This window comes from Mirounga angustirostris, unplaced genomic scaffold (assembly GCF_029215605.1).
Source record: "Mirounga angustirostris isolate CCGP_5_RB_7025 unplaced genomic scaffold, mMirAng1.0.hap1 SCAF_4, whole genome shotgun sequence".
NCBI classification, from domain to species: domain Eukaryota; kingdom Metazoa; phylum Chordata; class Mammalia; order Carnivora; family Phocidae; genus Mirounga; species Mirounga angustirostris.
Window position 1 is genome coordinate 52,722,565 of NW_026991712.1, and position 288,358 is coordinate 53,010,922.

Consider the following 288,358-nt stretch of genomic DNA (forward strand, 5'->3'; position numbering starts at 1 on the left):
CACCCAGCAGAAGGAATAATCTGCTGCGGGGTAGCGCTTGCCCCAGCGTCTGGGCCAAAGGCTGAGAAGCACCAGATTTGCGGAGGCTGAGGGTAGGGGAAATAAATCCAGTCCGGGTTTTGTCTGAACGGGGGGACCGGAGAGCTGTGAGGAATGGCTCGCGAAGAGGGGGGCGGTGGTGGAAAACACACAACACAAACAGCTCGCGCCGAGGGACGGCAGCTGTAGGCCAGCACCGCGCGGGCGCAGCGGGCCGGGAGAGGCGCGCGCGGGCCCGGCCGCCGGCCGCATGGAGCGCAGCGCGGCCCGCGGCTCCGAGGCGGCAGCGGCGGCGGCGGCGGCGGCGGCGGCGGCGGAGGCGGCAGCGCGCCGCTCGCTCACACCCACCCCCGCCCGCGGCCGCCGCGCCGCCCCGCCGTAGCCGCCGGCCGCCGGCGTCCCCGCGGGCCGGTCCAGCGAAGGCGGCGCCCGCGCCTCTGCAGCCAGTGGCAGCTGCAAGCCCGGGGAGGCGGCTCCCGCAGCCCCCCGCAGGCCCGCGCCCGGGGCGCCTGCGACCACTGCGGCCGCCCGGGGGAGGAAGAGGAGGAGGAGGTGACAAACTCTCCGGCTCCGCGCCGCGGCTGGCAGCCCGCGGTCAGGCATGCAGGCGCGGCGTCTAGCCAAGCGCTCCAGCCTGGGCAGCCGCCGGGGGGGCGCCGCGTTGCAGGCGCCCGGAGCCGCGCCTGCCAGGGAAGGCACCTTGCCCGGCCTCCCACCCCTCGGCCCGGGCCCGGCCCCGGCCCCGGCCCCGGAGAGCTGGAGGCCGCCGCTGCCGCCGCCGCCGCGCAGCGCCGGGACCGGCCCCCCTCGGGCCGCCGGGGCCGCCGGGGCCGCCGCCGCCTCGTCGCCCGTGCTGCTGCTTCTGGGGGAGGAAGACGAGGACGAGGAAGGCGGGAGCAGGCGGCGGAGGGGGCTCGGGCGGGTGGAGGAGAAGCCCCGAGGGGGCGCGGAGGAGGAGGATGACGACGAGGAGGACGAGGACGAGGAGGTGGTCGTCGAGGTGGTGGACGGCGACGACGACGAGGAGGACAGCGAGGAGCGCTTCATGCCCCTCGGCCCCGGCCGTGCGGTCCCCAAGGGCCCGGCCCGGGGCGCGTTGAAGGTGCGTGCTGGGCACGGCGGCGCGCGCGGGACCCGCCAGCCCGGGGAGAGAGACGGGCCCGGGCCCCCGGGCGAGGCGCGCGGGCTGAGGCCGGGGACTGGCGACCGGTGGAGGCCGGGCCGGGAGGGGTGTGTCAGGCGGCGCCGGCGGCAGAGCGAGGGAACTGATGAGCTCACACCTCGGGCCCCCGGCACCTTTCCGAGGCGGTCGCTCCCCAGTTCCTCAAAGGCCGGGTCGCGTTGCAAAGGTCTGGTGTGGGTGCAGGGAAAGGACACTTCTCCCTGGCGAGGCAGGGAACTTGGAGATGGGACGAGGTAGGCGCGGGTTTGCGCCCGGTGGGGACGCGCGAGGTAGGAGGGGGTGAGATTTTATTCTTCGCGGAGGAAGCAGGAGTGTCCTCCTTATTTTGAGGGCTAGTCAAGCTTATTGAAACTAGCAAGCAGCTTCTCTTGTCAATCTTTCAATCCCTTCTTCGTCCAGGAACAATTGTTGATGAGTTTCCATCACAGATGTTTGTAAAGGAACCGGTAAGCCCAAAGCGAAAACCAAGCCCTTGGCTTCTAAATGCATTTTGCCGGCAGCTTTTGGCACTGCCCGCCCCCCACTCCCCTTTAAACTCGACATTGTTTAGCATTTTGGGTTTTTTCCCCTCCTCAGAATTGCAGATGCGGAGGGGAGAGGAAATCGGGGAAAAGTGGGGGTAATTTGGCATTTAAAATGGATGTGAGTTTCTGCTGAGATTTCTAGTGAAGTCTCCTGTGCACTGAAGCACTGAGATCTTTCCGTTTGTGTATCTTCAGGAGATAAGGGGTTTATTATTACACAACTGACTGGCTGGGCTTTCAGGCATGCGATTGGACAAAGCAAACCACGTTGAGGTTCATGCACAGTGTATGTTGCTAAGAAGTTTTAAGGGCAGCAAGTGGTAGGCGATGAAGTTAGTGCTTTTTCTCCAGAGTGGTTCTTAAAATCAACTGAGTAACTATTTACTGGAGTTTTCAGAGGATAGTGGTGTATCAGGAAGAAAAAAAAAACACATAAACAAGTGAGCTTAATAGAGACTATTTATCTTCTGGGGCTTGGGGGAAAAAAAAAAGCATTCCTCAAAGCATGAAATTGCAATTCCAAAGAAATGCTACACATCAGCATTTAGAATATCCCCAGAATAGACATAGGCACAAATTTCTTTCCTAGACCACCCTGGAAGTACCAGCTCTAGGAGTGAGAAATTTTTAGCAAGTAGTCATTGGGGATGATAGTTTTTGACAGTTGCTTGTTGGAATCCAGACCGTGAGCACACTCATTTACCATGGTCTGCTAAAAAGCCTGCAAGTCACACGGCGCCAGTGACATTGAGTAACGAGAGTAGTGATTCCTTAGTGTTTAACGACTGAGCCACCCAGGTGCCCCTTGGTGGGCTTTTTAAAGTAGAGTATGAAGTCTTTGGAAAGTCTTAGGCAGTAAAGGCACATAAGGTAGTTTGTGTTTTTTAAAAAAATTCCTGTTGTATGGATTGTAGAGGACAGTAGGGAAAAGCAGGGAGACCAGTTAGGTGGCAGTTGCTGCAGTCCAGGTGGGAGGTGAGGGCAGTTTGTACTGGGTTGACAGGAGTGGAATTAGAGAGTAGACAAATTCAGCATCTATTGTGAAGATTGACCTGCAAGGACTTGCTGATGGATTAGGGGGGAGGGTGAAGGAGTGAGAAGCCCCAATGTAAAGGTTTATTAAATGTGCCATTTGCTGAGATTGGGAAAACTGGGGACACAACAGATTTTTGTGAAAGAAAAATCAAGTGTTCTTTTTGGACATGTTAAATCCGAGATGACAATTAGACATGGAAATGGGAATGTAATTGGGCAGCTGGCTGTAGGTTGTGGAGCTGAGGGGAGAGGTCAGGGCTAGAGAGAAAAACTGGGGAGTCGGCAGCATGTTGATATCATTTAAAGCTGGGGACTACAAAGGGAGTGCAGTAGGTCAAGAGAGGACAGCCTTGGGCCAGACTTGGGCACAGCACTGTTCAAGTTTGGGTGTAGGAGGAGAAGCCAGCAAAGATGGACGAGAAGCTGTAGCCAGACAAGTCGAAGGAAACTAGAGAATGTAAAGTCCTGTAAGCCAAGGGAGGAAATCATTCTAAAAGTGGAGAGTGGTGAACTGTGTTGAATACTACTGGGATATTGAGTAAGATAAGCATAGGGACATATCCATTTAGATGAAATAATGTGGAACTTATTGGTATTCTTGACAAAAGAATGTAAGGGCAATGATGTGAATGCAGTGGGCAGAGCAGTGAATGGGAGGTGAGGACATAGTGAGACATATGAAAAACTATTTTAACAAGTTTTGTTGGAAAAGAGAGCAGAGAGAAGGGGGAATACCTAGAGGGCATATAGTCTAGATTTTTTTTTTTTAAAGATAGGATACAGTAGACTCTAGAATAGGTACTACAGCATTATGGGAATTTTTTGCTGTGTTTTGGTGGGGGGATGCCTTCATTTTCTATTGCTGTATAACAAATTACCACAAACCTTTTGGCTTACAACAATTCTCACAGTATCTATGGGTTAGGAGTCGAGGTTCCACTTAATTGGACTGCTGCTGAGTCTCACATGGCTGCAATCAAGGTATTAAGTGGGCTGTATTTTCATCAGAAGGCCTAACTGGGTAAGAATGCACTTACAAGTCTATTGAGGCTGTGAGCAGAATTCTTTCCCTTGCATCTAGGTCTGAGGGTCCCAGCTTCTTGCTGGCTTTTGCCTGGAGGCTGCCCTCAGCTCCTAGATACACTTTCCCCCACCTCTACTTCCCACAGTGCTCTGTTACTTGAGCTTCCTCAACATGGCCTCTTACTTCATTAAGCCAGCAAGGGGAATCTTAGCGCCTGTCTTAGCGAGGTAAAGTCTCATATAATTCCCTGTAATGATAAGAACAATACTTCATCATTTTTGCCATATTCTATTGGTTAGGAGTGGGTCATGAGTTCCACTTAATGGAAGGAGATATACAGGGTATATATATATGCCTTGGAGGAGGGTGAGGAACATTCTTGGGAAAGTCACAGTAGAGGAGACCTGTAACCCAGGTACAGGGGTTGGCCTTTGACAGAAGCAATGAAATTTCTTCCATTGAATTAAAGAGAAGGTGGAGAAAATGGGTCCAGATGTGGGTAGTTGTATATTGGTTGATGGTCAGATGAAGTAGTATTTGTCTTATGGCTTCTATTTTCCCCATGCAGCAGGAGGGGAGGTCATCAGCTGAGAGTGGAGGAGAGTTAAAGTAAGAGTTGAAGGTATGGCACAGTGCTGTGGGAGAGTAGGAGAACAAACATACTGAGAAAGCAAATAGAGTTTCTAGATAGTATCAAGGGCCCATCTGATGTCTATGGTTTTCCATTTATGGTGCAAGCAGCCTGTCTAGGTATGTGATTTTTTCCAAATTCATTCCACTGACTCATGTGTGGAGCAATAATAACAAATAATGTTTATTGAGTGCATACTATGGTCAGTACAAGTCTAAGTGTATAGTGTCATTTCAACTTCATTACATATCCAGGAGTCAGGCATTATTATTATCATCCTCATTTTACAGAAGTGATAAGCAACTTAAAGATACACAGGTATTAGGTGGCAGAGCAGGTGTTTGAGCCCTGGGAATTTGAACTCCAGAACTATCCCCTGATGCCTTACACTTTACTGTCTCTTTGTAGACAAAGCAGAGAGCAGGATTCAGCAGGGATAGGGTTATGCCAGGTGGTTGAGCAAAGGAAAGAAAGAGAAGAACATATTGTTGAGGAAGGTGGCACAGCTGTGACTATAATGATGGGCTATGGGATTTAAGAAAAGTAAGGAAAGGAAAGGGGTGAGGGATGGTGAAAAGGCCATAGGTCAGTGGCTTGGAGAAAACAAAGAGTTAACCAATAAAATCAACAAAAGAATGGGAATAAAATGCAGAGCAGTTTGGATTCCAAAATATCATTAATATGAATACATATTTGCCAAATATTTATGAGCCAAGAACTATACTAAATGCTTTATATAAAGGAGGGTCTCATTAGAAATGATGATTTTGGAATAAGTATGGCCCCATTCTCCACAATCGAGGACACTGACTCAGAAATGAAATACTACACCGGACGTAGTGTAGCCACAAGTGAGAGCGTGGTTCACATCCATGGCCTGTGCTTTTAGTCACCAGACTGGAATCTCCCATAATTTATTTGCCCATTTATTTCCAGGAGGACTTGGGATGGCTAAGGAGGTTGAGGACAAGATGCTATGAAGTATCTGAGATATATTGCTCGATTATTATAATGGCACTAATTTAGGCTTTAAATGAGATAACAAGAAAAACTTTGTATTACAGTTTTCGGTTTCTGATCAAAGGAAACTTACGTATTTATCTGCAGTGGCAAGATTCCACCTTCTACTCCCCCAAAAAAGTGAAACTCCTGGGCTCCTATGTAAGAAATACTAAGTAGCACAGTAAACAATATCTTTATCCAGGGTTTAATTTAAAAAATACAAGAACACTGTCAAATGGAGGAAGGATTCCCTAGTAAGTTGTTACACAATGAAGCAAAACAGTAGGGGCAGAGATGATAAGGCCCAGGGTTGTGCTCTGTGATGCTGTGTTAGTGTAAGGATAGGAAGCATCTGAAGGGATCGATAATTTATTGGCATAATAAACTTAAGAAAACATTGGACAGGAAAGACTGCTAGTGCTTCTATCAGGGTTACATCTATTGAAAAACTGTGAAGAAAGGCTTTTAAATGAGATAATATATGTCAACGTCCCCACTTTTGGTGCTCAATAAATATTAATTGAATGGAATCTGCTTTCCGTGAGCCAGCTCTTCAGGGATGGTTAACACATCTTTAGACTCTATCTTGAATATCAGATGACTTTAAGAATCCTTTGGCAGGTTCTGTGCAGCAAACACTGAATTCCAATTTGCTAACAAGCATGTGTCTTGCAAATGGTCTGTGTTGGCTCGAGTGAAAGGCATGTGCTTAAGATACCAGACAAAGTTGTCATTCACTGAATCGTAGACTGCTGGAGTTGGAAGGGAAACAGAGATTATCTAGTAATCCGATACCCTCATTTGACCACTGAGGACACGGAGACCATGAAAGGTGGAATGCCTTGTCCAGAGAGGGCTGCTTAGCAAGTTCGGTGGGCCAGTATTAGCACCCTGATCTGCCAACCCCAAGTTGTGGCCCTCCTTTCTGGGTTGGTTTCTTGTGCCTGGGAATGTTCTGCAGTTCACTCCCTCAGAATTGTGGCTAGAGAAATCACAACTTCCTGAAGTGATCTGTCACTGCTTATCAACTTCTGTTTTTAGAATGTTCTTCCTAGAGAAAGTGCCTCAGGTAGAGGTGGCCTCGCTGTGGCTGTGGTAGCTTGTGATAAGTTGGGCAGGACCCGCTGGGAATCCTGCCTGGGCCAGTCCTCCATCCCTGTGTAGTTTCCAGCGGACATGTGTACTCAGCCCTCAACTAGCACCTCTCCTCCTCCACCAAAATTTTACTACTAGTTGACTGTGGAAGCATTAGAAAAAAGAGGAGGAAAATCGAGAAGTCACGCCTTACCCCAAATCTTCTTACCGTTGCCCCTTTGCGGGGAGTCAGAGAGAGCTACTGTGCTTGACTTCCTAAAACACAGAGACCCTATTCATTTGTAAACCTGTCCTGGTCAGATACTGGGTCTTCCACCTCACGAAGGGCTCGGAGAGGAGAAGCATGGGAGCATTTTCCTCCCCAACTTCCGACCTACACGGAACAACTGGTCTTGTCACAGTGACTTGATATCAAGTGTGCTAAAGTAGAAGAAATTTGACCTTTTAGCTGCCCTGTGCAACCTCATCATAAGGTAAATGCATAGTTTCCATTAGGCTTTCTGAAATATTTGAGAATATTCTGAGGCTATCATAACCAGCCTTCTGGCCCAGCCAAATCTGTATCATTGAAATAAGGATGACTTTCTTTGGTTTGCTTGTTCATGTTCCTGTCCATCCCCTCAGTAGGCATTTATTGTGGGCTATTGTTTATCATGTTCCTAATCCACATGTGGAAAATAACAGTGAATAAGACCTACCTTCAGGGAGCCCACAGTCTAACAAATTCCTGCCAAATTGTCCATAAAGAAATTCTAAGCCCTTTTCCCTCCTTATCCCTAAGACGAAGATTAGATCTACTGAGAGACCTTATTTGGCTCCCACAATTTGGGATGCAATTTTGATATCTACCCTAAAGCAATGGTAGCCAAACAATCTATATGAAAAAGATGTTATGGTTTGGCCAGGAGGTGATTTCTGAGAAGCTAGTCTATGCATGAGTTTAAATCACTGAATTTGGCAAATAACCTTGATTGTTCTCACTTACTGGATGAAGTGGAACAGAATATAACTCTGAGATATGTGTAGTAGAATTAGAGTGATTAAATTTTTACACTTCATTGAAGATACTGTTTTGGAAAATCCAGTGTTACGGTTTATATGTAGGGGTAATAGGCTCAACTCTAGAGTTTTGAAGGCAGGTCTGTAATTTCAGGGTAAAAAGTTTGCAGTAACATCCAAGAGGGGTATGTTCATCCTGGGGAACACCATGGGCCTTGAGGTACTAAGAAAATAAAAGGATACTACCTGTATGTTGCTCCATGAGGACCGACTTAGAGTGTGTTGTCTTGACGCTTCCCTACAGTTACCAGTGACACACTTGCTTTCCTTATGTTCTTGTCATGATGGAAGGTTAAGTGAAAGTAAAATCTCCCTGATTCAGACTGATTGGGGATGGCTCATCAAAATAAGTGAATGTCAAAAGTGCTCCAACATTTTAAATTAAATCCAATTTTTAAAGAGCCTGTGTGCTTGAAATATATAAAACCTGCAGACAGAATAATTTTAGTCCATTAGTGTGACCTTCATTGTGGGCTCATTAGTGAGATGGGAGAGAACAGGCTTGAGTCAAAGCAGGTGATCCTGCTGGCTACCCCTCATTCCACTGTTACCTCTCTGTAGATGAGGAAGGGATATAACAGGCTCTGGGTTCAAATTCTGCCATCTTCCCTTACTAGTTGCGTGGCTTTATCAGGTTGTTTAATGTCTCTATGCTTCAGTGTTAGCATCTATAAAATTGGGATAATATTGTCTTGTCATTGCCTATTATTATTGAATGTGACCCAGAGACCTCCTGAAATTTGTTTTGGATGGCAGTTTATTTCGTTTATGCTTTCAGAAAGGAATCTTTTGTAATATTTTGCTTGAGAATCCCAAATCTCACAGTTATTTTGACTATTACAACCTTCTCCTTATTCCATGCTATGGAGATATTTAAGAAAGCTACTTCCTGAAGTGACTTCGTTCATCTGAACTCTGGTGTTTCATCGTATATGTGGTGAGCTTGAATCTTCCTTTTCATCTCAGGAAGCTGTGAGTCATTTATCAACTTGTGCAAAGAGGACAGAGGTGTTCTATCTCTTAGGTTCATCAGTCTGTTCGGATCTATGGCTCTTACATTGAAGTAAATCTGGCTACTATCCAAAGGGGCGAGAAGAGCCTTACCATATACATTCAATAGGTGTTGTTAAAAGCTATGGTAGAAATACAGAGATGTCACCTTCCACCACCACTTCTAACTTGCATATGGCTAAGAATCTCTGAGGTGTGGGTTTGCCCTTCCCATCCTCCTCTGCATTTGTGTCTGGGACCTGTTGTACTTTTGTTTGGTGAAGAAGTCATTCTTTGTTTTTTTCAGTAGATGGGGATGTGTAGCCTAAAGTGTACCTTTAAACTCTTATACCTACTTGCTTCTATTATTGGGGAGATATCCAGAAGGAGGAGAAAAGGACACTGTGGTTAAACAACTTGGGAGAAATTATGGTTAAAAACAGACACAGATTTTTTTTTTTTAAGTTACAAAATATTTTAAACATAGAGGAAATTGGGAGAGTAATACAACACTCATATACCTATAAAGAAGTTATTGATCATAGATACCAAGAGCCATTTTGAGTTTCTAAGAAGGTGAATATAGGTTGTGGCATTTATATATTTATTAGATTACAGAGCCTTTTTTTTCTGGAGCATCTTTTCCTTGGCGTACATTTTAGGAAATACTGGTTTATAATTATTTTTATAAATGAGAAATCCATGGATAAGGGTCTTATACTTGGGATAAATGACTAAAACTGCATTATTAAAGAAATAAATTGTCACCTGTGCAGATAAAGATTAAAATGTTGTTTGGGGTGGGGGGTGCACCTGGGTGGCTCAGTCAGTTAAGTGTCCAACTCTTGATTTCAGCTCAGGTTATGATCTCAGGGTTGTGAGATTGAGCCCGGCATCAGGCTCCGTGCTGAGCTTGGAGCCTGCTTAAGATTCTTTCTCTCCCTCTGCCCCTCCCCCCCATTCACACACACTCTCTCTCTCTCAAAATAAATAAATAAATAAATTTTTTAAAAAGTCGTTTGTGGGTCATACAATCTTCAAGATATTTCCTCTCATAAAGCTGATAATTTTTTCAGTATCAAATTTATAAAAAAAAGAGAGAGTAATTCATGTGGTAAATTTTCATTTGTATATCTGTGAATACCGTTTTTGTGTGTGAAATTTAAAAGCTGGTAGAGAACACTACCTTTCTTGGTAAATCAGGCTCCACTATTGATCTAATGGAAGAGATGGGAGGTGTGAGGGGTGCTATCATAACAGAATTAAAAAGTGCCGAGGGAACAGAAAATCACAAGGTGTTTACACCCAGGAAAATGTATTCAATGATATGTTTTCCACATTCTAAAGGAAAAATGATTTAAAATATCGGAATAGTCTAAATGAAAAGGACATATAAAATCACTAGGACATTATGATTGACACATTTTCTGTCAACAACAGTATGACTGTTGCAGAAAGGGGGTTAAGTATTTGTGAACACTAAATACTTTGTATAAAGACTCTTTATTGGATACTGTTCAATATTTATATCAGTATTACACAACATTTAATGCATTATAATTTATAGAGAGCCCTAATAGTTAACTTCATTTGACCCTCTTTGTAATCTGGAAGGTGGATATTATTATCCCCATTTATAGATATGGAAAATAAGCCTCAGAGAAGATGGGGCAATTTCTTTCTATCTATCTATCTATCTATCTATCATCTATCTACCTAATCTATCATAATTTTGTATCAAATGACATAGATATTTGTCAAACACTGCAGAAAACAGTGGGGATCAACAGACTTTAAAAATAATTGGAATTGGTACTTAAGCAACAGTGGTAATTTAAAGAGAGAAGACTTTATTTTGGAGTAAATTCTAAAAACAATATGAAATGCAATTTTCATAAACACTTTCATATAGCTTGTGTATACTTCAGAAGTCAACTACAAGTGCTTAGTAAAGACCAAACCTCACTAATTTCTATTAATTTGGACTAGGACTCAAAGTTTATTTAAATAACAATTTTTTTAAAAAAGTAAGCTGTTGAAGCATTAAGAGAAAAACAACCTGTTCCATACAAGGGAACCCCCATAAGACTATCAGATTTCTCAGCAAAAACATTATAGGCCAGATGGGAGTAGCATGATATATTCAAAATGCTGAAAGGGAAAAAATTCCAACCAAGAATATTCTACCAAGAAAGGTTGTCATTCAGAACTGAAGAAGAGATAAAGAGCTGTCTAGACAAACAAAAGCCAAAGGAATCCGTCACCACTAAACCAGCCTTACAAGAAATGTTAAAAGGGCTTCTTTAAGCTGAAAAGAAAGGGTACTAATTAGTAACAATAAAATATGTGAAAGTAAAACTCTCACCAGTAAAGGTAAATATAGTGAATTAATCACTTATAAAGCTAATGTGAAAGTTAAAAGACAAAAGTAATAAAAATAACTATACCTATAATAATTAAGGGATACACAAAATAAAAAGATGTAAAATGTGACATCAAAAACATAAAACTTGAGGAAGAGGAGTAAAATGGTAGAGTTTTAGAATGTGTCCAAACGTAACTTGCTCTTATCTTGTTATAAAGTAGACTGTTATATGTGAGTCTCATGGTATAACCACAAAGCAGAAACCTATAGTAGATACACAGAAAGTAAAATGAGAAAGGAACCTAAGCATAACACTACAGAAAATCATTAAACCACAAGGTAAGAAAGCAAGAGAACAATGGAACAGAGAGAAACAGCTAGAAAACAATTAATAAAATGTCAATAATTACATACCTATCAATAATTACTTTAAATGTAAATGGACAAAATTCTCCAATCAGAAGACACAGAGGAGCTAACTGGATTAAAAAACAAGACCCATCTCTATTCTGCCTACAAGAGACTCACTTCAGATGCAAAGACACACACATACTGAAAATGAAGGAATGGAAAAAGATGTTTCATGCAAATGGAAATCAAAAGAAATCTGGGGTCGCTATACTTATATCAGACAAAAAAGACTTTAAAACAAAAATTGTAATAAAAGACAAAGATGGGCATTACATAATGATAAAAGGGTCATTCCAGCAAGAAGATACAGCATTTGTAAATCTTTGTGCACCCATTAGGAGCACCTAATATATAACCTAAATATATAAAACAAATATTAACAGATTTAAAGGTGTCCATCAACAGATGAATGGATAAAGAAGATGTGGTATAGGTGGCTGGGTGGCTCAGTCATTAAGCGTCTGCCTTCAGCTCAGTTTGTGATCCCACAGGGTCCTAGGATCGAGCCCCGCATCGGGCTCCCTGCTCAGCGGGAAGCCTGCTTCTCCCTCTCCCACTCCCCCTGCTTGTGTTCCCTCTCTCGCTGTGTCTCTCTCTGTCAAATAAATAAATAAAATCTTTAAAAAAAGATGTATGTATAAACACACACACACACACACACACAATGGAATATTATGCAGCCATCAAAAAATGAAATCTTGCCATTTGCAACAAAATGGATGGAACTAGAGGGTATTATGTTAAGCGAAATAAGTCAATCAGAGAAAGACAATTATCATATGATCCCACTGATATGAGGAATTTGAGAAACAAGACAGAGGATCATAGGGGAAGGGAGGGAAAAATGAAACAAGACAAAACCAGAGAAGGAGACAAACCATAAGAGACTTAATCTCAGGAAACAAACTGAGGGTTGCTGGAGTGGAGGCAGGTGGGAGGGATGGGGTGGCTGGGTGATGAACATTAAAATTCAAAGGTATCTTTCATGGAAATAGAACAAACTTCCTAAAATTTGTATGGAACCACAATAGATCCCAAATAGCCAAAGGAATCTTGGGAAAGAACAAGCAGGAGGCATCACACTTTTTGATTTCAAGTTATATTACAAAACTGTAGTAATCAAAACAGTGTGGTATTACCATTAAAACAGACACACAGATCAATGGAACAGAATAGAGAGCCCAGAAATAAACCCATGCTTATATCATCAATTAATTTATGACAAAGGAGGCAATAATATACAATGAGGAAAGGGAAGCCTCTTCCATAAATGGTGTTAGGAAAACTGGACAGCTACATGTAAAAGAATGAAACTGGACCACTATCTTACACCATACACAAGAATTAATTCAAAATCAATTAAATACTTGCATGTAAGACCTGAAACCATAAAACTCCTGAAGAAAACATAAGAGGTCAGCTCCTTGACATTGGTCTTGGTGATGTTTTTTTGGATCTATCCCCAAAGCAAGAACAGCAAAAGCAAAAATAAACAAATGGGACTACATCAAATTAAAAAGCTTCTCCACAGTGAAGGAAACCATTAATAAAATGAAAAGGCAGTGTACGGGGGCGCCTGGGTGGCTCAGTCGGTTAAGCGACTGCCTTCGGCTCAGGTCATGATCCTGGAGTCTCCGGATCGAGTCCCGCATCGGGCTCCCTGCTCGGTGGGGAGTCTGCCTCTCCCTCTGACCCTCCCCCTCCATGCTCTCTCTCTCTCATTGTCTCTCTCAAATAAATAAATAAAAAACTTAAAAAAAATGAAAAGGCAGTGTACTGAATGGGAGAAGATATTGCAAATCATATATCTAATAAGGGATTAATATCTAAAATATGTAAAGAACTCCTACAACTCAACAACAACAACAACAACAACAACAATCCAATTAAAAAATGGGCAGAGGATCTGAATAGATATTTTTCCAAAGGAAATGTTAGCCAACAGGCACAAGAAAAGATGCCCAACATCACTCATCATCAGGGAAATGCAAATCAAAACCATAATGAAATATCACCTCACACCTGTCAGAATGGCTATTATCAAAAAGAGAAGAAATAACAAGTATTGGGAAGAATGTGGAGAAAAGTGAACCTTTGTGTGCTAGTGGGGGGAATGTAAATTGGTACAGGCAGTATGGTAAACAGTATGGAAGTCCCTCAAAAAATTAAAAATAGAACTACCATATGATCCAACAATTGCACTTCTGGATATTTATCCAAAGAAAGTGAAACACTAATTCGATAAGATATATACATCCCCATGTTTATTGCAGAATTATTTACAATAGCCAATATATGGAAACAACCTAAGTGTCCATCGATGGATGAATAGATAAAGATGTGATACATATACACACACATCTATACACAATGGAGTACTACTCAGCCATATGAAATCTTGCCATTTGTGACGTGGATGAACCTATTATGCTAAGTGAAATAAGTTAGACAGAGAAAGACAAAAACCATATGATTTCACTTACATGTGGAATCTAAAAAGCAAAACAAAACTCATGGATACAGAGAACAGATTGGCGGTTGCCCAAGGAGACAGGTTTGCAAGGTAAGTGAAATGGGTGAAGGGGATGAAGCAATACAGACTTCCAGTTATAAAATAAATAAGTCATGGGGATGTAATGTACAATGTGCGCACTGTAGTCAATACTATTGTAGTTCAAATGTGAAAGTTACTAAGAAAGCAAATCTTAAAAGTTCTCATCACAAGAAAAAAAAAGAAATTTTATAGTTTTGTATGGTGACAGATGGAAAGTAGACTTATTGTGGTGATCATTTATCAATGTATACAAATGTCAAATCATTGTGGTACACCTGAAACTAATATAATGTTGTATGTCAATTATACTTCAGTGAAAAAAAGTAAAATTTGGAAAATGTCTTCAATTAGCAGGTTCACATACTTACAACTCAAAACCAGTTTAACAAAATATTAGAGAAATAGTGTAAATATTAGAATAATGATCTTAGAACTTACAAAACTGAGTATGTGAAGAGCATCTGAAAGAAAAATAATCTTGTTTCGTCAAGTATTAGTTGCAGTATCTCAGAAAGGGAGAAAAATGGGCACCCGACTCCATGTAAGCACTGACCTAGTGGCATCTTAAAGTAGGAAAGTGGTGGTTGGCAGTGAGAGAGGAGCCACTTGAAGGTTTGAAATGACCCAAGGTGGGGTTTACAGAAAGAGAACAGGGACTGCTATTTGCATATCTGCTTGTTACATGAGTGCTTAGTGGGTGGTTAAGAGGTTCTGAAAATGTGCTTTTAGCCATCTGTTGGGTGACAGCAATTTTTTATTTTTTAGCTCTTTATTCTTATTCTAAAAGAGATTTCTGTTCAAATAGGTTATTCTCTCAACTATATTGATTTTGTCACTTGAGTTTTTCTTGCAATCTAACATAGAGGTTATTAAGGAAAACTCTTTTTACTTTAAAACTTTTAATAGATATAGTATAGTTTTCATTGTTTGTAAACTATGCCTGTGTTTTTATGTTAAAATTGAGATACCTTAAAGATCTGGTTTAAATTCAGTAATAAGTTGATGGTTTTATTGTTAAAAAAAATTTGTTTTTGCTATTTCATTCAATCTCATGGTTATTTCACTCAACAAATATTCACTCAGCTCCTACTCTTTGCCAGCTTTAAGGGCACAGGCAAGAACAAGACTGGGAAAGAGTTCCTGTTCACACTGTGCTTGAGGAGACAGTAAACTTTGTGTATAGTGGTTTGTTACTGAGATATGAATGTATGGAGGAAGAAACATGTATGTTATATATATTATATAATTGATAAATCCCTAGCTATGTTTTAAAAAGAGAGGGAGAACACAGATTACAAATATCAAGAATGGAAGAGAGGATGTCACTACTGATCCTACAGACTTTAAAAGGATATTTAGGACATATTACTTTATGTTAGTAGGGGTTGTTTATGCCAGTGCCTTTGATGGCTTGGATGAAATGGGAAAATTTCTTGAAAAACATAAATTAACAAAACTGACCACAAGAAGTAACAGGATATTTCAATAACCCACCATCTGTTAAATAAATGGAATTTATAATTAAGGATCTTTGCACATGGAAAACTCTAGGCCTGCATGGCTTCACCAGTAAAATCTATCAAATACTTAAGGAAGAAATAATACCAATCTCACAAGAACTTTTACTAAAAAAGAAGATGGAATCTTCCAAATACATTTTATGAGGCCAACATAACCCTGATACTAAAAATATACAATGACATTACAAATAAAGAACATTATAGACTTTTATGTACATAGACACAAAAATATGAAACAAAATATTAGCAAATCAAATCTAGCCCTATAAAAGTGGATAATATATTATGATCAAAGCTTTCCCTCCCCAAGAATGTACTTTTGGTGAAATACTTGATAATCAATTTGTATAATTAACTATATTAGTAGACCGAAAGGGAAAAGCCACATGATCATCTAAATAGATGCAGAGAAAACAAAGTTCAACACCCATTTGTGATTTAAAAAAATTCTCAACAAATTAGAAATAGGAGGGAAATTCCTCAAACTGATAAAAGACCACATATAAGAAACCTATAACTAATACCACACTTAATACCAAAATCAGTCCACCAATATCAGGAACAAGGTAAGGATGTGTGCTCTAACCTCTTTAGTCAACATTGTGTTGAGGTTTAGCCAGTGTGATAAGGCAAGAAGATATAAAGAAAGATATAAATGAAAGATACAAAAGTAGGGGCTCCTGGGTGGCTTAGTTAAGCGACTGCCTTCCGCTCAGGTCATGATCCCAGGGTCCTGGCATGGAGCCCCACATTGGACTCCCTGCTCAGCAGGGAAGTCTGCTTCTCCCTCTTCCCCTGCTCATGCTCTGTCGCTCACTCTCCCTCTTTCAAATAAATAAATACAATCTTTAAAAAAAAGAAAAAGAAAAAGAAGTAAAACTGTCTTTCTTTGCAGATGATGTGATCATATACAGAGAAAATCCTAAGGGATTGACAAAACTAGAACTAATCAGTGAACTTAGCAAAGTAACAGTATACAAGGCCATTTTATAAAAATCAATTGCCTGGGGGCACCTGTGTGGTACAGGAGGTTGAGCATCCAACTCTTGGTTTTGGCTCAGGTCATAATCTCAAGGTTGTGAGATCGCACCCCACATAGGGCTCCGTAATCAATGCCAAGTCTGCTTGGGACTCTCTCTCTCTCTCGCCCTCTACCCCTCCCCACCACACATTTTCTCTCTCTCTGTGTCTCAAAAAAAAAAAAAAAAATCAATTGCATGAACTGTATTTAGAAAATAAAATTTAAAAAATTACAGGACATCAAAGACTAAACATTTGGGGATAAAATTAAATAAAAATGTAAAAAAAGATGTGTGAGATCTATAAAATATTGATGAGAGTAATTTAAAAAGACCTAAATAAATGAATCAATATACATGTTCAATGAGAAGACTTAATATGGTTAAGATGTCAGTTCTCCACAAATTGATTTATAGATTCAACATAGTCCCAAACAACATCTCAGCAGGAATTTTTGCAGAAATTGACAAGCTAATATAAAATGTGTGGAAATGCAAAATAGCTGTAATTGCAAAACAATTTTGAAAAATAAGAACGAAATTGGAGGACTTACTGTACTTGAATTTGGGACTTGCTCTAAAGTGAAAGTAATCTGAACACTGTGCTCCTAGTACTACAGGATAGACAGACAGGTTTATGCAACAGAAAAAGAGCCTCCAAATTGACCCACACAAAAATGGGTCAACTAAGGCACCAAAGAAATTCAGTGAAGTCTTTTCAACTAATTATCCTAGAAAGACTACCCAAATGGAAAGAACAAAAAGAACCCCTGTACCCTTACCTTGTACAACACACAAAAATTAATTCAAAGTGAATTAGATACAAATGTAATAGCTAAAACTTATAAAGCTTCTTGAAGAAAACAGAAGAGGGTATCTTTGTTACCTTAGGGTAGGCAAAGATTTTTCAGATAAGAACCAGAAAGCACGGATATAAAAGAAAAACAAATTGATAAATTAGACTTAATCAAAATTGAAGACATTTGCTCATCAAAGTATACAAGAAAATAGAGCAATAATTAAGTAAATTCCTCTTCTGTCACCTTTCATCTTGGGATATCCAGACATTAGATTCATTCAGTGCCTACTTCATACCAGCCACTTGACTGGATGCAGAGAATACACTACTGAACAAGAAGGACATGGTCCTCACGGAATATTCAATTTGGTGGAAGAATAGTTAAACTAATAAATAATACGAAATGACAACTGCAAGGATAGTGAAAGCATAGGACTCATGTTACAGTTTTCATTTTACAAATGTAGAAACCTGGCAGTGGTTAATGATTTGCTAAGTTGCAAAGCCAGTCTAAGCTCATATTTGCCGATCCCTATTCTCCAGTCTCCCCCCCCTTTTTTTCCCTGTTGTTTTAAGCATAAAAGAGTGGAATTTAAAACTTAAGTTTAGTGACTAGGATCAAGTAGTAAATGGTATTCATGTTTTTAGTTTACTACAAAGAGAAATAGAATTGTAGCTATTTAAAGAAATTCCATTTTAATGTTGCTGTCTTAACAGCCTTGTTTTAAAATTAGTTTTTCAGACTCTGATACCAACCCCAAAGTTAGGCAAGTTTCTCTAATTATATTCTCTTGTAATGTAATGCCCAGTGAGTTGGAAAGGAGAGCTCTCTGCTCAGGCAGCCCCTCTAATCTTTGCTAAGTATTTTTGGTGTATCCTTTTTAAAAAGTTGGCCAAGTTGACAGGAAGGCGCTGGGGAGTAGAAATAGAGAAAAAATAGGACTTGGAGCTTATCACTTGAGAAAGAAGTCTTTACTTTTTAAATATGTAATGGGAAATGAATGTTTTTGTCCTTCTTCCCACCCTTTGATTTGTGATACAAAACATTGATTGTCTTATGTTCTTAGAGTGCTTTACACTCTTTAAAGTTGTTTCATATATAATACCTCTTGTAATATCCTTGACAGTCATTATTATTTCAGTTTAATCCTGAGGCAACCATGGTAAAAGGTTAAATGGTTCTTTCCAGATGATGTAATAAATGATTTTGAATCCTTTCTTTCTGATCTTCCTCCCTGCTTTTGTCTCGTCTGCCTTGTGTTTGTAGATTTTCATGTTGGTGTCTTCCATTCAGACTCGTTCTTGCGTTAGTCTCCTGTTTACTCCTGTCAAACTAGTGATACTCATCTTGTTTCTCAGTGACTTCCAGGCCATCATCATTGCCTCCCCTGCCCCCAAAAGTGCCTATTGATTCCCATTTTCTCCATTCTTAGTAGTACCAGTACCCAATAAAAATATTTGCATAGGAATAGATGCTTCATAAACACCCAGATCAATAGAAAATGAAAGAACAAGCAAGTCATTGTACAAATACTCTCAAATGATTTTCCTTTATCACCTTTCATTCTGTATCTCATCTATTACCATGTCCTATTTGTTTTTTTCACCATGTTATTTTCTTCCCCAGTAATTATTCTCTTCATTCCTGTGGTTATCTTCACCGCTTACTTTTTGTTTGCATTTCCTCCTCATTTAAGTCCATTTTTTCACAGAATTGGAATATGGTATTTGGAAATTAGAAATTGGAAAATTGGTATTTCCATCTAAAATAATCCTAAATGTGACATGACATTTTTACATTATAGAAGTAATACTTGTAGAATATTTTTAAGTGCTGATAAGAAAGAAGGAACTGGGGCGCTTGGGTGGCTCAGTCAGTTAAGTATCTGCCTTTGGCTCATATCATGATCTCAGGGTCCTGGGCATTGGGCTCCCTGCTTAGCAGGGAGTCTGCTTCTCCCTCTGCCCCTCCCCCCACTTGTATGCTAAAGTGCTCGCTCTCTCTCTCTCTCAAATAAATAAAATCTTAAAAAAAAAAGAAGAAGAAAGAAGGAACTAATAATCATCTAAAATTATTACCTTTCACAGGTAACCACCATTCATTCACCTTGCTGTGTATAGCCTTCCACACCATAAGAGTGATCTATATCACTCTTAACAGGGAGATCACTTATCTGGCAAACTATTCTTGGTGACCTATCTTAAAACAAAAAAAAAGTAAGCTAACAATGCTTGAGTAGCTGGAATAGACATAAAAATATAGCTCATACTGCTTAAGTCAAATCAGAAAACATTTACTTAGTGCTGTGGTATGCAAAACACCATGCTAGGCACTTCAGGGGCTCAAAAAGAGCAATAGTGATTTTTTACTTTCTACGAGTTTTCAGTCCAGTGAGAAACACACCCCCATTTCCTTATTCACTCTTACTTAATATAGTACCACAAATGCGTGTGGTTTCTTGGACTGCAGCAAATTAAAAGTTGGGAATTAGCAGGGAGAAAGTTCATCTCCCTACTAAAAGTCAATGTCCAAAGAGCAGCAAGCATGAACTGATGTTGATGGAAAATACAGAATCTATATTTAAAATACTGTGCAAGTGAGCATATGAAATAAGGCATTTAACACCCTGGATCCATTTAATGTGGTGGCAAGGAGCTCCTGAGGCCATATCACTCTGTATTACTCTTTAATATTTCCATGAACTTAGACCATCAAGAAAAGTTTGTTTTGCTCAATAGAGAGACAAGAAGGCAACTAATACATTTTAGAGAAATTTGCAACAAAAATTACTAAAGTTTATCAGTCAAAGGAGTAGAAACTTGTTTTATTAAAAACTGATTTATGTGGCGTAGGTCCACTAACATTGATGGGATTATTATCTTTACCATGAATACAACAGTATGGAAGTACATTCCCAAATGATTTCATTCATTCCCCGCAGTTGTCTAAGGGTTCTTGCCGCAAAGCTACATATTGCTTTCCTGCCTTTCCTTTCCAGGTGCAGATCTTTTTTTTTTTTTTTTAAAGATTTTATTTATTTATTTGAGAGAGAGAGTGAGAGAAAGAGCACAAGAGGGGGGAGCGGGAGGGGGAGAAGCAGACTCCCTGCTGAGCAGGTAGCCCCATGCGGGACTCGATCCCGGGACTCCAGGATCATGACCTGAGCCAAAGGCAGTCGCTTAACCAACTGAGCCACCCAGGCGTCCCCAGGTGCAGATCTTAACGGTCTAAGAGATGATATTCTAACCTCAGTGTCCAAAATATGTTGGACATATAACATATAGTGTGTTTTTCAAGGGGTCCCTACTGACTGAGGGCACTAGATTCCTTTCTTAGCTATTGCTCTCGAAGTCAGATTGCCCTATAGAAAAGTAAGTCCCACCCCTCATGTGCCTTCTAACAAAAAGGATCCTGAACAAGGATGTTTTCTCTCTCAGCCTTTGCTCTCTAAATGGGGATCCTGAGAGATCCCTGCCAAAGTCAGCTGGAAAAAATAATTATGTCCCTGCCTTGCATTGGCTCATGCATTTTCCTTAGATCATGAGAATAAACTTGCTGCTGTTTCCAAAAACAAAACAATAGCCCAACCTAGCAGGCTGATGGCTGGGGACGATCAGGAAGCAAGCCTGCTTTACTTGTCACCTGCTTTAGGTCAGGCACTTTCCCATAGTCCCCACCTGAGGTGTTCCTGTCAAATAGAGGAAACAAACAGATTTGCAGATATTTATAGTACAGCCTTCTGAGTTCTGTAGTAATGGGCTCAAAAGTGTTCTGGGAATACGGAAAAGGGAAAGTTAACTACTTACAGGAGCCCATGAAGGCTTTGGAGTAAATGATATTAGAACTAATTCTAAAAGCTGAAAAGGAGATTGTAAAGTAGAGGATGAGGTGAATGGTTCTCTAGGCAGAAAACAAAGCAAACAACAATGGATAGCACATAGTGAGTGAGGAGACTGGGGGACAGGAAGGGGCCTGGTGAAGGGAAGGGAGATGAGGGGGTAGAAGCAGGTATTAGTGCTAGGATAATATCAGCTTTGCTGACTTTGCTGGGGACACACCGTGCCAGTGTCATGCCATCATATAAGAAGCATTTCAATTTTGGGATGCCTGGGTGGCTCAGTCGGTTAAGCATCTGCCTTTGGCTCAGGTCATGATCCCAGTGCCCTGGGATCGAGTCCCGCAACAGGCTCCTTGCTCAGCAGGGAGCCTCCTTCTCCCTCTCCCTCTGCTGCTCCCCCTGCTTGTACTCTTGCTCACGCTCTCTCACCCATGCTCTCTCTCTCTAACAAAATAAATAAATAAAATCTTAAAAAAAAAAAAACATTTCAATTTCATAGGGAGGGGTTTTTGAGGGGAGGGAGGCGATTAAGTACTTTTTATCCCATGCATGTATTATGCCTGATTTTTAAGTTGTGTTCTTATAAATACAGAAATAACAAGCTGTGGAAAGATCGTGATAGCCAACCCGTTCTGAAAAATGTGCAAACAGCTAAGTTTCTATGTTAAAGAATACTAACAGCAAACAAAAAAGACAAGTTGCTGGTGAATTTAATCTCATACCATCATGTGATAGAAAGCAAACTATGGGGCTGTAATTAAAAAGCAAGCCACAATATTAACCACAATAAGGAATGCAGTTCCATCTAATACATGATTAAAAAGCAAATATGAATAAAGGAATAAAATCAGCAAAATCACAGTAAATTTGAGTAAAATCCCAGAAAGTTACCATTGCCTATTAATGCAACATTGTATTTCAAGAAAAACTGATGCAAAACATAACAAACTTAACTGAATCCCAGTGTTATGCTGATAATGTAAAAAAAAAAGCAAATATTTTATTGGGAGCAAGAAAAATTGAATTCGAGAAAGAAACATATTTTGGGGCACCTGGGTGGCTCATTTGGTTGAGACTTTGGCTTAGGTCATTCTTCCAGGGTCCTGGGATCGAGCCCCGTGTCAGGCTCCCTGTTCAGTGGGGAGTCTGCTTCTCCCTTTCCCTCTGCCCCTCCCTGTGCCCAGCTCGTTGCTCTCTCTTTCTCTCAAATAAAATCCTAAAAAAATAAAATAAATAAAAAGAAACATATTTCAGTGAACATTAAAGCTATATAACAAGCCCCCCAGATGTGCAAAACTATCATAAAAGTTTTAATATTCACCCTCAGACCTTAAAAATCCATCATCTTCAGGGCCAGGTAAACAGAACCTGAAAGTCCATCATCATTACCAGAATCCTGATGATACTCTTCATTACTGGAACTCAATGCAGTGCAGACTGAGTTGGCCCTGTGCGGAACACTACTTTCCAGCCCTCTTGCAGTGTTCTGTCACAAAGTTGATAACTATTACTATGGAACTGAGTATTAAGTAATACTTTTGTCCCTTTTGACCCACAGATTACAATCATAATAAATTTAAAACTAGACTCTGAGGTAAATAACAAGTTCCACTTCAGATAGGCTAGATTTATTTGTTGTGTGTGCATGGCTTACTTCTGTGAAGAAGAGGACCTGTGTCCTTTCCTAGGATGTTTTGTGTCACTGGGCTTGCCACTGAGGAGGGTGGAGGCAAGGGAGCAGACACCAGTCTGGTAACCATTAGCTGCACATCTCCTGTGGTGGTCCGCCTTCCGCCCAGAATATGTTATCCTAAGCATAAAATATATTTAAGGCTAAGTCTGTGCATCTGGATAAGAAGTCCTTTTCTTACGGGTTTTTTCTGTATAAATGAAGTTGTTTGCTTTAGCTTTGTTCAGATTTGTAGAGGAATTGTATGACAAACGTGTTTGTGCCTTTTTTCCGAGTTCTTATATATTTAACTTAGAACTATGTAATACTTAAATTTAGTTCCCGCTTATTCCCTTAACATTATTCCGTGTATCCTTAACTAGATTTTTAGCTGCTTGATGTTATCTTTATTATTTTTTCTCTTTTTTAAAAAATTGGGTTATTTTTCTATTTGTTGAATATCTTTTTTTTTTTTTAAGTAAGCTCTACACCCAATGTGGGGCTTGAACTCATGACCATGAAATCACAAGTAGCATGCTGTACTGACTGAGCCAGCCAGGTGCCCCTGTCTTTATTATTTTAATCCCCCAGACGGGATGGAACAGTAATGATTGCTTATTTTATTATTTGTGTTAAGGATTATGGCACAGTGGAAGATTCAGAGACCTGAGTCTTATTTTTTGTCTTAGCTCTTAACTAACAGTGCAATCTTGAGTAAATTCCTTTAGTGCTTGTTTCTTTATTCATCTGTAAAATAGGGGTAGACTATGTATCTTATCTTTTTTTTTAGTTTAAAAAAAAACTTCAAAAAATAATTATAAATTCACCCACAGTTGTAAGACACAACCCCGAGAGATCCTGTATAACCCTCATCCAGTTTTGTCCAAGGGTAACATTTTGCTTAACTACAAGACAATATCACACCCAGGAAACTGATATTGATACAATCCACCGACCTTATTCAGATTTCATCAGTTTTAATGCACCTGTGTGTGTGCATGCAATGTTATCACATGTGTGATAGATTTATGTGACCAAAACCACAGTGAAGATAGGAAACAGTCCCATCACAAGGATCCCTCCTGTTACCCTTTTATAGCCATAGCTACCTCTTTCCCACCTCTACGTCTCTAACCCCTAGCAACCACCAATCTGTTTTCCATGTCTATAATTTTGTCCCTCAGGAATGTTATATAAATGGAGGGGCACCTGGGTGGCTCAGTTGGTTAAGTGACTGCCTTCGGCTCAGGTCATGATCCTGGAGTCCCGGGATCGAGTCCCACATCGGGCTCCCTGCTCGGCAGGGAGTCTGCTTCTCCCTCTGACCCTCCCCCCTCTCATGTTCTCTGTCTCTCATTCTCTCTCTCGCAAATAAATAAAATCTTAAAAAAAAAAAAAAGAATGTTATATAAATGGAATCATGCAGTGCGTAACCTTTTGAGATCAGATCTTTTCACTACAACATAGTTCCCTTGAGTTCCATCCAAGTGTTGGAGAAGGTAATTGGGAGGACATGACTGCCAGCTGACTTGAGAACAGGACCCAGGCAATCAGAGGCTCCTCACCCTACCTTGTTCTTGCAATGTAAATGTATATTGTGCTCTCCATTCCCACACTGGGAGCTGTTTTAAGGATGTAGGCTTGAGAAAAGAAGGTGTTATTGGGACCATCTGAATGGTGTATGTGACTGAGCCCAGTTAAGCCCGCTATATAAACTTTTAAGATTCTGGTGGGCAGGTATGGAGGTCTACTTATCTTGTGCCTGCTCAAGACAAGCCTGGAATGTAAGTTCCCTTGCTTATTAGGCCTTCCCCCTTCCTGTCTGGAACTGTCTGCCCCTTTCTTCAGTCTTTCTTTGCCCTCGTATATCAGGGCCAGTTTCAAATTTCACCTGGGAGGCTCCTGAGGTTTTGAACCAACACCAAGCTGTTTCATGTATCAATAGTTTATTCCTTTTTATTACTGAGCAGTATTCCATGGTACGGATGTAAGTGAAGGACATTTGGGTTGTTTCTGGTTTGGGCTATTTTGAAAAAAATTGTAGACGTTCATGTAAGTTTTTATTTCTCTTGGATAAATGCCCTTGAGTACAATTGCTGGATCAATTATGGTTAAGTGCATGTTTAGTTTTATAAGAAATTGCCAGAGTTTTTCATAGTGACTATGTCAGTTTACATTCACACCAGCAATGTATTTTGAGTTACTTTTTATAGAACATATGAGGTGTGGACTGAGGTTCATGTGTTTGCCTACGGATGACCAATGCTTCAGCACCATTCGTTTAAAAAAATGATCTTTCCTGCATTGCATTGCTTTTCCACCTTTGACAGAAATCGGTTGGACATATTTATGAGGGTCCACATTAGGGCTCTCTGCTCTGCTCCATTGGCCTATGTGTCTCTCCCTCTGCCAATATCACACTGTCTTGAGTACGGTAGCTATATAACAAGTCTTTTTATATAGGGTAGAGTGACTCCTCTCACTTTATTCTTTTTTTATCTTAAATGTTTTGGGGCAGCTGGGTGGCCCAGTCAGTTGAGCACCCGACTCTTGATTTCAGCTCAGGTCATGATCTCAGGGTCATGGGATCAAGCCCCGTGATAGCTCCAAGCTTAGCGGGGAGTCTGCTGGAGATTCCCTCTACCTCTGCCCTTCCCCCCACTCATGCACTCTCTCTCTCTCTCAAATAACTAAACCTTCTTAAAAAAAAGTTGGATTTGCTTCAGGTGTCCTGTGCTTTTCCATACACATTTTAGAATGAGCATGTCTCTGTGTATAAGAGCCTTGCTAGGATTGATAAACCTGTAGATGAATTTGAGGTGAATTGACACTTTGACTATATTGAGTCTTCTGACCCATTGCCATGATATGTCTCTCCATTTAGTTAGGTCTTCCTTCATTTCTTCAGCAGCGCTTTCATATTTTCAGGAAACAAATCCCGTACATGTTTCTACTAGACTTATACCTAAGTATTTTATTTTATTTGGCGTGATTGTAATTGTGGTGTTTTTTTTTTGTAATTGTTTTTTAAATTTCAGTGTCCATGTGTTTGTTATAAGTATACAGAAGTGCATTTGTTTTTTGTCTTATTCATCTCATATCCTGTGATCTTACAGAGCTAGGTATCTTTAGAAGTCCTTTTAGCTCTGAAATTCTAAAAGAATATTGCCCAATTATTCTTCATCTCCAGTGAAGATTGACTGAATGGAAGCCAGGTTAAGTTTTTCAGGAGTGGAAACCAGGTTAAGTCCAACCAAAAGAACTTATTATCCAAAAACATGACTACATCAATAGACTACCTAGAAAATACCTCCTTCTTTGAGAGCTTTGACAATGATATAATTAGCTTTTTGGGGAAGACATACTCCTTGACTTTAGATAATCTATTTAGTCCCCCAGTAAACCCCAAAGATCTCTTGATTCATTTAAAAATGTACCAGTAACAGTATTCTCAAAGTAGAGGATTTAAGATGTGTGTGTGTATTAAGTCTCTGTATTTTAAAAGCTGAGTTACTCGATAAATTGGAATGCCTTTATCCTCCAAGATAAAATATCAATTCATTTTAAAGTGTCTGCTTAGGAAATGAATAGTTGCTGCTAGGAACTACGTGTGAGTTTCACTCAAGAGCAACTGCTAAAAAACACCAGTGAAGAGCATGCAAGTCATTACTTAATGAGTTGAACAGATCAGTGATATCAGTATGGCCCTGGATTACCTAGGGAGGGATGCAAATCTCTGCGAAACCAAAAGGCTGATTTAGTCATGCATGATTCATGAGCAGCATTTCCTGATAAGACTAAGAGAATAAGGTAACTTCATGGTCCATCCTTCAAAATCTTGAAAATACAACATAACACCCAGCAGTATAGAAAGCAAAAAGACATGCTTTATTTTATTTATTTAGTATTGCTAGACATGGAATAGTGCCACATAGTTTTTAGTACAGCAGAGGTTAGGAGCTTAACCATTTTTCTTTAGCAATTTTTATTAAAATCATCTAAAATTAAAGCACACACTTCCCTCCCCCAGTCAAGGATGAACATGGTAATTTAGGAGCATCAAATACTGGAGTTTTAATAGGGAGACTCTTACATCATTTAGGGCATTAAACAGTTGAGGTAAAATGGCCCCAGGTTGCTATAATTTTTCAGATTTTTTGTGGTTTTCCTCTGTTTTGGGATATTCAGGTGTGCCTCTTCTGCTTCGAAATCTTACTCTATAAGCAAGTCTGAATTCATGGTTCTGAGGATATTTCCTTACCATTTTACTAATAATAAATCCCAAGTCCTTAAGACAGTTCCTTCATCAGTGCTGAAAGACCATCTAAATTCTCAGCAATGTTTGCAGAAGTTTAGATATGTGGAGCATCCCATCCCTAAAAGAGGAATGCAGAGTATTGGAGCATACTAGCTCTTTTTTGTTCTGACATGAACCAGGCGATTAGTGTGAGAAAGGTAAGTAGCACAAGTCACACAGGACCAGTTTTAATCAAATGCTTGAACTTCCTAAATGTAGCCAAGACTCTTCTTATCAGCAGGGTCAGCGTCCGGTGTGAGGAAATTAAAGTGCAAGTGCAGGAAACGTTCTGCATTAGATTTGGCATTGAACAGGGCCCTACTGATGCCTGTGTTTGCATGGAGCTCTGTGGGATCAGAATCACTGTGAAAGTGAGGAAGGGTGTGGCATTGGTGCTTTAGGGCTATGTATTACTAAAAACTATAACATTCTGTGTATATTAGCTTTTGGTGGTCTTGAGAGGCTAAATCTTTATGGAGGGGAGCTTAAATATATAATAAGAAGACTGAATAGAATAGGTACTCTGTAACCTCCATTCATATATCTTCAAGGTTAAATACCCCAAGGGATCCAGGTTTTTTTGAAATCAAAGTCAAGAAATAGTCCACATTCAGAAACTTTTTTTTAAACTAAAGAGTTTTGATCGTCTCCACATAAAATTGTAATAGCATATTTAGTTTGGAGGTAGATTTTTAAAATTTAAAGCTCCGAGATAAAGTAAAATGAGAAAAACAGCTTTTGTTTTCCTGTCTTCAGATCTTTAAATGGCTCTTCAGATCCCTGCCTCTCAGAGTGGGATGGTACATTTACTGCTTTACCAGTACCTAGTTGTTACTGTGGTAGGGCAGTGAAGAACACAGAAATCTCATTGGCTCCCTCTCCTTCACCTTCCTTCCAGATCAAATGCAGCATCTATTCCTATTGATTTTACTTGCTAAGTATTTCTCAAGTAAGTATCCTCACCATTGCAGCCACCACTATGAGAGCATCTCTCCCCTAGATGAATACTTACCGCCTCGTAGTTGATCTTCCCATATATTGGGTTCCTGTTGCCACTGTAGCAAATCACCACAAATTTAGTGGCTTAAAATTACACCAATGTATTCTCTTACTGCTTTGGAGACCAGAGGTCCAAATGGTTCTCACTGGGCTCAAGTCAAGGTGTGTTGGTTCCTTTCCCAGGAGGCTCTTCGTGTCCATCCATTCTTCCACCTTTTCCAGCTTCCAGTGGCCGCCTAAATTCTTTGTTTTGTAGGCCTTTCCTCCATCTTCAAAGCACATTGCTCTACTCTCTGCCTCCATCATTACATGCCCTTCTCCTCCACTGTGAAATCTCCCTTGTGATTTTATTTAGAGCCCACCTGGATAATTCAGGATAATCTCCCCATTGCAAGATCTTTATCACATCCTCAGAGTTACTTTTGTCATATAAGGTAAGATTCACAGGTGCCCCGGATTAGGATGTGGATGTCTTTGGGAGCCATTATTCAGCTTATCACACCCTGCCACACTCAGTTTCTCAGCAGTTCACCTTGACACTGCAGACAGAGTAAATGGCATATCTGATCTATAATCCTTCTACCCCCAGTTTAAACCCCATCTGTGGATTCCGTAGTCTTAGGATCAAGACCACATTTTTTACTGTCCCCTGTATGGCCTTAGTAGCATGCTAAGGCTGTCATGACAAAATAACATAGACTCTGCTGCTTAAGCAACAAAAATTTATATTCTCTCAGTTCTGGAGGCTCAAAGTCCACAAACCTTGGTTCCTTCTGAGGGCTCTCTCCTTGGCTTGCAGATGGCCACCTTCTTGCTGTGTCTGCACATGGTCATCCCTTGATCTGTGTGTTATCTATATCCTAATCTCTTTATGAGGATGCCAGTCATATTGGATTAGGGCTTACCCATATGACCTTATTGTTTCTTAAGTACCTCTTTAAAGACCCTATGTTCAAATATAGTCATAATCTGAGGTATTGGAGGTTAGGATCTCAACATGTGAACTTTGGGAGGACACAATTCATTTCATAATACGTGGTCTGGACTGCTCTATCTCCTTGGCTTCATCTCATGCCCTGTATCATCCCTTATTCTGGTCTCCAGCTTTGGTGATTTTTTTTTTTTCCAAGTTCTTAAACCTGCCATGCCTTCCTGTCACAACTGCCTTCATTTAAATAGCTCCACCTCTCGTCAGACCTCAATCCAGCCATCACTTCCTGGTATGGACTGATGATATTTGGAGATGGGACCTTTGGGAGGTAATTAGATTAAGGTAAGGTCATGGAAGTGGATACCCATGATGGAATTGATGTCCTTATAAAGAGATGAAGAGTCCGAGAGCTCTCACTCTCTCACTCTCTTGCCTTGTAAACCAGACACCCCACCAGACACCAAATCTGCCATGCCTTAATCTTGGACTTCTTGGCCTCCAAAATTATGAGGAGCAAATATTTGTTGTTTAAGCCACCTAGTCTATGTATTTTTGTTATAGCAGCCCAAACCAACAAAGACCCTTTCTCAGTCGCCTTCCTGGACTCTACTATTTCCCCTCCCATGTATTCATAGCTTTTCCACATACCTCCCTATCAGAGCATTTGCTATAATTGTAATATTGTTTCTGTTTGTGCAATTCATTTATTTATGCCCCTCACGCCCACTAATCTGCAAGCTCCACAAGTGTAGGCACCTTTATACATTTTTAGTACACACACACACACACACACATACACATACACGCACACATACATCATTATTATCCCCTTTGCCTACATACAATACCTAGTAAAAATATTTATTGAATGAATGACTACTTTTCAAGCAAGCACTCTTTTCAAAGTTCTACTAAAATATCTTTATTTCTTGTTATCACTGGGGAAAAGGAGACTGGTATATGTGTGGGTTGGAATAAATACTCAAGCTTTAGAATTTTTATCTTCTTTAAAGCTTTTATACAACCTCTTTTATAAAGGATTCCATGAGAATGATCTTTAAATAAGAAAACTAAGAGGTATTTTAGTTGGGAATTAATGTATTAACATATACTTTAAAACTGTGTGTTATACAGAGATACAGAAGGTGTTTATATAGTGTCTATCACTTGTCTGCTGTTTTCCTGGAAGAATGTACATGTTTTTGGCTGTAAACAACTTACTTGCCTTTCAAAGCTAGAGAATAAATTGTGGCTTGTTCATATTTTACCTTCTTTTTTATAGAATGTCCTTCAAACAGCTAGCACATGAGCAAAAAGTTTCAACTTCTAAAAAAACCAGAATATGTGACCTTTGATATTCATGAACACAAGTCTTTGTGCTGTGTAAGGTCCTGTGAGGAGCACTGCTTGGCTACCAGCCAACTTTCATTTCTTCTACCAGGGGTGTCGGGGCCACATCGTGTGTTGGGAAGAAGAATGTTAGTATACGGAGCCTGTAAACTACTGACAAAAATCCCTTCTCCTACAAAGTCCGCCTTTAAAAGTACTACATTAAATAGCACTGTTCTAGAATATGCAAATGAATACAAAGTTCCTACTTTACTAAATTAGTAAAATTTATACTAATATAAGGTTCCTGTTTTTGTTTAAAAAAAAACTAAAAAAAAAAAAAAACCCTATAAATTGAGTTAGTTCATAGGCCAAATATATGAGATATATTGGTGGAAAGCAGTTTCTTCTACATGATTTGCAGTGATAAATAACCACGGGGTACATTTTAGCAAGAGCCAACATAGGGTCGTCTTTTGGCTCATTTCCTGGGTTGAAGATGAAATCACCCATCAGCAGGTGAGAAAGTAAACCTCCTTTGGCCTTGCCTAGCTTGCAGGCCTGCCCTCCGTCTGTGTTAAGGAGACTCAAGTAGGATTGCATTGATTTGGGGAAGATTGCTGCTGTTGTGAAACAAGCTCTGGGACAAAAAGTAAAGCAAGGAATGACGTGCCATTGCTGAGCACCTACTCTACCTGCTCATCTTCACTGTGGTTCCTATTTCCTAGGCTTTTCTGGGGCAGGTTAGAGCTCAGCATGTGGGGTGATGTGGACAGTGGTCAGAGACACTGACGCCACCCCACTGGGCTCACTCCAGGCACCAGCTCTGAAGTGAGTGAGATGGATTTTGTGATTTCTTCCCGGTTTTATTGCTGTCTCTATTTGTCTTATGACCCATTTCCCACTCTAGGCTCCCAACAGCCTTCCCTACCTCTGGCTGCCCCAAGTGGCCCATCCTGTTTTCTCTGAGCAGAGCCCCATTGTCCTCCACTGGGGCCTCCTTTTCTGTGGGTTTGTAGTCCCTTTTACACACTAAGCCTGTATAGGATTGCTACAACCCTTTGTCTTTCATTAACCATCACAATGGATATTAATCACTCTCACAAACTAATTCTCAATAAGATACTGACAGAGAGAAAGGGCTAGAGTTCATTGCCTATTTACCATGGATCAGTCACTTCATTAGATATTTTCATTGAATCCTTTCTACCCACCTGTGATTCCTCTTTAAAGAAGAAGAGCAGACCTTAAAATGCAGAAAGAGCTAGGATTTGATCCCAGTTTTATATAATTTCACAAAAAATATAGACTCCTTTTCCCGGGATATATATGGTTTAGCCAGAGGTGCTGGATTCATGATATAAGTACGACTTAACCCTATTGTTAGAATTTCTGGCATTATTCTTAGCCATCAGGATACAGATATAGACTGGGGATCTTTCTAGCACCTTCAAGTTGTGACACATATGTAGCTTCCTACTTAAATGGTGTTTTAAAAAGTTTAAAAGTTACAACTAAGAACAATAGTTTATTAGCAATCATTTTTATAGGTTATGTTACAGATATAAAATCTTCTTTCTTATTTGATTCTCTCAACAATGTGTGGATTCTTGGGGATTAAGAGTGGAAGTGGGTAATTTAGACTGGAAGGAATTGTAGTAGTCCACGTGAAAAATGATGTTAGCCATGGAAGAAGAGAGAAGTGCATAGACTAAAAATATGTGTTGGAGGTCACAGACAGAAGACGCTGCAAAGACCAAAAGTGTGGAAATCTAGAAATGTATGGTGGTGTGACAGATACGGCAGATTGGTTCATTCAACACCTCTGCCATCCCCTCCTGTGTTATTTTCCCATGCTACTGTGGCCAGAATTTCCCAGAATGAATACCTTGCAGCTAGAACTGTGTGTGACTTCAATTCTGCCAATACATGAGGCATGTGACAAGAGGCTGAGGAAGACAGTGAGGGGTGGCCACGTGCTGAAGTCATCTTCCGACAGACGTAGTGCCGAAGTTTCCTGGTGCTACTGGGACATCTGTCATGGAAGTTCTAGTTTTCAGTACCTGTTGTCATGGGATTTGAGTGGTGGGAGGCAGTGCTGTGGTACTTTTTCTAGTTCAGACTTGTGATGGGGTTGGACTTTTCTCCTGGCTCTGTGCTTCCTGCTCATCTTTCAGCATGGTTTCTTTCTTCTGTCCTTGTCCTTTTGAACATCCCCATCTGACTCGCCAGGCTTCTTGGAGATTTCTGAACTACCAATAACCCTCTTTCTGTTTAAGCTAACTAGAGGATTCTGTTGTTTTCTTCTGCAAATACGAATTGGGACTCATCCTGCTATCATAAAGCCAAGAAAAGATGATGCTTTAGGAGTCTAATTGTGTTTAGTACTGTCGAGAATAGAAATTGGAACATGTGCATTTATAAATGTGGTGATATGTAGTTCACTGTGACTCTAGCAAAAGCATCTTTTCTTTTGGTGGAAGTAGAAATCGATTACAGTAAGTCAAAGAGGTAGGGAATAGGAGGTAGGGGAGTGAAGACAGCTCATGTGGACATGATATTGGTAACTTAACTGTGACAGAGAATACAGCAGAGGTGCAGTCGTTGAGCAGGATCAGAGGTCAAGAGAAGAGATATTGGAGCATATCTGATTACTGATGGGAAGTAACCTGTAGAGAGGTAGGTACAGGAGAGAGCAGGTGAGGGGAAAGATCTGTGAGACCTTGAGTCAGTTATGTGATTTCTGGGTGCCTTCGTTTCTTTACCTGTAAAGTTTGGCCAACAGGATCGTTCTCTTAGGATTTTGGGGGGGCGGGATTGGAGTGAAATAACGTGTATGAAGAAATTTTAATACAATGTCTTGTATTTAGTAAGGGTTTCATAAATGTAGTCATCATTATTATTACTACTACTAACTGCTGTTATTGTATTCTGTATACTTTAGAATATTGTGAATATGGAATAGTAATCACTCTGTCCCTTGATTTTACAGATCTTCCTTTCAGCTCTTGCAGACTGGCCCCATTGCCATATTATCATCACTTACTTACATTAACTAAGTAAACATTTATCAAGCACCCAGTGTGTGCCAAGAATGCATATAACAGGTGTCAAATAAATCTGAAGAATATATATCACATACAAAGCCAAGCAAAACTTGTTCTCTGCCTCCAAGTAGTTTCTGGACTATTGGAGGAGAGAGATGGGTAAAACATAAATACTTTAGGGCGCCTAGGTGGCTCAGTTGGTTAAGCGACTGCCTTCAGCTCAGGTCATGATCCCAGGGTCCTGGGATCGAGTCCCACATCGGGCTCCCTGCTCTGCGGGAAGCCTGCTTCTCCCTCTCCCACTCCCCCTGCTTGTGTTCCCTCTCTCACTGTGTCTCTCTCTGTCAAATAAATAAATAAATAAAATCTTTAAAAAAAAAAACAAACAAAAAAACCCCCCAAAAATAAATACTTTATACCATGTTTTAAATTGTATCAGTCTGGTTCTAGCAGGAGCAAAACTGCTAAGACATATGTATGTATGTGTTGTATTTATTTATTCTTTTATACATACATGCACACTTTCTCTCACACACACATATATTTGCACATTTATTATAGCTGGCTAAGCAAACATGAAGTCCATAAGCATCCCGGCAGGAAGAAAGGATCATGAACAGGCTGAAATGCCGTAAGCTCACCTTCTTATCTTAAGGTCTGCCTGCAATCATTTATCATGGGTTAACCCAGTTCTTCTGTTGACCCATCTGCCTTCTTATGAAAGACTGTGCTGAAGTGGGAGAGATTTCTCCCTCTTATTCTTATCTACTCCCTTATATGCCAGTTGGACCTTTATTTTAAAGAATTAAATTTATGATCAGCAGATACACAAATTTATTCTAATATGCATTGCTTAATTTTTTGAATACACTCTAGCTGCATTTATTAACAGATTTTATTTAGTCACCTGTGCAGCTAGTTAAAGTGATTGGCTGGCTGTGAATTAAGAGCACAACCCAAGCTAAAGGGTGAATTCGTTCGTTTTCAACTTTAGTTTTTAATTTCACCTGCTGTTTACTGCTCCAAGGAATCGTAAATTATATTGAAGTGAAATGTATATTTAAGGAAGAAACTTTAGCAACCAATATTCTTTTTTTTTTTCTGAAAATATGCCTCTTAATCTCTCTGAAAATTAAACAAGCTGTGTCAGACTGTGGCAACCACTGTTGAGTTTAAGAGGCCATCTTTATAGTTCTAGTGCCAAAGGAATTCAAGGTATTGGGTTAGATAGTCTAACGCTTTTGCTTTTTGTTGCAAGAAGTTGAAACCAGCGCAGGTTTTACAGAAGGGAAAAGTGGGGTGAGGTGGGTGGGTGGGGATTATGTTTGTGAGGGGAAGATCGAGGCCTGTAATAGGAGACAGCCTGCGGCGGGCCCTCAGGTGTGGACGGGTAAAGGACTGGAGTGTGGGGGGAGGAGGTAGCCCTCAGATCCCGTCTGTCTGAGGACCCTTTTGCCCTCTGTCCCTGTTTCTCTCCAGAGTCTGCTCATCCTTCCTCTTGACTCTTCCCTGGTTTCCTCTAGTTTCTCATGTGCGCATGGGCTGGCCTCGTCACCTGAACTGTCATTTCCAGCCACCGCCACTAATCGACATCAGTTTCTAGCTCTCTCCTATCAGATTCTCTTGGCCCTGTTTATGCCCAAAGAAAATGTGCAATACTCTCTTCAAAAACTGATTTGCTTTTTTTTTTTTTGATACATGTCAGAAGTACATTCAACAACTTTCCATAAAGTTCTATTCCAACCACTTTTGGGAAATGTGTGGTTTGGTCAGAGGAACCATGTTTTAAAGTCTGATTTGATTCCCAGGTCAGAAGCAAATACTATTTAACCCATTAAAAAAAATGAGCTTTAACATGCTGCTTGAGTTCCCAGGAATCTCCTTTTTCTTGCTGTGGGTTTGTGCCTAGGATTCAGGCCAGGTGGGGACAAGGGAGCTCAGAGATGCTCAGCAGGGGGGCAGAGGGGCCATCAGGGAGATGGGGGATGGGCTCCAGTAGGGGTGTGGGAAAGGCCCTGTAAAGTCTGCTGTCTCTAGGGTAGCCCTTCTATTCAGTGTGGTGGGGCAGGGCAAGGTGCCAGTGAAAGTGGTCCCTTGGGAAGAGCCTCCAAGGAAGAAAGGTCAGAGACAACGAAGGTCTGTTCTGTGCCCAGGGGCCCCAGCTCCTCCTGGCAGTGGCAGTGGCCATCAGTTGAGGCCCTGTGTGACAGTCATAACAATTAGTATGGGCAGTCTTCTATAGGTCAACTGTCTCTCAGTAAAACAGCTGCCTCTACTCCTTCAGAAAGAAGCTTCTAAGAAGGTCAGGTGGGACTCAAATAGTCACTGTAAACCAAATGTGGAAGACATTGAAGACAGCACTGATTATCAGTGTTATTCTTGACTATGAATGTTAGGATTCCCTGGGAGTGCAAGTGGGCTAGATCTGCTGGGAACCACAGGCAGGTGTGAGGAAGTGTCCCCAGGCATCCCTGGGGACCAGGCTGCTTGATGACCTGCCTCTAACACTTTACTCTCCAGGAATCTTCACTCCCCAGGAGTTTTGAAAATCATACAACTTTAACTGTGACTTGCTTCTGAAATTATGCCTTATTTTCTCTCTATACGTTTGTCCTGGATTAACCTGGTGATATTTGTAGAAGGAAGGTCCAGAGTCCCTTAATTTAAAAAGTAAAATAAATCCTATTTTCTCTATAGATTTTATTATAAAATAAGGGTTGCATTCCTAGAGATAAAGTCCTCCATGAAATAAAGTTGAATACTTTGATAAGGAAAGGATTAAGATGGTGACCATTCTGTGTTTCACTTATTTCTTCCCCAAATACAGCGCAATTCACTATTTCCTTCTGGTAACTTGGGAAATTTCTTTTAGATTGAAGAACCCCACACTTTGCAGCCTCAGGAACTTGATATCTGTCCTCCTTAGACTTTATTAGTAGGTGCTACCATACAGCATATATAATCACCTGAAAATTCATTCATTTATTTATTCCCCAAATACTTATTGAGGGTTCACTGTGTTTCAGACACTCTTCTAGGTGCTGGGAAACATCAGTACATAAAACAAAAAATGTCTATTTTCATAGAGCTAACACTCTGGTGGAGCGGCCCAGACCATAAACATAATAAATAGTAAATTATACGGTTCATTGTGAAATGGTAAGTGCTAAAGAACAATATAAAATAGAATATGGCAGATGTGGAGTGGGAGAAAAGCGCTGCAACTTTAGAGAGGGTGGAGACATATGCAAAAAGAATGAAAGGGTGAGGAAGCAAGCAGTGTGGGTATATGAAGGAAGAACATTCCTGGACGATGGGGTGGCCAGTGGAAAGGCCCCAAGGCAGGGGTGTGTGTGGCACGTTCAAGGCCAGCACAGGTGGGGGGAGGAAGCAGGAGAGGGAGAAGGAAGGATAGAGGGGAGCCAGCTCGGATGAGGCCCTGGAGGCTTTTATTGTGTGCAAAATGGGGAGCCATTGGAGAGTTCTGAGATGGGGAAAGGCATGATCTGACTCTTGTTTTTAAGAGATAAGACAGGCTACTGTTACTGAGAAGGAACTGGGGCATGTGGGAGGCAGGGCAAGGATGCCAACAGGGATCCAGGGAGGAAACTATTGTACAAATCCTGGTAAGAGGTGATGGTGGCTTGCTGTGGAAGGTGGTGGGAAGTGATTGGATTCTGGATATATTCGGCCACAGCATTTTCCCATGGATTGGATGTGATTGGTTGAGTTAAACTTTGATTTATATAAAACAAATGGAGTACCTAATTGATGTGATAAGTTAAAAATTCTGTATACTGAAGTTAAATCCAATAAGGTTGAGCCATATTGATGTTGATTTCCCCTCTCTCCTTATATTTGGTTGGAAAGGATATGCAGGTAACTTGAACAGAGCCTGAGTCTATATTGTACTTTATAGAAATAGTATTTCCACTCAGGGCTTTTCAGAAAGGATTTAAAAATATATATATTTAAAAGTTGTGTGTTCTCACTTGCATAATTTTAATAGAAGGCTTGAAACTTCAGCCAAGAAGTCTTCCACCAAACATTTTTGCAATAACTTTGTTAAATGTGCAGCTGACTAATCTGCCATTAGGCAAGCCAAGTCATGCTTTGTTGACTATTAAGTTGTGAGGATATTAAAGTTAAAACTTGCTGTGGTAAATCCAGCATTAACAACCCTGATTGCTGAGATAGTGTACTTGTATGGTTAGAATGTATGATGCCAGAACCTAACACAGGGTTTCAACTCTGTTGTGATGAGTTTTACTTCTTGCCCCATCTTCACACCACCCAACCAGTCTGACTTTCATCTGCCATTTACTGTCTTGGTACAGAGAAATAATATACTTGAGGATAAAGCAGTCAAACACTTCATTGGTTTCAGAGGGCTAAGGGAATAATATAATCAAGGGCCTAGCAATTGGAAGCAATTGTTTTTAAAGTGTTTCTATTACACCTATTCATTAAGACTGGATAGATTTGCCATGCGACTTATTTTTCTGTGTACCTAGCATGAAATTTGAAGAATTTAATCTAAAGTGATGAGGAGAGTTCTGTTGACTGTTTTTGGACATACTTGTTAACAATTGATTCAAGAGCCCGATCTTTCTTTGAGCATGACCCTTAGTGGTAATATGTTAAATTAGTTCACAATCAGTTGTTCCTATTATTAATGTAACCTTTGCTTTCTTTGTGACATGTGAGACATGTTTGAAAATCTTTGGGTCTGACTACATATTCCATACTGTGGTTGATATGCCATTGTCCTCAGTCACTAAATATGTAATGTGTATCTATGTGTTTTGAAAACAAGTTTAAAAAATAGATCTTAATGTGGGGAAACACAATCTGAAATAGGAAAAATTCTCTTACAAAGTTTTTCAGGTCTGTGTGGTTTCCTGGTGAATGGAAGAGTCTTAAAGAGTTGCTTGGCCAAGTAGACCATTCACTTGCTTCCTAAGGCTTGCTCTCCCAGAGTGGTTTTGCTGTGGCATGAATTTCATTCTCTTTTCCAGAATTTCGATTTTACTTTCTTACTATGCAGAAAGCCCCAAAAGGCAAAAGGGTTGGCTTTCTGCAGATTATTCCTGGAAATCCAGTTAATCTCCAGAGCCAACTCCTCAAATTTTATTGGGTTGAGATGAGTAAGCAAGGACAGTTTCCAAGAGGGAGTGTTGACACATGCTTTTTAGCATCTCACTACTGCAAATCCATAGGGAGATTGTTAGGATTAAGGTGGCCTGGAATGCACTTGAGTGTAGACAGAAGAAAGGATTGATCAAGTAAGTGGGCTGATGTTAGAAGCCATCCTCTTTTCTAATGAGCTGTTGGAATCCTCCTATGAAAACCAGATGTTTTTGTATTGAGAAAAGCTGATGAGCTTCAGTCCCTGTCTTAGAAAGTGGCATCCAATTTACAAAGGACATCATTTAGAGATATTCAAGATTTAAATAGATACTGTTAACTTCTTGTTTAAAATATTGCAATTTCCCCTAGTATATCATATTTATAGTTATGTTGTTTATCTTCTTTTAGGAAAACAAAAGCTGTTCATTGGAATAAAAATTTCAAGTTTTATTTGTTCGTTAACTCAGTAATTGGTAGTATTCTTATATAATTGAACACTGAAGCTTTGTTCCCATGCAAGAAATTACACTGGATAATGCATGTATCTGTGATGTGCTGCATGAAGGGCTTCTGCGTTGGGTAGAAAGAAGGAATTCAGTGGTAGTTATTGTAGTACAATATGATTGAGAGGTGCTGATAATCAATGAAAGTAATAGTGCAAGTGAATGTATTATTTTAAGTAATTCATTTTCCCCTTTAATATATGCATATATACTAATAATTGAAAGCTAGTAGAAAAAAGAGTATTAGCTATATAAATGCCAGATTCTTGAGAAACAATTATATAAAAATGACATGTATTTTTTCATCATAGAATAACTTCATAGGTTTTAAAATACCAAATTATATGCAAACAAAATAGAAAGGAAAATTGGCCTATAAATCTGCTCCCAAGGAAAACCATTCCTAACATTTTGGAATGTCCTTTTAGAATTTTCTCTCTCTTAAAAAAAAAAAAAAAAAAAAAAAGAATTTTCTCTCTCTTTATATGGACACATCCCTCTTTCCTGAGATCATATTACATATATTCATTTGGATTTCCTTTGTTTTCAGTTAATACATTAGATGTCTTTCCATTTTAATAAATATAGAGATATGTCTCAGTTTTTAACCATACATTTTGCTTATGTATACTTAACCCCAAATTTATTGATGGGTGTTTAGGGAATTTGCATTTGTTTAATGTTATAAATAGTTCTGAAAAAAAAAAAGTTCTGGGATAAATATCTTTGTGTGCTTTTCTCTTTTTTTTTCCTTAGATGTAGAATTGCTAAAACAAAGGGATACACAATTAAATTTGCTACCTTTCACCAGGTGGGCCTCCTACAACATGTATGCTCCCTCCAACAGTAGTTGAGAGTCCCAGTTTCCTTATATGTCATTAGCACAGAGCATTATTCCTCATAATTTTTGTGAATCTTATTTTTTAAATTCTTTATTTTAATTTTTTTAATTTGAAAACCTTAAATACATAAGTCTTCCATAATCTCACTACCTAAAAATTGTGTGCGTGTGTATGTGTGTGTGTGTGTGTGTGTGTCCATCCATAAGCATTTCTAATTATATAAGAAAAGAAGTCAGAGTGCCCTCTTGGCCCATTCAGTCTTCTGTTCCTTAAGGTGTATAGCTCCTTAGCAAACTACTCTGTTTTTTAAATACAGTGCAATCATGCCTAACATATTAGTCTACAACTTGACTGTTTCTCTTAATAGATCATGGACAAATGTTTTCCTCTTAATAGATCATGGATATATTTTGATGACCTTCTTTTGGTGACTTCATGGTATGTCCATCATGTGGGTGTTCCAGACTTTGTTCCCCTATGAAGAACATTTTGGTTGTTGGATTCAGAAATTCCAACCTCCAGGAATTTTTCCTGCAGAAAAATGCTTGCAAAATGCATAAAGCTAAATGCATACATATACAAGGATGTTCACTGTAGAATTATTCTTAATAATGAAAAATTGAAAAGAACCTCAGTGTCTTTCAAGAAGAGATCAGTTAGGGGCGCCTGGGGGGCTCAGTTGTTAAGCATCTACCTTTGGCTCAGGTCATGATCCCAGGGTCCTGAGATCAAGGCCCGCATCAGGCTCCTTGCTCAGCGAGGAGCCTGCTTCTCCCTCTCCCACTACCCCCTGCTTGTGTTCCCTCTCTCACTTTGTCTCTCTCTGTCAGATAAAGAAAATTTTTAAAAATCTTAAAAAAAAGTCTCATAAAAAAAAGATCAATTAAAAAATCTGATCTCATGAACTGTTATAGTTTTCAGTGTTTTAAAAAATTAGTAGATCTACTACTAATATGAAAAGTTGCCCCTGATTTATTGTGAAGTAAGAAAATAAGTTGCAGAATAATACATGTAGTATAATCACATTCATGTTTAGATGCTCCAAATAGTATATATGCATTGATAGGTATTTAATGCATTTTAAGTAATTTGACATGTTGCAGTAAATCGTTAAAAGCTGTTCTCTCTAAGGGTTGGACTTGACTGGGCAGGCGGGGAAAAGAATGGGGAGGAATAGAAAGCTTTCCCCATTTTATTTTATACGTATTTTTATTGAAAATTTAATAACTAGCATATATTTTGTAACACGTTTAAAAATGAAAAGTACATTTAAACTCTACAGAAACAGTGAAAAACAAAATGTTTAGGTGAGATGAAGTAGCTTCTGAGAATCTACCTACTTAACAGTTTATGTCTCCATGAAAACACAGGTAAGTAGAAAGTGGTATTTCTTATAGATACACAATATTTCATTTACAATGTGGTAAAAGAGTAAGAAGAAGAAAAGAGGAAGAGCGAGTAAACCCTAAGGTCAGATGGGAGTTAGTTGGAAGCAGAAGTGATTGCCATTGATCCTGTTTCTAGAGGAACACAGGAGAACTCAAATTCCTCTTCTTTAGGAGAGCTCTCCATTCATCTAAGAGCAGCTGTGTGGGGCATAACTCTTCTGTTTTCTAGACAAAATACTCCCCGTTCCTCCCAATAAGATCCTTTGCCATACTGATCATTCTGTTGTCTTTATTCCAATTTGTCCGTGCCCATCTTGAAATGTGCAACCAAAATGAAATACTGCTACCTTCTAACGTCTAGTCTTATCAGTGTGGGATAGTCAGATGAATCCTTTCCTGGGCAGGAGACACTTTATTTTTTCTTAATCTAGACTAACATTATTCCTAAACCTTAGCCTTGTATTTCCTCCTAGAAATTACTAGTCAACAGTCTTGCTGTTTTTCTTCATTATTTGTCACTCGGGGCTTCTAGATTGTGTTTGTTTTCTGGCTGTCTTCCGTGTTGAAGCCTTTGCCTCCTTTTGAGCTGTAGCATAGAGTGCTTCTTCTGATACCCTCAACATTTCTATTATCAAAGCTATCCAGCTCATAGGAGTCACATAATTCATTGATATCTGCTTCCAGGAAGGAAGCTAACTTGGCCCAGGCCATGTAGATCATCAGAAGACTTTTCCTTTTGTCACCAGGGCATTGTGCAAACTGGGGAAAAAATAAGTAAGAGTGTCCTCTTTGGACAGATGAAGTACAAAAATTCCTCTCCAGGTAGAAGAATGAGAAACGTGTCTCTCTTCCATGGGTGACAAAGCCAGGGGACGTGGCTTGAGTGGGGAATGGATTGAGCCCCATCTTACCAGTATGCAGGATATAAGAATGCAATTGCTTGTGATAGCCTGGCTTGCCACACATCACCCGTGTTTCAAAAAAAAAAAAAAAGATTCATAGACTTTATGGAAGTTGCTTTACAAGCACCAGAAATTTCCCAGTTTCTGATCTCAGGGTTCTTGTGAATATACTTTCCACACCAGTTACTCCTGGCTTAGTTCTTTTTTATTTTATTTTTTTTAATTAACAGTACTATTGAAGTATAATCTACATACCATAATATACATCTCATAAAAATCAGTTCAATGATTTTTAATAAATTTATAGCATCATACAGATATCATTACAGTGTAGTTCTAGAACATTTCCCCCACCATAGAAAGTTCTCTGGCGGGCACTTGCTATCAGTTCTTGCTCCCACCCCCAGCCCCAGGCAATCACTGGTCTGTTTTCTGTCTTTATAGATTTGCCTTTTCTGGAAATCTCATATAAATGGAACCATATCTTCCTTTAGCTGCTTTGTTCCACTAATCTAATAGGGGTGCAAATTTAATCAGGGTTCATAGATTCCTTTTGCTGTGTTCTTCTGCTAATCTGCTAATGGTGCAACACCTGGATATCAGCCCTATCCCCTTCTACTGCTACTACTAACCTTACTCATCCCTTTCTTTCCATTCTGACTCAGCATTCAAACATGCTCTATTACCTTTCATCTTAGAACATTTTCCCTTGTCCAGCATCTCTCCAGCCACCATCCTATCTCTCTGGGCCATTTTAGGCCCAGTTTCTCAAGATTTGACTTCATGTACTCTCCCCACTCTCTACTTTCCTGTGAACTCTTCTTTTAAAAAATCTTTTAAATGTTACTATCTGATACGGATAAAAGAATGTTAAAAAGAACATGTAATCTCTATATGTAAACTCTAAAGCTTAGTAATGTAATGAAGGTCACCTGTCACCCACTCCTTCCACCAAACTACTTACTCATCACTATATTTTTTTGTCCTCTTTGGTCCATTTCTAATTCCTTTTAATTCCACTTTTAATATAAGGAGTTTGGGCTAAATAGTCTTTGAAATCCATTACATTGTTAGAATTCCCTCATTACTGTGGAGAGATTAATTTTTTGTTTAAGAGGTATTATGGAAGATTTATAGCTTACACTGTTGAATATTACTATATTTTTTTATGAAGTCTTGGCTAAGAGCATGACATATAATTATACCACAATTTCTATAGGAAATTTGTTCTACTTTGTATTAATTTGCTTTAGAATGCTGGATTTTTTTCCCCTAAAATTCTGAAACTAAAAGCTGAGCTTCCTGTAATGTTCTCCACTACTCCTGTCTTGGGATTGAATTCATTTAACCAGTACAGTTGGCCCCAAGGGAGGAATAGATGTCAATTATTGCTACAACTTAATACTAATGACTACTTAAGTATTTAATTAATGCAATTCTTGACACTTAGGGGGAAACTATTTATGATTGTCAAAACCAGGCCTTTGTTTTCATCTTCTATGCCTGGTGTTTAGCGTATCCCTGTTGTAACATGGGTTTGGAATGAGGTGCTATGGAAGTGAAAAATCACCTCCCTCTCCTACCTCCAGGCAGAAAAGGTTACATAGAAAGTGACTCCTGATGGATGTTTGAAATATTAGTAATTACATTTGTAGATTTTCCAAGCTACATTTTTTTTATTGAACATTCATTACATTTTTTGAAGTATGAAATATTTTTTTATATTTTTCTATTGTGTATTGATGTCATTAAAACAGCTCTTAAAAGCACTCATTTTAAGAAATATGGTAAGTTTAGGGCGCCTGGGTGGCTCAGTTGGTTAAGCGACTGCCTTTGGCTCAGGTCATGATCCTGGAGTCCCGGGATCGAGTCCCGCATCGGGCTCCCTGCTCAGCAGGGGGTCTGCTTCTCCCTCTGACCCTCTTCCCTCTCATGCTCTCTGTCTCTCATTCTCTCTCTCTCAAATAAATAAATAAAATCTTAAAAAAAAAAAAAGAAATATGGTAACTTTTTAATGAGTTGCAAGAAGACCAAAAGTGGCTGATCATTTTCCTGGGGCTAGGTCTGACAGGAACCCCATGGGAAGAAGATCATTTTGTCCTCACAAGTACAGGCCAAGGAGAGAAGAGAGCTCAGTTTAGAGCTCAATGTTCATTTGAAAGAGACATTCCAGCCAAGTGGACTCCAAGGCACACGTTCATCACTGGGTTCTGGGAATTCTCATATGTGAGCGGGTCCTGTGACTCTAACATGCATGCCTCAGAGTTTCCGTTTAGTCTGAAAATTTCTGGTCTTTAGTATCATATGTTGCCAGTATGCTATTATTGAACACACATATTCTCATTTTATTCTGAAAATGCCTTATGTTTGTGGCTTTAGCATCTGTAATTCTAAATCTATTTGATCAATTTTTTTGTGCTTTTCCTCCTACCTAAAATTAAAAAGAAGGAAACAAGCATATCCTCTATTTAGTGGGTAAGTGAAGATTTTTGATTTTACAGACTCAGTCCACGAAAGGGATGAACTGTTGAATGGGCCTGGGACATGCCTTATAGGTGTGTGTATTTTGAAACACAATCCACTGAGCAGTGGAGTACTGATCACTTTTCTTTTCTTTTTCACTTTTCTTTTTTTTTGAGATTTTATTTGAGAGAGAGATAGGAGAGAGAGCACGAGCATGGTAGGAGCAGAGGGAGAGGGATAAGCAGACTCCCTGCTGAGCAAGGAGCCCAATGTGGGACTTAATCGCAGGACCCTAGGATCATGACCTGGGCCCAAGGCAGATACTTATCCGACTGAGCCACCCAGGAGCCCCCTCTGGCTCTTCTTTGTACACTCATGACTTTAACAAGTTCATTCCAAACCTCACTTAAAATACCAACCACCTTTACAAAAATCTTTCTTTAACTTCAGTCTTTGTTTTTAGTCATCACAAATTCTGAAACCAGAGTCAAGGCCCTGAGGCTTAATTTTATATTTGCCTTAAACCTTAAGCATTGTTGTATTTAGTCAAAAATGATAAGAAAAATTAATGACTTTTTTATCATCATACTAATAAGGGATTTCATTAAGATCTTAACTTCTGTAGATAAAAGATAAAAAAAAACAGTTCTTCATGAACTGAAGAGTATGGTTAAGATCATTATTCATAGTCAAAGATAAGGCTCATTTTATGTTTATAGTACTCTTCTATTCAACATAATTAGTGTGAAATATTTAAGAATTTATTTACTTAATTGAGTTTCTCAGTTGTAGAAGAGAAATCAGTGATGTATTAAATTTTTAGATTTGTTTTAGAAGCATTATGCTTTCAAGTCTTCAAAGTTTTTGTATGCCTGAAAGGTTCTTCTTATGTTTGTGATGCTGCTTGTTTGCATTATGACAGATGATGCATCAAATGTCTATTACTTTGTAATGTCAGTTATCTTATTTTTATGTTACATTTTTTTTCATTTAAACTATAAAATTTTAACATGAACAAGGAGGTCTCCAATCTGTGTTCTTTTCTAGGGTCATCTGCATATAGTTATGCAAAGCTGATGTTCTGGGCGAATAAGAATTTTTGTGTTTCATTTCACAGGTGGGGAGCATTAAGCGGGAAATGACCTTCACATTTCAACCAGAGGACTTAAAACGTGACTCTAGTAAAAAAATGTCTCATCAACACTTGTTTCCCTTGGCCATGGAGGAAGATGTGAAAACAGCAGACACCAAAAAAGCCAACCGAGCCCTTGACCATGAAAAAGAAAACACTCGCTCCATCTGTCTCCTTGAGCAAAAACGGAAAGTTGTTTCTTCCAATATTGATGTTCCTCCAGCAAGGTAAGGGAACATTAGACTTTCTGTGTGTCTGCCCTAGGAAGTCAGTGGAGAGCATCTACAACCTCCACCACCATATCTCTCTAAAGCATATAGACTTAGGAAGGGTTTTTTGCCAAGAGTATTTCTCTGTTGCTTGTGTGAAATAGAGCAGGTAGGCCTGCTCCTTGGAACTGACTTTGAGGCTGCTCTGGTTGGAAATATTGTAGCTCTAGGAAAGAATGTTTTATTAAATTTTGGAAAATGAATAATAAAGAGCAAAAGAATAAATGTAAAAAAAACCTAGCCACTTAAAGCAGGGATACTCAGATTTGGGGCAGAGGTTGGAGAGCTATGGCAGTAGGCCAGATTCAGGCCCTGGCAAGTTTTTGTATAGCCTGTGAGGTAAGAGTGGTTCTACATTTTTAAAGGGTTAAAAAAAATGAAGAACATGTAACAAAGATCATAGGTGGTCTGCAAAGCCTAAAATATTTATATATGACTCATTACAGGAGAAGTTTGGTGATCCCTGGTTTATATCATGATAATTCTTTTAAGACAGATCTACCTTAGAACCGGGCCAAGAGGGTTTATGGAAATATCAAAAGGCTTTTATCACATTATAATTTTACTTAAACTACATCCAATAGCATTAAATCAGAGGACAATATTATGGCAGAATGACAATAGAATAGAAGTAGAATGAAACATACTAGACCTTTTACTTATTTTCTTGCTTGTCATTTATTTCACCTAGAAAGTAAGTTCCATGTTGGCCAGGATTTTAGTCCATCTTGTTCATGCTGTATCCGTAGCTCTAGAATAATGCTTAACTATGTGCTAGGAGCTCCATAAATATTTGTTGGATGAAGAAAAGAAAGAAAAGGCTATAGCATGAAAGCTTGCTTATTTTTAGTATGTATAATATATTTTGTTACCAAAGCCATTTATAATGAAATTTCATAAACAGTTTTTTGAGATGTACTCTATTCGTTTGAATGGCTTCAGACAGCTAACTAGGAAAATAGTATCCTTGGGAAAGGAATAAATGTTTCTTTTCTACCTACTCACTTTTTATAATTAGAATTTCATTGCTTACTATATTAAATAAAAAATATCTCTTCTAGAAAATTACATATCTTTCTATTCTGCTACCAAATTTGTTATACTTTCTAAAATTATAGGTCTCCTTGTTTTTCTTAACCTTCAGTTGAAAATTTTCATATATTCATTACTTCTGTTTAACTGCTTAGAATTATTTGCTTTTCTAATTTTTTCATATAAAGCACATGTTAAATTCTTTAGGATTAGTTCCTTTAACTGGGGAGTCATCATGAAATGTTTTATCATACCCTAAAACTGGTAGGTACTTCAATTCATATCTGTTATTTGGTTGACTCATAGGAAAAATGACGTTAATTTGAAATGTGAAGAGCTATGGTTTTATTTTCTTCCTAAGGTTGTAGTGCAAAAATTAGACTTCCCGATGTCAGATACTTCAGTAACAACTTGCAGTTCGACAGGATTTACTCTACCTAAAATTTCCACTGGAGCATTTTATATGTTAAAAGACCTGGAATTAATCATTTTAAATTACTGTAGATTGTTTCAGATATATCTTTTGTCTTTAATCTCACCCCACTTGCAATAGGTTCTGGGGGAAAATAATGAAAAGGAAAGGAAGAAAAATGTTTTCTGCTTTTTCTGCCTCTGGTATGTGGAATATTTTTTCCACTTTCTCCAGTTCACTAAGTGTACTTAAAAGTTATGAGTCAGGCCAGTGTTATTGTAGTGTTCTTAAAGAGTATAGGGAAGTTAATTAGATTTTAAATCCATTAATGTACAGCAAAAATTCCTCAATGACGAGGTATAATTTAGACGTATTCATCTATTATGGGAAATACTAGTTAAAGCTTCATTGTTTGAGATTTCCACTGATACACTTGTTTTCATTGCTATAGTAAGAATTTAATCATCACAAATATGCCAACAGTTGGTGAAATAAATTGCTCTTCTTCTTAATGACAATGAAGGAATCAGAAATTGTGGGGTCTAATTATCTAACTCTCAATTCTTTTAGTTCTATTTCCATTTGCTGTCATGGAAATATTTTGTAAATGTCAACTTTCCACTATCATCTACGTGGATCAATATTTTGTTGTAAAGAAACTCCTTTACCTGACATGGTAGGAAGATACAGGACTTTTTGTTCTGGAGAAACATAATTCTGTCTGTCGGCAGTGTATGAATAATGAAGTTTGAATATGTCTACAGTAGGGTGAAGTTTATTGGTAGAAAGAAATCTATATTTTATATAATATACAGTATACATAGCATATATATATATATATATATATAAAAATAAAATCTATGGCTCTAGCCACATGACTGTTGCAACTTACTCTCCTAAATCCAGATGTTATGTATTAGACAGTTCTTAGAAAGGCAAGATAACCATTTTTGACCAAAAGAGTATCACTGTTAGAGTTTCTCAACAGTTTAAAATAAATTCTTTATAATCTTTCTCACTTTATCTTTTTCTTATTCCCACTATAGTTAAGATTTTTGTTGATGTTTGCTTTCTATATTTTGTAAAATGGAACTTGAAGTTTATTTTCTATGGTTTATATAATGAAGATAATAGATATATTTTATGTTTTTTCATATCCATAGAAGGGTCTAGGAACTATCGTCCCCATCTTTATACTTCACTGTGATTGAGCATTTCCTGCTTCCATTCAGTAGATTATTTATTGAGTACTTGCTACGAATCCAGTACTCAGTAAAAAAAATGAATGAAATGGGATGCCAACCCTCTAGGAGCTTATAGTTAAATCATAGAAACAGACACCTAAGTAGCTAATTTCAAGGAACAGTTCCTAATTTGCTCCCTTCTTATTAGAACTGGATGAATTTGTACATAAAGAAGAATCTCTTAATATTAGGAAAGCTATTAATTTGATACAACTATTCAAAAGCCTTATTTTTTTTTGTTAGTCTCCTTTTCAAGGTGGGGGTGAATGGAATGGAGAAGGAGGAACTCTGTATCTGAGATCTACTTTACAAAATCCCTGTTTGTTTACCCATTTTCTGAGGACCCATTTAAAAGTTGCTAGTTTCAGGGAAATATAATATTAAATAAGTTATTAATCCCGATGTGTCAGGCTGGGTCTTCCAAGAAGCAAATGCCAAGGCAGGATTAAATGCAAGCATTTTATTGGGACAAATACCTGTGGAAGAAAAGGGATGGGGCAAGGGGCAGGGAAGGAGGGAGATGCAAGTGAGGCTGTGGTGCAGGTCTGAGCCCAGTGAGGGAGAGAGCCAGGGAAGGTTGGGTGGAAGTGTCCTAGACTGCCTGGCAAAGCCATCAGGAGTCCTGCGTTATATAAATGCAGTAGAGTCCACTTACCTGTGGGATGTTGCTTGATCAGTTTTAGGAAGGAAAAGTCTTTTCTTTTGGAGGGGGTCATAAAGATGGGGGTGAGTGCGTGCATTATAGAGTTGAGGTACTCAGAGTATTCCAAGTTCTTCAATGGAGAAAACTAAGCAGAGAGAGCAAGAGTGTGTGTGTGAGAGAGGGGCGCCTGGGTGGCTCAGTCGCTTAAGTATATGCCTTTGGCTCAGGACATGATCCCAGGGTTCTGGGATCTAGCCCCGCATCAGGCTCCCTACTCATGGGGGAGCCTGCTTCTTCCTCTCCCTCTGCCGCTCCCCCTGCTTGTGCTCTCTCTCTGTGTCTGTCAAATAAATAAATAAAAATCTTTAATTAAAACAAATGTGTGAGAGTGCATGTGAATGAATAGTGTTTCTTTGAACTAAAGATTTATCATTAACAGAAAAAAAATTCTTTGCAACTTGAAGGATTATTGGGGAGCAATAGTTTGGGGTCGGGGGTTACCAGGAGTGTCAGTGCTAACTGGGAACAACAGTCTCTAAAGGAATCATCTCTCTCTGAAGTTTTTATCACTTATTCACTTAGTAATGCCTGGTTATAAAAGACAACAGCCCCCTCCAAAAGAGATTGTGAATGGAGAGAGAGGAGTTACTAATTATAGATATGTCATCTTAAGTATTTTTTGGTATCTAGGGAAAAATACTAGCTGTCTTGATTTCTATGGAAAGTTGAGAAAAATGAACTTTAAGAGCATAAAGAGAAAGGGGTGTGAGCTCTTGAAGAGTCCATCCAGAAAGGAATTCCAATTCTGTAGTTTGGCTCAAGAAATGAATAAGAGGCCAAAGGTCAGTAAGTAAGACAAATGCCAGTCAGAGGTTTTTTGTGGGCAGAGCTCAGTGATTCATTAGCCAAGACAGTGATTTTAGCCTGATTCGACAAAGATGATGAACCTGGGTGCAGATAATAAATGAACCATGCCCAGATTAGTGGTGGAAATCTGGAGAGAAAGAAAGAAAGAGTTGAAATCCAGAATAGGGAACTTACAGATTAGCCAGGGATGTGAGGCATAAAAGTAGTTGGAAGGAATTTTTCCGTTCTTGGAATGTGTGCCAAGCTGTTGGAGTAACATGAGACTTCTGGTGAATTGGCTTGCTTGAATGTAGTTGCTAACACCAAATTCTTTCATAGTGCAAGAAGAGTTTGAGTGTTTGAACTGACCCAGAGGGTAACTAGGCATGGTGGTAAAATCTGTGAGTCTCAGAAAAGAGAACATGAAGGACGTGTTGGAGGAGAAACTTCCACCCATGTTAATTCTGCCTGTTGTGGAGAGTTGCTTGGGGTGCCCCTGGCTGACTCCCTTACACGGTTCATGAGGACCGCTCTCATATTTCTATATATTTTAAAGATTGTATGCAGTATTTCTTGGCATGTATTAATTGAAATCTGCTGCTTTTAAAGTAAACAGTTTTGTAAAAGCTGATTTTATAGTAAACAAGGTAGACATTTACCAAAAGAGAAACAAGGAGAAACAAGTACAGGACACTCATGTCAGAACTAAGAAATTGTAAGAGTTGTAAATTGTGAGAGAGTATAAATGATGGTAATAAAAATAAAGGTTTTTGGTCTGTGTGTGCCAGATATCTGGAGCGGGCATGGATTAAATCGTGTCCCCCAAAAGATATGACAAAATCCTAATCCCCCAGTACCTGTGAATGAGACCTTATTTGGAAATAAGCTCTTTGCAGATATAATCAAATTAAGATGAGGTCGTTAGGGTGGGCTGTAAACTAGTATGACTTGTATCCATAGAAGAAAAAAGGAGAGGAGACAAAAGACACACAGGGAGAATGCCAATGGAGGCAGAAGTTGGATTGATTTGTCTAAAGACCAGGGAACACCAGGGATTTGCAGCAATACCAGAAGCTAAGAAAAAGGCATGGAATAATTCTCCCCCCAGAGAAAGTGCTATGGTCTGAATGTGTCTGAACGTGTCCCCTCCCAGTTTCATTCATTGAAACCTAATGCCCAAAGTGATGGCGTTAGGAGGTAAGGACTTTGCCTGCTGATTAGGTCATGAGGGTGGAGCCATCATGGATGGGATTAGTGCCCTTGTAAAGGAGGCTCAGAGAGCGCCCTTGCCCTTTCTACCAAGTAAGGATACAAGTATGCAGCCCAGAAGACAACTCTCAGCCAATCATGGGGCACCCTGATCTCAGACTCCCGGGCTCCAGAACAGTGAGAAATAAATTTCTGTTGTTTGTAAGCTACCTGGTCTATGGTATTTTGTTATAGCAGCACAAAAGGACTAAGAAAATATGACTCCCTGACATCTTGATTTCATCTTCTAGCCTCCAAAATTGTGAGACAATAAAATTCTGTTGTTCTAAGCCACCCAGTTTTTGGTGATTTGTTACAGCTGCTCTAGGAAAATTAATATAGGTTGCTTGTGCTGATGAATACATCTATGTCTTGCCTCATAAATTTACTTTGAGTAGAATAATCATTCATGTTCATTAATTAAGACTTATACTTAATAACATAATTAGTTATCTATGCCTCTCAGAGAGAGACACTATCATTGCATTTTCTATTATTTCTTATTATAAAGGAAACCCTTACTCAATCTTTTCATAATAGCATTTTCATTAGAACAGTAACTTACAGTAACTTACCTCATCTAATAAACTATTAGGTAGAATTTTGCTTTTCCTATAACTATTCAATTTGTGGATATTTGTTCAGTTTATCTCTAAATCAAGTTTATTGAGGTCTAATTCACATAGGAAAATGCACCCACTTAAATAAACACTTTAATGAGTTGTAACAAATATATGTACCCATATAATTAATGCCATAATCAAGATACAGAAAATGTTCATCCTCCTAAAAAAGTTTCATTGTGCCCCTTCCCAGTCAGCCTGTCCTCTGACCTTCAGCACTAGGCAGCCAATATTCTATGGATTAGTTTTGTCTTCTCTAGAATTCATGTAAATGGAAACATACACGATGTATTTTCAGGAATCTTCATTCACTCAGCATGATTTTTTTTTAAGATTTACTGTATTTTTCTTTTGTATTTGTCAGTAGTGTGTTACTTTCTATTGCCAAAGAGTATTCCATTGTGTGATTATATGATAATCTGATTATCCATTCACCTCTGATGGACATTTGAGTTGTGTCCAGTTTAGGTTTATTAGGAATAAAATTGCTGTGAATATCCGGGTATGCTTTTGAGTGGAATATGTATTCGTTTTTAAATACCTAAGAGTTGAATTAATGGGTCATATGGCCATTGTATATTAACCTTTAAAAAAAACGCCAAACTTTTTCAAAGTAGTTGTACCATTTTACATTCCCACCAGTAATGTATGGGAGCTGCAGTGGCTTTATGTATTCACCAACACGTGGTATTGTCAGTATGCTTAAATTTTTTATGAAAGTAAGAAAGTACTCTTCCTAATTTGCTGAGAGTTTTTCTCTTCAATAGATGTTGAATATAGTAACAAAAATTTTTGCATCAATTTACATGAGCATACTTTTAGAAATTATTATATGTTGAATTATATTGATTGGTCTTTGACATTGAGTGAACTTTACACCACCCCCTTACATACTGAAAGATCCATTTTTGCTAAAATTCAGTTAAGATTCATTTATTTCCATCCATTGACCTGTCACTTTATTTACTTGGATCTCTTTGTCTGATTTTAATGTAAGTTTAATGATAGCCTCATAAAATATCTTAGAATGTGTTCCCTCCTTCTCCCTTTCTTCTAGGTTTGTTGTAGATCTGGTATAATTTTGCCTTAAAAGATAGGTCCACCAGTGAAGCCATCTTGACCTGGGGTTTTCTTTATGGAAGTGTTTTTAATTACAGATTCAATTTTTAAAATTGATATAATGCTATTTAGATTTTATGTTTCTTTTTGAGTCAGTTTTGTAATTGTATCTCTCAATAAATTTACCCATTACACTAATTTAGGTGTCAAATTTATTAGCATATAATTGTTCATAACATTGCCTTATTTTTTCTAATATCTGTAGATTCTATGGTAATCTTCCCTCTCTCATTTCTGATATTGGTCACTGTATTGTCTTCCTTTTTTTAACCAACTAACCAGCAGTTTATCAATTTTGTGGCTCTTCTCAAAGAGCAACCTTTGTATATATTGGTTTTCTCTGTTGTTTGCCCATTTTCTATTTCATTGATTTCTTTCTTCATCCTTGTTATTTTCTTCTTTCTGCTTATTTTGACTTTAAGTTCCCTGTTTTGTTAGCTTCTTAAAGTAGAATTATAATCATTAATTGAAGATCTTTCTTCTTTTCTATCGTTAACATTTAATACTTTTCTATTTTTAGCAATAATAATTCCTTTTTTTTGTTTTAAAGATTTTTTTTTTTTAATTTGTCAGAGAGAATACAAGCAGGGGGAGCGGCAGGCAGAGGGAGAAGCAGGCTCCCTGCTGAGCAAGGAGCCCAATGCAGGACTTGATCCCAGGACCTGCGGGACTCAATCCCAGGATCCTGAGATCATGACCTGAGCCAAAGGCAGATGCTTAACCGCTAAGCCACCCAGGCATCCCAATAATAACTCCTTCTAGGCAATTCTTTATGTGTACCTTCCAAATTTTGTTTGGTTGTTTCTTCTTAAAATTAGATTAATAGAATTAACTTTCATTGTAAAAAGTAAGAAGCATAATACATTTTTCTTCTTATTGTTAATAATTGAGAAAACAATCCAGAAAACAGAAATATATAGCATATTCTTGAAATAAGATACTTAACTCATTGCATTCATTATACTTAAACTGACATGTTTAGAATTTTTTGCCAGCTTAATTTTTCTTTTTTTAAAACATGCTTTACTACTTTTTCTCTTTCATAATGTTATTCAAGAATTCTGCATAGTTACTGATTTTTTTTGTCTACTTGTGACTACTGGTTCTGTATGTTACTGATTTTTTTTTTTTTTTGGTCTACCTCTTTACTGATTTTGTCTACTTCTTTATCTTTTCAGTTTATCAGAATTTGTTTTATGAATTTTAGAATTGGTATGTATTCTTGATGAATTGACCTCTTTATTATTATGAAATGTTTCTTTTTTAACATTTTTTATTTAAATTCAATTAATTAACAAATAATGTATTATTGGTTTCAGAAGTACAGGCCTGTGATTCATTAGTCTTATATAATACTCAGTGCTCATTACATCCATGTGCCCTCCTTAATGTCCATCACCCAGTTACCCTATCCCTCCACCCCCCTCCCCTCCAACAACCCTCAGTTTGTTTCCTATGATTTTTCATTTTTGATGGCTGTGTAATATTCCATTATATATATATACCATTTCTTCTTTATCCATTCATCTGTCGATTGACATCTGGGCTCTTTCCCTGGTTTAGCTATTGCGGACATTGCTGCTATAAACATTGGGGTTCATGTGCCACTTTGGATCACTACATTTGTATCTTTGGGGTAAATACCCAGTAGTGCAATTGCTGGGTCACAGGGTAGCTCTGTTTTCAACTTTTTGAGGAACCTTCATACTGTTTTCCAGAGTGGCTGCACCAGCTTGCATTCCCACCAACAGTGTAGGAGGGTTCCCTTTCTCCGCATCCTCGCCAACATCTGTCATTCCCTGACTTGTTAATTTTAGCCATTCTGACCAGTGTAAGGTAGTATCTCATTGAGGTTTTGATTTGTATTTCCCTGATGCCGAGTGATGTGGAGCACTTTTTCATGTGTCTGTTAGCTATCTGTATGTCTTCTTTGGAGAAATGTCTGTTCATGTCTTCTGCCCATTTCTTGACTGGATTATTTGTTCTTTGGGTGTTGAGGTTTTCTATTTCTTCCTGGTTCAGTTTTGGTAGTTTATACGTCTCTAGGAATGCATCCATTTCTTCCAGTTCTTTGATAAGTTCTTTATAGATTTTGGATACTAGCCCTTTATCTGATATATCATTTGCAAATATCTTCTCCCATTCTGTAAGTTGCCTTTTGGTTTTGTCAACTGTTTCCTTTGCTGTGCAAAAGCTTTTTATCTTGATGAAGTCCCAGTAGTTCCTTTTTGCCCTTGTTTCCCTTGCCTTTGGAGACATGTCTAGCAAGACATTGCTGTGGCCTAGGTCAAAGAGGTTGCTGCCTGTGTTCTCCTGTAGGATTTTGATGGATTCTTGTCTCACATTTAGGTCTTTCATCCATTTTGAGTTCTATTTTTGTGTATGGTGTAAGGGAATGGTCAAATTTCATTCTTCTGCATGTGGGTGTCCAATTTTCCCAATACCATTTGTTGAAGAGACTGTCTTTTTTCCATTGGATATTCTTTCCTGCTTTGTCAAAGATTAGTTGACCATAGAGTGGAGGGTCCATTTCTGGGTTCTCTATTCTGTTCCATTGATGTATGTGTCTGTTTTTGTGCCAGTACCATAGTGTCTTGATGATGACAGCTTTGTAATAGAGCTGGAAGTCCGGAATTGTGATGCCACCAGTTTTGCTTTTCTTTTTCAACATTCCTTTGGCTATTTGGGGTTTTTTCTGGTTCCATACAAATTTTAGGATTATTTGTTCCAGTTCTGTGAAAAAAGTTGATGGCATTTTGATGGAGATTGCACTGAATGTGTAGATTGCTCTAGGTAGCATAGACATTTTAACAATATCTGTTCTTCCAATCCATTAGCATGGAAGGTTTTTCCATTTCTTTGTGTCTTCCTCAATTTGTATCATGAGTCTTCTATCGTTTTCTGAGTACAGATCCATTGCCTTTTTGGTTAGGTTTATTCCTAGGTATCTTATGGTTTTGGGTGCAATTGTAAATGGGATCAACTCCCTAATTTCTCTTTTTTCTGTCTCATTGTTTGTGTATAGGAAAACAACTGATTTCTGTACATTGATTTTATATCCTGCCACTTTGCTAAATTTCTGTATGAGTTCTAGCAATTTTGGGGTGCAGTCTTTTGGGTTTTCCACATAGAGTATCATGTCATCTGCAAAGAGTGAGAGTTTGGCTTTTTTGTTGCCAATTCATATGCCTTTTATTTCCTTTTGTTGTCTGATTACTGAGGTTAGGCCTTCCAGTACTATGTTGAACAACAGTGGCGAGAGTGGACATCCCTGTTGTATTCCCAACCTTAAGGGAAAAGCTCTCAGTTTTTCCCCGTTGAGAATGATATTTGCTGTGGGCTTTTCATACATGGCTTTTATGATATTGAGGCATGTTCCTTTATCCCTACACTGTGAAGAGTTTTAATCAAGAAAGAATGCTGTATTTAGTCAAATGCTTTTTCTGCATCTTTTGAGAGGATCATATGGTTCTCGTCCTTTTGTTTATTTAGGTAGTGTATCCCACTGATTGATTTGCAGATGTTGCACCACTCTTGAAGCCCAGGAATAAATCCCACTTGGTCATGGTGAATAATCCTTTTAATGTACTGTTGGATCCTATTGGCTAGTATTTTGGTGAGAATTTTTGCATCCATGTTCATCAGGGATATTGGTCTGTAATTCTCCTTTTTGGTGGGGTCTTTGTCTGGTTTTGGGATCAAGGTAACACTGGCCTCATAAAAGATTTTGGAAGTTTTCCTTCCATTGCTATTTTTTGAAATAGTTCAGAAGAATAGGTATTAATTCTTCTTTGGTAGAATTCCCCTGGGAAGCCATCTGGCCCTGGGCTCTTGTTTGTTGGGAGATTTTTGATTACTGCTTCAATATCCTTGCTGGTTATGGGTTTGTTCAGGTTTTCTATTTCTTCCTGGTTCAGTTTTGGTAGTTTATATGTCTCTAGGAATGCATCCATTTCTTCCAGATTGCCTAATTTGTTGGTGTATAGTTGCTCATAATATGTTCTTATAATCATTTGTATTTCTTCGGTGTTGGTTGTGATCTCTCCTCTTTCATTAATGATTTTATTTATTTGGATCCTTTCTCTTTTCTTTTTGATAAGTCTGGCCAGGGGTTTATCAATCTTATTAATTCTTCTAAAGAATCAGCTCCAAGTTTCGTTGATCTGTTCTACTGTTCTTTTGGTTTCTATTTCATTGATTTCTGCTCTAATCTTTATTATTTCTCTTCTCCTGCTGGGCGTAGGCTTTATTTGCTGTTCTTTCTCCAGTTCCTTTAGGTGTAAGGTTGGGTTGTGTATTTGAGACCTTTCTTGTTTCTTGAGAAAGGCTTGTATTGCTATATACCTCCCTCTTAGGACTGCCTTTGCTGCATCCCAAAGGTTTTGAATAGTAGTGTTTTCCATTTTCATTTGTTTCCATGAATTTTTAAAATTCTTCTTTAATTTCCTGCTTGATGCTTTTTAGCCTCCGTGTATTGGAGTTCTTTCCAAATTTCCTCTTGTGATTGAGTTCCAGTTTCAAAGCATTGTGGTCCAAAAATATGCAGGGAATGATCCTAATCTTTTGGTACCTGTTGAGACCTGATTTGTGACCCAGGATGTGATCTATTCTGGAGAATGTTCCATGTGAACTTGAGAAGGATGTGTATTCTGTTGCTTTAGGATGGAATGTTCTGAATATATCTATTAAGTCCATCTGGTCTGGTGTGTCATTCAAAGCTCTTATTTCCTTGTTGATCTTCTGCTTAGATGATCTTTCCATTGCAGTGAGGGGCTTGTTAAAGTCCCCTACTATTATTGTATTATTATCAATGTGTTTCTTTAATTTTGTTATTAATTGGCTGCTCCCATGTTAGGAGCAAACTATTTACAATTGTTAGATCTTCTTGTTGGATAGACCCTTTAAGTAGGATATAGTGTCCTTCCTCATCTCTTATTACAGTCTTTGGTTTAAAATCTAATTTTTCTGATATAAGGATTGCCATTCCAGCTTTCTTTTGATGTCCATTAGCATGGTAAATGGTTTTCCACCCCCTCACTTTCAATCTGGAGGTGTCTTTGGGTCTAAAATGAGTCTCCTGTAGACAGCATATCTATGGGTCTTGCTTTTTTATCTAATCTGATGCCCTGTGTCTTTTGATTGGGGTATTTAGCTCATTTACATTCAGAGTAACTATTGAAAGATATAAATTTAGTGCCATTATATTACCTGTAAAGTGACTGTTTCTGTATATTGTCTGTGTTCCTTTCTGATCTATGTTACTTTTGGGCTCTGTCTTTGCTTAGAGGATCCCTTTTAATATTTCTTTTAGGGTGGATGTGGTGATCACAAATTCTTTTAGTTTCTGTTTGTCCTGGAAGTTTTTTTATCACTCCTTCTATTTTAAATGACATCCTAGCTGGATAAAGTATTCTTGGCTGCATATTTTTCTCATTTAGCACCCTGAATATATCATGCCAGTCCTTTCTGGCCTGCCAGGTCTCTGTGGATAGGTCTGCTGCCAATCTACCTTGTAGGTTACAGACCTCTTGTTCCGAGCTGCTTTGAGGATTTTCTCTTTGTCTCTGAGATTTGCAAGTTTCACTATTACCTGTCGGGTTGTTGACTTATTCTTATTGATTTTGAGGGAGGTTCTCTGGGCCTCCTGGATTTTGATGCCTGTTTCCTTCCCCAGATTGGGGAAGTTTTCCACTATAATATGCTCCAACATACCTTCTGCTCCTCTCTCTCTTTCCTCTTCTTCTGGGATCCCAATTATTCTAGTATTGTTTCCCTTTAAGGTATCACTTATCTCTCGAATTCTCCCCTTATGATCCAGTAGTTGTTTATCTCTTTTTCTCAGCTTCTTTATTCCCCATCATTTGGTCTTCTGTATCACTAATTCTCTCTTCTGCCTCATTATCCAAGCAGTAGAGCCTCCATTTTTTTATTGCATTCTATTAATAGTCTTCTTGATTTCAACGTGGTTAGATTTTAATTCTTTTATTTCTCCAGAAAGGGATTCTCTAGTGTCTTCTATGCTTTTTTTGAAGCCCAGCTAGTATCTTTATAATCATTATTCTGAACTCTAGTTCTGACATCATACTTATGTCCATACTGATTAGGTCCCTGGCAGTCAGTACTGCCTCTTGTTCTCTTTTCTGAGGTGAGTTTTTCTGTCCTGTCATTCTGTCCAGAGAAGAGTAGATGAATGAGAGAACAAAATCCTAAAATGGGAACAATGACCCCAGAGTGATATACACTAAACAAATCAGAAAGGACCCAAAACCAAAAATTAAAAAAAGAAAAGAAAAAAAGAAAAAAAAGAATATAATCAGACAGGTGAACAGAATAGAGCAATACACTGGATTCTGTGTGTATGTTGGTCTGTTTTTTATAAAACTAGATCCCAAAGTTGTAAAGAAAGAAAAATTTATATATGTACAAAAATAAAATTAAATACAATGAAAGGATAGAATGTAACTGTAAAAATGAAAATTAAAAGATAAGAAAAAACAAAGGAGAAAACAACAACAACAATAAAAAAGGAAGGGATATAAACAGACAGGTGAACAGAACAGAGGAATACACTTTGTCCTGAGTGTATTTTGCTAAGTTTCTTAGAAGAAACTACATCTCAAAATTGGAAAGAAAGAAAAAACTTATATATCCAAAAATGAAATTAAATACATTGAAAGGATAGAATATAATTGTAAAGATGAAAATTAAAAGAGACTTTAACAAAACAAAAAAACAAAAAACAAAAAAAAAGGAAGGAGAAAAAAACAAAAACAAAAAAGAGAAATATGATCAGGCAGGTGAATAGAACAGAGTCATACACTAGATTTTTGGTGTATTTTGGTCTGTTAGAAGAAACTGCATCCCAAAATTGTAAGGAAAGAAAAACTTATATATATACAAAAATAAAATTAAATACAATGAAGGGATAGAATGTAACTGAAAAAATTAAAATTAAAAAAGATTTTTAAAAAGAGTTGATAAAATAAGAAATTGGTTGAAAAAGGAAAGAAAAAAGTAAAAAAAAAAAATGAAAGTTGAAAGACTAAAGAATCATGTGGAAAAAGCCACAAATTCTATGTGCTATATTCCCCTAGCGCTGGGGTTTTGCTGTTCTCATTGATCGGTAAACTTGGTCTTGGATGGATGTTCTTGCTGATCTTCTGGGGGAGGGGTCTGTTGCTTTGATTCTCAAGTGTCTTGGCCGGAGGTGGAATTGCACCACCCTTGCCAGGGGGCCAGGCTAAGTAATCTGCTCCAGTTTCTTCTATGTGTTTTTGTTCCCTGAAGGCTTTCCATGTACTTTTAGGGGATGAGAATAAAAATGGCAGCCTCCCAATCTCTGGCCCCACAACCAAAAGCTTGGTGCCCCACTCCTCAGTGTGCCCTGAGAAAAGCAGTCAATCACTCCTGTCTCCCTGGTCTCCTTCTGCACTCCATGTTCGCCCGGCCTGTGAACAAGTGTTTCTATCTCAGGCACAAGACCCCGTTTAGCGTCTTCAAACCCTGCAGACTCCTGTGGCACACTCCAAGGGAGGAAGGGAGTTCTCGCTGGTTCTGCTGTTTGTTGGGCCCCTGTCCAGAGAGCAGTCACCCACGGTGCCATAGTTTGCAGTTTATGGCAACCCCGAGCTGAGAGCCCACTCCTGGGCTCATTGATTGCAGCTGGCTTCCCCGCTCTGATGCCTGGGAGCCCTGCTGCACTCAGGCACCCTTGGTCTTCGTGTGACCCCAAGGATCCTGAGACCACACTATCCCACCCAGCACTCCACCCCGTTTCACCACCTGAGCACCTTTCAGGCAGGGTCATCCTTCACCAGAGTAGACTTATAAAAGTTCAGATTTTGCATTTCACTACTATATCACTTTCTGGTACTGGCTTATTGAGGCTTCCTCCCCCGCGGTCTGTCTTCCCATATATCGCCTCTGATTTACTTCTCCACACCTCCTACCTTGCAGGAAGTGGTCGCTTTTCTATTTGTAGAGTTGCAGCTATTCTTTTCTTAGATCTCTGGTTGAGTTCTCAGGTGTTCAGAATGATTTGATAGCTATCTACCTGAATTCCGGGGACTAGACAAAACTAAGGTCTCCTACTCCTCTGCCATCTTGGACTCTGTTCACTTCTTTCTAAAAACTTATTCTTAAGTATTTTATTTTTTTGTTGCTATTGTAAATGAAATCATTTTCTTAATTTTATTTTGAGATTGTTCATCGCTAGTGAATAGAAATAAAACCGATTTTTGCATATTAATCTTGTATCCTGCAACCTCACAGAATTCATTTAATAGTTTGAACAGTTTTTGTGGATTCCTTAGGATTTTATGTATAGAAGATCATGTCATCTGTAAATATAGATAGTTTTACTTCTCCCTCTTCAATCTGGATGCCTTTTATTTCTTTTTCTTGCCTAATTGCCCTCAGTAGAACCTCCAGGACAATGTGGAATATAAGTGGACATCTTATCTTGTTCTTGATCTTAAAGAGAAGCATTTAGTTTTTTGCATTAACAATGATTTTAGCTGTGAATTTTTGGTAGATGCCTTTCATCAGGTTGAGAAATTTCCCTTCCATTCCCAGTTAACATGTTGAGTGTTTTCTAATGAAAGAGTATTGAATTTTGTCAAATGTTTTTTCTATATCTATTGAAATGATCACATAATGTTTGTCCTTTCTTATGTTCTACATTTTAGAGTAATTGATTTTCAGAAATTAAACCAATCTTGAATTCTTAGGATAAGTGTCATAGGGTATAATCCTTCCTGTATATTGCCTGATTTGGTTTGCTAGTATTTTGTGGACGATTTTGCATCTATGTTCATAGGCAATACTGGTCTGTAGTTTTCTTTCTTGTGATGTCTTTATCTGGTTTTATTATCAGAATAATATTGGCCTTGGAGAATGAGGGGTGAAGTGTTCCCTTCTCTTATATTTTTTGAAGAATTTATAAATAATTGGTATTACTTCTTCTTTAAAATTTGGTAGTATAATCAATTATCCTTTAAAAATTTTTAAACAAAAATTATGTTTATCTACATATTGATATCTTTGAGTCTCTTTCTTTGCCTGCCCCCTATTTTCTCTGCATTACCGATGGCTTTCTCTACCTGGTAGAGAAGATGAACAGAAGAAGTACCAGATGTTTATTTGTTTGTTTGTTTCTGCCATCTAACACTTGCCCAGAGGTAAGAGGTTCACAGTGAGCCCAGATGCAAGAGATTATCTTCCCCTTTATGTCCACCAAAAAAAAAAAAATATTTTTTTTAGTAAGGACTCTGATTATCCCAGCTTTTGTCAGTGCCATCCATTCCTGAACCCATCACTATACCCAGGGGGTAGAGTCCGTGACCAACTTGTGTCATGTGCCTATCCTTGGAAAATGGAAAAAAGGAAGGAAATCTTTGGAACAGTCAAAAACAATAGCTGCCACCTCACAACTTTAAAAAGAAATTTTACTGGTTGCTTGTAGGTTTCCAAGGTTATTGGCCCACCATAAGCAATTGTGGATCCATTTAGGATAGGATCAAGAAAAATAAGATGAAAGGTAACCTGTTTTCTTTTCTTCCTTCCTGTTTCTAAGGGTCTCACTGTGAATATTTAGAAAAAGAAGTTTCTTGGGGCGCCTGGGTGGCTCAGTCGGTTAAGTGTCTGCCTTCGGCTCAGGTCATGATCTCAGGGTCCTGGGATCGAGCCCAGCATCGGGCTCTCTGCTCTGCGGAGAGCCTGTTTCTCTCTCCCCCCCTGTTCTTCTCTCTCTCTCTCTGTCAAATAAATAAATAAAATCTTTAGAAAAAAAAAAAGTTTCTTGCTTACCATTGTTAGTACACTCACAGATGCAGCATTTTCGTTATAGACTCACTAAAAGTTTAACCATGTTTTTCTGACTCTAACTCTATTAACTGGCTTATAACCAAAAATAAGCTAGTTGTATACCTTGCTAATAGGTTGTGGATGGCATCTATTAACATGAATGTAAAAGTATATATACACATATATACTTCTGGTGAGAATCAGTAGTGCCATGTTAATTCAGTTCCAGTAAGACCAAGAAGATGATATGAATAACAGTGACCTGGTAAAGTGTCTATTAGTGCTAAGTCACCAGAAGACCATTTCATTCTTTAATTTATTCAACATATTTATTAACTAAGTGGATTTTATGTACCAGATACTGGAATACAGGGTAAAATAAGTTAGACATATTTCCCACTCTCATAGAATTGAGGAAAGATTCTAAACAAGTAATATACAAATAAATACATAATTATAAATTCTAATAATTTTAATAAATGGAATGTACAGGAAATTATGAGGACCATAAACAGAAACACTTATGTAGGCGGAGGCATAAAAAAAGGTCTCTTTAAGGAAAGTACCCTTTAGCTGACACCTGAAGGCTGAGAAAGAACCAGATTGAGTTGGGAGGAAAGTATTCCAGGTAGAGGAGAGCATGCAGGAAAGCCCCACGATGAGAAAGAAGGGCTGGTGTGGCTGGAGCACAGAGCCTGGGGGAACGTGGCAAGAGATGAGGTTGGAGAGGTGGACAGAATCTGAAGAAGCTGAATCATATGGAGCTATATTGGATTGTGTTAAAAATCTTTAAATTATACAGTTAGGTCAGTGAGAAGGAGTGTATGGAGAAGAATGATATGATTCCTTTTGTGTTTAGGAATGATCACTCTACCTGTTACACATAGATCAGGTTAGAAGAGGGCAAGAATGGATACAGGGAAGCAAGTCAAGAAGCTACTGCATTAGTACAGAAAAGATATGGATATTTGGACTAGTGGGGTAACAGTTCAGATGAAGAGAAGTGGACAGATTTGAGATATATTTTTGAAGTAGAAGTGAGGCTTCTTGGTTGTAAGGAACAGAAAATGAATGGCTGATTTAACAAAGGATGGAGTTTTTTTTTTTTTTTTTGAAAGACTGACAGTTCTGGAAAGGCTGGAGAACCACGTTAGAAAGTGGACAGGAGAGTGGACAGCCAGAAACATGGTTATGTTCATTCATTCTACAGAACCAGAGCTTGCAACTGGGCTTTTTGATTTCTAAAATGAGAGCTGTGTGTGCTTGGAAATTCCTCAGACACAGGAAGGCACTGGGCATCCAAAAAATTGGCAGATGTCTGTCATAGTAAGGTATCATAAATCCCATTTTACAAATGTGTAGATAGAAATGTTAAGTGATATACCCAGGAGCACACATTTAACAAATGACAGACCTAAGACTAAGCTTGGTTTCTGACCCCAAGTGAATTTTTTGTTCTTCATTACCACCATTAGTGTTTATCAGCAAACAATCATTTATTATCACTTACAAATGTGATGCCCTAAATACATTGATAATTCTAATCTCACTTGTTATCTAGCCTCTAAAAAAACCTCAACAGTTAGGCAAATGTTATTAGATAACCTAGATCATTAGAGCATGGCATTTGTTATTCTCTTTTTGCCAGACATTGTTTTTTTTTGGAAGTGCTGATGCTTAAATTGGTTGGATTTCACCCAAACAGCAATTACAATTTGATTATGCAAAGTAGTAACTGTCTTCTAATTATAACTCTAAAGCTAAAGAAATCTATTAGCGAACCAGTTGTAACAAAGAAAAAAGAGAAATTTGGCCAAAAATATTCCTAGACCTAACAGCAGTTTATTAGAATACTCCAGATTGTTCATTTGCTGTTGGAAAAAAATGAACCATAACGTACTGTTTGTTTCGTGGGGTTTTTGAAATACAATGATGTCATATTTGTCACATGCTGGAAAAGATAAAATCATCTTCTCCTTGTAAGATGCCATTCTGGGAATTGTCTAGTCTAGAAGGAACTTCAGAAATGCATTAACCTTTGAAAGTTCACAGTTGGGAAATGACCCGAGCTAAAAACAATATCCTACATGTACAATGGGAAATTGTGAGCTAATTTGGCTAGTGTTTTCAGTGGTGTTGTCTATAGTTTCTGCTTTGTGTTATAGAAAAGATTCCTGTGTCAAATTTGGAATTAAGTGAGACATAGACAAGATTGCAGACATTACTTCTGAATCTCTAGAAGCATAGCAGTTCCTGGAGCAAATGTTTAATGAAACACGTTAAAAACTTTTTAGGTCACAAACTCTGTAGCCAATATGAAACTACTGAAAAAAAGAGAAAAGGTTAAAAGTTCATTTAAGCTTATCTTCTTGAACATATATTTTTTAAATATATATTGGTGAGGGGATAGGTTAAATAGGTGATGGGAATTAAGGAGTGCACTTGTGATGAGCACCGGGTGATGTATGGAAGGGTTGAATCAGGTATGAATTGTACACCTGAAACTAATATTACACACTGTACATTAACTAACTGGAATTTAAATAAAAACTTAAAAAATATATTGGCAGGGGACTATAAACATACCTACCTATGATGGAGAAACGCTAATACAGAACTGAAGCAATCTCCATAACTCTAAAGACCATCTTTTCCAGGAAACCTTTATCCATTTCTGTCCCTTCCCATCATTTTAGTAATTCAGGTCAGCAAGTAACTGTTGTTCCAGTTTTCTTGCTACAGTCTCTGTGTCATGCAGCAGCCAAAATGATGTTTCTGAAACTTAAATATAATCATGCAAGGAGAGGGATGGAGACAGGAAAATGCTAGGAACCAATATAATTGATATTATGATTTAGTGAAACACATTATGGCATCAGCAACAATCTTGCCAGGGATTCAGATTCTAAAGTCAACAAATAAGTCAAGATTAAGTCGAGACAAAATTATTCTTTTAGAGTATCTTCAAACACCTGTGAGACCAGAACCCACCATGAAAGACTTGGGATCTAAAACAAATTGAAAAAGAGACCATTCTTCTCACTCTTCTTATTCTGGGACAAAATTTCATTCAATGGAATGAGGAGGAATTTCTGTTGTGGGGTTTTTTTGTTTGTTTGTTTTTGTCTGTTTGTTTGTTTAAGTAGCTCTCTTTTTCTTCCAAGTGCCTAGAGTTTAAGTTGAATTTTTGTAATTTAAATGCACATATGCTGCAACTCTACTCTCCAAATATCCTACTAAAATCTGAAGGAAATTAGTAAGGTAAGACCGTAAACCTTTCTAAACCAGCAGTCCTCTTTCTTATACTAACACTGATAACATTGATTGATGTTATCTTTATATTCGTAGTTATAACTTAGGAAAGCTTGTGTTTTGTGATACACATTTGGCTCAGGTTGTGTGTGTGTGGTGTGTGTGTGTGTATGTGTGTATGCATGTGTGTTTGAAAGAAAACTTTATATACATCTTTGTGTTGACCTTAAATATGACGTTTAAAATTACTCAATTTCCAACAGTTGTGTGCCATATCCCTTTATTATAAGCACACATAGTGCCAAATTAGAATATACCACCTATTTAGAATTGCATTGTGAATTTTGGATTTTGGTCATTACTATGAATTTTTAAAAGAATTAATAATTTGTGTCACTTTGCTATTAATGAAGAATATATCTCTGGATCCATTGGGTAGTTAGGATGTAATATACTAAACGTATGATGTTCAGGCACTGTAGACATCACTTCCAAAGAGTCCTTGGGTAATGAATAAATGTATACCATTTCCGGCAACAAAATGGAGATTTGACATCGGAGACTTCAGGGGACCAGGAGCACCTACTGTGCTGGGTGGGCCACTGGCTTTGTTACACAGACTGGCATATAGGAATGTTCCAGAATGCTTAGGTGTGTCGTTACTCGCTTTCATACTGCCAGTGCCATAAGTTGCCTCTGCACCGTTGGTTTGTGTTTAGATTTCATGGAACATCTTCCCTCCCTACACTGTTCAAAATTTACACATGTAGTAGAAATCATTGGATTCCTACTCCCTCTCACTCTCCACCTCCTTCTGCCAATATAGATTTTGTATTCTACTTTGATCACAGAAAGGCAAACAATAAGGAAATAGGATGTTGGTCATGATTATTTAAAAAGAATCACATTTGAAAATACTAGCAAACCGAATCCAGCAATACATTTTAAAAAGTCATTTACCACGATCAAGTAGGACTTACTCCCTGGAGGCAAGGGTGGTTCGGTACACTTAAATCAATCAACATGATACATCACATCAGTAAGAGAAAGGATAAAAACTGTATGATTACTTCAATAGATGCAGAAAAAAACATTTGACAAAGTACAACATCCATCCATGATAAAAGCCCTCAACAAAGTAGGCTTAGAGGGAACATACTTCAACATAATAAAGGCCATATATGAAAAACCTATAGTAAACATCATACTCCAGGGGGAAACACAGAGCTTTCTCCCTGAGGTCAGGAACAAGATAAGGATGTTCACTCTCACCACTTTTACTCAAAATAGTACTGGAAGTCCTAGCCACAGCAATCAGACAGCAACAAATAAAAGGCATCCAAACAGAAGGAGGAAGTCAAACTTTCACTATTTGCAGATGATATAATACTATATAGAGAAAACCCACAATAAGACCCCACTAAAAAACTACTAAAACTGATAAATGAATTCAGTAAAGTCTCAGGATACAAAATTAGTGTGCAGAAATCTGTTGCATTTCTACACACAAATAATGAAGCAGCAGAAAGAGAAATTAAGACAACAATCCCGTTTACAATTGCACCAAAAATAAGAAGATACCTAGGAATAAACCTAAGAGGTTGAAAGATCTATACTCTGAAAACTATAAAACTTTGATGAAAGAAACTGAAGATGACACAAAGAAATGGAAAGACATTTCATGCTCATGGATTGGAAGAACAAATGTTAAAATGTCTGTGCTACCCAAAGCAATGTACAGATTTAATGTAATCTCTATCCAAATACCAATAGCATTTTTCACAGAACTAGAACAATCCTAAAATTTATATGGAACCACAAAAGACCCCAAACAGCCAAAGCAATCTTGAAAAAGAAAAGCAATGCTGGAGGCATCACAATTCTGGACTTCAAGTTATATTACAAAGCTGTAGTGATCAAAACAGTATGGTATTGTATGATTTCACTCATATGTGGAATCCAAGAAACAAAACAAGCAAAGGGAAAAAAAGAGAGAGGGAGAGAGGCAAATCAAGAAACAGAGTCTTAAATATACAGAACAAACTGATGGTTACCAGAAGAGAGGTGGGTGGAGGGATGGGTTCAATAAGTGATGAGAGATTGAGGAATGCACTTGTGATGAGCATTGGGTGATGTATGGGAGTGTTGAATCACTATATTGTATACCAGAAACTGATATTACACTGTATATTAACTGGAATTTAAATTAAAACTTTTAAAAATATATTTTTAAGAAACAGGATGGTACTGGCACATAGACACAGAGATCAATGGAACAGAATGAAAAACCCAATGAACCCACAATTATTTGGTCAATCAGTCTTTGAAAAGCAGAAAAGACTATCCAACAGGAAAAAGACTGTCTCTTCAGCAAATGGTGTTGGGAAAACTAGACAGCTAAATGCAAAAGAATGAAACTGGACCACTTTTTTTTTTTATACCGTACACAAAAATAAACTCAAAATGGATTAAAGACCTAAATGTGAGATCTGAAACCATACAAATCCTAGAAGAGAGCATAAGCAGAAATGTCTGTGAAATCGGCCATAGCAACATTTTTCTAGATAGGTCTCCTGAGGCAGAGGAAATAAAAGCAAAAATAAACTACTGAGACTACATCAAAATAAAAAGCTTCTGCCCAATGAAGGGAAACAATCAACAAAACTCAAAAGCAACCTACGGAATGGGGGAAGATATTTGCAAATGACTTATCCAATAAAGGGTTGGTATCCAAAATATATAAACACCTGATATAACTCAACCAAAAAACACCCCAAAAACAAATAATGCAACTAAAAATTGGGCAGAAGACATGAAGAGACACTTCTCCAAAGAAGACATACAGATGGCCAACAGGCACATGAAAAGAGTTTCAACATCACTCTTCATTGGGGAAAAACAAGACTACAATGAGATATAACCTCACACCTGTCAGAATGGCTAAAATCAAAAACACAAGAAACAACAAGTGTTGGTAAGAATGGGGAGAAAAAGGAACCTCTCACACTGTTGGTGGGAAAGCAAACTGGTGCAGCCACCCTGGAAAACAGTAGACCTTCCTTAAAAAGCTATAATAGAATCACCCTACGATCCAGTAATTGCACTCCTGGGTATTTACCCAAAAAAATACAAAAGCACTTATCCAAAGGGATACATGCACCCCTATGTTTATTGCAGCATTATTTACAATAGCCAAATTATGGAAATAGCCCAAATGTCCATCAATAGATGAGTGGATAAGAAGATGTGGTATATATAATAACAGAATATTATTTGGCCATAAAAAAGAATGAAATCTTGCCATTTGCAATGACATGGATGGAGCTACAGAGTATTATGCTAAGCGAAATAAGTCAGTCAAAGAAAGACAAATACCATATGATTTCACTCATATGTGGAATTTAAGAAGCAAAATAAAGGATCAAAGGGAAAAAGAGAGAGGGACAAGCCAAGAAACAGACTCTTAACTATAGAGAACAAACTGATGGTTACCAGAGGGGAGGTGGGTCGGAGGATGGGTGAAATAGGTGATGGGGATTAAGGAGCCTGGGGCCAGGGGCATGGCAGGCAAGCACAATCTGTGATGCTGTGGCGAGCATCCCGTGGCTGGGAGTTGAGGTTGTGGCTCAGAAGCCATGCTAGGGTCAGGTTTAGGGCCTACGGGCAACCCGGACCCGATCTGCCTCTGTCTGGCGAGTGTCCCGGGGGTCTGAGTTGAGTGTGTGGTTCATGCTGAGTGTCAGGCTCAGGGTTTGCGGCCAGGAGGCCGCTGAAATTGGCCTTTTGCTGGGATGGAATGTAGAGTTCTCCTGCTCCAAATCCCTTCCGGAGTTCGAAATGGCACGGATTTCTTCTGCGTGGCAGTCTAAGTCCTCTGGTATTGCTCAGGTGTCCACAATCCCTGGGGCTTTGGAGCCAGGCCGCCAGGACAGACCGCTCAGAAACCATGTTAGGGTTAGGGGTAAGGCCTAGCGGCATGGCAGTCCTGATCTCCCGGCCTGTGTCGAGCTTCTGAGGGTTCTGTGTTAAGGGCATGGGTCAGGGTGAGTGCTAGACTCAGGGTTGGAGGCCCGGGGGCTGCTGAATTTAGGGATCTCTTGGTTTGGCATTCAGAATACCCCTGTTTTGAATGCTTCCCTGAGTCCAAATTTCACGGAATGCATCTGGGTGGCAAGTTGAATCCTATGGTATTGCTCAGTAGTCTCCAATCCATGGACTTTGGATCCAAACCTCTGGGGACAGACCCCTCCAAAGCCAACCTAGGGTTCGGGGTAGGGCCCAGGGGTATGTCAGGCCCGATCTGAGGGCACTATGGTGAGATTGCCGGGGTTCTGAGTTGAGGGCGGTGGTAGGGTGAATGTCAGGGTCAGGGTTTGAGGTCAGGGGGCTGCTGAAAAGGGAGTTCGATGGAATGGGTGTCGAGAGTTCTCCTGCTCTGAATCCGTTCCGGAGTCCAATGCCTTTGTTTCCTTCTGGGTGACAGGCTGAGTCCTCTGGTATTGTTCAGGTGTCCCTAGTCCCTGGGGCTTTGCACCCAGGCCTCTGGGGCCAGACCCCTCAGAAGCCATGCTAGGGTCAGGGTTATGGCCTATGGGCATGGCAGGCGAGGCCAAACTGTGATGCTGTGGCGAGCCTCCCAAAACTGGGAGTTGAGGTTGTGCTTCATTATTTCATGTAATCAATATAAAAAGTTATTAGTGAGATATTTTACATTCTTTTCGCATATACTAAGTCTTCCAAGTCCAGTGTGTATTTTACTCTTACAGAACATCTCAATTTGGACTGGGTGCATTTTGAGTGAACGATAGTCTCGTGTGGCTGGTGGCACCTCATCAGACTGTGCAGCCTTAGAATAAAGCATCTCTTAATTAGACATTTCAGCCCAGCTTATCATTTATGCCCGAGACAGTGCTGTCTCTCTTTTTTCCACCCAAATACACATGAAGAGAATTCCTCCCCCACACTGATAAAGGTGGAACGGTGGCTTCCTACACCAATATTTCTTAAGGGTCATGGAGGAGGAAGGAGCATCCCAGGAAGGAGAGGACAATTCAGGATCTGTGGGCCAGGGAACATTTAGCTGTGAAAAATCTGCAGCATGATTCCAGAATGTCTTCTAAAGGGAGAATGACTCCCAGTCGTGAATAACTGATGTTTTTACAAGTAGTATTATGAAGATGTTTGAAATCCATCTAAGTCAAAGAAAGGTTAGACTGGTATCGTCACAGACCCAGGTCTTTAAAAACATAAAGGCTGCTGCATTTCCATAGTTTGCAAGTGCCTCTTCAGTTATTAGCCGATGTACCCTGCCATTCCCTATGGCAGCAACCGTGAGAACAGTACAAACATGCCAAGTCAAGGTACTTGAGGCTCGGCCCTGGGTTACCATCCTCAATGCATTTGCTTATGCTTTTTGATACAGTAACAAAACAGTTAATATCTACTACTTGTAAACTAGGAAATGCAAAAAATATATCAAAACCTTTTCAAGACTCCCAAGTACAAGCGGTTTACTTTATTACTGGCTTAAACTGTTACCAGATTGTCTTTTTAAATATTAACCTTTTTTTTTTTCCCTCCTACAAATTAAGTTCTGGGTGGAGAAGTGTTAAGGGCTAAGGCTTGACAGTTAGGCTTAACCTAAAATACTTTTTGGAATGTGATTTTTATCTGTTAGGTGATGGAGAGCTATTCCAGTGACACTTTAGACTGACATTTCCGAACAGTCATCTGGTATGCTATTGGGGAGGAGGCAAGGAGGAAATACATACATGTTTTGACACTGAGGGCAGAAAGAATAATTAGGAGGCAGGTGTAGAATCTGAGAGAGACCATCATGAAACCTTGAAGCAGGACAGAAGCATTGGGTAAGAAGGCTACTATGTTCAAGAGAGTGTGGGGTGTAGACTACAGAATTTGGGGGGGGGAGTAAAGCAGATGGGGAGCTTCATAAAGATGAAAGGATACTCGGAAATTCTGACTTGGTCATCTTCAGGGAGAAAGTGGTTGGTGATGCTATTCAAAAAAATAATTCAGAAGTCGGGCGCCTGGGTGGCTCAGTTGGTTAAGCGACTGCCTTTGGCTCAGGTCATGATCCCAGGGTCCTGGGATCGAGTCCTGCATCGGGCTCCCTGCTCAGCAGGGAGTCTGCTTCTCCCTCTGACCCTCCCCCCTCTCATGCTCTCTCTCTATCTCATTCTCTCTCAAATAAATAAATAAAATCTTAAAAAAAAAAAAGAAAATTGTTAAAAAATAAATAAATAAAATAAAATAAATAATTCAGAAGTCATGAGAAAGAAACTAGATGTGGGTAGAGGCAAATAGGTGTGTTTTTGCAGACATGGTGACTCTTAATGCAACTGTAACAGAGGCCTACAGACTGTGAACACTTCTAATGCACAATACCTGTATTCATGAAGAATGGTATATAGACCAACTTAAGTAGTCAAATCATAACCATAATGTAAGTAAATGTACTGCAAGTGCTGGCTATTTTAAGATATTTTGTTTCAAAGTAAATACCACTTCTCTACATCTTGATTTTCATTTCACATTGGCTTTTCTTAAGGCAAGCTTTATTTGCACAGCTTAATCCCTAAATGATGAAAAGATTCTGATTGCTCTTCCTCACTCAGGGTTTGTTTTGACTGGATTTGGCAAACATTCGCTTCTTCAATGGACTGCATAAACTCAGCTTTCCTAAATCAACCCCAAAGATAGTATGCAGCCATGTAATAGATTTGCCTAATTTTGCTGCCCCTTTCTAAGAATAACATCTCATAAGGTCACCTGCTATTTTCTACCACCCATTTGCCGCCATGTACTACAAAGTGCACAAAGTGGGGCTTTCATCTACAGAGTGTGAGATTTCATCAAATCGTGGTAGAAACATACATTTTTATCTCTTGGGATTGATTACACCAGGATAGCTGTAATCTTTCATGTCACTTGGATGTGACCAGACTTTATCAAGTTCTTTATAGGCCACTAAATAAAACCCAGCACTGAATGTTAAATACTGGAAGCCGTGAACTGTTTCTGGAAGAACTGTGCTCTCTAACCACAGTTGGCCAATACATTAACCATGTGGTTTTCAAAATATCACCTCAGTTCTTTGCACATGAAATGTAATTTCACAAATACTAAGCAGGTACTGTTAAGGATCATACAGAACTAGCACTGCTGAAAGTGCCAGACAGCTGCACGTTTACAAGGAGGGGTGGACACATGAGGAACCCGGCATTCGGCTTGTGTTGAGCCTCTCAACCTTACCAGGGAGCGTTATCCCCATTGAAAGCTATGTATTTTTTTAAGAATTGGGTTCCCGCACGTGTTTATCTCTCAAGGCTAACAAGTATCCCTTTTGAGCCATTCTTAACACATAAATAGTGCAGTCGTATGTCCCTCATAGCCACAGATAATGATACCACTTGAAAATTAACAGTGGAGTTGCAGGAAAACATGGCTACGCATCTGAAAAGAAATGCATTTTGTGATTCACCACCAGTATGTTAACTCTGCAGCCCATGTTCTCATTTGGTTAACAGCTGACCCTTTCTCTGTAGGCAATTTAAACAAAATAAAGTAAAATTCTCAACTTAAAAAAAAAAAGTATTTTGCTGTCAGTTGCAGATCACTTTGGGAAGAAAGTAAGTTCAAACAATAAGAGTTCTCGAAGAGTGTGTTCCTATATTGGAGATAAAATATCTTAGAAAACAGAACTGGGGGCACCTGAGTGGCTTAGTCATTAAGCATCTGCCTTCGGCTCAGGTCATGATCCTGGGGTCCTGGGATCGAGTCCCGCATCAGGCTCCCTGCTCCTCGGGAAGCCTGCTTCTCCCTCTCCCACTCCCCCTGCTTGTGTTCCCTCTCTTGCTGTGTCTCTCTCTGTCAAATAAATAAATAAAATCTTAAAAAAAAAAAAAGAAAGAAAGAAAAGAAAACAGAACTAGTAATTAGGAGGGAGGAACTTGGGTGTTCTACTGCTCGCTGATCACAGGAGGTCCCTTGATCTTCTCCCCGTGTCCAGGGCCAGGCGTGGCATGTCCTCCTTCCCCATGGGAGCCTGGCTTGCTGGCCATATCCCCTTTCTCTCCACCTAGCTGGGGAGTTTCCCTGCTCGCAACACTGTCCAAAGCCAATGGAGGAACCTGTGCTTCCCTTAGATACAATCAGGCTGGATGGCGAAAACCAAGAAGATTAAGAACTGTATTGCCTTCTTCAAGACTAGGAAGATTCAACAATCTGCTGAGGTTAAAAGGAAGTAAAAGCCCATTTTGTGCTCTTGAAATATTCAACTCATGTTTACACGTTAGTTTGCTTATTATATTACTATATCAAATTCCAGTATTTTTGTAACCACAGTAATGGATGTGAAAACATAGGTCATTCCTCTGATCAGGGAATCGGATGATGGTGTACTATATATTTACATTTACGTTTTCATGTTTTGACTATTTTCTTTTTTTTTTTAAGATTTTATTTATTTATTTATGTATTTGAGAGAGAGAGAGAGAGAGAGTGAGAGAGAGAGCGCAAGAGGGGGTAGGGTTAGAGGGAGAAGCAGGCTCCCAAGGAGCAGGGAGCCCGATGTGGGACTCGATCCCAGGACTCCGGGATCATGACCTGAGCCGAAGGCAGTCGCTTAACCAACTGAGCCACCCAGGCGCCCTGTTTTGACTATTTTCTATGCAAACCAATGAAAAACACATGAAGCAGGGCTGGTATAGTCATAAAGAAGCTAAGCTGGCATATGTATTGCCCACATTTGCTACTCAAAGAATGTTGGTTCATTGTCTGTTGGCTAACCTTTTTTGGGGGGGGAGGGGTCAGTTATTGGATAACCACTAAGAAGTTTATTGGATGTCCACTTAGAAGTAACAGTTGTGGTATGTTATCACAAGGCCTATCCTATATAACATGCAGTAGCTTTCTTTTTCATTATTTAAAAAATACCCTTTTCTTCACCAGATAGGTGTTCTGTAAGAAATGAGTTCTTAGCTATGAGTAGAGATTGTGGGGCCTTCCTGCTTCATTCATCAGATCATGGCCAACTTCACTTAGCAGTGATGGAGAGCAGCAGTCCCTGGACCCACCTGAATGTGGTACCCAGAGACAAGGTTACCACCTCCTCTGGACAAGCAAGTGGCCAGGTCAACACATCTACTAAGGAACAAGTTTTCACAGCTCTTTACTGATATGTGTGATGTTTCTGAGCTCAGAATTTTCTATATTGAGTCACTCCTTCTGTTGCCACCCTCGTAAATACAGGGAGACATTATTATGTTGGAATTATGCTGCTTGCATTTCCTTTGGAATCATGCCCAGCTGAGCTCACCGAGTCTGCTGTTGGCTTCCTTTGATCTCAAAAGTGAAACCACACCAGTTTGCAAGCGTGCTCCAGCATGCATACCAAAGATGCAGAGCTTCTGCTTCAGTCATTCCTCCCATGTGTGATGAAACTATACAAAATGAGAAATGATTTATTTATGTATACATGGTATCAGCCTGAGGACAACATGGCCCTGAGTAGCAGGGGTCACATCTAGAAGTGACCCAGCGGCAAAGATATTTGCTATAAAGGATGCCACTCTGTTTAGTGTCAGTCTTATTCTTTATTAACCCTGGTCAAAATCAGGCAGAAAGTCCCTCCATTTGCAAAGATCAGTTGGTGGCTTGAGAAAGGCTTTAGCTCTTGGTTAGGGTGTCTTGTCTCCATGTTATCAAATCTCCAGATGTCCTATTTGGCTTCAGAAGAACCAGTTTTAATGAGGGGGAAAAAAAGTCTTCCCAGACAAGAAATTTTAAAACACTGAGTTTTTCTGAGCCTGTGACTGAAACTTCAAGTCCGAATATGTTTGTTGCTTCTTTATTTCCCAGACTCTGAGTAATTTAATTATGTTGATTCTAATTATCCACATAAAGGGAAAACACAAGCCTTTTCTTCAGCCTACCTGGACTAGAAGTAAAATAGGCTATTTTGTCTAGATGATACCTGCAAAACATATCGGGTGTCTACACTAGACGTGCTGTGGTCATGCTGAGTGTGATGGTCAATGTGTTGGGCCAAAGCCAGGTTTTATATCTCACAGAGCAGGAGGAATTATGAGCATCTTAAAAATCATCAGGTCCATCCATATCATTTGAAAGTTGGGGAAATCAGCTTTTCTTTAAAGCTGAGAGTTTGAGTCTGAATAATGGACTTAAACACTTTCTAAAAGCTGATTTTTCAGATTTTGCCACATTTTCATTTGTAAGGCAGCACTTAAAATTCATCGAGCCCGACTTTATTTGCTGATGTGCTAATAGTCTTCCTTCTTGTTTGAGAGGAAGAGATGCTACTTTCTGCTCCATCCTATGAAACACACCACCTGCTTCACCAAGCTGGAATGTGGTATTTTTCCACTAAGGAGTGCACTTGTTCTTGCAGTTAGAATGCAGTAATGCTGTTTGAAGACCACACTGATGATGGCAGAAGATCACAGGTGGGAGGTGGTAGCACGTGGCAGCTTAGGGGATGATCAGGGCAACCAGTGTGGTGCATTGCTGTGTGCAGAAGCACAGGAACCCAGTGAGAATCCTAGAGTTAGGGAGAAAAATTAAAAATCAAAATAGGCATAATTTCATGTAGATCTGGCCATTCTAGGTGGGGGAGAGGAGGCCATGGTTACTATAGTCAGAGTTAGGATCAGGGATACTTAATTTGATGGATAGAACAACTCATATTTATTTTATTCCTGTTCCTTTGGACACTAAAAACAAATGAACAAATTTTAAGCAAATTTAGCAACAAGAAAAAAATTAATAATCCTACAATGAGAAAGATGGTATCTAATTTTAATGTTCTTTCCTTGACCCTCAATGGCTTTATTTCTCTTAGTTGACTGAAATTACTCCCAAGCAACTTTCTAAGAGGACATGTTAAATCAAGGCTGGGTCCCCCATGATTCCACTAAAGACTCTGCAGTTGAGTTGGTGTTGGTTCCAGATTGTGGGCTTGGGAATGCAATGCTGTGTCTTAACAGCGAACAGGGAGTTCCTTGCTCCCATTTGCTCCTCACCTCCCCAGAGCTGCAACATCACAAGCCAGAAGTGTAGGGGGGAAGCGTGGATGGCAGCTTTAAAGGCAATGATAATTCTATTAAGTGACAAGGTAGCTCCCCAAGCTTGAAACCTCCACAGCAGGCAACTGGCCTAGTGATCAAGGGTGAGGTTTTATATACCTAGTCTTTGCCTGCTTCAGTGGTAAGATACTTGATTTTTACCGTTTGATCATGTTACTTATAGTTACATCCCAGTAGCATTTTAACAGGAAGAATCATAAGCCTTAGTAGTCACTAGCTGGATGCCTGCAATGGTGATCAGAAATAAGAGGAATTAGTTAAAAACAAAACAAAACAAAAATTACAAAAACACCAAAAAATCAAGTGGTATAGTACAGCGTATATACATTGGTCCATGATGAAGTTTTCGGCCTAATGGACAGCATTTTGTTTTGTGTAGTTCCTACATCTTCGGTGTTAAAATGCCTTTTCTTTTATGGAACCATGGTGATAGATGAAAGGTTGTTCTTAATATTTAAATATGGGCAACTTAAAACATTAGTAACTTCATGTTAGGTCCCAATTTTTTAAATATTTCGAGGTCTTGAAATTCTAAAGTCTGGATACTAGAGGAAAGAACTATCCCCTAACAGTCAGTAGACTTGGATTTTTCTACTCTATTGACTGCATATTCTTGGTGAACAAAAATCTCCATTTTGACATCTGTTTTTATAGATGTTTTAGGCACTTGGACCAATTGAGCTCTTAAACTCTCTTCCAGAATGGATAGTTAGGAAACATTAGGATTCATCATCGAATATTGCCTTGTCTGGAGAATTCAGCATTTACCTTAGAGTCAGGTCTATAATGAAAAGATAAATCCAATCAATCCTACAACAATTTATGACTTAATTTAATGCTCAAGCGTAAGACATTATTATAATTATTTTCTTGCAACTTTTAATATGTGTTATTGGATAATCTCCTACAACTTGGAATGTTAATAATTTCCAGGTTTTGTTTTTTTTAAATAAGAACCAATTTTTCAAAGAAGCAAATGGTTATGCCATTTAAAGAACACAGGTTTTATAGCAGTCAAAATCAGTTTCTTTCAATGGGTGATTAGTATCATTACCAGAACCCAAGCCCCATTCTACCCATAAGAGGCATTTAGAAATGTCTAGGGGACAGTTTTAGTTGTGCAAAATATTTCTGCACAGTGAATAATTCTCCTGCCCCAAATGTCAGTACACCCTCATTGAGAAACATTGGCTGATTTCATATTTATGATAAAATAGTGGAATAATGTTGGACATAATATGATTATTACACTAACCACACAAATACTGTGTATCAATATCATTATACAATACTGAAGATAAAGTATCATTTAACCTCAAATGAGCCTTACTGTGAATCAGAACACTGTTCCGATGCAGTCTTTTGAGGGATTTTATTTCATTTTATAGCTTAACATAATGTGGAAGTGTATTTTCCATGTTCCAGTCAGTCCTGGGTATATTTGGCTGATAGTTTGAAGAAATAAAATCTTCCTGCAGCCTTCAGTTATTAAAATAGAATCAACCACCCACTCATTTTATTACATTCGGTGGAATGTTTTTGAATGACAGTCTAAGTATTTTAATTGGTCTCTAGCTGATTTATAACCCCTTGTTTTATATTTCACATTTTATATCTCAAAATTACAAGTTACAGTCCCATTTTTATACTGTGCCATTTAAACAGAGTGAACAGCATTTTTTCAAAATGGAAAAGGCAAGTTCCATTCAGAAACCCAAGGGTTATTCATTTTCATTGTCTCCACATTTTTAGGCGCTGGTGCTTCCCGTCTCTCCCTGCTGAGTATCTCTCCTGCTATTCATAGAAGTTCTGTGTGTCGGGCTAGGGGATGGGTTGGGAAAGGGGAGAGATTCCCGCATGTCTGGATTCTCTCTGCAACGTGGAAATGAGATATGTCACCTCGCTTCCAGATTTTGAACGCAGATTTGCTCAGTTCTCTATTCACCCTGTGTACTTCCCTCCCCACGCAAGGCTTCATGATCCATCTATGTACTCTGTGGCTCTTCGCTTTTGTTTTCATAAACTTACGTGAAAAAATTCCTTGGAATTCTGCTCATTGGACCATAGAGACCAGACAGGGAAGATAATGCTAAAGTTTTTCCTCCAACCCCAAGCCTCAAGTTACACCTCACTTTCATCATTTTACATATCTACCATCACTGGTTCACTTACTGAGAATGGTAATTACACATCCACTTGTCGGTTTGTACCCAGGCGCAGCTTTGTGTGTGTCCAAACAGAAGCAGAATCTGTAATTAACTGTGCACTTGTTTGTAAAGACCTTGGCAGTTTTACTGTTTGATCGCCTTTATCTAGGCATTTTGGTTTCATGTTATATAGCTTTCTGCCCAGGAGTAGGTGAGACATTGTTAGGAAATTAAAATAACTTTTTTGTTTCTTTCAGTGTGGTATCTTGCTGCCCCAAAGAGTTCTTTTCTTCTGAAGAATATATTTATATTGGGTGGCTGGCTCTTTATGGGCTGTTTCCAAGAAAGATCTTTGAAATGTTGAACTATAAGATGAACAGCAGTTTTCTTGGACAGTCAACTTCATCTGATAGCTTTCTTATTTAATTTAACCATTAGAATCAAACTGTGAGTTATTACTACATGGGTATATTTCTTCATTAGGCTAATGGAATTGAAGAAACTCAAGCTTCTGCCCTAAAATTACTTGTATTTGAAAGAAACAGGTTGTCCAAGCACAAAAGTCCAAACACACCAAAGCAGTATTAAGAATTCTTTAGCAATGGGGCGCCTGGGTGGCTCAGTCAGTTAAGCGTCTGCCTTCGGCTCAGGTCATGATCCCAGGGTCCTGGGATCGAGCCCCGCATCGGGCTCCCTGCTCTGCGGGGAGCCTGCTTCTCCCTCTCCCACTCCCCCTGCTTGTGTTCCCTCTCTCGCTGTGTCTCTCTCTGTCAAATAAATAAATAAAATCTTAAAAAAAAAAAAAAAAGAATTCTTTAGCAATAATACATTTCTCTTCCTCTGTGGTGTGCATACCTCTTGTCTATTTGTATTTGCACTGCCTACATCCCCTCAGTTCTGTAAGTGTTATCACTGTTTTGTCCAAGTAATGTCAATTTTCTTACTCTTGACACCAAGTGTAGATTTCAGATGTTGTCTGTGTAATGATTCCTACCCAATTGCGACACTTAGTGCAAATGTCTTTGCCACATTATTTGAAATTCTTCCCCTTTCTTGCTTATATTGGATATTATCCAGTGCACTTTAGCAAGTAGGAACAAATCACCCTTCTTCCACGGATGAAGAGGTGACACTGCATTGTCTCAGATAACCAGTTGCTTTTTCCCTGCCAAATTAAAACAAGTAACTCTTCTCAGTTTCATCGTGGCACATAGAAAGCAATCAATAAAAAGAATGAATGAGACCTCCTTCATTTATTATGGTGGGCTCTATTGTTGATGATCCCTTTTTGCTTATTATTCTTTTCCTCTTATGCATTTAACTGTGCTTTTTATTATATTGCAATACACAATCATTTTAAACAATTTGTAAGTATAGATAAGCAGAAGAAACAAAACAAAAAGCACCCATAAACCAGTTATTAGGTGATAACTACTATTAACACCTTGATGTGTATTTTTCTGTTCACTCCTTTAGATTTACATATACAAAGCATACTTATTCCAAATAATAGTTTTATGTGATGTGTAATTTTTTGAACTTTTAAAATATATATTATAATTAATACATTGCAGACAAATTTTATGAATATTTATCTCCATTCATCTAGAACATAAATTTAAATTACATCATACGTATATACTATTTTTATTTAACCATTACCCTAGTGGCCATTTTGGTTGTTTCCACGTATTTGTCATCACAAGTAGAATTGTAATTTACCAAACTGGTTATCTATTACAGAATAGCAAGTTGTTCCAAATCCTTACTGACTTAGAACAACACAAATCAGTTTCTGTAGGTCAGGAATCTGGGCATGGCTTGGCTGAGTCCTCTGCTTCAGGATCTCTCACAAATCTACGGTTAAGGTGTTGGCCAGGGATACTTGCACTTCCAAGCTCATGTGATTGTTGCAGAATTCACTTCCTCAAGGGCTGTTGGACTGAGGGCCTCAGCTCCTAGCTGATTATTAGCTGGAAGTGACTCTCAGTTCCTTACCATGTGGGCCTCCCCAGCATGCCAACTTGCTTCAACAAAGCCAGGAAGAGAAATCCTTCTTTACTCCTGATGTGTTAAAAGGATATCATGCATTTACTTTGCCAGGGAGAGAGTCTGCCAGCAAGACAGAAGTCATAACCTTATGTAGCCTAATCAAAAAAGTGATATACCATCACCTTTGCTGCATTCTGTTTCTTAGAAGCAAATCACTAGGCCAGCCCACACTCCAGGGGAGGAGATTATACAAGGGTGTGAATACCAGGAGGTAGGGATGATTGGGAGTAATTTTAGAGTATGCCGCCAATGTTAACTATCTTGTAGCTAAGACTTGTGCACATTCTTATGTATTTCTAACTGATAAACCTGAGAAAAAATATTCCTGATATGAAGGGGGTTTTGATGTCTGTTGCAAAATTGCAGTGCAGAAGTTGTTCAAGCTTGCATTCCCACCAGCAACTGCACTCCAGAAAATCTGAGCAGTTCTGTTTAAAATCTTTATCAATCTAATAGGTGAAAATGGTACCACCTTGAATCTCTTTCCTTTGACTTTCATGATATTGAACTTTCCAGCATTCCTGCCCACTACCTTTTCCTTTCTGTCTCTTTTCGTAGTCTTTTTTCTAACCCCATATAAGATGGTACCCCAGGGCTCTGCTCTTCAGCCCTGTTTTTCTTTTTCCAGTCATTCAGCAAATGTTTGACGGCTGACAATGTCCCGTACCTTCAGTGAGATCACCTACTCCAAGGTCAGGCACTCCCACTGTGAGCTGATTCCCAAGCAAAAGTCCAACCTGGCCCTTCTCCTGGATTTCGTTCCCATAGTTCCAGCCACCTACAGATGTATCTACATGGATGTCCCAGACATACCTCAAACTTCACCTGTCCACCTGACCACAGCCCTTCCTTGGCCCTTTACTCTCCACAACATGTGCTTCCCTTCCTAGCTGTCTCTTGTTTCCTTCCCGGCAGTACAGTTTCAGCCCAGATGAGTGTACACACAAAATTCATCCATAGGAGCCATAGGTGGATTCTCCCAGCACAGAGTAAGGAAGCGTTTTGGAGTAGAGGAGTTCAGTGAGCCATGTTCTCCAATGAATCAGGCTGCTAATAAGACTATGGCTCCCATAACTGAGATTCAGTAGTCATCTCTCTACTAGGAATGAGCCACCAAGGTTCTAGTCATTTCTTGCACCCACAATAGCCTGCCCCTCTGATAATGTATAACTCTGGGCCCCACATTTATCACCTGCTCTGATTGGCGGTGGAAATCTCTTTCCCCTTCTTGGGAAGATTTTGCTGTTTATTTCTGCTTAAGGATCTCCAGGGACAGGGATTGCTCTGGCTACGGATGCACTATCATTCCACTTTACCTCTATACGTACTCCTCTGTCACAAGTGTGCAGTGTGAGCAGAAGGTCCTTCTTCGATATCCTCTTTTACCCAAAAGTGCAAGGAGGTTTGCACATGGAAACTATTCTTTTATATTCCTCACTCTCATTTTAATTCTATTTCACCTGAATACATTGGGCAGAGCAATCCCTTTTTTCCTCTCAATGAGCTGAAAGATCCCATGCATGTCCTAACCCAGCTCCACTTCAACTTGTAATGCTCTGCTGTAGTGCCCACCCCCAACCTCATGCTGCATCCTAAAATACCGCGTGAGTTCTTTTCTTCATTCACTCCCCTCCACCCTGAGACATGGGCCTTGTGATGTACACTTTCTTTTTCTTTCTTCACAAAGGTCTCTCAACCTGGATTTTTGGTTCATTCTTCCTTAGTTGTCTGCAGCAACTTCTGTTTCCTCCTACCTTAGTCCTTGCCCTTTCCCTTTGGTATCCCACAGCATCCTCCAGAAATCTTAGTTCCACGCCCTCAGAGATTGCCCACTGTGTCCATTGTGCTCCCACTCAAGCCTGCACCCCATCCTTTCACCTGGGACTTCAGCACCTGCCTTGAGCTTCTTCCTGCTTCTCTCTCTGTGCTGGCACTCAACCCGTAGGCTCCTGCCATACCGGTCTTCCTGTCATGTCATTGTCACCTGGTCAATTCCTCACCCATAGTTTCCCATTTCCCACCATTGTTTTTTTTTTTTTAAGTCTCTAAATGGACCCCATCTTTATGTATGTAATTTTTATTTCCTGTAACTTTCTGACACACTGTCTTCACTGTTCATCACTGTCTTTTGCCCTTGGTTATTCCTTCCCCTATCCCTTTCATATCTTCCTTCTCCCCACTGATCTCATGTCCCGCCCATCCCCAAGGTCCAGCTCAAGACCCATCTGCTCTCACTCCAGCCCAGGGAACCTCCACCCTAACTGCTCAATAGAGTAACCTGCAGTATTTTTACCCAGGCCTGATCCTGGAACAATTGAAACCTGAACTCTTGCATGAGACTCAGGCAGCTTTCTTTTTTCTGAATTCCCCCCATTTGTTACTACTGCGCACTAACCAGTGAGAACAGCAGCTTCTAGCTGATACAACACATGGGCAACACTGTGGCTCTTAGAACCAGCCCCATGGAGCTCCACCCTGTTTCCCACCTCATTTCCTTTTCTTCTCCAATCAGAGGCTGAGGTGCGTGATCATCAGTGAATATCTGTTGACTGACAAGTCACTTGATTTTAACATACAAATAACACACTCATAAAGATTTATCCTTCGTCTGTTTCCTCTTGAAGGCTTTGTTGAGTCTGATAATCTTTACCCCCATCAGAGACAGAAGCACAACCTTGGGATAATGGCAGAAGCTTTGGGGACACTTACTTTATTATATTCACCCAGTGTTTAATTGTTGAAGCTGAACCACATGGGTTTTTTGGGGGGAGAGGTTATTATTTCTGATCTTTGTAGTGTTTTTGGTGTTTACCATCTTTAACAACCAATTTAATTTAGGGGCACCTGGGTGGCTCAGTTGGTTGTGTCATGCTCAGGTTATGATCTCCAGGTCCTGGGATCGAGCCCCATGCCAGGCTCCTTACTCAGTGGGGAACCTGCTTCTCCCTCTCCCTCTGCCTCTCCCCCTGCTTGTGCTCTCTCTCATGTGAATAAATAAAATCTTTTTTAAAAAAAATTTAATTTAGCCAGTTACAATACTTTGTCTAAATTTACAATATATTCTACCTACCTAAATATGGTAGCTAAAATTAGACATGATAACCAAGAGCTATTCCTCTGTCACCACGGCCTGACACGGTGATACTGAGACCCTCTCAGAAGTACCTGTTGGTGTCCATGCTGTGTAGCTCCTCATATTAGGCCAGTTTTTAATCATCTCTTCACTTTAAAATTATCATCAAATTGCTGTTTTTCTCTTTCACAGAATCATTCTGCTTTTTCCCTAATGAGTGTTTTTGGAGTATGTTTACTCACAGTTTCCCTAGGGTTTAGCATTGTGTCATCATATGGGAATGCTCAATAATGAAGCCAGTGGGACGTAGAATAGTATTTCACTTTACTTTAACACTTTGTAGTGCTTTGATATACATCATCCCCCAAACAAGGACGATTTTCATTTTAAACTATTCTTAATGAAAACTTACTTTCAGAAGCCCATATTTATTCAAACTCAGCCAGCAGTGTTTCAGGGTAGAGGTCCTTAGGAGATCTGCTTTAAGAATAAAAATGGGCAGCAGTGAGTGTATTAGTTGTTTTTAAGTGGGTATTTTTAAATTACTTAAGGGTGCTCAACATTATTTTTATCAGTTAAAATATGCTTAAGCAAATTCATTTTTTCCCCTTTGTGTAACAAGAAGTCTTAAAGAAACCACTTCATAGCTTATAGAGTAACTCAGGATGTCATAATAGGCCCATGCTCCTTGTGACTTCACCCCCCACCTTCCTCCATAGGTGCCTGTCATCCTCCTAGACCTACCATTCTTTCTGTAGTTTCTGACATTGTGCTTGTTTCCAGGCAGAGACTAGAGGAAAGACAGAGCAGAGGGGGAAGAGTTGAGTTTGCTTTTTTAAAGAGCTTTCTTGGAATTTCCCTTCCCTGAAGGCCACCTTGTGCCTTCCCATTACATCTCATTGGACAAAATTGTCACTCAGCCCCCCCTACAGCCTGGGAAGCGTACTTTCTGAGCTGGGAGCATTGCCTCCCAAATATGCCAAACATTCTGATAGTAAGAAAGAAGGGGAAACCGGTTATAGAATTGGCAGCTGGGAGTGTCTGCCATTCTATTTCAATGATTATTTTCATTCTTTTTCATCATTTGTTGTTAAAAGTTATTAATTTAATGGTCTTAAAAGACAAGAAGAGTTACTAACTCAAGACCAGCATTTGTGAGATTTTTATAAATTATAAATGAGTTGGGTTCAACTGAGCAAAGTTTTACTCTATTGGTTTTCCATTTTTTATATTCATAGAAGTATTCAACTATTCTAATTGTTCCAACACTTTTTAAAAACCATGTCACTGCATTTGTACAAAATGCTGATTATTGTCATGCGTAGAATTTTATTAATAAAAATAAAATGTGTCATAAATTCATACTGCCTGGTGTTTTGATTTTGAAATTTGCAAATATACTTGAAATCCTGCTAATATAGGAAAATAGGAACCTGCTGAATCATTATGGTTTCAATATGGCAGAGAAACTGTGCTCTCCCCCCATCAGAGTGGGCATTTTTAGATGAAATTTTATTGTAATTAAGATTTTATATAAGATAATTTTATAAAAGAAATGAATTCCTTTATAAGTTTTTTCCTTCTTTCTTCACAACATACTGGTGGTACTCCTTGGTCATTCTCAGTCACAAGCTCCATTGTGAACCACAGAGCTCAGAAACTAGAGGGAGGGAGAGTGGAACTGAGCTGTGATTGTTGTCACCAGAAAATATACTGGGGAGGAGTGAACACAAGGTGGTAAAAATTTGCCTTGCCGTTGAAAGAAAGAAAGAGAGAAAGAGAGAGGGAGGGAGGGAAGGAGGGAGGGAGGGAGGGAGGGAGGAAGGAAGGAAGGAAGGAAGGAAGGAAGGAAGGAAGGAAGGAAGGGAGGGAGGAAAATTAGATGAATCAGCCGTTCTCATTGAGTTAGTAGAATTCATTTTTATTCATTTAAATTCTGCTGATCTCATTCTGCACAGTTTATAAGAACATAGGTGCATGTGTAAAATGCAGTTACCCTCCACATGATGCCATGGCTGTGTTTATTGAAAGCTTAGCTTAGGAAGCTCTTTCATCTTCTGACGGTTGTGGGGTGTGTGTTATTCTTTCTCTGAGTAGGAACATCTGGGTTGCTGATGACAACTTGGTGTCATGATTAGACCTTTACCAGTTATTTAAGGAGAGTGAAAGTGTGTGAGTGTGCACACGCACGTGTGCAAATGTGGGTGTACACACATGTGCTCTGATATGCATAATTTTTAAGGAAAGGGGGAGGCAAAGAGCAAAAGAATCTGGCAGCATTTCTGAAAAAGGTGTTCAGAATTGCCTGATGTTCTTGGACCCTATCCCAGAAGCTTCTCATCAGGTGAACGAGCATACAGCAAATGTAAAATAGAGCTCAAAATCTTTTCTCTACATGAGGTTATTGCAACAGTTCAAATATTTGCTGTAATCTTCGCAATTAAAGTGTATACTATCCACCTCTACTTCAGTCACATTCATTCAATAAAAACAAGCCTCTTCTGTTCTTTAGTATATTTTACTTCTGTATTTAACAACTAAGGGGAACTCACTAAAAGTGTGTTCTTTTTGTATAATAATAATAATCAGGAGTCTTATTTATTTACTTCTTGATTTAAAAAAATCCTAATCTTTTGGGCTATAAGCACATGGGTTTATATTACAAGACCATTTGTGTGAAAGCAGCTCTTGTTATAGGTTAAGACTTTTTTGCCTTAGGAGGTACCTCTGTGAGTCCAGTCTATGGCCCAGGAGGAGAATCTCTATCATCATATCCAGGACAAGCTTATGGTGACCCAGTCTCTGAGCCCGTCTATTTATACAGAGTTTATGGCTTTTTCAAGACCAGCCCATTCCTTTTTAAAACAGAGTTCTGATTTTTACATACTTTTTATTCATGTTAACTTCAAATTGTCTTCCGTATAACTTACATGGTTGGTTCTGGTTCTGCCCGTTGGAGCAGCCCCAACCCCCCCTCTGCAGCTATTATATCCTTTCTAAGTATTTTCTTCTCCAGACTAAAAGTCCCCATGGGTGTTTGAAGTAGGGAAGAGTCGTGTATGGCAGTGTGGCAGGGCATGGTTCAAGTAAATGCTGGTGGGCCCTGGACAGACACAGAAGTTGTATGTCTTCAGAGGTGACAGGATACGTGAATGCAAATCAGCACCTAGGCAGCTCACATGAGAAGGGGGTTTAAAATGCAATGCCACATTTAGAGATGTGTGTAGAAACAGGGGTTAGTATAATATTTCCTTCCTCTGTCAGCTGAGATGACCTAGCAGCAACAAGGCTCTGGTAGCAACAAGCATGCCTAACACCCAGATGTTGGTTTTTAATACCATTCTCTAGCAAAAGGAACCAGGCATGGAAAAAAATGACTGATTCTAGGACTAAGGAAAGAAATATCCAATATGAGCCTAAAGAATCTTGTCTTGCCAGAAAGTAAAGAATTAAAACACCACATGTTGGTGCATGTCAAAGACCGCAGGATCCAACAGAAGGAATTTCTAATGTGCAAAGCTGAGACAGTTTAAACAACGAAATAAATTAGTATTGGATGACAACCCAAAGTATGGAATAAATATCCATGAGTCCATATAGATAAAAATAAAGAATATGAGAAATAAATTATAGGGGAGAAAATCTCTTGTGCAGAAGAATTCCAAATAATTTATGTAAATATTCCCACTTCAAGGGCAAAGAGCATAATTCTCCACTCCTTCAATGTTGACTGCTCATAGTGACCCCCTTCCGACGAGTACAGTATGAATGAGAAAAAAGTAACTTTACAGTAGAGAAACTTAACAAATACTACTGCAGCCAGGTTATCAAGGTCATCTGCAGTGATAAGTCATATTACTACTATATACCCTTGATATGATGTGATGAAAATGGCATTTTGCTTCTGTGATCTTCTTCCTCCAAACCAATAACCCCAATTCTAATCTCTCAAAAAAATTATACAAATCCCAATTGAAGGACGTTCTATAAAATACTTGACTGTACTCTTCAAAACTTAAAAGTCACCAAAAACAAGGGAAGTCTGAGAAACTATCACAGCCAAGAGGAGCCTAAGGAGACATTACAATTTAGTGTCGGTATCCTGGATAGGATACCAGAACAGAGAAAGGACATTAGAAAAACTAAGGAAATCTGAATAAATTAAGGACTTTAGTAAATAATAATATATCAATACTAGTTTTTTTAATTGTGACAAATGTACCATATTCACATAAGTTGTTAATAACTGGGGAAACTGGATGAGGAGGTTTAGGGGAACTCTGTACTATATTTTCCATTTCTCTGTAAATCCAAACTGTTCTAAAAAATAACATTTATTAAAAAAAATTTTTTTAAAGATGTCTAGGAGAAAACCTGGAAGACCTTGTATATGGTGTTGCCTGTTTAGAAATACAACACCAAAGGCATGATCCATGAAAGAGCCAATTGATAAGCTGAACCTCTTAAAATTAAAAACATCTGCTCTACAAAAGGCAGTGTCAAGAGAATGAGAAGACAAGCCACAGACTAGGAGAAAATATTTGCAAAAGACACATCTGATAGAAGACTTGTATCCAAAACATACAAAGGACTCTTAAAACTCACTAATAAGAAAACAAACAACCCAGTTTAAAAATGGGCAAAAGACCTTAATAGACACCTCACTAAAGAAGATATACAGATGGCAAGTAAGCATGTATAAAGATGTTCAGCATTATATGTCATGAGGGAATTGCAAATTAAAACAGCAGTGGGAAAATGCTACACACCTATTAGAATGGCCAAAATCTGGAACACTAGCAACACCAAATGCTGGATGAAGAGCAGCAGGAACTCTCACTCATTGCTGGTGGGAATGCAAGAGGGCATAGCTATTCTGGAAGACAATTTAGCTGTTTCATACAAAAGTAAACATATTCTTACCATATTATCCAGCAGTCACACTCCGTGGTATTTACCCAAAGGAGGTAAAAACTTACGTTCACACGAAAACCTGCACACAGATGTTTATAGCAGCTCTATTCATCATTGTCAAAACTTGGAAGCAACCAAGATGTGCTTCAGTAGGTGAATGTAAAAGCTGTAGTACAACCAGACAATGGAATGTTATTTCCTAAAATGAAGTGAGCTATCGAGCCATGAAAACTTAAATGCATATTACTAAGTGAAAGAAACCAATCTGAAAAGGCTACAGACTGTATAATTCCAATTATATGACATTCTGGAAAAAGCAGAACTATGGAAACAGTAAAAATATCAGTGGTTGCCAAGGGTTGAAGATAAGGAGAAATGAACAGGCAAAGCACAGAGGATTTTTAGGACAGTAAAACTATCATCTGGGGTGGGGCTCAGGAATCTGGCATTTATCAAAACCCATGGGATGTACAACACCAAAAGTGAGCCCTGATATAATCTCTGGACTTTGGGTGATGATGACGTGTTAATGTAGGTTCATCTGTTGTAACAAATGTACCCCCGTGGTGCAGGATGTCAATGATGGGAAAGGTTGTCCGAAGAAGAGGGGTGCAGGCAGGGTGTATACGCAAACTCTCTGTACTTGCCACTCAATATTGCTGCAAACCTAAAACTATCCTCAACAGTAAGGCTTCTTCATTTCTTAAAATGCCAACAAGACATATATTACATCCTTTCCTAGTAGTCAAGCCAAATTGAAGTCAGATTTCTGAAGTTTAAGCAGGTTGCTAGAATGTGCCGTCAGAACACGGAGAGACTTACATTGACGGCTCCAAACTCTGATAATAGAACGCTCTCATCTTTCTCAGATGGACAAGCCTTCTCTCCCCGTGCAGCGCAGGATGGGCAAGATGAATGTTTGCTTTTGTGACTCTCACTTTGGATCCTGCTTCCCAGTATATAAACACCCCTCTGCTGCAGCACGCATCACATTCTCTCTGCAGAACTTCAGGTCTGCTTTCCGGGAATCCAGATATGTAGGCGTCACACTTCTATGGCTTTGACCTATTTTGCTTTGATTGTGTAGTTTAACTTTCAAAATGTGACCCTGACTTCATCTCCAAATATTTCCAATACTCCCTCAAAAGCACTGCTGACCCTGTCAGCTCCTTCAAGTATTCTCAATAAAATATATTTTCAGCCTGTCTTTTACTCTGGCCCTCCTCTGATTACAGTCCCATTACTGAATACCTTTCCTACTATTTTATTTTAACATTCATTTTAAAACCGAATGCCCAGAACTGCTGAAGGGCTCTACATGTCATCTGATTATTTCAGAGTACAGTGGACTCTTGTATTCATCTGGACACTGTAATTACATTAATGCAACCAAAAATTATATTAAGTACTTTAGCAGCCCCATCTCACTAGCTTTTGTTGAGACTGTAGTTAAAAACATCCCTGAGGCCTTTATCCTGTGAACTGGTGCATCACGCACCTGCTCATAAAGTCTCTCCTCCAACTTGTGCTTTTATAATTGAATCTCTTTATATGTAGATGCAGACAATTACATTTGTCCTAGTTAAATTTCATCTTGTTATTTTGAGCCCAGAGTTCCAGCTTATTGAAATCTTATTGAATCTTGGTTCTGTCATGGATTTCTGCTATGTGTCCTTGTCTGTGGCTAGGACCCAGGTAGAGGAAGCTTGCAGATAAACCTATCCCAGCTGGGCTAACTCAAAGCCAGAGGTATGGAAAGGAGACAGCAGTGATGATTGCCCAGGAATGGAGAAGGCAAACTGCCTTCTCTAACAAAGTAGCAGCTCTCTGATGTTTTTGGTGGCAGGTCACAATCCAACATTGTAAAATATGTTGAAAGTCATTTGTTACTAATTGCATTTAACATACTGAAGTTTATGAAGGACTTATAAATTAGAAGGATCTGAGACTATATTGTTCTTCCTGCTCCTCTACATTCTCTGAGACATTCTCTTTAAAGAGTTCATTTATTTTTATTTATTTGACACAGAGAGAGAGAGAGTGGGCGCAAGCAGGGGGAGGGGGAGAGGGAGAAGCAGGTTCCCCGCTGAGCAGGGAGCCTGATGCGGAACTCGATCCCAGAACCCCGGGATCGTGACCTTAGCCGAAGGCAGATGCTTCACAGGCTGAGCCACCCATGCACCCCCTCTGAGACCTTCTTCAGTGGGAGAAAAGGGGACAGAATTGGACTAGTAAAACCTGGCTTTCTTGTGTAGGCTGCAATCTATACATTGGGTCTGCCCAGCGCTACTCCGCACGGTGGACCTCAGTCTATTTTTAAGTCTACAGTGTGCCTGAAGGATCGTGTTCCCATGAGTGACACCCTTTCGTAAGTGTGGCTGCACATTATGGGCTTCTGCTTTAGCAGAAGCTGCCAGCATGCTGGGGGTTATTCTAGTGCATCAGATGTTCCCCTATTCCTCTCTCCCCTGCTGCTTCGTGGCATGCCACTGGCTTGAAAAATCTCAGCTCTAACATTTAAAGCAGTGATTTGCAAACTGCGGCATGTTAAAGCTGGGGTTGGCAAACTAGGGCCCATGGACCAAATCTGGCTCACCACCTGCTTTTGTACGTGGTTAAATGGATGAGGGGCAAAAAGTTTTCAGGAAAGAGTAATATTTCCTGACACAAGAAAATTATATGAAATTCAATCTCATATAATAAAATGCAATAAAATTGTACTGGAACACAGACGCTCTCATTTATTTATATATTGTCAATGGTTGCGTTTGTGCCACAATGGCAGATTCAGGTCCTTGTGACAGAGACTTCATGGCCACAAAGTTTAAAATATATACCAACTGGCCCTTGACAGAAAAAGTTTGTCAAATTGGTGTTAAAGGATCACTTGCATCAGACTCACCTGGGTTGCTTTTGAAACCAGATTCCTGAGCCCCACCCCAGATGAAAGGCACCAGAATTTGGAGATAGGGCCCAAGAATGTGCATTTTAAGCTAGCTCATGTGGGTCACATCTTGATAAACGCTGACAAAGCTAATGATAATGAGCTGAGTGTATGGGAAAGGAAAAGATTCTACACTGCTTTTTCTTTTTTTTAAAGATTTTATTTATTCATTTGAGACACAAAGATAGAGAGAGAGAGCGCATGAGCAGGGGGAGAGGCAGAGGGAGAGGGAGAAGCAGGCTCCTAGCTGAGCCAGGAGCCCGATGTGAGGCTCGATCCCAGGACCCTGGGATCATGACCTGAGCCAAAGGCAGACACTTAACCATCTGAGCCACCCAGGCTCCCTTCTACCCTGCTTTTTCTGCCCAACCTACTGTCTTTTTATCCCATGTGATTAATTTTTCTACAAACTGTATGCATTCTAATTGGTCAGTTTCTTTTTTTTTTTTTTTAAGATTTTATTTATTTATTTGACAGAGAGAGAGATAGCGAGAGCAGGAACACAAGCAGGGGGAGTGGGAGAGGGAGAAGCAGGCTTCCTGCCGAGTAGGGAGCCCGATGTGGGACTCGATCCCAGGACCCTGGGATCATGACCTGAGCCGAAGGCAGACGCTTAACGACTGAGCCACCCAGGTGCCCTATTTGTCAGTTTCTAAACACTTCCCCCGATCAGCTCTCTTTTCCAAACTTTTCTATTCTGTAGGAAGAATGCTGGGTATTAGTTTTCTAGGGCTGCCATAACAAATTACCACAAGTTGGGTGACTTAACAGAAATTTTGTCTCTCAGAGTTCTGGAGGCCAAAGGGCATTGTTCCCTCTGGGGGGCCCGCGGAAGAGTCCATTCTTTGCCTCTTGTAGTGCCTTGTGGCTGTTAGCATTCCTTGACTTGTGCTCTCATCACTCCAGTCTCTGCCTTCATGGCCACATTGCCTTCTCTTCTTCTCCATGTCTTCTCTTCTGTCTCAAATCTTCCTCTGCCTTTCTCTTATAAGGACACTTGTCATCAGATTCAGGGCCCACACTGATAATCCAAGATGATCACATCTCAAGAGCCTTAACCTAATTGCATCTGCAAAGAACTTTTTTCCAGACAGAGTCACATTTCCTGGTTTCAGGGATTAGGGCATGCACAAGTCAACCCAGTCCAGATGCCATTGTTCTCCTCTTGCTCCACAACCATTCAGTTTCCAGGTCTTGAAGATCCTATCCCTCCCTCTCCAGTCCTACTGGTACCATGTTTATTCTGTTCTGTCCACAGGAATCTCTTATTTAGGAATTTATGATGGTGTCCTACTCTTTGAAAAATTTAGAACACATTTCTGAGCCTGGACATAGGGGCTTTCTAGAATATTGCCAGTGGATTTTCCATTTCCTTCTCCCTCTCCTTTCCTATTTGTCCCTTACCTTCCAGCCACACTGTACTATTTGCTGTTACCGTCCCTGCTCCTATCTTGTTTCTGAACTCACTCACACTGTCCCTTCCTTCTGGAAGACTGCATTTCCCTCCATCCTTTCCACCACTAACCGTGCCCTTGTATCATCTACAACCCGAGCATCTTTCAAAGTTCATTTGAGGTCCTACCTCCATGAGAGCTTCGCTGTTTCTTCCCACTGGATGCGAATCTCTGAGACCATCACACCTGTTACGGCATTTACCTTCTTCTGCCTGGTGTTACGACATCTGTATTGCATTGCCGTGGCTCCACATGTAAACTTCCTTAGCTCAGGGATTGTGAGACAGTGTCCTGAGTGGTGAAGAGCTAGGGCTCTGAATCACACTGCCTGGTACCACTCCAGTCACTTAGCAGCCATGGATCCTTAGGCAGGTTATTTAAAATCTCCTCATTGTAGTTTGCATCGTAAATGGGGAGAATAATAACAACTCCTTTCTGGAGCTGTCGTGAGGATCCCATGAGATGATGCATGTAAAGTACCTAGAACAGAGTAAACATGCAACATTTGGATTTGTCATTATCTGTCTTATCTCTGTCTCCTGGGGGCTAAGACAAGGACTTCTATAAGGAGGTACTAAATAAATACCTATAGTGTTCAAATCATCACATTCAAACCTGAAACCAGAAGCAGATGACCTGAGTTTTTCTGTTCAGACCCCATGTTTATCAACTCGAGGTATGATGTGTCATTAGTATGAACCAACATAAATAAATCAACTTTCTGTCTTTTGCTGGATGTGAGTCTTGTTAGGAACTCTGTCATGGTGTTCTTTTCCATACTGTTTCTTTTCTTTTCTTTTTTTTTTTTTTTAAGATTTTATTTATTTATTTGACAGAGAGAGACACAGCGAGAGAGGGAACACAAGCAGGGGGAGTGGGAGAGGGAGAAGCAGGCTCCCCGCAGAGCAGGGAGCCCAATGCGGGACTCGATCCCAGGACCGTGGGATCATGACCTGAGCTGAAGGCAGTCGCTTAACCAACTGAGCCACCCAGGCGCCCCATACTGTTTCTTTTCATCAAATGGATAGTTGGTGTTTAACTATGGATTTCATTTTTTTAAAACTTTTTAAAAATTTTTTATTGTTATGTTAATCACCACACATTACATCATTGGTTTTTGATGGAGTGTTCCATGATTCATTGTTTGCATATAACACCCAGTGCTCCATGCAGAACGTGCCCTCTTTTTTTTTTTTTAAAGATTTTTTTTATTTATTTGAGACAGAGAGAATGAGAGAGAGAGAGCACATGAGAGGGGGGAGGGTCAGAGGCAGAAGCAGGCTCTCTGCCGAGCAGGGAGCCCGATGCGGGACTCGATCCAGGGACTCCAGGATCATGACCTGAGCCGAAGGCAGTCGCTTAACCAACTGAGCCACCCAGGCGCCCAAGAACGTGCCCTCTTTAATACCCATCACCAGGCTAACCCATCCTCCCATCCCCCCTCCCCTCTAGAACCCTCAGTTTGTTTCTCAGAGTCCATCATCTCTCATGGTTCATCTCCCCCTCCGATTTCCCCCCCTTCATTCTTCCCCTCCCCCTATCTTCTTCTCTTTTTTTTCCCTTAACATATATTGCATTATTTGTTTCAGAGGTACAGATCTGAGAATCAACAGTCTTGCACAATTCACAGCACTTACCAGAGCACATAACCTCCCCAGTGTCTGTCACCCAGCCACCCTATCCCTCCCACCCCCCACCACTCCAGCAACCCTCAGTTTCTTTCCTGAGATTAAGAATTCCTCATATCAGTGAGGTCATATGATACATGTCTTTCTCTGATTGGTTTTCATTTTGTAGTGGTTTCTCTCACACAACCTGGTTTGCAGCCAGACACTAAATAGCCTGAAGTAACCAAGAGTAGAGACTTCCATGGTTATGAAGTCCATTGAAAGGAGCCAGCGCCCGGGGAAAGGAAAGCAGCCATGGGCCTGTGATATCTGTCAGTAACTAGCACAGTGATAGATTTCTTCTCAGACTCTAGTGATGCTCATAAGGAAGAGCACCCTCGTGGCAAATCTCATTAAAAATGGCCCTTGAAAACTGCCTTTGCTTCATGATTCGAGATCTAACACACTCTGCTGTGGGTATGGGGGTTCTAGGCAGAGAACACTCTTGGTGTTCTACCAGACCTTTAGACTGGCTTAGAGGTGGCCAGTCTCAAAGCCTCTTAGTCCAGTGGGTGAACATGGTTCTAAAGAGGATTTAAAATGTGTTTTTCAAAACGTGAGTTCTGGGTATCATGCTAGGAAGTAGTAAAGGAATGTGGGCAGAGCTGTGGCTTAGAACCAGATTTTGAATAAACTTCAGAGGAGTTGCTATAATTATAGAACTTGGCAACACAGTTGGACTGCAATGCCAGATTAATCTTCCCCAATACAGAGCCTGCAGTTTTATAAAGTAGGGGCCTGATTGATCGGATATTGCATTCTGGTGTCGAACTTTCTGGTCTCTCTTACAGAATTTTGCTCTTTGAGACTTCCATGGGATTGTACTGAACGATCCTGTGTGGAGGCAGCTTTTAGATATTGTTAAACTTCTTCCAGATGTACATAAATTCCCCAACAAAAGGATTGCACTTATTTAGGGGTCATATATTCTGGAATTAAATGTATATTTTTCCATAGAAACAAAGTTATTAAGTTTACTTCAAAGGATAAATTTAAAAAGCAAAGCAAATTTAACCCATTATGTAGCCAAAATGTAGTACATTGGCAATAATATATATTCTTAAAAACATACTTTTGCCAGTCTTTGCCCTTTCCCAGCTATCCGTACCTGGAAGGCAGCCTACCCCTCAAAGAACCAGGGAAAAATAGCTGAGTAACGACTTTTTGTCTGTCCCTACAATTCTCTCCTTGTATGGAGGTTTAGAGTCTGTTGGTTGAAAACTGAATCTCTCTAGATTTGAGGGACACTATCAGATGGCAGTTTCCTTTGGTAGAGGCCAAGTTTGTGTCCAGGTTTGGTATGTGGGGTTTTTCATTCAAACCTCTGGTGGGACCTCTGGTGCCTAAAGAATAAAAATTATAATGATTTTATAAGCAATAACTAATGCACACTTACTATATATCAAGCATGACTCCAAATGCTTTACATATGTTAATTCATTTAATCTTTACAAAAACCTGAGATTGGTTATCACCAGTTTCCGTGCAAGGGAAACCAAAACACTAGAGAGGTTAAGGAAGGTGCTAAGATCAAACGGCTAACAAAACAAGATCCAGGATTCCATTCCAGGCAGTCTATCCCCAGTGTCCAAACTCTGGATACTATATGACCACCACTGATTCCTCCCTGTGCAACCGTAGGTGCCTTTTTCTAGCTACTACCGTCATCTGTATATAACATTCTGTTATGACCTCAAGGAAATGAGCCGTTCACACATCACATTCCCAGGGAACACCCCACTGCCCACCACGGCATTATCTAGAACTGCTATTGGCCTTTGTGTGGCCCTGGCCTTGTTTAGATTCAGTTGGTGATTGTTGACCCTTCCTCAGAGCTGCTGCTTTTGCTCTGAGGTTTCCAAAAACCCCAGCTTTTCACACTTGTCCCTCTTCCACCTCCGTTTTCCTTTCCTCCCGGCCTGTACCATCCAGGTGATGGTGTCCCCTAACTTCCCTGATAGCTAAAGCTGAAACCAATTCAGTACCACTCATTAAAGCTACACAAAACAAAAAGCCAACAAGATGAACTTTCTTGTTCTTAATGCTGACAGGAAAAGAAAAACAAGTTTAATCAGAGGAATATGAAGGGTAAGAATATAGATGGAGATTTGTGAGAGTCTACAGGAAACTTAAAAGTTTTTCAGTAACGTTAAAGATTCAAGTAACTGAATCTATGTTAAGTCTCATTTCACTTCGTTTCTTTTTTTTTTTTTTTAAGATTTTTTATTTATTTATTTGACAGAGAGAGACACAGCGAGAGAGGGAACACAGGCAGGGGGAGTGGGAGAGGGAGAAGCAGGCTTCCCCCTGAGCAGGGAGCCCGATACGGCACTCGATCCCAGGACCCTGGGATGGACCTGAACCGAAGGCAGACGCTTAACCGACTGAGCCACCCAGGCGCCCCTCACTTTGTTTCTTATAGTACAGTCGTATCGGCCCCTGTCTTGCTTTTCAGTGTGCAGATGTAGTGAAGTAAGGAAAGATTTTCCTAAGATATCGAAGAAAGAGTGTCAGACTGTGGAAGGAGAGCCCATATGAAGGCACCTGTGCCCTGAGCAACCCATGTGATGACTGATGAGTTGTGACTGGTGAAAAGAGAAAACAGAGCTTGTGCACGTTCTTTGTATGGGAGGAAAGACGCTGATGTAAGGGAGAGCGGTGAGGTGGTCTGCGTGGGATGATGGAACAGCAGTGCTGACCAGAGAAGCAGGAGTGGGGTGGAGCGGGGATGGGGTAGAGAGGGCGGTGTGCAGGGGACCTGCTAGCACACTGTTTTATAAGTGACTCTATCACTTGACTATACTCTGGGCGTTGTCTGTAAGTACACTGATCGCATTTCCTCAACAAGTGCATTGTTTAGAAGTATTGATCACATACCTAGAAAAATTAATAATGAGACATTAATAAAAGTAATTCCAGAATTCAGTAAAGTGACTGCAAATAAGACCAATAAAAAAAGAAAGCAGTTGCCTCTAGCTACAGTGTGATTCCAGTTTATAATCAGTAAGGAAACATAACTTTAAAAAATTCTCAACAGCAAAATAAAGTGTGAATACTCTTAATGAGAAGTGAATGATCTATACAAAGTTGTTTTTTTTTTAATTTTGCTAAATGAAAAAAGATGACTTAAAGAAATATATACTCTTTTCTTTTATATAATAAGAAGATAGGGGCACCTGCGTGGCTGAGTTGGTTAAGCGATGACTCTTGATTTCAGCTCAGGTCTTGGTCTCAGGGTTGTGGGATCCAGCCCCATGTAGGGCTCCATGCTCAGGGAGGAATCTGCTTGAGGATTCTCTCTCTTCCCTCTCCCTCTGCCCCTTCCCACACTTGCATGCACATGCACTCTCTCTCTCTCTCAAAATAAATAAAATCTTAAAAAAAAAAAAGTCCATTCTTCATAAATGGATTTTAAGATTTCCTACAGGTTTTTTTATTGAATATTTCAAAATTTTATTTATATAATTATAGTACTCATCAAAGTTCCAATAGGATTTTGGAGTTAGAACTGCAAGTGAGGGTAGGAAAAGATGAGACTGGGATTTAAAATAAAAGGATTCCAAAATTTGTTAAGAATCATACACAAGTGAGGTCATGGTCAGAGAAATCCAAAGTTTGAAGAATGCTATAGGGGCCCCTAGATGGCTCAGTCAGTAAAGCATCTGACTTTGGCTCAGGTCAAGATCTCAGGGTCCTGAGATGGAGCCCTGAGCAGGGAGTCTTCTTGTTCCTCTGCCCCTTCCCCTCACCCCCCCACTCATGCACTGGTTCTCTTGCTCTCACTCTCTCAAATAAATAAATAATCTTAAAAAAAAATGCATGCTATAAAGCAACTGGCCTGGACTTTAAAAAAAAATGTCATGTCATGAAAGACAAAAAAGAGAGAGAGAGATGGAGAGAGAGAGAGAAAGAAGAAAGAGGAGGATAAAGAGAGAGGGAGGGAGGAAGGGAGGGTGGGAAGGAAGGAAAGGAGGGAGGGAGGGAGAGAGGAAAGAGAGCAAGACAGAGAAAGAGAAGAAAGATGGGTCAAATGACCTATATTAAAAGACATTAAAGAGACAGGACAACAACTAAATGTAATGGGTGATTCTTGATCAGATCTCTCTTATTAAAGGTATAAATTGTGGGAGCACTGAGAAAACTTAAATATTAGGTAATAGTTTGAATGTAATAATGGTATTTTTATAAAGGAGAATGCCATTGTTCTGAAAAGATACATACTGAAATACTTAAGAGGTGAAGTGTCATAATGTCTCTGGGTTACTCTCAAATAGTTCAGCAAAAAACGTGTGGGTGCATGTGTTGTGTGTATACAAATATAGAGTGCGAAAAGTAAAATGTGACAAAATGTTAATAAGTGGTGAGTCAAGGTGAAGGCTCTACAGATGTTCATTGTATCTTTCTTTCAACTTCTCTGAAGATTTGAAATTGTTCCAAATAGAATGTTGGCAGTGGAAGGCGGGGGAGGCAGGGCTGGTATAGCAAACTTAAGAGAGAATATTAAGGAAGATTCTAAAAAATTAGTAATGAGGGCTCCTAGCCCTGCCAGATTCTGTATATTCATTAAACAAGCAGGTTATTAACTGTGTATTATGTTCTGTGTTGCTACATTTATTACAACAGTAATGGTACAAAGCTAATCAGGGATCGGTAGACTGACACAGACAGCCAAGACGGGCATAACTGAGCATCTCTCACATGGTAAATCAATGAGGAAGGGCAAGATCATGCATGAAATCATAATGAGATAAATTCTTAGCAATTTTTAAAAAAATCAACTTTGCCCTTCCTCTCAAAACAGACACTGAACTAAATTATATGTTGGCTAATTGAATTTAAGTAAATAAGTAACATTAAATTTAAAAAATTATATTGGGTAGAAAGTAAAACATATAAATAAATAAATATAAAAATAAATAGAAAGAATGAAGTGAATGACCTTCTAAGCCTAGAGTAAACAGAACAAATCACAAAGAAGAGTCAGGAATCTTAACTCTATAAAAATTAAAACCTTGGCAGACAGTCTCTCCTCAGCTGTCCAGCCCGCCGCTTCCTTGGCATCTCCAATAAACTCCTAGCTCCTTAAAAAAAAAATTAAAGCAGTGTCACATTAAAAGAAATGTTTTAAAACTCATTTGGAAAACAGTACGCAGGTTAATGTTTTTTATTATTATAAAGAATTCATTCAAATTGATTTTTTAGAATCCCCAAATCCAAGAAAATAAATGGCCAAGGGCAGCCACAGACACTTCATAAAAGAAATGAAACTAGTAAACCACAGCTAACTAAATCATTGCAAATTAAACAATATTTCAACTCTAAACCCCCCCCCTTTTTTTTTAAATAACAATGACTTGCAGGAGAAGGTGGAGATAAGCTCCTACTTTCATTCCTTGTTGGTGGCATTATAAAGCCATATAGTTCTGTTGGGAAATAATTTATCAGTTCTTATTATGAGACCTAAAAATCATTATACCATTGATTCAGTGATGCTTTCTCACGGGCTCTAGCTTAAGCAAACTAAAATAGTGGGTATGGTGAAAACTATGTACAAAAACTTGTCACTCATCATTATTTATTAAAATGAAATATTACAAGTGCGTTAAATGTTTAACAATAATGGACTATTTAGTGAATTATGATATAGTGCCCAAAGGAATATTGTGCAACTATTAAAATAGTGATTATGGAGATTGCATGAAAAAATTATTTTGAAATGTGAAGTTTAGAAATGTTGAAAAATTACGTGCATAATACAAATGATATTTTTTTAATACCAACTTAATGAACTACCCTTTATCACTATGATAAATACTTATTCATCTTACCCAAGTATTTATCCTTTATAGTATATCTTCTTTTCCCTATCAAGGAAGAAAAATAATTCAGTAAAGTCTCCCATGCAAGGCAGCACTTACCTGTGTATTAGAGTAAGTTTCCATCAGTTGCCATTTCACTCTAGAATTGTCCAGAAAGATAGGTATTCAAACAACTATATTTTATTGTTGTTCTTGCTGCATAATTTTCCTGTTTTGCCTACCCTATGAGTAAATCAAGAAAGCAGACCGAGGGAAAATATTCTCAGAGAATGATGTATTTGAGATATGGGTATCGCCTGCTTTTTGAAAATACGCCACTTGGCTTTTACAAAAGACCTACATTAGTGCCTGGTTTTGCTAACCAAAAGAAATCCAAAGTGGATTTTTACTTTTACGAGAAAAGGCAAAAAGTGCAGGGCATTCCGTGTTTGTTTTGTAGCGAACTGTTATAGATGCAGTGCAGACTCCAAGCTGCAAGGCGGCCCCCCCCCCCCAAGCCCAGCGCCTTCCCTGCCATAACTTTGAAGTGTGTCTGTGAGCTTCTGTGCTTTATCTCCATTTATATTGTGCATCCTTAGCAAGATGTGTCCTAAGGTATCAGAAGAGCCTAAAAGAGGTTATTTTGGGAGTTTGGGAATGCCCCCAAAATTTCCCATATAAATTAATGGTAATTGTTTCTTCATTTTACACCATTTCAGCTTACAAAAGGTTTAGTAGGAACACTCTGCTTTCTGATAGCAGGGGAAATCTGTATTCAACTAAGTAATGGTTACTATTCTAAAAATATTTACCTGCCATTGATTTTGGCCCCATCTGTGTACAGACTAGACAGGTCTACCCACACAGCTGAGTATAGTCTGTACCAATCTACTCGATAAACACTGAAAAATAACTTGTTGAAAACAACTTTATAATTTGTTTTACCTTTAAGCATTTTGTATGGCTTCTCAGGTGCCGCTGTTATAAATACAGAAAAGGCAGACCGATAGGACAGCCAAATCATTAACATCCATACTTTTATCCAAATGTAAGTGGAAAAGTTGATACTCTAATTTAAAAACTATGCCGTGTCACGTAAATAGAGAATGAAACAAAGATCAAAAATCCATTATCTTCTCTACATACATTATCAGTAAATTCTTTGCAGTTGATCTAAGCACAATTGTGGTTTTATAACAAGATACAGCAAGATAGCAAGATATTTGATGCTCCATAATTATGGCAAGATTATCAACTGATTTGTTGGGATCTAGTGGTGTTTTGTTTTTTGGGGGTTTTTTTATCCCTAAGGTAACAAAGTAGTTAAAAAAAAATAGCTGAGGGGCACCTGGGTGGTTCAGTAGGTTAAGCCTCTGACTTTTTTTTTTTTTAAGATTTTTTTTATTCTTTTGAGAGAGAGAGCGAAAGAGCACAATCGGGGCAGGGGGAGGGACAGAGGGAGAGGGAGAAACAGGCTCCCTGCTGAGCAGGGAACCTGACATGGGGGTGGGGGGACTCCATCCCAGGATCCCGGGATCATGACCTGAGCCAAAGACAGACACTTAACCGACTGAGCCACCCAGGTGCCCCAAGCCTCTGACTCTTGATTTCAGCTCAGGTCATGATCTCAGGGTCGTGGGATCAAGCCTGGTATTGGGCTCTGCGCTCAGCGTAGAGTCTGCTTGTCCCTCCCCGCCCCCCATTCTCTCTCTCTCTCTCATAAATAAAGAAATAAAATCTTAAAAAAAAAAAAATAGCTGAGTGGGAGACTTCAACTTTCCAGAAGATCATGTAAACATACTTTTCCCTATTCTTTCCCGTAAGAACTAAAAACTCTGGACATTTTATATTAAACAAACATAAAGATGAATAGTGGAGAAAAGAAGGCAGATTAGCTAGAGACCTTAGGACCAGGGGAACAACAGGGTAGTGAGTTCCCTGGGTTTTCTTTTTGCTTCATATATCCCAAACTTGCTGAAGAAGCTGGCAAACCAGAAATGCCAACTACACAGACAGAAAAAACTCCAACAACAAAAAAGCCTGTCCTGTCCTAGACAAAAGACAGGAAAGGGGCAGCTTAGCAAGACAGAAAACTTTTAGACAATAACCCCCCTACTTCAGCCAAACACCTCAGAAAAAAATACAGGCCCAACTCCACCACCCATACCAGCAAAGGCCAGACTTCCACCCTGGTCAAGCTATAAGGAGGGCCCCAACACTCCTGCCAGGATGGCTTCAGAGACAGCAAAGTAGGAAGCCTAGACTCTCATCCCCATTGGGCAGGAAAAACCCCCTCAGTGGAGACCATGCGGGGAACTGGAACTCCCACCCCCACTCAACAGGAGTCCCCTTAACCTCAGATGTCAACAGACCCACGTGGGGAAACTGGACTTCTACCCCCACATTGCAGTAACAAGACAGGACCCTTCCCATTTCCCTTGCCAGAAGCACGTCAAAGAAAACCAGTTAAAACAAGTTTAAATGACATCCAGGGTCTCATCACATAAAACACAATGTCTAGGTTTCAGATGGAAATGACTCATAATACAAAAAACTAGGGAGAGCTCAAACTAAATGAAAAAGCAATCATTAGGGGCCAACACCAAGATGACAGAACTGCTAGGATCATCTGGCAATGATTTTAAAGCAGTCATGATAAAAATGCTTCAGTGAAAATTATGAACATGCCTGAAACAAAAGGAAAAATAGAAAATCTCAGCAAAGGAATAGAAGATATGAAAAAAAAAAAAAAAAACAAATGGAAATTTCAGAACTGAAAATAAAATAACCTAAATAAAAAGTTCAGTGTATGGACAAAATTGCAGAAGGGAAGGGGCAGAGGAAAGAAATAGTGAACTGGAAGATAGAACAGTAGAAATTACTGAGTCTGAACAACAGAGAGGAAATAGGCTAAAAAGAACTGAACAGTTCCTTAGGCACCCATGGGACTATAACAAAAGATCTGACATTTATGTCATGAGATCCCTGGAACGAGAGAAGAGAGAGGGGCTAAAAAACTACTGGAAGAAATGATGGCTGAAAATGTCACAAATTTGGCAAGAGGCTTAGACCTATAAATTCAAGAAACTCGTTGAACCTAAACACGATAAATGTAAAGAAATCCATGCCACGTACATTAGTCAGGGTTCTTCAGATGCACACACACATACACACATCTTATCAGTTCTGGCTACCTTGCAGATTTTGGACTTGCCAGCCTCTACAATATTGTAGGCCAACTCTTTAAAATAAATCTCTCTCAGGCACCTGGGTGGCTCAGTTGGTTAAGCGACTGCCTTCAGCTCGGGTCATGATCCCAGAGTCCTGATATCGAGTCCCACATCGGGCTCCTGGCTCAGTGGGGAGCCTGCTTCTCCCTCTGACCCTCTCCCCTCTCATGCTGTTTCTCTCTCTCTCTCAAATAAATAAATAAATAAAATCTTTAAAAAATAAAAAATAAAATAAAATAAATCTGTCTCTCTCTCTCTCTCAGAAAGACAGAACTAATAGGATAAGTGTGTGTGTATATATAAAACATATACATATATACACATATATATCATATATAACATACACATATGTGTGTATTATATATACATACAATGCACACATATAAATGTATATGTGTGTAATATATATGTACATGTGTGTTATATATAACACACATATGCACATTCATATATACATGTTCATATACATGTGTATATAAAATACATACACATGCATATATGTGCACAGAATACATACACACCTGCACACACACACACATCCTATTGGTTCCATCTCTCTGAAAGAGAAAGATTTATCATAAGGAATTAGCTCACATGATTGTAGAGGCTGGCAAGTCCAAAACTGGCAAGGTAGTCCAGTAGGCTGTAGACCCAGGAAAGAGTCATTGTAGTTCAAGTCGGAAGGGAGTCTATTGGCAGAACTTCCTCTTCCTCAGGTGAAGTCAGTCTTTTTTCTCTTAAGGCCTTCAACTGATTGGATAAGACTCATCCACATTATAGAGGCTAATCTACTTTACTCAAAAACTACTGATTTTAATCTAATCCAAATAATATCTTCACAGAAACATCTAGAATCATGTTTAACCAAATATCTGGGTGACGTGCCCTAGCCAAGTTGACAGATACAATTAATCATCATACCAAGAATTGAACTTCTGAAAGTTTTCTTTGTCTGAGACAAAGAAAAATCTTGGAAGCATCCAGAGAAAAATGACACCTTATCTATAGGGGAAAAACAACTTAAGTGACAGCAGATTTCTCAGCAGAAACCATTAAGAGGGAAAAAAGATAATATTTTTCATGTATTAAAAGAACTATCAACTCAGCATCCATACTTGGCAAAAATATCTTTCAGTAATGAATTAGAAAACAAGGCATTCTTAGATGGAGGAAAAACCTTGAAACATCAGGAAAGAAGAATGAACATGGTAAGCAAAAATATGTGTACGTACAATAGGCTTTTCTTCTCCTCTTGAGGTTAATGTTACCCTGATACCAAAACCAAAGACAGTACAAAAAAAGGAAGAAAGAAAGAAAGAAAGAAGAAGGAAAGAAAGAAAGAAACAAAGAAACAAAGAAACAAAGAAACAAAGAAAGAAAATGATAGAGCAATATCTCTCATGAATATAGACTCAAAAATCCTTAATAAAATATTAGCAAATAGAATTGAGCAATATATAAAACAAGTTTTATACTATGGCTAGGTGGGGTTTATTTTAGGGATGTAAGGATGATTAAATATTTGAAAAGCAATCCATGTCATCCATGACATTAACAGCCTAAAGAAAAAAGTCATATGATTCTATCAATGCAGAAAAAGGATTTGACAAAATTAAACATTCATTCATGATAAAACTCCAAGAAAAATAAGAATAGAGGTAAATTCCCAAATCTGATAAAGAGCAACTAATATATTTAATGATGAAAAACTGATTGCTTTCCCTGTTAGATTGGAAATAAGGCAAGGATGTCTGCTCGACATAGTCCCAGAAATTTTAACCAGCGCAATAAGGCAAGAAAATGAACTAAAAGACACATATATTGGAAAGAAGGTAAAAAAATTGTGCCTATTTGCAGTCAATATGATTGCCTATGTAGTACATGCCAAGAAATCTACAAAAACAAAGAGCAAAAAACTCCTAGAACTAACAAGTGAGTTAAACAAAGTCACAGGATACAAGACAAACATACAAAATCAATTCTATTTCTATATACTAGCTATGGACACTGAAATTAAAAATACAATATCATTTACAATTGCTCAAAGGAAAAAAATGCATTTAAGTTAAATCTAACAAAACATGTATAGGACTTATATGCTAAAAACTACAAAACTGATGAAAGAAATCAAAGAAAGTTTAAATAAATGAGACAGATTGTGGATTGAAAGACTTAGAGTATTGATGTCAGTTCTCCCAAATTGATACTGGGAATTAAAATAATTGCTATTAAAATCCCAACAAGACATTTTACAGATATGGACAAGATCATTCTAAAATGTATATTTTGGAAAGGCAAAGGAACTCGAATAGCTAAAACAATTTTGAAAAGGAGAAGAATCAAGTGGAAGAATAAATTTCAGGGTGCCTGGGTGGCTCAGTCGTTAAGCGTCTGCCTTCAGCTCAGGTCATGATCTCAGGGTCCTGGGATCAAGTCCCACATTGGATTCCCTGCTCGGCAGGAAGCCTCCTTCTCCCTCTCTCACTCCCCCTGCTTGTGTTCTCTCTCTCGCTGTGTCTCTCTCTGTCAAATAAATAAAATCTTAAAAAAGAAAAGAATAAATTTCAGATTTATATAGCTACAGTAATCCAGACTGTGTGCTATTTGTGGAGAGATGGACACATAGATCAATGGAATAGAATAGAGAACCCAGAAATAGACAAATACAAAAATGCCTAAGGTGTATAAGCAATTCAGGGCAGGAAATTTAACATTTTCAACAAGCAATGGTGGAGGAATTGGACATCCATTGGCAAAGAAAAAAAAAAAGAAACTTAACCTAAGTCTCATCCCTTATGCAAAAATTAACTCAAAATGAAAAAAATAATAATTAACTCAAAATGTCTCATGAATTTAAATGTAAAAGGTACAACTATAAAATTCTTAGAAAAAATAGAAAATCTTTGGGTTGTAGGACTAGGCACAGAGATCTTAGGATTGGCACCAAAATTACAGTTCATAAAAGAAAAATTGTAAATTGGATTTGATCAAAATTAAAAACTTATATTTTGCAAAAGACCCTGTTAAGAGGATATAAAGGTAAGCAACAGAGTGGGAAAAAATATTTGCAAGCCACATATCCAAGAAAAGACTAGTACCTAGAATATATACAATTTCTCAGAACTCAACAGTAGAAAAAAACCAAATGATCCAAGTAGAACATGGGCAAAGGGCATGAGCAAACATTTCATTGAGGAGGATACAGGTAGCAAATGGGCACATGGAAAGATGTTCAGCATCATTAGCCATCAGGGAAATGCAAATTAAAACTATAATGAGATATTACTACGCATATATCAAAACAGCTAAAATTAAAAAAAAAAATTGTGACAAGACTGAATGCTGGCAAGAATGCAGAGAAACTGGATCACTCATATATTGCCAGGAGAAATGTAAAATGCTGTAGCCACTGTGGAAAATAGTTTCTTGAAAAACCATACATGTAACTACCATATTACCCAGCAAAGTGCACTCCAGGGCATTTATCCCAGAGAAATGAAGACTTATGTTTGCACAAAAACCTGAACATGAATGATTTATAGCAGTTTTATTCATGATAGCCCCAAACTGGAAGCAAGCCAAATGACCTCAGTAAATGAATGATTAAACAAACAGTGGTACATCCATCCATAGCATGGAACACTACTCAGCAGTCAAAAGGAATTGCCAGTAAATTAATGCTGAGTGAAAAAAAAGTCAGTCCTCCAATATCACATACTGTACAATTCCATTTATTTAACATTTCTGAAAGGACAAAGCTACAGAAGTAGTAAACAGATGAGTGGTTATTGGAGTTTAAGGAGAGGGTTAGGGTGAGAGGTGAGTGAGTGTGGCTATAATGGGATAGCATGAGGGATCCTTGAGGTGATGGAAATGTTCTCTATCTTGACTATACTAATGGTAATATCCTGGTTGTGATATTGTGCTATAGTTTTGCACAACACTATGAAGTGGTAAAGGAAAATGGATAAAAGATACACGAGATATCTCTGTATCATTTCTTAACAACTTTATGTGAATCTGCAACTATCTCAAAGGAAAAAGTTTAATTAAGTATAGCTGAGCAAGTGGTCCCGGCAGAATCACCAAATCAAGTATTTCAACAATAAGTCTTTATTCTCTCTCAAGAAAAAAAAAAAAAAAAAGGAGTACAGTTTTCTTAAGATTCCACATCATTGTCTAATAGAATTTTTTAGTATCTCTAAAAATGCTAGCACCATCATGGACCATCTGATTCGGCTGGGAAGGATAATCTTATACTAGGACTTTAACTGGCTCATTCATTTCATTACTCTAAACTCTCAGCTGCTTTATGGCACAGACTATAGGTTGTCTTTGTACCCTCAAATGTTTACAAGGTCTAGCTAGCATACATTAGATTTCAATAAATATTTGTCAGATGGTTGGATGAATGGATGAAACCAGTCTTTGGCTGGTAAATGTTTAACAGCTTGGCAGAAGAAAAAGGAAGCTCTGATTTGTATCATTTGTGGATTTCTCTGGTATAAATACTCTTACTTAGCCTTTTTCAACCTCAGTGACACTCTAAACACTCAGGAAGGGATATTAACAGTCACCCTTCGTGAGCCAGTATGAGCTGATACCAGCACGCCACTGGCTGGAACTGATTTGGGTAGTGTTAGCATGTGATGCGAAGTGCCCTTATTTTTGATGCCAACCTTATGTATTCCAGTGAAAATTAAAAAGGATTGGTTTGAGAGATCCATTGAGAATCAGTGAGTTGTTGTTTCAAAGCAAACTCATCATCTCCCCCTAGAAAAGAAAAACAAAAAAGAACATGGCTTATTGTTAGTGAATACAAACTTTTTCGGATGAATAGGACATTCCTGTAGGACGCTAAGAAAGGTGTGAATTACAGTGATTCAGGGTTCAGCTCATGATGGAAGCCGGCTAATTTTTCCTGATTAGCCTTTTTATTTCTTCTTAGGGGTAATTACTTATAGGAGATGAACTTAAAAGAACATACAATATAAAGCCTTACTTTGTTAAGGGGTCTGAAAGGAGAAATCTCCCCTTGGCTTTGTGAAGTGGGCTTGTTTTTCAGTATTAGAGCCTCATTTCTAACATCTGAGTAATCACACGTCCCCTCTGCTTGTTTTGAGTCTTGTTGAATGTTTCTGAAAACTGTCTCAAAGACAATATTTTCTCCTCACTCTATCCTGCAGCTGCTACATAATCTACACTCAAAGTTTGTGTTGCGACACACATGCCCTTGGGCCATAATCTCTGCTTGCTTTGGCAAGGTTTATTTGTTCCAAAGATATCAGTGTGTTTGGGTTGCTATAGAGATTTCAAGTGAGCTAAACTGTCCGAGAAAATCTCAAGAGAAGCCCGTTTAGTATCTTCTGAAGCTCACGGTAATTAGTAGACCCAGATATTCTTAAAATTTGTGCTGTAAGCAAAGGAACCCCTAGAGAAAGTGGTTTGATGCCCCTGGCTTGAGGGAGTCATTTTGAAAGCAGCGAAAAGGCTGAATAGTGAGAAGCAAGTGGGAGAATTTCTTGGTAAACATGGTTATAAGAGAACACCTAGGGTACTGATTAACATATTAAGGTCTATTTCTTTGGGACATTGGATGTTAGCTGTTCGGTATTAATAAGTTTATACAAACTAGCCTACGAATTACGGGATTCAAGGTCATTGCTTCTACCAATTTCAGACATAAGACATGAGGTTTTCTTTCTGCTTTTCTATATTTCCATGGTTTCTTTAATATGCATTATTTTATGATTAAAAATCATACATTATTAGAAAAATGAAACAGTATTATTGTTAATTTTTAATTTTGTAGTAAATATTACACAGTCTAGAAGTGAAATAGTTAAACTAAGCCAGCGTTAGATTAGTAAACAGAGTTCCTTTTATTAAAATAATTTGAACACTGGTGACCATGTGTTTCTCCATGTGGTTAAAATCAGAAATGAACACTTTTATGGGTGAAATCAAATAAACTGTTTTTAATTTTTGTAAGTTATTTATTAATTCACCAAGTTAATTTTAAGTCTTTGAAGGAGGACAGATTTGTGAGGGATCTTTATATCAAAGGTCAAACTGTTTAAATTAAGCCTCAATAAATTCCTTGGAGTAATGCCAGAGGATGGACAGCACTCGCTGGAATGGATGTAGAAGGTCAAGTTTCAGGAAATTCTGGTATGGACTAACTTTTATATTGGAAAGTAGCTTAACCTCCCTATGGTTTCATAACCTCCCTATGGTTTCCTCATTTATAAATGAGAGTCAGATTGGATAGCTCCTAATGTCTCTCTCTCACGTGGACATTTTATGGTAGAGCAATCAGCTGGGTGTGGTGATTTAGTAATAGAACAATCGTTTAGAAACAAATATGAGGGACCCAAATATTTCAGAACATCAGTAACATAGATCAGGAAAGGGCAATTCAGAGTAATGAAAAATCTTGATCCATGTATTAGCTGTCTCTTTCTTTTCTTTTTTTAAAATTTAAACTCAATTAGCCAACATACAGTACATCATTAGTTTCAGAGGTAGAGTTCAGTGATTCATGAGTTGTGTGTAACACCCAGTGCTCATCACATCACGTGCCCTCCTTAATGCCTTTACCCAGTTACCCCATCCCCCCACCCACCTCCCCTCCAGCAACGTTCAGTTTGTTTCCTAGAGTTAAGAGTCTCATGGTTTGTCTCCCTCTCTGATTTCTTCCCATTCAGTTTTCCTTCCCTTCCTCTATTGTCCTCTGCACCATTTCTTATATTCCTTATATGAGTAAAACCATATGATTATTGTCTTTCTCTGATTAACTTATTTCGCTCAGCATAATACCCTCCAGTTCCATCCACATCGATGTAAATGCTAAGTCTCTTTTGATGGAGATGAGTGAATATCAATTTACATTTGCTGGGATCTCAAAGTGAGTTTCCGGTCAGGGCTCTGTGACCCAAAGAAAGGACAGGGTTATAGTCGGACTTCGGGAACTACAGCAGCAAGGACTGGAAGGAACTGCGCTCTCCCTGTCTGTCTCTGCTTCTTCCTGAGATCCATGCCATTCTCTCCTCCTGCCGAATGTCTTTCTGCATTCAGCAGGGAGCATGGCCATGAAGGGTCCATGCTTGATTCTCACAGATTTACAACTCAGGGACTCTTCACCACATTAAAACGAAATCCTGGAAAAAAGTGCTTGTTGGCCCAGTTTAGATGAGGTGCCTAACCTTGGATCAGCCACTGTGAGCAGGGAAGTAAGTCATATAAGATAAAGACCCACTAGAATAACATGACTGAGGTTCAGAGAAGTAGCATTTTCTAGAATGGAAGGTTACATTTACCAAAAGAAGGGAAGAAGTAGAAACTGGACAATAAAATGGTAAAGTCCACTAACCTTTTTCAAAAATTGTTAAATGAATATTTAATACTTCTTGTATATGCAATAACTGCACTAATGAACTATTGCTTAGTAAATGTGGCCATAATTTCACTAATACTATGCTAGAATTTACCTGGACCCAGTGGGTGCTCAGTAGGTCCCTGTTATTTTTATGATCTAACCAAGAGATTAAAATCACGATTAGAAATTTGGTATCAACTATTTGAGAGTACCATAAAGATCCATGACACAAAGAAACTTACCTTTTAACCAAATATATTAGTTACATATCACTGCATAACAAATTACTACAAATTGGAAGTATAAAACAACACATATTTATTATCTCATAGTTTCTATGGGTCAGCAATCTGGGCACAGCCTAGCTCAGCTGACTGCCCAGGGTCTCTCTCATGAGGCTTCATTTAAGGTGTCAGCCAGGGATGAGGTCTCATCTGGAAGCTTAACTGGGGAGGGATCCTCTCTCCAGCTCACTTTTGAAGTTGTTGGCAGGATTCACTTCCTTTTGGGCTGTTAGACGGAGGGCCTCAGTTCCTAGCTGGCTGTTGGCCAGAAGCAGCCCTCAATTTCTTGCCATGTGGGCCTTCCCACCATGCGACTTGCTTCATCAAAGGCAGTGAGATGGGGAGTCAGCTAGCAAGATGGAAGTCATAATCTTATATAGCCTAATCATGATAATGACATTCCATCAACTTTGACATATTTTATTGGTTAAAGCAAGTCACAGGTGCCACCCACTCATGGGAAGGGCATTATACAAGAGTGTGAATAGTATCTTAGGGTCTATCTGTCACACCAAAATAATTGATTTAAATAGTATTCACCCAGTGTAAGGCTGGTGTGTAGGAGTGAGATATTCAGCTAGTGGAAAAACAGCTTTTAGTGGAAAAAAAAATGGCCCTATAAGGAAAGCCCAGGCTTAGATCTGGTGTTACTCTAGAGTCCAGAAAAAGTGTATAAAGCTAGGAACATTCTAGTTAACTGCTCAGATACCCACAGTCTCTAATTAGTACTATGAAAACTCTTTTACTCATCTTTATACCCCCAGAATTCCTAGCTTGGTGGCTAGCTCATAATAGATGCCATGTGCTGAATGATGAATTTTTTTTTTAAACCTATTGTTTCAATGTGGTAGGAAGCCATATATGGTACCAGTTCAGAGCATGGACTTTGGAGCCAAAAAGCCCCTGGGATCGCATCCTTTCTCTGCTATTTACTTGCCATGTGACCTTGGGCAAGTTACTCAAATTCTCCAAGACTCAGTCTTCTTCATTTGTGAAATGGGGATAATAATGCCCTTGGTTGTATCATGCCAGTGCCTACCTATTTTTATAAAGTTTAAATGAGATAGCATGCATAAAACACTCAACACATAGTACCTTTCAGATAGTAAGTTCTTAGTATTAGCTATTCAATTATCGTTAGCAATTCGGTCATCTTGCAAACCCTAAAACAAATCATTATATTTTGCTTTCTTTTTTAATGCCTGAAATTGGGTTGCAGAGCAGAACTACACCGCCAGTGTTGACTTGTGCACAGAAGGAGTGAGATATTAGCAAAATGACTGTCTCAGACCTGTAGTTCTGTCCAAAAAACTTAGTAAGTGTGACACTTGAAAAAAGCCATCATGGAAAGAGCACTTCCCACGTTTCATCTCTTAAACGAAGGTAGAATAAAGGCCCAAATTATGCTTAGTAATTCAACAGGTCGAAAGCCAGCTCTCCCTGCTTGCCTGTTCCTATGATAGATGATAATTTGGTGACTAGCTGAGCAATTGCTCCATGGTGAACTGAAGGAAGGCCTTTATGCACGAAGCTGACAGTACTTCAAATGACAATGAAGGTCTATTTGAAGCAACGTGATATCAAGACCAGTTGCTCTAAAGGAACAGATAGAAGACAACACCAGAGGACAAAGTCTAGCCAGAGAAGGTATCTGTTAAATTGGCTGCAGGTCTAAGAAGGAAAACCTAATGCATTTCAAGTATATGGAAGAAGAGCTGGCCACTTTTTGTCTCCTTGGACACCTTGAAAGACTTCTTAATACTGGTCCCATCATAACCCTTAGCACACTGCTTTTGCTACTTAATTGCCTGTGTGCCCAGCAGAACTATAAGCTCTGAGGGGGTGGTGAGTGTGTCTGTCTGGCTTCCCATTATATCTGCAGTAACTAGTACTCGGAAGGTTCTAAAATCTTCACTGGATGATTGTGTGGATACTGTGTAACCTTAGGCAGAGAAGTGATTGATGCATAATTATGCCAAACGTTAGTGAAATTTAAATAAAATAAATAATTTCAATTTGAATAGAAATGATTATTCAATATGTATTTGTCAAAATTATGCTTTATGGTCTCCCATTAATAAGGCACATTCTTTAGATTAAACCAAGTGCCCAGGAAATAGGTATTGAGGCAACTAGAAGACCAATCGAGAAGTTGTTATAAACCACCTGTCTCTCAGTTGTACTCCAAATTATAGGGAAGTGTGGGAACCTCTTTACTCTCTTTATTCTTTATTCTTCAGTGAAGTTCAAAGCCATGTGACAGTGGGCAGGTCACTTAAACTTATGTTATAGACTAGGCAATTCAATTGTCAATCCTAGTCTATAACATGGAAAAGATAATAATACCTCCTCATGGGGTTGCCGTGAGGATAAGAGGAAACTGTATCTTTAAAATACCTAATACTATTCTGGTGCATAGTAAGCAGTGAAGGAATGGTAAATAACATATGGTCATCACAGTGGAAACCCTTGTGTTCATATGTCTGGGTGCGAAGAGACTCTGGATGTTCTTAAGGGGTATGAGCTTGTACAGTGCCCCTTGAATATTTCTCTGCTAGTATCCAAAACTTGGGTTTCTGATGCAGCAAAACATGCTCTTTGAGGGATCCCCAATGATACTGCATCTCTTCAGCTACATTTTCTCTGCTAACAGACTCCCTATGTTTATAGTGTTTCTTAGTCCCAGTTAACTTACTGCCCTGAGCCTGAATCCACACTGGCTTCATGTTCAGAGTCCTATAGGACAGCTAACCGACTCCCTGACTATCGGGTTATTGCTTCCAGTTACTCCAGGGATAGAATACTGAAAGTGTAAGATGACCAACAAGTGGAACTGGGAACATGTTCTGCTGGACCAGGGGAACTTTGGCAACCCCAGTTAACTGAGGGCACTCATTTCCTGTAACATGAACATGCTATTTGGGGGTAGTGTTATTTGTGCATTTCTTCTTTCTCCCCGCTGTAATATTTCATGTCCTAGGATTGAGTTTTGGAAAATGGAAGAGCCCAGTAATGTGAAGTCATGGTTCTCAAGTATGGTACACACTAAAATCAAGCGGGGCGGGGGTGGGGGGAGGTGGGACTGGCAAGCAGTTCAGATGCCTGGATCCACCTGGATCCTAAGTAAATCTGAATCTTTGGTGAGGAAGAGAGCACAGAGGACTGGGCACCCGTGTCAGGAAGTTGACACATGTCACTTTCACTCACATTCCACCAACCTTCAAGGGAGCAGGGTTTGCACTTCCACTGTAGGCCTGGAAGAAGGAGGCCTGCAAATGGTCCCAAAGACTCAGACTCTAAGAAGGTTTTTTGTTTGGTAGCAAGTCAGTTTCCTTTGCATTTATCCATTTATGAAATCCCAAACTATTTTATAACTTCCGGAAGTGTTTGTATCTCACGTCTAGTGAAACTACTTCACTGGGGTGCCTGGGTGGCTCAGTCGGTTAAGCGTCTGCCTTCGGCTCGGGTCATGATCCCAGGGTCCTGGGATCGAGCACCACGTTGGGCTCCCTGCTCGGTGGGGAGCCTGCTTCTCCCTCTCCCTCTCCCTCTGCCTGCCGCTCCCCCTGCTTGTGCTTTCTCTCTCTCTCTTTCTCTCTCTCTCTCTCTGTGTCTCTCTCCAGCAAATAAATAAATAAAATCTTTAAAAAAAAAAAAAAAGAAAGAAAGAAAAGAAATTACCTTGCATCCATATCATTTGGAATATTTAAGAAATTTTGTGGAGTTTTGTATTGGTTTTTTTTTTTAAAGATTTTATTTATTTGAGAGAGAGAGAATGAGAGACAGAGAGCGTGAGAGAGAGGAGGGTCAGAGGGAGAAGCAGACTCCTTGCTGAGCAGGAAGCCCGATGTGGGACTCGATCCCGGGACTCCAGGATCATGACCTGAGCCGAAAGCAGTCGCTTAACCAACTGAGCCACCCAGGCGCCCCGTGGAGTTTTTTTTTAATGTGATACTTGTTTTAATTTTTGTTATATTAATGACAGCATGGGACAATAGCTGCTTAGCTGCAGATATTTTTTATTGTTTTGTGTTATGTGTCTGTTATACTAGTTGGTGGTGACTACATGTGCCAAAGTGGAAGAAATCGTCATCCAAACCACTCACTGGCTGTCGGGCTTGGTGGCGCAAGTGCGGGAGGTCCTGGCTGTCCCCTTAGCCGACCGCTACGTCTCTCAGCAGACAGGGCTGGGACAGAATACTGAGCCAAAAGAAATGGGGCAATTAATTCAGAAAACATGATTGCAATAAAGAATGCACTGCAAGGAAAGAGTAGGGCAGGTCTCTTCAGGCTTGGGAGCAGACAGGAGAGACGTCTGTTTTGCTCAGTTCCGATCCGGCGTGACATTCCGTGGTTTGGAACTCGTGTGAGCGAGACTTGCGGCGACTTGCTCTGGGTGTCTGTGTCAAGGTCTCTGCCAGTGCCACTTCTCTTTCTGGTGAACAGCCCTGATACTCCCAAATGCCAGATGTTCCTGTGGCAAAACAGCAAAATGCTAGGAAGCGTTTCTCGTTGGGTCGGAGATGCCTGGCAATTTCACACTGAATGTTCTTTCTGTGTCCACTCCATAGCTGGCTTTGGGCGTCAGCTTTTCTCAGGGCCTCCCACGTGTTGGGGGAGGTCGACAGCCCCAGCATGGATGCTATTACTTTAAAAATTTCAAAACATCCTGTCCTCTTCATAGCAGTTTGCTTCACTGCGTCCTGCTTTACAGAATATCCCCTAAGAGAGGAGGACACATTTTCCTCATTAGAATTAGGAGAAAAAAGCATTCCTCAGAGCCACAGCCAGTGCTTACTGCTTTTGAAGAAGGAGTGAGATTTGACACAGAAATGCATCAATGGGAAAGGCCACATTTAATGTTTGTTGTTTGGGTTCAGCACTGGAACCAAACCAGTTTTTCTTGTCCCTTTTTTCTTTTTTTTTTTTTTTGTCTGAGTGGCAGAAAGCCCAGAAATATAAGTTTGCATGCCAAGAGATGGCTCTAAAAATAGTGCTGGGTGGGCAGGAAGATTGTTTCCTCATGAATGCAACTGGTGTGTGCTGAGTACTTGTCGCCATCCTCCACGGGAAGGGGCGAGTTTGGCTCTGCTAAACCTCAAACCGCAGGCTCTCCTTCTGACGGGAAGCCCTATAGAAACATGAGCCTGGACAGGTTTGCTCGGCACTCACGTCGCCAGCCAAGATATGTAGATCAAACAGTCCTTACCTAGCTGGCTGGTTTCTACTCTGTAGGATTCAGGAGTGCAACTGAACAACAACAATGGCCAGTTTTTAGAGAGTGGGGAGAAGGCATTGTGTATGTCTTGCTTAAAGACAGATTGTTTATAAGAGGTAGAAAAAAAAACATTGCTTTGCCTCTGTTTGCTTGGAAATACAGAAGGATGTTGCTGGCTACTAACAGCCAGCTTTGAAACTTGACTACTTTTTGCTTGTTCACCAGGGTAGCTTTTGGCTCTTTCTTACCTGTTTACTCTTGATGCAATTGAAAGGAAACAGAGCTGGGAGGATTAGTAGACCCGCTTGAAAACACTAACTATAAAGATTGCTTTTTTCAGTTTTTCCCAAACGCAGAGCAGGCCAGCACCCTAAAGAGCTTAGCTCAAAAATGCCTACTATTCTCTTGCCCTCAGCAATTAAATAAAATATACTTGGAAACTGCAGCTCACAAATCAGATCGCTCCAAGGGATTGGAAAGAGCTGGTTTGATAATTATTTGAGTCCAGTTCCTTGATAAAGGTTTACTTTATCCCACTTTGTTTTTTTCTTTTTTTCTTGGCAGTGGACATAAAATGACAACTTTGCAGATTAACATTGATTTGGTTTTTATGGTAAAAGCTTGTTATGCCTAAGGAAATACTGGGAAGTAGCCAGCGCATGTTAGGTAATGAAATCATCTATGTTGAATGTATTAACGTTGAGCAATTAAACCGAGCACTCAGGGGCTCCTGGTTGGCTCAGTCGTTAAGCATCTACCTTCAGGTCGTGATGCCAGGGTCCTGGGATCGAGCCCCGCATCATCGGGCTCCCTGCTCAGCGGGAAGCCTGCTTCTCCCTCTCCCACTCCCCCTGCTTGTGTCCTCTCTCGCTATCTCTCTGAGTCAAATAAATAAATAAAATCTTAAAAAATATTTTTAAAATATAAATAAATAAATAAACTGAGCACTCAGTTGGTTCTCAAGCCCAGTGTTTCTTAACGAGAGACCATTAATTCAGTAACAAAGAAGCAGTAGGAGGATCTCCTCTCAGGAGGATCCTGACTGACAGAGAGCCCTATCCACTCACAAAAGACAGATTCCATTGATTGGGAAAATGCAAGGGAGAGATCGCTACTAGTAATTAAGGTTTTTATATTAATTTGTATTTTATTCGTTATAATATCTTGCATGTATATTTGGAAAATAGTACGAATATATGGTGGACACCTTGAAGCCCCTGAAACAGTGTTTGCCTCATAATTAGTAGGCAGTAAATAGTTTCAGCGGAGAATTAAACATTATTCAGTGGATGGACAGTTGTTCGTGTCCATGCAGACTGATAAAAACTTCAAGGGCCTGCAGTTTGGAAACCAAAATGCAGTCTGTTTCTGTGCCTCTTTATAGGACTCTTGTCTCGCCCCTGTAAACAAAGACCAGGAGCGAAGCAGAGGGCCGACCGAGATGTCATTCTTGGTGAGGGGAGAACGCCCCAGGGGTGAAAAGCATCCTGCTGCCCACTTTCCTTCACAGTGTGATCACTAATGTGCTTGCCGGCTGGAAGTTTAAAGACTTCCTCAGCTTTGCCCCTTCTCAGTGTGTCCAGATAGTAGGATTTCGGTGGCTAAAAAGAAGCAAAACTTTTCTCATTAACATTCTTCTGTTAAAGCTAAGTTAGGCGTCTATGTTGCAAGAATAAACATTTTCCCACACAGAACTGATTAGAGCTATTCGTTCATAAACATTTTTTTTTAATTTTCCTTAATCTTTATGCAAAAAGAGTTGTCTTGGAACAACCACTCCAAGATGCCCTCAGAGATTTCACTAAACTCCTTAGAGCTGGGCTGTCCAGGATAGTCTCCATGAGCCCTCATGGGGCTACTGAGCCTTTGAGATGTGGCTGGTCAGAAGTGAGGTGTATTCGAAGTTTAAAATATACAGTGGGTTTTAAAGATTTTGTATGGGGGAAAAGGACGTAAAATATCTCATTAAGAATTTTTTATATTGATTATATTTTTAAATGATAATATTTTGCATATGTTGTACCAAATAAAATACATTATTAAAATTAATTTCTACCTTTTTTTTTAATGTGGCCACTAGAAAATTCAAATTGACACATGGGGCTTGCATTGTATTTCTATTAAGCAGTGCTTCTCCTTAGACTATGAGGAGATCCCACCCCTCTGAGTCAGTGAGTGAGAAATAATACCGGCCCTGAATTCCACACCAGTTGGCACTCACTGCCCCTTCTAGGAGTAGATTAGATTGATCTGAGTGGCCCTGAGGAATTATTTCCTGTGCCAACCCTGATCGATGTTTCAGCTGCCTGAGGGGTATGTACTGAGAAGGAATAGAGGCCACCATACCTTGGCTGAGTGGGAAGGAGTGCCCAGAACCCCTGGCCTGAACTTGTCTGCCCACCCAGGAGGAACTCTTGATCCATTTAAAGGACAATTGAGCAGAAACTTCAAAGGCAAAGGAGTTTCTGTTAGAACAAACACCTTAAAGGAGTTGACACAGTGCAGGTGAGGGGAAGTTCGCACACCTGGGATCATTCAGGCTGGTTGAATTCAGCTCAAAAAGTCACCTTTGGTAAAGAGGGAAGGAAACATGGAGTGGGCAAGGGAGGGCCCAGCCCTGGACTAGTCACTGACACCACAGGGGTCGGGTCATAGGTGCCCATTTGTTGCTATTCTTCACAGGGACAGCTTTCCCCAGCAGATAGTTACTGAACGCTAACTATAGTTGGCCCTTAAACAGTGGTTTGAACTGCATGGGTCCGCTTATATGCAGATTTTTTTTCAATACAGTGTAGTACTATAAATGTATTTTCATTTCCTCACGAGTTCCTTAATAATATTTTCTTTTCTCTAGCTTGCTTTCTTGTAAATATACAGTATACACAATATATAACCTATAAAATATGTCAGTCGATGGTTTATGCTATCAGTAAGGCTTCCTGTCAATAGTAGGCTATTAGTAGATAAGTTTTGAGGGCGTCAAAGCTAGACACCAGATTTTTGACTGTGGGGGGGGATCAGTGCCCCTAATCTGCACATTGTTCAAGAGTCAACTGTACACATTTATTAAATGCTAACTACAGGCCAGATACTAGGTTTCTTTCTGGGCATTAAATGCTGAAATAAAAAAAAATAAGATACAGTCTTTGACTTCAAAGGGATTATAATCTACTAGGCAGGTAAAGGCCATTTGTCATTTGAAGATTGTAAGGTAGACTCCTTAGAAGTAGCTAGGGACATCCTTTTGTGGGCAAGGGAGCTGAATGCACACCTCACTCACTGGGCAATGGCCCTAGATATCTAGCTGCCTTAGCCCTTCCCACAGAATCTACGTTCCATGAGAGTAAGGGTTTTTGTTTCTGTTTGTTGACTGCTGAATCCCCAGCACCAAAAACAATGATTGGAACTGTGAAGTGCTGAATAAATATTTGTTAAATGAACCAGGGTTTGGATGAAATTCCTACACACTCCATTCCTCTCCAAAAACTAGGCCCAATATGGTTCCTGAAGGCCTAGAAGCTGGGGAAGACATCTTCAAACTAGTCGCCTTCCCTCTTCACTCCCTCTTTTTTTTCTTACTCTTTCCTTCCTTAACTTTCTTCTAAGATTTAGTGTCTTTCCTGATTATAGGCCAACTTGCTCTGGCCCCAGTCAGTCTTTCTCTTTCCAGAATTTTTTCTACCCTTCTCTTCTTCCCACCCAAAAACAAGTTGCTTTTTCTCTTGCTATTTCCCATGGTCATTGCCAAATCTAAGATGTGGATTTTATACTGTGATTTGAGCCCAAAGGCTATGAGAGGATCCTGTGAAATCTTTCCAGGTTAGAGATAGGCCTCTAAGCTCAGAAGTCTGGTTGCCTACAAATACAAGGCATTAATGTCAGGGCTGGGAGGTTGAATGATGACCTCAACCCAGATACCTTAGGCACCGTCTATTGTTGGTAAGCTTATCCTTTCCAAAGACATAAAGACATCTCTCATTCTTATTCCATTATACACACTTTCTCTGTTCACATGGGAGGATTCTTGAATATACCCAAGGTGGGGAGAGGGCTCCATTAGATTTTGCATGGGGCCCCCTTTTGTTAGATATACCAGTGATTTTGTGTCTGGGTAAATGCCTGCCGTTATTTTGGAGGAGACATCTCTATACAACAGCCCGACTTTTCTGACAATCCAGAAAACATCTTTAACATCTAATTGTAATACAGAAGTTTCTGAAGATGGAGTATAACATTCACATACATCCTTGCCAGTAGTAGGAATATTGTTCCATGTAACAGCTATTGCAACCTCCCAGAGGAAAATGAAGTACTTTAAACATTTTTTTTTTCAAAATCTACATAAATAGGCTAAGGGTCATGGGGTTGGAGTGGCTTTCATAATTGCTGATGCAATCATAAAGGCCTTCAGTCAGCCTAAGTTCACACCATGGAATGAGGATGTACTGAGTATAGTCTTCTCTAATAACATTCTTTTTTTTTAAGATTTTATTGAACATTATATAAAAAACCAATGATGTACTATACCTTGGCTAATTGAATTTAAATTTTAAAAATAATTTTTAAAACATTTTATTTATTTATTTGAGAGAGAGAGAGAGCACAAGTCGGGGGGAGGGGCAAAGGGAGAGGGAGAAGCAGACTCCCTACTGAGAAGGGAGCCTGCCATGGAGCTCAATCACAGGACCCTGAGATCATGACCTGAGCCAAAGGCAGATTCTTCACTGACTGAGCCATCCCGGCGCCCCTCTAATGACATTCTTCATCCAAGTTCATTTTGATGCCACCGTATTTGGAAAGAGTAATTGTCTAAACCCTTGTCCCCAGTCCTACTTCCTGCTTCCGTTTTTATTCAGAGGTTTGTGTAGCACATAAAATAAGGCAGCAAGTGAAGATCAAAAGTTTTGCAGCAGAGTTAGTGTTTTCCGTACCACTTTATAGTTCTGCTTATTTATGGTATAAACTGTATTCAAGTCCCATAAATAGAACCTTTCAATTTAATTGAAAAAAATTATTAAGTGCTCAATGGGTTCCAGAAGAGCAAGAATCTTAGTTGCTTGGAAAGCCTATTTCATGCTTAAAGGCCAGTATGGCCTACCACAGAGCCACACCGCAGACTGCAAATTTAGCAAACCCAGAAACTTAACTGGAAGTCAGAATTGGTCCCATATGATTAAAAACAATTTATTCAATTACTAGATTCCTTCAGGCGGAAAGCTAGAAGTGCTGGGATCTAGGAAACAGATGTGGAAAGCCCAGATTAAGCACATGTGTTAGGACAACAACATATTGTCAAAGAGACAATAAACTGGATTCAGAACTACCCAACGATTTTCTATTTTAACACTATTGCCCTTAAAATGGAAATAGTACCACTTTATGTGATAAGAGAGTTTAGAGACTGATAATCGTACCTTCACAACTATATTCTCATTTAGTCTTCCTAATAATATGATGAACTTATGAGTACACTTTACCTGATTTACTCTGCATATTGCATTTAAATGTTCTTCCTCCAGAAAGCTTTCCCTGATTTATTCCTGCAACCAATATCCATACCACCAAGGACTGGGTTCAGTGTCCTCCACAGCACTGGGTCCTTACCCCTCTCAGCACCTCCCACTCTCCACTGAATTTACCTCCACCATCTGCTGCCCCACACTGGACTTGTAAAGTACTGGAAAGCATGGTCCTATCTATGTAGTTCTATCTAGCTGAATCTTGTGCTCTGTAACTTAGTACAACACCCAGCATGTTGAAGGAGCTGATGTGAATTGAATTACAGAGGTGGATACTAAAGCTCAGAGGACTTAAACATCTTGCCCAAGGCACTAGAATGTGAACCTCATAAGAGTAAAGACTTGGACCATCACATTCAGTATGATATCCCTAACTTCTACAAGAGTGCTTGGTAGGCACTCAAAAATGTTAAATGAGTGAAGGTAATAGGTGAATAGTCGAGCAAGGACATAAGCACAGGTCTGCACTACTGAAACCCTGTACCTTCCTAACATGTCCAAAAACATGAAAGGAGATCAAAAATATCGTTTAATAAGCTCCTACCACGTGCACGGCTCTGTGTCAACCACTTTCACATACATGATCTCCTTTAATCTTCACGACAGGCCTGGGGTTATGTTTGTATGAAGTTGCATTTCTCTTGGGCAAATACCCAGAAGAAGAGAGGAGGTCCTTGTTTAACTTTATAAGAAACTGTCAAACAGTTTTCCAAAGTGATCCCATCTTTTTCACCATCTTCACTGCAGTCCTGAGAAAGTGTGCATTAGACTAGGAAATTAAATCGACTCTCCCTTGACAGAAATACATTTAATCAGCTAAGAGTCCTTGAGACAATTTTGATGTTTTCCTTATCTTTCCAAAGGGCTGCTTGTTTCTGTTTTGTACACTCTATCAGTCTTTAGAATCTGCTGGTTCTGAGCTTATGTTCCAGTTCATTTCGAAGTGCACTGTTTTTTTTCAGCTGTAATCTGATATGTGGAATTTGGCCTTGCTTCTGTACATTTACTGGTGTTCTATGATGCGAAAGCACTTCCAAAATTATAGAAAGAAGAATTGCAAAGTAATTCTGTTGTGATATATATGTTTAATGGCAAAGTTGCAAATTTTATATTCTATTTATTATAATTGTAAGGTATCTCCCTTATTTTTAAAACTTTGGTTGAGGTGGGTGGCCAGTCTATTAAGATTACTGGACATTATCAACACACAGTGTTATTATAGCAACATTTCCCTTAGAGCATTTTTCTAGTGCTAGAACTTAGCTGTGTAATTGCCACAGCCCTAACAAACAAAGCTAAGGAATTTCCCTCTGTGCTTGGGGAATTCCTTGAATTGAAATTTCTCCTTTTCTCTTGCCTGTCTTTAAAACTTAACAATAGATAATAATATTGCAGAAGTATGGGCTGCCATAAAAAATATAATACCACCTGCTGCAAAATTCCAAGGGGACTGAAAATGAAGTAAAATTATTTAGTTTCTTAATTATGAGCTTGGGAATTTCAAAATTTTTATATCAAGTATATTGAGACGATGATACCTAAACTTAAACTATATTATAGAAAAATTTAGGAAAAAACAGAAATGGATTGCTACACAATGTTGTAGGAATAGAAGAGATGGCTCTTCTCACTAAAAAAAAAGATATTTTTCAGGGCACCTGGGTGGCTCAGTCAGTTAAGCGGCTGTCTTCGGCTCAGGTCATGATCCTGGGGTCCTGGGATTGAGCCCCACGTCCGGCTCCCTGCTCAGCAGAGAGCCGGCTTCTCCCTCTTCTTCTGCCTGCCACTCTGCCTACTTGTGCTCTCTATCTATCTGTCGAATAAATAAATAAAATCTTTTTTAAAAAAGATATTTTTCATTCTGAACTTGTACATTTAAGAAGTTGATTGTTCCAATTGTAAATATTTTTTCTAAATAACTGACCATAGATTTTTTTAAGTAGAGGCCATGAATACAAGTGTTGTTTCTTTATGTTTGTTTTGTATTGTTTTGATTCTTTTTTATAGCAATTTACTACTACAAAGGAGTAAGTTAAAAGTTTAGGAGCCACTGAGCTTTGAGGAACAATCAAAAATGAAAATGCATCTGTGTATCCTCTAGCTTAAATAAGCCATGTAATTATCTAATTGAATATTTAATATTCCTTAGTTTGTATCTGTCTTTCCATTACCTCTGGCCTCCCCAACAGTAAAAGGGGGCATTCCATTAGTTAAGCACATTATTTTAAACAAAGACCACCTTTCCCTAGCTCTGTGCATAAATAAGTGTATTTGTGCCAGTTGAGTGCATTTGTGGATTGTGATAAAACTGTCATCCACTAAATTGCAGCCAGATTAGATCATGACAAATGTAGTAGGGATGACAAGAAGATTTCTTGAATGGATATTTGAAATTTTCCATGATGTGAAAGTCCCTGAGCTCCTTGCTCTCATAAGTGATTACATTCTGCAACAGGGGAGACAATATTTAATGATGTGATTAGCAGTTGGTGACATATTTGGCTTCATGTTCCCTTGTGATTGAGTTACTTTCAAGCAGTGCCTTGGGGAGATGTATTAACCCTTTCATGGCCCTCGGATGTAATTCAGTGGAGCACTTCTCTCAGTGCTACTTCGGTGTTTTAGAATAGCGTGGTCCGATAAAATAAATTGCAGGACACGTGTAATTTTACGTTTTCTAGTAGCCACATTTTAAAAAGTGAAAAGAAGCAGTTGAAATTAACTTTAATAATGTATTTCATCTCACCCAGCATGTCCAAAATAGCATGTCAACATGTAATCAATATTTTTTTATTAAGGAGATATTTTAGATTCTTTTTTCAAAATAAGTCTTCAAAATCTGGTGTTTATATTACACCTAAAACACAGCTCAATTCAGACTAGCCACATTTCGAGTCAAGAAAGAGCTTCTTATCTTTCAGCCTGGAAGCCACTCACTTGGTTGAGTCATGAAAATTCCGAACATTTTTTTTTCTTCATTTAGAGCCACATTTCACTATCCTTCAGTCTTAAGTTCACTAGAAAAGGAAGTTTTTTATTTTCATTGTCCATAAGCATTTATTGGAACACAGCCACGCTCATTTGTCTACATAATGTCAATAGTTGAGTAGAAAGGGAAATTTTGATAATTACAAAAGCCAGCACTTACTGAACCATCCACGGTGCTAATAAGCCAGTCACACTAATTCCTGTTCTCATTTAATTCTCACACGACCCTAGGCAGTTCCGCATCCATATCTCTGTGTTACACTTGAGGAGAAGAGAGTTGATTCACCTATTTAAGGTCACGTGGGTGGTAAGATGCCAGACTCAAGATTTGGATCCCAGTTCGCGGACCCACCCCCAGCTACTGAGCTGACCACAGTGGGCTGGAGGCTCACTGAGCTGCCAGGAGCCCTCACAGATGAGCCAGAATGGAGATTGTGCAGAATGGCAGCGGACAGCTGAGACAGCTGCTAAGTCAGCTCTCAAACCTACCTGCTTTTCTGAACATCCTCAGGCAGGCGCTTCTCTCTTCTCAGGCCACACTTTAGTTCATATTTATTTAGTGGGACATGTGAGGATATTTACCCACTAACATCATTAGAGACACTTCTTTAAGTGTATTTATAAATTCCGCTGAGTCCTTACACCCCATATTATTTCATGGAGATGAGGCTTTTTCTTTTTCTCCAGAATTTCTATCTGGACCTGGGAGTCTCCTAACTATGAATATAAGTAGGGAAGTGATTTCTCTGCTAATCCAGGAAACAGCGCTTTGAATGGAGGAGAGGGAAAGCAGATGTGGCTCCTGAACATACTTTCTAGCTAGAAGGCTGAAGAGAAGGAAAATGTTTTGCAGTGTAATTGATCTGATGAGCTGTCATCTTCCTGTGGAGGGCTTTGCTAAGTCCTAAAATGTTAGCATGTTGACCATATCCAACGCTGGCCCTTCCCTTTGCATCACATCCATTTGTCCATCAAAACAGCAAATAGGACAAGGTCAGGAAGGATGGGGAGAAAGGACTGAAGGTTTGCTGCCTTTCTCTCCATAGCTTTGCCCTTGTATCTCAGAGGGGACAGAGCATTCCAATTAAACCAACGTGTGGGACACCTACCTGAGCCATCTGGGTATCCACCATAGAAGAAAGGATTGACCGAAACACTGCTTGTTTTCCTGGAATCTAGAGTTCCAAATAAAGATTTGGAGAAAATGGCTTATTAGATATGACCCAGAAATATGATTTTTAATCTTTGATGGGATGAAAACAGCCCATTACTTTAGAAATCCAAAAATTACACTCATTGCCTGAGTGGATTTCTGGGCTGAATATTTGCTAAGTAACCCGAATTGGCATCTGTCTTTAGTCATAATTGCCCATCAAAGTGGAAGCAAGGAAATATTTCCTATTTAACTTACAGTTCTAGCCTGATCCTCAGTTCTATTCAGTCATTCTTTTGCGAGCCCTGTTGTTTCTCAGCTCTTAGCCCTGGGTCTGAGGGTTAAGAGATCAACCACTATAAGTTTTGGCATCCCATGGTAGACATTCAGGACAGTGTGGGAACTTTGAAGAAGAATAGTCATTTTCTCTTCAGCCAGAGGATTTGCTGAATACTAGGTGCTCAGAGGAGACAAAAGTACATAAAACTATGTCACTGCTTTCAAAATCGGATTGGGGAAGTAGGTGTACATCTAGAAAACAATATGCAACAAGATATAATCGAGCAAGCCCTGTATTGCCAATTTTGTAGAATATTAAAAATATATTTGAATGGTACTAAAAACAGGTTTATATTATTGCAAAGGTTAGAGGGCTCAGTGAAAAGAATATAGACTCTGGAACCAAACCAACCTGTGTCAAATGCCAGGCCTTACTAGCTGTGTCACCTATAGGAATAGCAATAGTCCTTATAGGATTGTTGTAAAAACTAAAAGAGAGAATATATGTATATGTGCAGCTTTAAAAGATGTCCAAATAAGTCTTACAAAAGAATCCCAGATAATCTAAGTAGATACTCCTCCAGGGGGTAAAAGTTAACTCCCTCACCTTGAGTATAGTCTAGATTTGTGACTCGCTTCCAAAGAAGAGAGTAGGCAAAGGAAAAAATACTAAATGTACAGAGAAATCTGGTAGATACCCCCTTTAACCAAATGATCAAGGTTAACATTATGAGAGAGAAGTCATGTTGATATGATGTATTCCCTGAAGTGTTCTGATGAGAAGAGCACTTTACCTCTGTGGTAATCTTTCTAAAAACTCTTAACCCCAGTTTAATCATGAGAAAATATGTCAGACAAACCCAAATTGAGGGACATTTTGAAAAATAAGTGACCAGTATTCCTTAAAACTGTCAAGGTCATGAAAAACATGGAAAAATTGAGAAATTGTCACAAACCAGAGTAGACATTGTAACCAAATGCAATATAGTATCCTGGAAGGACCTTGGAAGAGAGAAAAGGACATTAATGAAAGAAAGTGGTGATATCTGAATAAAGTCTGGAATTTCATTAAAAGTAACATACTAATGTTCGTTCCTTGGCTTTGACAAAGGTACCAAAGTAATGTGAAATAATGACATTAGAGGAAAGTGAAACTCATTGTGGGGTATATAGGGAATTTACTGTATTATTTTTATAATTTTTCTATAAATCTATTCAGAAAAATTATTCCAAATGTGAAGTTCATTTTAAAATGCATCAAATTCTGGGCGCCTGGGTGGCTCAGTTGGTTAAGCAACTGCCTTCGGCTCAGGTCATGATCCTGGAGTCCCGGGGTCGAGTCCTGCATCAGGCTCCCTGCTCAGCGGGGAGTGTGCTTCTCCCTCTGGCCTTATCCCCTCTCATGCTCTCTCTCTCATTCTCTCTCTCTCAAATAAATAAATAAAATCTTAAAAAAAAATAAAATGCATCAAATTCTTTGATACTCCTACCTTCAAAAGATGGAGATTGATTGCCCTTCCCTTGAATGGACTGTATTTAGTGATACACTTCTAGTGATAAAATGTGGCATAGATGATGACATGTAATTTCAAGACCAGGTCATAGAAGGCAAGTGACTTCCTTCTTGCTCTCTGTGGGATCATTTGTTCTGGGGAAGCTTGCTGCCATATCATGAAGTTACTCAAGTAGCTAAGAGGAGGCCCACATGGTAAGGAACTGGGGACTTCTACCAACAGCCAGCAAGAAACTAAGTTTTTCTGCCAACAGCCATACCACTGAGCTTACTTATAAAAGGACCATCCAGCCCCAATCAAGCTTTCAGATGACTGCAGCCCTGCCTGATATCTTGCCTACAGCCTCTAGAGGAATCTTGAACCAGAACACTGAAGGAAGAGGCTCCCAAATTCCTGACCACAAAAACTGTGTTATTTGAAGATTTATTTATTTATTTATTTGAGAGAGAGAGAATGAGAGACAGAGAGCATGAGAGGGAGGAGGATCAGAGGGAGAAGCAGACTCCCTGCTGAGCAGGGAGCCCGATGCGGCACTCGATCCCGGGACTCCAGGATCATGACCTGAGCCGAAGGCAGTCGCTTAACCAACTGAGCCACCCAGGCGCCCCAAAACTGTGTTATTTGAAGCCACTAAGCTTTAGGGTAATTTGTTTTGCAGCAATAGATAACTAATACAGTATGAAACATGGTTAGCATATTGGCTGGTATATATAAGTATTCAATAAATTATAATTTCTATTATTATTGTTCAGAAATGATTATTTTTTTTCCTCTATTATCTAGACCTCACATTTCCTCTCCACTTGGAACAGTGATTCTTAACCATGACTACACATTAAAATCAGCTGTTGAGCTTTTAAAAAAAAATTCTAAGGCCCAAGGCCTTAGATCAGATTAATTAAACTAAAAATTTTAGGATGAGCCCCATCAGTATTGTTTTAAAATTCCCTTAGTAATTTTCATACTCAGCCAGAGTAAAGGACCATTGCTATAGAAACAGCAGCATTTAAATAGGGACTACCTAAGGGAAACAAAGGTAAAAATGAACTACTGGGACTTCATCAAGATAAAAAGCTTTTTTGCATAGCAAAACAAACAGTCAACAAAACCAAAAGACAACGGACAGAATGGGAGAAGATATTTGCAAATGATATATCAGATAAAGGGCTAGTATCCAAAATCTATAAAGAACTTATCAAACTCAACACCCAAAGAACAAATAATCCAATCAAGAAATGGGCAGAAGACATGAACAGACATTTCTCCAAAGAAGACATCCAAATGGCCAACAGACACGTGAAAAAATGCTCAACATTACTCAGCATCAGGGAAATACAAATCAAAACCACAATGTGATACCACCTCATACCAGTCAGAATGGCTAAAATTAACAAGTCAGGAAACGACAGATGTTGGCAAGGATGTGAAGAAAGGGGAACCCTCCTACACTGTTGGTAGGAATGCAAGCTGATGTAGCCACTCTGGAAAACAGTATGGAGGTTCCTCAAATGGTTGAAAATAGAGCTACCCTATGACCCAGCAATTGCACTACTGGGTATTTACCCCAAAGATATAAATGTAGTGACCCGAAGGGGCAGCTGCACCTCAATATTTATAGCAGCAATGTCCACAATAGCCAAACTATGGAAAGAGCCCAGTTGTCCATTGACAGATGAATGGATAAAGAAAATGTGTGTGTATACACACACAATGGAATATTACGCAGCCATCAGAAAAATGAAATCTTGCCATTTGCAATGAGTGGTTGGAACTAAGCAAAATAAATCAATCAGAGAAAGACAATTATCATATGATCTCACTGATATGTAGAATTTAAGAAACAAAACAGAGGATCATAGGGGAAGAGAAGAAAAAAATAAACCAAGATGAAACCAGAGAGGAAGACAAACCATAAGAGACTCCTAATCATAGGAAACCAACTGAGGGTTGCTAGAGGGGAGGGTAGGTGGAAGGATGGGGTTACTGGGTGATTGACATTAAGGAGGGCACGTGATGTAATGAGCACTGGGTATTATATAAGACTGATGAATCATAGGTCTGTACCTCCAAAACCAATAATACATTATATGTTAATTAATTGAATTAAATTAAAAATGTTAAATACATACCTACATACATACATACATAGGGGCTACCAAATTTCTAAGACTTCTGAAGTTAGGACCATAAAGTTGTATTTTCTTACTATTCTTACTATTTCATCAAAATAGGCTTTATGCATTGGGGAAATGTGTTGCAAAAAAAAAAAAAAATCAAAAACTATCCACTGAAATAGCCTGTGATTATATAGCCTCCTTTGAAAGAAATGAAACAATCTTTAACTAAAGGAGTTTATCAACTAGACAGAGAAACCACAGGATAATTCTATTGACCTTACAGCAGCAAAACAGATTATTTGTGGACTGTATTCCAAAGGACAGTTAATGTTTTCCTTGGTTAATGTACTGAACTAGAATTCCTTCTTTCCAGTTTATATTTTCTTTCTGTCAAGCATAACTACCAAAGCAACATTTGCTGTTTATAAATCTAAGAGAATTAGCTGCATAAGGCATCTAGGAAAAAATAAATCACCAATTTGTTTAAATACTCTTTATTTGACCCCCCCAAAAAAGTCTTTGTATTTATTTTTTAATTAAGTTTTTCATTTTAATTTCAGTATAGTTAACATACAGTGTTATATTAGTTTCAGGTGTAAAATACAGTAATTCAACAATCCATACACCACTCAGTGCTCATCGTGATAAGTGCACTCTTTAATCCCCACCACCTATTTCACCCACCTCCCCACTCACCCCCTTCTGATAACCATCAGTTTGTTCTCTACAATTAAGACTGTTTCTTGGTTTGTCTTTCTCTTTTATTTTTCTTTTCTCTTTTGTTTCTTAAATCCCACATGTGAGTGAAATTATATGGTATTTGTCTTTCTCTGACTGAAAAGTCTTCATATTTTATACTGAAAGCACGAAGCCATGAAACAGAGAGCATATAATTAATGTAGAAGACTTTATTTCATCTTCTTGTATAACCCAAGGAAGAAAATAATCCACCAGGAATGAGGTCTCTATCAAAATCAGTTTTGACCTTTCTATTTTGTCATCTGGATAGCTCATTGGCAAAGGGATGAAGAAAATGGTAACTTCTGAGATCAGCAGGCCCATTATGGTCCAATGAAGTTTTGTTACTTAGATTTGGATACTAGGTTGAATATATTTTAAAGGCATTTGTTCAGCATAGATTTTGTGAGCAGCAATTTAGAAGATTATGAAGATTCCACCCCTGACTCAGTAGGTTTATAGCACCATTGTTAAAATGAAAGCTAGTATAGAATGTACTCCAAATTTTTGCATTTTAAACCACGAATAAAATACAATTAAAAAAAAAAAGAATGACAAGCATGAATCAGTTTTGACAGAGAAGATACATAGGAAAAGGTAGGATTTGGTCTTATAAATAAGAATCCTAGGTCCTTGTTATTTGAGTATCATTTTGGATAAATAAGGAGAAAGGAAAGCATCTAAGCTGGAAGAGAATCACAAAAGCAAAAATAAGCATCATGTGGGGAATGGTGAAATGATCGACTTATATAAAGTGGAGGTTTATTTGAAAAGTAATGGGAAGTGATTCTGAATAAGTAGACCAAGACCAGAAAATGTTGAAGCCTTGAAGGCCAGACTGAGTACCCAGAAACCACTGAAGGTTCTTGAGCTCACTGAAATTGGGGAGTTATGTACAGAGGAGAGGGTAGAAATAAGCAACTGAGGATGATTTGAAAAGTGTAGAAAATTAGAGGGATAGACAAATCTGAGACATGGTAGAGATGAATTGAAAAACTTGAACTTGATGATTCATTAGATTCATAGTCTCCTTTTAGCAGATATGTCGTGGGCTGAGGACCAGCTTTAGGTGGCAGGTAGCCATCAATAGATAGTGATGGTGGTAGCCATACAATCAACAAATGACCTACTTTGAATCTATAAATCAGGAGTGTGATTCTATAATTCCTGCAAAATTTGGATACATGGTAAAACTTGAAAAGGTATTTTTATAAAATGTTCATCTTTCTATTTTAGGTAAACTCAAAAGGCATTTCTGTAGAAAATAAAATTTTGTCTGCAATATACACTTAACATAGTTCTTTTAAAATGACATTGTTACATCTAGGAATTTGTTTTCTCCATTTCTGATCAGTACCTAACCTTTTAAATTCTAGTTTATCTTGTTCAAGCACATGCTAAATATCTAATTCTTGATACTAACAATCATTGCACTTCAAAAATAAGATATCCTTATGTGTTTGAAACATTTCTTACAGTTTTTGTTTAGTAACTAACTTTTAGATTAACTTTCTGAAATAATGATGGTATCAAACAATCCAGAAAACAGTCGGGATTATTCTCAGTGGCCTGTAGGCCTCTCCACAGTGCTCATTAAGTGTCCTCACAACATGGCTACTAGTTCTCCACAGAACTAGCGCTTGCACCCTTTTCTGAAGGCTAAATGTGAAGAGCAGTGGCCTGCCTGTCTAGTGATATGGCCTTAGGAGAATTTGCTTGACATTCTATCAATAGGGTTTCTTCACATTCTGCTGTGACTAGCTGACTTGTCACAAATGAGTGGATTGTCAGTTGCCCACAACTTAATTTAAAGAATACTGGTTCCTATAGTATGAGAGTAGTTTGAAGAAGTGATGCAATTAGATCCTTAGCCAAATAAAATAAAATAATATATAAATTATATATATTATATAGTTTTTGTTTTTTGAGGTATCTGTAATGTAGATTAGTTAATAAAACCGTACAAGGACTTCCATTTCTGTAAAGGTCAAAATTTAGACCAACTCTCCTACTGAGAATAATAAAATCTGGAAAAAATATACTACAAGGAATCACTTGGAGGCACCAGAGATCTAACAAGGCAAAATTATGGGAAAGATAGGAAAATGAAGAAATTCTAGAGAGGTGAGCCTGCCATGAGGGGCCAGTTTTCCACTCAGATGTCTGTTGGTCCTGGAAGATATAACTGAGAGGCTGAGAAACTGAACAGGGCTTCTGACAGCCCTCTGTAAGAGAAAAATAAAACTTGGAATCTAGAACCCACCAAAGTTGGGAACGAGACTTGTAAATACCCCAGGCTCTTGATTAAAGCACTGAAAGTCTCCCATTAGGAATAAGAATGAACTGTAAGTAGATTGTCCTCTCAAGCCTGAAGCTCAACTTCAAGTCATTTTTAATTCTTGAAATTAAATCAAGATGATCTCAGATTGCTGGTTTCTAAACCTGCCAATTAGAAAGGAAAGCATCTCTCAAGGAAAAGAATGTCATCAATTCTCAAATTATTTCTACAGATTTTCACATGCTGTGTCCACTACTCAACTAATAATAATCAGGCTCATGAGGAGATAAGACAGTATGGATGAAAAAAAAAAAAAAAACAAGAAAAATAACAGGTAATGGACACATGGGATGTACATAATAAATTAGCACACAAAGGGACTTAAATTTTTTTTTAAGTTTTTATTTAAATTCCAGTCAGTTAACATACAGTTTAATGAGTTACAGGTGTATGGTATAGTGATTCACCACTTCCATACAACACCTGGTGCTCATCACAAATGTACTCCTTAATCCCCATCTCCTACATAACACATCCCCCCACACACCTCCCTTTTAGTAACTGTCAGTTTGTTCTCTAGTTTAGAGTCAGATTCTTTGTTTGCCTCTCCCTCTCTCTCTCTCTTTTTCCCTTTGCTCATTTGTTTTGTTTCTTAAATTCCACATGTGAGTGAAATCATATGGTATTTGTCTTTCTCCAACTGACTTATTTCGCTTAGCATAATACTCTCTAGCTTCATCCATGTCCTTGCAAATGGCAAGATTTCATTCTTTTCCATGGCTGAATAATATCCCATTGTATTTTTATACCATATCTTCTTTATCCATTCATCAATCAATGGACACTTGGGCTGTTTCCATAATTTGGCTGTTGTAAATAATGCTGCAATAAACATAGGGGTGCATGTATCCCTTTGAATTAGTATTTTTGTATTCCTTGGGTAAAGTGTGATTGCTGAACCATAGGGGAGTTCTATTTTTAACTTTTTGAAGACCCTTCATATTGTTTTCCACAGTGGCCACACCAGTTTATATTCCCGCCAACAGTGCAGGAGGGTTCCCCTTTCTTCACATCCTCGCTAATACCTGTTGTTTCTTGTATTGTTTATTTTAGCCATTTTGACAGGTGTGAGATGATATGTCACTTGGTTTAGATTTGCATTTCCCTGATGATGAGTGATGTTGAGCATCTTTTCATGTGTCTGTTGGCCATCTGGATGTCTTTATTGAAAAAAAGATCTGTTTATGTCTTCTGCCCATTTTTAATTAGATGATTCATTTTTTGGTTGTTGAGTTGTATCAGTTCTTTATATATTTTGGATACTAACCCTTAATTGGATATGTCATTTGCAAATATCTTCTCCCATTTCATAGGTTGTCTTTTACTTTTGTTGATGATTTCCTTCACTGTGCAAAAGCTTTTTATTTATATGTAATCCCCAACGTGTATTTTTGCTTTTGTTTCCCTTGCTCAGGAGACCTATCTAGAAAAAAACTGCTACAGCCAATGTCAGAGAAATAACTGTCTGTGTTTTCTTCAAGGACTTTTATGGTTTCAGGCCACATTTATATCTTTAATACATTTTGAGTTTATTTTTGTGTGTGGTATAATAAAGTGGTCCAGTTTCATTCTTTTGCATGTAGCTGTCCAGTTTTCCCAACATCATTTGTTGAAGAGACAGTCTTTTTCCCATTGGATATTCTTTCCTGTTTTGTCAAAGATTAATTTACCATATAATTGTGGGTTCATTTGGGTTTTCTATCTGTTCCATTGATTTATGTGTCCGTTTTTGTGCCAATACCATACTGTTTTGATTACTGCAACTTTGTAATATAACTTGAAGTCCAGAACTGTGATGCCTCCAGCATTGCTTTTCTTTTTCAAGATTGCTTTGGCTATTTGGGGTCTTTTGTGGTTCCATACAAATTTTAGGATTGTTTGTTCTACTTCTGTGAAAAATGCTGTTGATATTTTGATAGGGATGCATTAGATGTGTAGATTGCTTTGGGTAGTATAGACATTTTAACAATATTTTTTCTTCCAATCCATGAGCATGAGATGTCTTTTCATTTCTTTGTGTCATCTTCAGTGTCTGTCATCAGTGTTTTATAGTTTTGAGAGTACAGGTCTTTCACCTCTTTGGTTAGGTTTATTCTTAGGTATCTTATTATTTTTGGTGCAATTATAAATGGGATTGATTCCCTGATTTCTCTTTCTGCTGCTTTATTATTGGTGTATATAAATGCAACAGATTTCTGTACATTGATTTTGTATCCTGTGACTTTACTGAATTATTTATCTATTCTAGCAGTTTTTTGGTGGAATCTTTCAGGTTTTATATAAACAGTATTTTTAACATGTTCAATGAAATTTTTTTAAAAGGCTGGAAATTTTAGAAGAGAAGTGGAAACTATAAAAATGAACCAACTGAAAAATCCAAGAACTGAAATTAAAAACTTTACAGATGGGTGAATTAGCTATTTATTGCTATGTAACAAATCATCCTGAAACTTAATGACTTAAAGCAGCAATAATTATTTAATCTTTTTTATAATTCCTAGGAGTCAGGAATATAGGAGTAGCTAATTTGGCTGGTTCTTGCTTGAGGTCTGTCAGGAGTTTGCCATCAGATGCTGGCTGGGGGCAGGCATCTAAAGACATAAGTGGGACTGGTGCCATCTGAATGGGACTTATTCATTTGGATGGGAATTTGATTCCTTTCAATATGGGCTTCTCCAGGGAGCTGTGTGAATGTGCTCATGACATGATGGCTGGTTTTCCTCAGAACTAAAATCCAGGAGAACAAGGCAGAAGCTGCAATGCTTCTGATGACCTAGCCTCAAGAGTCACCACACACCACTACTACCATACTCTATTGATCATATGGATCAGCCCTGATCTAATGTGAGAGTAAACTACCTAAGGATATGAACACTAGGTGGTGAGAATTATTGGTGGGGAAGTGGGGGGAGTACTTGACAGCTGGGTACCATGAGTAGGCACAGCAGAATTAATAAATAAGAAAAGGGAATTGGTAAACAGAATAGAACGCATCGAGACAAAAGGATGGAAAATGCAGAAAAGGGGGTATGGACACAATATGTAATTGAATTTTCAGAGAACAGAAGAGAGAGATTAAGACAGAAGCAGTATTTGAAGGGATAACAACTGTAAGTCTTCCAAAACCAATGAAAGATATAAAGGCACAAATTCAAGAAGCCCTATGAATTCCAAGCAGGATAAAAAGTGCAAAACTGTAGACTCTCACATATAATTGATCTTTACTTAATATTTTTAGCCTGTGTTTGAAGACATTATTGCTGGTTTGAATGGGGCTATTCATTTTTGTAATTTTGGAGAATTCCTGCCTTAATGTGATAGGAGATTTTGCTACTATTTATGTTTCATTCTTAATTGTTCCTAGTCCTTGGTTACTAGCCTTTGGGTCAGCCTGAAACACTATATAAAGAGAAAATGTACATTGTAACAGAAAACACAACTCCCATTAACTTGATATTATCCAGCCATCTAGCATTCCAACTATTCCTAACTTTCATACATACCTCATTCATACTTCCATACATCTAAAAAGCAATGATAGTTAAAATTTATAGAAATGATTTTGAAGTGTTGAAATCCCATCAGAATCTTTCTTTTAATGTTAAGTGTTTACTCTATTTTGGGGTTAAATACATCATTATATAATCCAGTTCTTTAAAACTTGACCATGTGTATATAGCATTGTTAATTGAGTATCTGAATAACCACACATACCACTTCTTGGCCATGCTACATTGGCAGGAGCTAATTTGACATATGTCTGGCTCTTTTGTTTAGAAAAACCACCATTTTTACTTCTACTAGTTGTTTTTAAATGGCAAGCATTTAACAAGAGAAATTTTTATTAATATTAAGGTCCCAAAATGTTGGTATGGATTATGAAACAGTGAATGCTGTCCATCTAGAGATGGAATCTGTTTACAACAGGTGGGGACAGATGGCCATTCCAGCTTCAAATAGAGATTTTTAGCTGCCATAAGGAAACAACTACCTTAAAGCAGATTGGGTTTAACCCACTATCTCTTAGACTGGTTTCTTTCATTAAAAAAAAAAAAAAATACTCAAATGAAGTCATTTTTCTCCAAATGTAAGCATTCAAAATAAGGGTCTTAAGAAGTCAAGTCCAGTTATTAAATTATATGATTCTATTCGTTTCTTCAAAGTTTAACACAAACTTGAGGGGGTCCAAGATGGCAGCATAGGAAGATCCTGAACTTAACTCCTCACATGAACATACCAAACCTACATCTACATGTGGAGCAATTGAAAAAAGACCTGAAAACTAGCTGAGTAGTGCTGTCAGAACAAATGATAGAAGGACCACATGGAGACAGGTAGGAGAGGCAGAGATGTGATCTCACCAAAAACTCGACCTCTGGCACCACAACCCACAATCAGGATGTATCTCATAAATCCAGGGCTTCTCCCTGAGGAGCAAGAGGTTTGTGCCTTAGGTACCCCAACACCTGGAACTTGCATCAGAGAGACAAGACCCCAAAATGTTTGTCTTTGAAAACCAAAGGGCTGTAGGGAACTACGATGCTGTTCTGAAAGGACTCACACACAAACTCACTTGCCCAAGGGCCCAGCACAAAAGCAATGGTGCTAGACTATATGTGAGGGAGATTCAATTGCTAATTTTAAGCATCTGCTAAAGGAGCAGGGGGCCTACTGAGACTCTCTCCAGGGATGGAGGCACTGGCAAGCACCATTTTTGCATTCTCCCTCTACTTGCTGGCCCTGGAGGTCATGCACAGTCCCTGGACTCTCACTGCCCTGCTAAAGCCAGTGAGCATGCCCCAGCTCTGCACTCTCCCAGTGTCTTGCTAAAGCTGTTGGTGCACTCTGGCCTCCACTTGCTTGGCCCTGCTAAAGCCAGCAGGCGTGCAGAGTCCACATAGGGGACACTCCTTTATCACCTGGCTCTGGTGGCCAGGAGCTCTTGCATTCCTGGGTCCCATGTGACTATAACAATTGGAAAGACAGTTCTTGGCAGGCTACCACCCCAGGGCACTGCACAGACAGCGAACTGAAACACACCCCCAGTTTTGCTATAAAAAAAAGTGAATTTACTTTTCCTGGAGCTTCAGCCTAAAGGGCAGTCTTCAAGTTTGTTACACATCTAGAAGCTACAGAGGTGCTGTCAGGGAAAGTAGGCCATGGGATACCATCTTTGTGCTCTTCCTCAGCCTCATGACACTCTGTTGCCTTTTTTTTTTTTAAAGATTTTATTTATTTATTTGACAGAGAGAGACACAGTGAGAGAGGGAACACAAGCAAGGGGAGCAGGAGTGGGAGAGGGAGAAGCAGGCTTCCCACCGAGCAGAGAGCCCTAGGATCATGACCTGAGCCGAAGGCAGACACTTAACGACTGAGCCACCCAGGTGCCCCATCTCTGGTGCCTTTCAAAAAGGAGTTTATCCACTCATCTAGAGCTCCAATTACTGCAACTGTCACCCAAAAGAAACCTCCAGATTGCCTGGTCTGGAGGCCAGCAGGGTTTGTGACAGCATACTTTAAAAGCAGCTGCCTGAGGGTCTGGCTTCCAATCAGCCTGAAACTAGGTGCTGAGATTCTTTCTTTTGGAACATTGAAACTGTCAACAACTGAGACCTATCAAGAATAAATCCGGCTGACAATCACAAAGGTTTGAGAGACAACCAAGAGCTAGAGCAAAGTTGAATGATAAGTTTCATCTCCTACACAAAGCCAACTCCTTCATTACTGGGAGAAGTAACTTTTTCACTTAATACATAGAAACAAACACAAAGAGTCCAGCAAAATGAGGAAACAGAAGAATATATTCCAAGTGAAAGAATGAGATAGATGAACCATGAGAGATGATGGACTCTGAAAAACAAACTGAGGGTTCTAGAGGGGAGAGGGGTGGGGGAATGGGTTAGCCTGGTGATAGGTATTAAAGAGGGCATGTTCTGCATGGAGCACTGGGTGTTATACGCAAATAATGAATCATGGAACCCTACATCAAAAACTAATGATGTAATGTATGGTGATTAACATAACATAATAATAAAAAAAAAAAGAAAAAGGGTTGGGAGAACATCGGAAGGAACTTATTGGTTGTCCATCAGAAAAATGCATACCTCAGCTGGAGAAAGATAAGTTTCTCCTTGGAGATCCTGCTGTTTCCAACATTAACCTCCCCAAAGACCAGAGAGATTTCGTTTCTTGGGAATGTGTGTGGAGACTGAATTTTGGTTATTGATTGGCAAGAATAAAAACACAGCACTTTGCACCCACACAGAAAAAAAAAAGAAAAGAAAGAATGAGATAAAATCTCAGGAAGAAAACCTTAATGAAATGGACGTAAGTAATTTATGTGATAGAATTCAAAACAATGGTCATAAAGATGTCACCGAACTTAAGAGAAGAATGGATGAACATGGTGATAACTTCAACAGAGCAATAGAAAATATATAAGAAAGTATCAAAGAGAAGTCACAGAGCCGAAAAATACAATAACTGAACTGAAAATACACTAGAAACGTTCAACAACAGACTAGATGAAGCAGAAGAAAGGATCAGTGATCTAGAAGACAGGGCAGTCTTCCCAAATAGAACAGCAAAAAGAAAAAAGAATGTTTAACAAGTGAAGATAGTTTAAGGGACCTATGGGACAATATCAAAAGGAATAACATTCACATTATAGGAGTCCCAGAAGTAGAAGAGAGAAAGAAAGGAGCAGAAAACTTATTTGAAGAAATAATGGCTGAAAACTTGCCTACCCTTGGAAATAGACATCCATATCCAGGAACCCATTGAATTCTAAATAAGATGAACCCAAAGATATCCACCCATGACACATTATAATTAAGATGTCAGACATAAAAAATAAGGAGAGAATCTTAAAAGCTTGCAAGAGAAAAAAAAAACTTGTGATGTATAGAGAACCCCCATCAACCTATCAGCCAATTTCTCAGCAGAAATTTTTCAAGTCAGAAGAGAGTGGTATGACATATTCAAAGTTCTGAAGGGAAAAAATTTCTTACCAAGAATACTTACCTGGCAAGGTTACATTCAGAATTGAAAGAGAGATAAGTTTTCCAGACAAGCAAAACCTAAAGGGCTTCATCACCACCAAACCAGCCTTACAAGAAATGTCAAAGGGACTCCTTTAACCTGAAAAGAAAAGGCACTAATTACAAAAACACTTGTGAAAGTATAAATCTCACTGGTATGGGTAATGGATTAGTCACTTATAAAGCTAGTATGAAGGTTAAAAGACAAAAGTAGTAAAAATAACTATTACCACAATAATTAAGGGATACACAAAATAAAAAGATATAAAATGTGATATCAAAAACATAAAATGTGGAGGGGAAGGTAGTAAAAATGTAGAGTTTTAGAATGCATATAAACTTAACTTGCTATCAATATAAAATAGACTATAATACATATAGGTTGATATATGTGAGCCTCATGGTAACCCCAAAGCAAAAACCTAGAGTAGATACACAAAAGATAATGAGAAAGGAATAATACTATAGAAAGTCATCACTTTTATTCAAAATAGTATTGGAAGTCCTAGCCAGAGAAATTAGGCAAGAAAAAGAAAGAAAAGGCATCCAAATTGGAAAGGAAGAAGTCAAACTGTCACCATTTGTAGACAACACAATTTTATATAGAGAAAACCCTAAAGACTCCACCAACAAACTATTAGAACTAATAAGCAAATTCAGTAAAGTTTCAGGATAAAAAATCAATATACAAAAAGCTATTGCATTCTTATACAATAATATGAACTCTCAGCAAAAGAAATTAAGAAAATAATCCCATTCATAATCTTATTAAAAAAGAATAAAATACCTAGGAAGAAATTTCATCAAGGAAGTGAAAGTCCTGTACACTGAAAAATTCTGAGACATTGATGAAAGAAATTGACAGAGACACAAATAAATGGAAAAATATTCCATGCTCATGGATTAGAAGAATTAACACTGTTCAAGTGTCCATACTACCCAAAGCTGTTACAGATTCAATGTAATCTCATCAAAATTCCAGTGGAATTCTTCACAGAAATAGAACAATCCTAAATTTTGTATAGAACCACAAAGGACCCCAAATAGCCAAGCCAATCTTGAGAAAGAAGAACAAACCTGCAGGCACCACACTCCCTGATTTCAAACTATATTAGAAAGCTATAGTAATCAAAACAGTAGGATATTGGCATAAAAACAGATAAATAGGTCAATGGAACAGAATAGAGAGCCCAGAAATAAACCCATACAAGAATACGCAATGAAGAAAGGACTGTCTCTTCAATAAATGGTGTTGGGAAAACTGGACAGTCACATGCAAAAAAAGGAAATTAGACTACTCATGTCCACCATACACAAAAATTAACTCAAAATGGACTAAAGACTTGAATGTAAGACCTAAAACCATAAAACTCCTAGAAGAAAACACAGGCAGTATAAGTTGCTTCACATAGGTCTTGGTAATGATTTCTTGGATCTGTCTCCAAAAGCCAAGGCAGCAAAAGCAAAAAATAAGCAAATGGAGCTGCTTCAAACTGAAAAGCTTCTACACAGAGAAGGGAACCATCAACAAAATGAAAAGGCAACCTTCTGAATGGGAGAAAGTATTTGCAAGCATATGTCCAATAAAGGGTTAATATCTACACTATATAAGGAACTTATACAACTCAAGAGCAAACCAAAACAAATGAAACAACAACAACAAAAAAAACCACCTAATTTGATTTAAAAATTGGCAGAGGATCTGCAAAGACATATTCCCAAAGAAGACACACAGATGGCCAACAGGTACATGAAAAGATGCTCAACATTACCAATCTCAGGGAAATGTAAATCAAAACCACAATGAGATATCACTTCATACCTTTTAGGATGGCTATTTCCAAAAGAGAAGAAATTAGTGCTTGGTGAGGATGTGGAGAAAGGGGAACCCTCATGCACTGTCGGTGGGAATGTAAATTGGTGCAGCCACTGTAGAAAACAGTGTGGAGGTTCCTCAAAAAATTAAAGATAGAACAAACATATGATCCAGCAATACTTCTGGGTATTTATCTGAAGAAAACAAAAGCACTATTCAAAAAGTTATGTGCATCCCCTATGGTTACTGCATTCAACATTATTTATAATAGCCAAGATGTGGAAGCAGTTTAAGTGTATATCACACACACACAAACACACACCAAGGAATATTACTTCACCATAAAAAAAAGAATGAAATCTTGCCATTTTTGACAAGATGGATGGACCTAGAGGGTATCATGCTAAGTGAAGTAAGTCAGAGAAAGGCAAATACATTACGATTTCACTTATATATGGAATCTAAAAAACAAAACAATGAACAAACAAAACAAAACTCAGATACAGAGAACAGAATGGTGGTTGCCGGAGGGGAAGGGGTTGGAGGACTGGCTGGAAAAGGTGAAGATCAAGAGGTACAAACTTCCAGTTATAAAGTAAATAAGTCATGGGGATGTAATGCATAGCATGAATAATACTATAGTGCATAGTTGAAAGTTGATAAGAGAATAAATCTTAAAAGTTCTCATCCCAAGAAAAAAAAGAAAAAGAAAACAATTTTGTAACTTTGTATGGAAATTGATGGTAACTAGACTTACTGTGGTGGTCATTCCCCAATGTATACAAATATCAAATCATTATGGTTTTTTTTTTAAGATTTTATTTATTTATTTATTTATTTGAGAGAGAGAATGAGAGAGAGAGCACATGAGAGGGGGGAGGGTCGGAGGCAGAAGCAGGCTCCCTGCCGAGCAGGGAGCCCGATGCGGGACTCGATCCCGGGACTCCAGGATCATGACCTGAGCCGAAGGCAGCCGCCCAACCAACTGAGCCACCCAGGCACCCCTCAAATCATTATGTTGTACACCTGAAACTAATATAATGTTATATGTCAATTGTACCTCAATTAAAAAAAAACAAAACAAAACTTGGGCCTATGAAGCATTCATATTACACCTTCCATTTACCAATTTGTAATAAATTCAACTTGTATCGTTCAAGTGGCTTTCTATTTCATTACAGAGATTAACTTCCTGGTATAAACCATTGATTTTACTGTGCCAGGGCAAAGTTCAGAGGTAATACTGTTTGCAAACATCCAGTTTGAAAAGGTAGGGAACTAGATGCTCCCACAGAGAAAAAAAAAAAATCTAACCTCTTTCTTAGAAATTAAAAATATTTTTTTCTGTTGGTAATTATTATACTCTATCACCTGGGACCACAATTAGCTAAATCTACAACTGTTGTAAAGGATCGCTGCACTCATACAGCATGATTTCAGACATAGTCATGAAGTGTACAAACAATATTTTCTGGATGCATATGTATTTCTCCTTTGAAATGTAAGAGAAGAAATGCTTTCCTAGGAATTACATATTTTAAGTCTACTTCCTTGCCAAGTTCCTTAGCGTCTCCCCAGGAGTTTCTCTTTCTGGCATCGTATGGCACAGATTTTGGTGCTGGCAATATCAAACTACATAATTTGTTTAACAGGGGTTAGAACTGGGCATGTAATTTTATGGACAGATGTCTTAGACACAGATAAGAAGTCACCATCCAGGTGATTCTCCGCAATAAGACTGATCAGAAATTTGATCCAGGTTGGGGGAGGGTGCTCCAGTAGTAATCAAAATCTATTCTCCATGGATAAGATTTCATTATATCTTATCATCCTAGATTTAATGAAATCTCACACGTAGAGAATAGATTCTCTCTCCAATTGGAATCCCCCAGAGCCATGATTGCATTTCCCATCAACGATCAGTGCTACAGCTGAACTGGAGCGCTCAGTTACCTGCCACCCAGATGGCACTTCCCCAGTCTGCAACCAGTGTTGGAACGAAAATGCTTGAGAGGGGGTGGACTGTGAATGAAAAGGGTTTTGGTAGAAAGTCCTCCCTGCCCCAAATTCACAGAAAAGTGATAGGCTCCTATTTAATCTAGTGAGGGTGACCCAGGAAGACACCAGGTTTCAGGTATTATGGGGGGCGGGGGGGATTCTAGTTTCCTATTCTTAGTCATCATGCCCTACCCTTCATGCATACCAGGCACTGGGTTCAGAACTGTACATTAGCTTATCTGATCCTTACAATGACTCTATGGTAAGTTTATTATCACCTCATTTTATAGATGGGGAAATTGAGACTCAAAGCCTTTGCAGCTATTGTACAAGGCCACCTAACATTTGTAGTAGAGTTTGTACCCAAATTTAAACCCTGAAGACCTAGAGCTCCTTTCCCACAACCACTAAGCTACATTCCTTTCCTTTTAGTAGTTTTCATCCCACCATCTCTTCTCCTCCGTCAGCATTCAAAGCTCCACAGTACTGCACCCCCACACACACACTTCAGATACCAATCATAAGTCTGGGTTGTTGCCTATACTTCTGACCAATCAGCTGTAAATTGGAGGTTCCCACAACCCTCTCCTCAGGTTTGATTAACTTGCTAAAGCAGTTCACAGAACTTGGGATAACAGTTTACTTACTATTTAGCAGGTTATTGTATAAAGATCCCTTAAAGGACACCGATAGAAGAGACAGGTAGCGCAAGGCATGTGGGAAGGGGTGAGGAGATTCCACGATCTTTCAGGAGGCACCATTCTCCCAGCATGGCCATGTGTTCACGAACCTGGAAACTCTCTGAACCTCATACTTCGGGGATTTTTATGGAGGTTTCATCACATAGGAATGATCAATTGTTAACTCCCATTTCCAGCCCCTCACCCCTCTCTGAAGACTGGGGGTGAAGGGGACTAAAAATTCCAAGCTTCTTATCATTGCTTAGTCTTTCTGGTGACCAGCCCCCATCCAGGAGCCCATCGATAGTCACCTCATTAGAACAAAAAACATTCCTATCATCCAGGAAATTCCAAGGGATTTAGGAGCTCTGTGTCACGAACCAGGGTCAAGGACCAGTGAGAACAAAAGATGCTCCTAATGCTCTTAGGACTTAAGAAATTACAGTTTTAGGAGCTCTGTGCTAGGAGCCAGGGGCAGAGAGCAATATGTAATTTTTAGGTTCTTTTTTTTTTTTTTAAAGATTTTATTTATTTATTTGACAGAGACAGAGACAGCGAGAGCAGGAACACAAGCAGGGGGAGTGGGAGAGGGAGAAGCAGGCTTCCTGCTAAGCCAGGAGCCCGATGTGGGACTCGATCCCAGGACCCTGGGATCATGACCTGAGCCGAAGGCAGTTGCTTAACCAACTGAGCCACCCAGGCGCCCCTGTAATTTTTAGGTTCTTAATAAATATTACTCTCCCTGCCTTTTCCCTTTACAAGTTGGGTGTCTAATGGTGTGAGTGTCTCATGTCCACTGAAGTGAAAAATGCCAGGCATGGAAGATATCCCAGCTTTAGTCACCTGTAGTTTCTTGGTAGAAACCATACTTTTTTCTATATTTTACTAAGTTGTTATTAAACATTGCCTTGCATCCAGCAGAGCTGTACTGTGGCCCTGTAGGGAATGTAGCATAGTGATTAGCAGTGCAGGGCTTTGGACCAGAGTCCGGTTGGCTTTGCCAGTCGCTGCTGTCTGACCTTGGCAAATTACCCATCTCTCCATGCCTCTGCTTCCTCCTCTGTAAGTGTGTGTGTGTGTGTGTGTGGTGGGGATGGAGGGTTATGCCTACTCTGTAGGGTGGTAATAGGAATTAAATTAGATAATATATGTAAAACACTTAGCATAGTTCCTAGCGTACAGCAAAAGCTACATAAGCGATAATGATCATTACTATTATTTAATATTATTGCCATAGTTATTTTTTTTATACTCGGGCTAAAAACTTTTTGAAGAAACACAGACACTATCTCTCGCCATTGCAATTGGACCCTGTTTTTGAAGAATGCTGGTTACCTTCAGTAGTCTGATAAGTGCAGTAATTAACGACTTATTTACTGATAAGCTCTGTTTTCCTTTGATGCAGGAGCTGATACTAATGCAGGAGATGTGTTATATTTCCCACGACACCTTTGAATAAAATGCCATTTCCTCAGGAACAGCTAGAAATACCGATGCTAATTTTTCATGTGCTCGGGAAAAGCAAGAGCGCTCCCGCTGCAGTGGGCTGGAAGGAGCTCTCCAGAAACATTATGTCATCCTAATTTGCACTGCCAGGGGATGAGCTCATGGGGCGGGGTCTCTCAGGGCTGCAGCTGCGTCAGTTCCTCACTTGTGGGCTGTGCGTCCTCCCAGCTCGCCTCTCGCTCCCTGCTACCCCCTCAGCCCAGCCCCTGCTGCCTGCGCCGAACAGGAGGCACTGCGTGATGAATGACTGAAAACCGAGGCGAAGTCCTGCAAAATAGAATCAGGCGTCAGAAGGCACAAGAAAGGCAAATTGTGCATTTTAGTTATTTTGCGTTCAAAAAAAAAAAGCAGTTGCAGAACGGCTGTTGTCAATGAGAAGAGACCTCTGTCGGTTCTCTTTGCTTCCCCTCCTTTGTCTGACAGCAGCATCTTTCCCCTTTTCTACTTCAAACAACAGCTTGATCTATGAGCCAACCCATGCAGGAAAGGAGCTGATCACGGCTGGCCCTAAGCCACGTGATTGTAGCAAGGAAGAAACATGTGAGCAATCTCCCACATTCTTTTCGTTATAATATGTATTGTGAGTATGTTTATACTCCTTCTAGTCTAGCTGGTGGTATAGTAATGGTTAAACAGACAGGCTTTAGGGCTGGCAACCTGACTCCAGATCCCATCACAGACACAGGTGAGAATTGTGTCATCTCTTTAAGCCTCAGTTTCTCCATCTGTAAAATGGGGGTAATAATCAAGCCTAGATCAAAAGATTGTTGCAAACGTTAAATGAATATTCCGTGGTAATCACTAAGCACAGTGCCTGGCCCATGGAATGTACTCAATAAATGTGAGTGATCATTAATAAGATACATATGTTCAACTGCTTTATTAACCAGTCACAGCAAGAGAATATATATAATATATAAAAATATATATTTTAAATGTGAATTGGAAGGATATAAATTATCATATGATATACTTTCAAGGAAATTATTTACTCATAAAAAAGATCTGTTTGGGTTTTTACCTTTTATTATGGAAATTTTCAAACATACATTGAAACAGAATCATATACTGAGCACCACCACTCCCCGCCCCTCCCCCCCTGCCGAGACCCATCACCCCACTTTAACAATCATCAAACATTTGGGGAGCTTCGTTTCATCAACTCCCCACTTTTTTTTAAGGTGGAGTATTTTAAGGGCAAATCCCTGACATTGTGTCATTGCACCCATAATACTTGAATATGTGCCTCTAACAGAAAAAAGGATTTTATTTTTAACTTAACCACAGTTATTATATACCCTACAATAATAAAATAATTCCTTATTACCATCTAATAATGTCCAGTCCATATTCAAATTTCCCTAATTGCCCAAAAATGGCTTTTTATGTCTTTTTTTTAAAGAAATCACAGAAAATATTTCTCAATGCTTAGATTTTTTTTAAATGATTTCTAAATATGGCATATGAATTCTTTTTCAGAGCATTGAAAAATGCAAATATTGATATTTATACAGTAGAAAAAACAAATCACTAATCTGTCTTTATCAATTGTTAATCTGAATGATTTGTTTTCAAGTAAGAGGTTCTGTACTGGTAGGGTACCTACTAAATAATAAATATGTGTTAATTTTTTAATCATTAATTTTATGTGATTCAGAGGACCAATATTCTATGTGCTCATTTTCTAAATACATGATTTAAAAATCTTACTTAAACCAACACTTAGTGGATAAACAAGACCGTAACTTATTGATTCTTTCCCTGCTTGTTTCATCCTAATTTAATTTCTATAAATCACTATCTACATTAGAAATTTATTTAGAAAAGCATTTAATGTTCAGTATTGCCAATAGCTGTTCTTGTTTACATGTAAACATTTAACTTCCTGAAAACATATCTCTTTCCATTTAAAAGCAAGCTCTGTATGGTTCCTGATGTATTTAGAATTCATATAATCAGTGTTAACAGTAAGTCCCCAAGGAGGCATGAGTTATGTGCATAAAAATTTATGTGTACACTCTGACTTTCATAAAGGATATAGTCTCTGTTTCATTGCTGAACGTAAGTTCCCAGGATGACATCATATTTTTTTTCTTTGACAAATCAAGGTCATTCTAAAGGCTCTGTGATCTGGCCCAGTTACTTCCCCAGCAGTATCTCTCATAACTTCCTCTATTCTCTGTCCCCCAAACCTATGAGGCTACAACTGTGTTGGACAACTAGCCGTTCTCTCTGTGCTTTCCTGTCCCTGCCCTTCTTGTTCTCAAGCTGCTATTCCATATCCCGGAGGAGGAGTTGCCAAATTTAGTAAATAAAAATACAGGAAGCCCAGTTAAATTTGATTTTTAGATAAACAATGAAGGCATTTTCAGTGGAAGTGTATTCCAAATATCACACAGGGCATACTTAAACAAAGTTCTTGTTCTTGTAACTGAAATTCAAATTTAACTGGCAGCCCCATGTTTTATCTGGCAATGCTAACCTAAGGAAGCCCTTCAAGGGCTGGCTTTTCTTCCAGGAAACCTTCCCAAGTACCCTCCTACCCTGCTACCACAGCATTTTCCTGGAACCTCTCGTTAAATACATAAGTACACCAACATTTTAAAATCAGTCATATTTATATGTGTCTCTTTGCCACTTTGCAACACAAACAGCATGCCTTATTTCTAGAGTTCTGGATGTAACATTTATACCCCACTCCCCTTTCCACCCCAGGGATTAGATAGCACGTTCATCACAACATCTTCCCCAGGGCATTGGGTTTTTTTGTTCTTGTTGTTTTGTTTTCTCATGTAAATCTGGAAGGCCTAGATCCGCCATTATTGGTTGCTAACAGCATGGCAGGTACTGTAGTAAGCAGCGGAGGTAAACAGGTGAATTAGATACGTTTCTGACCATTAGGAACTCACAGCTTGTGGTCTCAGAACAGAAGCATGGAACTGGGCAGGGATTTGGGTAGGTATGATTTATTTGATAAATATTCATTAAAAGCTCACTATATGCCAGGCACAGTTCTAGGCACTAAGCATGCAGCTGTGCCCAAGGAAAGCCCATGCCCTCCTCAAGTTCATTTCCTGAGGCAGGAATATCCAACTGGTAGATGTGAATGAGAGGTCTAGGTAACCTTGCAAGATATCTACTGAATAGGCTGAGTCCTGAAGTAGAGTAGGATTTGCCAGGCAGATGAGGGGTGGGAAATTGGCATCCCAGAAAGAAAACTGGATAGTGCAAAGGAACAGAGTATGAAAAAGTCCAGAATGTAACCTCTGTTAGGGCAGAGACTTGGTCATCTCTTGCTGGAAATCCCATGCATTAACTAGTGCCTGGCCCTGAGGAAGCACTTGATAAACAGTTGAATGGGTGAATGAAAGCAAGTACGGTGTACTCAGAGAAAGGCAAGAGGATCAGACGGCCAGGGTGAAGGGCAGGAGGCATTGCTCTAAAAGTAGACAGAGGGCAGAATCATGAAGGGTTTTAGAAACCACATTTAGAAATGTGAATTTAAATTATAAACAGTGGAGAACCACTGAAAAGTTTTCAGGCCCGGAATGACATGATTGCAATTAACTTCTGAAGACATTGCTTGGATGGCTTTGTGGAGAATGGATTAAATGGAGTGGAGACTAGGGCAGGGAGACCAGTATAAGTGGCTATTGTTTCGGGAGGATGGACCCAGTAGAGAGGAAATAAGGGACTATATTGGGCAGTCGTGGTAAAAAATCAGAATGGGAGAAGGATTTTAGGTTATTTCTGAAGTAAAATCAATACAACTTTGGATCAGTTGGGTAAAAGGGTCAAGAAGAGGAATGAGCCTTGGACAACTCCCAGTTTTTTGGCTTTTACAACCATTTGGACAAAGCTTCCAGTGTGGCCCACAGGACGCCAGTTGTAGAAGTTCTGGACAGAAGAGATATTTGGAGGAAGCATTAGTGAGCATTGAGAGATAGAGCCATGATGATGGATGAAGACAGCCAGGGAGAGTGTATAAAATTAAATTTGAGGGAGGCCTGGGAAATGCCATTTTGCAGATATGTGTTTGTATTTGTCATTTTGCAGATAGTTGTTTGTCATGTCCATATACATAGGTATATGTATTTGCACATGGTTGAATGAAGCCAAACCCAACATCAGCTTGGAAAAGGAATAGTGAGTCATTAATATGGCCTTGCTATTCTACACATAGAATGTTTTTATAAATGAGAAAACTGATTGATTTTATTTGATTTATTATTGACACCATCCTTGACTCCCTAAAGAAATATCAATTGGGGCTCCTGGGTGGCTCAGTCGGTTAAGCAGCCAATTCTTGATTTGGTCTCAGGTCATGATCTCAGCATCATGGGATCGAGCCCCGTGTCAGGCTCCGCGCTCAACAGCGAGTCTGCTTGAGATTCTCTCTCCCTCTGCCTTTGGCCCTCCTCTTGCTCATGTGCTCTCTCTCTCAAATAAATAAATCTTAAAAAAAAAAAAGAAATATCATTTAACCCCTCTCTGACTTCCTCTTACATGTGTCATCAGACTTTTTTTTTCAAAGACCAAATGAATACAGTAGACAAAGTACTTTGACTTGCATGGAAGAGGAAAAATGAAAATTCTTGTGATGAAACATCACACAAGATAATTATTGATGATGATAAAATATTATAAAAAAGTAATCCCTTCTAAGAATCTCCAAAGCAGTCGCATTTGGAGGTACATGCATAAATATAATGTCATTCCACCTAAGGGCTTACAATGGTTTTGAAAGTAGAAAAGCTGATAAGAATCAGTATGTGAGTCACCACCAAATAGCATTCACCTCATTAATAACTAAGTGATGATGATAAAGGTCTTTTGAAACTTTAGAACGATAGAACATCTATTGACTGACTCCTTGGGTTAAATAGTGTTTTCATTCTGATACTTAAAACTCAAAGCTACAGGCTACTCTCTAGGTAAGGGTCTTCAAAACTTCTTATTCGTGAATTCTCTACAAGAATTTTGAAAACTATGCACCCTCTCACACATGTTAAAGTTGGCATCTTCAATTTTACATTATAGGTTTAAATAGTAATATTATATTTAGATAGTAATTTAAATAATAGCATTGATATTTTAATAAAAGCCATTGCATCACTTTTAAATTATCCAGTGGAATCTAAATCCATAGAGATTTGATAGCCACCATCATACATTTTTTTAATACACAAACTTATTTTTTTTAAAGATTTTATTTATTTATTTGAGACAGAGAGAATGAGAGAGAGAGAGCACATGAGAGGGGGGAGGGGCAGAGGGAGAAGCAGACTCCCCGCCGAGCAGGGAGCCCGATGCGGACTCGATCCCGGGACTCCAGGATCATGACCTGAGCCGAAGGCAGTCGCTCAACCAACTGAGCCACCCAGGCGCCCAATACACAAACTTATTTTTAACTGGCAGAAATTTTACTTGTTCCTTTTCTTTTTAACTCAGTTTCTACACCACTTTCTCCACAGAACTTTATCCTAATGTAATATATTTAGGTTTTAAAGGTTTTGTTGATCACCCTACCATATTTCTCTACAATGAAAATACACTAATAAATTTCAATTAAAATATTTTATGTTTCCTCTGACCATATGATTCTGAGTGCTTAGCATGTTTTTTTCTGGCATAAGTTACACGTATAATTATTAGTAGCCCACATTTGACCAATACAACACGTTTCCATTAAAAATTTGATATGCAAGTGAATAGCCTTGCATATTCCTTGGTTTATAGAAATGCAACAGATTTCTGTACGTTGGTTTTGTATCTGGTGACTTTACTGAATTTATGTATCAGTTCTAGCAATTTTTTGGTGGAGTCTTTTGGGTTTTCTACATAGAGTATCACATCATCTGCAAATATGAAACTGTGACTTCTTCCTTGCTGATTTGGATACCTTTTATTTCTTTTTGTTGTCTGATTGCTGAGGCTAGGACTTCCAGTACTATGTTAAGTAACAGTGGTGAGAGTGGACATCCCTGTCTTGTTCCTGACTGTAGAGGAAAAGCTCTCAGTTTTTCCCCATTGAGGATGATATTAGTTGTGGGTCTTTGGTATATGGCCTTTATGATGTTGAGGTATGTTCCCTCTATCCCTACTTTGTTGAGGGTTTTTATCAAGAATGGATGCTGTACTTTGTCAAATGCTTTTTCTGCATCTATTGAGAGGATCATATGGTTCTTATTCTTTCGTTCATTAATACACTCTGTGTAGAAAACCCAAAAGACTCAACCCAAAAATTACTAGAACTGATACATGAACTCAGTGAAGTCGCAGGAGATGAAATCAACATACAGAAATCTGTTGCATTTCTATACACCAGTAATGAAGCAGCGGAAAGAGAAATCAAGGAATTGATCCCATTTACAATTACACTGAAAACCGTAAGATACCTAGAAAAAACTGAACCAAAGAGGTAAAAGATCTGTACTCTGAAAACTATAAGACACTTATGAAGGAAATTAAAGATGACACAAAGAAATAGAAAAACATTCCATGCTCATGGGTTGGAAGAACAAATATTGTTAAAATGTCTATACTACCCAAAGCAATCTACACATTTAATTCAATCCCTGTCAAAATACCACCAGCATTTTTCACAGAGATAGAACAAACAATCCTAAAATTTATGTAACCACAAAAGACCCCAAATAGCCAAAGCAATCTTGGAAAAGAAAAGCAAACCTGGAGGCATCACAATTCTGGACTTCAAGTTATATTACAAAGCTGTACTCATCAAGACAGTATGGTACTGGCACAAAAACAGACACATACATTAATGGAACAGGATAGAGAACCCAGATATGGACCCTCAACTATATGAGCAATTAATCTATGACAAAGGAAGAAAGAATATCCAATGGGAAAAAGACAGTCTCTTCAACAAATGGTGTTGGGAAAACAGCACAGCAACATTCAAAAGAATGAAATTGGACCATGTTCTTATACCATACACAAAAATAAATTTAAAATGGATGAAAGACCTAAATGTGAGACAGGAAACTATCAAAATCCTAGAGAACACAGGTAGCAACCTCTTTGACATCAGCCTTAGCAACTTCTTATTAAACATGTCTCCAAAGATAAGGGAAACAAAAGCAAAAATGAACTATTGGGACTTCATTAAGATAGAAAGTTTCTGCACAGTGAAGGAAACAACCAACAAAACTAAAAGGCAACCTTCAGAATGGGATGAGATATCTGCAAATGACGTATCTGATGAAGGGTTAGTATCCAAAATCTATAAAGAACTTACCAAACTCAACATCCAAAAACCAAATAATCCAGTTAAGAAATGGGCAGAAGACATAAATAGACATTTTTCCAAAGAAGACATACAGAAGGATGACAGACACATGAAAAGATGCTCAACATCACTCACGGAGATACAAATCAAAACTATGAGATAACTACCTGTCAGAATAGCTAAAATTAACAACATAGGAAACAACAGATGTTGGTGAGGATGTGGAGAAAGGGGAACCCTCTTTTGCTGTTTTTGGGAATGCAAACTGGGTACAATCATTCTGAAAAACAGTATGGAGGTTCCTTAAAAAGTTAAAAATAGAACTACCCTACAATCCAGTATTTGCACTACTAAGTATTTATCCAAAGGATACAAAATACTGGTTCAAAGGGGCACATGCACCTCGATGTTTATAGCAACATTATCAACAAGAGTCAAATTATGGAAGGAGCCCAGCGACAGGTGAATGGATAAAGAAGATGTGGTGTGTGTATATATATATATATATATACAATGGAATATTACTCAGCCATCAAAAAGAATGAAATCTTGCCATTTGCAGTGATGTAGACGGAGCTAGGGTATATAATGCTAAGCTAAGTAAGTCAGAGAAAGACAAATACCATATGATTTCATTCATATGTGGAATTTAAGAAACAAAGCAGATGATCATAAGGGAAGGGAAGGAAAAATAAAATAAGATAAAAACAGAGAGAGAGGCAAACCATAAGAGACTCTTAACTATAGAGAACAAACTGAGGGTTGCTGGAGGGGAGGGGGCTGGGGATGGATTAAACAGGTGATGGGCATTAAGGAGGGCAATTGCTCTGATGAGCACTAGGTGTTGTATATAAATGATGAATCACTAAATTCTACTCCTGAAACTAATATTATACTGTCTGTTAAATATTAGAATTTAAATTAAAACTTGAAACATTGGGATTCCTGGGTGGCTCAGATGGTTAAGTGTCTGTCTGCCTTCAGCTCAGGTCATGATCCCAGGGTCCTGGGATAGAGCCCTGCATCCGGCTCCCTGCTCAGTGGGGAGCCTGCTTCTCCCTCTCCCTCTGCCTCTCCCCCTACTCATGCTCTCTCTCTCTCTCTCTGTATCTTTGTGTCTCAAATGAATAAATAAAATCTTTAAAAAAAAAACTTGAAACATTAAAAATAAAATAAATTATAAAAACATCTCTTAATGGGATGGAAGGCTTTTTTAAAAATGTATTTATCTGTGGATGAAGATACATATTTCGAGAATAAGACACTATTCAATATTAATGTTACTCCTATTTTTCATTTTTAATGTTAGCACTGAAAAAAACTTGTACATATGGACAGGTAAATGGAGATGGGAAAGGCTCTATAATATCGTGTCACTCAATTATTTGAACTGTTTTCAAGAGTGAGAAATGCCAAATATCACATAGTGCCATATCCATCAAAAACTATTTTTAATGATCTAATTTGACTAGATTTTCCTTCAGTTTTCTTAAAACTAGAGAATTCGAAACCACTTGAATTTCAGAAGAATTTTTTTAATCCAATACTCAGAGTCATTCACTTTTTTTGTTTGTTTTTAAGTGACACCAACACTAATTTTTCTAATTGACTCCTCAGTTACCATCCTGGAGCTTTTGCCACACTGGGGCAATTTATAGAAACATGGAGGAAAGCTTGCCCTTTTTCAAAAAGTGGGAGAGGGTAGGGGCGCCTGGGTGGCTCAGATGGTTAAGCGTCTGCCTTCGGCTCAGTCATGATCCCAGGGTTCTGGGATCAAGCCCTGCATGGGGCTTCCTGCTCGGCGGGAAGCCTGCTTCTCCCTCTGCCTTTGCCTCTCTCTCTCTCTGACTCTCATGAATAAATAAATAAAACATTTAAAAAAAAAAAGTGGTAGAGGGTAGTTTGGGGATGTGGACAAAAGGAATCCACTCTTCCCAATAGCAAATATATTCTCAGATTAGCTGTAAGAGAGAGAACACTGTAGAAAGTGTACATACAAATTGAAAAGAGTGTCAAAATGCATTATTTTTATAAAAACTTAATTGCTTTGAAAAAGGCAATTTGCTTTAACAACTGATGACATACTAGGTGCTACAAAACATATAAAAAACTGGAAAAATCTTTAAGTTATGTACTCCTCTTGCTTGGTAAACGTCTTTAAGTTCTTTTAACTAATATTTTATACAGTTCATGGTTTATGTAACAATAACGAACACTTATTAAGAGATCACCCCACGCCAGGACCTGTCCTAATTTGTTTTTACTTTGTTTTCATGTGCTAGCTAACCCTCACAACAGTCCTGAGAGGTACACAACTTTCCATTCCCATTTTACAGATGAGGAAATCGAGACGGAGAGAAAGTAATGTGCTTGAGATCACACAGCTAATAAGTGACACACCAGGCAGTTTGACTTCAGAATCTATGTTCCTAATAAGTAAGCCTTTACTCTAAGCTCTTGATTTTGAATTAAAAATAAAACATATAAAGGGGCGCCTGGGTGGCTCAGTGAGTTAAGCATCCGAGTCTTGATTTCAGCTCAGGTCATGATCTCAGGGTCATGAGATAGAGTCCCGTGTCAGGCTCTGCGCTCAGAGCAGAGTCTGCTTGATATTCTCTCTCCCTCTGCCCCTCCCCCAATCTCCCCTCACACTCTCACGTGCTGTGCTTCCTCTCTCTCTCTCTAAATAAATCTTTAAAAAAAATAAAATAAAAATAAAACATTGTAAGGTCCTTATTTAGCCTTTTTATGATTTTGCTCCTTATTAAACCTTTTTGATTAACTGACCAAGCTAGCATGTTAAGGGGTCTCCCACTGGAGTATAAATGCTAAATAATAATGATAGTTCTAGAAACTATAAATCAGGAACGATGCAGGACATCTTTTAGTGTCCAAAAACTGCTTAGTCAGTTTGGTTACAAAAACATAATAAATCATCATATACATTGTAAAAATGGGCATTAAAAAGTTTCAAGCAATTCTAAACAAGTTCTCCTAATTTTTAACCAAATATCTATTTCTCTCATTTTAGTATGCCTTTGGAGAAAAATTTTCTGAATACCTCTAGGTACATCACGGAATATGGTTAACAATGTAAATATCCGTATATTTTTATTAAGCAGACAATTAAACCCCTGTGCAACTTCTACTACAAAGCATCTGTGAACACTTGTATCCCTCTCTACCCAATCTTCCAGGCCTTCCCCATTCCTTGCTTTCATTTAGCATGCCTAAGATATTCGGACTGTGACATTTGCATTTTCCTTCCTTTTTATACAAAGGAATCTCAAGCTTCTTCCTCTTTCTATTTCCCTAAAGTTAGCACAGCATTCCAAAGTAAAATTAGTTTCCTCAAGATTTAACACTTAATTTGCTAATCTCTGTTTAAGCAGTATTTCAGGCCAGGCTCTTGCGTTAGGTTCTGGCTAGAAAGCAAAGAGTAGAGAAGAAAGCGCTTCCTCCCTCACAGAGCACGTGGTCTGTAAGAGGTGTAAGCAGTTGAGCCACCATCACAGTAACCGTGTACCAAGTGATACAAGAGGGGTGGATGGTGGGCATACTACGGGCATGGTGCCCAGGCAGGGCCTCATAGAGGAGCCCTTGGAAATCAGCCTTGGTGTTGTAAATGCTTGACCTCCACCTGGCCCAGGCCAGGCTGACTGCCTGGTTGGCTGACTGATGACTGACTCCCTTGGTGACTGGCTGCATGACTGAGATTGATGAGACTAACCAAAGGGCAGTTGCTGGTTAACCTTCTCAATGGCTAACAGCAGGGCTTTGGTCCCAGCTTTTCAGTTTTACCTTCTAGATGCGAAAGCGGAGCCCTGGAAACAGTCCTTCCTGCTATTTCTATTTTATCACTGAGGGGAATGAGAGGAGCTTTCTCTCGGTCCCCCCACCTCCCCTTGGCTTTGGCAGCTCTTTCTGCCACTGCTACGATTAAGGGGGAAAGACCATGGGCAGCAGGAGAATGATTCCCTTCCATACCCAGCTACTTAGCGTCCTCCATGCTGAGTTCCCGAAATGGAACATTCTGGACTAGTGCGGGAAGACTTTCACACTGGAAGTTCCTGTGGCCACAACACAGAGATTGCTCCATAAAACAGTCTTGAAAATTCACCTCATACTTTAGCATCTCCTATGTGCAAACATTTATAAAAAGGAACTTTGGAAGTTCTCTTATAACCTGCATGACCTAGGCTGTGAAACTTGGGGAACAGGTAGGAGGAAAAAGGAAGAAAAGCAGAAGTGGTTTGGCAGCCGGGACTTAGAGGCTGGCTTAAAATGGAGGTGGGACACAGAAATATAAATCTGCTTGTACAGGGGGCTGGCCAACCTTAGGCACAACTTGGGATATGGCTGATATTCGAGGCATTGGTGTCCTAGGGAAAGCATGGATTTTAGGTGAATTCAGACCCTGGTTTTGCCATTTAATAGCGGTGTGACCTTGGACAAATCAACATCTTTAAATCTCCTTCCTTTCCCCAGGGTATTAGTGTGAGGATGAACTGAGACAATGCGTATAGACTGATTGACGACCTCCCATCAATGTTAGTGCCTTCCGTGTCAAGTAAGCTAACTGATTTCCTGAAGTCACACGATTGGTTATGTGGAAGCCAGTCTGGGCTGGAAGGCGGACCCACTTCTCAATACGGGGTCTGCTCGTTTCTCGTGGACCTACTTCTGTCAGCTTCAACAGTGACCTGCTTTCTCCCAGCCCTCAACTTCTAACACATCGCCTAAAAACAGAGTGATAAACAAACCTCTTTCAAGTTAAACAGCCACGAACTAGCCAAAATCCTTGGTGAAAAGGAAGAAAATGCCTCCAAAGAAGATCTTTAGAAGCAAGCAACCTTTTGAGTATATGTCAGAGATCCCCAAATCTGTTCTTTATAAGACAAGTAGGAGTTCCTTTGTCCTAACTCCTTTCAGCTTTGTGATAATTGACCTGTGTCACGTTTTGAAAAGAGTAACCCTGCCATTATTGGCCTAGCAACTAAGAGTTATTTGTATACTAATCAGTAGCTATTGTTACTCTGATCTTTCCTGGAAGTATGCCATGGAAGCTTGTCACATTGTTTTGGTACCACCACAGGGAACACATTAGGTAGTCTTTGATGATAATCAAGACATCACTAACTAATGGCTCCCTGTGTTGATTTTAAACCTTAGTAAATTGTTACCCAACTGGAACCAACAAAAATGTATAGAGTGCCCACTCTGCACAAGAAATGGACTAAGTCACTAAAGAATACAAAGATCAAGACGGTATGGCTGCTGGCCACTGGAAGGAATGGACCTGTGTACGTGGAAAACTAAAATACAAAACTGCACAACAACTATTGGGTAACTTGGCACAAGGCTGAGTGGCAAACCATTCCAGGGCCAGTGGCTTAAATAGCAGTTATGTATTCTCACTCATTTTCACTCATAAGCAGGCTGGCTGGGGGACCCACCAATCTAGGCTCGCTTTGACACGGCTGTCCTTCAGACTGCAGGCTGGAGGTCAGGTTTGCTCTGCATGACTCGCATCCTCCTTCCCTTTGTGAAGGGCATGGGTACCCTTGAGCTACAGAGTATGTAGCAAAACAAAATCTATAACCTAGTTGTGTCGGCTGCCGAGTCTCTGTTCCACTTTATCCTCCCGCTAAAGTGTACGTCTCATGAGTTCCACTCTGGTTTCCCATTGTGTCCCCGATGCCTAGCACAGAGCAACACATAGTAGGAACCAATGGATATCTACCCAGGAAATAATTAAATGAATAAGTGGTGCTGTATTCATGAATAGTGTTGTCACAGAGCAATGGAATATTCGAATGTCTTCTCACAGTAGCCCTGAGCAATAGCCCTGCTGTTCATGCAAGATTTATGGAATGATGGGAAGACCATAGTTGGACTTAAGACATTTCACACATATATTTTCTACTCAAACCTGTCTCTGTCAAGAAGGCTCTTACATTAGCTAAAAGTGTTCAGAGAGGCTTTTTAACTACTGGAGTTATTTAAAGAGTATGGAATGCCTTTGCAAATTAAAAATGGAAGTGCGATCAAGTTTAAGCAGTGTTTTAATTGGTCTTTCTTCGTTTTCCCTGAGGCAGATAAACCAAACCAACAGAGGAAGCTGACAGTGAGTAACAGCAAGTAACAAATCTTGCTGATCTGGCACTTAGGTATTGTTCCTGACAGCACATGCCTTCCATGTTGAATCTAATAGAAAGCTCCTCTAGTAGATAAAACTGATGAATATTATAATCCCAGTTTGACTAGACTTTTGAGTTCTTGTTTTCAGATTTTAGGAACAGACATGCAATCTTAAGGATACAGAACAGAGACCAATGCCAAAAATGTAACTATTTTGCTTGAAATAGCTTTATTATGAACAAAAACAATTTAAATGACTCAAAATGAATTAGTGGAAGTTTTCTGGACATGCAATTAGACATCTGTCCAAAAACTCCTTCTGTGAATTAGGTCCTGACATAATAAGTTTCCTGTGAGCAATCAGTATCAGTTACAGTGTTTAAGAATGGTAAATGTCGTCTTGAATACTTTGGCTCCAGATGCTAGAAGACTAAGGGAAGATGTCTTTGGGTGATTCAAGGATAGAGGGTCTTAGATGAACTAAGTCCTTCTGTGAGTTGTTGATTTCTTTTTAAGTGATCTGATTTCCTTTCACACTACAGAGGGAAAGAAATATTTCAGAAACAGGCTGGGCAGAAGGATATGGATCTTTTGGGGCACCTGGGTAGCTCAGTTGGTTAAGCATCTGACTCTTGATTTAGGCCCAGGTCATGATCTCAGGGTCATGAGATCAAGCCCCACGTCGGGCTCTGCACTCAGCGTGGACTCTGCCTCAGATTCTCTCTCCCTCTGCCTCTGATTCTCCCCTGACTTGTTCTCTCTCTCTCTCAAATAAATAAATAAATAAAATCTTCTTTTAAAAAAAAAGGATATAGGGGAGCCTGGGTGGCTCAGTCGTTAAGTGTCCTGGGATGGAGCCCCGCATCAGGCTCCCTGTTCGGCGGGAAGCCTGCTTCTCCCTCTCCCACTCCCCCTGCTTGTGTTCCCTCTCTCGCTGTGTCTCTCTCTACCAAATAAATAAATAAAATCTTAAAAAAAAAAAAGGATATAGATCTTTTAAGTGTTGGAGAGAATCCTAAAGTTACTTGACCTATAAGCACCAAGGCCTTTGAAATTAAACTCCCATAATTCCAACATGTCATGTGACTTGGTTTAATGCCCCTATTCCTAGTGTTTAAAAGAGATAAAAGAAATTATATGATATCAAAAAAGACCCTCTGAAAGGAGTCACTAGAAGTTCCTCATCTGTCAACCTCTGAAATAGAATCAGTAGTTCTTAACTCAGTGGCACCTGGGTGGCTCAGTCGGTTGGGCATCTGCCTTCAGCTCGAGTCATGATCCCAGAGTCCTGGGATCAAGTCCTTCATCGGGCTCCCAGCTCAGCGGGGAGTCTGCTTCTCCCTCTCCCTCTGCCCCTCCACTTCTGCTCGTGCTCTCTGTCTCTGTCAAATAAATAAATAAAATCTTAAAAAAAAAAAAAAAGTTCTTAACCCAGGCCATTCATTAGAGTCTCCTGGGAAGTTTTAGAAATATCAATGCCCAAGGCTCATCCCAGAGATTCTGATTTAATTAGTCTGGAGTGGAGCCGGACATCTATATTATTTTTAAAAATTCTCTAAGGGAGTCCAATGTGCAGGAAGGTTTGAGGAATGCAGGATTAGACCAATCTTACCAAGTCTCCGGAAGGTGGGAGTCAAGGCATGTCTTGCCTCACTCCCTCACTTGTCTCCTGCTCCTCCATAACCCCATATCCCCAAAACAGAAATTGGAAGCCACAGAACAGAGGGTCTAGGAGTCTGCCATTCTAATCCACAGAGCAAAATCACTGCCATAAAGGCGTTGCTTCCAGCGGATGTTGTCCCAAAGTGCTGTGCTCTCTGGAACCTGTTCTGAGGCTTGCAAGGCCCTCCTTTTGGACCTCAGTGCCCCTCTCACAAGAGAAAGAATAAAATGCTCACTTTGGGAACATAAAACATGCATCTCAGATAGTCTTATGGAAAACAAAGGATAAGGGCAATTTAATTCACATCTTGTGCGGGCTTAATAAATTAATAGTGAGCCTAGAAATACATCCTCTCTTTCTGCCCATGAGAACAGGGGAGTAAATTATTCTTTTTGCAATATTATCTCATTCCTTTTCCATCTGATAGACATCAGTACCTGAATGCAGAGTATATGTATTTGGCCTGTATTTTAATGGGTAATTTAATTTGATTAGTCAGAATTTTGGTTTTTGCAGCCAAGAAATATGATCAGCATGCATCCATAATTCTTTTTCATCTTAGAAATCACTATTGTTCCCATGGAATCAGTTGAAATGATGAATATTAAATCTGACTTCTCCTTGTGTGCATGGAAGCAAAATGGCAGACAAGAAAGATGAGTGGCAATAGAGAGATTTTGTGTTGAACAAAATATTTATACTGAAATATCACAGTCCAGCCTTATCAGCTTCCTGCTACCACGCCCTTTATATGATCTATAACAGGACCTGTATGTTACTCACAGTTGCACTGATGAGATGACCTGTCAATCAAATAGAAACCAGTGGTTGGAGCTCTCTTTTCCTGAAGAAAATTGCTGAAGTAAATATGTAAGCCAGAAAGAAAAGAATCAAAGGCATGCAGAGGAGGCTGGTCAGAAGAGATCATTAGTAGTGTCCAGTAATCTTACAGAATGAGATTGTCTAGAGGTACAAAAGCTTCCAGGCAGTCAATAATACCTCCTCAGAGCCTTGGGAGCAGTCAATGGTTCATTGACCAAGACGGAATTAAAAAACAAAACTGAGCAACAGCAACAAAAACCCAGAAAGTTTGATATGCACATGAACATTTTTAAAGTCTCATGGACAAAAAAGAACCTACAGAAGAGGCCAAGGTTTTGAACCATGCAGAATTTTTCCTTGGTTCACTCATTGATTCAACAAATATGTGTAGGATATGTCAGGCACTGTTTTTAGCACTGGGGATAAGGCTGCTTTTCATCAGTATTGATAAAATTTCACCTCAAAGGTGGTAGAGGTTCAGGAAAAGGTTTTCCTGCTGGTACATTTCATTTTCATTAGCTTCAATAGAACTTCCTCCTAACTCAAATATTGTTCTCCTTTGACTCTACAACCTTCTGCAAGATGGTAGTTTTCACAGAGAGAAAGAACATGAATATCATGCTGTGGTTGCTGGTGAAAGATCTGGGGACCAAAACCTCAGACAGCTAATATTTATCTAGAAAAAAGTGACAGCAGTGTTAGTAGACCCTCTCAAGTATAACAAGTTGAAGGAGTCATTTTAGGATTGCAATGTATTCTTCCAGAACCCAAAGCAAGACTGTGTTGGGTGAGTCTTGAGGCCCAGCCATCCCTGTGGCATAACCCTTTGAGTGGTACCAAAGAGGGTGTTCTCCTTGCTGTCGGCATCAGATATAAGGAGGGCACCTCTCAAAGTACAGCACTCACTGAAAAAAAATCTTAAGCAATGACATTGAGACATGAATGGCTTCTAAGATGACAGTGAAGCCATAATTGGAACTAAAAGAAATTACAGATTAAAGGGATTCTCCTACAGAATGGAGGTTCCTCAAAAAGTAGAAAACAGAGCTACCCTACAACACAGCAATTGCAGTACTGGATATCTATCCCAAAGATACAGATGTAATGATCCGAAGGGGCACCTGCACCCCAGTGTTTATAGCAGCAATGTCCACAATAGCCAAACTGGAGAAAGAGCCCAGATGTCCATCGACAGATGAATGGATAAAAAAGATGTGGTCTAGGGCGCCTGGGTGGCTCAGTCGGTTAAGCGGCTGCCTTCGGCTCAGGTCATGATCCCAGGGTCCTGGGATTGAGTCCCGCATCGGGCTCCCTGCTCTGCGGGGAGCCTGCTTCTCCCTCTCCCCCTCCCCCTGTTTGTGTTCCCTCTCTCGCTGTGTCTCTCTCTGTCAAATAAATAAAAAATAAATAAAATCTTTAAAAAAAAAAGATGTGATATATATATATATATATACACACACACACACACACACACAATGGAATACTACTCAGCCATCAAAAAAATGAAATCTTGCCATTTGCAATGACGTGGATGGAACTAGAGGGTATTATGCTAAGCAAAATAAGTCAATCAGAGAAAGATAATTATCACATGATCTCACTCATATGTGGAATTTAAGAAACAAAACAGAGGATCATAGGGGAAGAGAGAAAAAAATAAGACAAGATGAAATCAGAGAGGGAGACAAACCATAAGAGACTCTTAATCTCAGGAAACAAATTGAGGGTTGATGGAGGGGAGCGGGTTGGGGGATGTGGTAACTGAGTGATTGATATTAAGGAGGGCACGTGATGTAATGAGCACTGACCTCTACGTCAGAAACCAATAACACATTATATGTTAATTAAATTTAAATGAAAAAATGAAAAAAAGGTATTCTCCTAAATGACTAATTATTGAAGAACCTCACTATTTGAAATTATCTTATTAGCTTACTTCTGTATTATCTGTCTTCTCTATGCCTTCTCCAAAAAGGCAGGAGCCTTGTCTTATTCACACCTAGACCAGCTGCCTGGTATGAAGTTTATTAAATATTCCATGACCAATCTGAAAAATTGATGATGTAAGTGATACAAACCTGGAAGGGACATCAGACTCTATATCCTAAAACCCTTAGGAATGGCCAACTGAAAAGGTGACATTTAAGAGCAATAAGATAAAGTCTATTATCTGGTTCACAATTACCACCTGCACAGGGGCAGGACTGGGGAGAATTGGCTTAATAGCAACACCTATGAAACACTGAGAGGGTTTAGTTGACCCTAAAATCAGTATGAGTCAACAGTACGAGAAAACAAATGTCCAGTATCGTCACAAGAAGTGAGTCCCCATTATATCAATTGATTTTCAACAAAGGGGGCCAAGATCATTCAAGAACTGTCTTTTCGGTACATGGTGCTTAGACAATTGGATATTCAAATGCACGAAAATGAAGTCAGACCCCTACCTCAATCATAAAAAAATGGACCAAAAGTGGACCAAAGACCTAAATGTAAGAGGTGAAACTATGAAAAAAACTCTTAGAAGGAAACATAAGCGTTCATGATCTTGGATTAGGTAACGATCTCTTAGATGACACCAAAAGCACAAGTGACAAAAGAAAAAACAGATAAATTGGGCTTCATCAAAGTTAAAAATTTTAGTGCTGCAAAGGGCACTATCAAGAAAGTGAAGATGGGGCGCCTGGGTGGCTCCGTCGGTTGGGCGTCTGCCTTCAGCTCGGGTTGTGATCCTGGGGTCCTGCGGTTGAGCTACACGTCGGGCTCCCTGCTTCTCCCTCTCCTCCCCACTCTTGTGCTCTCTCTCGCTAGCTCTGTCTCTCTCTCAAATAAATAAAAATATTTTTTAAAAAAAAAGTGAAGACAGCCCACAGAATGGGAGAAATATTTTTAAATCCTATATCTGATAAGAGTCCAGTATCCAGAATACATAGAAATGCTTACACACAATAATAAAAAAACAATAACTCAATTATTAAAGGACAAAGGACTTGAATAGACATTTTTCCAAAGAAGATATGCAAATGGAACATAAGCACATAAAGATGCTCAACATCAATATAGTCTTTAGGACAACGCAAATAAAAGTGATTTCACACACACTATCATGACTATTATCAAAAAGATGGATGTTATCAAAATAGTGAGTGTTGGAGTGGATGTGGAAGAATTGGAACTTTTATACATAACTGGTAGAATTGTAAAATGGTGCAGGCTTGATGGGAAACAGTTTTCAGTTCCTCAAAAGGTTAAACATGGAGTTTCCATATGACCCAGCAATTCCCCTCCTAAGTATATATTCAAAAGAAATGAAAACACATGACAACACAAAATCTTGTATATGAATATTCATAATAACATTCACAATAGCCAAAAAAAAAGTGGAAACAACCCAAATGTCCATCATCTGATAAACAAAATGTGATGTATCCATATTGTGGGGTAGTATTCATCAATAAAGAGAAATGAAGTTCTGATACATACTACAACATTAATGAACCTTGAAAACATTATGCTGAGTGAAAGAAACCAGTCCCAAAAGGTCACATATTGTGTCAGCCCATTTATATGAAACATCCCGAACAGGCAAATCCATAGAGACAGAAAGCAGATCAGTGGTTGCCAGAGGCTGGGGAGTAAGTAGTGACTGCTAATGGGTACAGAATTTCTTTTGAGAATGATGCAAATGTTCTAGAAGTGGTAATGGTTGTACAACTCTGTAGATATACTAAAAACCACTGAATCATACACTTTAAAAACATACATTTTATGGTATATAAATTATACTTAAATAAAGCTGTTAGAAGAAGAAAAAAAAAAAAAGGAATCCCCCAGAACCAGATCCCCTTTCATAGAGCACTGATCACATCATACCTAAAGTACTAAATTCAGTCCTGGGCAGAGGACAGAAGCAACTAAGAGCTTAGTCGCCAATAGAAAAGCAGCTGGGATAATTAGGTCATTTAGATGGTTCCAGACAAAATATGGAAGACATGTGAAATGTTTAACCCGATTAAAAAAGAAAAAGATTTACAGGGAGTGGTTTAGTCCTTCAAATTTGAGTGACGTTTGTGTGGAAGAGGGGTGAGAATCGCCCTTCTCTGTCTTCCTGGAACACTTGAGGTACCTAAGGAAAAGGCTGGGGGTGCCTCCACACAGAGGACAGCTTTCTAAACATTGAATTGTCTGAAAAAGAAGGAACTCCCTTTAGGGATGATGCGTTCTTCATCATGAAAGCAAAGGCGCAGTGTCCATGTACTAAGGCTGCAATGAAAGGAAGCAGTGGCTTCGGATGACAGGTTGGACTAGCTGACCCTGAGATAGTTTTTCTATTAGTGGAGTATATCATTTAATCCCAGGGAACTCTTCTGGGTTGTAACTGATCACTCAGATCTCATATGCCTGGAAGTTTGTGATAATTTTTTCCCTGGATGTATTTCTTGCCTTGCACTTGCTCACATTAAAATGCACCAATGTTTTTGTCTATTTAATACACTCTTTAAAATATCTTCTGAAATCCATCCTTATCAACTAGAAATCTGGATCATCCACCACCCCAGAGTTTGTTCTAGACCCTTGTCCAGATCATTTATAAACTGGTCCTAAGTGACAGTTTTATGGGAACTCAGTTGTTGACATGTCTCCCTCCAAAGAAGTGCCAGTTCATTTCTACCTTTTGTTTTTCTGTCTCTAAACTGGTTCTTTATTCATGACAAGTCTCCCTCGATTTCAAGATAACTCCATTTTAAACAAATAGTACCTAGGTGGAACCTTATGAAAGGTGTTTTTCAAGATGACAGGGATCGCCTTCCATGTATTTGCTGCCACAATTTGACTTGGTTTGGGAGGTCTGCATGGTCTAACCTGCTAGGTGCTAGAGCTAAACATCAGTAGAGATGGAGGGCAGTGAGCCATTCCATGCACTGCTCCCCCCTCACCCACATGCATATTTATCTCCTCAAAGAATAGCAGAGATGAATCAGGCATAATTTGCTTTTGCAGAAGTCATGTCATGGGCTTAGTGTTCTGTGGCCCACCCTTTTAATTTCACCAGCATAAAAGGTAAAAAAAAAAAATCCTTGCCTCAATAGTTGGTGGTTTCCACGATCCCCTGGGAACCCTCCTTATAAAACAGTTGTACAGGACCATTTAAAGAGAGATTGTATATTTTAAGTGCCACAGGTCCTCCCTTAAGTTTCTTTAATGCAGTGAGTTTGTAACCTACTGGAGGCTATGGATCAATTTCAAGGAACCAACCTGCTGAAAGAATATTCAGGATCTTGTGTGCATATAGATATACATTTATTCTTTCCTGATTTTACACCTGACCTGCCATTCACAATGGGTTTCTCCATTCTTATGGCATGGGGCCGAAGCATCATTAGTCCCAGTGTCCCGGAGACTGTTGCTGTTTGCCTCTATTCACTCCCACTGCCTCTGTGGCAGCTGTCTGAGCTACCACTCTCATCCGGATCACTGTCAGTTCCCGTCTGCCCGGCTGCGCCTTCCTTACAGTCTCTGATGTCTGTCCCTTGCAGGCTAGACCATGCGCAGCTCCCAAAGCAGTTCAGCTTGTGGCCAGAAGCGTGCTAGGAGCCACCATTAGGGGGTATGGGGAAGAGCTGTGTTAGCGGAGACCCGGGGTCCTGGGTGTCTGCGGCCTACCCCAGGCTCACAGGGGGGGCTGGCCTGCTGCCAAGCTGGCCTCCCTTGCACAGTGGCGGCATCACTGGGCTCTAGCCTGTCGCAAACTGCACTCACGTGTCTGGCCCCCTGTGCATTTGCCTCATCTTGCCCACCTCTTTGCCTAGCATTCTGGGCAAAAGCACTGTCTTAGTCAGCTCAGACTGCTTTCACATAATACCATCGACTGAGTGGCTTAAACAACAGACATTGCCTTCTCACAGGTCTGGAGGCTGGGAAATCCAAAACCAAGATACCAGTTGATTCGGTTCTTGGTGAGGGCCCTCTTCCTGGCTTGCAGAGGGCTCCCTTCTTGCTCTTCCTCTTCTTCTTACAAGGCTGTCTCTTCTCTTCTTCTAAGGACACTGATCCCATCATAGGGGCTCCACCCTCATGACCTCATCTCAGCCATTCCTTCCCTAAAGCTGTTCCTCCTAATGCCATCGCATTGGGGTTAGAAATTCAACAAACAAATTTTGGGAGCGCACAAACATTCAGTCCATAACGAACACACACTGTGGTGTTCAACTGCCTGGATGGGAATCCAAGCTCCACCACCTACTTTGCTTTACCTCTCTGTGTCTCAGGTTCCTCACCCCCCAAAACAGTGATAGTAATCGTGTTGGCCTCATAGACTTGTTATGAGGCTTCACTGGGTCCACGAAAGTAAAGGCTAGAACAGTGGCTGGCGTGGGGTAGGTGCTGCATCATTAGCGATGATGATTTATTTAAGGAGATAAATTATACCCTGGGTCTGACCCAGGAGGACCCTAATCCGAAGGAGTTATAACAGAGGCAACTCTGAGGCAAATATCTGGAAAAGCTCTGGTGACAAGAAATCCTCCCAGATGTTTTATTTAACCCGACCGTCCTACTCCTCTGTACCGTGGCAGCAAGCATAACCCATGCCAGGTCAGGAAAAATACGTGGCAGACAGCTGGTCCTTAAGGAATGTATCTCAGAGGAACTGGTGAAGGTGTCCAGTGGGGTGGTGAGGGCGGGGGGTGGTGAGCTTTGAAAGAAACAAGATCCCTGTGTTAAATTGCAAAATCACCATGAAGAAACAGCACTTGTGGGAGGGCATGGAAGTGTACCAATCAGATCTGTCAAGAGAAGCTGCTGCTTTGGGGAGCCTCCTGCTGCCACTCCTTTGGACCCACCATAGCCACCAAGAACATGCTTCCCCTGGGCTGTTCCCTCTCCAAGGCCCTAGCATAGCAGGGCTGCTGGAGCCAGGCCATTCCGTCTGACATGGGACACCTCAAACAGACCACCTTTGCCCAGATACCTCATCAGCTCGAGTTGAGACTTCCGTAGAACGGCTCTGAAGTACTTCCTACCCAATCTTCCTTTCCTGGCTTCTTTGTCAAAGGTGTCAGACCTGCCTAGTGGCCTGCAGACCTTCTTGCGCCCCGCCCACCCTACCCCATCCTAGGCTTCTTCCCCAGTAAGTTGCTCACCGAACTCATCCTGTCTTGGTGACTGCTGCTGAGCAGACTCAAACGGACAGAACTGCTATTATTGCTCCCTCTCCAAACTTCTAGAAGTTTACCTGCCTACAGAATGAAAGCAGATGCTTATTTCTGCCTATGCTGAATGAACTTTTGTAGAAATAACATACCAAGTAAGAGAAGAAATGTTAATGGAGGTAATGCCATGTCGTACTGAAAAGGCTTTTTTCCTCCATATTTTTATGATCATTTTTGATTGGATCATTTTCTCATCAAATTTCATACAAATCCAGATTCTGTAGTCTCTATGCTTATTAACTCCTTATCATAAACTCATGGGTTCAAGAAGGGAGAAGAAAAGAAGACAGATAGGTAACATTGAGCTGTTGACTAATAGAGGCCTATTTGCATGTGAAATCTTTAGAACTTTGTTATAGCACAGAATTGAAGATTTTTTGAATTGGTAACTCCACCGTGGTTTAATCAACATGCTGTTACAGTAAGTGCCCCTATAAACTGCTGCTCCACAAATATGACAGCCGAAATGAGTGAAAAATTACCAGTAGCAGTGGAAATTATTATTTCTACCTGATAGCTATATAGGCATTTTTAGTGGTGCTTTTTACATTAAATATTAACTCCAGCATCCTAAGCTTATAAGCCATTTATATTGTTTTCAGAAGAAATGTGAAATAGTAGCTGCAATGCTTTCCCTAGACTGTGGACCTCACTTGGCTTTAGCCTAAGCCCTGTTTGGCATTACTCACCTGTATTCATCCACCTCTTGTTACAGGAAACTGGATATGCCCTGGCCAGTGGCCAACCAGCCACGTTACTGATCTGCTGTTATGCCCAGCAGTGACCTTTGCATTGTGTTCCTCACTATATCAGTTTCTCCCGGTTATTCCTTTGGGGAAGTCATGTTCCTTGTGCACAGAGTATACATAGCTGAATGTGCAATTGTTCGGCCTTTGGGTGTTCAACAAACAGGTTTGATTTCATAGTGCTTGGGTCGTACTGTCATGAACAAATTTAAGAGTGATAGAATTACCATTTTCTAAGGACAAGACAATCTGAATTGATCTGTCATCCAGTAATAGTTGTATGGATCGACTGAAACATATATTGGTAACACGGTTAAAAAATAAATGAAAAAACACAGGAAACAGAGCCAGTAATGCTATGCGTGTAGGAGAATCCTCCAGAGGGCGACATAGATGCTTTCATTTGTTTCCCAGAATCTGGACATTCCAAGTGCCTTATGTAGAACATTGACAAGTATGGGGCAAGGGAGTCTGCCCAAAGCAATACTCTGCACACAGTAGATATGATCGAATTGAAGCTTGCTTGAACTCTACTAATAGATTATCTTCAATAAAAGTCAGCTCTAGAACTATTGTCTGGCTCATTGATCGGAAACAATCAATTTAAAATGAGGATAAATTGGCTCGCTTCTAGCCTGTGAAATGAAAGATAGATGTTTAAATAAGGGCAAATATCAGATTGAAACTGCCACTTTTGTGAATAAAAAATAGTGCATATCAGCAATTTCATATGGTTCCACCTAACAGTATGAAATAGGTGTTGGTGGAGGGGTCAGGATTTGCGTAGGTTAGTTGAATTGAAATTTAATCATTCAGAACATTTTAAGCATATTATAAGAACCCCATTAAAGAAATCCATAGGGAATCCTTTCGAAAGCAAAATACTCTTGTTTAATATGAATAATAAATCCATAATTTAATCTACTTTTTTGTCGACTTAATCTTTTATATGCTATGCTCTCGTTAATTTGGAATCACTCGCATATATAAAAGAGATCTTTTTTATTATAAGATAATTTTATTTATTTTTTAAAGATTTCTTTACCTGCGGGGGGAGTGCATGCGCGAGGGGAGGGGCAGAGGGAGAATCTCAAGTAGACTCCCTGCTGAGTGCGGAGCCCGTGGTCAGGTTCAATCTCAGGACCCTGAGATCATGACCTGAGCTGAAATCAAGGGTCAGCCATTTAACCTACTGAGTCACCCAGGCGCCCCAGATAACTTTAAATGTAATACAGAAAAAAATTGCATAATCTAAAATGAATTGCATTTAGTTTACAAATATGTTTCAGTTATAGAAGATGACATGTACGCCTCAAATTTAAAACGAGATTATGGAGATGATCGTGAAAACAGCATTACTGTGTGGCACGAAGACCCCATTGGGCCGCTTGAATAAGGCAGGCCTGGCTGACTGGCCGAGTGCCCTTAGGAAGACACCAGTCTCTGTATTTGTAAAATGGGGAAATAATATCAATCCATGGTGGCAATCTAAAATAGTGTACATAAAATGTCTGGCATTGGGAATGCTCAATAAATATTTGCTATTATTAGAAAGAAGATGCAATTTTTGGAAAAAAAAAAAGATTACAATTTTTTTTCCCTTTTTTAAGCCAAATCTGGAACTTAAGTAGCTCACAAGGGGTTAATTCCCCCTACATCACTTACCAGTTTGTTCCCCTCCTCATAGCCTAAGACAGTGGAGGCATCAGCCCTGCCATGGTGTAGCCAAAGGAGGCCAAAATTGGTAAGCAGGTCCCAGACAGGTTAAGCATGAAATAAACCAAAATTTAAAAATATAATGAAAAGTCCAAATTCACCCTCAACCTAGAGCCTGAGAGCAAATGAGCCCACTTTACCATGTCTGACAGTTCTCTGCCCAGCTTGACTGGCTGCTCCTGGTGGCTGGGGGTGGGAGGAGTGGCATTTCCCTCAGAGCTCGTACCCCAGTGCCTTTGCAACATGTGGGCAGTGATGACTCCGAAACTGCTTTATCAGAGGGAGAGCTTTCCTGGGGTGGCTCAGTCGGTTAAGCATCTGCCTTCAGCTCAGGTCATGATCCCAGGGTCCTGGGATCGAGCCCCTCATCAGGCTCCCTGCTCAGCAGGAAGCCTGCTTCTCCCTCTGCCCCTACCCCCTGCTCGTTTTCTCTCTCTCTCTCCCAAAAATAAATAAAATCTTTAAAAAAAAAAAAAAAAGAAGAAGAAGAAGAGCTTTCCCTGTCACTCCCAGGGAGTCTGTTGGGAACAATACGAGTCCTCTCTCTTTGAAAAAAGCAATAAGGTAAAATGGTTACAACCATCACTTCTAGCCCACATTTAGATCTGTTGCCAACATAATAATGTTACTATTTCAGGTAAGAGAAGCAGCAGAATTAAGAAATACAGTATTTTTTAATCTTACTGTTTTTTTAATCTAGAAAAAAATGATCTTATTTTTCTTTACTTGGCAAACCAGAAAACCCTGATTTATTTTCTCCCAACTGCCCTCATGAAATAATTATGATCACCATAAAGTGTAGCTGGGAGTTCTTTACATTACTGAGACCTAAAAAGGATTTAAGGCCTCCAAGCAATAATGTAATTAACCCTACCGATAAATCTGGAATGGCCCAACTTAGACACAAATGTAAGAGTGAGAAATGCAATTTTGTTTTTTTTATTTAAATTCAATTAGCCAACTTATAATACATCATTAGTTTCAGATGTAGTGTTCAATGAATTATCAGTTGTGTATAACACCCAGTGCTCATCACATCGTGTGCCCTCCTTAATGCCCATCACCCAGCTACCCCATCCCCCTACCCACCTCTCCTCCACAACCTTCAGTTTGTTTCCTATAGTTAAGAATCTCTCATGGTTTGTCTCCCTCTCTGATGACTTCGCATTCAGTTTTCCCTCCCTTCCCCTGTGGTCCTCTGTGCTGTTTCTTATATTCCACATATGAGTGAAACCATATGATAATTGTCTTTCTCTGCTTGACGTATTTCACTCAGCACAATCCCCTCCAGTTCCATCCATGTCGATTCAAATGGTGGATATTCATCCTTTCTGATGGCTGAGTAATATTCCATTGTATATATGGACCACATCTTCTTTATCCATTCATCTGTTGAAGGGCATCTCGGCTCCTTCCACAGTTTGGCTAGTGTGGACTTTGCTGCTATGAACATTGGGTGCATGTCCCCCTTCTCTTCACTACATTTGTATCTTTGGGGTAAATACCTAGTAGTGCGATTGCTGGGCCATAAGGTAGCTCTACTTTTAACTTCTCGAGGAGCCTCCATGCCCGTTTCCAGAGTGGCTGTACCAGCTTGCATTCCCACCAACAGTGTAAGAGGGTTCCCCTTTCTCTGGAGAGATGCAATTTTGATTACAGTTTTCTTCTTGAGGACAACTGTGACATTTATCAGGTGGACTGCTAACCTGCAGACTGCCTGAATGACCCAGTGCACTTTCACCCCATTAGCCTGGGCCCCACCACCCCTGTGCACGTGGAGGCCCTGCTCACATGGAGGCCCTGCTCATGTGGAGGCCCTGCAACATGGAGGCCCTGCTCACATGGAGGCTCTGCTCACATGGAGGCTCTGCAACATGGAGGCCCTGCTCATGTGGAGGCCCTGCCCACGTGGCCCTGCAACATGAAGGCCCTGCTCATACAGAGGCCCTGCAACATGGAGGTCCTGCTCATGTGGAGGCCCTGCCCACGTGGAGGCCTGCAACATGGAGGCCCTGCTCACATGGAGGCCCTGCAACATGGAGGCAGTGCTCACATGGAGGCCCTGCCCACCTAGAGGCCCTGCAACATGGAGGCCCTGCTCACACAGAGGCCCTGCTGACATGGAGACCCTGCACATGTGGAGGCCCTGCTCATGTGGAGGCCCTGTTCACATGGAGGCCCTGCCCACGTGGAGGCCCTGTTTACGTGGAGGCCCTGCCCACGTGGAAGCCCTGTTTACATGGAGGCCCTGCCCACGTGGAGGCCCTGTTCACATGGAGGCCCTGCACACATGGAGGCCCTGCACACATGGAGGCCCTGTTCACGTGGAGACCCTGCCCACATGGAGGCCCTGCACACGTGGAGGCCCTGCCCACGTGGAGGCCCTGCCCACGTGGAGGACCTGCTCACATGGAGGCCCTTCATGATGAGGTGCTCCCCAGGACTCCAGACTGACTGGACGGCAACCAAATGCTTCCTGAAACAGCCACACGCTCTTTCCAGAGTCTGACAACTTTGCTTTGGCCATTGTCAAGTAGCAGCAGATGTTTAGTGCAGCAGAAAGAAGTCAGCAAGGATTTTGCCATCGCAAAGGGCTGGGAAGAAAGAGACCGGCCACCCAGGAGTGGGGTACGGGGCCTGAGGGCATGGCCACATCCACCTCCTATCATCTCCACCACACGCAAAGCACACCTCTGCACAGAGCACAGGGTCCAACGCGGAGACGCTCACACACAGCCCTAGACACGCAGAGAAGCACACAGAGATACACATGGGACACAGACACACTCAGGCACATAGATGCACACAGAGACATTCACACACACAAACACACGGACACATAACCTCACAGAGCCATGCACACTGATACAGACACACCGAGAGACACTCACAACATCCGGGACATCAACCCACAGAGAGACATGGAGACACACACACACACTATCAGGAAGGGAACCTGATGTGTTCCTTCTGGTCTCCTATCACCCAGTGCTTACATGGCAGGCCCAGAAGGGCACCCCAAATGCACAGAGGGCTTTGTGTTCAGAGAGAACACGAGGATGTAAGACTGGCCCGGGGACTCCCGAGAAAACGTGTCAGCTGCAATCAAAAGCGCCAAGCCTACAAAGCACAAAGGCCACCTAGGGATGTTCGCGATGCTTCCCTGGATTACACTTTGCAGCCTGCTCACATCAAGAAGTCCAGCTAATCACACAGAATTGTTTTCAGGGGATTTGGAACTTATTATTTAATAATGTTATTGCTGCCATTCTAGAGTTCACTGATAGGTCTGTGAGCCTGTGTGAATATAGAAGAATTATCGCAGACACTGGAACAAAATCAATTTTGCAGAGACAGGCCAACATCTTTTAGGCCCAGTAAAAAATTTTATATAAATGATGTATTTAATAGCTGCATTTTTGAGGAATCGTTTTCCACCAGAGGAACTGAATAAATTACCAGATCTAATAAGATGAGAGAGAGAGAGAGAGGACGAATCGAGAACAACTACAGAAGTTTCTATGCTCCTCCCTGCCATCCCTCAGCAACTGTGAACCACCATTACTTAGTGCCAATTTGTCAAAAAAAACCTACCTTGCCTAAGGTTTCATATTAGATGTTAGAAATAGTTGCCAGACTTCGTCCTGATCTGCAAGGTGGGAGGAGGTGAGGGCACCAGCAGCCCAGGTGATACAACGCAGGGGCCGAGGCACCTGGCACCGCCTGGCAGGTGCAAGCAGGCTTCCCAGGAATGGGACTGAGCAGATGACGGAAGGGTGAGTGGAATAGGCCAGGTGGAGAGGGGAGGAAGCTTGTTCCCAGCAGAGGGCGTCGCTTGTGCAAAGGTAGGGAGAGGAGAATGATGGAGAATTGCCACGAGTGTGGAGCTGCCCTGCAGAGCACCTGTGATGAGGTGGGGGGAGAGGTGGAGAGACCCAGCTAGAGAGAACCAGGTGCTTCCTGCACCAGCATTGAATCTCCTCCTGAAGGCCGTGGGGAACCTCCCAAGAATGTATTTCTCCATGGCCCCATGACTGTCAACAAGCCATTGCCCCTCCACTCCTGTGTAAACCTCCTGCTGCTTTGAGGCACCTTCCACCTCCATCCCTGCTAGACTCTCCTGCCATCTTGGCCATTCACTGTTTACTGAAGGCTCGAGCTACCTGGTCATGGCTTTCCTCTCCTCCTCAGTCCTGCTGTCATCCTTTGACATTGGCACCCATCTCACCATTCGTGATCCAGTGACCTTTCCCTCTACTCCCCCTCCACCCCTACTCCTACAGCCACACCCTGGGCCCTGCCATCTCCCAGAATTCCTCTCTGTAGGACCCTCCATCTCCAGCACCCCTCTCCTACTCATCACCTCCTGTTCTTCCAACTCTTTCTCTCTTTTGCTTCCACTACACCTCTTTTTTTAGCTCAGTAGGATCTCTGGTTTCTCTCCATTTACTCCGCTATATTTCAGTCCCCTCCAGCCTCCACTCACTTCTTCATCTAGCCACGATCCCAGGCTATCTCCTCAAACACAGTTTTATCACAGCCTTCCACTTTCCTGTGCTCTTGTTCATTGAAACACCCGCCTCCCCGAAAAACCCAGCGAGGTATCCGTCCAGCAGCCTGCCCTCACACTCCTGTTCCAGGCTCAGGGCACAGCCATTAGAACCCCGTCGGGTCACCATGACAGAACCAAAGTCTCCAACCTCAGCAGAGGGGCTTTACTGCCTGACAGACTTCCTGTGTGCCAGGAACATGCTGGAGCCTCCTCTCCCACTCCTCAAAGGGAAACGTGTTTGCTTCTGAGGAAGGAATTAGAGCAGAGACCTCCAAAAAGAAACATCATCAACTTCCCGAGCCCCACACCTACCAGTGTGCCTGCACCCACGCCATGTTTGTTCTCCGCACTCCAGTTCTAAAGGACAGTGGCTCCTCCTTTTATCTAAAGCTACTTCCACCCGAGCCCAGGACCCCACTCTATGGCAGCCTTGTCCATTCATAATCCCTTCTCTCCTGTATCTACAACTTTCCAATGCTACTGGCTCTTTCCTGTCAGCACGGAGATGTGCTAGAGCTCCATTCTTCTGAAGCAGAAACAGACAAACCCGAACTCTCTTAACTCCCTCAAAGAACCACACTCTCTTCCCTTCATGGTCAAGCTTCTTTAAAGAGTCCCTTACAGTCACACTTTCTCCCCTCCTGGTACCCATTCACTCCTTAAGCCAGAGCCATCCTGCTCAAGTTTCTGCCTACTTCTGGGCTGCCAGTTCCGGGGGACCCTAAGGGTCCTGGTCTGGGTTGGTCCGTCTCCCACCTCTGATGCTGTTAACCTGTCCCTCCTTGAGGTTCTCTCCTCTTTAATGTCCTCTAACCATGCTACCACTCTGTGCATCCCTGCTCCTGTCCCTGCGTGCAGGTGGGGAAACACCTGGGCATATAAGTAGACCCAGAAAAAAGCCAGGGCAAACAAGAGGGAGGAGAAGTTCTCGAAGGCAGGTGCAGAAAACACAGGTGGAGGCGTAGCTTCAAACAGGACAAGCAACACTTCCATCTACCTGTGATACTGAAGAGAGGAGGTAAAAAGGTCATGCCCAGTGGCCTGAATGTTCTCTACAATGTAGGAGACTACGAGTATCAGCTGTTTGGGTGTGTAGGAGTTGAAGCTTGGAGAGAGAGAGGTGAAGACACAGAATAACGGCAAGTGTGAATGGGAGTATGTGCTGACTAAAGACAGGAGAAGGATCTGATGGAGGGGAGCACGGGGAGAGTCTGGGCAGAGGACGGCTCCATTCAGCAGAGTCTGGTGTTCTCCATCCACACTTGGCTGCCCCAGGGCAGAAGAGGAAAGAACAGCCAGGGAGAATTCAGCCAGGGTTTGGTGGTTCTGGGCCAGTGGAGCAAAAGGCTGGAAAAGCCAGGGATTCAAGGTTGCTGGGGAGAGATGTGGCCAGGTGGTCAACCGGGGAACCCATACTGTAGGGAAGAAGGAGGCAGCGGTGAGCTGGGGACCTGGGAGGAAATGGAGGAAGCCAAAGACTGGCTGTTCCTGGGGGAATGGAAGGCAGACGTGTGAGGCGGTGTGAGCTAGAAGGAAAGGAGGAGCGTGAGGTTGGGGTAGAGCAGTAACAGGTTAGGGCCAAAATCAGATTTGTGTTTTTGTTTTTATTTGGATTATGGAAGTTTCAAATAAGCACAGAAGTATGAGAATTGTCTAATGAAGCCCTCAGGGCCCATCCCCTTGCTTCTACAGTTGTCAGCATTTTACCCATTTGATTTCATCTGCTCATCCTCCAACTCACATTTTTGGGAGAGGGGCAGTGGGAGGCTATAGGATATTAAAGCAAATCCACGTTTTCATGTTATTTCACCTATAAATACTTCAGTAGATCAGATTTGGGGTTTTTTTTTAAGATGTTATTTATTTATTTGACACAGAGAGAGCAAAGGAGAGTGAGCACAAGCAGGGGGAGAAGCAGGCAGAGGCAGAGGGAGAAGCAGGCTTCCTGCTAAGCAGTGAGCCCGATACGGGGCTCAATCCCAGGACCCTGTGACTATGACCTGAGCCGAAGGCAGATGCTTCACCGACTGAGCTGCCCAGGCACCCTCAAATTTGGGTTTTTAATTGGAGAACAGTTCACTGAAATGAGAGTTTGGGTAAGGGATAATGAAAACAATTACTATTGAGTGTTCAGCCTATGCCAGATATTTTACATATACTATTTAATTCTTCCAAAACCCAGTGAGGTTGGTGTTATTATCATTCCCGTTTTATAAACGAAGACTAGAAAGCTATACAAAGCTACGTGATGTGCCTAAAATCACTCCTCTGGTCAATGTAATTGCTGGGTTTAAACCCCAGTCCATCTGACTGTGGCATCCTTCCCATCAAGGTCAGGACTCTGCTGAATGTTGTTGGGACAAAGGGAATAGAAACTACAAAGTTAGGATATGAGATGCTTTCACTACAACCCCTAGGCCCATAATTCCAGGTGAGATAAACATAATGGCTATCAATTTTTTTTTCTGTTAAGTAGGCTCCACACCCAGCATGGAGCTCAACTTGGGGCTTGAACTTACGACCCTGAGATCAAGACCTGAGCTGAGATCAAGAGTCAGATGCTTAACCAACTGCGCCCCAATAACGGCTATAGTTTCTGTGCCAAAATATTTGGTGACTTTTAGGGGAGAGAGGTGCTGATAGAAGGTCTGGTTGATACTCAAACAGGAAGAGGGAGAGAGCAGCTGAGTCACCAGGGACCCAGGTTTCTGCATGCAAGTGGAGGAATGGTTTGGGAGGCAGGTCAAAGGCCAACAGTGGGCGTGACAGGGTGAGTAACTCCAATGGAAAGGAAGAGTGACGCTAATGGAGCCCAGGTACAGTAACAGGGGAGAGGGTATGTGAGTGGCTATTCATAATAGAATATGGAGTCCAGTGGGCAGAGTGACAAGGGCCAGGAGCAAAGTCACGGTGGGAGGATCCAAGGAGAGGGAGCGGCAGGTGGGAGAAAGAGAGAAACAGGACTGAATATCATCTTTTCGGGAAAAATGAATTGGACATCAAAGGAACTGCCTGGTTCCATGCTCCTCAACATGGGCCAGTGACAGTCTGCAAACTCTGTGACCAGTCCACCATGAGCTAGGTGCAGAAATGGAGGAGAAGCAATAGTTTACAGGTTTGTACAGCGGTATGACAGAGCCCCAATCGCCATGGGCCAGGTTGCCTTGTATTTTACAGAAGACGGATTAGAGATTTCTTTCAAATGATCCTTCAGCACAGGCAGCTTCAGAAGTACTGGTCTATATGGCCTATGTATTAGGATGGGTTTGCTCTAATTTTCCCTTCTTGTTGATCAAGGCCACCAGACACTTCATTGCAACAGGCAGCTTCCTCAACCTTCCCTATAGTCTTAAAAGAAACAACAGCTAAGATAAAATTGGACTTCACATTGACCACTTTTGCTCCAGGATACCTTTAGAGAGGAAACAAAGCTTCATGTGTAATCACATTTAAAAGTTGCCTGAATCTTGGGGTGCCTGGGTGGCTCAGTTGTTAAGCATCTGCCTTCGGCTCAGGTCATGATCCCAGGGTCCTGGGATCGAGCCCCGCATCGGGCTCCCTGCTCTGTGGGAGGCCTGCTTCTCCCTCTCCCACTCCCGCTGCTTGTGTTCCCCCTCTCGCTATCTCTCTCTGTGTCAAATAAATAAATAAAATCTTTAAAAAAAAATTTAAAAAGTTGCCTGAATCCAATTTTCCAAACTTTCAGTAAAAGCTTTCCGAGAATTCCAAGATTGAGGATGGTTACTGTGCCCTTCCCGTAGAAGAGATTTTGTTTTCAGCCTTTATTCCTCGTGTTAGGATTACCACAAGTTTTAGAAGTAATTGAACGTGGTCTAGACAGCAGATTTCGGTAGTTGCTAAGGAACTAGATTAGTGCTAATCTAAAAAATGTATTATTCATTTTTATTTCCGTTTGTTACTACAGTACTTTAATTGCAGATAAATGTCTTTTATGGCTCTCCAGGGTGTAAAACATTTCTCTGTTAGCTGGTGGGTTAGCCAGGGGAGATTGGGTTTGCATGCACCCCCCAAACAGATGGCGTTCAGGCATGCAGTAGCTCAAAAGAAGAAAAAAGGCTTCTTGCGACATAAACAGTAGCTGGCCTTGTAAGCAGGGCCACAGCCGAGTGCCCAGGGCCAGACCAGCGTAAGACCCACGGCCGGGGGCTGGGGCCGCCGATGCCTCACACAGTCCTGATTGCCCCCTCATGTCGCAGATGACGTCATTCGGCAACCTGCTGCCACAGTCACCAGGCAATCAGCTCCTCGGATAAAAGATTGGTTGTCAAACTAAGAAACTCATTTTCCACACGGCAGCCAGAGTGAGCATTTGGGAAAACAAATCTGATAGCATCACCCCAAGCTCCATGACCTCTCCCACCGCACTCTGCCGGAAACACTCCAGTGATTCCCGGGGCCTTTAGGTAAGGATTAAAACCCGTACAGGACTTCGAAGACCCTCCCCGGGCTGTCCCCTCTCCAGGTGCACGACACGCTGTGCTCAGCTTCTCCATCCCTTGGGAAGCAGCCCTGCCCATGCTGTACACTGCGCAGCCCAAGGCTCACTTAGCAGAGCTCGCTGCCAGTGCCCCATGGCCAGAAGGAAGGCCTCCCCTGAGCCGGCAGGGCTTCGGTAGGTCCTCATCAATCCACACTGCTCTTCCTGGCATTTGTCACGTCTGTTGGTTCCTGTTTATTTGTTGTCTGTTTGATTAAGAACTGGCTTTTAATGGACTAGCGCTCAGGAAGGCCAAGGCTCTGCCTGATTCTCCTTCAGACTGTATTCCCAGTTTCTAGAAGAGCCCCTAGTGCATAGCTAGCACTCCCAGAGTGAGCAAGGAAAGCAGAAACTCTTAAACTCCAAACCGCCTTCCAGGCTTTAGCTACTTGTGAACCGGCCTCGAGGGCCATGACGTCCCGAGCTGTAGTGTTGCCAAGGCATCAACGTGAAGCTCTCACGAGGGACCCTCAAACAGTTTTGTTCTGTATGAAAAATAACACCACCACCACCACCCCCAGAAAGCAACAACTGCTAGTGCTGGTGCCTATTAAGAAGAGAAGTGAGGCAATCTAAGGCTGTCCTCTTTCACGGGGTATATATGCTAGGGGCGTATTCGTGAATGTCAAGGTTAATAATAGCTAACAGCTGTGGAACTCTGACAATGGGTGAGGCTGTATGCTGGTGCGCGCCGGTAGGTTTGCTCACGTAATCTTCCCAACAGATCTATTTTCTTCCTCCTTTGACAGATAAAGAAATGGAGAATCAGAGATGTCAAGTGATTCACCCAAGGTGAAGCTAGTACTGGCAGAGAGTAGACATGAAGCCACATGATCTGATTCCAGAGCCTGCACTCTTACCCATTACCTTTATCACCTCTCCCAGGGAGGTCCAGGACACATCCTTAGCGCAGATATCAAGGGGGTTCTGTCCTCACTGACTAAAGATTCTTTTCATAGAGGAAGTTGTTGCTTCGTCTGATACTTTGGGTTTGAGTTAAGACCGAACTAAAAAATAGCTAAATAGCCTACCTTCACTTTGTTCCCCTTCCATACATTTTCAATTTTGATCCATTTCTAAAATAGAGATAGATTGATTATCTATTCCTCTCCCAGGTTCATGAATGTTCAATGGCTTCTCTCTGCTTAGAAGTCTACGACAAACCACTTAGCCTGGCACATGAGGCCACAGGAACTGGCCCAAGCTCTGTCCTCTCTCATCACCCACTACATCCTTCAAATAGGACACCCAAGCATATTGCAAAACAAAGACTTGCTGCTTTCTTGCCTGAAATGTGAATCTCTCATCTTGAAATCCTATTCATCCATCCAAGCCAGGGACAAATCATGTATAGAATGGCAACAAATAGTACTATTATTTTAAAATAGTTCTAAATATTATTAAGTTCCATAATACTCAACTAAGTCTGGGAGGAAAGATTAATTGAAAAAAAGAAAAAAAAGATTGAGAAAGGTCTCGGCCTTTTCCAAACATGTGATTGATAGGGTATTCAACAGTAGATTCAAATTCAATTTCAAATTAGGGAAGAATATTTAACATCACCTCTAGAGGGTTTTTTTTTCCCCTCAGCAACTCTAAATCTACCAGAAGGCCTTTGCAGCAGTTTTCTCAAAGTGTAACAAATTCTACTTTGTGAATCATCTCTTCATGTTTAATTATAAGGATTTGAATTTGCAGCACCAATTAATCAGTAATTAGATAGTACTGTACCAAAAGAAATTAAACAAAGATAAAAACAAAAACACAACTCCGCACAAGACCATATCATCTAGTAACATTTCATGTAGCAAGATAAAAATACTCCTGGAGAGATACAGGTTAATTGAATTAGGAACAATGTATTCTTTTGATTTTTGGTTACTATTGTTGTCAGTGATCTCCAAAACCAGTGGGAAAATCAAAAGTAATCCAAATACAAAAACGCTCTGATTATACTAATGTTTATTCCTCTTTTCATTCTTCATCAGAAATCCAGTTTATGACACTCAATAATTGTTCTGAAATGTAGTGGTAAACTTTGGCAATGCAAAAAAAATGTTTATTTTTTTTTAATTTAAATTCAATTAGCCAACATATAGTATATCATTAGTTTCAGATGTAGAGTTCAGTAATTCATCAGTTGCATATAACACCCAGTGCTCATCACATCACGTGCCCTCCTTAACGCCTGTCACCGCCCCAATCCCCACTCCAGCAACCCTCAGCTTGTTTCCTATAGTTAAGAGTCTTGGTTATTTTTTAATGATACATTCTCTGTTGATCTTCATGTTTAAAAAACACAAAAATCAGCTTTTGAGTTAATTATCATTTAGACCTCTAAAACAAAATGTTCACCTTCGATGTGAAAAAAAAATCCAAAAAGATACAAAGCAGATTGAGGAAGGAAAAGTAAAGGTTCCTGAAACCAAGATGTAAGAGAGGAAAAAGGCGTGTCTGTGCAGCAAATCCCTTTAGAATCAGGGCAGAGGACAAGGGGACCTTCTCCCTACAGTCAGGCCATTTCCCTGTGCCAAGCTTATGGTGACTTCTCCTGGTTCTCAAGCCTTTTGTTAATAAGAGAAAGAGAAGAGTGAAAGTTAGAAAGAGAAAGCAGCCTCTCCCATAATTCAGTCTTTTTTTTTTAATTTAACTTAATTTTATGTTAGTCACCATACAATATATCATTAGTTTTTGATGTAGTGTTCCATGATTCATTGTTTGCGTATAACACCCAGTGCTCCATGCAGAACGTGCCCTCTTTAATACCCATCACCAGGCTAACCAATCCCCCCACCCCCCTCCCCTCTAGAACCCTGTTTGTTTCTCAGAGTCCATAGTCTCTCACAGTTCATCTCTCCCTCCGATTCCACCCCCCTTCATTTTTCCCTTTCTTCTCCTAATGTCCTCCATGCTATTCCTTATGTTCCACAAATAAGTGAAACCATATGATAATTGACTTTCTCTGCTTGACTTATTTCACTTAGCATAATCTCCTCTAGTCCCATCCATGTTGATGTAAAAGTTGGGTATTCATCCTTTCTGATGGCCGAGTAATCTTCCATTGTATATATGGACCACATCTTCTTTATCCATTCATCTGTTGAAGGACATCTCGGCTCTTTCCACAGTTTGGCTATTGCGGACATTGCTGCTATGAACATTGGGGTGTATATGGCCCTTCTTTTCACTACATCTGTGTCTTTGGGGTAAATACCCAGTAGTGCAATTGCTGGGTCATAGGGTAGCTCTATTTTTAATTCAGTCTTGAAAGAGATGACAAAGCAGCCTGCTCGTGTGGGTCCCCCACTAGCATGGAGTGATCCCGACAGCTGGGCTCTAGGGAGGGCAGCCGGGCAGAGGAGCCCCAGGGTTATAGGTTATAGGCTGGTTAGAGGGCAAACCTTTCTCCTTCAAAGCTTCTGATTACTCCTTCCCCCTGTGACTGTGACTACATAGGGAGATTGAACCAACAAAATACTCAAAATTACCTTAAGGCACTTTAAGTTCTTTCCCTGGTGCTGTTTCAGGAGGCTTTGTGTCGGTAAGAACCTGGCATCACCTTTACTCCCAAGTATGAGGATCATGTAAATTATGGATATTGTGAAATCTTTTCATTGTGTGCCAAATGAATGAGCAGGTTTTTCCCTCAGTGTATGAGATTGTCTTGAAAACTCTTACAAAATGAATTTCACTGTGTACTCTCAAGCTTGCTTTCTAGAAGCATTTAATTGCCATTCTCTGAAAAAAGTAATTTGTCTTTTGATAGAACAATTTGCCAAGAAAGAGGGTAAGGTGCTCTGAGAAGAACTATAGAAGAAAATTTGAAAGATTCTCATCTCTTGGTCGAAATGGCTCCTCAGACTCTCCTCGGTTGTTTCAAAGCTCAAACCACTGATGAAGAGCTTCTGCAGCTTTTCAGGCTCTTTGGGAGACTCTGACTTAGACATGACGGCGGTGGGAGGGGAGACTTTACCGATGAATATTCTCTTGAAAAAAAAAGAAGAAAGAGTAAGCTTTGTTTAGTAATTTAGCGTCGCCGTGGACATTGGAGAGCCAAGTTGTGATAATTTTTACAACTTCATGATGAAATTAATTGAGCAGCACCCCCAAATTTGGGAACAATTAGATTTTTTCTCCAATTTAAGAATCTCTTTTCCCAGTGTATTGGGAAGTGATGCTATAAAGTTTCTATCTCTGAGTTCACTGCTTTAAAAATTTTAAAACACACCCTGAATGAAAGCCACATTTGTCAACGTGACATTCATTTGTCAATATGGTTTATTAATCCTCTGTTGTACTTCTTCAACTGTTCTCTAATTTGAAAATGTTCATCTCTCAGGAGGTGGTACAATTTATCTGATTCCAATGTACCACATAAATTTTTTCCTCTTGATATTAACTTCTTTATTGAAATAAGCTTCCACAAGCTGATTCCAGTTCACAATGATCATTATCTTATGAACCCTCACTCGGGGTTAACTGACCAGAAATTAATGAACCAGAGTAACCTCTTCATCTCAATGAATGATTACCAACGGCTCTTCACTTTAACAACATGGTAACCACTCCTGTCCCAGCTATCCTTCCTGAAGGAGAGTGTAGGAAAGCAGGGCGCTGGAGTTTAAATACCTCTCATCGCATTTCTCCTCCACCGTCTCCCATTTCAGTAAATGGCTCTAGTCAGTGCTTGGGCCAAAATGCCTGACAGCCAGCCTGGATTGCCCCCTTTTGCTCATGTCCCACACTCAAGGCACCAGCCAGTCCTGCCAGAGCAGATGCCATTGGCCGCCAACGAGCTCAAGCCACTATTTTCTCTTGTCTCAACTCCTAGCAGGTATCTCCTAACTGGCCTCCCTGCCTCTAGCCTGCCTTCCCTAAAGCCCGTTCTCCATATACAGCCCAGATCATTATTTTTAATCCTATTATGTCACTAGGCCTGCTTAAAGCTTTCCAGTGAGTTCCCATTCCACTTAGAATAACATTGAAACAGCTCCCGTGGCCAAAGGACCCCACATGACCAGCTCTGCACCCTTCTCCCCTTCTCACCCAAAGTGGGTCATTCTTCAAATACCCAGTACTCATTCCCACCATCTAGCCCATTCACAGCTGTCCCTTCTGCTTGGAGGGCATTTCCCTACCTGCTTAGAACTGATTGTCCCTGAAAAAATAAAAATAAAAATAAAAATAAATTAAAAAAAAAAAAACCGCCTGGGTGGCTCAGTCATTAAGCATCTGCCTTCGGCTCAGGTCATGATCCCAGGGTCCTGGGATCGAGCCCCGCATCGGGCTCCCTGCTCAGCGGGAAGCCTGCTTCTCCCTCTCCCACTCCCCCTGCTTGTGTTCCCCCTCTCGCTGTGTCTCTCTCTGTCAAATAAATAAATAAAATCTTTAAAAAAAAAAAAAGAAAAAGAACTGATTGTCCCCCCTTCACACTTCACCTCAGATGTCACCTCCTAGAGAAACCTTCCCTGACCACCTTACATGCAACCACCCTCAATCACTGTCATGCCAACCTGTTTAGACACTCCACAGCACTTGTCACCATCAGAAATCAGTCTGTTCCTTTTTGTTTGTTTCCTGATAACTGTGTTTCTCCCGACCGGCCTTGTCTGTTGGTCACCAGGCGTCGCCTGTGCCTAGAACAAGGTCTAACCTAGAGTACACTCTCAATAAACACTTGTTAGGTGACTACCCAGTGAATGAATCCTTCCCTTCCTCCTACTATGGGACTGCGACTGGATCACTTACCCTCTGGACCTCCGCAGAATTCCTGATCTATACAATAAAGCCGACAAAAGTTTGGATTTTATGGGACGAAGTTAAAGAGTCAGTATATACAGTAGCGTGTGGTACATGGTACGTGTGGGCCGCAGGGCCCATAATAGACCACAAGAGACATGGAGTGAGCACAGGTAACAATGTCCCCTCCTTGTTTTACAGGAAATCTTCAGAGGAACTGGACATGGACAAGGTAACAGCGGCAATGGTACTAACCAGCTTGTCCACCAGCCCTTTGGTTCGAAGCCCACCCGTGCGGCCGAATGGTAAGCCTGGGCCATGGGGCCTAGGGGAGGGCCCCCTGACACCAAGAGCAGAGCCTTTCTTTGAGGGATCTCATTTCTATTACACACACAGTGAAGAGTTTAACCGCCACCCATTAGCAGAAAGCAAGGAGAACTGTGGAAGAAATGGAGACCTCACAGCTATCATCTTCCTCCTCATCTTCCCAGAGACCTCCCAGCATCTCATTCATACATCCATCCATTCAGCTCACGTTTACTGAGCTCCAGCACCTTTCCAGAACACATCGTAAAGTGCTTGTGCTTCTTTTTTCCCAGGTAAATGGAGGTTGGTCCAATGAAGTTATTTTCACCAGCATTATTTCTGTTCAATTGGACAGGTAGTTGGATCAAAGGACTCTGAATATTAAATATTTTGAAAAAGTATGATCCTAATAGAATAATAATATTAATCAAATAGAAGTATGCAGTCCATTCATTCATTCGATATATATTTATTAGATACCATACTAGATGGTTTGAAAACAATGCATACTCAATCATTCATATTATACAATTCCTATGAGGGGAAAAAAACTATCAATCATATTAATGGCTAGCATTTATTCAGCACTTATTATATGCTGAGTACTAAGCTTGCTTCATCTCATATAATTCTCACAACAACTCTATGTTATTATCACTGTTTTACAGATGAGTAAACCGAGGCACATGAGGATTAACTGATTTGTAAATAGCAGAGCTGAAATTCCATTCCATATCTTTCTGATTCCAAATCTGCTATCTTAGTCATGATATAATATTGGCGCATATAATTCAATAGGATAAATCAAGAGGGCAGCAGAGATGAAGATAGAGAGCTTGACCCAGTAGTGATCAACGGAAGCCGTGTATTCCTGGCTAGGAGTTTGGACATTAATCTGAGGCTATAGGACAGCTATTAAGTGATAGGCTGGAACATTATTTTCAGGATTACAGGCAAATACAAAAAAACACAACCATATGGGTGTTCTGGACCTTGGTGGTCACAGTGGGGATGAGGAGGACATAACTGAGAAACGTGGAAAAGGCAGAATCGACAGGACATGGTGATGAACAGAGGAGATGAAGGAGAGGGAGTGACAAGGGTAACTTCCAGGCCGTCCGTGTGCTTCAGAAGGAGGCCCCTCCCCAAGATGGGGAGCAGAGCAGGGACATAGATCTTTGGGTGACTGTTAGGGCAAGAGGTAGGGTTGCTGAAAAAGATGAGGGTCCAATTTGGGACATGTTTAGTGGGCAGAACTTTTCAAAGGGTCTCTGTCTGGTAGAGATTTGGGTACAAGCCAGGAGAGAGACCTGGGCTGGTGATGCGGGACTGGAAGGCATCATTGCAAAGCCAGGTGAAGAGATGAGATCACTTTGAGGGGACTGTGTAGAGGTAGAGTATGACGAGAAGGTAGCTAAGGGGGATGGTAAGGCCTGTCATCCTCTAAGGGACCAGCAGAGGGAAAAAAGCCTGAGGAGACCTGAGGAGGTCACCAGAGGTGTAGAGGAGAACCAGGAGAGTGTGGTTCATGCAAGCCAAGGGAAAAGCATGTTTCAAGGAGAACCTCTGAGGCTACAGAAGGACAATCATGCGAAAGATTGAATTCTGCATCAAGTACAAGGTCACTGGTGGTTTTGGCAAGAACATTCCCAGTGGACCACCCCTGGTCACTGAAATGTAGTACACTGAGACCACTGAATGAAACCTTCTCTTCAAAGCCAGCCTAGTCAATTATGGGCCTGAGCTATGGTTCACACATCATTTGATTATCAGCCTGAGGTATTAAATATGGTGAACATCCAGTGAGTCCTCACCCGCACTTACTCCAATCCAACTGGGGCATAAGGTGCTCTTGAAATGAGCCTGACCACCCCTGTTGAATGATCTGACCTTCTTCTCTGGGCTTCTTGGCGAACAGTTACCCTGACTTACCTTTCTCAGCTTGGCAATGCCGCTGAAGAACTATTACAGCAAACACAAAACTGAAGGCATCCCCGAAGCCCATCATAGGAAAAAGGAATCGCAGAGGAGAGAAAGTATTTTTTGCTGTAATCATCATTTTTACCATTGTGTTCTTTTTTAATTGAGAACATCTTTAATGTTCTTCATGTTAAAAGGTTAGAATCAAAATAAACTTTTCGCTTCTTCGATGAAATCTTTTGTTAGAATAGTTACAAAGAAAGTAATTCAGTGTTTGTTACGATTTAAAAAAGAACTACCCAACTAATAATCCCAAATGGTCTATTATCTCTCATTTAGTCTGCAACAGGAAGCAAATTTTTAAAAAGGGAAAGCAGTTTATGAAAATGAAGGAATTAATAACTTTTTTAGAAATAAAGATTATATCCAGAATTACTGTATGTCAGTGAGTTTTTGAAAACTGTTGTGTTCCTTTTCTGTGTCTGAAAAGGATCGTTTTGTCTGGATGTGGATGTGCAAAGAGAGTAAGAGACCAACGGTGTGTGTCTACATTTTGGCAAATATTTTTTTAAGAAAAGAAGATACTGTTCTCTAAAAACACTCTGACTTTTTTCTGAAAAGTTTTTTCTATATCACATTGTCCTTCTGTTTAAATAGTGTTTCTAAAGGAAAGGTCATTCACAAGTAAGCAAATTAACTTTTGGCATTGACATGAAGCAATGTAACCACACTGTAATAATAGTTGGTTTTCAAAATAAATTCAATTCCTCATACCTAGCCCGATGACACATCTAGCACCATGAACTTATTTTATTTTACAAGTGCTTGCTGCAATATATTTATAAGCCTCATAAGCCTGCCAAGTGAGTCTGTCACGCCAGGTGATATTACCTAAGGTCTTATAGGCTCCTCTTGAGGTCGTGTTGTATTGAATGGAGCTTTCTTATTTACAGTAGGCGACTCGGGTCCGGTCAGTGCATCAGTCGCTGCGTAGACTGCAGGGGTGAGATGCTAATTTGGTTTTTGCTGAGGCTGGCAAGGTGTGAGCCTGCATAAATGACCACTGGATTCTGTTAGAGCCTTGCTTTAATGAGATGGGTAACTTACTCCTGCTATTTCAACCTCAAACTTCAGTCCACTAAGTGAACTTTTCGTATGACATAGTTGAGGAATATGCTAGCAATCCATAATTATGTGAAGATAGTTTAGAAATTTCTCCTTGAATGCTATTCTACCATTTGCCCTCATTAGTAATTACAGAGATGTGAGCAACACTTTTTTAATGAGGCATTTTGAGACTTCTTCCCCATTGTACTTAGAATATAGTTGTAATATATTCAAAATGTACATAAATATGTAGGGGAAATTATCCTTTAAAAAGAAAGTAGAATTTATACAAATGCTCATTAAGATTGGGCAGCTTGAAAGGTAAAGCAAATCTTCAGTGATTAAAAGAGCCCCCTTCCCCCCAAAGACATTCTAACTGGGCAAAGATCTCTCTACACTAGCAAACATTTCATGTTTCCCCACAAGTGGAAAGGTAAAATTCAACACCAGTCTTAGCAGTAATTATTACCAATAAATTCTCCTCTGATCTCAGTTTTGCTGGAGACAAAGGAGGCTGCTCACAACACAGGACCCACATGCATGAAAAAGACCAATGGGTAGACAAGGGTTTGGGTCTGGCACCCACCAGAGTTACATACTAGTCATGCCGCAAGTCACTTAACTTCTAGGTGCCTCACGATCTCCGCCTGTAAAATAGGCATGACAGCCCTTACTCTGAGAGACAGACGTTGTGAGAATGCGCGATAGACTGTGTGAAGGCGCTCCATGAGAGGTAAAACACCAAATGTAAGGCCCTGTTATTTGTTAGAATAAGCAGCCGTTATGATAAGGTAGATGGCCGTAGGTAACTATCTGGAAATCATTCTCTTCGATTCTTAAATCCTAGACTAACTTTTTCTATAAACGGAATGCAAGGATCACAGAACTATGAGAAATTTCTTTTGAAAAGTTAAAATAGGGGATGGGGAGTGGGGGAAGACTGCCGCCGATGATTTCTTTCTTAGAAAGGCAAGAGCTCCCCAAACTTAGTAAACAAAAACATCTTTTTTCTTATTTTCATATAATCTCCACTGTCATCCTGAGAGAAAACAACACACATCAGAAACCTGAGAAAGGCCTGCTGTGTGATTAAAATAGCTAAATGTTTATAAACTACAAAGCGACACGATTTTTTTTTTTTTGAGGTTCAGAGTACATCTTACATCCCCAGCCGTTGCAAACCGTCGAGTGGGCTGCAAGCACTTTGCTATGCATCAGCATGGATGCAGATGCTAAGCAAGAGCCTAGCATCGTGGCCCCCGGGGCCCCCGTGGCCCCCGGGGCCCCCGCCCCACCCCCGGGTGCAGCCCGAGCTCGCCCTGACGCTGTGTTTGTGTGCACGCACAGAGGGCCTCAGCGGATCCTGGAAGGAGGGAGGAGGCGTGCCTTCCAGCAGCAGCAGCAGCGGCTACTGGAGCTGGAGCGCCCCCAGCGACCAGTCCAACCCGTCCACGCCGTCGCCGCCGCTGCCCGCCGACAGCTTCAAGCCCTTCCGCAGCCCCGCGCCGCCGCCGCCGCCGCCGCCGCCCGACGACGGCATCGACGAGGCGGAGGCCAGCAACCTGCTCTTCGACGAGCCCATCCCCAGGAAAAGAAAGGTTGGTGTGTCGGCCGCGCCGTGCTGGGGTTTGGGTTGCAGGAATGTCCGCCTTGGAAGAGCCGGTGTGAGCCTGGGGCGGGGGCGGGGGCGGGGGCGGGGGGGAGGGGAGGGGGAGGGGGCTGGGGGGGATGCTGCACTCCTCCATCCCACGCCCCGTGGGGCGGACAGAAACGGCCCCTGCCCCCCTCTGATGTTCTCCGATGGCTCAAAATAAATGAAGGGTCATGATTAAAAACAAAAATGACCGAGTCACTGAGAATGTTTCTTCCAAGTACACATGCCCCGCGCCCCCACCGACCCCATCCTCCGCTTGTCAGTCGCTGCGCTGGTGTAAGAATGAACATCAGGTAGTCTGCGACCAACCAGCACTTGGAAGTTAGCAGATTGTACTTGAGGCTTGGTTTGGTAATTAACTCACTCTCTTGTTGGGACTTGATTTTTTCATCTGTAAAATAAAGTTAATACTCTTATGTTTCTCTTTTCTGCTTCAGTAAGCCCGGAAGGGTTTTGGGAAGAATATTTTGCGCCGTATTTTTATAAAATTTTTATAAAACCGGTTGAAACATACGTACCAGCTGACATATAAACGTGTGTGTACTTACATACTAAAAATTACATATTTACTACATTAAAAGTGAAAAAGGAGATCTAATTAATTGGTTTAATAAATTAATTGATTATAGTTTTATGTAATCCTCACAGCAGTCCTGCATGGTAAGTATTATTTTCCCATTTTGATACGAGGAGGTTGAGAATCAAGAGATTTTGCATTCAAGTCACCCCTGTCGCGCAGGTTAGAAAGGTCCACAGCTGTCATTCAAACACAGGTCTGCCTGGACCTCCAGCTCATATTCATATTTTTCATTTTCTTCACATACATTTAAATCATTATGTTCACTCTCCATTTTTCAAAAGTATTTCTATTTCCTGGAAAAAAGCAATACTACTATATCTAGAAAACACTTTAACATTATTTTTTAAATCACCATATAAATATGAAACTGCTATTTTACATATTGGTCTTTTAATTTGTTATTGGTAGCTTCATTATTCATGACTATTCACAAACAAAAATCCAAAGCCAAACCCTGAGGGCTGCAATGCAACGTCCCCCCCCGCCCAATTCATTTCAAAGAGCAAAACAAAGAGATGGCATGGATCCAGCTATCCCTCCCTGCATCTTTCTTAGCATCCTTCCGCATGTGTAACAGTGGGGGTTGTATAGGCACGCTCTCTACTCAGGGAACAGGGCATTCATGCAGTCCCCTGTCCTTCCCAGAGGCAGTGGCATGAGGCTTGCTGTTTTACACACCCCTCCATGGGGCAGGGGGCCTGCGGTTGCTCCAGCCTCCTGTGGGTCCCTGAGGACTCGGGGACTCTGAGTCTTTGCTTGACTCATCAGGGAGAGGGTTGGCACTTGTGTTGCTGGGAACCTACAGGCAAGACAGCCACGTGGACCTGAAGGCTTGTCCTTTTGCTTCAGGCGCAGACCTTCTCTCTGGGGTCATCGGAGTGTGTAGCGCTGGCTCTCATCCAGCAGGTCCTGGCATTGTGGCAAAGACTCAGGCCCAGGACCCCCTTCTGCACCCCCAGCTTGTAAGGTGCCCTGCTGAAAGCCTGCCACAGCCTTTCATTTCTAACGTAGCCAGGAGCCAAAACTCACACTCTTGCATTACAGTGAAGTCTCACTGGTCAGACTTGTAGACTCTATAGGCTTCAGCCACCAAAGGAAAAGGGAAAAAAAAAAAAAGCTTCATTACGAAGTGGCTTTATTTGGGGCGCCTGGGTGGCTCAGTCATTAAGCGTCTGCCTTCGGCTCAGGTCATGATCCCAGGGTCCTGGGATCGAGTCCCACATCGGGCTCCCTCCTTGGGGGGGAAGCCTGCTTCTCCGTCTCCCACTCCCGCTGCTTGTGTTCCTGCTTTTGCTGTCTCTGTCTCTGTCAAATAAATAAATAAAATCTTTTTTAAAAAACAAACAAAGTGGCTTTATTTGAAGGGCACAGACCCCCCTCTGCAGGATGCTGGACAGTAGAAATAAATGCACGAATAAGAAACACGTTCAACCTTCTTTCTTCATGATTTTTCCCTCTACTCAGACCCTGGGTTTCCCCGGGGTAATATTCCTGCTGACTGAAGCTCATAGTCACTCATTTTTAAATCATGGATCTTACATAGACCAAGTCACTGCCTTTTTAACTTAAAGTTACGTTGAATAGTGAGAGTAATGAGAATGTGGGATGGTTGCTATTCATTTTTTTATTTATTAAGTGAACCAATATTTATTGAGCACCCATCAGGCAAAATGCACAACGTCCTGGGATGAAGGTGTAGCCGCTTCCTTTAAGGTTGGACATTGGGCGGGTGGACACTGATGTGGAAAGAGGCAGTAACGAGTGGAGTGATAAATGCTGCACTCACAATGTGGCAGAAACACAGTAACTGTGACGCAGTTATCTTAGAGTTTTAAAAGGCATATTTCAAAAGATTTCTAAGAGTTAATTTGCTCCATCCATTTGACAATATGTTCTAGTCAGTGAAACTTTCTGAGTTCATCTTATTTTTCTCTTCATCCCCTCAAATTCCTAATATATTTGAGACCATGGGCAATTGTGATCGTCACATGTGCTGTGGGAATTGTTTGAGAACCTTCTAGATCAGAATTTTCCAAACTGCAGGTCTCAATCCACTAGTGGGCTTTTAGTCAATCTAATGAGCTGTGAATAGCACTTCTTTAATGAATAAGACAGAATAGGATGCATTGTACTCAAGCAGGGTAGGTGTTGTTTCTTGATGCTTTTGTTTCAATTATACACTTATATGTGTAACGTGCAAAATGTATCTCTTACTGTGGCTCATGGTTTAGAAAATTTGGAAGCCCCTGTTCCCTGTTATAAAGAGAGAACCTGGTAAGTGGTGACTGAAGGAGCACCTAACAGAAATCAAAAGACCCACGTTCTAAGCTCAACTTTGCTACCCTGAGACCTGAAGAAAATCATCTCACCTCTTCGATTATCAGCTTCTTCATCTGTCAACCAGGCCAACGGGTATTATCAAACCTCTCTCCAGATAATGGTGAAGATTAAATGTGACCATAAGTAGAAAGGATGTACAAGCCCTAAAACCCCAAGTCCTAGAATGTAGCAACATGGTAACAGACATTTTAGACCCCTAAACAAACGGGGAAGCAGCATTCCCTAGATGGGATTATGAAGAAGCGATCCTGATCTCCCTCCTCCTTATGGAAGCTCTCTCATCTCTTCTCCCACCTCCCCCACCTCACTCTCACCTCTTATGGTGATCCGTGTTCCTCTTATGTGAAGAGGAAGAGAGTATGCGACGTATTGTCTAGACCGGGCATTATCTCTCTCTCTCTCTCTTTTTTTTTTTTTTTAAGATTTTATTTATTTCTTAGAGAGAGCATGAGAGAGACAGAGCATGAGCAGGGAGCAGGAGTAGAGAGGGAGAAGCAGGCTCCCCGCTGAGCAGGGAGCCCAACGTTGGTGGGGCTCGATCCCAAGGACCTGGGATCATGGCCTGAGCCTAAGGCAGAGGCTTAACCAACTGAGCCACCCAGGGCCCCGGGGCATTATCTCTTACTACCAGCAGGAAGGAAGAAATATCGGCTGAGAACTACACCTGCAAATTTAGTTACAGTTTACAACATGCTTTTAAATGCGGCCTTTCATTTAATCATCACAAAAATCCTTGGCATATTCCTACCCCCATTTTGCAGAAGAGGCTCATTAAGGTTATGTGAATTGCCCAAGGTCCTGTAGCTTATAATGTGGCAGAGATAAGGTCAGCTGGCTGAAATAGCAAAGATGAAACTCTGGAAGCAAATTAATTCAAGGAATCCACATTTCCCTCTGCCCACAGAGGAGAATAACACGAAAAGAAAATAATCAGATGCAGCTAGAGCCAACATCGTGTGGCAGGGTGGGATTGGGGTGCGGAGGGTTCAGAAAGAAAGCCGAGGGCAGAGAACGGAACTCCAGGCTGTCTGCTGCAGGGCCCACCTCCTGAAGGAAGTACCCACCTCTTTTAAGAGGATCTTCAGCCAAGGTAGTGGGAATGCAAGAAAGGGATATGAAAAGCTTCTTTCTCCTGGCCCTGGAGATCAGCCAGTCAACTGCGTCAAGCCCAGTGCTAGCAGAATTTTTCCTCTGGGATTTGAGACCCACACACAGTACTTCCGTGCACAGGGAAAAGCCGGGACTCAAGCTATAGGGAACGTGCAGTTCCCTTAACGGCCACCAGGTGACGCAGTGATCCTAACTACAGCCGCTCTGGGAGTTTGGGAGAAAACAAATTCTGTAGAAGACCAGAAGACCTAGAGTTAACCATCAATCCCAGAAGACCTCTAGAAAATGAAGAAATGCTGATAACTACTTATTAATATATACTTTTTTTCCATGTCAAATTCCTAATTCTGTCAGATGCTGAGTTTGTCCGTTCGGGAACAGGATAAAACAGTTCAGGCTCTGGAATTAGTGCCCCAGCTCTGATACTTGGGTGACCATAGGCAAGCCGCTTGACTTCTCTAAGACCCAGTTTCCTTGTCTGTAAAATATGGATCATGATAGCACCACACTGATGGGGTTGTTCTGAGGATGGTATGAACAGTACATGTTGGCTGCTAATATTTTGCTTTCCTTTTTACCCATTTGACAGTTTGAGAAGCGTGGGTGTGGAGAGAAGGGGGTGCTCACCTCCATTCTCCATTCTGTCCCCACATTGACTATATCAGTGTCGGTGCAGCTCAAGACACCGCATCCCTCAGCAACTTCAGCCACCTTGGACTTCTTTAGGGTTAATGAGAGAGGTCAGCCTACGATCAGGTGAGGGGTGCGGGCAGCAGTGACAGGGGCAGAAATCAGGGGCCGTACAAGGAAACCTGACTCAGGACTCTGCCTTTCAGAACATCAGCAGCAACTCAAAGACAATCACTACATTCCGGCCTTCATCGTTTTCATTTATTTTTACAGGTGTCTCGACCATGAACCATTTTACCCATGGACTAGGGAGAATCTCAGGTCAGAGGGAGAAAAGTGCTGAGTTAACATAAGGTGCTTCAGTAATTACTGTGCAGTAGTAAACAATGAATTCGTCATTTGCTCCACTCTGCATTTTCAGTCTTTCAGAACCAAAAAGCAATGAGTCACTTTAAATTGTGAATGAAAAGGAAACAAACCCGTAAATCCCTCACCAATAAGCCGTCGCTAGTCTCTGCGCGCTGACTTAATTCCTAACCCACTAATTCAGAGCAGAGAGTGCCTTCTGCAAGAACGGACGCTCCAGAAATAGACCCATCTGTTAGAACTGCCGGGGAGGGCGGTGCTAAGAAAAGCAGCTCGGGGTCACACTGTGCGGATTTCATGGTGATGACACAACATTGCCAGCCAGATCGGGGGAGCGGCTTGGCTTCAGGGAGGATCGGGACACAGAAGAGTGAGATCTAGGTATTTTAGTGACAGGATCTCGGAATAATCTCCCAGGCAGTATAGAGATCTGGAGCCTTGGACCTCGAAGGACTTCAGAAATCACCTAGCCCACCCTTTCCAAGTTACAGGACCGCTTGATCATGTCCAGAAATATCCAGATTCTCCCAAAGATGAGAGGCACTTGTAGAATCCACTGGTTGAGAAAATATATAATGAGTAGGGATTTTTATGAATTCATGAAAGCTTTTGTCGTTGTTCTAGAAATCATTTTAAATCAACTTTATTTAGGTAATTTACACACAAGAAAATGAACCCATTTTAAGAATACAGTTCAGGGGGTTTTGACCCATCTCTCCACCTGAGGAACCACCGCTCCAACCAAGGTCAGCACTCCTCATGCCCCTCTGCAATCAAATGCCCCCCACAACCCCCACAAAAACCAGTTCTCTGACTCGTGTCACTGTAGGTCAATTTCGCATATTGCCGCACTTCAAGTAAGTGGAATCATACAGTGTGTACTATTTGGTGTACAAAATCCCACGTGTTGGCAACCGGAATGCTCATTCATTGCTGGTGGGAATATAAAATGGTACAGCCACTTTGTAAAACAGTTTGGCAGTTTCTTATAAAGTTAAATATGTGCTTACCATATGACCCAGCAATTCCACTTCTAGATATTTACCTAAGAGATAAGAAAACATATGTCCACAAAAAGACTTGTAGACTTGCAGTTCAGAGCAGTTTTATTCATTGTCACTCCAACCTGCAAACAACCCAAATGTCCCTAAATAGGTAGATGGAGAAAAAATTGTGGCATATTCACTCAACAGAATACTATACCACAATAAAAGGAATCAAACTACCCACACATGAAACAGCGGGTGAATATCAAAAACATTATGCTGAGGTAAAGTAGCCAGCACAAAAGAATACGTCTTGTGTTATTCCATCTACGAAAATATATTTTCTTTTCTTTCTTTTCTTTTTTTATATCATCACAGCATCTGTAAGCAGTGCATATAGATGGGAGTTGTTGAATCCATGTTTGGTATACATTTGAATTCACCCATTACTTTGCACTCACCTCACACACCTCCGAGATTACTCGTTCGGTCCTCCCGTCTTACAAATAAGGAAATAAAGCCCCAAAGTTGAGATGACATGTATAAGGCTGCTTTCCCAATAAAAGAAAGAACTGGAACCCCTACCAGCTTCTAGGCAGTTACTGAATTTTTAAATACATGTGTTCACTTCTCAGTCTTCTGGAACGTGCTGAGGGTCTGAGGGGACCTCTTGGTCCTCAAAGAGCCATTGGAGCCTCTGCCAAGCAGTGTGGGTTCCTGCCACAGGCCGCAGACTGAGGAAGCATGTACAAGGCAGGCCGAACACATCTCTGCAGAATAAGTAGACGCTTCCCTTCCCTCAAGGACCCTGGTCCTCTCTGGGGACGCTTGGGTGTATGAACATACACACACATACACACATACACACATGCACACATACACACACACCTCAATTGCCATATAAGACATACGTGAGGTTCTTCAAAATTGCCTCCAAAAAAGCAACTTGGTATTATTAACCCCAGGCTGCTGTGTGGTCAACGGGGCAGTAAAGTGATCTTCATGTACCTTCTGGAGTATAGCTTTAGTTGGACTTATCCCTAGGCATGTTATGGAATACTTCCGAATTCAGCCACGTTTCCACTCTTGGAACCAAAGGTGACCTTCAGCCGTCCTCTTGTCGGTCCTGTGGACCAGTCTCAGTTCTTTCAGGAAGATAGAAGCTACCCCAATGCGTTCCAGGTATGAAACGGCTCAAAACCAGGGCTGAGCCTTGCCGTGGGAAGGGCGAGCGGAGAAAAGATGAGGGAAGCGCTGGCCAAAGCTCTCAGCCTCCAGCTCCAAAGCGCCTGGTGCCCGAGTCGGTGTGACAACCCCTGCAAAGCGGAAGCAGCTCCAGGAAGCTGTCTCCAGCCCGGGTAGCCTACTGCCCCCAAGTCGGGTGACTCGGAACAGCTTGCCTGGAAGCTGCTGAGACGCTCCCCCCGCCCCCGGCCCCCGGGGGCAGGGGCCTGTGTGAGATCCCAGGGCTCTGGCTCTAACTGCCCAGAGCTGCACTCCGCTGGGGGTTGGCGCCAGGGTTCAAGGAAGCGAACGTATGGAAGACCCCAGCACAGCGTGCTCCCCAGCCAACAGGGGCCTCGGCCCCCAAGGACATCCCAGCTTTGGGAACTTCTGAGAGCTGGTATCTGAGAGCTGCGAGGGGCAGCCCCGGCTCAAGCACGGATGGGCACGTCCAGACTTGGCCGCTGCGACTCCACCAGCAACTTTGCTGGCTTTGGCTTCCTTGAGCGAGCCGGGACCCAGGTGGCAACCCGGGCGATGTTTATTTAGCTATTTTTTCCTGTTCTCCTCCTCCCATGGCTTGTTGTTGGGTTGTTTTTGTTTTTGTTTTTTTAATGTAACCGCGAGTAGTCTGTTTGTAGACAAAGGATTGCTTCCCATTGGATGTCGTTAGGGGACTTTGCTGAGTACTTAATCACCACATAAGGGGCCTCATGGTTTGACATAAGGACATCCTTCACCTGTGTAGAGAGAAGCCACTTGGCTCCATTCGAGATGAGATCATCTTTTCAGTGTCCTTTTATTCTCCCAAATTATTCAAGCAAGTGTTACAGGGCGGCTTCCATTTTTTAAAAAATGACTTTTTAAAATTAAAAATAGGATAATTTTTACATTTGGAGATTAATGTGAAAAGAAGGTACCCCTCCCCAATATTTCCACCTTGCAATAATACATGTTTATTTGCATTAAATATCCTCCCCCTCCAAAGAGATAATGTTCATATATTTCTTATAACCTACTTTCCCCTGTATCAATCAAGGCTCGGGCAGGAAGTGGGCCTTGTACTCCAGTGGCGTAATTGAGAAGAGTATAATGAAGAAACTCTTCACAAAGGTATAGACAGGGTTGGGGGACATCAGAAGAAGGTACCCCGGCAGCTAACAACATTACCACCCCTAAGCCTGAAAAGGCAAAGAAACAGAGGGGTTTCCAGAACCCATGGGGTTATCAAAACTGAAAATACCACCAGAAGTGTTAGTTTTAGGAGGAGAAATGTAGCCACGGCCCACCTGTGGCCAGGCAGACAGGAAGCTGAGGGAATCCACACCCTCTTGCCTTCTGGTCTCTCCTCTTGCCTCCCCACCTCCTGTCAGTGCCTCCCATTGGCCAAATCGACCAGAAACCAGGGGGCAAGGGCATCCACTGATGCATAAAGGTGAGCCTCCAGGCACTGAGCTGGGCGGAGAAGGGAGTGGCAGGGACCCGTAGAGACAAAGAGCAAGTATCAGCAATTCCCTTCCACACGGGGAACTTGTTTTCTCACGTCAAAGAAGCTTTTCTGACAACTTCATTTTTAAGATTCCTTAATATGCAGTTATATGGAATTAATTTAACCCATCTCCCCGTAATTCCCTCAATAACCTTGAGATGATTCCTGATTTCTTGCTAGTCTAAAAAGCATTGCGATGAGCATCTTTATCCACATGTCTTGGCAGACATGCCGAATGATTTTCTTTTTTTTTTTTTTTTTTTTTTTTTTTAAAGATTTTATTTATTTATTTGAGACAGAGAGAATGAGAGAGAGAGAGAGCACATGAGAGGGGGGAGGGTCAGAGGGAGAAGCAGGCTCCCCGCCGAGCAGGGAGCCCGATGCAGGACTCGATCCCGGGACTCCAGGATCATGACCTGAGCCGAAGGCAGTCGCCCAACCAACTGAGCCACCCAGGCGCCCGCCGAATGATTTTCTTAGGATAGATCCCTAAAAGTTGAATTGGGTCAAAATGATAAGCGTTTTCCAAAGCTTAATCTGCATTGCTCTTAAATTTAGAGATAGCAAATATCTGTGCGTGGGTAAACTATAAGGGCAGAGCTCTGGCAGTTTGGGATAAAATGGGATAATAAATAGGGCGCCTGGGTGGCTCAGTTGGGTAAGCGACTGCCTTCGGCTCAGGTCATGATCCTGGAGTCCCGGGATCGAGTCCCGCATCGGGCTCCCTGCTCAGCGAGGAGCCTGCTTCTCCCTCTGACCCTCCCCCCTCTCATGTACTCTCTCTCATTCTCTCTCTCTCAAATAAATTAATAAAATCTTTAAAAAAAAAATGGGATAATAAATGAAAGACGTTATTCAAAGGAAATGCCAAAAAGAAGAAGTAGAGGAGAGAAAGCAGAGCTTTCCCTCTCTGAAGGGGTTTGGGAGTGCCCCTTCCCCAAACACAGTTAAAGGTCTCCCCACCGTATGTAATTATGTTTCTGAGTCCGCATTTGCAACCACTGTGCAAATCAGCAGGAACTTTCTCTATACGTCTGGAGTATAATACTACGTAAAGGCCTTCCAATTGCTTTTGCTAATGACCCGAGTCATTATAAACTAGACAATCATTTTTCCTGCTGCACGTTTTCCACTTTCTTCTGGTGAACTTAGACCTTCCTCAAATACCTACCTGTGCAGGGTCGGTAAGGCTGGAAGGAAAAAGTACTATATGGAGGGAAGAGAAAATCATCTGTAATTCAGTGTTCACCACACCTGCCATGGACCTGCACTGAGAAGTGAACTTGCAGCCAGGTAAGATAATCAGGTGGTAATCATCCTAGGAAATCTTCCTGAATTCCACAGAACAGCAATCTTTTTGACAAACATTCTTTGAACATCGATTGTTTACTAAGAACATTCCAAAATGCTTAGGTAAATTAAGATGTCTCAAATATGGCTCATTGCTGTGGGCCCCAAAACCCAACTTTCCCAAGATTCAACACAACAATTCTAATTGCTAAGTTATGTTGGGCACAGGAGTAGAGTGTTGGGCAAGAAGTCATGGTTCCTACTCTCAGAGAGCTTCCCATGATCAAAACTATTTAGTCCATCCCCAGCGTGTCTCTTGGAAACCCAGCAAAAGAAAAGAACAAGGAGGAAGCAAAGTTGATCACTTTTCATATCCATTACCTACTTTTCTTTGGGCAACAGATTTCTGTGGAGCCCTTAGCAGGGGCTAAAAAAAAAAAAAAAAAATGAGGGTGTGATTGAGGAGATGATACTCAAACAATTGCAATTGGTAGTTATCCTAATTCCAAGGGATTTAGAGAGGATATTGGTCAGCTTCATTGTAGCTATTGGATTTGATAGCCCTGTATCAGCTATTTCCTCCTAACTAAGGAAAGGAGATATACCAATGATATTTGTTTTTCTATAATCAGTACCGAGCTTTACTGCTTATCAACTTAAAAAAACAAATGTTTGACATATTCCTGCAAGGACTAGGAACAGCAATCTTATAAATAATACTTGTAATGGCACAAAAATACCAGTGTGATAGTCATTTCCTAAAACAATCAGCAATTTGAACCTTTAAAAAATTCCTAAGATGTAGAAGGAATTTGGCTCTGTGTTGTGTAATACTATGCTATTAACTGACTCATTGGGTAGGAACCATCCAGTGACACCGGATAAGTGTCCTAACTTTTTGGGTTCTGGTGTCCACCCAGGAATATGAAAATAGTATCATATGCCTCGCCTGGTCCTTTTCCAGTCTCTAAAGCAACAACTTCAGCCTTCTCTGCTCCCCTCAGTGCTCCCACACAGCCTCCCCACTCTGCCCTTCGCTTTGACCTCACTTCCTACCTCACTGAAAAATTAGAAGCATTCAGACAGGACTGCCTTTTTTTTTAAATCGGCAAACTAACTGAATCTACATCCCTCCCTTGGTTTTCTTTTCTTCCAGGGGAGAACTGCCCCACTGCCATCCAGGGCAGTCCTCCCACCCAGACTGGAGGTGATGGGGTGAATCCTCTTCCTTCTGCAGGGCTTCACCCTGTGGTTCTCCCCCCCACCCCCGAATCTCTACTACACTGTCCATCTATTCTTCCTTTGCAACTGCTCCCATCAGCATAAAAAACTCACTTCTCTCAATCCCACTTACTCTCCAGTCCCTGGCAGTCTGACTTCCTTCCCCACTACTCTGTGAAAGCTGCTCTTGTCTGGGCCACCAACAGCCGCCATGTATGGCCATGTATGGCCTCCATGGGACTCTTCCCAGTCCTCGTTCAATGCCGTTGGCCACATCTTCCTTCTTGAACACTTTCTTCTATATCTGCCGTAATACTACACTGTCTTGATTTCCTCTCTCTCTCTCTCAGACTGCTCCTGCTATCATCTATCTATCTATCTATCTATCTATCTATCTATCTATCTATCTATCATCTATCTCTTCTCCTGCTCTCTCTCTCCCCAGTAGGAAGTACTGGATGCTGCAGAGTCCTGGGCCTTCTACTCATCTCTAGTTGCATTTTTCCCTAGAGGATCTCATCCAGACCTAAGTTTTAAGTAGTCCTTCAGCTCCTGACTCCAAACTTCTCTCTCTCGCCCTGACTTCCCCTAAGTTCCAGGCTCATATGTCCAGTGCCATACTTGCCACTTCTTCCTGATCTATAATAGGTATCTCAAAATTAACATATTCGAAACAGAACCACGATTTGCCTAGCTATGCAAGTTGTCTTTAATAGTATCATATGCCTGGCCTCATATTCAACCCAAAGCAAGTACTGTTGGATCTGCCTCCAAAATATATCTTGAATGTGTCTGCTTTTCTCCAGGCTCGCTGCCCAGTCTTCCTCCATCCACCGTTTCCTCTGACCTGCGGTAGCAGGACACAGGCGACCTTATTGCTCTCTCCCCAAAGCAGAGCGGTATTTTTTTCAAAAGATTTTATTTATTTCAGAGACAGAGTGCACAAGTCGGGGAGACTGGCCAAGGGCGAGGGAGAAGCAGACTCCCTGCTGAGCAAGGAGCCTGATACGGGCTCGATCCCAGGACCCTGGGATCATGACCTGAGCTGAAGGCAGCCGTTTAACCGACTGAGCCACCCAGGCGCCCCTGGAGTGATGTTTTTTTAAAACCTAAATCATATAATCATATAATATCACTCCCCTGCTTAAACCCCTTCAGTAGCTTCTCTTTTATTTTAGAATAAAGCCCAAATTCCTTACTTTCACCTACAAGACCCTGAGGATCTGGCCCTCCTTGCCTGTCTGCCTTATCTCCGATCATTCTCTCTCTCTCTCTCTCTCATTGCCTTCTAAACTCACTCTTCTTTCTAGCCCTCCAATCTGCCAAGCTCTTCTTCCCCTCTCCCCTGGAAAACTCCCAACTCTTAGCATGGCTACCTGCTGCTCCAACCTTTGGGTCCTGGCTCAAAAGTCAGCTTCTAGAGGTCTTCTCTGACCTACAGCCGCTCCACATCCCTCTCCAAGAAATCTACCATAGCTGAGGCAGTCACCATTTATTAGCATTTCTGTCTCTCCCCCACTAGCATTTAAGTTCCTGGAGAGCAGCTTCTCTCTCTCTCTCTCTCTCTCTCTCTCTCTCTGGCACCTGGAATATTCCTTGCTAAGTAGCTGTTTAGTCTAATTAATCAAAGAATACCATCAGCAAAAAGGTTTGGAATAAATCAAGAAGTGTTTTCATCTATCATGACTTTATTTCCAGACAGCCATTTGGACTCTGAGGTACATGTAATTTCAGATTGAGTCATTAATTCCCTTAAGTGGAAGATATTTTTTAATAGTTTACCTTCATTGTTTGAAAAATGGGTAAAAAGCACTCCTAGTGTGAGGGTTTGTTTATTAATATTGTTAAGTCATTCTATGCTTTGAATACAAAATACCAAGCAGAGCTCCTTCCTGTGAATATTTGGGGCTGAGGGGTAAGATCTAAATTCTCCCCCTTTTGTCCACCCTACAGCCTGTGTGTTTAGATCAGTGGCCCCAGGAGATCAGAGAGCCTGAGACTTGTGAACAGTCTCCTTAGAATAAACACAGACTTGGGCGCCTGGGTGGCTCAGTTGGTTAAGCGACTGCCTTCGGCTCAGGTCATGATCCTGGAGTCCCGGGATCGAGTCCCGCATCGGGCTCCCTGCTCGGCGGGGAGTCTGCTTCTCCCTCTGACCCTCCCCCTTCTCATGCTCTCTCTCTCGATCTCATTCTCTCTCTCAAATAAATAAACAAAATCTTTAAAAAAAAGAAAAAAAAAGAATAAACACAGACTCATCAGGATTGTGGACTTTAAAGTCTCCTAAGTATGTGTTTGCTTCTCAGCTTCCTTCACACCCTTCTTGGGCTCCGGCCCCAGCTCCGTGGAGCGGCAGCTCCTGGATAGCTCAGAGCAGCCCGCTGCCAGGGCGAGCATCCCCCAGCTGCCGGTGACGCCCCGGCGCTGAGGCAGGAAAGGCTGGCTTGCGGTGTTGTCAATGCCAGCCACCCAGGCAGAGCCTTGGCGACGCTGCGGGGCTGCCGGCTCACGGAGCCCCCAGGCAGGGTGGGGCTGTCGCTAGTCCGCTCTAGCTGGCTGCCGCTGTGTGCTACTGTGATTTTCCCTCCACTAGCCATGCTGGAAGTGGCCCTTCCCCAACACACAGGCTCCTCCTCCGTTCTGGAAGGTTCCAAGTGTCTTTTCAATTGAGAAATGTACAAAAAGTCTTCGGTGGGGGTGGCTGTCTGGATCAGGATACTAATCCCATCAGGAATACCTGAAGGCGTCGTCTTCTAAATGTGTAAATGATTGCCCCATAACACAGGGCATATCCCGGGCAGCCCCACAAGGGCTGGATGGCAGAAATCCTACTGGACTTGGAAACAAAGCTACATCAATCCTACCAGTTCAGGGAAGGTGTTCCCGCCACTGTGTTTATTGGTAAGGGTAGGCCTACCTTTGGAACAGCCTATTTCCAAACCTCAGTGCCTTAATACCATAAAGGTTTATTTATTTCGTATGTCACAATCCACTCAGGTCAGCTGGGAGTGGTGACGGGAGTACCTGCGCTCCACACAGTCCTCCAGGGACCCAGGCTCCTTCCACCTATTACGGGGATTCTTAACCTGGAGTCCACAGGTCCCCAGAAGGGTGGACAGAATTCAGAGGGTCTGTGACCTTGGAGTAGGAAAAAAGTATATTTTCATTGTCATTAACCTCTTAACTATAATTCAGCATCTCCTGCAGTTATGATTGACAGCAACAAACCACAATATTAGTGCCGCCTGTGTGACTTTACCACCAATAGAAAGGAGAGATAGTTTCATATCATGTTATAATTTTAGCAGATATCATGAAATCTCACTTAGGCTTAACACGACTTTGAAATGATGGTAGTTATTAGACTCACTTGAAGACCTTGTTATTCAATATGTTCATTAAAGAATACATACCGTACCAACCATATCACAAAATATTTTTAATATTTTGATAACTGTATTTCAGTATACTTGCTCTTCTTTGTATTTCTATATGTTTCATTTTAAATGTTAAAAAATATTACTCTGCCTAGGTTTCATGTGGAACTGCCAAAAGGGTGCATAGCAAACAAAAGATTAAGAAGCCCTGATCAAGTGGGTCCCCTGAGTCCTTGAGCATCCTCTGCGTCCAGTCAGCAGCCTGGGCTGGAATGGCACTGCCCGGTAGTTTAGGGACAAGTCTTAGAAGGAATATCTACCACTTCTGCCCACATTCCATTAGTCCTAAGTCAGTCACACGTCCCCACCTGACCGCAAGGGAGGCTGGGAAATGAGGTGTAGCCGTGTGCTCAGGAGGAAAAGGAAACGGGGATCGGTGAGCACACAGAAGTGACTGTCACCAGGCCTATGGGAATAATCAGCAAAGCAGTGGCATCCCAAGGACAAGGGCCCTCTCTGGAGAAAAACGAATCTCCTGTCAAATTCATTTCAGGAAGTATAATCATAATAATACCATAACAACTACCACTGGTTGAATAATTACTCCTGTTGGTGTTGTGCTAAAGGATTCACTTTCACGAACTCATTTAATCCCATAATAACCCTCTGGGACAGGTACTCTTATTGTTCCTACTTAATAAGTAAGGGAACCAAGGACTTGAGAAAGTGAGTCCAAAATCAGTGCTTTCAATCACTGTGCTGGACTATTTTGGGAAAACACTGAGACCCTTGAAAAGAAGGTGGCATTGTATCCTGGTGGAAAGGGCAGTTCCTGGTGCCCAACTTCCTGCATTCCCAGCTTTGCTAGAAGCTGGGCACAATTTACTGACACCCTCTATGAATCTGTAAAATGGTGGCAGGGTGCCTGGGTGGCTCAGTCGTTAAGCGTCTGCCTTCGGCTCAGGTCATGATCTCAGGGTCCTGGGGATCGAGCCCCGTGTCGGGCTCCCTGCTCTGCGGGAAGCCTGCTTCTCCCTCTCCCACTCCCCCTGCTTGTGTTCCCTCTATCACTGTGTATCTCTCTGTCAAATAAATAAATAAAATAAATAATAAAAATAAAATAAAATAAAATAAAATGGTGGCAATGATAGTATCTATCTCTTAGAATTAAATGAGGTAAACTTTCGTAACAGCACTTGGCATATGGTAAGTGCTCAACTGATGTTAGTTACCGTCATTAACGCCTAAATGACACTGTGACCACCTTAATAAAAGTGAACTAAATATTCAGGGCAACTTAGTATCCATGAAGGATGCAGAAAAATGCCTGAGATCACCAAGATCCTCACCAGCTGGCAGGGAGGAGGGTGCTCCCTAGAATGGTATGCTGAGTTATAGTCAAGATGATGGGAAGTTGTTACCTTTTTTAAAAAAATATTTATTTATTTATTTTGGAGGAAGAGAGAGAGAGAGAGTGCAAGGTAGAGGGGCAAAGGAAGAAGGAGTGGAAGAGAATCTGAAGCAGAGTCCCCGCTGAGCACCCAGTCCAACGCAGGGCCCGATCCCACGACCATGAGATCATGACCTGAGCCAAAATCAAGTCAGACGCTTAACTGACTGAGTCATCCAGGCTCCCCAAATTGTTACTTTTCTTTTTTTAAGATTTAGTTAGTTAGTTGAGAGAAAGAGAGCACAAGTGGAAAAGAGGGGGAGAGGGAAAAGTAGGCTCCCCGCTGAGCAAGGAGCCTGATGCACTACTCGATCCGAGGACCCTGGGATCATGACCTGAGCCGAAGACAGACGCTTAACCGACTGAGCCTCCCAGGCGCCCAAGTTGTTCCTTTCTTTTTTTTTTTTTTAAAGATTTTATTTATTTATTTGAGAGAGAGAATGAGAGAGAGCACATGAGAGGGGGGAGGGGCAGAGAGAGAAGCAGACTCCCTGCCGAGCAGGGAGCCTGACGCGGGACTCGATCCTGGGACTCCAGGATCATGACCTGAGCCAAAGGCAGTCGCCCAACCAACTGAGCCACCCAGGCGCCCCAAGTTGTTCCTTTCTAACGAAGGTGGAGAAAATGTGTTGGGATGACAGAAAATATGGGTGGGTTAGTTTTCATTTTAATGTAACTTTCTCCTGTTTACAGAATTCTATGAAGGTGATGTTCAAATGCCTGTGGAAGAACTGCGGGAAGGTGCTGAGCACTGCGGCGGGGATCCAGAAACACATACGGACCATCCATCTTGGGTAAGGCAACCCTCCGTTCAGGTGTGGTGTGGCCTCCAGGAGCTCAATCTCGGGCCACCTGCACTCAGAAATTACACACCACACTAAGTCTGAACACAGGAATAGAGACTGGGCTTGCTTGGTCTTTGTAATCCCTGTGGAGATGGCCACTCAGATCACACAGACCAATCGGGCACAGTGGAAAGAATGTGGATTTAACCTTGCAAAGCCTCCCCAATTTGCTTACTAAGTGACCTTAGGCAATCCACTGCTCTGAGCCTCAGTACCCTCTGAAAATGAGGCTAATAGTAATATCAGCCCAGCAGGGTCATGTGTAAGGGTCAAAAATAAAATGTATGTGAGAATGTCTGTATTTGAAAAATATAGAACACTAGGGTGGGGTGGGTTCCTTGGACCCCCTGAAATTTTCTGTCAGATTAAATGTGCATTTTTTCCCAATAGGAGTATTTGTGACTTTGAGCCTCAGAAGCATGTATATAGCCTCAAAAGGGCTTAAGAACCACTGTGTCCATCAGTGCTGTGGTTTCTACTCTTATGATAGCTGGTGACTTGGCTCCATCATTTTTCGTTGCTCCAATAAGCCCTTTATCTATACGCTCTATGCTTTTCCTTGTGTTATATAAAAACCGTCCTAAGGAAAAAGAACACAGAGTTTCCAGCAGCAGTGACTAGGGGTCCTACCAGAGGGGTGGTGGAGGTTCAGCAGTCTTGTCCTTTAGTCCCTGGGTCTTTCCTGCCCAGGGACGTCAGACACAGAAGGACCTTGGGAGGCTGTATGTCATAACCAGTATATATAAGGCAAATCCAAATGCATGACCAAGTCCCCAGACGCTTGGACAAAGGAGTCCTTTCAACAAGATGAGCGTCGAGAAATAAACACTACAGTCACGCTGCCCAGCAAGGGACAAATTTAGGAAATGCATCATCCATACAAAAGTGGTATAAAAAAGAAAATAAAAATGGGTTCTAAGGTGATTCTGCTGATCTGTGCAGGTGGGCTCCTTCAAGGACTGTGGAGAGAAGCAGGGATCTAGCACGCTTACCCATAGTGCCGAGGTTTGGGGACACAGCCAGAACCTTCCAGAGTATAGCACACAGAAGGTTACGGAGTGTTGTGGGTGTGGTGCCGCAAGACTGGGCTTCTGCTCCCCTCACCAGAGGGGCTGTCTACCTTCACCCTCCAAGAAATACCACACCCAAACACTGCAGGGCAGAACACCCTCATTCCTGTTCCTGAAGGCTCCAGGGAAGGAAATCCTGCAGTGTCTCCCCTCAAACCTCATTGTCAGGACAACTCATAATGCAAATAGCTCAGAGTTATTTAAAGGTTTAGAAAAAAAACTTCCCAAAGCTATAATCAGGAGCTAGGGTATTTGTTTTCAAGTCCATCTGCCCAGAAAACTGAACCCTACTTAGTACATCGAAGAAGTGCATGCTGCACATATGTATTTATAGACCGTTTATAAGTGGCATCTCACGATTTTCCTTTGAGCTCCCGCGCTGCTCTCATGGTGGGTAAAATTCAAAATGCAGCCACTACTATTCGCTTCCCTAGGATTCCCTTTTTACACTGTGCTCTTAAAATTGCCTTGGTGAATTAGGATTCACAGCCCTGCCAGCCACTGCCCAGGGACAGGCCTGGGTTAGCAGAACTCCGAGGCCAGTCTGTGTGTATATGAAGCCTGAGGCCTGAGCTCTCACAGACTGGGAGGGGGTAATCACCTTTGCTTTAATCCATGAGCTCAATTATGTGATGTAGGACAATGGAACATTTTAATGAATGTTGGCTGGTGGGGAGAGAAGGGGAACATACCAAAGCCAGAATATAGAATATATATCGCATCTGATATAGCTGCAAGAGCATAAAAAATACACTGTTTTTCTCTTAAATCTCACTCCACTCTTGTACAGCAGAGGCTGATCCTGATTTATCCCCATCTGGGACACACAGTTTCCCCGAGGCCTGTGTGTCTATTAGTAGCCCTCAGCAGCCAGTAACAACTCGGCCTGCCCTTTACTGGAAAGGAAGTGGGGACAGGAATAGAACAGGCGCACATTCTTGGGCCCACTCTCTGGGGTCTTTAATGGTATGCTTGTCAGAAAGCCAAGCCCCGCCAGACCTGGTACAGTCCAGAGACACCTCCCCAGACGCCTCGGCCTGAGAGCTCAGGGGAAATGGGACAAGGTTGGGAGAAGCCGCAGATTTGACCAGACAGAAAGGCTGAGTAGAAGGGGAGATTTTTATTTTAGATTCTATATAGGGCTTGGAAGTTGGGGCCGGGGGGGTAGGCAGTTTATTCCAAGTGAGTGATCTACTACTGCTGGATATGTTCATGAAATTTGGGGATACCTCATGGGAGGGAGATGTACAGAGGCCATCCTATAAAACCAGGTTGCTAGATGTGTGCCAATTCTCTAGAAATTAACAAATTGAATAAATCTTTTCTAAGGTGATGGACAGGGGCGCCTGGGTGGTTCAGTCCGTTAAGCGTCTGCTTTCGGCTCAGGTCATGATCTCAGGGTCCTGGGATCCAGCCCGCCCCCCTCCTTGGGCTCCCTGCTCAGCGCGGAGTCTGCCTCTCCATCTACCTCTGCCCCTCCCCACCAGCTCATGCTCTCTCTCTCTCTCCCTCAAATAAATAAATAAAATCTTAGAAAAAAATAAAACAGAATTAAGAAAAAGTCATCTGACTAAAGTAAGAAAAAAATTTTAAAAAATAAGGTGATGGACACTTATTTTATTTTACTCAAAACTTTGTGTGGAAAAGTACAGTTGCCCATGTCTCAGGGAGAACTTTGAAAGCACCAAGAAGATATTTCTCTGGGTGATAGTAAAAATTGGGGCCTTCTAACTTCAACTTTAGTTTAATTTCAATAAACAGTGCTTACGATGTGTGAAGCACACTTCTACACCCTATATGTTTATTTGCTTAATCTTCACAAAAAGCAGGCACTATGATTATCCCCATTTCATCAGTGACAAGCCCGAAGCACTGGGCCATGGAGGCTGCCTCAATCTCACACACAGCTGGAGGGTGTCAGGATTTGAACCCGGGAAATCTGACTAATGCTCATAATCACCATGCTACAAGGACCTCAGCTTCATCCACTCAACATTTACTAGGCACCTACTGTGTGCCAGGTACATCCATATGTGTGGAGTGACACAGAACAAACAAGACGTAGTCCTAGAGAATCACAGTCTTAGGGAGGTGACAAGGGTTTAAAAAAAACTACAAAAATGTGCCAAATAATTAAGGAAAGTGAATTAAATAGAATGAATACACTTCAAAGGGAGCCTAGAGGCATAGAGGATCTAGCAGTGAGGAGTTACATTGTGAATCCTAACCTTCAAAATGCATCCCAAATTTGACTTCTGGTCACTTCCATCGCCAGCCCCTCTCACCCAGACACTGCCAACACGCATCTGGATGATCAATAGCAACAGCCTCCTTGCTGGCCTCCCGCTCTTGCTCCTGCCCTCTGTCCTCTGTTCTCCAGACACTAGCCGGAGTGGTCCTTCTAAAAAGTACCTTAGATGCCTCACAAGCCCCCGGCTTCCGTCACACTGAGAATAACATGCAGAGCCATTCCGTGGACTACAAAGCCCACGCATCCTGGTGCAGGTTTTTCCCTCACATCACTCAGGCCCCTGCTCACATGCCACCTCTTCAGAGAGACTTCCTCTGAACACTCTTTAAAATAAATGCCTTCCCAATGAAGCGGGGGAAATCGGAGGGGTAGACGAACCATGAGAGACGATGGACTCTGAAAAACAAACTGAGGGTTCTAGAGGGGAGGGGGGTGGGAGAATGGGTCAGCCTGGTGATGGGTATTAAAGAGGGCATGTACTGCATGGAGCACTGGGTCTTATGCACAAACAATGAATCATGGAACACTTCATCTAAAACTAATGATGTAATGTATGGGGATTAACATAAGAATAAAAATAATAATAAAATAAAATAAATGCCTTCCCTTCAATTACCCTGCTAAAGGACACTAAATCTGCTTAATTTTTCTCTCTGGGATTTATCACCACCTGATATATTAAATATGCTTTTCTTTATGGGTTCCTTGTCTGCCTCCCCCACTAGAATATAAGTTCCATCAGGTCATACATAGTCTGTGCTTTGTGCACCATGATATCAGGAGACCTTAGAAAAGTGCCTGGACATCATAGATTCTCAATAAATTGTTGTTGAATAATTGATTGATTGGATAAATTGCTTTTAAGAGGTCAAGGAAGGCTTCCCTGGAAGTGGACAGTTGAGTGTTGCTGGGCAAGTCAGAGTTTGCCAGACAGACAAGACCAAGGAAAAGCATTCCAGACAGAGGGAAGAGCAAGTGCAAGATTTCAAGGCAAGAAAGCAGACTGGGTTCCCATAATCGTTTTGCCCTCTTTTGCCCTAGGCGTGTTGGGGACTCCGACTACAGTGATGGAGAAGAGGACTTTTACTACACTGAGATCAAGCTCAACACAGACTCAGTGGCAGATGGACTGAGCAGCCTGGCCCCAGTGTCACCGTCTCAGTCCCTGGCTTCGCCTCCCACTTTCCCCATCCCAGATTCAAGCCGAACAGAGACTCCTTGTGCCAAAACTGAGACTAAACTGATGACACCCTTGAGCCGCTCAGCTCCCACCACCCTCTACCTCGTGCACACCGACCATGCTTACCAGGTGACTGGCGAAGGACCGTGAGAGTAGTCACTTTGACCCCCGACCAAAAGCAGTCGCATTCTGCCGTGCGAGGAGAGGGTAACCCAGTGGAAAAACAGCCTCACACAAGTAGCCCGATAGCTGAGTTCATTTTTTCTTTTTCTCCTTTTAAAGCCCAGATCTCACACCGAAGGGACCTTGTGGGCTCTTGGATTCCCCGATATTGACTGAAGATCCAATCCCTTAGAGGTTGTCATAGGATTAAAATCCTTCATATCATAAAGATCTCAGAAGGGTGACTGGCACACGATATAAGTATCTGTTAAATAAAATATAAAATAAATGAGAAGGTGAGCACTATAAAGCTTTGGCACAATGACATAATCACCCTGCGCTCCAAATCTGGGACTTCATGCCCTGCCTCCTGAATCGGTAACTAATCCTCACAGATCAGAGAGGCGATTATCAGTGTTCCCCAAATCAACAGCGTCAGCATCACCTGGGAACTTGTTAGAAATGTAAATTCTTGGGACTGCCCCAGACCTGCCGGGCAGAAGCAGATCTGCTTCACTGGAAAGTCTGATAAGACCTTACACACAAAGCCTGCAAATAGGACTTGGCTAAAGCTCCTTTGTCCCCCCAACAATTATTAACTCATTTAAACATTGATTTGTTTTAATGACATTTCAAAACATTCAAATTTTAAGAGAACATTTTTTTCCATAATTCTCAATTACTTTGTGCAACTTTAAAAAAAAAAATCTTCTGTCCATATTTGTAATTGTGTTCTCCCACCCTGGTTTTATAAACACTTTCATATAACTGAATAGTTTTCGGTTACATTGAAGCACCGAAATGTTTTAATCATTCTCGTATTGTTGGGTATCTACTCTTTAGTCTCTCCAGTTTTTTCCACTATCATTAATAACTCTACTATGAACACCTCTGTGCCAGTAGCTTTTTTTTTCCCCTTTGAATTCCCAGAAGAGTAATTATTGAGTCAGAGGATATAACATGAACAGCTTATGGTTATTGCTATGTATTACCAAAATATTTCCCAGCGATGCCAGTTATAAAACCACCATCACTAGCAGCTACATCTATAATTAGATGTAGAAACCTGTAGAAGAAACATCCAGCCACTGATTTAGTAGACTTAACACTCAAGAGCCATGGAATAGAGCTAATAATTAAATTAGCTGAGGCAATAAATTTCATTCCTGATTCTTGTTATGTTGGTCAAAAAGAATAATTAGTTTCTTCATTCTAGTTTGTCAGTGTTGCATTTAGAAACACTGGTTCGAAATCATGGGCGTGAACCCATTCCAACTATGGTGCTCACCTGTATGAGAGTTGGAACATGCAGTAGGTGATCTAAAAGGTCCTTCCCAAACCATGTATTCATAATATTGGGATTGTTCTATTTATAGACATTATAAATATTCAGCATCAAAAATGTTAAAAACACAAGCAAATGAAGAAAATTCAAAAAGCCCCTTGGTTAATATTTTTTGTATGTCCTTCAAGACTTTGTTCTATGGATGTTTACTCATTTTTTTTATAAAAGGGAATTTATTGTAACACTGTTTTTCTTGTGCTTTGTTTTGGCCACTTAATATATCATGAACATTTTCCCATACCAATCAGCATTCTTCGACAACATCAGGCTCTGTGGATAGATCATGATTTATTTACCCACTTCCCTATTATTGGACATTTGCATTTCCGGTTTTTTGTACCTAATACATAGTTCTGCAATGAACATCCTGTACCCATTTCCTTAGAATGAATTCTAGAAGTGGCATAGCTAATACACAAAATACTAAGAATTTTGATATATATATCGCCAAACTGCTGTCCCCAAATGTTGTACCAATTTACCCCCCGGCATCCCTATATAGGATTGTTTCTTTCCCAGTTTGACAGTGAAGCATTGTGTTTTATACATAAATATGTCCTAAAATAGGTATATGTATATATAATAAATTTATTTTCAGAAACCATCAAAAACCTCCTGCTTTTATTCCTTAGATAGCTTGCTGAGATACATTAAAAGTTTATTTCTAGCTACTCTCTTGGACTATGTTTAATCTACTCCTGTTGGATAATTCGTCTAAATTATTAATCCAGCTGAAACCACTTTCAGGGCCCTACTTAGGCAATGATAGCTTAGGACTGCGAGGAGAAATGTTGTTTCATAACAATGTTCTCTGTTTTCTGTGGAACAGGCCACGCCCCCCGTGACCATTCCAGGATCGGCCAAGTTCACCCCCAACGGTAGCAGCTTCAGCATTTCTTGGCAGTCTCCTCCGGTTACCTTCACGGGCATTCCAGTAAGTAGAAAAACAAATAGCCAGAAATCTGGTCAACCCTGCACATAAATTTAGAGAACAAATTATAAAAACATGCAAGAAAAAGACAAAACTCAGAATGCCAGAAGTACTTTATTCCTTCAGTGATACTTGTAAACTCCCCAGCACGTATTTCACGATCCAGCCTAGCCCAGCTTGTCTGTGGAAAAAGGTGTTACGACGGGCATTTGAGAAAAGTAGGAGACTCTAGGAGAGTTGCAGCTGCTGATAAACAACTTGTTAGAAATGTATGGAGATTTTTTGTGTCTGTAGTGTATTTGTATGTTTCCAAAAGGCTTGATAGAATTAATAGCTGAACTCAGATGCTGAACAAAAAGAAAAAGACCCTGTACATAAATGATATTTATCGTTATGAATAACTTTATAAAATTTATGACTTTGAAATTATTGTTTCTGGGTATGTCATTTTGAAAGGTTCAAAAAAACCCATAAATTGAAATCATTTTTTTTTCTTCCAAAGCTTGAGTAATCCATGCTGATAGGTATTCCCGAAAATAAGAGTGCTGAACTATGCAATCAGGTTTAAATGGTATATAAGAATTGATTTGACATAGTAAATGATTGCTGTCTGATAAATCGCCTTGAATTAACTTGATTCCTAACCATTCGTTTAAAAATATATTGGGTCTTTTGTAGCTTATCACAGAATATCCACAGACCTACACACTGTTGATGCCCACAGTGGTTTATAACTCCTGATAAGGTTCACAAAGTGGCTTATGATAACAGACATTAACCTTATTTTCTCCTCTCCACCCCTCTCCCCAAGGACCTCACAAAAGCTTCTTATTGTCAACCACTGGCAACTTCCAGAGGTTTCCAGAAAACACTAAGCCTCCTACAGTGCTGATAAAAATGAAAGCGGCTCAATCAATTATGCTGTGCCCGGTCGATGAATATTTATTAAATTCCCTAGGAGAATAGCCAGCAATGAAAAGCATCCTGCTGGCGGCGACTTGGGAATTTGTAGCTTCCGGAAAATACTCCTGGAATTTGATTTTTAAATAATCGAGGATCTGGAGTAATTTTGAAAGTCACCTCCTTCATCAAATAGTAGTAACGGCTGGCTACTCTGAAAGGGCAAGAATGCAAGGAGGGATCTTGTTAGTAGACTTTAGAAGAGAGCACGTAGGTAACAGTTTTGCTCTCTGGCAAGAACAATGATCAGCTGAGGAGGGTGTCAGAGGTTAACCATCAGTCCTCTGGGGGACTTTTTTTTTTTAATAAGATTTTATTTCTTTACATAAAGTATCTTTTATTCTACATGTGCTATCTTCAGCTTGGGGGACTTTTATTTATTTATTTATTTTGGTAGACCTGAAAAGATGAAAAGACCGGAGTGGCTCTCAATATCACGTTTGAGACAAGCCCCCTAACCTAGAAAGGCAGCTACAATTACAGAATTATAGAGACCCACTATTCTGAATCCTGTTAATTCCTGTCTTTGATTTGAGAATGTTCGAGAGCATACACCATATGGCTCACCTGGGGTGCAAACACGTGTAGCATGTGGCTGGAACAGCCCAGTTCACACTTTTTTTCAGATTACCCCTGTGACCAACCAAAATGGAATTTCTTCCCCTTTGCTTTATTAATTAAATCATCTCCTTCTGAAGTGCAGAGAAATTACTGAGTGGTGTGTGACTAGCTACATGTCCTCTAAAGTTCCTAAATATTTTACCCAGTAAGATACCAGCCAGGATACCTTCTATTGTTGGTTTCCCAGTAGCAAGATTTTAACACTCTTCTCTGCCGTGGACACCGTGTGTATCTCTACCCTCATCTCAATGCCCGAGATTGTTCGACGTCCCTAATTTCATTGGTTACCTGGGACAGTCTAGACCAGAGCTTTGACAGAAAGTGTACAGAGTGGCTGTGTTAACTAGGTATCCCACTGAAATCCTACTTTCACTTCTAATGTCTTCTTTCACCACAAAATTCTCATCTATCTGGTTGTGTCCATGTTTCAGCCAACACTTTAGACTGTTTTAGCAGCCATTCCTATTTCAAACTAAAGAGGAGGGGAGGGGATGCTATTTTCCCAGGCTTTGTTTTACCCTAGAGAGAAGGCTCACTATTAAAAATGTTCTTTATGTTATATACTGTCTAGCAAGGCTTAAAAAAACGTGGGTGCTTACTGTTTGCCTCCTTCTGGTGGGGGCTGGATCTTACAACACCACCCCACAGAAACACAGGACTGGTGCGCGTCCACTGACTAGGGGCTAGCGACTGTTCCCGAATTCTCCAGGAATGCTGTCCCCGCCCCTAGGAGACGGGGAGCCAGGTGGAATCTAAGAGCATATGAATTCCTACCTTCTAAACTAGTATAATAGGGTTTTCGGGCAGAAGCTCTAAACGTTTTAAATTCTAATGAATTCGTATCAGTGATGGCCTCAACTATATCCAAACGGAAGAACAAAGCAGTGCCCGTTTTATAAAATGCTCTTTAAAGAACACGTTTTTCTTTGTACTCCAGAACAAATACCAGGAGGTTGTCAACCCCATTTAAGGTTTGCTTCCCCCACACACACACGTCTTGGATACCGGGTATTGAGGAGGGGATGCTTTTATATGCTTCCTAGAGAAGGAAATACTCTCCTTCTGAGAAATCCCAAGGTTTGCAGGGTTTTATTTATTCATTTGCCGACACAAGATTTCCTGAACATCAGGCTTTAATAAGTTCCCTGGGTAAGACATCTTCCCGGAGGTGTGGAGTGGAGAAGGCTGTTCTGCCTAGCTGCAAATGTAACTAGAAGTGCAGTCTTTTCTAGCTGAAGGCCGTAGACATAAGGGCAGGGAGAAGACCCTCATTAATTACAGCATTCTTTGAGCTGTTTTTCCCGAATGACCACGCCTTTTCTTCTAATTATCTGCATTCTTTTCTCTGTCTTTTCATGACAGAAAGCTGAGAGTTCTTGACCCCGTATGAGTCTGCCCATACTGCCATAACAGAATACCATAGACTGGATCGCTTTAAACAACCAAAATGTATTTTCTCACAGTTAAGGAGGCTAGAAGTCCCAGGCCACGCTGCTGGCTAATTCAGCTCCTAGTGAGAGCTTTCTGTGGCTTGTAGAGGGCCACCTGCTCGCTGTGTCCTTATATGGCCTTTTCTGTTGGTGGAGGCAAGAGAGGGGGCACAACACAGGTGGAGAGAGAGCCCTTGAGTATCTCTTCTTATAAGGACACTAATCCTGTTGGATCAGGGTCCTAGCCTTTTGACTTCATTTATCCTTATTTACTTCCTTAAAGACCCCATATCCAAATATAACCACACTAAGGATGAGAGCTTCAATATATGAACTGGGGGGGGACACAAACATGCAGTCTATAACAAGCCCACGGAACCAAGAGCGAATCAACCTGCGATCCAAGGGCCATTCCAGGAGGGCATCAGGCTGGAGGAGGGTGTCCAAACCTAAAATAGCAGTGCTTAATTATCAGACGTTTAGCTGGGTTTGTTTGTTTGTTTGTTTTTAACACCTTGAGGGAGGATTCAGAATAATATAAGAGATTACAACCAAGACAAGGAAGCTGGCTTTTCCATTTGAGAGATAGAAAATCACAAAGAAAAGAAATCTCTCCAACATATTTACAGAGGGACACAACATTCTTAAGACTGCTCTGGTGGGCGCCTGGGTGGCTCAGTTGGTTAAGCGACTGCCTTCAGCTCAGGTCATGATCCTGGAGTCCCAGGATCGAGTCCTGCATCGGGCTCCCTGCTCAGCAGGGGGTCTGCTTCTCCCTCTGTCCTCTTCCCTCTCGTGCTCTCTGTCTCTCATTCTCTCTCTCTCAAATAAATAAAATCTTTAAAAAAAAAAAAAAAAAGACTGCTCTGGTGTGAGGCTCAGATGCAAATCCTGACTCTGGCATTTACAAACTGTGACCTCTATTCAGTCACATGACCTCTCTTAAGCAATGCCCTCAAAATAAAACCACTCCATGGAGTTGTTTTTTTTTTTTTTTAAGATTTTATTTATTTGACAGAGAGCACAAGTAGGCTGAGTGGCCCACAGAGGGAGAGGGAGAAGCAGGCTCCCCGCTGAGCAGAGAACTCGATGTGGGACTCAATCCCGGGACCCTGGGATCATGACCTGAGCCGAAGGCAGACGCTTAACCATCTGAGCCACCCCGGCGCCCCTCTCCATGGAGTCGTATCGTTGAGCACAGTGCCTGGCACTGACCAACATGGAGCATTCACTAGTCTTGCTGCCTGTGATGTGTCTCATCGCTAGAATACAGTGGTCGGGAGAAGTGTATTCTCCCTATCTGGGACTGACTGATATAACCCATATCTACCCAACATGGGGGAGAAATTAACCATGATCTCTGCAGACTAAAGTTCTTGAAACTCTTCTGAGGTCACACCTAATCAGCAGAAAAATGAGAGGCGTATGTTCATTGTGTGTTGTGCTTGTGTGCTCCCCAAGCTGTGTGTGAAACTCCATTGCTGTGTGAGCTGTGCCTTTCACAGCAAGGTAGCCAGGACTCGCTCTCATGAAGCCCAGGAGGACCCAACACCCCCACCCTGATTTAGACCCGCGGGTGCTGCCCCACGACCTCCACCAAAGCCCATGTCAGGAGCTGAGTCCTTAAAGACTGAAGAAAAACGGTTCTCTGGAAAAAAATAAAATGGAGATTATACTTCTAAAAATATTTATCTATTTGCCTATTTCTTTTTTTTTTAAGATTTTATTTATTTATTTGAGAGAGAGAGAATGAGAGACAGACAGCATGAGAGGGAAGAGGGTCAGAGGGAGAAGCAGACCCCCCGCCGAGCAGGGAGCCCGATGCGGGACTCGATCCCGGGACTCCAGGATCGTGACCTGAGCCGAAGGCAGTCGCTTAACCAACTGAGCCACCCAGGCGCCCCCCTATTTCTTTTTATTTAGAAAAAATACCATATAGTACTCTCCGAGTCTACTATATACTTAATAGAAAATGCCCCAAAATAGAACTTAGAAACAGTTAAGATATAAAACTAATAAAGATTTTTTAAAAACGAAGATTGAAATGTGGAGACCACTGGGAGAGACGGCCAGCATCGTGCTGTGCAGGGCTTTACTTTAGGGCACACCGTATTTCCCTCAGCTCCGTGGCAGGGTGGAGGGATGGAAAGAGCAGTGCCTTGACGTCATTCAGAGCTAGTTCCAAGGTCAGCTGGTACGAGACGGCCTGTGTTCAAGTACTGGCCCCACCGCTTACTGTGCGGCAACAGACTGAACTTCTCCACTCCCTTATCGAGGACGTGGACATGATGGCCATCTATTTATCCTAGGGTTGCAGTGAAGATGAAAGCAGATAGCACTCCAAGGCACTTCGTTTAACAAGCCCTCGCTAAATTACTACTACTGCTACTTCGAACTCCGGGATGCTCTGCGGGCCACCTCCTGGCTCCACGTCTAAATGATCTTATCTGCAAAATGCAGATAACAGCACTTCACTGGCAGGGGTTTTGTGAGGATTAAAAGAAATGATACCTAAACTAGTAGCCTGCCTCTCACATTTGTGAGCACTAAATAAATGTCCGTTCCTATGCCAGCTACCCCCTCCCCTTCCCCAACCTCAGCCCCCGCTACAATAAAAAGCTTTCAACCATGATTGTCTTGCTATAAAAAATCTCAAGGAAAGCTCACAAGTTAGGTCATACTGGTCGTCACACAGAACTGAGCCACAGCCAACATGTGATGCGGGTTCTGGCTTCCGCTGCGTTGCACCCCATAAAACCCAGGTCTGGGGTGGATCGGCAGGGGCGGCTGCTGGACAGGACTATACACTCAGGCCCTGAAAGCCCGAGTTAATAAAGCCATTAGCAGGAGTAAAGACTGTAATCAGGGGTTATTCCTCCATAATCCTCAAATGGTGTCTTTGGAATTTTCAAAAGCCTGGTCCTCGCTCCTTCCTCAAACCAACCACATCATCAGTTTTCCCATTTAAGTAAGTGGTACCACCATCCCTCCAGCTTCTTGGGCCAGAAGCTGGGATTCACCCTTGACTCCCCTTGATTCACCCCTGATTCTTTGAAAGATTTGTCTTCGTTTTTTCCCATCCTTCAACGTGTCCCAGACTCTGCCTGATTCTGCATGAATCCAGCCCCTTCCTACCACCACTGCCACGCCCTAGTCTAAATCACCAGTACATCTTTCCCCCCAGATAGTGCAAAACCTCTTAACTAGACTGCAGGGCTCCTCTCCAGGCTGTCTCCAATCCATTCTCGAAGGAGCCAAAGGGATCTTTTTAAAGCATTAATCAGATGTCTCGCTTTCTTAATATTCTCCAATGGCTTCCCTAGCACTTAGAGCAACATTCAATTCAAATTCCTCAATCGCAGCCAGGAGGTCTTTCCTGAATCTACCACCTCCTGTCTTCCTACCCCCAGCCTCCACACAATGTCTTCTGGCCCCTTTGGCTCTCTGCACCTAGGAGGCCTCTGTCATTGCTGCCCCTTTCTTCAGAGTGCCGTAAAGATAAAAGGGAACCTCTCAGAGGGACTTTTCTCACCACCCTAAATAAGTAAACGCCCTCTCCCTTCATGAGGCTTTGCCTATTGACCTATTTTATTTTCTTCAAGCACTTATCACTAAAATGATCTTACTTGTTTGTATGTATTGTCTGTGTCCCCACTAGAATGTATGCTCCATGAGGGCAGAGACTTGGCATTGTTCACCGCTAGGTACCCACATTCTAGAAGGGTGCCTGGTGCATAGTAAGAACTTCATAAATATTCGTTGGATGAAGAGCACCCTGTCATCTCATATCACCTCACATGAAAGGGGTGTGGCACTTTTGCACAATTTAGAAAACCTTCCACATTGTCAACCAGCTGATGGACGTTGGGTCACTGTCATGTCAACTAAACTTCTCCTAGTTCTCTCACTAAATAAGGCAGTATTCTTGGGATTCTATGAATTCTGTAATAATTTTTAGATTTTTAAAAATTGTCTCGACCACTTAAAACAATTCATATAAGCACATTCTAGATCACCACAGTGGCTGTGAACACCTGAAGCATTCATTCCCTCTGGTTTGCTGTAATGCACCCTGGTCAGGGATGGGATGCAGGGTGCTGTAGGGGGGAAGGAGGGGTCGAGATTCTGCTCCTGGAAAGACCTACATATCTATCCATGTCAAATGCATACACTGAACTCCAAAGCTTTTGTTTTTAAAAAATAATGTATGTTAACTCACCTCTTCTGGCCCTCACTCCTACCCAGCTTTAGCAAAATATTAAGACCAATGGTACAGAATAATTCAGAATCATAGCAACAGTGGTTTAAAATGTTAGGTTTTCACTTACCTGTTTAATTTTTTGAATTAACATCTAAGAAGATAATGCTGATGTATATTCCTTTGAATTGAAAGAAAATAAAAAGTGCTAGTGCCTGTACTAGAGAAATTCAGTTCTATAAGTATGCCTTAGGAATGTTCCCATGACTGTTCATTGGTCATGGTACTTCCGTGGCCATGTTGGCTTCTAGATAATTAAGTGTCTAAATTCATTACATGTCTGCTCTTCTATATATGGCAATGCTGTATATTTTCTTGAAATATCATTTATCTTTTCTTATAAAAACTCGTTTTTTGTAGCTGTTGAGGATCCCAGGTGCGGGGAAGATATTTAATGTCAGGAGAGCAGATGATGCAAAGGGTCTGGTAAGAGGTATAAGAGGAATCAAAAGCCAGGGGCCCTCCTATTATTATGACTGAGAGGCAGAGGTGTAACAGGGTCAGACACAAGCCTTGGCATCGGTAGAGCTCAAGACAAGCGCTGACCCTGCCATTACAAGTTCCATGACCTTGGCCAAGTTCCATGACCTTGGCCCCATGCCTTGGTTTCCTCATCCATAAAGCAGGAACAAGAATAGTACTTACCATGTGGGGTAGTTGTGACATTTAAAGCCATTGTCAATGAACCTGGCATGTAACGAGTGCCCAGTAAGTGTTTCATGGATGACATTTGTTCTTGACTTGCTTGGACTCTTTGCTTCTAGTCTTTATTCCCGTTTGGACCCCACCATCTGCTGTGTGGATGTCTTATGCAACAGGCCATTTATTTAGGGGCTGTGAATGATCTTGTAAAGCAAACAGAGGGCCGACGTCCACACTGTGTCATTGCCATTGACTGGCTATATAATTTTACACAACTCTCTTAACCTCTAGGGATTTGTCTTTTTTAAAAAGGTAGATCATGAGGCTTAGAATAGGTGAGACTATACCTTAAGGTTTGGAATATTATTCAAGTGAAAATATGTTACTATGGGCAACTTGGAATACACACGTGAAGTCATGAAGCTTTTTTAAAGTATTCATCGTTGCCGAGTCTTTTCTGCTTGGGGAGGCGTTTAAATTTCGCCACAAGCATCACCATATCCATGTTAACATGTGTTTCATCTCCATGTCTGATGTTGACCACTGCCCATGTGGCAAAGGCTAAATAAATGCATGGTGAGGAGAACCTGTCCCAACAAAGAAAACTTTGTTTTCCATGTCCTTGCCAGGTGTCACCAACACATAATCATCCGGTGGGCACAGGAGAGCAGAGACAGCACACTCACACGGTCTTGTCCTCGCCACCCAGAGGGACGGTCAGCCTGAGGTATGACTGCTTGAATCGCCACCCTCCTCATCTCAAGGGAATTAACTGAAAAACAGAAGAACAGCAAGGAAGAGAGAAACCAGAGATACGATGTTCCATAAAATTTCCCTGGAATGGACAAAACACCCTTTCTTTCGTTGCCATGGTTCTCCCCACCCATCAATTATTAATGAAGAGTTGTTGTTGTTGGGGGGGTGCAGTTGGTAACAGTTTGCTGTAAGTTTTCTCGAAGAACAGGTAATGGTGATTACTGGGTCTATTTAAAGCCATATGGCCTTAACCTCTGTATTAAAAGAACTTTAAAATATAGTTTTTAATACAGATCAGTGAGAAACGCCTCAGATGTCCCTTAACCAGAATGCTAGAAATTTGAGAAGCAAGAGACCACCTGAAAGCACATACTTAAAACTTAAAAGAATAAAGCTCCCTACTGGTATTTTTTGTATTTACTTGTTTAATTCAGTTTGATGAAGAGGGACAAGCCCCCAAATGGACAAGTAGAAGCTTGAGAGTTACAGTAGTCAGTAGTAACAGCTGAGCGTGGTGGCCGCGACAACATCCAGCAGGTGTTCAAGTCCTAACCTAGCAAGAACCCTTATTAGGTTTCTTCACACTGTTTCTTGCTCTTTTGAGGGATCTCAAGCCCTCCAGAGAACGCCCCCTGACTTTGTCCGCTGCATAACTGCTCCTTGCCTGTCTTGCAGGAAGCCCCGGGGAGAGGGCAAGAAGTGCCGCAAGGTGTATGGCATGGAGAACCGGGACCTGTGGTGCACGGCGTGCCGCTGGAAGAAGGCATGCCAGAGGTTCACTGACTGACCCCTGGGGCCCCCGAGCCCCGCTGCCCTCGCCTTCCACTGCAGGCTCTGGAAAAGCGCTTTTTCTCCCGAACAAAAACACACTTGAAGCCCAGGAAAAGCACTTCCAGGAAACTTGGTGGAATGACAGCAAAAAAAAATAAATAAATAAATAAGGTCACCACCCTCACTGCTCTTGCTGAGAACCCAGCGTCGGGCAGCTCTATTTTTTTTTTTCCTTGAAAAGAAAAGTCAGCCTTTTTTTTTTTTTCCTGTATGTCTAGGTCTGAAAACTGTGGACTTCCGTAGCAACTGAACCAACAAAGCCCGTTTTACCTAGAGAGGAGGCATATTTTGATAAGCTTTCCAAATAATGCCATTTCTGAGATTTTTTTGCCATATTAAAAAAAAAGCTACACGTTATTCAGTAGCGTTTGTACAGAGGACAGTACCTGCTTTCATTGTGAATAGTATTTTCCCTGTTTTCCATTTGACTTCTTGGAGCAGTGCACATCATGACGTGTTGCTAGAAAGCGCAGCACTCTGGGGATCTCTTCTCTGTCTCGTTTGTCGGTTTCTCGCGTTTTGAAGAATGGCCCCGCACGGAACCGCCACAGAGCTGTTGGCCTGAAGGGCCCCGGAGGGCGTCCACTCACAAAGAGATCACCAGCAGACTTCAGCCCCCAGCTGAGTCCAGGACATCCGGGAACACCTAGGAGTCTCCGCTGGCTCGTTCTCTACCAGCCGCGGCTCCATCAAAGACTGGCATGGGTGGCCATCTGGGTAAGCCTCGATGCTTCTTTCAGGGACGCAGGGCAGACAGCGGCCCGGGTCTGTTGGTCACTGCTTGTCTGACAGTGTCCTTGCCAGGTTAGCGGGTCATCGGGCCTTCCCTCAAAACTCCACCCCGGACCGGTTTCAGAAAAGGTAGAGAACTCGAACTATCCCCACAGGACAGCAGAGCACAGCCTCCACGTCCCCATCTGTTCAGAGGGACATGTGAGGTCAACAAACCAACATCTATTCTGAGTGCACTTTCATAGGTTGTATGCTTTAGCATGTCCGGGAGAGGGGTTCGTGAAATATAGAAACATGATATGGGTACATGGGAGGTCCCAAACTTTATTTTTCTTATAAAAATATTGGAACTGTTCATTAAGAATTTGCTCAGAGGGGAACATATAGAACACCAAAAGGAAAATGCATGTTGGTATAGGAATCTCTCCACTTAGTAGGACCAGGGCTCCCACTGCATTGCTCTTGGCAGGCTTTCTAGCCTGGTATATATGTTTGTTTGGTTGGTTGTTTGTTTTGTTAGTAGTGCAAAGGGGGAGGGGAGTAGTCGTCATGCTCTCTATATAAGCTCATCGTCTATCTATCCTACTCTGGATTGCCCTGCTAATGAGTTATTTTTCCTATACCTATGCAAAGAAGTAAGAGCACCTTTCAGGATGCACTGTCAGGACTGGGAGCCTACGATCAGCCATAGGAATGTTCAATGAAATTGCACAGAGCAAAGTTTAATATATGTTTAGAGATTGTACATACACTTGTTTTAAAGAGTTGAAAGAAGTCATCTAGTAATAACAAATATCCTTTTCCTTTTATAATCGAGGGAAATAGAAGGAGGTTCCACAGTGTAATATCCACAACCTATGCGTTCATATATTTTTGGCAGTTTTATTTTTTAAGCTTTCATATGACTTTTTAAACATTGTTCCTTGGAAAAAATCCTGTTTTCCTCCATTTATTTTTATTTCAACAACACTTATTTCAAGAGGGAAGGAAAAGAGCTTCATTTAATTTCATGCCATGATTACCAATCACTAGTAGCTATGGCACCAGCTATAATGTGTTTTAGTATTTACAAGGTCAGCCAGGAAAGGGCATTTTTCTAAGGATAGAAATGTATTTGCATCCTCAATCCCAGCATGTCTTTTCTCCTTCCTGGAGTCCTGATGCTCTACCTATAGGCACCCTCGACTGTGACATGATGCTCTGGCCTGGCCCAGGAGGCCTGAGCTGAGGGTAGACTGCCCAGCAGCTACAGTGAGTCCAGAGCTGATGAACCCTTTGAGCAGGTTCCCTGTGGACAGAAGTGATGGTTGGTTGGGATGCACTCCCAGAGCAGAGGTTTTTCTCTTCGGTGAGGCTCCCTGGCCTGTGATCCTGGGATTAAGTCCCTCATCAAAAACAAAATGAGGAGGGGCTAAATCCATCCTCCCCACCCCCTAGAACTCTGGAACACAAGGAGGGAGAGGTTTCTGCTGTGGAGCAGTCCTGGACTGAGGTTTTGTGGCTGTCCTCCAGAGATGCAGCCCATGATTAGTTCCGAGCTCTGGCCTGGAGGGGTCAAGCTCAGTCCTTACCTGGTCTTTAGCTAATGAACAGGTATAAGCAGAAGTGTAGAGCTGAAGGCAACTTCCCTGGGATTTCTTCTCCTTTCTAAAGCCTTCTCTACACATACTTTTCTGCATCTCCTACCCACATGGGGACTCCTTTCTGCCAACCAGCCCAATCTCTGTGTACCTTCTTGGCTTCCAGGTGTGCACAGACCCTCAGTAGCTTCCTGCACACACAGACATCCATTCTTTGTATCAAGGCATGTCATAACTAGAGACCCACCAAAATTCACCTGGCTGGCCTTGGGAGGGAAAGAAAGGGGGGGGGGGATTAACTTCTTGCAAGCCACCCAGAAAGTGATGAATTGCAATATACAGCACTGATTGTAAAAGCTAAAATTTAAAAAAAAAAAAAGACATAGAGCTATTTTGTTATATTTTGGAATTAAATGAAGTGCCAAATTAAGCCCAACATTCGTTTTCTGCCATCTCTGTGGTCCCACATGCTTTTATGTCTTCATTTGGCGAGCGGAGACAGGGGATGGGTGGAAAGGGCAGTCCCACAGCATGCTGGCTGGTTAACGGGAGCTCCGTCCATCCCAGGGACCTCAGACACCTGTCTGTGCAAAAGCAATGGCAATACAATGGATTCTGGACCCAGAGTATTTCTAAAGAAGGCATGCTATAGTCTTCTGACCTTTCTCTCCCTTGATCCCCCCTTCCTTCACAAAATAGTTCTCATCTCTGTCTAAAAAAGGCATCTCATAGTAATGGACAGGCATTCTTCAGGTAGCTACAAAGCAAAGAGAGTTCATCAGGCTGTAGTATTAAGGCTTAGTCCTTCCCAGAGGATGTGCACCCAATTTATGGGAAGCAGTGTGACAAGCTGGAGAAAACACCGGGTAGCAAGTGGGTGGGTTGGGGACCAGAGAGGAGATATGAGAGGTCTATGGACATCTGGCTCCTGCTCATCTCCTTAATGCTGGTCAGCCAATGGGGATTGTCCCTGGGCACCTCCAAGGGAGCTGTCATGTTGTCCCCCAGGAATTGCTTGCCGGAGCAAGAAGAGGCTCCCTTAGGGGAAGCAGCTCTGCCCAGGGATACAGGACCGCCAAGCACATCTCAAGGGGGCACGGACTTCCCACCCCCTCGCTGGCTGGCAGGTTTCCTCATTGGTTGGGAAAAGCCAGCGTCAGGAAGAAGGCAGTGGGTTTCCACCCAATGCATGCTCAGCGGCGGAGTGCCTGCAAGCAGATCCAAGCACCAGGGTGCCCTTCACTAGACGATTCCTTGTCCAGTCGTAACTGTGTTGCCGATGAAAACTTGCAATAGACAAGGATGGGGGTTACAGTTCTCCGGCTTTCCAAAATCGTTACCTGAGATAGTTACATGAATGTTGCAAGAGATTTCTGAAACTAAAATGCCCTCTATCAGATTTCAAGATCATTTGAGTTTCAGTTGGCTTGACTCCAGTGTCCCACGAAGCCACACTTTGAAAGCCGCCCTGGGTTCTAAAGTCGCCGACGGTTGAACCCATTTCCTCCTTCTTCAGACTTCATTGGAAAACGAAAGAACAGCATTCACTTGAGAATGTTGAGAGAGAAGTGGCAAGGATTGTACCTACAGGAGAGAATACCTTGAGAATAGTAGCAAAACACTGTAAATAATATTCATTTCCTCAGGGAAAATTAAAGGGTATGTGAAAGATAGAGCTGGAAGATCCTTAGAAAGACTTTTATTATCTCTAGAGTCTTTTCGAGTCAGAACAGTTTAGTGTTTTGGGGTTTTTGTTTTTGTTTTTGTTTTTAACGAACAGGATAATTATTTCAAGACAAATTTACATGAACTGGACCATATCAACTTTTTGAGGTGTGGAGGAAAGCTCTATGAGAAAGAGCTGTTTCTTTGTAGCTGAGGCTGACCTTTGAACCACAGGCACGCTCCCTGGCGGGTGTTCACAGACTCGTGTAAGGCTTTTTCTGAATGTAATTGTGAATACGAAGCCTTGGTGTTCCTCTTTCTAATCACCCAGTTGGATGACTGCACGCAGAACCCCGTAGGTGAGAGCTGTTAAAGACGCACGTTTTGCTTTAGTAGCATGTTAAGGAGCAAACTTCCACGGACTTGTGCGGACAAGGTGCTGCTTTTTCTCATGACCCTGTAGACTTTCTATCGACCACATCAACTGTAGCATTGACCTGTATGAACACAGGGAAGGATCTGTGCATACAAATGAGTGGAAACAGAGCAGAGTTCATGAATATGGATGAGGATGTGACTCCTTTTGGAGAAGGCGCTGGGTACACGGGTCAACTGGAAATTTCATTTCTCTCAGAAAATACCCCGACCGGCGGCACACACACTCTCCCTGTTCCTCATACCTGTGGGGATTCCTCCATACTGGAACTGTCCCGTTGTGTCTTTTTGCATTGTAACTCGTCAAACCAGAAGTCAGTAAATAAAATGAGATTAGCACTTTTAGGTACCAAGTGTATGACTAAGTAATGCACACCAACAGAACAAGAAAGTATAAAATGGACTTAAGACCGACCGGTTTGCTTATTGTGACTGACTTTGAAAAAGCCCGTATCCAATGATATCCATGCTTTAAAAGGTGTACCTATCCTGGGACCGGAAATCAAAATGGGCATTTTACTTCTGGTCCTGTTTTGTAAATAGTTGCTTTTTTTTTAAGACAATCTCATGTTTTATAACTTTTCCTGTAGGTCTGAGAATCACAATGGTATTGTGTTGTGTCAAAATGTAATCTTAAATACGATAATTATAACTTAATTTTCCAAATAAGACAAGAATTATACCGCTTTAGGCTTCTACGATTCTAAGGGACATGACACTTTTATAATAAGCATTAGTACTTAACTTCTCACGTTAACAGAACTGGAAATATTTTACAAGATGCCGTGTTTTGTAATCACAAAAAACATGAACATTTTGTGGGAAATGACCTTGGTTTTATACATTGTAGCTTATTTTTTAAAATACAGTATTTACCAGACAGGAAGTGTTAGTATTATAAAGCAATTCCTGCTCTCCAAACAAAGGGCTATGCCTCTTTTAAGCAAGTGTTTTGATGCATATCTTTTCAATGAACCCTCTGCAGCAAGGGTAGAAATGCAGATCAGACGGAAAGAGTATTATAAGAGACTCAAGCTGGCAACAGCTACTCCTTTTATCATTGCCAGTGTGTTTGCGAAGTATGACGGAAAAAGACACTTTAAGAATCATCCTACGTATCTTAAATCGGAAAAAAAATGTTAGTAGATATGCTTGCAGGCAATGGGAGAAATATTCTTGGAAATTCTTTAGAGTAAAATGAGATTCTGTCACAAAGACAAACTTACCACAAACCTTCATTTAACTAGCAAGTATCATCGGGTGGTAGTTTCGCAAACCATGGTATGTAAGCCCAAAGATAGAATTTTTAGGCGATCAGTGGTGTTTAAAATAAGTTTTTCCTCAGCACTAACTCAATAACCTTAATTTCCTTATCAAAGCAAGTGCTTGATTTGTCACGAGAAGAACGAACAGACATGCAGGTTGCGATCAGAAAGTCACTGTGTTCCCAAGAGTCGGGAAACAAGGGAGGGAGCCATAGAAAGTTTATTAACTGCACAAATAATTTTGAGCTTTGCCAAAACCATTTCATAATGCTGTACAGTTTTTTTCTAGCCCACTCACTGTTAAAAAAAAAAAAGAAAGAAAGAAAGCATCTTTTCTTTCTAAGATTTCAGTAACTCAAAAGCTAGACTAATTAGCAGTATGCAGATAACATCAAAAGTAAAGCTGGGATAGAATGACCGTATACCCATTGGGCAGCTCCTATGAAGTGGTCAGAGGGTCACCCAGACCTTGCTTTCAAATAGGCTTTAGAATCTGCACACATGAGGACTAGAAATGCATGGAGATAGGGAAAACCACGTACAGCCTCGACTCCTGGTCTCTGAGATGAGGCAGTCTGCAAATCTCTATCTTCATTCCCTTGACTATCTCCACTGTTAGCATGAAATCCCCAAGAAGTGCTTATTGCTGTATGGTTTTGAACCAAATGAGTCTTGCTTCTTTTTGAAATAGAAGCTTCCTAATGGTTTATAGCAGAAGCCTTAGAAAAGCCAGGCAGGATCTGTAAATGAACGATTCAGGTCAGGCAAAACAGGGACACTACGGAAGAGTGGAGAGACTTGTCAACCAGAGAGCGCATGCCCCCATTGCCTGGGGCACCCAGCTCTAGACAATCAGAACCATGCAGAAATCAGGCCCAGGGCTACTAGATCTTCTGACTTGGAAGTAAGATGTTACCTGACATTTAAGTGTTGACAACTCAAATTCTTGGCCAACACTGTGCAGACCAAAGAGAACCTATATATGGGCAGAGGCAACCTCTGGCCACCAGTCTCACCTGTTGGGGAAAGCACATCTCACATCCAACGGCCACTGGGTCAGGTTCGTCCCTCAGCCCCACAAACTCACACATTGGCACTATCTGGGCCACTAAAATCAAAGAAGGGAAAGAGGTCAGTTCTCCCCAGAAATCATTCTCATGGAAGACTTGAATATTAAAATATAGTATCCTTAAGTTAGCCTTGCCTCTGATCAAAATATGCTAAAGTACTATCCGGCTCACCTTCTGCCCCCTTCTGGCGGCCCAGGCCATGCCCCAAAGCATGGAAGAACTGTCATCCCAACTTAAGTTCTCACCTACCGTGACCACTGTGATGAGGGGCTGGCAAAGAGCAGGCTCGTGCCTTCAGAGAAGGCAGCCAGGAGCCCCTGGAGTCTGAAATAGTCTGAGAGTCTGCTTCCTTGTCCCAAAGCCCTTCGCCAGTCCCTCCACACTGCTTCCCACTCCATCCTGCCTCGAGAGTTTTCATTCCAGGGTAAAATCTCCATCTCCAATATAGCAACAGCCTTGTTTCAGAACTAGTAGGTATGTTAGAGTGTCCACTAACCCCCAGAATGGAGTTTTTCCACACAGAAAACCTTAGCACCTTTGTCTGCAGGCAAAGACAAAATGGGAATAAATGTGTCATGGAAAAAATTAGAAGTTGCTTCTTTGGCTCGGATGGCCTAAGTTACTTCAGACTGTATCTTACACCAGAGTCCTGATGGTATTGGGATAATCGCTAACCCTTTCACATATATAATAAAGTAGGTTTCTTTCAGATACATTATTTCATTTGACCTTCCTAGGGATCCAGTGTAGAGTAGGAATATTTAGGATCCCCTCCGAGGCCACACCACGATAGTGTTAAGCCTGGGAGTCAGGCCTATCACTGCCTGAAGGAAAGAGGGGAAGGGCTTGCAGACTGAAGTCTTCTAGACTCCAAATCTAAAAAGACCCAGGGACCCACCTGGGTCTCAACCCACCCTCTCAGCCCAGGTCCTTCAGCATAGAAACTAAGCACGTGTTCATTCCCGTTGTCGCATGCAAACTTAATCATGGCCAACAGCACCCCTTTAGGCTGCTGCCGTGCCCCTACTCCCTAAGGTCCAACCATCTGAACGGTTACTTATAGGAGTTTCTTAGCTAACGTGATGTTCTGAGTAAAAGTTTTGACTCCTTGGGAAAAAAATGATTTTGCTGCTACCGTTCAACATTTGTTCTCCATGTAAACGGAAATCGATGCCAGAAAATTGAAAAGCAGCTCAAATTTACAATTTTTAATGATCAAATCCAATGCAAAGTTGGAAACACCCATGAGATGCTGAAGTCACGTTTAAATACGAATGCAATTTAAATGACATTGTCAATGCCTGAGATCTCTGTCAGGGTGAGTGACTAAAAGGCTGTCCAAAAAAAAATAAAAGGTTGTCCAATAATGAACAGGTTTCACGAGGCCCTTCTCCCTTTACTTTACCAGGCTTCCCATCGCGAGTTTAGGGTAAAGTCACTCCCAAGGAGTGTAGTCATGGAACTAGAAGGGGCCTAAGCCATTTTGGCCTGCATGTACTTCATTAACAGGCTTTTTTGACAAATGATGCGTTGTTATCTGTGGAGAATACAGTGCAGGAGTTGGACACAGCTGAGCTCTCCTCCTCTGCAGGTGAAGAAGCCTGTTTTGCAGGGGTGAGCACCAAGGCCCCCACAGTGGCGGGGCTTCGTGAATAAGCAGGAAGCTGAGGTTCCTAAAGAAGATGACCGTAGATTCTGAGCGAAGGCGGAGATTGTGAGTTCAATGCTCAAACTGTCATCCTTGTTTCTAAAAAATGTTCTTTCATATTGGGCGCCGTCCACGTCATTATAAATGGCCAGCTTCTAAAGAAAAGGGCCCCTTTATTTATACTATGAAAATGTTAAAAAACGAATTCTTGAGCCTGATTAACTGTTACATTTGCTCACGAGGGGCAATTCCCTAAATTTTTAATTCAGAAGATTCACCAGAGTAGAAAGTAGCAACTCCCGAAAAGGGCAAGAGAGCTGTCATTAAAGAAGAAAATTTTCTTTAAAAAAAAAATTGCTCATCTGCTTCCTTCTGAATTCTTTCTACATCTCTGACTCAGGAGGAAAACCAGGACTCTGGAGAAGAAATTGAGCTTAGAGAGAGAGAGAGAGAGAGAGAGAGAGAGAGAGAGAGAGAACAGTCCCCGTTCTGGTGATTAGTCTTAACCAAACACTCCCCCGCCCCCCTCCCCGAGCGCCATCTTGGCAACCACCTTGTGTTCACTTATGTAACCTTACTGAGGCCACACTGTTGTTAGTTATGTTCCCTTCCCCAAATTCCAAATTAAACACTTTTGCTTCTGTGCTGCTGACTTCTTTCTCACTCTTAAATTAAGCTCCAAGGGGATAAATATGACTGTGACTTGTATGTGAGGCTCAGTCTGTGAGGCTGCCCTCTTCTTTCCGAGAAAAATTTCCATCTCTCTGAACAGTTTTGGGTGATCATTCAGAGAGCATACAACCTACAACACTCATCACAAAAGACTCAAACAGACTCGCTGATAAAGAAAGACAAGGCAGATATCCAATCCTTTCACCTGGATTCAAATCCCTTCACGCAAGTCACCTACCCACCAGGCCCGTCCATGCGGAAGGCCAACTGTGTGATCAGACTACCATGGAAGGACAGAAGAAGAGAGCTTCACATTTTAATTTCTCTGGGCCCTGACCTCTGCCCACAATTATACGGCATGAAAATTGACTTGGCCTTTATTATGTGAAAGGAAAGTGGCTCCTGCAAGGTATAATTGCTTTAACTTTATATCTATGCAAGGAGGAAACCACTCCAGTCTGCTCTCACCATTAAGCACCTGTCCCTCACCCTGGTGGCGCCCTCTTCCCATGCTTTGGGCACACACGGCCAAGACAGAGAGGAAAAAGGTAGAGCTTTGGGGGCCAGCAATGCCAGAGTTGGAATTACCCCTCAGGGATCTACAGTGTAGTGTAATTACAAACTGCTTCCTCTCCAAAAAAAAAGGATGCATCACTTTGCAGATTACAAACCCTTGCTTTGCTTTTTATGTCTTTTTATTCTATTCTCTGCTAATTGGAAATCAATGACTGTGACTTGACCAAGCCCTGTGATGATAGCAAAGCCCCTTCTTCCAAAGTATCCCGACTGTCTGGGGAACCTCTGTGATCACTGGTAGAAAGCTTTAGAATAGACTTAGATTTTTAGGAAAGAACTCAATACCCCCAAAATGTTCCATGACTTCAATAACTGAAAACGCTCTGGGTGTAAAACAACCCAGAAATGTGGATTATATATGTTTTTAAAAAAAAAATGCCATTAATCAATATTTTCCTACAACATGACCTAGAATTCCTATTTTTATAATCAATGGTTGGACGATGGTCAGCCATTTAAACATATGCTCTCTGGAATAACCAGATACTAGTGTAGTTTCCAAAGTGTTTCATGTCTCAAAATCTATATACTTAGAAGAAGAACTCAGGATAAGAAAAAATCGCTAGGTCCCAAAGGGTTCATGACCATCATCAAATGCAACTACCGAGTGGCCTACGGTCATCTTTCTCAAATAAGGGGGCTGGGGAGCGAGAGAACAACAGTTACCACAAACCCTCCGTTGCCCTTAGTCCATGGTAAGGTTTAAAAAAACAAAACAAAACAAAACTCTACTTTTAAAAATTAAGCCATCTTTCAAATTGTTTTCTACACCAAATCTAAAATGTTAAAACGAAATTATAAAACATTTCAAATGGGGTATTTAGGAAATACTGTCAGTAGAAAGCATTGCTTTTCAGTGCCTGCTGAACGAGGTAAAGCCAGAAGGAAGAGCGAGCCGCGGGCCTTCCTGCGTGATGTTAATGACAGCGTTAACTAGACAGCGGCCTCATCTGGGCCGTGGGCACTAATTCCAGAGCAATGTGGCGACACTATCCGATTTTGAGAGATCTTTTGAACTACAATCTTACTACCATTTGGAAGTAAGTACTTGCTTACAAAAGGTCTTTAATATTAGTGAATGAATGTATAAAGTTACAAACTATGCATTTTCAAAGAGTAACTGTATTTTGTATCAAATCCAAGTAAATTTTTTTCATAGACTTATCACAAACACAAATTATTCAGAATAAACTTGAATGCATAACATTATGGGAATGTGGGACTCCCATCTATATTCTTCCAGCTGATATTTTTAAAGACAGTGCATTGAAATTTCAGACTCTAAACAACATCAGCTATTAAGGTAAATAAATAGGAAATGGTTTCTAGTTTACTTCTTAAGCAGAAATGAGAAATGCTGGTTGTTACAAAACGTGCCCGGTTTTTTTGAAGGTGGATCTTCTAGTAACGCTGGCTTAACAGGAAGACAAACCTGCATGAGGTGAATGCACATCACATTGGATAAATATAGCATTAATAGGTTATGTCTGTTGTGTTTAATTCTCAATCTGAGAACAAAAACTACTCTCCGAAGGGTTTGGGTTCTAGCATTTCAGAGAACAAAATATAAAAATGCTGTCCATCAGAGCAAATCATTAGGCTTTTTTCAAAATTACATGGAGATAATTACTTACATTTCTGGAACGTCCGTACAGAATATACACACGTTTCTTCAGCCTTCTTGCTGATTTTTTAATTCCATGAAACCTTTCCCCTAATAATTTAACCTTGCTCCTTAATTAGTACTTTCCTACGTTACTCCGCATGAAAAAAACAAAAACAAAAACATTCTTTCCCTTCATCTGACAATGTTGAAATAAAGAACTCCATTTCTCTGCCATTCTAGTTCTCTTCTCTGTCTGTTGAGAAAGTTTCTCAACTGTTTGTAGAACTATGGAAAATATGGAAAAACACACTTCTAAACCTGGTACTTATGGTTATACTGGATATGTTTGCTACCTATGTAGAAGTTTTTGGGGGTGGGGATGTGTCTTTTTATATGATTTTTAGCCAAATTCAGATGTTCTGATACTACATTTCTGAATACCTATTTGACTGTAAATACAGCCTGTGGAGGTTCCGGTTAATACACCTTTGACGTGACTGTTCCTCAGCCATGCCCAGTGCCAGCTTTCGGCACATTGTACATAGATTTGTTGGATGTTTAAATGATGTTGTTTTTTCTAAATGCTGTTCTCTAAAACAACTTTTTGAATGTTTTTTGCTTTCCATTGTTTGGGACTTTGTGTGTTGGTTTAAAAAAAAAAAAAAATGTTTCCTAAATATCTAACACCAGGAAAAAGATTTCAAATAAACTGGTGCTAACTGAAATAGAAGAAAAATTTCAGATGTGAAGACTTAGCATATGAAACATTCACACCAGTTAAACTAAACTGCACTTTCCCAAGGGGACAGCTGGTATCGACCTGCCGTGGCCATCAGGAGGACCACAGAATGTGTGTAGTTTCTGTGGCCCATTTAAGTGTAACGCATAAAAATGGCGCTGTCCCCCAGATTTGAGGATTTGCCACGCTGGTCCTATGGAAGCATTTAAGTAGAAGTAAAGGCTTAGAGTAAGAATCAATTTAGTAATAGTCTTCTGGTCTTTGGACTTTCATGTTCTGTAATGCTTAGCTGTAACAATGAATATGGTGTTGCCAATGTAGTCTGACATCATCGTTGACCTGTACTTACCGCGTGTATGGTTCTACCTTGGGTTGCACTGACACATGCCAAGCCGGAACACTGGACTTTCAATAAGACCATCCTGACTTCTACAGTGTCCACACACATGAATTGAAATGCACTTGTAACTGGTTAATTACCATGGAGTCTAACTTCCACTTAATAAAAGTTTTTGTGTATCTGCTTCTACTGGGGGGCCGTTTATTTAAGTAAAGGATAACTAACTTATACCCAAGAAAGGCTCACTGAGGACAGAGTGTTGGAGGTTTTACCTACAGTTGTGAACTTAATTTAAAACCAAAGGGATGGGGTGCTTGCTTGGGTGGCTCAGTTGGTTAAGCATCTGTCTTTGGCTCAGATCGTGATCCCAGGGTCGTGGCATCCAGCCCCGCACTGGGCTCCCTGCTCAGCCAGGAGTCTGATTCTCCCTCTGCCCCCTGCTCATGTTCTCTCTCACACTCTTTCTATCTCAAATAAATAAATAAAATCTTTAAGAAAAGAAAAAAGAAAAAAACAAAACCAAGGGGATGTCTTCCCCATATCAACATTCACCATCAAAGCTATCTTTAGAAATATGGAAGACACATCTGTCTTCTAGAGTTCAGCCCCAATAACTACAACTCAAACCCATTCCCTTGGCCATGACTGCCCAGATAAGTCAGCTGCTTGCCCTGTGCTGCTAGTCCTGCTGTACCAGGCATGTAGATAAAGCCTGGCAAACAGAGGAAAGGAGATGTCTATTCTGGTGCCAAGCCAGCCTGCAGACCCTCCCCCAGGCCAAGGCTGGGTCCACTAGAACTTGATATAGTCACCTACAAGAGCCAAGCATATGTATGTGTGCAGTGAGACAGCAGGCCACAGATTTGGGCACAAATCCAAGTTTTGCCTCTTGCAAGATAAATAACTAGACAAGGGATTTAACCCTTGTAAGTGCTGTCCTTATCATGGGACATGATAATGAAAAAGAGGAGAACAAATTAGCCTGGCTTGGGCAATATCTTTACCCACTCCTAGTCCAATCCTCCTTGGTTGGAGTGGGAAGGATTATGATCTCTGTCCTACTGCCTGTTTCAGAGAAGGTCCCACATCATGGGGCGATTGTGAGAACTACCTGAATTAACATGTCACCATGCACAGAGAAGTAGCCCACAAATGGAAGCCAAAATACTCAAAAACTGGAACCCTCAGACATCCAGAATGAGTGCTTTCAAACACCAGAATTTTCTTTTCAGTTTCTTAAAAAGATTCTTTCTAAAATAAAAATGTCCTGGCTTAGCAAATAGCTTACACAGCACATCTGGATGTTTTCCTGGTTACCCCGATCATCATTATTTCATCCATTCATAGAATGAGCAGTATAGATCAACCTATTCCAGAACTGAAGGACTGTGGAGTCAGACGCCCAGTGCCTTCTTCCATGCCAGCCCCAGCTCCATCCCCAGCCCCAGCCCCAGCACCGGCTCAGCTCCTGGTCACTGAACCCCTGTGATTTGCTTGTATTCAGCACATGGTACCCTGAGCCCCTTGTGCTTTCCTGAGATGTGCTAGAACAGGAGGAAGTAAGACTAGCCTTACTGAATTCCTACTGTGGGCCAGGTGGTGTACTGGATGCTTTCATGTGGTCAGCTCACTTAATTCCCACAACAGCTCTGTGTGTGGGGACTGTCACCCTCATTTTATCCAGAAGGAAACATCTTCCAAAAAAGTTAAGTAACTGGCCCAAGACCACACAGCCCAGGTGGACACCGGCATCCCTGCCCCTGCCCCTGCCCCTGCCCAGTGGATGTTCTGTGTCTTTAGGGACTATTAGCATATGAGTCTATTGTGACTTATCTAAAGCAGAACTCATCTCTTTTCTCTGTTTATTGGCTTTCCTCTACTCTTGAACCAGGCGTGGGCTACTCGTCACCCCATCACTGCTTCCCATTTCCTCCCAGTCATCCACCTTTTTGCCACCATTCATTCTCATCTCTTCTGGCTCCTCTCTCCCCAGAGTCCGAAGCCACTGCAGGGACAGCTGGGCCCCATATTCACACCGAACAGTTAGAGTTCTCCCTGTGCTTCCCCACGGCATGTCTGCCAGGCCCATGGCCACATGCATGCCAGCCCTCTTTCACAGCATAGCATCCTCAGGCCTCCCAAAGACGGTTTCCAGATAGGTAACTCCCAGCACCTACAGTTTTGCGATGAAAGAGGATGGACATAGCACCTCCATGAATGGGGCTCAAACTGCACCTGCTTGCTCCTCCCTGGCTCTCCCTGCAAGGCTCCAGGAAGCTATTCTCCGAGAGCCACTTTCAGAGGCTGTGTAGCCCTCAGGGTGGGAAGCAGGAGAAAATAATTGAGAATCGGGACTATAGATGTTGTCTTGCAAGGTTATGTGTAAATCATCTATTTGCAAAACACATTTTTACCAAATGCTCATTATCTAACGGGATGCTGCATAGCAAAGTCTCCTGAAGAAATGAATTATTTTACGCCACTGGGCATATAGGAGGTAAGCAATAAATTTTTTAATGAATAAATGAACAGACTGGTCAGAGCGTTTCTTCAGGCTCTGGATATGCTCTCTGCTTTCAATCTACCATTGCCCAAACAAAGCAAAGTGGGAGGAAGTAAGTGAACATTTCAAAGACTGCCATAGACATTTATTTGGCCTAAGTAGCATTTTTTAAAGTTTCTTTAGAACATGTACTTTCTCAAAACAGCCAACTCCCAATGACCATATTGATTACCTAATAATTACCCAACACAGGACAAAGGGTACAGTAACATCCACTGTTTTTAAAGTACAAATCCTTGCACATAGCAAAAATTCAATAAGCATGTAAGCAAAAAAAAAAAAAAAAAGTGCTTCTAAATGAACTAAATTGTGAAATAGGTCGGCACTATTAAAAGCATGCAGAGTGGGGTGCCTGGGTGGCTCAGTCATTGAGTGTCTGCCTTCGGCTCAGGTCATGGTCCCAGGGTCCTGGGATCGAGCCCCGCATCGGGCTCCCTGCTCCGGGGGAAGCCTGCTTCTCCCTCTCCCACTCCCCCTGCTTGTGTTCCCTCTCGCTGTGTCTCTCTGTCAAATAAATAAATAAAATCTTAAAAAAAAAAAAAAAGTATGCAGAGTAAATGGAAGGAGACCACTAGGATTTGAGTCAATAACTCAGGAGAGAGAATCTAGGCTGACACTGAGACGTAACAGACACTATGTTATAATGGGCAGCAGGCTGTTACCGTGATTGTTTATTTGCTCGTATCTAAGTAATATAAGTACATAGTAAAAATAAAAAGTCGAGGCAGTAGAAAGCTGATATTGAAAGCAGACCCCCGCTGCTCTGACCCCTTCCACCCCTTCATCATACGCCTAGAAGCAGCTATTTCCAACGCATTTAATTGTTTCTTCTAAATGATGTGCAAGTATTACCTGGCCAACAGGAAGACCAGCACAGGCTGGTATCCACGGCATCCAGAGCAAGATAGTCTCAGCCCAGGGGGAGGCTGCACAGCGATGCACAGGGGCCGGCAAAGGGCCCCGGCACAGGTGAGGGCCTCAGTTCCAAGGGTGCCGCTGTCCACAGTGGAGATCGAATGTTCTGAGCAAGACATGCGTGTTGCTGGCATCAAAACACTGGCCTACCGGCTGTTCCAGGAGTCTCTCATGAGTTTGCTGACTGGCAATCAAACCCCCAAAGTATGCTGAGCCCTGGATGACCTGAAAACAATCAAGCGTCCTCACCTCTAAATTAATCTGTAAACCAGCTTCCACACCAGACCAGAGCCTTCAGCCAACCAGCTGGCAAGTGGGTCTCTTACCATCTCTTTCATGGCGTGTTCACATGCCTGGTTTTCAGTCCATTCCTTATTTAGCTGATTTCATTATAATGCCCGAATCATCATGGGAAAGCATCTTGAGTCAGATTTTTAAAAATGGCTCCATGTAAAAGTTCCTCATTATTCACCCTGAGGCTATACCAGACATGCTGGGAACCAGTACGTGGTTGGTAGCATATAATAATCCCACTCAAACTAGATTAAGCAAACACAAGTGCGGAATTTACTGATAATAAGGATAAAGTGGCCAGGCCTCGTGGAGGCCTAGAAGCAAGGTTGAGAAAGCCACTGGGAAACACAAAAGCCATACTCCCTGCCTTTCCAGTCCCGTCCCCTCCCTGCAGTGGTGAAAAATGGCCACCAGAGGTCCACACTGAACTCACAGCACCTATCCACAGTGGCCTAGAATCATGGAGCCCCGGTCCCAAACTCAGGAATCACTGGCCCGGCTTGGGTGAGATATCTTCCCTCCTCCCTCGCATCAACGGGGCCTAGGGGAGGTGCGGTGTTAGGAATGGCAAAGGGTCCCTAATAAAAAGGTGTGAAGTTGGGAAGGAAATGATGGGTGGAGGAAATAATTAGCATTCCTACTACAGAATACAAAAGTCAGTTTTTCTCTCTAATACATATAATTATAGAATTTACACACAAGGGGGTATTAAAGATCATCTAACCTAACTCTTTTACTTCATAGATGAGATTCCTGACCCAAGAATGTCATTTTGCATTTATTACTGTTGTTTGATGTTAGTTTGTTTTCATAAGATTTTCTCATTTGCTTGTTTTCTGAAAAACAAGGTTGTCTATTTTCTTAAACATAACCATGCAGCACGTACAGGGTAGGACCATTGGAGCAAAACTACCTGAATTCAAACCCCAGCTCCACCATATACTGGCTGTGTGATCTTGGGGGTGTTAACTAACCTCTCTGCCTCAATTTCCTGCTCCGTAAAATGTGAATAATAATATGACCGACCTCCTATGAGTATTGTGCGTGCTAATGAATTAATGTGTGTAAAGTGTGTAGTGTGGGGCGTGACACGTATCGAGGACTATAAAAGTATCACGTGAGTCATTGACACCATCATCATTTAAACAGCTTGAGACAAATCATTAGCCAACAAAATCCTATCAAACCATTAGAACAAGAGCCGTTCGTTAAGTTGCAGTAAAGCTACAAGTTGATGCTTATTTCTAACAAAGATCATTTTTCCAACTTAGAATTCTTCTGCCCTACAAAAAAGTAAAAAGAAAATAAAATTACTGATAATTACAACACTCAAAAAAAAAAAAAGCATGGGTAGATTGATGCATTTTTTCAAACTAGTTCCATATATATTTATATGCATAGTTGTGATCACACTGTATATATAATTCAGCCTGTTGCTTTAAGCCACTTAACATGATGACATATGCATTTTCCCATATCATTAAATATTTTCGAATGCCTCCACTTTAATGTGTGTATAATAGTTAAACGTGTATATATACAATGATTTCCTGAAATATTCCCCTATTTGGAAAACACAGGTTGCTTCCAATTGTTTTTTAAGATTTTATTTTTAAATAATCTCTACACCCAACATGGGGCTCGAACTCACAATTCTGAGATCAAGAGTCATACGCTCTACCACTGGAGCCAGCCAGGTGTCCCTGGTTGTTTCCAGTTTTAAACTCCTTTAAACTCTTAATACAGATTACTAAATTACTATCCAAATTATTTGGTTCAATTTATTCTCCCAACAGCAAAATGAATGAGTGTCTTTCTAAAATGAGTACTATCATTTTTTAAATCTTTCCTAAATTGATAGGTATTAAAAGGCAATGTCATTCTTGTTTTAATGCTGATATTAAATATTTTTCCATGTCAACCATTTAAAATTCCTATTTACAATATGTTAATTTTATGTCCTTTGCCTATTTATCTTTTGAGATCTTAACTTTTCCTTATGTATTAGTAGGAGTCGTTTATATTGCTAAGTTGTAAACTTCTGTCTTATTTATTATAATAATTTTCCCAATTTATGTGCATTTTAAATTCAATCAGAGACATTTCTGCATACACATTTTTAAATCACTATATCATGAAATCTGTTGATGTTTTTCTTTAAAATTTCACATCTTACTTACAGCTTAGCTAAGCCCCTCATATTGAGGTATTAGAAAATATTTCGTTACATTTTCTTTCAGGGTTTTTAATATTATTGGGGAGGGTTTGGGTTTTTTTTTTTCCTGTCTAAAATATTTGTTATAGGTAAAGATCAAAATGTAATTTTTTTCTCCCCAAATAGCTGGGCAATTGTCCCAGTCTCATTTATGATTAACCCAGCCATTCTTCAGATTCGCATTACCATTAGTTACTAAATTGTTTGTTATAATATTGGGATCTGCTCAAGGCTCTTTTGTTCCTGATTAAACTCAGTCAACTCAAGGTATTTCCTGCCTCCTTTTCCTTTGAGCATTTGCACAAGCTCAGGCACAGGGATGGTGAGGCAGACAGAATCTGGTCCCAGAAAGTCACGTGCTGTCATCTGCTGAGACCCTCATTCCATGTGGTCTTTGGACTTCTGTCTCCACCATCCCATCCCTCACTCTTGATGTCTGCGATCCTGGGTGGTCTCTAGTTGGCATAGAGTCCATGCACATCTCCTGATAACACCCCATGTTACTCCCTCCAGGACCCTTCCATCATCCTGGCCTTGTCTCAACTCTTCTGCCTCTCTCTCTGGGGGTCCTGGGAGGCTCAAAGTCTGTCTTAGGCCATCCTAGACCTTGGGCATGCCACATTACCTCCCTTACATGGCCTTTCTGGTGCCATAATGGCCCCTCGCTGCAGCAAGCTCTGGAAAGCAGAGCATAGACCCACTCGACTTCGAAGTCTCCCTAAATGTATTTAGCATTGCTCACACCTCCCACTCCTATAGGATCATTGGTGAGACTCCACCAGGGGTCTGTTCCATGGCTCTCCTTTCTGCCTCTCCAGACTCTTCTTCCTCCTCCCCGCCCCGCAGCAAGTCTCCACTTTACGGTATCCTGTGCCTCTCCCAGCCCAGTGTCATCTTTCACAATACCTTCTCCTTCACTCCTTGTGACAAGTCCATTACCAAGTGGTTTTTACCCACTTACTATCTCATAAATATACTCAACTCGTTGTCTCCACTCCCACCCAGGTGGAAAACCCCATCCTTTACTGCCTGTCCTCCTTCAATGACACCTCGCCCACAGGTCTCCCTCTGGGACTTTCCTACCGTTTCAGTGCATTCTCCTCACAGAAGCCACTGAGCTCTTAAAAACACAAATGTGATGACACAGCTCTTACTTTGTGCACATTGGCAAATTTCCTTTGCTCTCAGGATATAACTCCAGTTCCTGACAAGACCAGCAAATGGGAGTCCCCGCCCACTTCGGCCTCATCCAAGGGAAGCCTCTCTCTACCTGCTGCCTTCAGCCCCTTAACGCACACGTCCTGTGTCCTATTCTAGTGCCTTCTCCCATGCTCTTTCCTCTGTCTGGGAAGCTCCCCCTAAGTTTTACTGTCCTTTTCCCTGCCCTCACCTCCACTCCCACCCTTCATCTGGCTAACTCCTCATCACTTCCTTGGGGAAGACTTCCACCTCACCAGAGGTTAGGTCTCTCTTAGTCACTGCCCAAGAGCTCTGGGAAGGCAGGGACTATGCTGATCTTACTTGCTACTTCTCTGGTATGTAGTAAGCAACGGGAATGAATGAATGAATGAATGAATGAATGAATGAATGAATATAAAGGAAGGATGCGGGAGATGCAGGTAGGAAACATGAACCAAGTCATGGGTACCCAAACTGTTTGTCTCTATTCAATAACAATCATCCTTTCTTATATATTATTTTCCCAAGTATGCACCTTAGTTTATGATACTTAGCTTGTGGTTGGCCAAAATCTCCAGTAGTAAATTGGGCATATTTCTTTCCTTGTACATAATCTCATAACATCTGTCTACCTATTCTACCAAAGGCATAAATTCCAAACAAACTTAGAGGGAAAGAGGGCAATCAGGCCTGGAATGATACACACATCAAAATGTACTTGAAGGTTTATTAAAGGAAGAAATGGAATAAAAACTGCAAAGCTGGGGCACCGACTGGCTCAGTCAGAAGAGCATGTGACTCTCAATCTCAGGGTTGTGAGTTCGAGCCCGTGTTGCGTGGAGAGACTACTCAAATAAATACATTGGAAAAACAAACAACAAACAAAAAACCTGCAAAGCTACTTCAGTCACACAGAGTCTGATCTTCCAGTCACCCTCTGCTAAAAAAAAAAAAAAAAAAAGTGTTGCAAAAAAAGAAAACCCAAAGAGCAGCATCTCCCCTCTAAGTGTTTTGAGGTGGTAGCAATGGAAAGAAGATGTTTTTTTAAAAAAACTCAAGCAATAAATGTCTTTGAATAGAGGCTTAAGCCCTAGAACTTTTATAATCTGATGACAATCTGGAAAAACTGGACTATAAGCATGCACCCTTGACCTTGCCTAGACAAAATGAATCATCTCTTTTCTCTGGCCAGTGTTTGCCACCTTCTGCAGTTATCACTATTTTCAAGCAAATCTCATGGTCCAAAATTGTTATGTAAGCCACAACACCTTCACATGAAATTATTTACTTTTAATAATAGAAAAGTTATTTTTGACTGCAGTGAAACAATAAATCTGGCCTGTTTTGCTTCAGTTCATTTGTTTGGATGGCCATCTGGCAAGATTATTCAACATGATGCAGATAGACTCTTCCTCAGTACAAGTCAAATATTTTCTATTTAAAAGTTGATGTTGAAAAAAAAAAAGTTGATGTTGTGCCTAAGGCTGAGCTCTAATTCTTTTTTCATTTTCTTCCCTTTGCTTTTTATAGCCACATAAACAACGGATTTGACTTAGAACTTCTTGTACATGTTTATTCACCATATGATGATAACATAAACAGCTTCCAAATGCCATGTTCGAAAATCAGTGTCGGAACGTTAGGGAAACCAGAACCGGCCGTAGATACTTCTGCCTTCTAGGACTGAGGGATCACTGGTCCCTAGTAGACAGGTCTTTGGTTTTGAAGGAAACACTGCAGAGAGCTTTGACAGTTCTTTTTAGTAGAAAAAAAAGCGGCTCTTCGGGCAAGCCTGAATGGCCAATTTTTCTGCCTACTACACAAACGGACCTTGAACAGTTGGGCAGCGTGCGTGCGTGCGTGCAGAGGATAAAGGATCTGGGACTAGGAAAGGAAACAGGGAGATTCGAGGAGAGTACAGTACTGTCCAATATAAATTTCTAAGATGATGGAAATGTTCTACATCTTGCCCAATGCTATAGCCACTTACCACATGTGGCTATTGAGCCTTTGAAATGTGGTGACTGAAAACCTGAATTTTTAACATTATTTAATTTAAAATTTTTAAAAGATTTTTATTTATTTATTTGACAAAGAGAGAGACAGCGAGAGAGAGAACACAAGCAGGGGGAGTGGGAGAGGGAGAAGCAGGCTTCCCGCGGAGCAGGGAGCCCGATGCGGGGCTCCATCCCAGGACCCTGGGATCATGACCTGAGCCGAAGGCAGATGCTTAACTGCAGAGCCACCCAGGCGCCCAAATTACTTAATTTAAATTTGAATTGCCACATGTGGCTAATGGTTATCCTACTGGACACTGCAGAAAAGAGGACCCTTCACATCAACCCTTCCCCTTCCCCAAACCTGAGCCACAAACAGTCGGGAGAGGCCTGAAAGCTCCAGAAAGAATCTCCCAGGGTAGGGACACTGAAGGACTTTCAAGAAGGCGATGAGTGAGTGATAGTCAAAGTTAAGTTGCCACTTGCTCTGTGTTTCCTTTCTGTTGTCCACAAACTTCAGTAAACATTTCCTATGCTGAAGTGACCATGCATCTCAGCTTGCCTGGGGACTGCCCCTTCGCATCTGATGTCCTGGTGTAATTACTAAGAGTCCCTGCTTCACTCTCAAGTGTCCCACTTGGACAATGTATCATATCAACTCCCTACTTACACACATAGCCTTGTATTGGTAGTGTTGTGGAGATTTGGGGAAAGGAATGTAAAGAGAAGCTCAGACTTCTCCATCACCTCTCCCCAGCAGCCTTGTGGAAGAGCTTGGTGGGTGGGGGTTGGGAGGCTGGGCAGAGCCAGCCCCAGAAGAGCCAGGCAGCATGGTGGAGCAGTTCACAAGTGGGCCGGCTAGGACAGAAGTGAGACCAAACTGTCCTTCCCCTAAGTAAACTAGGGGAGGGTGAAAGCCGGGAGAGAGCAGAGGGGGAGAAAGCCAGTTACCAAAAAGAAAGAGAAATATAGTTTCTCTGGCATTCTCAAGTATTACCAAGAAAAACTAGACAGATTAAATGTCTTCCACTTCTCTGTGTTTGGTAAAATCCAGTATTAGTATGCAGATCTACTGCAGTTAAATCTGTAATAACACAAATTTTCAAGGCATAATTAAAGTTTAAAATAAAATTATCTGAGATTTCCAGAAGGATACAATAAAACCAAACAACCACATCTAAAGGAAAGTCAAATCCAAAACTCATATAGCTTGAGCTTTAACTAAAATATACTATTTGACATTAATTTCTAACTTTAGATCCAACATTTTGTTTGTTCATGTGTGTTTTTACTGTGTGTGTGTGTATGTGTGTGTGTGTGTGTGTGTGTGTGTGTGGTCAGAATGCTTAAGATCTACTCTCTTGGGCACCTGGGTGGCTCAGTTGGTTAAGCGACTGCCTTCGGCTCAGGTCATGATCCTGGAGTCCCGGGATCGAGTCCCGCATCGGGCTCCCTGCTCGGCAGGGAGTCTGCTTCTCCCTCTGACCTTCCTCCCTCTCATGCTCTCTGTCTCTCATTCTCTCTGTCTCAAATAAATAAATAAAATCTTTAAAAAAAAAAAAAAAGATCTACTCTCTTAGCAAACTTCAAGTATATAATATAATATTTTCTCCCTATTTCCCCTACCTACCAGGCCCTGGTAACCACCATTCTACTCTGTTACTATGAGTTTGGCCTTTTATTTCAAACAATTTAGATTATTTCCATATCTTGGCTATTGTGAATAATGCTGCATTGACCAGGGGAATACAGATAGCTCTTCAAGATAGTGATTTCATTTCCTTTGGATAAATATTCCAAAGTGGAAATCCTGAATCATATGGCAGTCCTATTTTTAATTTTTTAAGGAACTCCATACTGTTTCCTATAGCGGCTGTACCAACAAACACCCCCACCAACAGGGAACAAGGGTTCTCCTTTCTACACGTCCTTACCAACACTTGCTATCTCTTGTCTTTTTGTTAATAGCCATCCTGACAGGTATGAGGTGATATCTCCTTGTGGCTGTATTTACATTTCCCTGATGATTAGTGATGTTAAGCATCTTTTCATATACCTGTGAGTCATTTGTGTATCTTCTTTGGAAAAATGTCTATTCAGAACCTTGCCAATTTTAAAGTTACTTTTTTTTTTCTTCATGTGTGCTTTTAAAGCCTTACACAGAACATTAAGTGATTTCTCACTTAGCAGATTTGTAAATAAGAACTAGACATTTTGGGGGCACCTGGGTGGCTCAGGTGATTAGACATCTATCTGCCTTCCGCTCAGGTCATGATCCCAGGGTCCTGGGATTGAGCCCCACGTTGGGCCCCATGCCCAGTAGGGAGTCTGCTTCTCTGCCCCTCTGTCCCTCTCCCCTCTTGTATCCTCTTTCTCTCTCAAATAAATAAATGAAATCTTTAGAAAAATAAAAAAGAACTAGACATTTTTACTACATCAGTCCTAAGTCCACTGTAAGGCATTTGAAGAATAATTTACTTTCCTTTACTTCCAGACATACACAGATGTATCTTTGTCCTTTTTATGACCCAAGTAGATAAATGCCTAGAATATATTTCGCCTAAATGTCACTGAGGTGATAGCAGCAGGAAGCAGGATGGGGGAATGAGTAGGAAGGTGGGCTCTGGAGTCAGACTTCAGGTTTGAATCCTGGTTCCACCAACTGAGTTTTCTCATCTGTAAAATGGGCATACTTTTAGTAGTTACCTGATGAGGATACTCATTTAGATAATCCACATAAAGCACTTAGCATAACTCCTGGCAAATATAATATATGCTTACTAAGTGCTAACTGTGATGATAATGATGATAATCGGTGATTAGTTGGTAGAGAGAGAGATAGGAAAATCTGAGAATTTAAATATAACCTTGAAAACAAGTTACAAAGATATACTTTATAAAATGAATCCTGGGGCACCTGGGTGGCTCAGTTAAGCGTCCAACTCTTGATTTCTGCTCAGGTCATGATCTCGGGGTCGTTAGATGAAGTCCAAGTCAGGCTCTGCACTGGGTGTGGAGCCTGCTTAAGATTCTCTCTCTCCCGGGGCACCTGGGTGGCTCAGATGGTTAAGCGTCTGCCTTCAGCTCAGGTCATGATCCCAGGATCCTGGGATCGAGTCCCGCATCAAGCTCCTGGCTCAGTGGGAAGGCTGCTTCTCCCTTTCCCTCTGCCTCTCTCCCTGCTCATGCTCTCTCTCTCTCTGTATCTGTGTGTCTCAAATGAATAAATTTAAAAAAAAAATCTTAAAAAAAAAAAAAAGATTCTCTCTTTCCCTTTGCCCCCCTCTCAAAAAAAAAAAAAAAAAAAGAATCCTAATTGAGGGTTCACTTTTGCTGCTCTAAGATAACATTCAGCCTAGTCAGTCATTTATCCACCATTCCCTGTGAGAAAATTCATTCTAAGTGTTTTCTAATAAAATATGAAGTCCTTGAGATATATTGACACATGTTTGTATCCTGACAACTAACAGGAGTATTTAAAATATGGAAGGTAATCAATAAATATTTATTTTTTAAAATATTTTATTAATTTACTTGAAAGAGAGAGTGAGTGAGAGAGAGAGCACAAGCGGGGAGAGGGGTAGAGAGAGAAGGAGAAGCAGACTCCCTGGTGAGCAGGGAGCCCGATGTGGGGCTCGATCCCAGGACCCCGGGATCATGACCTGAGCTGAAGGCCGACACTTAACTGACTGAGCCACCCAGGCGTCCCAATAAATATTTACTGATATCAATTATGCAATAGTTATTGACTGAGCATCTGCCATGTGAGCAGCACTGACTGCGCTAGATGCTAAGGACATACACCAGGCTTGCTGTTGGAGTTCAGTAAAAGAAGAAATTGATCACACAAAGCCAGAATATTCTCTTTAATGAGCAGGAAGAGAAGAAATTGGCTTTTTGCCAATAAATTCGGTATTGACTTCCCACAATGTCCACTTTTTGTAGTCCCCTCTTATAGAGGACTTTTGGAACCCAGGAGCCTCACCTAGTACCAGCCTCACTGGGGTGCAGAGGAAGCAGAGCAGCTGTAGGGGTGCCCCCAGTCAACCAGGGGCTGGTTTCAAGGGTGTACGTCCCAGGTCAGAGATGAGGGACTAAGAACAGAGTCTCAGTGAGTGGGTGCAGAAGCCTCCCTAGCTTAGAAGCCCCATCCCTCAAGAACTATTTTCCTTGAACAGCCCCAGAACCACAGCTTCCAGGTCTCCGTGAGGGGAGAGCCCAGCTAGTGCCCATTGTGTTCAGGAAGCCCAAAGCCATGCCTTCTCACCTGGCAGGTATATTCATTCATGGACCTCCCAGTCCAGACTCAGCTTAGCAACCACAGGTCATTCTTACCACAAGTAGCGTTGCCTAATAACATAACTAGCATTCACCTCTGTCAAGTTTCCAGGCAAACAGAGCAAAAAAGTTAATCCCAGGTCATTTTATTTTTCATAAAGAAGGGGGAAATGTTTTATTAATCTTTCACTCACAAATCCCTATTCTTGACTCCTCTGAGCTCCGAAAATCTTATCAGAAATCTCCAGTGAGAGAGAGGTCTCTGAAGCACCCTAAACTCGGTATGTACAAGACCCAAATAATTTTCTCCTCTCTGCCTCCCTGGATACCTTATGTTCCCTGTTGTAACTCACACAATCATCATCCATTCAATTATCCCCTGCATAGAATTCTTCCACGGCTGTCCGTCCATTCCAAAGCCCAGAGCATGACAATTCAGGCTCTTCAGAACATGGTCTACCTCCAGCCTCCTCCATAGCACCCTACCCTTTAGACAAAGACTCTTTGTCATTCTGCCATTTGCCATCACTAGAAAATATCTACAGCCTTTATTCTGCAATAGCCTTCTACTGACAAACAACTGGTCAACCAAGAGCTTCAAATTCTTAAAAAACCAACTCAAACATCACCTCTAAGAAGACACAAATTCATCCCCAGTACAAACTTGTCATTCCCTCTGGGTTCTCCCGCAGCACGCTGGAGACCTCCCTTGCAGCACTGTCCCCGTGGTTATGGTCCCCGTCACCTACAAAGCTGCCGCAAGCAAGAAACAAAGCCTCATCCATGTTATGTCCTCAGAGCCACCAATGCATCTCTGCACATGGAGTAGCTCAAAGTCTACTGGCTTGAAAGCAAATAGCAGCATTGAAGCTGTGCCTTAAGAAACTGGTAGAACTTCTGAGGACAAACAAAGAGGAAAAGGCCCAGAAGCCAGAAAGTGAGGGCACAAGTTTGCTGACACCTGGGTCTTTGGAAGGAAATAGACATTTCAGATTCATTGTGATCCTATCTCAACCTAAGAGACTTAGCCTTTATTCAGTAGGAAATGGCTGTAACTCACTGTTAAAACTATGCAAAGACTTGGAAAAAAAAAATTAAGAGGTTTTACCATAATCAAGTCTCTAGGTATGATTTTTTTCCTAAATGATAAAAGACATAGATCTTTTGGGAACAAAAAAGGGGTTTCTCAAATCAAGGTTCTAAAAACTAAACAAAGGATATATTGTAAAAAGTATTAAGATTTTTGTTTGTGATTTTGTCTATCCTAATACACAATCTTTTTTTTTTTTAAGATTTATTTATTTATTTATTTATTTGACAGAGAAAGACACAGCAAGAGAGGGAACACAAGCAGGGGGAGTGGGAGAGGGAGAAGCAGACTCCCCGCTGAGCAGGGAACCCAATGCGGGGCTTGATCCCAGGATCCCGGGATCCCGGGATCATGACCGGAGTCTAAGGCAGATGCCACCCAGGCACTCTTTTCCTAATACACAATCTTTAAAATGAGGGATGAGGGGCTCAGGTCCTTTTGATAGAGCCTCAAGAGGGGGAACAAAATGGAGAACCATCATCAGTCCTACATAGCATGGAACCACTAGACCTGTATGAATGCCACCCCTTCATGCCCTGTCATCATCCAGTCATAGTAATGAGATTATGAACACCTGCCAAGTTGACAAATAAAATAAATGAGAGGAGCTGGGACAACGCACAGACCAAAATAATGCAAGGCTTTTGCAGTCAATTTCAAGTGTCAGGGCCTAAGAAAAATACTAGACAAGATTACCCAATATACCTCTTCTAGTTCTTGGGGGCAGGAGTTGGTTTTTTTAACTTATTTTTGGAAATGAACAAAACAAATTCCTCAATGTGACTATAACTCTTCCATCTTTCTTGTCTTACCTCATCAGGGGCAGACTGACATTTCAGCCAACCAACCCCAGAATGGTTATTAAACACTTAATATGTTGATAGTACTCTCTCTGACACTAAGAGACAAAAGGTGGGGGGAGGGTATGTAGTTCCTGCCACTGAGAAATAAAATTGGAAAAGTTAAGCAATAAGATAAGGAGATTTCTAAGATGCATTGCTGAATTTTAAAAAGTGAGATACAGGGGAGCCTGGGTGACTCAGTCGGTTAAGCAGCTGCCTTCGGCTCAGGTCATGATCCCAGGATCCTGGGATCAAGCCCTACATGGGGCTCCTTGCTCAGCAGGAAGCCTGCTTCTCCCTCTCCCTCTGCCTGCCTGACGCTCCCCCTGCTTGTGCTCTCTCTCTCTCTCTCTCTCTGTGTCAAATAAAAAAATAAAATCTTTAAAAAAAAAGTGAGATATATACTAAAAATGTGTATAGTATATACATATGCTTATGTAGGCATGTTTTTGCATTGAAATTTTCTGAATGCTATACAAAAAGTCATGGCTGGTGGTTACCTCTGGAGGGGTCTGGCATGTGGGGTCAGAAAGATGTTCTTTTTTTTTTTTTAAGATTTTATTTATTTATTTGAGAGAGAGAGAATGAGAGAGAGCACATGAGAGGGGGGAGGGTCAGAGGGAGAAGCAGACTCCCTGCCGAAAAGGGAGCCCGATGCGGGACTCGATCCCGGGACTCCAGGATCATGACCTGAGCCGAAGGCAGTCGCTTAACCAACTGAGCCACCCAGGCACCCCAGAAAGATGTTTTTAATCACGTATCATTTTAGACTATTTGTTTGCCATGTGCATGCGTTTCTTTCATTTTTTAAATTATAAATACAACAAACAAAAGTTAAGCAACATCACAAGTCAGGAAATGATTGCAGTGAACAGAAGAGAAACCAACATTTATTGACCAACCTCTCTGCGCCAGGCATACCCCCCAGCCACCTCCCAATCATTACCGCCCGAGGGTTGTGGCTGCGATGTTTCTAGCCCCTGGAAAACAGCCTGAAACCTCTCCTCGTGCTGTTCTGCCACCTCAGTCAAACCCACAGTTGGCTCTGACTCTGAGCTTTTTCTAGCATATGGAATGCAGCCAAATTTGGATGGTTTCCCAGGGAGGGTAAATAGTGTGTTGGAGATTGAGTTAAAACAACCAAACTCCTTTTTAGCAAGCCAATGGGATCAACCCAGGGCTTGTAAAGTACCACCTAAATTGTTTTTAGTTCCTTTGATTTTTTTCATCTTGAAAACTGTAAAATACACACACCCTCTCCAACTTAGGATCTGCTGCTTTAAAAACTATTTACCCCACGTAGAAACCAAGCATGCATAGCTTCTTTACTTCATTTGTGCCGATGGAAGCAAGACAGTACTTTCTACTATTATCATTGTTAATAAAACAAATTAAACTTCTGTGATATCTGTAAATTAGTTAATGTGTATTTCTATTTAACCCTTATCAAATGCTGCCCTCTAGTGGACTCTTCGGTTAAAACCTTCTAAAAATAGATTTTAATTAAGGTTTAAGATGTTTCAAAAGAGAACAGTAATGATAGATGCACATCTTTTGAAATTAAATATTCACCATCCAACAATAATTTCAATTAACTCTGCCCTTCATAAAATGTTGACATTGTCATTGTTTCCTTAAATATTTTAAATATTTACCTTGCTGGGAAACGTTTACCTTAACACACACACATGTGGGTTTCCAAGGCAGACCTGAGTTGACTTCACAAGCACCCCAAGAAAATGTTTAAATGCCTAGTATTTCATAAAAGTGACCTCTGTAACTGTCTAGGTATTCACAATGGTTTTAAAATCATATATCAGCGATCCTGTTCTGAGTGTTATTACTGTTAAGGCAGAGCTTAAAAAAGGAGCAACTTTTACTGTGTAAGGATGTTTTAGCAAGAAAGCAGGAGGGCACCAGAGTTTGATGCCCTTGCTTTGGACATATTGGCAGCCACTTGGAAACTTCTGTCTTGCCTTTCTGCCTCATTGCCCGCAAGTCATTCATCACTTAGTTTAATATAACCCGGGACCCAGACACACGCAGGCTGCCAAGTTGTCTAAGCTTCAAAAAATGATTATTTTCCAGGCAGGTCACCCTTTGTATTTACGGTATACTCTCCCCGCCCCCCGCCCCAAGAAGTTCAGGGTGCTTTGCCTCGACCTCCACCGGGCCGTTCTGAACCCTATTACCTGCAGGCACCAGAGCCCTGAGCATCCTTCCAGCCCCTGGGGCGGAATCCCCGCTGGTTCCGGCTCCCGTTCCCGGGCCTCGTCCTTAAGGGCTTCGGCAGCTCCCGGTAAAAGACCGGAGGAGAAATACGTCGGCGACCTCGGAGCCCGCGTCGTTCGCGGGCGGCCCCGCGGCACCTACCCTGCGCGGCGGCGGAGCGGCGTCCCCGCAGCCGGAGTCCCCGCTGCCCCGACCGCCCCGCCGCCCTCGCCGCCCCCGCGGCCGCCTCGCCCTCCCCCCCCACCCCCACCCCCCAGCCGCGAGCCGCGCTCCGCCCGCCCGTCGGGAGGCGCGGTCCGGGGAGGGCTCGGCGGAGCCCGGCCGCATCTCGAAGGTCCCCTCCGGCTCCCGAGCAGCAGCTCCGACACCGGCTCCAAGGCGTCGCCCTCCGACCGCGGCGGCGCTCGCCCTGCGGCCGGCAGCCCACGCCGCGCTCCCCGCCGCCCGTCGGGAGCACCACCGAAGCCCGCGGAAAACCCGCAGTGAAACACCCTTTCGTTGGAAACGCTTCGTGTTAACATCCAAGAAGGAAAGGAAAGTCACCGGGACAGAATATAAATTGCCATAGGAGAAATCAGCCCGGGGCCCCCCCTCGGGCCACCACCCTCCCTCCCCGGTTTTAACTCCCCCTCGGTCTCGCTAAGTGTCTGTTTTTACCACCTCGATTATAAAACTCTCTCTCAACTTACAATTATCACCCTTTTCATCTTCCCTGAGGTTTTTCCCTTTGATGCCCAGTTCCGTGTGGCTTCTTGCCCTCGGGAGATTCCTTAGCTGGCATTCCTGCCGCACTTTCTTAAACTCTTCTACATACTTTATGGGTTCCTTCTCCTGCTCCCTTTTCCTGGCGGGGAGAACCGCATCCAGGCGGGAAATGCTGCGTTTGAGCCAAGTGGATTTTTTTATGCCCTAACAGGTGTGCTAAGACAGTGTGGCCTTTTAAAACATGAACGGATAAAGAAATACCTCACATAGGTTTTGCTGACCCAGAAAGAGAAAGAAGAGAGTGGGAGAGAAAGAGATGGGGAGAGGGTGGAGAGGGGGAGAGAAGGGAGAAGAAAGAAGAGGAAGGGGAGAGAGAAGGAGGAAGAAGAAGGGGCTGGGGGAGAGGAGGAGGGGGGAGATGGGGAGGGAAAGAGGGAGAGAGAGGGATGGGGAGACAGGGGAGGGAAGAGGGGGGATGGGGGAGGGAAGGAAGGAGGAGAAGAGAGGGAAAGAGGAAGGGAGAGAAGGAGGGAGGAGATAGGGAAAGAGGGACTGGGATAGGAGGAGAGAAGAAGGGAAAAGAGAACTGAGGGAGAGGAGGAGAGAGGACGTTGGAGAGGAAGAGGGGGACAGAGGGAGCAGGAGAAAGGGAATGGGGAGAGAGAGAAGGAGGAGAAGAGGGGAGACGGGGGAGAGGGGGAGAGGGGGAGAGAAGAAGTGGGAGTGAGGAAAAGGGGAGAAGAGGAGGAAGGGAGAGGGGGCAAGGGGTAAGGAGAGCGAGGCAGAGGATGAGAGAGAACCTGTCTTCATCTCTTCATCAGGCCACATAGAAATAAAGACAGAAACCCCAGCTCCCTTCCTACATAACCTGCAGGACCTTGTACAAAAGGAAACTGAGGAGCCCATTCTTCAAAAGTTATTAAGACTTCCAGGTGATGACAGCAGAGCCTTACACCCAGCACAGGGCTGCCTTGGACCTCAACACACTAGGTATGCACACCGTGAAGCCAGCCAGGTTTCCTCCCATCGATCAAACCAGCACCCGCGCTGTGCTCACTTATTTGGGTCCACCACCACACCCAAATCCTGCACAAGGGGCAGCCCCTGCTTGGGCGATCAATTTGTCTTGGTTTGCCCTGGACTATCAGAGGCTTAGCACTGAAAATCCCACATCCCTGGCACCTCCTTAGTCCCAAGCACATGGGGACAGCTGGTCACCAACCTGTTCTCTGGGACCAGGTCTAGTGATAGAGCTGTCCTCTGCTTTTCTACTGGTTTTAACTTCTTCCTCTCAGAACCAATGGCAATCTTAGGCCGACCCCTACCTCTCTGGTGGGGTGGGAAGCCATTCCAAATGCCCCCAGATTTATTCCCCTTTTTTCATATCCCCAAAGAGAAAGCTGCCGAGCCGTGATTCTGGCTATTCGTATGTGTCGGAAGTAAGCTGAAATGTGCGTACATGTGGCAGCCCATGTTGGAATTTCTTGTAACTACTTTGAAAAGAATGAGGTTTCCGGGGCGCCTGCGTGGCTCAGTTGGTTAAGTGACTGCCTTCGGCTCAGGTCATGATCCCGGAGTTCTGGGATCGAGTCCCGCATTGGGCTCCCAGCTCGGCAGGGAGCCTGCTATTCCCTCTGACCTTCTCCCCTCTCATGCTGTTTCTCTCTCTCTCTCTCTCAAATAAATAAATAAATAAATAAATAAATAAATAAATAAATAAATAAAATAAAATAAAATAATGAGGTTTCCGCACTGCATTTCAGGATTTGGTGGTTATACACTTGTAGTCTTTTCTTTTTTTTAAGGTGTGATACTCCAACAATGTATAAAGCATTATCTCTCCTAAGACAGTCACACATTAACAAAAAATATACCCATGTAAAAGCTAACAAACTGGCATTTTATTCTAGGGGGCCAATCTAAACTACAAACTGAACTTCGCATGCCCCTCTACTGTGAACTGAATATTCACCAAGCACTTTTCTGGGCCTGGAGGCATCTTTTTTTTTTTTTTTTTTTTTAATCATCAGAGGGAGTGGAGAGACAGAGAGAGCACGAGCAGGAGTGGCCGGCAGAGGGAGAAGCAGGCTTCCTGCTGAGGAGCCCTGTGCGGGACTCGATCCCAGGACCCTGGGATCATGACCTGAACCAAAGTCTCAGGATAGGAGTCTTCCTGTCTTTCCCTAGAATGTATCACACGGACTGTGTATTATACCTATTGTGTATTACACTCCCCTGGAACACTGCACGGGCCAAAACTATCTCATAATTCCTTCTCACATAGATGCTGTCCCTCACATTAGTTGATGCGCGTGCATATCTTCCCTGAGAAAAGAGAAGCCATTGGACAAGAGCTCCCCCAGCCTCCTCAAAGCAAATGGACCAGTCTCCCTTCATCCGTGCCCAACCCCGCTGGCCTCTTTCCTGTAAGCCACAGTGCAGGGCCCCAGTCCTATCAGAATCCAACCTTCCTTGATACTGTGCAATCTGTTCCCTCTTGTCTCCTCAAAAGACTTGGCTTCCATAGCCAAACCACTTTTAAATATTCTTTCTCTTTTGTAGTTCACCTTCCAACTAAAACTCATAGCCCTAGAGTAATGGTTCTCAAAGTGTGGTCGCTGAACCACCAGGATCAGCATCACGGGGATTTATTAGAAAGCCAATTACTTGGGCCTCAACCCAGACATACTGAGTCAGAAACTCCGGGGCTGAGGTCTAGAAGTCTGTGGTTTTTTTGTTTTGTTTTGTTTTTTTTAATTTTTTTTAAAGATTTTATTTATTTATTTGAGAGAGAGAATGAGAAAGAGAGAGAGAGCACATGAGAGGGGGGAAGGTCAGAAGGAGAAGCAGACTCCCTGCTGAGCAGGGAGCCCGATGCAGGACTCGATCCCGGGACTCCAGGATCATGACCTGAGCCAAAGGCAGTCGCTTAACCAGCTGAGCCACCCAGGCGCCCTAGAAGTCTGTGTTTTAACAAGCCTTCTGGGTGGTTCGGATACTTACTAAAGCTTGAGATGCATGGATCTATGGCAGACACTCCTCGGCGTCCCTGTGTCCACACGCAGATCACCCAAGGAGAGAGCTCTCTGGAGTAGGCTGGAGATTGCTGTTCTTAGCCCTCTCCTGATCCTGTTTTTATTAATGACTCAGGCAGAGGCACAGATGGCACACTGATTTCATTAAAAAATGACAGAGAGCTGGATGGGATAGAGATGATGAATGATGACATCGGTACCCAAAGACACAAAGTGATGGTCCAAGTCTATCAAGATGAAACTTAATAGGGCACATTAGCTGGGATTCAGTTCAGCTTTGAGTGACAGAAAACCCAAAATAGTCCCGGCTTCATAAGAGAGAAAAGTATTTCCCTTTCACATAAATGAACTCCGGAAGCGTCAGGCCAGAGTCAATGTGGTGGCTCTGCTTCCTGGAATTCCCAGGATTTGCGCTCCTCATTTGTCCCATTCCTAAGGTATGCCCTCATCCTCAAGTCAAAGATGGTGACATCCATGTTTCAGATAACAAAATGGAGGAAGGATATCTTGCCTTCTTTAAGGACTCTGGATGCTATCACATCATCCTTCTGCTTGCATCCTGTTGGCCAAAACTTAGTCTTCTGGCCAGAGCTGCAATGGAGACTAAGAATTGTCTTTATTTTTCTAGGCAGCTCAGCTAGGAATGCTATTACATGGAAGAAAGGGAAAACAAATATTGGGACGCAGTGAGTAGACTCTGCCAACCAAAGCGAAAACAAAGTCCTTTATATAAGGCATGAAATGTGAATGTCTCTCTAAGGCTCTGATGAGGAAGGGGGAAATAGGGAGTAAAAGCCATGCAAGCAGCCCTCTACTGTCTCCCTTTACAAAGGCAGTAAATCCAAGCCATATTTGCTTAAGTAAGAGAGAAGGTACGGGATACAAAACTGTAATTTTTAGACACATTGCTAGCTTCAGGAATGTCTCAAATGATGTCATCAAGATTTGCTCTTTTCCATATCTCAGTTCCACAGTCTTCCATCTTGGGTTTCTGGCAAGATGTCTGCCTGCAGATCCAGAACCCTATCCCCTGAACCTACTGGTAGACCAGAAGAGGTTCAAGTTCAGTCTTCCCCATCCTCATCTCCACTCTTGTTTCTCAGGTCAGCTTCCTCTAGCAAAGCAGTTCTCAACCCTGACTAATCACTGGAATCCCCTCAGGAGCTTTTTAAAATGATACCCAAACCTCTCTTCCTAAATCTGATTTTATTGGCCAGGGTGGGACTTTGGCATTTAAAAAACAATCTCCCCGGGTGATTCTCCTGCGCATCTAGAGTGAAGAACCCCTGATCTAGCATACTGTGAAAAGTGGAAGCTTTGCCTCTCAAGTTTCTCTGAAGTTGTCTCCCCAGACATCATGTGTGGGTGCCATGCGTCTCCTCCATCAGGTCTTGTCTCACCGTGAGCCCCCCTCTATACTGCTGGTCACCACCTGGACCTACAAGACCTGCATTCCCTTCATAGGATCTAGCTTCCCTCTACAGGACTAGAAGGAGGCACGTCTTGACTACCTTGCCCTTCTGTCTTCCCAAGATCTCTACACATGGCTGTCAAGGTTGACTTTCTTTTACTAAAGGACTCGAGTGATTTTATTTATTTATTTATTTTTAGAAATGCATATATATTTTTATTTAAAATGAGACATTTGGTGACTGATATCTGTATATTTTTCATACTGAAGAATAAGCTGCTGGCTGGTTTCTGGTAAAACTTAGAGCCTTGATAATTTGGTTTCAAGTAATTTTCCAGTACAACTGCCTATTTCTTCTTTATTTTACATATGCAGAAAGTTCACTGCTGAAGTGGAAACAGAACATCATTTAGCTGACACTACCTTCCTGCCGATAAAACGAGAGAAGCTCGTTCACGTTTCTGTTGAAGGACCTGAAGACGCAAGGCTGATGAGAAGCACGCTGAGAATTTAGGCAGCATCTGTTCCAGATGTATTTATATTTGTAACAATGCTTTATTCCAGTTCACACTCCTTTTCCGAACATAAAAACTAAGAATTGAAGACAATTATTAATTGGCCCAAAGTCTTCAGAGCTAGCAAAGGAAATGGATTCTTTGATTTCAGTTTGATGATCTTCCAGGAACCAAACCATCACCCATAATGAAATAGGAGCTTACTGAACTTCCCACTAAAAATAAAACAAAAACAGAATTCGACGGACGATCTTTGCATACACGTGTACAAGTGAGCCTGGGGAGACAGGGATGATACTTGATTTGCATCCAGCAAGCCTTCCAAGGGATGGATACCTTCAGCTTTGAAGAACCATCATCACATGAGCAAAATTTTTGGAAAATAGTAAAATTATGTATTTTCCCATTCAAAAATATACTACAAGTAAAATGCCTTCAAAATTGTATTTTGGGTTTTTTTTTTTAATGATTTTATTTTTAAGTAATCTCTACACTTGAAGCGGGTGGGGCTCAAACTCACAATGCTAAGATCAAGAGTTGGATGCTTCGCCAACTGAGCTAGCCAGGTGCTCCTCAAAGTTGAATTTTTGAACACCACAGTGAAATGCGTAGAGTTTGCATGATCCAGGCTACTAATACCTGCCATTTCCAACTCCATCCCAATTCAGCCTGATTCCATTCAGGTTGCGGTGGGGAAGACACAGGTTTGAGGGGAACCATTTCTTTACCTGCCCCATGTCTGCAAGGGAAGGACGGGACTTCATCCTCAGTCGGTCAGGAAGAACGTAGTCCTACATCCGCAATGAACCACCAGAAAAAATAAAATATAATTCAACAGAGCAAATTCTAAATATCTTCCTTGTTTTATTCAAGGATTTCTGCATGGGGCAGCAGGTGGAGGACTCAAGTGATTTTAAAAGGGAAACGCAGTATGAAGGAAAAAATTAAAGGTCTGGGAAGCCATCTGCTCATAAACTATGATTGAAATCTAAGACTAGGACTTGAAGAATGTCAGCAATTAAAAGCTCCAATGCAAGGATTAGCTCATCAAAGAAGCTGTGAAGGATTATCCAGAGAGGTCACAGGAAATGCACAAGAGCTTGGACTCCTGGAAGCCCAGAGAACAGAGGTTGGAAGCACCAGGACTGGCTCACCCACTTCACTCTGTCTAGTGACCTGGCCTGTTGTCATCTACTCTGGTGACTTCCTTCAGCGAAATGTGAAATATACAGAACAATGGCCACAATTTCAACAAATTCAATAAATGCTTCGCTTGAAGCTCAGGTTACCAACTTTGATATGTTGTCAGCAGATATTCAGATTTCTCTACAACAAGACAGAAGCTCCAAAAGGCTATGAGTTTTTCAAAAGATAGGGCTCCTCAAATCCTCACAAATATTAAATCAAAGAAATAGAGTTCCCAAACTTTGCGTGCTGAGGTGCCCAAAGTCACTGCAGTGAATCAGATGGGCCTGCAGGAGGTTTTTAATTTTTGAGGGAAATGTGACAACATCTGTCAGGCACAAATTACTACCAGTAATTTATTTGGAGTTAATAATCTGAAATGTTATTATATATTTTTCAGCCTAGGGCCCATGAATAAATTACTCAGTTGACTCTAACCACAAGCTGAGAAAGTTTGGGAACCTCTGCAGTAGGTAAATGATTAACTCCAGCAAGCCAACAGCACTCTCTAACTCAGACTTGCCATCTTTGCGGCAGTCAGCCTGAAAATATGACACCTCAAGAGGACAAGAATTTGTTTCTTACTACAGCTCTAAAGGAATTGCTCCTGTTCAGAAATTATAAATAACCTAGGGGTTAGGTGAAATTAGAATTTACAAGAGAAACAAAATCTAAATAGTATACTAAACTAAAATATTTTATTTCAAACCCCTGACACATCTAAAGAAATCTAATTAATATTAAGCCCATTTTCATACTTTCTATCCTTTGCTTTCAGCCAGGCACTTCAGGAGGGTGTCATAAAAGCAAGTAAAACCATGAGTTCAAAATCATAGGCTACATCCTAGTTGATGTCAATTAAATTTGTTCAAGTCCATGGCTAAAGAGCACATTTCTAATTTTATATTATATCTGCATTTTATCTGGTTTTATATATGTACTAGTCAGGATAGTCTTGGCTATGCTGCAGTAAGCCCTAAAAAGGCAAACTCTAAAATATCAATGGCTTAACCACCCCCCCAAAAAATGTTTGTTTCTCTCACTTACCTAAAATCTGATGTGGCATGGGTGTCTTTCTTCCACCCTAAGCTGTGTCAGCTAAAACTCCTCTCCTCCAAGGTCCTGAGCTGGGGAAAGAAAGAGATGCAAGAAGCACACTAGTTCAACATTGCTTCATCCCCAGAGTAACACAGGTTATTTCCACTCATAATCCATTAACCAGAACTTGTCACGTGGCTACAATCTCGCTGCAAGGGACGCTGGGAAATGTGGGGGAGAACATGGACATTTGGTAACACTGTTTCTGACACAGTAGACTTGGTTATAGTCACATCGAGTGAGGCTACAATTTACTTACTCACTCATTCATCAAAAAATATCTCTTGAGAACCTACTCTGTGTCAGGTATCATGCTTACAACCTAGTGCAGAAGGCTAGACAATAAGTAAGATACCAAATAAGCGAACAAGAACATCATTTCAGATTATGGTGTGAATTCTTCATTAATAAATGCAATAAACTTAGGTTGAGTGCTGGTTTTGTACCAGATATAGTTCTACTGCCAAGGATATAACAAATGAAACAGAATCTCAGCTCTCACAACGCTTATATGCTGGTGCGGAGGATGGACAACACATAAAAATTGCCAAATGGAGATGAGCTATGAAGAACAACAAGGCAAGGGAGCTAAAAGGCATATAGTGTCCTCTCTGCTATAGTGACGTTTGTTTTTGGGTTCTGTGTGGATGCTGATGAATCCAACAGTAAGGCTATTAGCTATCAAGCATATCTCCCCTCCCTTCCAGATTGAACCTCAATGTTGGGATTACATCAGATCTTATTTATTAACAGGCAAAGATTTTCAAAATATGTTAAATTAAAATTTTAAAATTCAGGTTAAAAACAGCATGTACACAATAATCCCATCCTAAGAACTGGACTATATGAGAAAATATGGAAGTCACCATATTTATATGCTAACAGAGCAAATCCTAGCTGTCAAAATTATACATAATTTTACTTCCTTTTTTTAATTTATGGGAATTCGTATATATTTTCTAATGTGTCTGCAAAACTCATTTGTTATTAATATAATAAAAAAATGTATGAAGACTGTATAGGGATTAAAGGCTAAATAATTCACAGGTTATATAAATTTTCCTGGGAGAATAAAGGTATACTTTTTAAAATTTGCTTTTGGGAGAGTCAAGAAGGCATCCAAATTTGGAACATGTGGAGGTATTCTCAGAGTTAAGATTTATTTTTCTTTTGTGGGATGGGAAAGGTGGGCTTTCTTGGAAGAGAGAAAAGAGGTAGTAATAGTGCTAATCTATGAAGAAGAACATGACCCCTTTCTTGGATAAGTCTGAGGGGCTTTTCTGCCTCTAAGTGCGTGCTGTACAAAACTGTCAGTCTTAGGGAGGTGGTGTGTCACTTACCTGGATGAAGATGCAATCTATGGTAAGACCTAGACATGTCGGAAATCAGCTTGCTTCATGAGGTTCCAAGAGAATGAGGGAGCCCCGTTTGCTTTGGCCCCAGCAAAAAGCATCAGAAAGCATGAGACGAGCCCAGGGCAATGAACATGGGACAATGACAAGGCTACATAGGGATTCTGGATATTAGAAAAATAATAACTACCATCATCGTTGTCATCATAATGATGATGATGCGCAGTTATGGAGTCTTAATAGAATGCCAGGAAATGTGTTAACATATGTTATTTACATTATCTTACTCAATAGATTATGTACAAATTCATTCATATTCGTGTTATATAATATATTCCATTATTTTACTATCATGGCATATTCAGTTCTAGAATACTCACAAGGAAGGTCATGTAAGAAAGAAGAATGCTTCAAGGCTCAGGCAGGTAACAATTCCCAGGTACAAAAAGGAAGAATCCTAGAAAGCGTGGGCAGGGAGCCCATGTGGCAAGAGATGCGGAAGTTAAATTATTAATAGATACATGAAATGATTTGCTATTTGTGGATAGGAAAAAGTTCTGGATGGGAAAGAATTCTTTTTCTCACTTGGGAGTTCTCTAGTGAATTCTGAAGACTAAAGAAGTAGAATCATAAAAGGCAAGTGGGAAAAGATCAAGAACATGGCAAGTTATTCCTTGCGCGTTTTTGCTCCTCTGAACATGACAAGTTATTCCTTGCGCGTTTTTGCTCCTCTCCACCTAGGCACTTGTTCATTCCCATCCTATCTTGGGGCACAGGTCTGGGATAATGGAAACATCTGCTTTAAGCCAAAACTGAGGATCAGGAAAAGAAAACGTTAAGAAGTCTCTCGAATGGCTGTTTCTTCAATGATGGGCAATAGAATGTATCTGAAAAGAGAGCCAAGAAGCAGCCCATAATCAAACACATTAATGTTTCTGCAGCAGAAAATAATCAGATGAAATGGGAAAATAAGAACAAAAATAACTTCATGTACTTCAGAGTACTTTGTAGGGTGCCCACCCACATTTAAAATCCTCTATAGTTCCGGCTCATCTGCGGTCTTTGGCGGCACCATTAACCTAGCATGCCGCTCAGCTGTTCCAATCTATGTGCTTTAGGATTTTCCTTTTTAAGGAAACTATTTTAAAAAAAATGGGGGGGGGGGGCGCCTGGGTGGCTCAGTCGTTAAGCGTCTGCCTTCGGCTCAGGTCATGGTCCCCGGGTCCTGGGATCGAGCCCCGCATCGGGCTCCCTGCTCAGCGGGAAGCCTGCTTCTCCCCCTCCCATTCTCCCTGCTTGTGTTCCTTCTCTTGCTGTATCTCTCTCTGTCAAATAAATAAAATCTTTAAAAAAATAAAAAATAAAAAATTGGGGGGACACCTGTGTGGCTCAGTTGGTTAAGCTTCTGCCTTCGAGTCCCAGGTCGGGTTCCTTGCTCAGCGGGGAGCCTGCTTCTCCCGCTGCCTGCCACTCCCCCTGCTTGTGCTTGCTCTCTTTCTCTTTTTCTCTCTGGCAAATAAATAAATAAATAAATAAAAATACATTTTTTTCCTTTAACTTCGGTTTTTCAGACTCTGAGGAATTGGGAACTACGACTAAAGGATTGTGATAGGGATCTGCAATTAAAATTTTTACTATGGGCTTTTGCAGTGAAATTATTAATAATTTTTAAACAAAGTTTGTAAAACTAAAGAATAGGTTAAACTCTAACTTCTGGCTGTCTGATAGTCATACCTTTTTTTTTAAGAATTTTATTTTTAAGTAATCTCTACTTAAAAACATGGGGCTCAAACTCACAACCCTGAGATTTAAAGTTGCATGAGCTATCTATCAACTGAGCCAGCCAGGGGCCCCTGATACTCATATCTTCTAATAGCCTTTTATGTAGGCTTTAAACTAACAAGCTACCATCATTTAATTTAAATTTCTTTGTTCTGTTTATTTTCTACACAGCATAGCATGCAAACAAAACATGTCTCCTTCTGGTCTCCCCCGAAATGACCCTTGAGCGTCACTAAGGCGTGCAGACCCCCAGGCCTCCCTTTGGCCTGATTGTCTGTCCTCACTTCTATTTGGGTCTGCACTTACTTCCTACTCTTGGTTTCTGAACAGCAACAAAGTGTTTTATGGATTTTTTTTTTTTGGACAACTTTATATATCCAAAAAATGAGCTTTCTCTTTGGACACTGAATTCTGACTTGGGCTTATGACACATCAATCTTCCTCAGGACTGAAGAGTCTCATCTTTGGCCTGCAACATTTCACCTGACACCCCAGTCCTTGTTTGACCATAAATTCCTCCAATAGCCATATGCTAAATCGAAGACTGCCCTTAAAATTGTTTCTGTCACGTTCTGGCTCCCTTGACATATATGATATTTTTCCCTCCAAATATTTGATTTAATTATTCTTTTACTCCTCACATGGATTCTCAAATTCAGTAAAAACTCATTCATGCTATACCACCTTCAGTCTGAACTTGTAATGACTGCTATATTAGTCAGCGTTTTCCAGAGAAAGAACCAACAGGAGATTATATACATATATTTTTTATTATTATAAGATTTATTATAAGATATTGGCTCACATGGGGTACCTCAGTGGCTCAGTCGGTTGAGCATCTGACTCTTGGTTTCGGCTCAGGCTGTGATCTCAAGGTCCAGAGATCGAGCCCCATGTCGGGCTCGGGCTCTGTGCTCAGCGTGGAGTCTGCTTAGGGCTCTCTCTCCCCCTCACAACCCCTTCCCTGGCGCTCTCTCTCTCTCAGATAAATAAATAAATCTTTGGGGAAAAAAAAGATATTGGCTCACGTGACTTTGGAGGCTGAAGAATCCCAAAATCTGCTTTCTGCCAACTGGAGACCCAGGAAAGCTGATGGTATAGTGTGAAGGCCTGGGAGCCAATGGTGTAGATCCCAGTCCAAGTCTGAAGGCCTGAGAACCAGAAGCACAGAAAATAGAATATCGGTGTCCCAGCTCAAGCACTCAGTCAGAGAGAGAATTGAACCCTCTCTTTGTCCTACTCAGGCTTTCAGTAGATTGGAGGATGCCCACCCACACTGGGAAAGGCCATCTGCTTTACTCAGTCCACCAATTTAAATGTTTCTTCTAGAAACACCCTCATAGACACACCCAGAATAATAGTCAACCAGTCATCTGGGCACCCCAGTTAAGATGACACATAAGATTAACCATCACAACCAGATACACTGAAGTAAGGGTGTCAACCGTGGAGGGCAGAAACCAGGCTGCTAGCCAGGCCTGTGCCTCCCAGCCCCTCTGTGAGCTTGGGAAAGTCAGAGAAGCTGTCTGGGATCTGCTGTGGGGAACTGTGTCCGGGACTTCCTCTCAATGCCTTTCCATGCTCAACTAACCAGCCATCTCTGAATGTGTCTACTCAACGCACATGGGCACGGACAGAGGGGGCTCTCATCACGCAATTTTCCATTAGGGTTCAAGGGCAAGAAAGGCTCAACTTACCAAGAGAAACAATTTTAGGAAAGTAAGACAGGCACAACAGGAAGTAACAACACTTTTCTAGGAGAGAGGTCTGGGCTTTTATGGACAAAATCAAAGGAGAAATTATGCATGAGCAACCTGCTCAGCCCTTGGTTTCATCAAGGACAAATAGTCACTGGAAGCCCATTTACATTGAGAATTATGTCATGCTGAAGAGCCCCAGCCCTTTCGTGGTGGCACGGTAATCCAGCCGCAGAGGAGTCTACATCCACTTCGACAGTTTCAAATGACCGCAATGCTTCGCTGGTGCTTTATACGATTTTCACTTAAAACAAAAGGCCCAGGAAGCAATTCTTTCTAAAACCACTTCTGATATTATCTCCCTTAAAAGAAACCCTCCATACACGCAGGGGGATTTCTCAGCAAGGGGTGTCACAGTCTAAGAAGGGCGAGAAGGGCACCCATGTTTGGGGGTGTAAGGGGCAGCCTTCGGGAGGTTTTGGAGCCCAAGCAGGTGAAGAAGGTACCCACCACGGACATGGAGGGTTGGAAGACTGGCTGAGGTGATGGGGGATTGGTTACACGTAGGGTGATTGATCAAATAAGTAACTATATTAAGGATAATGGGAGGGGCACCTGGGTGGCTCAGTTGGCTAGGCATCTGTCTTTGGCTTGGGTCATGATCTCCGGGATCTCTGGGATCGAGCCCCGCGTTGGGCTCCTTGCTCAGCGAGGAGTCTGCTTGTCCCTCACCCTCTGCTCCCCACTTCGTGCTCTCTCTCTCTGTCTCTCCTCTCAAATAAATACATAAAATCTTAAAAAAAAAAAGGATAATGGGAGCCAGCTCAAACCCCGGGACATTGTGAATATCAGTGTAACCATATGGTTTTTGATAGATAGATAGATAGATAGATAGATAGATAGATAATGTTCAGATACAGAAACATATATGGGTGTGTGTGTGTGAGAGAGAGAGAGAGAGAGTGTGTTTGTGCGCCCTAGCTCTGTCTACTGAAGGGGCCAGGGAGCAATGAGCACACTCCAGTAAGCACAACCCAACAGTAATGAGCATATCAGCACCCAGACCCTGTTTTTTAAATACCATTTCCTTCAAAATAAACCAGGATTCCTTGCAGAAATGGCTGATCGCAAGACTGATGCAGAGAAAGTACAGGATGAACCTAGAACATCTTGTTGGACCAAAAATCAGAGAAAAGCTTGAAGAATGAACGACAGAGCCATGGCAAAAGGGCAAGGGAGCCAGCTTGAAGGGGCCAACTCTGACAACTGAGGATCAACATAATGGTAGCATTCAAGATTCTGGCACAGAGTCCCCCCTGGAAGCATCACCCACCTACACAAATGGTGGCTGGATTGCATTTCCGGAATCGCCGTCATTTGCATAGTGTTTTGCATGCCTTTCAGCAGCCAGGCATTCCTCCCCAGCGGTGGTGGCATAGATGACACAGTGCATGGCAGCGAAGACACGCCCAAGCAAAACTCCAGGCAGCTCTAAAGGACCACACTTACCCACCCTCTCATAAATTAAATCTCTCTGCTCTCTTTAAGCCAGGCAAAACTACACTATCTTCAGAGTCTTGCCTTTGCAAAATTACCTCCCCACTCCCATCAGAGATCATTTATCTCGTTTTAAACATAATGCCCTAAGGGGGCCTCCAAATTGAAAGGCGTCAATCCTAAGACAGTGGTCCCATTGCCTCTGCCTGGTCTGAATTTGTCTTTCCAGACAGCAGAGGCTGTGACTCCACTGGCCCTTTTGGACCCAGAAGTGGAGCAGATGAAGCCTCGAGGAAGTAGGCTGGCAAGTTGAAGAGAGTAAAAAGGACTTTTGACTGACTCAGGCCTTGAAACTGGAGTTCGGGCTGAGTTGAGTCAAACCCCAAGGGGCAATGTGGAAGATAAATGAAGACCCACAAATATGAAGAGTGTTTTTAGTTGCACCTGTCAGAAACCACTGAAGGCAGATTTAAGTCAGTAGACTTTGAGTATATTACCCTCCACAATATGGGTGGGTCTCATCCAATCAGTTGAAGGCCTTAAGAGAAAAATGACTGACCTCCTCCAAGAAGGAGGGAACGTGCCTCCAGACTGCCTTTGGAGTCAAGACTGCAACATCAACTCTCGCTGGAATTTCTAGGCTGCCCTGCAGATTTTGGACTCGCCAGTCTCACGATAATCGTGTGAGCCGATTCCTTATACTACCTCTCTCAATCCAATCTCTCCCTCTCTCCCTCTTCCTCTCCCTCTCCTCCCCTCTCTCTAGCTCATACCTTTACATGTATATAAGATAATATAGTAAAATAATTTGATAGACTCTATAGTGAATGAGGAAAAACTGGGGAAAGAACAACCAATACAGGACAGGAGTTAGAAGATCTTCATATTTAATCTTACTTGAACCCTTTACTTAAGCCAAATTAATAACATAATGCTGTGATCTATTGCTTATATTAGTATGGGTCCAAGGGATCTGTTTCCATTTCTCTTTAATTAAGTAGAGACATATGACTGATTTTGGCATTCTGCTCCGCATTAAAGGAGTTTACATTTTTCTTTTTCCACAGCGAAGTGATATTTATTTTGTTAATAAGCAGAACTCTCTCAAACTGTAATGTGCAATATGAATCACTTGGGAATATCTTTAACATGGAAACTCTGGCTCATTAGATCTGGGGGAGGGAGTGGGGGAGGGGGCTGAGAGTCTGCATTTTTAACCAGCTCCCAGGCAAGGCCATCCATTTGTCTGGGTTCCACATTTTGAGAAGCAGGGAACTACAGCAGTGATTCTTGGGTTCCAGTGGGCATCAGGATCACCTACAGGGCTGCTTAAATGCTGGGCCTTACCCCGAGAGTTTCTGATTCAGTAGGGTCTAAAGTAGGGCCCCCAAATTTGTATTTAACAAGTTCTCAGGTTGTCCTGATGCTGCCGGCCTGAGGGCCACACTCTGAGAAATTAGGATAATTTCCTAATCAGGAGAATCACCTGCAGCACTACTCTAAAACTACGGATTCCCACGCCCCTGTGTTAGTCAGGTTCAGGAGATATCGGGAGGACCCAGGAATGTGTGGTCTTAACAAGCATCCCAGACTGTTCTTTGGAAGGCAGACCCCCAGCCAAAGAGTTCTCCTCAATCCTTGATGTTTTTCAAAACCCTGTGTCCATACAGAAGTGTGAACCCAAGCTGAACCCCCTGACTCCCACCTCTGGAAACAGGGTCAAGTATTTACACACTGGGAACATGCGCGAGTGATTCAAACACATCACTAAGCTGAGAACCACAGGAGCTGTGGCCCCCAACTCTGGCCGCACTCTAGAGGTGTGTATAAAGTATTCATTCACTTCGGTATCACCAGCCCAGGTTCTGATTTAATTAGTTGGGGGTAGGATCCTGGTGTTGTTTTTGTTTTGTTTTGTTTTGTTTTTTTAAGATTTTATTTATTTATTTGAGAGAGAGAGAAAGCATGAGAGCATGAGCAGGGGGAAGAGGGAGAAGCAGGCTCCCCACTCAGCAGGGAGCCGATGCGATGGGGGCCTCTTGGAACGCCGGGATCATGACCTGAGCCGAACAAAGGCAGACGCTCAACCGACTGAGCCACCCAGGCGTCCCTTCTGGTCCCAGTAGCTTCTAAGATTCAGCAAAGGTTGGCGCCTGGGTGGCTCAGTCGTTAAGCGTCTGCCTTCGGCTCAGGTCATGATCCTGGAGTCCCAGGATCGAGTCCCGCATCGGGCTCCCTGCGCGGCAGGGAGTCTGCTTCTCCCTCTGACCCTCCCCACTCTCATGCTCTCTCTCTCTCATTCTCTCTCTCAAATAAATAAATAAAATCTTTAAAAAAAAAAAAAAAGATTCAGCAAAGGTTGAGAACACTGACTTGGAGTTTCAGCCCCAGATTGGCTTCAGGACGAATTTGAAACTACAAGAGTCCCTTCTCCCCTAAGCCCTGGGGCAGAGTGAGCAAAGCAGCCCACCCCAAGTCTCCCTGCCACTTGTATACGGGTCACACCTAGTCTCCTAAGGATAACGACTCTCCCCTAGCAAGAGGCACCCCTGGACCCTGGCTGACCAAAGCGTCCTCAAAGAGAGTGAAGGAAAAAAAGAGAGAGAGAGAGAATGAAGAAAGTGGCCTCCTCAATTTTCAACTCAGGCCTAAACTCATTCATTCGTTCGTTCATTCCTTCAAAATATTTATTATGTTCCTGTTGTGGGCCAAGAACGAAACTAGGATTTGGGAATTGAATTGAACAAGTCGTGTCCCTGCTTTTAAGGACCTGGTGGTCTAGTCAAAGATTCAAGCAAAGAAATGTTAATGGGACTGGTATGGACCCTCTTATTCCCTGGGATTTAGGTGACAGAGGGGGGCACTCTAATCTCCCCCTCCGAATGAGATGGAATACAAGATTCGTGACCCCCACTGTCTTCTTCTTCGGGGCGCAGGCAGCTGCCGCCCTGCCAGGGGCCACATCATTCCGTGGCCTCGCTACCCAGATGCGCCCTTTGAGAGAGCACTCAGCACAGCAGAACCGGGAGTTTGTTTTTGTTTGACGGGGAGAGTTCCGTTTTCTGCCATTTCCCATACACCGAAATGGGCCTCCGGAGTTGTTGCTCTGTCCCAGAGCACGAGCTACCCTGCTGGTCAATCTGCGAAAGACTACAGGTCACCAAAGGGCCTGACACTCTCGGAGCCGAGTGCTCCTCCTTGCTGCCACTCCCTGAGCCCTCTTGTCACCGTTCAGGGAGGGAACCACAAGGGCATCTGGGCCTCTCGATGGCGCAGGAACGACCCCATCTCAACTGGCGAGCAGGTGGCCCTCATAGTGAGAGCGTCGCGCCATCTCCTTGCCGATTCCCGACAGGAAACATCAGTCTGTCAGCTCCTGGCATCATTTTGGCTTCAAGTAACTAAAATATTTCCCAGCGCTTCTCATCATCCCTCCTATTAAAACGTGATGAGGCATTTCCGCCGACTACCCGAGGCCATGTTGTCAAACAGCAGCGGGTTGTTAACATCTGGAGGGGAGGAGATTGGTGAGGAGAGTTTTAATTTAGTGGAGAGTTTTCTTTAATGAATCTCATTTTGGCAGGAGGAAGTCATGACGGGCATCATAATGCTGTCTAATCTGCCACAACCTTTCTAAAGTTGATGTTCTTCCCTTTCCTCAATCAATCCTGTTATTCCTTCCCTTTCAACATCCTCAAAGGGTCAAGACCCTGTAGCTAGAAAATACATTAAGTGGCTAGCTTTTCTTTAAATGGAAAATATTTCACGTTGCTTTGGCTTACTTTATAGCGTTTTTCCCCCTCTAAATTGTACAATTTGTGGCTGGCTAAAGGCAGACTGGGTCTAGCTTGTTTGAAATGTTTCATACACACAGTCTTGAGGCTTTGCTGCAAAGTAAATTAATTTTCTAGGGAAATCGACAAGATTAACAGGTCTCCATTGAAGCAAGCTTCCGAAAAGCAAAGTTTAAATCTGTTACATAGGTTACATTGGTTTCTTCAACTCATTTCTGGGTTGGTTCAATTTTTTTTTTAATTTGTAGAAATAATTTTTTTTCCCCAGAAATGAGCCTTCCTCAGGGACACGAGTAAAATCAATGGTGTGGTTGTGAATACCACTCAGCCGCTTGCTTGCTGCGCAACTTAGATTACGAAAGCTCTATAAGCCTCAGTTCTTCATCAGTAAAATGGGACTAACCTGGTACTGACGTCATGGGTCACTGTGAGCACTAAATGTCAGCAGATAGACACCAGGCTGAGTCCCATGCTTGGCCCCAGAACAGTCACTCAGTAAGTGGGTTTTGCTAATAGTCTATGATAATAATTCTCTTTAGAACTAATGAGGAAGGGTTTGGATGAAGTGATAGCCAAGGAACTATTTACTTTATATATACATATAAATAAATATATATACATATATATATTATCCTTCATTGTCAGATCCCAGATATCTGGTTGTATGTAGTATCTTTTCAGAAACTAGATTGGGGGTAAATCTGTAGGGTGGACCATAGAGATGCAGGCTTGCTTTGCCAATGTAAGAAAGAGAGCAATTCTTTAGGGAAATAAACATCCATGCATTAGTAGCATGCCATTGTACTTTACATCAAAGCAGAAAAATTTTTTCTGTAATCCTTTCTCTAGAAGCAAAATAACAGTGTGGAAACTTAAAAGTACTGTAGAAAATGTCACCCCTTAATTACTTTACAATGCTCCCCAAGTGAAGGGAGATGGGGATAGTAAAGGAGCATGAAGTCCTGAGTTTGAATTCTATCTCTGGGGGCACCTGCATGGCTCAGTCCTTAAGCGTCTGCCTTCGGCTCAGGTCATGATCCCAGGTTCCTGGGATGGAGTCTGGCATCGGGCTCCTTGCTCAGCAGGGAGTCTGCTTCTCCCTCTGCCTGCCGCTCCCCCTGCTTGTGCCCTCTCTCTCTCACTCTCTCAAATAAATAAATAAATAGAATCTTAAAAAAGAAAAAATTCCATCTCTGCTACTAATTGGTGACCTTGAGCAAGAATCAGGACTTCACCATTTTGGGGTGAGAAACCGTGTTAATTTATCGGAAAGATCTTTATAAGTGTTAAGTTATAATATTCGAAGGAGATGTGACCTTATAACAAATACAATAATTTTCCATTGACTATAAAGAGAATAAATGCTATTTTCCATGTTGACATTGTCCCAGATTTTTACATTACATTTCAATAGGAAGATGGCTCTGCTGTGCACAAAACCATGGTGCCCAGAGTTCCCCAAGCTGTCGATCCAAGTCGATGGAGAGGAATTAATGGATTCTCAAAGCCAGGGTCATAACTGCAGGTGCCACCAGGAAATTCCACACTACCGCCTAAAGCCAGGGACAAAGAAAATAAAATAGAGAAGAGAGACGAGGAATCCCTCCTCTCAGGTCGCCTTCTGGGGCCGGATACCCTCAGATGAATGTAAGCTGTTAGTAACATCCCCAGGGCAGCACAACCGAGTTTGTGGGCTAGTGAAGGGCATTGAAATGGAACCCCCGCAGCCCAATTTAGGTTTAATTATAACAAAATAGTCTCTCTATTTTTTGTCATCACGTAGCCTCACAAAGATACCCATGCTTCGATAGCACTTTGTCTGTCTGGGAGTCTATGGTGGCTTTTTAAAGTCATTTCATAGCCAAGGTCAATGTAGTTTGCTAAACCGCCTCCCAAACTCTCTCCCCAAAAGAAAATTGCCATTGATTATAAAGAGAATAAATGCTGTTTTCCATGATGACAGAAAAAAGAAAAAGGAAAATCGGTCCTGTAATGAAGTCTAGAAATTACAGTGGTTTATAAAATAATGTTAAGCATTTTGGTTTTCGTCCTCGTGAAATGAATATGTCACACATTCAGTTTGTCTGCTGGACAAAATATACACTGACCCATGTTGCCAGATAGCAAACGTAGAAAAATAACACGGTAAAGCTGATAGTCAGTGAAAAAGATCAATATTGTCACCCGTTTGCCGCCGCGCCTCAGGCCCTGCTGTACCAATGCAGCTGACTAATTCTGTGACCCACTGTCTCCACACCCCCTGAGCCTGCATGTACACGGAGGGCCCATTAATATTAATTCCAAATGATAGCAGCTCTTAGCATCAACAGCACAACATCAGCCCTTAGCTGCTCCTCCCAAAACTCCCCCCAGTTACTTCTGGGTATCTCCAGGGGGATATCTCAGGCATGTCCAGTCCCAGATCTACCTATGTTTGCCTGTTCCTGCTGTCACGTCAGGACCCCATACCTGCCTTTGCTGCCCGCCGCCCCGTAGAAATACTGAGTCTGAAAAGGAACAGCTGTGTCAAGATCCTCCCCACCAGTCTCTGAGACGTCACAGCACGGCTGGGTCCTGGGGGAAAGGTGGGAGTATGGCCGTCTCCTGATGTCAAGGCACCATGTTGTCACTTAGGTCTGAAAACTATGGCAAGACTCTGAAAATCACCCATGAAAAGAGTTTGTTTAGCTTCCAGCTCAACTTCTTTCTCCACTGGGGCCTCCAACCAGACTAAGGGCCTAGCTAGAGAACAGATCCATGCCACCTCCTTCCAGTGTCCTGGTCCCTTCCACTCTCCCCATCTTCCCTCCACAAAAGAAGCAAGAAAAGCAAGCAAAAACTCTCTCCTTCAATTACAAAACAAAATAAAACAAAACTCTAAAATATCACCTCTGGGTGCCTGGGTGGCTCAGTTGGTTAAGCGACTGCCTTCGGCTCAGGTCATGATCCTGGAGTCCTGGGATCGAGTCCCGCATCGGGCTCCCTGCTCGGCAGGGAGTCTGCTTCTCCCTCTGACCCTCCCCCCTCTCATGCTCTCTGTCTCTCATTCTCTCTCTCGCAAATAAATAAAAAATAAAAAATAAAAATAAATAAAATATCACCTCTATCAGTCCGGGTAGGCCAAGTTATGCGGCAGTAATAAACAAAACAAACAATGCTATAGCAACACAGCTTTGTTCCTTGTGTTTCCTGTGTGTTCAGTGCAGGTTGTTAGGGGGTCTCTGCTCATCTGAGTCAGCCAGGAAAGCAAGCTGATGGAGCATCTTGACATGCCCTTATGGCTTCTGTGGTCAGGCAGCTGCTTCATGTGACACAAATCACCTCTAAATGCATTTCTTCAGCTAAAGAAAGTCCCATGGGCATGCCTGAACTCCGGGCAACACGAAAGCACAATTTTATCATGTCCTTGGACGGGAGAGAACTGGAATAGTTGTTAACGCCTTATGACATCGAATAAGCCCATTCACATAGATGGTGATCTCCCTGCCAGGTGCACACACAGCCAAACTCTGAACCCCGTTAAGGCTGAGCCAGAACCTCTGCTAGTATTATGAGAACGGTAAAGTCACTTACTTTGGAAATGCAAGTTGTAACCCTAACTGCGCAGGTGCATCTTTTGTAGACCCTACATAACCGCTATGGGACCAGGTGGCCCACAAGTCACTGGGAAGAGAACACTGTCATATTAAAAAAACAACCTCATTTTCAATGCCCAAAGACTACAGGGCCCAAAAAAGTAGAATTTTATCCAGGAAAAAAAAAATGATGTTTTTGCTGCTTTTTGTTTTTTTTTTTTTAAACTTCCTAGGGCATGAAGTGAAGCAGCCACACCTACATTCAGGAGTTAGCACACCATCCTCTATAATCTATGAAAACCCAGGCATTATGGTGCAGCCTTTCATTTTACTGCCTCTTACACTCATGAGTGTTCTCTAGGAAACACATGCCCGTTTTGCGGGTGAGAGCAGGGAGAGTAATCATTTGCTCATGGTTGTCATTTCCCCTATTTCTTTGGTTTGCCCTTACTGCCATATTTTGCCCTTCAATGAGCCCTATTGTTTTTGTTTTTGTTTTTTTTCTTTTCCTTCTCCTTTGGTCTCCCTGTTTTATTTGTTGTTACTGTTTGCTGCCCAGAAAACAAATATCCCAGCCAACCCTAAGCCTCGCTCCGATTGGCCCTTTTCTTCTCAGGCCTGAGGCATCTCCTATATGACTCACCCACCTACATCCTCACACTGCTGGTGAAGGTCACCTTCCTGCACCAGCTGCTAGGAGCACTTCTGCCCCGCATCTGCCAGGCTCCCTCCTGTGTTGGTGGAGCATCTAACAGATACTTGGGGCATGCCTAGCTGGCTCCTTAGGTAGAACATGCGATTCTGGGTCTAAAGGATTGTGAGTTTAAGCCCCACGTTGGACGTGGAGCCTACTTAAAAAAAAAAAAAAGTACAAATACTTGAGGAGAGCAGGTGCAAACACAGATGTCTAGAGGGGCCACCCAGTGATTAAATGACAGCTAGAGGCTGTCAGTGGTGAGGACATGGGAATGGGGATAAGAGATTGGTCTGGTAAGCCCACAGTTGGCCAAAAGAAGATAAGGCTGACTGGTGGCATTACAGGAAATGTGGGCTAATGTTGCCAGATCTGATTTTCGTGAAAAGTCATAAACCCAGATTTTTATGCGTGAAATCCTTCAATCATTAAATGTCAGCTTAAACTTTTAAAAAATCCTGTGCAGGTCTTTCTTGGAATTTGTACCATTTTCAAGTGTCACTTATTCAAAATAGATTTTAAAATATTTAAAAATACGTCTGTAGGCAAACCTCCAGCCCTCCAATTTTCAGTCTGCAACCTCTTTCCAACAACAAGCAAATGAGGGAATCCATGCACGCACACATGCGCATATACATACTTTAAAACATCTAGAGCAGGGATGCTTGGGTGGCTCAGTCAACTAAGTGTCTGCCTTGGGCTCGGGTCATGATCCCAGGATCCTGGGCTCGCATCCTGCATCGGGCTCCTTGCTCGGTGGGGAGCTTGCTTCTCTCTCTGCCTGCCATACCCCTGCTTGTGCTTGCTCGCTTGCTCTCTCTCTCTCTGACAAATAAATAAATAAAATCTTTAAGAATAAAAAACCTAGGGCGCCTGGGTGGCTCAGTTGGTTAAGCGACTGCCTTCGGCTCAGGTCATGATCCTGGAGTCCCTGGATCGAGTCCCGCATCGGGCTCCCTGCTTGGCAGGGAGTCTGCTTCTCCCTCTGACCCTCCTCCCTCTCATGCTCTCTGTCTCTCATTCTGTCTGTCTCAAATAAATAAATAAAATCTTTAAAAAAAAAGAAAAAAAGAAAAAATCTAGAGCAAGAAATAACTTAGGGGGCATTTAATTACAGAACATAGCTTCAAGCATCCCCCACTAGAAATGGAAGTAAAATAAAAATTAAGAGGTACTGGGAACACCATTTCACACAGAGGAATAAGAGATCAGAAACTGAGGAGCCAGAAGCGTGAATGTTGACCCTGACAGGACCCTGTGGCACCACAGAGAAGTGGCAGGATCCTAGTTCCTCAATGTCTTCATCTTGAAACAGATTTTTTTTTTTATTTAAGATCAGCCTATCACAGGGGTTCTGTAAAACATGAATAAAAAACTGACACTACTTTCACATCAAGGTTTCTCAGTGACTAGAAAAGCAAAGGTTCTTGGAATCATAGACCCTTGAGAGGCACAAGATCTTAAAATCATCCTGGACAATGTCCTCATTTTACCCTTGAGGATGGAAGGCCTGGCAACACCTGGACTACCCCAGCCTGGCCAAGGGAAGGAGTGGTGGTAGGACCAAGAAGGAAACAGCCCTGCTAGAGAATGTCAGGAGCCCCAAGTGTGAATGTAGGATCCACCCCTTACAAAGTATAGGACCTTGAGGTTGCATACCCTTCAGCCACCAGCTCCCCTGGGTATCCTGCCTAGCCTGCAGGTAGGGAAATTGCCAGAATGAAGAGGAGACAATGAAGGCAAAGGAACTACAGATCAGGAGCATTACACAATTAACCAATGTTAGTTTGCTTTCTTTGTCTTCCCTGGAATCCCTGGGCACCTCTCCTCTGAGCTCCCACCCCACCCTTTCCCCAGTCAGAGTCTTTATCCCACTGTGTTGACATTGCCCCTGGACACTCAGATCTTCCCCAAGACTGTGAGCTCCCTGGGGCCAAGGGCTTTGTCAAATAGACCCCGATGAATGTTTGCTGAATGAATGAACCTCTAAATCTCTAAGCTCTCAACCCAAAAGACCTAACCTAAATAAGTTGACCACTTGTAGGGTCTCACTAATAACAAAGCAAACATATTCGTATAAATGTATAAACAAAACCTTTCTGAGACATGTTTACAGCGTTTTAAATTTATAACTTGCAACCGTCAGTTGTGCGGGGACTCTATAGAGTGACATGCAGAGAGAGAGAGAAAAGGAGAAGGAGAGAGAAATGACTATAATTCAGGACGCCTCTTGGCCCCTAACTTTGCAGGTTCCTCTCTTATCCAAAATAATATATCTACCTAGAATCAAGCTTTCAGTTCTACAGGCCGCCCATCTGAGAAATTAGTCACTCGGCATCATGAAACTTCAGATACTCACTCCAGTGTTCAAGACCTGAGTTTGTTGCGGGAGTCCCAAATTAGCCTGCTGCTAAGTATGGACATATGCAAAGCTCCCCTTTATGTAACTAAGCATTAACGCCTACTTTATCTCCTACCTCATCATCTGTCACAGTCAAAACCTGGCAGCACGAATTCAAATTTCAAGGGAATAAAAAAATATATTACACAGGAATTCCCCTTTGAAGCATGACCTTAAGAAAATTTCTTTGCTCTATGTCTTCTGGATTAGGTCAAGTAGGGTGGAGAGAGAAATGATTGAATTTCTGTGAACCTAAAAGCCCAAAAAGGTAATTAGCGGAGGTACTATCCTGTAACTCACGCCTCTTGGAAACAGTTCAAATCCAAAGACCTTGAGAATTTTTCAGATTCAAATTCTGGAAGTTGGAGATTTATATTAGCATTATTCCCATGTAGGAAGAAACAACATATTCTCTGCCAAAATATAAGTAAAATTCCCCCTCTCCCTATTGCTAATTTTCTGCCCAATATGTCCTAGAGAAATGTTACACTATTTTGAAATTTAGAATTTTTTTAAAGTTTAAGAAATAATGTTTATTCTAAACAGCCAGCAGTTTCTATAGTGAGCAAATGTGAACAATGACCTTTAAATCAGAAGATAAAGTAACAAAATCATATTCAAGCTCAGGGAATTTAGCTTTATACATAAGCCAAAATAATGAAAGTAATCCTCCTAATTGATTCATCCAATATTTATTCAACATCTATAATGTGCCACTGTTCTGGAACTTGAGAATGTAGCAATAAACAAAGCAGACAAAATCTCTGCCCATATGGAGCTTACATTCTAGCAGGAAGAGAACCAAAATTCTGTATAAGTAAAATGTATACTAAGCCAGATGTTGACAAGTGCTGTGTTTAAATTTTTTTTTTTAAAGATTTTATTTATTTATTTGAGAGAGAGAGTGAGAGAGAGAAAGAGCACAAGAGGGGGGAGCGGGAGAGAGAGAAGCAGACTCCCTGCTGAGCAGGGAGCCCAATGCGGGACTCGATCCCAGGACTCCAGGATCATGACCTGAGCCGAAGGCAGTCGCTCAACCAACTGAGCCACCCAGGCGCCCCGACAAGTGCTGTGTTTGATTGCATTAACGGCCCCAATTTTTTATCCTTCCTCTATTCATTCCCGTTGTCATGTGCTCTGTGGTAAGCTGGGCTTCTTCCCTTCTCCTTGACTTTGAGCCTGAACATGTGACCTGCTTTGGCCAATAGAATAAGGTAGAAGCAACAGCATGGCAGCTCCTGGATCTAGAAAAAAGTAGACCTTGAGAGGCCTTCATGATTCCAATGCTCTTCTGTTCCTCTGTCATTGCCATGAGAATATGCCCAAGCTAGTCTGCTGGTCGCAGGAGAAAAGTAAAGGATGAGGAGCGGAGCTGCTCCAGCAAAGCTTCTCCAGCCAAACTGAGTCTAAAGCGGAGCCCCTAGAGACCTTGGATGCATGTATAAGCTGAACCAACATCAGCAGCACCACCCAATGTGACCAGCAGGTGACCTGCTGACACACAGATGCATAAGCTAGAATCATAAATGATGTTACTTTGGTGTTGAGTTTTGAGATTGTTTGTTATACCTCAATAGCTAACCAGTGCAAGTGCTAAAAAGTAGTCCAAATAAAGCAGTTAAGAACAAGAGACTATGTGTGTGGTTGTGGTGGGGGAGTCAATTTCAAATAATTTCCTCATATACAGTTATTTTTTTTAATATAACACATTATTAGTGATTCTAAAAACAAGAATCGAGAGGTTCTTAGATTCATTACCTAACATCCTCATCCTGTATTTGGCACTCTCATCCTAGCACTACATGAGCCCGAGCAAATGGGAGGCAGAAAAAACTCGCCAACTTGTTCTGGTGTAAGAAGTAGAACAGAGGATCACCTGGGTGGTTCAGTCCTGTAAGTGTCTGCCTTTGGCTCAGCTCATGATCCCAGGGTCCTAGGATAGAGTCCTGCATTGCATGGGGCTCCCTGCTCAGTGGGGAGTCTGCTTCTCCCTCTACCCTTTCCCCGTGCTCACCATCTCTCTTTCTCTCAATCTCTTTCTCTCTCAAATAAATAAATAAATAAATAACATCTTTAAAAAAAGAAGAAGCAGCAGAACAGAAATGAACCTCCACTTCTGGTTCCAATCCAGTTATACATTCTTGCTCTTTCTCAGGTTTGAAATGCAGTATGTGAGCTCTTTTTTTTTTTTTTTTTTTTTTGGCATTGGGACCAGGATAACCAAAGCTACACATGCTTTAAAATATGTTTAAAATATGCTTAGGGGGCGCCTGGGTGGCTCAGTCGTTAAGCGTCTGCCTTCGGCTCAGGTCATGATCCCAGGGTCCTGGGATCGAGCCCCACATCGGGCTCTCTGCTTGGCTGGGAGCCTGCTTCTCCCTCTCCCACTCTCCCTGCTTGTGTTCCCTCTCTAGCTGTCTCTCTCTCTTTGTCAAATAAATAAAATAAAATCTTTAAAAATAAATAAATAAAATAAAATAAAATATGCTTAGAATTGGAACCAAGAGTAAATTGTTATTAAAAATAATAAATATGAAGCTACCATTTATCTTCCATTTACTATCTGCCAGGGGATGTTCTAACCATTCATAAGCAATTGCTCATTTAATCCTCACAATAATAGCCAGGAACTGTCATGTCCCCAGATGAGGAATCTAAAGTTCAAAGTAGGAATCAGTTGGCAGAACTGGGATTGAAATTCAGATCCAAAAGAAGATGTGATATATACACAATGGAATATTACACAGTCAACAAAAAAAGAAAACTTGGGGCGCCTGGGTGGCTCAGTTGGTTGGGCGACTGCCTTCGGCTCAGGTAATGATCCTGGAGTCCCGGGATCGAGTCCCACATCGGGCTCCCTGCTCAGCAGGGGGTCTGCTTCTCCCTCTGACCCGCTTCCCTCTCGTGCTGTCTCTCATTCTCTCTCTCAAATAAATAAATAAAATCTTTAAAAAAAAAGAAAAAGAAAAAGAAAGCTTGCCATTTGCAACAACAGGCATGGAACTAGAGGGTATTATGCTGAGTGAAGTAAGTCAATCAGAGAAAGACAATTATATGATCTCACTGATATGTGGAACTTAAGAAACAAGGCAGAGGATCATAGGGGAAGAAAAGAAAAAATGAAAACAAGATGAAACCAGAGAAGGAGACAAACCATAAGAGACTCAATCATAGGAAACAAACCGAGGGGTGCTGGAGGGGAGGGGGGTGAAGAGGTGGGGTAACTGGGCAACGGACATTGGGGAGGGTATATGTTGTAATGAGCACTGGGTGTTATATAAGACTGATGAATCACAGACCTGTACCCCTGAAACAAATAATACATTATATGTTAATTAATTAATTGAATTTAAATTTTTAAAAAATGTTAAAAAAAAAATTCAGACCCAGAGCCACTGATTCCAACAATGTTCAGAAATATGGCTCCTCTGTCTAGAGATCTGTCTTCTGGGTTATCAGAAACCTCCAGAGGTGAGGATAGTATTAGGAAGAACTCTAGTTTTCATATTATCTTTTTTTTTTTTAAAGATTTTATTTATTTGAGAGAAAGAGAGAGAGAGACAGAGAAACAGCATGAGAGGGGAGAGGGTCAGAGGGAGAAGCAGGCTCCCCGCTGAGCTGGGAGCCCGATGTGGGACTCGAGACTCCGGGATCATGACCTGAGCCGAAGGCAGTTGCTTAACCAACTGAGCCACCCAGGCGCCCTTCATATTGTCTTTTAAAGTGGCATCCTGTGGTTCACGACAGCTCTACTAAAATCTTCCCCAGAAGCGCTCTCCTCATTTATCACAAATTCACGTAGGGTTTAAAGGCGGAAGTAGTGAATAGAAGTCTATTTGTTAAATTTAGCCAATAGAATTCTTCCAACACTGTCCCGAAGTAAGGGGAGGGTTCAAGGATTCTTTTCAATTGTTAAAAGGTAGCTAGTGTTGTTGTTTGGAGTTCAAAGCCTTTCCAAACTAGCCACCCCACCTTCTAGCAAGGCGAATGCAGGTTCCATTACAGTCATTTTGTCCACCCACTTGAACACCAGACTAGACTGAGACTGAGCCGGAGGGTTCCAGGGCAGCTTTGATTTCCCATTTCATTCAAATCCTAACCATGCAATTTTCATCTTGTCACAAAATGGTTACACCGACTGAAACGAAGTCACCAGTTCTAGTTCAGAGTTCTGGAAGATTCTAGTGGCTAGAACTGGCTCCAGTACAAACAGGCGCTCGCGTTGAATGTATAAAGGCTGAGGGAAAAAATGCCTCTCAGTCCCTTGTCTTCTAGGGAGTTACCTGTTGGTGGCTCCAGCGGACTGGTGGAAAGGTTTGAGAGCGTCTGAATTAAGGTATTTTCAGGGGCTCGGAATCTCCTGTCATAAATCTTCCCTTGCCTTCATCTTTTATGGATGCGAACCATTGAGATGATATTCCAGAGTTGTAGGACCTTGGGAAAATCACTTACCCTCCCTGAGATTCTAATTCCTCACTAGTAAAGTAAGAATTGAAGTACCTCCCTGCCCTAACAAGTACACACGTTTAAGCTACTGATTACAAATTAACGATAATTTTCAGCCTGCCACAGGCTATCGCCCTAGACACAAGCTAGCAGAGTTAAAGTAGTTTGATAAAATGGATTAGATCGTTCATCAATTTGTTTTGAAGTCCTGTCAGTTCTTATGCCTTTTATGTTCAGCCTACAGCTTTTACAAACACAAAAGGGTAAATGACAACGATTTAAAAAATCCTCTGCAGATCCCAACTATTTGGCTTTTCAGATTTCTGGATCAAGTAAGCCATAGCTCTGTAAGAGAGCATCAGAAGTCTTCGGAAGACTTTGCCGTTCCATGATCTTACACAGCGACCAGGCTGATAAAATTTCTCTGTGAACACTGTTTCTCCAAGCCAGACCTAAAAGCTACCGGTTCCCAATCAATTGCTATTCACACTCACACATCTGCACACATAAAGCCACTTTAAACATCAAGCTGTGGGGTCCTGACATGATGACAGAGCCACCAGCTGTCCGGGCACTGCACTGAATTGGGGACACAAACCCCATTTTCCTATGTAAATTGGCCTGGACGCTGCTTCGGCCCCCAACAAAAGGGGACAGTCCTGTTAAATGGGGCCATCTGGCCGTCCCCCAGCCCCACTGACACCTCCAGCCTGGGGGTGGGGATGGGAGAGCGGGAGCGATCTTCGGGGGACCGGGAAGGTAGCTCAGTGGCGCACAGCTGTCACTCCGACCCCAGGGTCCGATCTACAGAGGTTGGAGCAGAGCAGATTCGCGGTGGTCTTAAGCCTCCCGGCCTGGGGCGTCTGAAGGTCTCAGTGCACTCGTGAGATGGGGGAGGGCGCTCTTTGTTCCTGGGCCCCGGGGGGGCGAGGCGCCAGAGCCCCGGGCAGAGTCTCTGCTCGGTCCCCGGGGCCCCAGGGCAGCTCCCGCCCCGCGGCGCGCAGCCGCTGGCGCCTCCATAGCAACCGCGTGGGAGCTCCGCAGCCCGGGAAGGGGAGCAGGGGTGGAAGGAAGGAGGGGAGCTGGAGAAAGGGGCAAGGGAGAGAAAGGAGGAGGGATTCGGGGGGGGCACGGGAGGGGAAGCAGGGAGGAAAGCACGGGAGGTGGTGGGAGCCGGGTGAAGGGGCGCAAGGGAGGCACAGAGAAGGAAGGCAAGAGGCGGGCAGGAGAGAGGGGTGGAGGAGAGGAGCGAGGATGGAGGAAAGGAAGGGAACAGGATCAGGGAGGAAGGTAGGGAGAAGGGAGAGCAAGGAGAAGGGGCACCAGGGGAAGAGAGCAGAGGAGAGGGGAAGCGGGAGGAGCGCAGGGGAGGAGCCGCGGAGGACACAAGGAAAGGGAGCCGGGGTGTGGGTGGGGGGCAGGGAGAAGGAGTGCAGGGGAGGCGGAGAACTAGAGGAGCTGCGAGCTGCCCGGGAGAACAGAAGGGGGAGGAAGAGAGGAGGGCGAGGGAAGGAGGAGGGGAGCAGGAGCCCGGGAGGGGGAAGAGCCGAGCAGCCGCCGGGGAGGAGGGCGCGGCCCTAGGCCGCCCCGCCCAGCCCTCCAGGGCACTGTGCCCCGGCCGGGTTCTCCGGCCGAATTCCTGCCCCCACCCCTGGGCGGGGGGGAGGGAGGAGGAGCGGGAGCGCTGGCGCGGGCAGGGACGCCAAGCGGCGGATGGGAGACCGCGCTCGGGGCGGAGCCGCGGGAGCGCGGGGCGGCGGGGAGAGGGCAGGTCAGCCGCCGCTCGGCCTCCGCTCCCTCCCCCCGCCAGCGCGGGTGGGGCGCCCCGGGAGCCGGCCGTAGCCTCCCTCCTCCTCCTCCCCCTCGACGGGCGGACCTCTCTCCAGCTCTGCCGACCCTCGGGTCCCCCAGAGCGGGCTCCCCAGATCCGGAGCAGCCCGCAGTCCTCCCGGGACGTGCAGACCTCCCCAGGGCTTGCAAGCCGGGCTCCGGAGAGGACGCGCTCCGGCAGCGGAGAGTTCTTAGCTAGGATTCGCTCTCTCCAAGTGTTGTCAGCAGAGAACATTTTCTGTTACAAAACTGTTAGAAAGGTGATACGAGGTTCTGTTTGGAGTCCACCCCCTTCCACCCCGCCCCCCCAACCATGAGGGGCCTCGTGGAGAGAACTTATTACCAATCCTGAGCTCGGGATATGAAACAATATTTTCTGATATCCAGCTGAAAATTTTTGGGAAAAGCCAAGTCACAAACACATCATTCTTAAGTACTATTTGTTGAGCACCAGCTTGCACGTTTCACAAAGTTGCTCTCCAAGAGTTTACCACAAAAATGGATTACTATTACTCTCTGAAAAGCATTTTAGAGTAACTCTTCATTACCTGAAGTTAAATGTGTGAGAAAAAAAAAATTCACAGTATTTCAAAAGAAACCAATAGATATAAGTGCTGTATAATTTATTTTAAAACCTTTATAAAAAGGAAAGGAAAGAAAAATAAACTTTGGACGTTCTCAGCTAACATGGCCTATGGGAAAATGAAAATAAACTTAATTGAAAAAACAGTGCTCACCATAAATAGGTCTAGCTTTCAGGCAGGGAACATGGTTTAAAAAAAAAAAACTCGGAGAAAATTCACCAATCAAATGTAAGATTGTTCATGTTTCATAAAGCAAAGGTCAAAAAAAATCCTCTCAAGCCTTAAAGAACACTGTTTCTGTGTATATAGTCAGGGCTTTTGTTTTGTTGGTTGTTCTGAAAGTCTTAATCTGTTAACTCCTGTTTTCAGATATTACTCCAAGGAATATTTTTTGTTTTCTTCTACCCACATAATCCCAAATTAGGTACCAATCTAGAAGAAACAGGAAAATTTGTACGTTTGTAATTATGTGTTATCCCATCTGGGTTCAACTCTAACTTTGACCAAAAAGAAAAGATGGAAAATGTAGGCAAACATCCAACTATATTTATAAAGCTCTAAATATTCACTTATTTTGACATACGATGAATGACTTCTAGTCTTTGCTTCCCATCCAGTTGATACGTAGCATTTTTGAAGGCTCACTGCATTCCAGGCATTATTCTCAGCAATTTCTAGATACTAGTATTTAATTCAATCTTCTTAAACTGAGAAGGCAGTACTAACACTCTATCATTTTATAGATAAAGAAACTGAGGTTTGAGGCACCTGGCTGGCTCAGTAGGTCGAATTTAGGACTCTTGATCTCAGGGTGGTGAGTTTCAGTCCCATGTTGGATGTAGAGATTACTTAAAAAATAACATCTTAAAAAGAAAAAGGAAAGAAACTGAGCCTTAGAGAGGTCATAAAAGCTACCCAGATTCACACAGTAGTGATCGGCAGGACTGGGGTGAAGACCCCAAACTAGTCAT

General features: G+C 41.4%; 1 protein-coding gene and 1 long non-coding RNA gene across 3 annotated transcripts; one reads left to right on the plus strand and one right to left on the minus strand.

Annotated features, from left to right (window-relative positions):
* Positions 1–379: 379 nt before the first annotated feature.
* ZNF704 (zinc finger protein 704) lies at positions 380–238,370 on the plus strand. Of its 2 annotated transcripts, none has more exons than XM_045896328.3 (9): positions 380–1,141; positions 45,707–45,948; positions 187,723–187,826; positions 192,202–192,452; positions 209,265–209,365; positions 213,779–214,046; positions 216,254–216,358; positions 224,896–224,993; positions 225,698–238,370. In XM_045896328.3, exons 1-9 carry the CDS (start codon positions 641–643, stop codon positions 225,807–225,809), a joined length of 1,782 nt encoding a protein of 593 aa, XP_045752284.1. In that variant the 5' UTR covers positions 380–640; the 3' UTR covers positions 225,810–238,370. The 2 variants fall into 2 exon arrangements, with proteins under 2 accessions (XP_045752284.1, XP_064444239.1); XM_064588169.1 differs by lacking the exon at positions 380–1,141 and adding an exon at positions 44,177–44,601.
* On the minus strand, positions 116,004–145,793 carry LOC135364098 (uncharacterized). The gene is made up of 4 exons (XR_010410628.1): positions 145,643–145,793; positions 141,165–141,281; positions 127,112–127,177; positions 116,004–116,751 (listed from the first exon to the last, which is right to left on the minus strand). It is a non-coding gene; the product is annotated as an uncharacterized LOC135364098 (long non-coding RNA).
* Positions 238,371–288,358: the final 49,988 nt, after the last annotated feature.

Bases quoted from the DNA above. Each gene is read 5' to 3' on its own strand.
- ZNF704 (XM_045896328.3), top strand. From the start codon at position 641: ATGCAGGCGCGGCGTCTAGCCAAGCGCTCCAGCCTGGGCAGCCGCCGG. The intron at 1,142-45,706 runs GTGCGTGCTGGG...TTCATTTCACAG, and splicing joins CGGCCCGGGGCGCGTTGAAG to GTGGGGAGCATTAAGCGGGA. The intron at 216,359-224,895 runs GTAAGTAGAAAA...TGTCCTTGCCAG, and splicing joins TTACCTTCACGGGCATTCCA to GTGTCACCAACACATAATCA.